This window comes from Cydia fagiglandana, chromosome 7 (genome assembly GCF_963556715.1).
Source record: "Cydia fagiglandana chromosome 7, ilCydFagi1.1, whole genome shotgun sequence".
NCBI lineage: Eukaryota > Metazoa > Arthropoda > Insecta > Lepidoptera > Tortricidae > Cydia > Cydia fagiglandana.
In genome coordinates this window covers 13,682,508-13,970,865 of record NC_085938.1, presented here as the reverse complement: position 1 = coordinate 13,970,865, position 288,358 = coordinate 13,682,508, and the positions used below count along the sequence as shown (strand labels likewise).

Below are 288,358 nucleotides of genomic sequence, written 5' to 3'. Positions count from 1 at the left end.
TTCAAGCATTGATTTTTTTATAGGGCTTAACGCACAATTTTTTTCAAGTTATCGATACGTTAAATAAACTATTCGATAGAGAAAAAAATACCGAGTATAACAGCATTTTCGCAATTTTGTCCCTTACGCTCTTTGAGCCTACGGTAGTCGTTATATACAGTTATGTTCAGAATTCCAAGCGCTTTCGTTCTGTATAGTGAAAATTTTGATATCTCTTAAAAAGTTGCCTTAACAACCCAATTTTTGCACTATGAGCTTGCAAAAACAGCTTATGTCAAGGGGCGTAAATGACCAGTTATAAATTAGAAATTCATAGACATTATCGTAAAGGTTACCGGTAAATATAAATATGGTTGTAAATGACTCACATGTTTTTTGTCGTCCTTTAAGCCCTTCATTTGTCTTGATGATTTTTCATATCGTATCTCGTATGGTCAATATGGTCGTAAAGGACATATTTTACTATTGATAATTATTATTTTACTTGCCCTTTATGACCCGCCCTAAAATGATTTTACCATAAGTATATGAGGCGAACAAGGTTGTAAAGGACTTTTCTAATATTTGTATCGTTTACTACCACGAATTAGTTTCTAAACTCTAAATTTAAAACAAATAACATGGACTTAGCGGTAATAACAAATAAATAGTTTTCTGGGACCTATATTACTACATTGTAATGTTTGCCCTTAAATTTGAAAGCATTTACGCTAAGAGTTTTTTCGGCAGTTATCTTTGTTCATGGGCGTAAAGGTCTATAATGCCTAATAATTAAATAGTTTTCTGGGTCCTTTATTACTAAAATGGCAAACATTACATTTCTCTTCAAATTAAAAACCCCAGCTCGGTGTTTTTCAGCAACTATCATCGTTTTACTCGCAGTGGAATTTCTTATAGTATATTATACATATAATTTCTTATATTCTATAATATCGTTGTTTATCGACTAAGCCAATCTGTGTAAGAATGTCCTATAAAATCATTCATTCATTTAATTGTTTCATAATCGTTCTAACAGAAAATATTCTGCTCCTCAAAGGAACATATTTTTTTTCAATAACTTTTAAAATTTATGAAGTCTTGTATTCAATGTACACCATCATCATTGTAATTGGCGTTGCTTGCCACGCTTTATAAATCACAAAATTAGCAATACATTGCGTCTCAAAATAATCTTAAAAAGTATACTAAATATCGAATAAAAGTTATTTTTAAAAGTCGCTGATGTGACATTCTCATTCAAAAGGTAGGGACCACTTTGTCCTTTACCATAAAGACGAAATTTTATTGTATCTTTATACAAATAACCTGTCAGAGAGTCCTTATGTCAAGGATAAAGTGGTACCTTTTGATTGCGAACGTCACGAATGTTGGTCAGTATGAGGAGCCTACATTTTATGTTTAAATATACTTACAACATACCTACTCCCACACTATGAAAAGACTTAATATAATTATGCCTCCGAATGAAATAAATACACTGTAATGGCTCCTCTACACGATGGGCCAACGCCGGCCACTCCAAGGGACGCATTTATGCGTTAGAGGGAGCAATGGCCGGCGTTGGCCCATCGTGTAGAGGAGCCATAATGTTCATCTAACAAGCACCCTACCCGCGTAGGTAGCCTTCCCCGCGTACGCCGTTCATGCAAAGTTTTATTTTGCCAAATAGTAAAAAACCGTTGTTGAAAATGACCCAAATTATGAATGTTGTCTCGATGTGGCATTATAATAATGTAGACGTAAACTTAATAACATGATTTTTTTTTGTGGCAGATACATGATGTTTATAAGAAAAAAAAAGATTAAAAATAAAAGCGGTGGATGAATTTGACACACATTTGTTTGAATAACATATTATAATATCCTGTGAAGTACAACACTTCACTTACCGACTATAATTTTATTTTAGGCATTTTAGGTTCACTATTAGGTATTTATTAAATGTCATTATACCCGTGGATGAAAATGACACAAAATGCGTGTGTACGTCGGAAGCCACTTTGCTTTTACAGGAAAACAAAGAATTTCATCTCGAATATTCTTTTTACCGAATGCTGTTTAAAATAATTTGGCCAAGTCCGAGATAGCTCGAGGCATTTAGTGTTCCGTACGGCTACCATCAGTTAGGCATTGACATAAACGATATCGTGAACGTAATTTACTTCCTATAGGTATATATATCTCTTTCGCACTAATATGTCAGTACGAGCGAGATGCATAGAAAGTAAATTACGTTCACGCCCACGGTAGCGTTTATGTCAATGCCAAACTGATGGTAGCCGTACCGCTCGCATCGTTACATTTTACAGAGGTTGTTTGCCTGTTTTTAGGATACCGTATTCAACTACACACACAGAACAATAGTACAAAGTGTCTAAGTGCGAAGGCCGAAGGCCGAGCTTTAGCAAAATGTCATCGCTTTAGCACAGAGCAATAGTACAAGTATCTAAATGTGAAGGCCAAAGGCCGACCTCCGTGTAGCCCGAAAGCCCGAAGCGTCCAGGATGTCAGTGCTTTAACACAGAACAATAGTACAAGTGTCTAAATGCGAAAGCCGAAGGCCGAGCTCCGCGTAGGGCCGAAGGCCCGAAGCGTCCAGGATGTTAGTACTTAAACACAGAACAATAGTATACACCTAATAGTATACATCTAAATGCGAAGGCCGAAGGCCGAGCTCCGCGTAGGGCCGAAGGCCCGAAGTGTCCAGGCCTCGGAGTAATTAACAATGGAGCCGCCATTAACAGGCGTTCCCCTCTGTCGAAAATAGGCGGCCAATGGTCAACCACATGTCAACCATTTGTATGGACTGACGTTTATCTGACATGACGTACCTATACATTTGATGTGCCCCTCCCCCGCAAAAAACGGCAGACTATTTTGTACCGAAAATTTTAGACATGGCGTCTCCATTGTTAATTACTCCGAGGTCCAGGCTGTCAGTTCTGTGTTTAACCACTGACATCTTGCAGGCTTCGGGCCTTCGGCCCTACGCGGATCTTGGCCTCCGGCCTTCGCATTTAGACACTTGTATTAATTACCTGTGTTTAGAACTGACCTCCTGGATGCTTCGGGCTTTCGGGCCAATGCGACTTCAGCCTTTGGATCTTGCGACTTAGACACTTGTACCACTGTACTTAAAAATACTTGGAAAAGTTACGGGAGGCGCGCGTCTGTCGGACGCTTCAGATCTTCGAATCGCTCCTTCGGCCTTTGCATTTAGTTAGATTCTTGTACTATTGCTTTGTGTTTGAATACCGAAGTCGAGCATCTCGCGAATGCTCGATGTATTATAATAATTTAGAGTAAGGCCAAGCGCGCACCACGATTTTTTGTCCTGCGATAATTTTGTCGCAGAAATGCAACGTATGTGTTTACTTATATGTTAGTGCGCGCATATGCGACAAAAAAATCGCAGCGATTTTAAAATTGTGATTTGTCACATTTTTCCGCGAGTGTTCGCGACGCGATTGTCACAAAGTGAAATGCAGCATGCGGAGTTGTGGGGCCATACAACTCCGCACGCACTATGATAATAAAATCGCACCCCGGCCGGATCTCAGTCGGCATTTCGCTCTCCAAACCCCAACATCTCGGCACCTGCATCTCCAATGGAGTCTCAAAATGAGACGCTAGATGTTGACCATTTAATTATGGAAATAGACGGGGATCACCTTTGTGTTATAAATGCTCAAAGTCATACAGCAATCGCATATTAAAGACACGTTTCATGACAAGCGACTGGTACGAAATCCATGTTGAGAATGAACAAATCGTCGACTTTTTCATCGCAGTGCGCGCAGTGAATTTTCTGCGATATATTACAGCGCGATTCTAAATTCGTGTCGCAAAAATTATATCGTGGTGCGCGCTTGGCCTATATAATACCTTAAATGTATACTCCTTCAATTTGAATTTAGAACTCATTATTATTTTTTATTTGATTTTGTTTCTAGTTCTATGCCATATATATAGACTTTAATATTATTTAGAACTGCTAAAAAACAAGATCGGCTTACTTTAAATATTTCGTCAATTTTACCTTTGTTTCTAAAAACTGTTTATGTGTATTTAACTGTCATATACTATTAATGTCTTCCAAAATTATTTTCTCGTAACAGGACTGAGGGGCTACCGCGAAAACCGAAATTCGCAATTTGCGGGGATCTTTCTCTTTTACTCCAATGAAGGCGTAATTAGAGTGACAGAGAAAAATGCTCGCAAATTGCGAACTTCTATTTTCGCGGTTATAGCCCTGAATCTTGTTGCTCACCGATCCGTTCAAAAATATACATAAGTACTGAATATAATTAATAGATATTATAATTATACAATTAACACAGAAATGTAATGGTAGGTACTTAATGAAAAGGAATATTGTGTATATTGTTTCGACGAATCAGATACTCTCAATAAAATCTATACATGAGGCCAAAGCTGTTCATAAATATTAAATGACTTTATTATCTCTATACGCCTTACTAACTCTATGTGTCCTATCGTGGAAAAAAAAACACAACGACAGTCAAGAACGGAATTCTTAATTTGAATTTTTTCGTTTTTTGAGATGCCTAGTCCATTGGTTGGAAAGCCCGTTCGAAATTGAAACTTATTTGCGATATAATAAGGTCGTATTTTGTAGATCTCTCTCATACTTATAGTAGGCTATTGAGATAAAATTAAATATCCCACAAAAATAAGCAAGCAGAATTAAACTTTGTGTCAAAGACATAAGTCATAAATTTCAATGCCAAAGTTTTAACTAAGGATGTTTCTCGCCTAATATGAATTGACCAGTGTAAGCATCAGTTAGCTAGCCCTAAGCAACCAAAGGTCAAGCTGCAGTTGAAAAACTAATAAAGATAAAGTTAAGCTGATAATTTTCCCGCCGTCTCCATGCTTCTTTAAGTTGGGTATTGACTGGTCAGCTGCCTGTTAGCTATAGTTTTCGCGAAAATCGCCAGGACAGAGGTGAAAATTTTTGTATGAAAACTTGCAACTTTCAATGCATTTTTTGACGAAACTATTGCAGTCTAAAATGAAGTCAAAATCAGTCCATCGACTCAATTTTTTGCAAGCTTTCTAATGGTACCCCACACTATTCTTACAAATGAAAAAAGTTTCAGCCTACCCCTCTCAACCCCCTAAATTTCCCCCTTTAATAAGAAATATGCAGTTTTGACTTATTTACAATATGAGTGGTGGTAATTGCTATAACTGTTCCAAATTTTAGGTATCTATGTCAAACAGTCTCTGAGAAAAACGTATTTAACTGATTTGCAAGACCGAAGTGATCCCATATAGTGTTCCGTAAACAAAGTTTTGTACGGAACACTAAAAAAGAAATACCTAAATTTCTACCTAAGCAAATACCTAGGATGACACAAATTATTATTATTAGGTTTAGTATGTGGTCTGGAAACTATATGTAAAAAATAGGCAACATTAATAATCTTATAACTTCAAAAGTTATTGCTAAGATACTTACTCGTAGCATTACTATTGTATTTTTTTTATCGCGAATCCATTTACATTGTTTGATAATAAATATTTATAATACATGTTAAATATAAAATAATACATACATGTCTAATATTTCTTGGTTCAATGTAGATAGGAAATAAGGACAAGCCGTTAGTAGCAGTATGTAGCTAATAGTGTGCGAATCACTAATGATATCAGAGGACCTAGCCAGGATGTCAATCGTTTGCGCCGTAACGAACGAAACGCTAATGTCTCTCTGTCGCACTTATATGGAAGAGGGAGTAGCGTACCATGTATTGTACCGTGAGAAATTGTGTATTGTACTGCGGAAACACCAAATCCCTACTACCTACCTAAGTCGTATACCAGTGATATACAAAGGTGATTATAATGACCACTTAAAAATAATGACGAGGCAGGAAAGTCGCAAGCAAAGAAGATGTAAATTTATACATGTATTTTTCAACCAAAAACGTCGCTTTTGACACTGACAAAACATTATCTAATCGCTGTGACATCTTAGCATTGTTCGAATTGGATCGTTATTTCCAAACAAAAAACACAAAAATAGATGACGAGTAGGCGTAGTTTTTTATTATAATAATATTTAGGTACCTACCTTTACTCTGTATCTTTAGGTATTTACATAAAAGTAAACAAATTCTACCTTCTAATGGCTCCTTAAGCCAGTTGAGGGTAAATAAAAACATGGTATCGTCTTGGGTCGTCCCATTCGTTTTTCGTCAAGTTCTTAAATTAGTACTATTCTGTTTTCGTCACTCATTCTACATTTAAAGCCACCGACGATTGTGACGAATGTAGAATGAGTGACGAAAGCAGAATAGGACTAATTTAAGAACTTGACGTAAAACGAATGGGACAACCTAAGACGATACCAAAAACATTACACGATCAAATAATGTAGTTTACAGTCAGGACATTCAGTGACTGATCCAAGCGGTTTTGTAATTTTCTCGGTTAACAAATAAATGTTGTAACTACCCGATAATTGTTTGTTTACTCTTATTTAAATATTTATCTAAAGATACAGACTATAATGTCACTAACTATAAGTACATGTCATAGAAGTCGTAAAAGTGGTGTTTTGAATTTAAAGTAACATCGGACAAGTACCGTTTTACTGCTGTCTCCTCACCTTAGCTGTAAAGCACTATGAAGTAATAACCATAAACAGCACTGGAATTGCCAGCCCTAAACCAAGATTGCACACAAGTACTAGATACCTACTCAACGGTTTAATTTAAGAATTCTGAATCAACCCATGAACTTAGTGTTTTAGTTACTGTCGCTTGCGGAGAGATAGTAGTTATTTTATACATTTTCAGGGTTCCGTACCCAAAGGGTAAAACGGGACCCTATTACTAAGACTTCGCTGTCCGTCCGTCCGTCCGTCTGTCACCAGGCTGTATCTCACTAACCGTGATAGCTAGACAGTTGAAATTTTCACAGATGATGTATTTCTGTTGCCGCTATAACAACAAATACTAAAAACAGAATAAAATAAAGATTTAAATGGGGCTCCCATACAACAAACGTGATTTTTGATCAAAGTTAAGCAACGTCGGGAGTGGTCAGTACTTGGATGGGTGACCGTTTTTTTTTTGCTTTTTTTTGTTTTTTTTTTGCATTATGGTACGGAACCCTTCGTGCGCGGGTCTTACTCGCACTTGTTTTTATATGAAATACGGGCGTAAATTGCGAAATTTCGAGATGGACGATGACAAGTCGAAATGATTAACCCAAAGGCCGCGGGTCGAACAAGAGCTTGCGACCCTCATTAAAAAGTTTTATGAGTTCCTTACGTCGCTACACTCATTCCAAATAGATTGACGTCGGAATTTTAATGACTTATTGTGGCAATTCGTCGATTGTTAAATTGAACGGCAAACCGCGAAAAAGTTAACGGGATTTTCCGGCTTTTCATTCAATCAGGCCGGTTCAGAAATACATCGCAACTATAGGTACCTAAGTAATACATTTCTATTAGGACGAAAGTAAGTAGTGGAAAAGAGGGTAAGATAGCCTATTCTAACGAACCAAAGCAAACGTATACAAAACACTGTCATTAAACGCCGATATTGCCATTTGGGACGGTAAACGGATTTAGCTAGCCACCGCAACAACTTAAAGAAGTAGGCAGAGCTTGTCTTGTATTTAAAAGAGCTGTTACGTACTGTCGACTTGTCACCGGCAATTCAGTCGATGGCGACTATAATTTTCTACATATTGTAGCATTTACCTTGGAATTACCTCCTTCCTTTTTCTGTTCCTTTATTCCAATTCCTGCATTTAGCTTTCCAAGTCCGATCATTCTAATTTGCTTATTATGGCTCTGATCAAAATACTCCTTGTACTATATCTGAAATTCACAGACGTGCTTACTTTGGGCTATTATTTTTATAACTTTCCATATGCCCTAAGCCACCTTTAGGTTTTTCCAATTATTTTATGTAATTTGAGGTGAATTTTATTAATATTTTCCGGGATTCTTTCATTGTTTACATTTTGTAAGATGATTGACGTAACCCGTCAATCGGCTTTCAACTGTTCGGACTTCACCACTAAAAAGACTAGTATGTATACTTTCGGCAAAGGTTATTCAAAATTTTGGTAAAATCATAACTGGTACTCGACTATTTTTAAATTTGAAATCTTGTAAATCTGATTCTTTAGATGTTCCAAAGAATCAGGTATAAAAGCGGTACAACCGTCATTCTGTTTCGAGTTTATCGCCAGCTCTCATCTGAGCATTTTCTAAATTAAGGGTCCGTGCGGGGCCAAGTGAGGCCCCGCACCTTCAAGAAACCCTCCTCTTCCTGGCGTAACTTACTATATAAATACTTTCACTATAAATTACAAACGCAAATCTACTACAAGCCTCTGATTTGGTGACCCTCGCTGAACGCCTGTGCGCACCCACCTTCACGTCGCGCGCCCGTTCGTGCCCTCCTCGTGGCTGCGCGCCTGTGCGCGCCCTTCTTGATTCCGCGCGCCTGTGCGCGCCCTCCTTCACGCCGCGCGCCTGTGCGCGCCCTCCTTGACGCCGCGCGCCCGTTCGCGCCCTCTTCGACGCCGCGCGCCTGTGCGTGCCTGTGCGCGCCCTCCTCGACACCGCGCGCCTGTGCGCGCCCTCCTCGACGCCGCGCGCCTGTGCGCGCCCTCCTTGACGCCGCGCGCCTGTTCGCGCCCTCCTCGACGCCGCGCGCCTGTGCGCGCCCTCCTCGACGCCGCGCGCCTGTGCGCGCCCTCCTTGACACCGCGCGCCTGTTCGCGCCCTCTTCGACGCCGCGCGCCTGTGCGCGCCCTCCTTGACGCCGCGCGCCTGATCGCGCCCTCCTTGACGCCGCGCGCCTGTGCGTGGGAACGCGTTTCCCAGGCGCCGCACCCCGGAGCACCGTGCTACCTACCACGCTACTACAACTTCCCGGTGTTGTTGGACAATTTAAGTTCCCAGCCGTGCCATATTGACCCACCATTTATACCTGGAAAATAAACGTTACCTACCCCTGAGTCTTTACTTTTCATTTCTTCACCCTTCATCCTTCCAGCTGCTCAGTTGCGTGCTCTACCAATTCATTGGCAGAGCACGTAACGCGACAGTTTTGGCGCCCAATAGATATTTTCCAGGCCTTAACTTTTTCAAAATTCCAAATTAAAAACAACATCCGTGTTTTAAAATTTTAAACCCTTTGGCCTTATTTTAGAACTCTAAATTATTATTTTTTAACTGTCTGTTAGTCAATATGGCACTAAGTAACTTAGGCGAGACTCTCTTTTTAACACTTTTATTTATTTATAACTTGTATTTTTTATAGTTCTTTACTTTGTTACTAATCATATTTTTTCTTTCTTCAGCCTTCTACTCGGCTCCTTCTTCTCCCCTCTCCCTTCTCCAAGCTCTTTTCATTCTCCATTAATCTTCATTTTCCATGTATTCCATTACGTGTGTGTGTGTTCATCCTGTAAACGGTGGCTTATCCGCCAGGTGCCCCTTTTTTTTCTTTCTTTTTATTTTCTTCATCCAGAGCGGTAGGCCAACTCTGACAAAAAAATAAGCCTTATGGTCAATTTTATACTTCACTAATTCTACTGTGGTAGGTCCACACCTACCACAAACTTAAGTAGGCTCTCTAAACCTACTCTCTAATCGGCTCTAAACCGACTAGGGTACTTGTACATATTAACAGAGCGGTTGGCCAACTCTCTAAACAAGCCTTAGGTCATTTCATCTCATCACCCCTTTTCCAGTGGAGCGGCTGACTACTCCCTTCTATAAAAAAGCCTAGGTCATAGCGAGGACTTCTTAGGAGTGTGCGTCATAGAATGTGAACCACATCCCCTTCCTTTGACAGAGATTTTTGAATGTGTGATTATGATAGGTGATGTATGAGTGCACAGAAGTTCCTCGGTCTTTTCATCTTCTTCTTCCATTCTATCACTCATTCTTTCACCTCACTTCTCATACTCACTACGAGCTTGCTTTTCCTTCCCTCTCGACACTTCTTCTGACTAACTGACTTACTTTACTTACATACTTTACCTACTTTCCCCCAACCTCTAATTTACTCTCTCTCTCTCTCTCTAAACAAAAAAAAAACTTTGCCTTATTAAGACTACGTCATAGTTTTTTTTTCCGAGGTTTTTGGGGTAATGTAGCATTTACCTTGGAATTACCTCCTTCCTTTTTCTGTTCCTTTATTCCAATTCCTGCATTTAGCTTTCCAAGTCCGATCATTCTGATTTGCTTATTATGGCTCTGATCAAAATACTCCTTGTACTATATCTGAAATTCACAGACGTGCTTACTTTGGGCTATTATTTTTATAACTTTCCATATGCCCTAAGCCACCTTTAGGTTTTTCCAATTATTTTATGTAATTTGAGGTGAATTTTATTAATATTTTCCGGGATTCTTTCATTGTTTACATTTTGTAAGATGATTGACGTAACCCGTCAATCGGCTTTCAACTGTTCGGACTTCACCACTAAAAAGACTAGTATGTATACTTTCGGCAAAGGTTATTCAAAATTTTGGTAAAATCATAACTGGTACTCGACTATTTTTAAATTTGAAATCTTGTAAATCTGATTCTTTAGATGTTCCAAAGAATCAGGTATAAAAGCGGTACAACCGTCATTCTGTTTCGAGTTTATCGCCAGCTCTCATCTGAGCATTTTCTAAATTAAGGGTCCGTGCGGGGCCAAGTGAGGCCCCGCACCTTCAAGAAACCCTCCTCTTCCTGGCGTAACTTACTATATAAATACTTTCACTATAAATTACAAACGCAAATCTACTACAAGCCTCTGATTTGGTGACCCTCGCTGAACGCCTGTGCGCACCCACCTTCACGTCGCGCGCCCGTTCGTGCCCTCCTCGTGGCTGCGCGCCTGTGCGCGCCCTTCTTGATTCCGCGCGCCTGTGCGCGCCCTCCTTCACGCCGCGCGCCTGTGCGCGCCCTCCTTGACGCCGCGCGCCCGTTCGCGCCCTCTTCGACGCCGCGCGCCTGTGCGTGCCTGTGCGCGCCCTCCTCGACACCGCGCGCCTGTGCGCGCCCTCCTCGACGCCGCGCGCCTGTGCGCGCCCTCCTTGACGCCGCGCGCCTGTTCGCGCCCTCCTCGACGCCGCGCGCCTGTGCGCGCCCTCCTCGACGCCGCGCGCCTGTGCGCGCCCTCCTCGACGCCGCGCGCCTGTGCGCGCCCTCCTTGACGCCGCGCGCCTGTTCGCGCCCTCTTCGACGCCGCGCGCCTGTGCGCGCCCTCCTTGACGCCGCGCGCCTGATCGCGCCCTCCTTGACGCCGCGCGCCTGTGCGTGGGAACGCGTTTCCCAGGCGCCGCACCCCGGAGCACCGTGCTACCTACCACGCTACTACAACTTCCCGGTGTTGTTGGACAATTTAAGTTCCCAGCCGTGCCATATTGACCCACCATTTATACCTGGAAAATAAACGTTACCTACCCCTGAGTCTTTACTTTTCATTTCTTCACCCTTCATCCTTCCAGCTGCTCAGTTGCGTGCTCTACCAATTCATTGGCAGAGCACGTAACGCGACAATATGTATATTTTAGTAAAGTAGGTATGGTTTCTAACATTGATGCACACGCCAATAGTTACCAATCACGTTTATTATCATAAATCTCATGCACTTTAATCTGACGTTTAATAGGTATTTTATTTATTATTCAAAGCTCGTTCCACGGCGGTTGAAGCAAAGCCTCGTATATTTTATTGGTAGCCTGGTACCGAATTAAGAGCAATTCACATCGGGCGATTTTCTGTCGCCGGCCCCGGGTACGTGGCACGACAATCCAATTAATAAGCAAACCTTTCGTATTCACTGGGAATATCAAATGTTTGTCCGGCAGCCAATCGACCGTTCAAATAAAATATTCATATTAAAATTGTCGCACGTAATTGCGACATGGCGCGCACCAATTTTAATATTTTGCACATGTTACGTCGTTTCAGGAAAACGTTCACTGGGTTCAATCTCGGCTTTTTAAACCAATCTCTCTCTAACTGAGCTATTTCCAAGTATCACAGAATTTCTAAGTATAACAAATAATTAGGTTTTTGCAGCATTCGTAGTCAAGAAAAACTTCATTGTGATATTAAAATTCAATCAATCACCCAAGTTAATAATAAATTGACAGAGTTATTATGCAAAATTTACTTAATTACTACTCTTTCTGAAAATATCAGTGGCATTAAATTAATTTCTATTGTACCCAATTTTACCGTCAAGTTATCCGAATAAAATACATAATCACGTTCACTGGAGGCTGCGTAAATTTTAATATCCAGTAACAATCCAATTAAATCATTCTTCACTTTTTAAATTCAAAGGCTCCGAAACATAAAGTATAATTGGATTCGTTTACAATGAAATATGTCTTAATTCATGTGTATTTATTGTATGGGCTGTCATTGTTCGCGTTGACAGGCGCTGAAGGGATCTCGTTCTGCTGGTTTATTCGCAATACGAGTATAACAGATTGTTCCGTCGCGGTTGTCTTGATTTCCCACAAGATTACCGCAATGAGGGCAAGAAGTCAAACGCGGCTCCATTCCTATCTCGACCGGTATTTTTAATTTTTATTTGCTATACAAATATTCCGATGTACGAGCTTTTTCCTTTTGTTTACCACAAGATATATTTAATCATATTGGATCATTTCAAAATGGTCGTATGAGACAGAAGGTTTAAGAGTTTATTTGTGGCGCTCCATGGCTAAAGTGTCCTTATGCTCCATATGCATAAGGATCCTTCTTTAATGGAAAGCCAGCTTTATTTTTTGTTTAAGGAATGCCTAATTGAATTTTCCCCTTTGTGTAACAAACAAAATGATATTGAATTATCTTGAATAGGTTGAGGTTGAGCAGTTCAAACCAGTTATAGGAACATTAGGAACCGTAAGCAAAGAATTCAACTGTTAAAACATATAACTTATGACGACAACCGTTATTACCACAGTTAAAAGGCCACTAATTTGATTTGGAGTTTCATGGCGTGAAAATTTCGGTGATAATAAAAACTACTGTCAGTCATTGGTTTCTAGAAAGTTAATAAATATTTGAGGTACAAGTTTGCGATGGAAATAGAAGAAAACCGAGGACGAAGATCAGCTAAAACAAGTAAATACCTATATATCTTCTCTTATATCTTTATACAATCAATACATCATCATTTAGAATATGAAAGAAGACAAAGTTATAAGTAAGTACATATATTTAAAGACAAAATAGCATATGACTACATGCAAATATTTTTAAAAAGAAGTTTTAATTAAGTACAGTACCTTACAACTAACAATCAAATCCGTAAAAATGTTTCCGCTCTTAGAATGCTCAACCTGTGTGCAAGTGTATGTATACTAATCAAGTATGTGTTAAAGCATTTTTAATAACAATTTGTGATACTGCTATATCTGGCTCACGGGACAGAAAATAGCAAAAAATGAGTTGACTGTCCCCAAAATAGAAAATGTATCTAAAAGAGTGGCCTGCCATACAACGGATATTATTTTACTTTTTTATATTTTCCACTGCCAATATATATCCGAGAGAACAAACAACCCTATTTACAATGAAGCCCGCAAACGGTGTGTGATAGAACTCGGAGCCGATAAAATATAAACTGCAACAACTACTCTGTGGAGTTCATGCCTTCACTTCGCTTATGCAACAAAGAGTAAACTTTAAAGATGTACCTACCATTCTTTTTATACGAGTATAATATAGTAGCAAATCGTCTGTCATATCTATTCATCACTTATTTTACAGTACCGCACTAATGCGTAAATAGCACTTTACGTTTCTATGTCGGAAATTTAAAGGGCCATATGCACTGTAAAACGTTGTACGATATACGTGCGAATAGGTAATTCGCAACTTGTGTCGATTTAAAACACTCCCTTCGGTCGTGTTTTAATTGTCGCCACTTGTATCGAATTTCTTATTGTTGCAGTTTTCGTTATTTTAATTAAAAATAAATACGCATCATTATTAGCTCTATTTGTGAACATCCATGTAAAGATTCTAAAGCGATACATATACATATTATACATATAGATTACGGTGCATTTTTTGGCCATCTAAGACTGAACTTTCAAAGAGGACACACTTGAGCTGAAAATAAGAATCCAATAAGATGCCAAACCATCCGACGGGTTCGAGATCAGTCGTTAACGCTTTACGATACGACATAAAACGACCATTGTATCGTAACAATAATTGTCTGCGTTAACATTATGAAATGAAATCATCCCGATAAGATGGCGCGTTATTTTGACGGCTACTTTTACGGCGACGATAGTGTTGAATGGTGGTTAATAGGCACTGTATGAGTGTAGCATATTGTTAATCCGTACCGAACACCACACCAGCGCATACAAGCTCTCTTTATCCTTCGAAAACTGTCGATCAAATTGTATTTTTACCCACAAGAGTGGTAAAGTATTTTAAATTTGACTTTTAAGTGACTGACTGAGTTTTGAATCATAAATATTAATAAAGAGAGTTCATTTGAATTTGATTTGAAATTTAGTGTTTCCTCTCCGTGGTGTGGTGATTTTTTTGTGTTTCACTCGGTAGCAATGTTTGTTTAACCTTCGTGCCTTAAAACCTTCACAACGCTCAAGATTTAACTTTTAGAATCACTCACTATGCTAGTGGTTAAATTTAGACTCTTTCGCTTCAACCTCACTTCTCCTTTTGGTCTTAATTTAGGCCATAAGATAATTTTGCAGAAATTCTACAGTTCTGTTTAAACTCATGCTCGAAGAACATGTGCCAATATGAGGACGAATGTGCCAATTTACCCAGAAAAATAGCATCGAAAACAACAACATCATTTACCGTAGGAATGTCTAGTGACAATTTTCAGTAATCAAGAAACGTCTGAGCAAATTGCTTTAACAATAATGGCCCCGGAGCATGCTAAGTGATAATTATATTATGTGCTCATGTGTTAATTCTGGGTGAAATGTTCGTGTAATAAAAATTCCCTGACGACGCGGGCCTCACTAAATTACTTTTATTTACGTCAAGACGCCTTAATTTTACTCTCTTGATGTCCTTTTACAGCCCGGAAAGCGTCTTGATGTGCTTTTGTGTGCAATCATTTAATAGTGCTTTGTGACTCTGACAAAGACTCATTTATACTTTCATTGAAGACCTTCTAAATACAGTAATATGTAAATGCATCGAAATAAAAGAACACAAAGAAAGTCGCCTCATAATTTCCATTAATTATTTATATTTCGATTGGCGTTAACGATGCTTACGGTAATGATAACGGTAATTGATATAACATCAATATAGGTGCGTATCATAATAATTATGAGGTATATTCTGATACCTTGTAATTTCTTGTTATCAAATAGGCCAATCAAATTTGATCCAAAGAAGCTTTTTGAGGAATTAAGCTAGAATGGAATGGAGCAAACTCTGATTACGCTACTTAATTTAGAACCAAATAAAGGTATTAATACGATTTCCAGCTTGGTGGGAATTAATTCCTGGAAAAATATATTTTGATTGACCTAAAACGGTTAGATGCGGATATAAAATCTGTAAGCCGTCAACAGTGACATTTCTTCAAAAAGAACTATCACTTTTGATCTGAATATACCAGAACTAGTGTTGTTCAATAAACTAAGTTGATTAGATACCTATCAGTGCTATTACGAACAATTTAAACTTAGTATAATAAAAAAATCCAATTAAGGCAAACCCAAAGCTATACTTAATTGTTATCATTAGGATCGTTCTACTGTCATACTTAATGGTACTTTAAAACGATCCTAATGCATTAAAAGCTAGTTCAATTGAGAATGTTTCCAAGACATTTAACGAACGAGATAACTAAGAACGGTACCTCCGAACGTTTTACTGCAGTTGAAATATTCAGAAGAAAGCTTTGAGCGGGTAACTACATAATCCTCTACAGTGAGATTTCCATTTGCTATTTCCTCGGATAAAATGTATGCTTTTACGGCTTCATTTTTTTACTAAATGTCCCATTGTTATTGAATGAGCGGCTAATAGTAGCCTACTTTTATTATTCAAGATACATTTATATAACCACTAAAGTGTATTATTCAATTTGTTTCTTAAAACTTGACACGGTCATTCAACCAATGAGATACAAAATTTAGTATCTATAGAATTATATATCACTAGTCCGAAGACGAATAATTTTACTTTCACAATTTACGTTATATAACCAAATTTTTGATTAATTGTTACGAATTACTCTTTTACAATAAGCAATGACCATAGATAGGTATGTATCGACAACGAGTATGTAGGTATATACCATGACTCTCTAGTGAATAGGACGAATGAAATATACGAGTACGCATTAACGAAGCATCTCGAGTGCCTAAGATGACAGCTGACTAACAAGCTCGAATATGTTCCCCTTCACATATGCAGTTTCAACGCAAGCTGCTTTTAAAACGTATGAATAAGGAATGAATGAATAAGGAATAATAAAAGAAGGAATGTTCAATTGTTCAATCGACGATTCATTCACTTTTTGGATATTAGTGCCATCTAGTTCTAGTGTTAGTTTTATTGAAAAGGCTCCTCTGAAAATCCGTGTCGCGTAGTGCGTCCTAGGACTCACTTCGGAACATCAAGCTGAGTGAGGACCTTATAGCGCAGTCCCTGTTCCTTGTATTAATTTGTGTACTTTTTTTTGTGCCAATAAATATTTCTTACAATTATTTTACAACTTTAACAGTGACATTACGTACGTAGCTATCAATATCTGGCGGCTCGATTCGGAAAATGAATTAGATTTCTACTAGACTTCAACAGGTTACGATATGGATAATTTTAAAATATTTTTAAGATAGATATGTCAAATTTGACGTTTCCGCAATTCTGGAGGTCCTCTTGAACGATTTCGACAAGTTATGACTTAGATATCCAAGTCACATCTAGTTGATATCTACTGTAGATCTAGTTGATCTCTAAATCATCTCTAGATCTTGCGATTATCTCGAAATCCGAATAGGCCTGTGGATTAGATTTTCAGTTCGTAAGCACAGGTCTCCCAGGGTGGTCCTCTTGTGTAGGTATTAATGAATATTATTATCATTCGCTTGCCCTTTTCACTTGAGGACAGTGCAGTGTTCTTCCATACTTCTCTGTCGTCTGGAGTCTCATCATTCACCTGCTTTCTTCTCATGTCATCACTCACACCATTCATCCACCTTTTCCTTTACTCTAACATCTCTCCTCCTTTATTCTTAATAACTTCTGTATTGTTAATCACTAACTCATGTACTAATACAGCATCAGATCATCACTACATCTTATAAAACAAAGTCCCCGGCCGCGTCTGTCTGTTTGTATGTTTGTTTTAATGGATTTTAAACCTGTCAATGGAGGGATTCTTGAGGAATGTTTAGGTGTATAATTTGTTAACCCATGCGAAGCCGGGCGGGTCGCTTGTTCATAATATATCTAAGGGTAATATTACACATGAGTGGCGCTAGAATATAAGCTAAATAAAAAATCACCAGTCTTTGGATAGCATCGTCAAAATACCGTCATATTGCGTGAAATCCTTTTTTCTTGGTTCCTGCGACTTAAAAGTATAAATGCGCAAAGTTTAACGTTATGTTGGCTGGGCTATATAGGATAGGGGTCCCATGTATTAAATAGGGTTTCTTTGTAACGACCAGAGTCGTTAGTGGGCGTTTGAGATTACGTGCGATTAGCGGACGTCTCCCGCTGCTAACGACTTTAGTTTTGTTTTTATTTACTGCCCTTTTGGCTCTTCCTGGAATGAGCTTTTGACGTATTGATGTTGGACCGAAAACGTAGGGATTTATTACATACGCCCGCTCACTCTAGCGAAAAGCTAAAAGCAAACGTACGACTTATAAAACTATCCGAATGCCGACCGAAATTAATCTCTTTTCCCTGAAAGCTTTAAAAATTGATTCTGGAACCTAAAACAAGAATACCATTCCGATTATTGTACGTTACGTAGCAGGTATTTATTCATTTTAACTTTATCGCACAATGAAAAAAATACAAATGGCGGACTTTAATTGGGTCAAAGAGAAACTTTTAGTTAGTGCAGGATTAGATTAGACCTAGACAACGAGAGGAAATATGAAACACGAATTAAGGTATTTACTATTTACGAGTATGCATTAAGAAAACACAATACATTTAATTTCAAGTTGTAAAACGTAACAGTAAATGTATCTCGTTAACAAAATGTAGAATCTTTGTTAGCATTAATTGCTGTTAAGAGTTTAAAAGGTACTTGATCCATACCACGATCCGCAGCACGACCGTCACAGTAATATAGGTACACGTTTTAGAATATAAAACACAAGCATCATATAGGTACCATCATCATAACTGGCCAAGTACACTCAAATAGTAGTAGTATATTGTTTAACAACTATTTTGTTCGTAACAGTTGGCCTATTATCCTATTAAATTTACCTTTTAGAATTACATCAAAACTAGTAGGTAAACGTTGCCAATGTAAGATACAAAATGGAATTAACAACCGATTTCAGGGATAGAAAACTATAAGGGCCACATAGCTGCACGACCGTCCATGCCCCTAACGACGCGCGGAACTTTTTCACGACTCTTCTAGTTTTTATATCGGTTCGAGAACGCCGTTCTTTCCAAGCAGGTGACACAGTGGAAAAAGTATGTGCAGTAATTTAACTAGTGGATAATTATATGTTTGCAAAATGGTTCGAAAAATAGTCTGTGTGACTGCGCTCCCCGGTCTGAGTCTTGGTTCGTTTGGTCGCCATAGCAGTTCAGTGAAGTAATGCTTCAGACATGGGGCCATTTGAATCGGGTATGATGCTGGGTGTTTATCCCGTTATTAGCGAACCCGCCCCGGCTTCGCACGAGTATTTCACCCAATTACCTACTGCGAATGCCGAATTTTTTTACGTGCGAGATGTCATTGGAAATTTTTAATTTAACATGATTTAGATTTTAGATGATGCACACGAGAAGGAGTAGGTTCTCTAATAAATAATAATAGGTGACCAATGATTTTATTAGGTACTCTGTAATATTATGCAAATTGTATTATATTATTTAGATTTTTTTAATTTAGGATTAATAAGTCTTGACTTAAAAAATATATATATTTTATATATTTTCTGTATCAGAAGGCAGTAGACTATGTCAGTACTCGTAAGTAGTTCTACTGTTGTACACCCATAAATTAGCGCTTCCTCGATTAAGCGTCTCAGACGGCGCAATGAAATAAATTCACCCTTCTGCCACCCGGCCGGAGGAAATATTGATTTCGGCCTCATTGCCCCTCGACCCGACAATTACCTTGAATTACTTAAATTATTACTTTATTGAATCAAGTTGATTCGGAAATTACAGTCGAATCAAATCGAGACTTTCTGTAATGTAAAATTAAGCACAGATTCGGATAAATTTAAAATGTTGCGACATTTGTATTGAGAATTGAATGATTTCGATGAAACGTATCTAAGATTTTCTTCAACGTATTTATGGGTGTATTGTATTAGACGTATACATTTACTTAAGAATATATCTAAACAAGCGTAAGCAACGCATTCTACATAAGTTTAAGAATAATGTCTAAATTATCTAAAAAAACTATTACACTATACATAAGTTCGAGCACATTTAATGACAAGCAATAAAGAGGTACATATTGGTTAGGTTAAACAGACAACGCATTTGATCTGACAAAGAGTCTGGTTCTAAAGCATAGTGTAGGGTCTATTAAGGCTTGGTATTTCTTAGGAAATCAAATAACACTGTTGTTTATATAACAATCAAATAAAACCGAACCCTAAAGAAGCTTAACTAGGAGAAGGCCTGTTTTGTTTTCTTAGCCAATCTAATATCACTAGACTTAGGCCTCTAGTCTAGTTGGGGCTTTACTTAGAGATAACACGAAGGGGTGGATTGCCAGCTTAGTTCAACGACTAAACATAGACGCCTGTCTTTAATAATTCAGCTTAACATTTACGTAACACTCAGTCTACCGTACCCTCAATGATCCTAGTAAGTTGCCCTATGAAAATACGAAGCCCACTTGAAGGGTGTATTTTACGTACAGTGAACGATCGCACTCACTAACGTGTGGGATGTGTTAAGGTTGCGCATACACATAGTTAAAACCAAATAAGAAATTAAACCTAACTTCCGCGAGATTCAGACGTATCAAAGATATTTAAATGGGTCACTTTTTTAAAGTGGCAAATTGAGCACGTGGCTCCAGTTGAAGCTCCTCGTTATGAAGCAAAACATTTACATTTTAACAGAACGTGGGTGACCCGATTTTGTATGTCACAGATTTAAATGTACCAGTAGCCATAGAGACCAGCAACCCTTGTTGCGCTGACGCATAAAAAAAAAAGAAAGTTAAGTCAATGCCTCCGAGAAAAAAGCGGAAACCCCAGGTCCGGCGCATATTTAGTCCAGCATATTTCGCTGGCTGTTCAAAGAGGCAACGCCAGCAGCGTGCTAGTCACATTTACCCAGATACCTAATATACCTATCGACCCTTAGTCTGTAAATTTCTATAATATTACCACCTTTTAATGGTAGATCCATCTAAGGTTCAAGCTAATTTGGTTGTATTTATTAACGGTATGAAATATCCAATATAAAGTAAACCCCAAATGGCTCAACAATTAAAGTCCGCGACTGTACAAAAAGACATACGCAACACGCTGCAAATAAATAATGCATCAAAGTTTAAGCCACTTTAAAGCGATGCTTATTTATGAAGACGCTGAACAATATTTATGTGTGCAACCGCAGTCGCACTTGCGGGTCCGGGATTTTTCCAGACTGAAGCTTAACGTTCGCGAGAACACTTCTATAAATATTTAAAAATCCTCTTCGCGGCATAAGACGATTTGCCGTCGCCATCGACGCTGTCCACTACAATTCTCCTATTATTACCGCTATTTCTACGAAATATTATATACACTCAATGGAAATGGGGTCACTTTGTATAAAGTTTCCATATATTTTAGCCCGCTTTTAATGCTCGTAAGTGTCGATTAAGCTTTGTGTGACTTGATTACAGTAGTCTCGTAGATAATCAATAATTGACGTAAAACACAAATAACTTCATACGTACAGTTTAGATAATATGTAACTGTAATTAACAGTGACTAACTAAGAGCGAGTTATGTTGACAAGTAATAAGTAAGTAGTTATGAATGACAAGTAATATTATCTAGTATGTAAACGCGTGTCACGTCCAAAAAGAAATTTACTGATACTATGACGGCCTAGTATAGAATTATCTATATTCTACTTACAAGTTATCTAACTCTACTGATAAGTTTGACTTCATAAATGGCCCGTTTACTTTCAAAGAAGCACCAAGGCTCATTTACAGTAGTGGATCTACTGCCGAAGGCGACATTCGACCTGAACACGAGAAAAAAGTACCTAACTTCGGTACCCACGAAGTCAGCTAGGTGTAACAACTGTCCCAACCTCTCGTTACTTTGTTCTGTTTCTTTGTTCGTATTGTAAAAGAGTTAGTTTTACTCTTAAAACAATAAATAACTTCAAACCCTGCAACTCCAAACGGACCGAGAGCAACTTCTTAAAAGTAGTGTCGTTAAACTTCAGTAAAACTGCAACTGTTTTACTGCTACTCACCGCAGAATTCCGTCACAGGTCTTCTAATTAACTAAATCATCTTTACTTCAGTGCTCTAAACTTTTCAAATTAACCTCTCACAGTGCCTTGACCTAACTGAACTATTTAACAAACATTATATAGGTACCCAGCTAGTTATTTTATATCATTTGCCGTAAAAACAAACTTTAATTAGGCACCCTCCTGGTAGTATTAAAACGCTACATAATAAAACTAGAGCGGTAATCAAATTTAAATATATTTATACTAGAATCTGCCCGCGACTTCGCTTGCGTGGGATGATAATAATGCTGACGATTGATAAAGCTATCCTATGTCCTTCCTTGGCTTTCTTCTCTCAAACTATTTTCATAGCAAATTTTATCTAAATTGGTTTAGTGGTTTAAGCGTGCAGAGATAACAGATAGAGTTACTTTCGCAATTATAATTAGTTACTAAATAGAGATTTATATGGATTTATATTTGATAATAATATCTTAATACGACTCGCAGTGTTATAGCAATAACACATTAAAGTAAGTATATTTAGTACCTACCTATTAGCGTCAGTTTAACATTTTTTACAAAGACATGTTTACTTCTTGTAACTTACTTAGACACAAAACTCACAAAAGTAGCACAGTTTCCAAATAAGACATGATTTATAAATCGATACTAAATCGAAGCAATCTTGAGAGGGAAACGTTTAGAATTTCCATTGTAGGTTAAGCGCTTCCTAACCTACTTACTTTAGTAACAAATTTAATAATATTTCACAAAAAGTGATAATAATTGGTACCTCTCTAAACTTAAAGATAAATCTACGATTCAAATAAGACTAAACATAATTAAAGCTCGGATAGCTTTTCAAACGAGATAAATTCACCCGCAAAATATACGGCGTCTGACAGCAAAGACCTTAAGTCACTGCATTAAGAACTATAGTCAGTCCGTCGGGAAATGAGCTACCTTTTTAAGATTATAGTCATTTAGTAGTAGTATCGTTACCAGAGGCAGCAACTTTAAAGCGCTCTCTGTCGGTTGTCCCTATCCGCTACAAGTCTGCGCAACTTTTTAATTGGCCAAGCCTGCAGATTGAAAAAAATCAAGAGCCTTTTCAACTTAATTAAAATTACCCTTCAGCTGACGGACCGACATGCCTCCGCTTTATCCATTGTTCCACTCAAACCTACCGTAATGCGGAAAATAAACAAAAATGTAATTAAAAACAGAAATGCTTAAAATCTTTTCAAGCGCTGATTTTAGAAAGAATTCGTTGTTGCTTAATTTCCTCTTTTGTGATTTCTATTTCACGCTATTCCGAGGAAATTTACCTAATTCGTATATTACAATACAAGTGCGAAAGTAGGAAATATTTTTGACATAGGCACGTATTGTCCTTAATGCCGCCCTAGGGCGGTAAAGTAGCACCAAAAGTACTGTAATAGATACGATACAGGTGCGAAAAGTATAAAATTCCCAACGAGTGGTGGTAAATTAAAACACGACCGAAGGGAGTGTTTTCGGTCGACACGAGTTGCGAATCACCTTTTCGCTCGTGTACCTTTTGTAAAACTTCTACAGTACCTGTCATATAGCCCTTTAAATTTTCTACATACTGTTAGTTATCGCACTATGGCGTAAAAAAGTTTAAATCATGTACTGTTAAAAGTTTAAATGACCTACAGGTTGGTTGTAATAATGAAATGGCTAATATTGCCGTTCTGTCATTGAATGGGAATTACATAAATACAACGGGATTTCGCACGATCACAAATAGTCGAGGGACATACATATAGGAACAAAAGGAAGCCTTAATCAACATTGTTATTGGTATTTTTATAATTGGAAATGTCGACGAAAACTAACACAAGTTCAACTAGGAATTTTAAATCGTATGACGAATGTGTAAATTGTCTCTATTATCTGTGTAATAAAAACGATAGGTATGCAATATTCTAAATTACCTACCTTTGAATCAAAATGAAAAAAAAAAGCTAATAGAAGAGGATAAGATTAAGTGGGGCAAAGCCCATGGCAACATCTGGCCCAATGGCAACAAGATATTATTTTTATCTGGTTCGCGTTTTTAATTGAAAATTAATTTAACTAGTACCTATGAAATAAAACTATTTTAACTAATTATATCGCGTAAAATTTTAAAATACTCACAAACTGACGTTTTTAACCTTTTAAAATGCTCGTGGTCAACGGGGGACTGAGGAAAAAACAATTACCTCCACCAAAATTTTATTACAATGTGCAAAACTCACGTACAAAATATTGTTTTTATTTTTTGGTTAGTACTGGAATATTTACGAACAGGATGTAATAAAAATGATGAGGATTCATTTAACGGCATATTCGGTATCGTGTACTAATTAGGAACAAGTGAACAATAAAACATTTTTGTCGCGATAAACATTTTTTTTTATAGGGCATGGTTTTAAATTCGGCCAACCCTCCATATAAAGGCAAAAAAATTTCGCCTCACAGGAATATTTCTTCTACGTGGGCCGTACTGCGAGTTTCTGGATTCTGATATATGAGACGACTTATTTTTTCTTAATAAGTGGCCAGTTCAGAAATTGGAATATGCCTGAAGTACTTTTTCCTAATCAGAAAAACGATACCGAATATGCCTTTGACGGGATCCCCGCAATTTTTTTACTCCCGTATATATGCATCTGTATGTTATAGAAAAAATCAATACCACATTACTAAATTTGAATCTTTGTTGCTGAGCATAACCTACAAACACATATTGCTTAATTACGGCTTCCCTTACATACAGCTCAGCTAATATTGAAGCTCATGAATACGTTATAATTAGTGATGTACCGACTATTGATTTGGCCGACTAGCCGACTAATCGGCGCTCGAATGGACGATTAGTCGGCCGACTAGTCGGTTAGTCGGCCAGATCATTAGTTTCGTATAAGTTCAGGTGAAAAACAATAGTTTTGCTCCATTTTTTGCGCTATTTATCATATTAGCTTGGCTAAAAGGTGTTCTACAGGTCCAAAGACCTATCACAAGAATTCTCTTTCAATTTATGTCTTTAATTCTTTTATTTTACGATCCTGAGCGGTCTGTCAGTACAGCTTGTAGGAGGTATCTCAAAGGCTCTATTTCCCGTATGAAGTCGCCAGTTAAGAACCTATCCCCTGTGGTCAGCGTCTTCACGATCAACGTCTAGCCCTCACGAGCCCTGTCTAAGTTTCTAAATTTTGCAATAACATTAATAGTTCCTCATGGCTCTACCGTTAAAAAAAAAATTAATAACAATAAAAATAATTAACTGTCGAACTTGCACATGAAATTACACGAGAATCAGTTGAGATCGACCTGTAGAGGATAACACCAGCCCACTAACATACGATAACGATCAAACGGTCAATTATTTATATGAACAAAAGTTTTCGTATGCATCCTGAATAGGTATTTTAGTAAAATAAACATAAAACATATGGTATTCTTTCACTAATAAAGTGCCGACTAATCGGCCATTTTTGCCGACTAGTCGCCGACTAATCGCCGACTACAAATGTGGCCGGATAGTCGGCTTTCCCGACTAGTCGGCGACTAGTCGGTACATCCCTAGTTATAATAGTTTTAAGTAGCTCGTGTTACTTAAAGACCTTTGTTCTTACTTGTTCGTTGTTCAGAACTTGCGGTAGTGAGCATTGCATTAGACTTAGAGTAACATTGCGAGTTTAATGCCTCGAGCGAGGACGAAACGTGCGAAACTAGTATCAGTATTTCGCAGCACGAGTTTCTTTCTAAACGTTCGTTGAAATACTTTGGTCCACGCTAGGCATCTGTACACTTTCACATCATTTACGATCTAATAACATAAAAATGATGTTACGGTTTAAGTAATTTCGCAATGACGACCGGTCTGGCCTATTGGGTAGTGACCCTGCCTGTGAAACCGATATGGTCCTTGGTTCGAATCCCGGTAATGGTATTCATTTGTGTGATGAGCACAACAAGTTCATGGGTGTTTTCTGTATATTGTAAGTATGTATTTATCTATATAAGTATCGTCGCCTAGAACCCATAGTACAAGCTTTGCTTAGTTTTGGGCTAGGTTGAACAAAAAAAGAAATTAGGTACACTCATAGCTGGAGCAATGTAATTTTGTATCAAAACAAGGAAAAAATATGCTATACCTATTTACGAGTAGTGTATATATGTATTATGTATTAAGGAAAGCTCTCAGAGCTGAGTACTGCGAGTCCCGGGAATTCTCGGTTTAAGTACTGATTTTGTATAGGATACCAGTATTCCGGGAACACACCTTATTATGTTTGTATCATGTAGATACACATCTGTACAAACCATCTGTATTATCCAAGTCGACGTCTATTTTTACCACCAAGGAAACTATGAACATGAAAAATATTTTACGAAACAAATAAAGTTCACTACTTTATAATACTGTGTTCAGAGAGCATGACCGTTGTCACCTTATTGGAACGTGTGCTGCGCTTGCGACATATTTTGTTACTATTATTGTTATGTTTATTTGCTAGTTATTAAATAAATAATAAGTAGGTAATATTTTTTTTTTATTATGAATGGGCTTACTCATGGCCACATACTAGCCGAGGCGAGACATACCGAGATATTTGAGTTGATTTTAGACCATACTTTAGAGCTTTTGGACTACATATATTTAGGTTTTGCGGTTGTGAAGTACTTGATTTATACAATCGGGTAAACTAATTTTAAAGACGCATTAATTAGTTACCTACCTACAGGTTACGTTCGGATTGCGACTGCAGTACTGTTGAAGTGGAAAGATAATCCACTTTTTTTTACATTTTGCTATCCTTTTAAAGCAAATGACACCGAACTAATAATTGTTAACCCAAAAATAGTAAATGATCACCAATATTAAAACTCAATTTTAATGTAAACTTTTAATCAGAATGTTTACATTGCTATCCTATTAATAATTATATTACAGGAATAGATATCTAACTAAGGACGCTAATGCTTCAAACTCTCAACCATAAGATACTTTTTGTATTCATGTTCTTACAATAATAGAGTGGTTTATACAAAAGGCTAATTTTTCCACTGTGTTAACTTTCCGCGCTTAGGGCCATTCGCGCAGCAAAACATTGTGATCGCTTCGCGGGCCATGTTTTGATAAGGCCATGACATTGTTATCTCGTTTGATGAATGGACTTTTTGTTACAAATGGACGTTGTTATTTTGCTACTGGACGCTTAGTCCGAGTGTTTTCAAAGGGCAGAAGCCAGCTTTAACCAATGTGTTTTTGTTGTACAAGATTTACGTACCTAAATGTAAGTGTTTGCAGTAAGTTATTACGAAAAAATATTGTATGAAACAGGTCCAGCTTCATAGGCAGGCTCAATTCCGACCAGACATTATTTGTTTGTAAAAATCCAATTCCATGTACCTAAATAATGCGTCAGAATAAGCTGATCATTTTAAATAAACTTTTTACTCAAAAGTGAAAATTGCAGAGTAATTTCAACATAACCATTTTAACCAACATTTCGCCACTTTCTTCCTATATTAGCTAGGTATATAGGTATCCCACGTAAAATTTCTGAATGTATAATCTAACTTATGACTGTATCGATCTGAATAAAATGATTGATGAAGGTAGAAAGAAAATCTCCAATTTCATAACCACAGCATTTTTTTTTTTGGTATGGATTAATCTTTTAATTTTTTCAGAATTGTGAAAATGAAACAATGATATTTATTTTGTTTGTTTTCCAATGAAAACATCATATTGCAAAGCCTGCTGATATGAATATTGTACTATACGTAGTACATAGTAGGTACAATATACATATCAGCATTTTGTATATTCGACAGCAGAGCAAACGCTTTTACTAAACTGGTTTTATTAATTCACAACGCATCCATGCCCGAAATAAATTATCTTATCAGAAAAAATGCCGAAATTCGTAAATCTGAAAATCGTAAAACATTTTCCATGGGATTAACTTATGAAAAATGAAATATTCGTGCTCGAGCGCGCCGGCCGCTGCCGGCCGGTGGATGAATTAGGTACCTATCCACACCTTTAGCATTCAATTCCGTGTGGCAGCTGACAAATCGCACGGTTTCGACCGCTCCAATTTCCGATGACAAGACCTACATTAACCTTAAGGGCCCTCCGTCACCAACTCCCAACACATGAGAAGAATAAATCGGGTTCAAGAATAAATTAAGGTTTTTGTGTCACTAAAACGGCCGGGCTTCTGAATAGGGCCTCGGCGGCGCGGTAAAAATACTCACATATACTCCGGATTGGAATACGCAATTTACGACAATTTTATTCCCAGTGACGAGGAGTAGGTACAGTATTATGTTTTGATTATAAATTAAACATTTTGAGAACTCAATTTACGAGTTTCATACTGTTTATTATCAGTTGTTTAATTTAATTCTATTGATCCAAGAAGGAAACTTATTTAAAAAAGTTGACGTAAGCTCGATGTTGTTCAACTGCTCAAATATAATTATTATGTTTTCAAAACAGTCAGGCAGGTCCAATTTTATATTTCAATGTGATAAACAGTCAAGTGGTAGTTTTCATACGCAAACCTTTGAAATAGGTAGTTTTACTTACAGCATCGGGTAACGGACGATGTCACTGTAAATTTCCTTAACAAATTGAATCCCTGTGGATGTCTCTGCCGTATAAGTGACGCGTTTGGAAAGATCAACTCAGTCACTCGTTTTATCAAGAAGACCGTGACGAATATTGGCTGTTAACCGCTGCACTGCTGTAATTCTGTGAAGTAATTTTTAAAGTTTTCCCCACCGGAATGTAACCGTAACGTTCGTAACATACTTTGAAAGTAACCGTAAATCAGTCTGCTACTGTATTGCAAAAAGCTAATTGCTGAAAAAGTGAGACGTACGTAGCGTTTAATTTTTACAGCTTTTAAATAGTACCTTGTCGTTGCAAAAAAAAAGATTTTCATCACAACTGTTCATTAAATTAAATGTTAATATTTACGGTCCTCATATTAAACGAAATGACTGTGTCTGTGAGAAAAAGTTCGTTTTAATAACCACCACAATATCTAGTTATAACTTCAAAGTAGCTCGCTGGAACTTAAATAACTTTGTTATTTGGTTAGTAGTTATTTTAAAACATTCTACTTAGTAGACAAAATCTTTTTAGCTCCTTCGTTAGAGGGCAATTTTTCTGCTCTAAGAGACTTTTAATAAAATACTTATTATTAAATCCTGATTGATCTTAGTAGGTTTCTGTAAACTAATCGGATTTTGTTTGTATCATCAACTCCTACTCATCAAGACGGCTTTTATAAATATAATTTATTTTTAAACTTCTTAAATCTCAAAGGTTAATTTGTCTTACATTCTCAATAATATACTTACCAGTTAAGCCAAGGGGGGTTTGGCTTTGGGCCTTGAGCCTTAATAGTAATAGTGTTAATCATCAATTAGCAGAAGCTTATTTTGCTATGTTTTTTTAGTTATAGTGAACTTTAATTTGTCCATGATTTTCCACGGGTTTCCCAAGCCGGGCGTGGAAAACTAGCAAAACAAGGCACGTGCGGTTTTTTTTTGCGAAGTTAAGAGAAGAAGAAATTTTTAAAATTAATAAAATGTTTGACGGCGTAACGCCAGCGTACCTTTGTAAACAGGTGCGCCAGGTCGAGCATCACGCCACCATCGCCTCATCCCCACCGCCCCTCCAGTGGACTTGTTTGTACGAGGTTATAAAATGCGGTACGCAGGTAAAAAAGGGGTCAGTAATGCTGTGGCTTCGGCCTGACGCACTTGCACTAAGCGAAGTTTGTTTTTGTGAAATGAAATTAAGTGTAAGTGAAAGTGATCAATAAAATCGATTAATTTGTCAAAGTAATTTCTGGTTTCCTTATCACAATGGCAACCCCTCCTACGACTCCCACTACATGTTCAATTCTGTTCAGTGTTTCTACATTTTTGAAACACCTGTTAAAATAGTTCGCTGTTGATAATATGAACATTTTTGTAAGGAAATTATTGTTTTTGACTAACATTGTTTAAGCATCAGACTTCTGAGGAAACAAATCAATAGAATAATAATTATAGGGGAGAAACATTTTATCCAATCATTTCTTTCCCCCGGCTTATGAAACTCATCGTATCTGGATATAAAATTTTCGGCGCCGAGATTTTATGCCAATTTTTATAGCATTGTCTTCGTAAATGTTGTCCGAGTTTTATTGGCCACTAAAAAACAAGCAAAGCCGTATTATGATTATGTAAAGCTGGCATCACGGGAAATATAGGGATTTGGGACAATAAAAAAAATCTTGCGTCATCGTTTAGAACAGGTAAATCGTAAAAAAATATATACAATAAAGGTGAAACGTTCGGACACCGACAGACCTAAACTTCATTAGATTGTCTTTATGCTCTGATTTTTAGGTTACAATAAGGTAACCTAATACTTACTATGGCGTACTTGATCTTAGATAAGCGGACAGTATCCCACACACTCTCTTTTCTGACATAAAGTGGGACAAACACGTTTTAGAAAAAAATGGTGGGAAAGGACGTCTGTGGACAATGGACAATAAAATGAAAGTTAACGACGGGTACACAGATATCCCGTTTTTGTTATTTGAGTTACTGGAGACACAAGTACTGAAAAAATGTCTCCCGTCTGTAAAGGTGCCGCGAAAAAATTTGCTCTAGATTCCCTTTTTCTACAGGAAACTCGCGAACGAATTTTGGCAAGCAACGAATAAAATCAAATTACAATAAACCATTACCGATCGATAAATACGCCCCAAAAATTAAATTCCGCAGGTACAGCGACAACAATGGCTTGATTAAATTATGCAAATGTATCCGTTTGATGTTTTAAGTTATTATAATAAAATAACATTGCGGCCGCACGCCTGTTTGCGACAAGCGAATTAATTAACGTAAAAAAGAAAACAAACCGGTAAGTTTGTTTTGTTCAGCTGTTCATTTGTAGGAAAAAGTAGTTTTAAATTGTACATGGCATTATAATTTATAACTAGTGGTTTTGATAAAGCTACAAATTTTCCTAGTGTTATGTTACATATAAATAAATAAATAACCAAGGAATGAGGATTTACGCTCCTCTTGTACCTGATTAAAATATTCTATAAGGGTCGATTGCACCAAACCGTATGTTACCGTTAAAGTGGTCGCTAAATTCATGTTGTATGGGAATTTTCATACTTCTCTGTTGAATGATGTTGTTCAATCTGTTCAGTGTGATTGGTGCAACTCGCTGCAATCTTAAAAATATTGAAAACTTTATCAAATTGTTAAAACAAAATTGGTTAGCCTATTATAGGCCTAAATATTATATCGGTGAAGTTACATTGCAATCATTGAACCTAAGTAACCAAGACTGCTAAGGGTGGGAAGAATTTTTACATTCCAGAAGAAACATATACATATATAATATGTTATATGTACACGGACTAAGTCGCGGGCAGAGGCTAGAAAGATTACTATTTAATAATTTACATAGATGTTTAAAAAAAATTACTGTCATTCCAAATCATGAGAAATTCACGGAAAGACTGAAATTAATCACTGTTATCTAGGCCCCGGGAGACTCTGAAGACTCCCACTTCCAGCATCAGTGCCGGAAGGTCCCCTTTAGAACCTGGTTCACAGGGCCCTAGGGCAAGAATGTTTTAAGTCCCCCTACTTCATGGGTGACAAGTGTCGGTACAGACTAATGATGATCCGACGGGCGCAGACCCGTAGCCATGCACCACGCATGGTGCTGCTTTACCTTTCATTTATTTATAATATGACAGCCTATACTTACTATAAGTTCTTTGGGTACAGTAAAACATTACAACAGCCTAACACCTATTAAAAACTAACATTAGTTCCTAAGTTATACTAACAAATATGGATGCTAATCTGAAATAAATATTTTCAATTTCAATTTCAAAAGTATTAATATTCTTTCCTCATTTACAATGAAACCTCAAATTCCATGTGGAATAATTACGCGATAAAGCTATATTTTCCTCCCAAATAGCCCGCTTGGGCTGCAATACACCCACTTCAATGATTTGAACACATTAGCAAATTTTATCCGACCATAAATGATTTTGTATCCAATTGGCTAATGATTGCTTTTATAGCAATTAACTAGCGGACGGTCAATTAGGACGTAATGGACCCACGAGACACGCTTTACTTGCTCCAATTTACGTATATTAAATTAAAGTCTACAGTAACAATTTCAGCATCCACCTTGACAAATGACTTCAAAATTAACAATAAAGTAAAACCACCACGACCTAATTTCTTCCCCGTAAAGCGCTTTCTTCTTTGGCACTACGGCGACCCTGGATCCATTTTTCCATAAACGCTCTTTGTTTAAATGAAATTGTGAACCTTACTTGTCGGCCACAAAATTTCCCAGGAGTCCAGTCAGGGTAAGCCTGCTCATTATATCTATCAAGTTGTTCAAAAACAACTTTAAATCATGACAAAACGTAAACATAAATTTTAAACTAACAAATATTTATAGCCGCTCTATTCCTGTGGGTTGACCATGCGGCTTTAGGATTTTGTTAAAGTTTCTATGTTCTTTCAGGTCAAATTTAGATTTTACAGAGAGGTTGTTACATACAGAACAACAGCAGCTAACCAACAATTAGTTAAGTTGCCAGGTCGGTGTACATTAGATGTGGCTTTGCGGGCGATCGTAGCTCAATAAATAAATGCTATAAGGATGCAAATAGGATACACAGTCTGCGTGCGAGGTGCGAGGCTGTTGGCAGCGCGCCACGTCCGGTGCGGCGCGACGCCGTGCGCGGCGACTACAACATACTTCTATCTCCATCCACTTCCATGATTTCACGCTTCCGTAACTACCAATAGGTACCCCTCATTGTGAATCCGAATTTCGTTGCCTGACAACAGTCGTATCTTTGTCAACGAACTCGACTTGGCTTAATCCCAAACGACTGAGGAAAGGTAATGTACTCATATATTTTCGTTATATTTACAGAGACAGTAACAAATGTCTTGAACAACTACGATGCCACATGAGTCGGAAACGATGAATGAATAACAAAAATATTGACAAGATAAATTTTCACATGAGTTGATGTCTACAAAAGGAAAGGTGGATTTAAGAAAATAATTTCGTGTTTTTCCACGTTCCAGCAGGGACGAAGGTACGCAAAAGAACTCCTTTTAAGATTTACTTGAGCGATTTTTTACAAGATAGATTGTAGCAACTCCTCACAGTGGCAGTTTCTCCCTTAATTGATGTCTAGATGACAGATTAAGCCCGGAAAAGTACTGACGTAATTGACAGGCCAATCTAAGCAGTGGTTTCGGTGATGGATTTACAGACGCTTCTTGTAGCCCACATCGTTTCTCTGCTTGAGATGTACGCAAGGGGAATTAGGCTCACTTTGAGAGTAGGTACAAAATTTAAAAAAAGCACAAGGGAAAAATAAATAACAAACAGTACCTACCTATTTCAAAAAAGTACTTAAGTAGATACTTATTTACAAGAAACATACCTATTACGCTCAAGTTTTTTTTCATGTCGCGCTGTTAGTAATTGGTAATAATTGCTTCAAGAAACAATAAATTGGAAATATCTCTCATAAGAGACGTCGTCACATGTCCTGCTCGTTAGGCCGACGTTTGTAACTTGAGCAAAGCGTCATAACTTTTTGTATCGTCCGCAACAGACCCCGATCCGGCCATTTACTTCTCGCGTGAAAACTACTCGGGAAGAGTTATTGCTTTAGGTATGGCGGAGTAAAGTGCGCAGTAAGTCTCTATTATCTACGCCGTTAGAGTCCCGTGAATGAAGGCGAACGAACGTGGTGAGAATCTACAAGCTAACTCAATTCACCGTTCTTCTAATATATGGTCCCGGTCTTTGTGGCCAACTTGTATTACTTTAATTAATTTTATTTTATGTTCTGTTGAGTAAAATTAAAGGATCCGCATTCAAAGTTTAGCGTAATCACAGGTTATTTATCTCAATTAATGTTACAACTTGCGGATGATAGGACACCGACAGAATCACAAGTTAGATGCCCTGGCGAGGTTAATGGCTAGCATCTGCCCTTTGTCTGTATAATCGCGTACGCATAATTAATTACGCAGCTTAATTTAATATGATTGATCTGGATCAGGTACCTTAATAACAGTTTGGGTCGGAAGCATAATACCTACATGTCAGTTACTTGTTTAAGTGTAGAAAACTATGTGCTTTACTGCATGAATAAATGTTATTGAGAACATCGGGATCCTTTTCTTATTTGTATACCATAATTCCCGATTTGTGAAACGTTTGGAAATTGATTAGTGCCAATTGTGAAGAAATCTTCTAAAATCAAAAAATATTTTGAAGAGTTGTTATTTTGGTAGGTACCGATAAATTAGCAAGAAAAATCATAATTTAAACAGAATGTTTTAAAAATAAATATTTTTAAGAAGACTAACACAAATACAGCGGAAATTATGATTAATGGGCCGTAAATATTACTATTACCTATTAATGACCTGAACGAATATGTAGTTGGAGATGTAGATCACGTTATAGTTTATGCTAACTTCACTGAAGTACCGTGGAACGAGTTAAAAAATGTAAAACTAGTTCTTAATTAACATTTCTCGGACTTTTTCTTGACCGGTGAAGTTCACTGTTCATAAAATTGAAACCGCCTTTGAAATAGTATTTAAAGAAGGAAAACTTGAGGCTGAGCCAGTCGAGGGTTTAATGGCAGCGGAAGATGCTCCGCGAGCAAATTAAACCCTATTCACGGGCACGTACTTTGCCGCATCCGAGAGAAGAAGGTCTTAACTAAGTATTAAGTCTATACAAAGTTAGAACGTTTTTGTTTGGAGTCGATGTACAAAGACGCGACTCGAGGCTGTCGGATTAAGACATGTGCCTTCTTTCTTCGTGCCCTAATATAACTGGTATTGCTTTAGGTGTTCGCTGATCCGCAATGATACTAGGGAACTAATGAATTTCGTTATTCAAATGGGCAAGCTAGGAGATTATGAAAGGGTAGGTTGCATTACAATAAACAGTCTGTTGAACAACGAACTAGAATAACACAGACGTCAACTAACGTTCAAAAATCATCCCATTTAAATTCCGTGCGATTCAAAAGTACCTACCTACTGCGCGCATGTTGACGACGTGAAATATTGTAATATCGCGCAAGAGATTTTTATTTTAAGAATTTTTAGTATCCAATGTTTTAGTGATCGGGCGGGGTATACTTATGTAGAAGAAAATAATCAACATCAACATTCTTGTAATCTCAGACGTTATCGCTACAGGTATATTACTAGGCTTGATTACTCGTACATAAATAAAACACGCACCAGATGTTCTTATGTATTTACCTACGAGTATCTCTATCCACTTAGCACGTAACCACAACATCGCGGCTTGTTTGTGCCGATTGTGTATTAAATTTCCGGGCATGAAGTGTAATGAATATTAATCTACCGCTCCCTATTAAGAACGCTTAATATGCTCGAACATCACTCGAGCATATTAAAGGCACTCCTTCAGCGCATCTATTTATAGACTAGGAAAAACTATTTACTTGGTCTTGGCAAGCTTATTAAGTAGGTACATTCACCTGCAAAAATAATAATATGCTACCTACACAACGAAGGCCGCAAAAATATCTGACACGATCTTATTCGTAGAGCCACAGCGTGTCACCATCGAATAGTAACATTATGGCAAGTGACTGTACATCAAATAAATACATAGGTACATGACTACATGAACATGAGTGGAATATTTAAGCTGCAATAACTACATCTCAGCGGTCATAAATGTATGTAATTATATGAGAAAGTAAATAAGTAGGTACTAAGTTTATCATACCTGAAAACATTATAATATGATAATATAAACCGATACTGAATATTTGACTTGTACAGTATGTACACAGTAGACACGGTGTATTCGGTGCTCCAGTCGAAAATCCTCAAAAACAGGTGGCCGATTTTTGAAATTCGACCACTCGATTTCGTGTATTTCGTGTAATGATATCTCCACTACTAGGCGTTTAAATTCTACTAATAGAATTGAAATCGAGTGGTCAATACCATTAGATTCCAAATTTCGATCGCTCGTATTTCGAAAATTAGCATTTCGCCGTTTTCCACCGATTTTCGAGTGACGAAATCGAGCGATCGAAATTCAAAAATCGGCTCCCAGATCGAAACACACATGTCGAGCGTTCACTCGTGAGAACCCCGTTTGAAATTATTTTTATAAATGTGCCATTTTCAACCAAAAGGTAGCTTATTTTCGGTTGTCATAATAAGGCGCTATTTTCACAACGACAATCAACCATGCGATACCTTTTAGTTGGAAACGTCACAAATGTTCGAGTCTTACGAGAATTGTATAGTAAAAAAAAACCGATAAGTACCTACTGTGTTAGAAACACGACTACCTACATATTAAAAGTAAAAAAGACACGACAGCGTTTTTCGCACATACGTCTAGAAGCAGTCCCACAAGTCAGTGTGATTCATAGGAATGTCGCATCGGAGATGCATTGCTCAATGCCACACCATAAATCTAGGTCCCGCCTATTAATGGAATCCCGACGAAAACACTGTCACCGGAGATTTAGCACTGATAAGTACTGATTAGATTGCAACCCCGGTTTTAACAGATTTAAAAAAGGAGGACGTTATCAATTCGATCGGTTTTTTTTTTGTATGTTTGTCTACCTCAGAACTCAGTCATGTGTCCGATTCGGAAAATACTTTTGTGTTCTAACTATATATTTTTGTCAAATCCCGTTCTGGTGATGAGATTCATGGGGAATTGAGAGAACTCCTAAAATCTTAAAGACTTACTTAAAGCGATATTTGTAATTTACGAGCACAAAACGTGCCATCTGCTGAAGTGGAACTATAATATTTTAAACTTTCGCGTTTTGAACACATATTAACTCACATTATCACATTGTCAAGGTAATTGAATATAATTCGCGTTATACCCGTCTATAATGTGAGTTAATATGTGAAGTGGAACTGCTGATGAAGACCAGAACGTAACTTTTCTATGCAGCGTATTTCAAGTTTATCTTCTTCGTTATGTATGTTAAGCAAGTAAGGTTCTAAGAATTGCTGCTCATAAGATAATGTCCAGTGACATCACACAAAAAGTTTGGCGAGTATGTATAATTTTTGGATATTTTTCAATGAAATAAATTTTGTATTATATTATATTATCTTATGTGAAATTAAGCGTAACTCATTGTGACATAAGATTAGTTAGAAGACCATTGTCAAAACCTCGTCGGTAGGCACCTGAAGTTAGTGAGGGTTTACTCCACATTCCACTCACCGTGGGTGATTTATTACCGGTACAACGGTCGTTACTTAGGCACTACTCTCCATTTGGAACATACCTATAAGCAGTGACTAGTTAACTTTATAGACTCCACGCCGCTTATCAAGATGTCAGGTTCATATTTGTTGGTTTAAATTTTACTAGTAGAGCACAATACGTAATACTGTGGAACCTTGATAACTCGAACCTCGTTAAGTCGTAATCTTCAGTAAATCGAAAACAAATGCCATTCGCTTCCGCTGAACCCCTAAATACACGGTATCTCGAATTGTAAACTCCGCGGCGAGTTATTGATAGTTAGCACTTATTTATAGTATATAAATAACTCCAATTTAAGAAAAGTCCGTAAGTCGTATTTCCTTGACATTCACCTTGAATCGCCTGCCGACTTACATACAAACCTGCCTACAATTATTAAGTATATATTCACCTGGAAAAATTCAGCTAAGGGTTGAAAAAAACAACCTGTGAAGCTACTGCCAGTCTTCATTACTCTCTTGTCTATGGTGTAAGTTACGTTTCTCGTAAGTGTTATAACGTTGGGGACTATTGGACGTAAATGGAGAATTCGGAGTTAAGACGAAGCAAGTTTTTGCCCACTGATTAACAGTCCGCCGGATTTGCCTGTCAGTTGTTCGGAGCTGTCAACTTTTTGTTCTAACTGACAGGCCGATATCGTCCGGCGGACTGTTAATCGGTGGGCCTTTTTATACAGTTTTGTATATTAGGTGCATACATGCTTAATGTTGCATTTTCTTGTGATTGCAAAAATCCTCGCTAGTAAAAATATAAGTCTTATTACTCGTACTTAGCCGATTCAGAAATATATCTTAGTATTCCCATGTTCATTTCATCATTTGATATATGATTATGTGGTTTGGTGAAATTAGTTTATTTGAAGAAAAAATAGGGAGCTAGAGGAGCTGGTTGCGATGCCTAATATAATTGGCGAGATCAAAGCAACACGACTCCGCTGGCTTGGTCACCTGGAGAGGATGGGGGAGGATCGTGCTGTGAGAAGAGCGTATGTGGGCACCCGGGCGGAAAACGTCCTTCTGGGCGTCCCAGATACCGCTGGAGTGACGAAGCCCAAAAAGACCTGTCCGCCCTCGGAATACCCAACTGGCGTGAAGTGGCGCAGAATAGGGCAGAATGGCGCTCTCTTGTGTCAGAGGCCAAGATCCTCTTTGGGTCACTGAGCCAGTGATGTATGTATGTATGTATGTAGTTTATTTGCTGTGAAATTGAAAGGTCAAATGTGATAACAAAAATTAAGAAACTAATGATCTAGCTTTAAAAAGTCTGCCGGAGCTAGTTTTGTCACATATACGTAACAACCGAAACTTGGATTCTGCTTTTTCCTTAAATTCCTTAATTTATAAAATGCCTCTTTTTTATAATTATATAAAAACACAATGGAATAAAACAATTATCTGTTTGGGAACTTGGCAATTCCAGCAATATTGCACGTAACATTTAGGTAGGTAAGTACCTACAAAAGTTTCAATTGATATTGATATTAGTGATATTACAGATATTGCTAAATGTTTTTAGTACCTATAGCGCAATATCCAATAACATACATTGGCCCATACTTTTTTATGCCGGTAGAATTTACAAACCCCGTTCTTTTACTTCCATCGTTGTGTTCCACAAACATGGTTTACATTGTCCCCTTTACGACATTACGACGCGCAGTTAAAAAAATGTTTTTATTTCACCTCTTTTTCTTCATGACAAGCCTTTTATGGTTTCCAGTTAAAGAAGTCCGCCGTAGCTTTTATTATTTAACTTGGACAAAAAGGGGAAACAAAGACAGTTTTGGAGAAATTCATCAAAAGTTTTGATTGTGCCACCGAACACTTCGCTTCGGGTCCCGGCAGAGTGTATTTCTTTTTTAAATCTCGTCACGAATAAAATATTTTTAACGTCAAATTTTCTTTGATAATTTACTTATTGCTATACAATATGACAATCTTTGACATATATTAGGTACCGAAACTTCTTTATTACTGGAAACTATATAAGAAAGACGTCGTGATACTCTTATCTCGTGAACAAAAAATAGTGACTAACAGTGCTAATCGAATTATTAAACAATAAATAACACTCTTAATCAATTCCAATACAACCAACCTTTTTAGCTGTAAGGCGAAAATAAACTCACTCTACAAAAAACCTACATGCACTTCAAAAACGTTGCTCGCCCTACATCGTAAGGGAGGTAGTAAATTAGCAAACAACCTCACGCGCTAATAAACTTCAATTCTAATTTACAGTTCCATTACCCATTACAAAAGCTCACTCATAAAGCGAAAGCAGACCGCGGGCGTGATGATACAAGCGTCACAGAGAAGTGGTGACACGGCTTGTTTAAACCCATTAAGCCATATAAATAATGGGAGGCTATACGTTTTACAGCCTTTTATTCATGAAGGCCACTTGAGCAGCTCTAAATCTGATATTAGTGCCGAACAGCTATTAAGCCGACCACTGACTAACAGATCGCCGGACGATATCGGCCTGTCAGTTAGAACAAAAATTTGACAGTTCCGAACAACTGACCGGCCGATATCGTCCGGCAGACTGTTAGTCAGTGGTCGGCTTTAAAGTAAAGAGACGCTTGGGGCTACTAATTATAACTGTTTGTAAGATAATCAAGTTAAATTAATATTTAATGTTTTTATTTGACCTAACCCAGACAATTTCGTAGTACCGTAAAACTTAAAACATTTACAACGTTGAAAAGTTCTTTTGTTTCCTAAAGAAATAAATGTGAGTTACTTAGTGTTCTTCAAAAAGAAATGAAATGGAATCTAAGAAAATGTAACCCCAAGGATTACAACGTGCTTTAATTGGTAAATATTGTCTGACATTATTAAACGGTTATAAGTAAATATTTATTAATGGGAATAGTGCAAACAGCTAATAAAATAATGTTTACAAAATTTATATAAACATATAAAATGAGATACTCACCTGAATACCCGTAGATTATTATTCCATCTACCGGATCTAAGATGCCACCCGCGGAATTGAGCAACCAATTTGGTTTCAAATCTCTTCATTAAGGATGACTCACATTAGACGGGGCCGTGTCCGGACCGGAGCTTCCGGCGCCTCGTTTTCTATGGAAAGCATCACGTGATCGGCTGTCATGTCGTAGAAAATTAGGCGTCGGAAGCTCCGGCCCGGCCTAACGCGAGTCATCCTTTACCGTCTTGACCTACGTAATTTCGGCATGTACAATCACGCACATATGCATGCATATAATATGCGCGGGCTTGGCTGCGATCATGGCTGGCTCTAGTTTAATTAATCTGGATTTGATGAGGGATTAAGTGTATGCCACGCGTGACGGATCGAGAGCTCTGCCTAGCGCCTGGGCGGCGTCTACTGCGGTTTTAAATGGATTTCGGGAGGTCGTTTCGCATGTTCATAGTATAACACGCTGAATTTGAATTTTAATCTTTGCCTCAACACAATAAGGTTGTATTCAAAACTGTTTTAGATTTGCGATATGAGGTTGTCGTAGCTAGTCGATTTGAGTCTCATTCCGCACCCGCACAATTTGTACACACGTTTAAGAAGCGTAATTTCAGTCCCTAGCCGCGGGGCGCGGAAGTTCTTCGCAAATTGATGTTGTTTTTAATGTGGGGCTGGCGAACAGACGTATTGTTGGTCGGACACTTTTGTTTTATCAACATGTTACAGTTTGTAACTTGTACCAATACCACATAAATGCAAGGGTAAACTTACAGGCGATTTATCGAAATAGAATAGATAACATTACCATAATATTAGCAAACGAAGGGCTAAGATAAAACCATTAAAATTAATAATAAGTATATTTTTGATGTCATTTTGTTACTTCCATAGATGATTACTAAACAATACTTTGCTTAAGCAATAATACGAGTATTTCGTGGAAAATAATTAATTAGTAATACTTATGTACGTACTTACTTTGCTTTGGATATATAGTAAAATCTTCTAAGTATTTTAATTTTAATGAACCAACTAACTGGCTACTTTAAAATGATAAAGAATGCATTACTAGGTTAAACGAGAAGGAGGTAAATACATAAACACGTTTAAAGGCAATTAAACCACCAACTCCACCAAAGAAGTGTGTAAACATTAAGGAGTTGAAATTGCAGTAGACTTGAGTTTACACAGAATGCTCCGACCGGCGTGAAACTTACTTTGATATAAAAGGAATTTTTAATGTTTTGGATGACCGACCGTGGAATACATGTGTCACTCACAAAACTCACATAAAGTCACGGGAAGACAAGATTTGATAAATGAATGCATTTAGGGTTCTTAATTTTACTTTAGTTTTACGAGTATTCATAGATATCTCTAGTTCATAAGTTATTTATTTGTCTTATTTGTATATAAATAAAATGGAATGTGATTCTGGTTGAATAAAATTGTTAAAGTGATTAAGAGTGAATTGATTTTTAGCTGATTTATGCAATCCTATCAAGCCGGCGTATTATGGATAGTTTTATCCGCGAGATAAAATAGCTGTCACTTTTTAACACCGCAAGGTAGAAAGTGACGAACACCGTTTTATCACGCTGTCACGCAGACAAGAACGACCATCATATCTGTACAGGAGACGTATTCTTTAGTGATACGACCTTTATTTACACGCTAATTTATATCATACTAAGTTGTATCATTAGGCATCTCGCTCGCGCTTATTGGTGTGAGTGTGAGTGTCAAGGTCGCATCATAACAAGATCAAAACCATAACAAATTTGGTTAGTCAGATTCGGCCAGAGGGAGATTGGCCATGCTGTGTACTTTTCTAGTCAATTTCATCGTAAAGAAAATTTGTACACGTTGTCAGTATTCTTACTGACAACGCTAACTAGCTAGTTCTTTTTATTGGTTTCTAGCTTCTGCTAGGAAACCAATAAAAAGAATAAGGAGTTATCTAATTTATTTGTCTTTTGAAATTGTAAAACTTTTTAGTAGGTAAGTAGGTAGAAACATTTATAAAGTACGCTTTATTTTCTTCACAGATTATCAAAGTGCGTGCCAATTTACTCGTACTACCAGCAAATAGTATTCAAGACTTGTTTGAGCAGCTGAAGAATAAAATATTTTTTGGTAAATACGTAAGCGCTCATCAAAATAACCATAACATACAGGATGGAAACCTTTTCTCGGCTGTCGGATGACAGACACGACCCGATATCATGTCGGATAATGTGGAACCGCACTTATTCAGACTTGCTACGCGACCGAGGAAGAAGAGACAATTATGTTTTAAAGTGCATGCTTTTCCTCTGGCACGCCCTAACAGCTTCAGGGTTTATAAAGAGATCGAGATGACGATCGATTCGATTCAATTGTAAAAGTAACATCAGAGGGACGATTTTTGACTTTCGATCGCTCGATTTCGTCACTCGAAAATCGGTGGAAAACGGAGAATTACAAATTTTTGAAATACGCGAACTACTAATTTTTGAATTAATAATTTTTGAAATACGAAATTTGGTTCTAGTGGTATTAACCACTCGATTTCAATTCTATTAGTAGAATTTAAACGCCTAGTAGTGGAGATATCATTTAACGAAATACACGAAATCGAGTGGTCGAATTTCAAAAATCGGCCCCCTGGCCTGTATAGAATCAGTCGCGTTGTCGATTGCAAACAAGCAATTCCGAGACCTACGGACACTTGCAACTACATTTACTTTGTAAAAAGTTTAAACTTTAATCTGTGTTTATTTAGGTTCCCTCACACGTTTTTCAATCACCTTTTTACATCTTTAAGAACGATTTTGTTGCTCTTTACGGAACGACTGAAGTTTGAACACTAGATTTTTAAATTTTTGTTGCCCTGCATTCGGTGTGTTTATTTTTTTACCCGGCCTAAAACCGCATCATTTTTACGGACTTAATTGCAACCCAATTGTGTTTGGGGTTTTTAGAATTGTCTCGATGAGTATTAGTTGTCTGTGGAAAAAAACCGGGCAAGTGCGAGTCGGACTCGCGCACGAAGGGTTCCGTACCATAATGCAAAAAAAAAAACAAAAAAAAGCAAAAAGAAAAAACGGTCACCCATCCAAGTACTGACCACTCCCGACGTTGCTTAACTTTGGTCAAACATCACGTTTGTTGTATGGGAGCCCCATTTAAATCTTTATTTTATTCTGTTTTTAGTATTTGTTGTTATAGCGGCAACAGAAATACATCATCTGTGAAAATTTCAACTGTCTACTATCACGGTTCGTGAGATACAGCCTGGTGACAGACGGACGGACGGACGGACGGACAGCGAAGTCTTAGTAATAGGGTCCCGTTTTACCCTTTGGGTACGGAACCCTAAAAAAGTACAGTAAGCGATAAAAGCTTGTACCAAAAATGATATTTTTGCCAAAAAAATGTGGTTGTCTGTAAAGTCGGTTTATAGACAATAATTTTGCGTGATAACATCATGTCAAAACTTACTTCAATTGTCTTAACTTCTTTAAAACACATTTTATTTTAATATACTAGCGCACTGGTATCCAGTACTCCCGTGTTTCAAGAAGCAAGGCTCCGTCACAAGCGCCGTAAGATTCCGGGTAGCGTTCCAAAGCGAATGTCCTGCCGCCCGGCGCTTAACGTGACACTGACGAGGATTAAACGTTGCATGCCGGTGGACAAAGACACGAAATAAGTGGTTTAACATTGTAATTTGCATATAGTAGCCGCTCACAAAGCAAAACCTACCAAGACAAATGTTATTTTAATTGGCATGATAAAGAACCTTATTTAAAGGGGAACACAGACCACCAGTTCGCCGGACGATATCAACCTGTCAGTTGTTCGGAGCTGTCAAATTTTGTATTTAACTGACAGGCTGATATCGTCCAGCAAACTGGTAATCAGTGGGCTTCTAAAAGTCTCAGTCAGTCTCTGAAAAATATCTTGAAATATATTTTAAATGAAATTAAGGAAAGACCCACGAGAAATGCCAAAAATTTGACGGCACAAAAAGAGCACAGACAAAGTATACAGCAGTTGTGTCTAAGATAGGTATGGTGCATAAATTATTGGTAAAAATGCATTCTTTATTTGCATTACCTAATTACATTACACTATCACCCTAATCGAGTTTTCACTTAGCAAACTTACGCTCTACGGCGTAGACCCTCTACGGAGCCACGACGGCGTAGCATCTACGGGAAGATAAACACGCAATCTGTCACGTAAACACGGGGGTCTTTGATGCGAGCGGCATGTTATTGAAGGTAAAGCATGATAAAGCTTCTAGTGGTAAACATTTACTTCAGGACTCAGTACTCGGAACCGGTATTGAAATACCTATTAATATCATTCTAAAACCGTTAAAGGTGTTGGTCATTTCAAAACCGGTTAAATTAACACACACCACACACACACACGAACACGAACACGAACTAAAAAATTCATTGTCTTTCCTAAGAAGAGGGAACGAAATTATGGTTCACGAGTAACGATATAATTAATAGCAGTTAAACTCGAACTATGGGTTTTGGACTAGTTTTCATAAGTGAAAGAAATAGCAATGCTTACTCGTTCTATCTTGCTTCAATATTTCCAAAATTAACCGGTTAATTTTGTTCCACAATAATGACAGACGCAGGATCAAAAACTCAACAGAGATGTTTTGTTTTACCCGTAACCGCGAACAGAAACGAAATCCTTTATGTTCCCGTGTGAATTAACGAAAACGGTTTCCGACTCCTGCGGACTAGTTATTAATAAGGTGCCTTGGGGTTAGTTCGGAAACGACATAATTCCGAACATTGCAAAAATCCAGCAAAATTGAGGCACTACGTACTCGCCAGTTCGCCACTCGGTTTTGCAACGCTTACTAAGAAATCTAAGAATCCTTGAGAAATATTTCAATCCTCCTCGAGAGTACCTAGTCGAACGCATATTTTGTTTTAAAAATGTTTAGTAACGTCAGTAATATACATATTAGCAGTTTAGTAGACGGTAATAATTTATTATTTATTTAAAACTATGTCGTTTCAGAAGTTATCCCAATTCACTTAACTTTCACTTTAATTTAATCCAATATTTAATGCACAATTCAGGGGAATTCGTGTGTAATTAATAATTGTTTTACGAATAAAACAACTGGTGTTTCAATGACAAAATAGTTTACACCTACGCTCGGCTTCGGAAACTGATAACAATATCAGAATGCGAAGCCGATTTTGTTATAACAATTTTATGTGTTTTTTATCTTATTATGATACGACCTTCAGTTAGGGTGAGTCGCTAAAACCGATTCATAATTCACTTAACTTTCACTTTAATTTAATCCAATATTGAATGTACAATTCAGGGGAATTCGTGTGTAATTAATAATTGTTTTTCGAATAAAACAACTGGTGTTTCAATGATAAAATAGTTTACACCTACGCTCGGCTTTGGAAACTGATAACAATATCAGAATGCGAAGCCGATTTTGTTATAACAATTTTATGTGTTTTTTATCTTATTATGATACGACCTTCAGTTAGGGTGAGTCGCTAAAACCGATTCATAATTCTAATGAATTGAACTTAACGTAATCGTTAATGTTATAAGAGCAATACGTCAAACAAAAACTTATTTGAGGCTGTTATAACGAGTCATTCACGTATTTTCGAAACATGTCGAACGAAATTTGACCTAAAATGAGGGACCCATTTGATTATCAATATAGGTACAGACAGAGTCATTTTTGGACCGTTAGCCATATTGTGCGAGGTGATTAGGTAGGTCATACTGAACAACTTTTTCTATGGGACCAACCCAGAAATCCCAAAAAAAATTTGGCCTTCCCATAGAAAACGTCGACATCCACTCGACCAAAATCTATAAAACTGCCAAAAAAAAATTTGTGATTTTGGAGTTGGTCCCATAAAAAAAGTTGTTCAATATGGCCTACCTAATTAATTCACCTCGCACAATATTGCTAACGGTCCAAAAATGACCCTGTATGTTAGAAAGTTTAGAGCTGCGTAAAGACAATGAAAATTATAATTCACGAATTACGCACACCATGAAAAATGGGACGAGTTCCGGAACATGAAACAATCCATTACATTAATGTTAAAGAAGAGCAACAATACGTCACTGTCAGTGGAGCGGCCGGGAAGTGATTTCAAAGGCGAAATGCCCGCGACGTGCGGCGACTACCGATTCCATTACGTGAACTACATTAATATTTCCATGAATTAACAACTGCCACGTCACGGGAACTATCGGTTTTGAGATCGCTGCCATGTTGGCGGGGCTTAAGAGAGTTTAGTTTGTGCATGTTAAATACCTAAAGGATTTGTGTGATGTGATGAAACATGGTTTGTAGCGGTGAAACCTTGATTATGCACAAAAGAACTTAACTCTTAAAAAATGCAAGTGCTTTTTGCTGCATAAAAATTACGCGCAATAAGGTATCGTCTTGGGTCGTCCCATTCGTTTTTCGTCAGGTTCTTAAATTAGTCCTATTCTGCTTTCGTCACCCATTCTACATTCGTCACAATTGTTAGTGGCTTTCAATGTAGAATGAGTGACGAAAGCAGAATAGGACTAATTTAAGAACTTGACGAATAACGAATGGGACGAGCCAAGACGAGACCCGCAATAATTGTAATAAATAAGTAAACTAACCCGACTTTCGTATACATAGAACCTTCTTTAAAAAAAATGACTATACATACTTAAGATTATAAAGTAGTTCACCCGGGGTACGGAAACAAATTAATGGACACCTAATGAAACGAAATTGGCTCAGTACTTTTAATGCTAGATGTACATTATGCAACAAATACTAATAGGCCGAAAAAGAAAGGCCAACAAACCTTCGTTCCTCTTTATAGTAATGTACTACTTATTAATGGAACTCAATACGTTCAGATTCAACTTTATAAGTTTTATAACAGAGACAGCAGATAGTAATTAGCGTTACACTTAGAATTGTACTGTATTGGATTTTCACATCAGTTATACTAATGTAGTTTTCCTGCACCCCGCCGTTGCCGCAACGTTCCGCCACAGCATAGTTGCCACTCTGTAATTGGAATAGTCTCGTCAAGTGACGATCAGTTGAGTGAGCAGACGTGTGCACAAGTTTATTAATTTACCCCGTACACTAACACGCAGCAGAACTACATTGAAACTCAACTCAACTACATATATATCTACACGGATGAGTTTACTAATGTTAGCGTTCCGGCCGCCGCGCAAGTACTAATTTAGCTCGGAGGCACTCGTCCCATTCAATAGACGAATGACGTAAGGCTATATGAAAGCGATACAGTAATACGACTTTGTCGCTTTGTAAGGCCTAGCTCATGCATACACTTGATGGTGGAACAGATCCATCAAGCAGCCGCTCGTGATTTTAAGACGAAACAGGAACTGAGTTTTCAAATTTTAGGTAAATATAGCCGTCTCGCTAACAGAAGTTGCTCCTAAAACTAGTGCGATAAGGACAAGGCGAAAAATCTCAAAAATCGAGGAAATGAAATTTCGAGGTTTCGTACTCGACTGTTTCCTCCTCCAAAACTTAACCAATCCTAACCAAACTTGAAAATCTAAATGATTATGAAATTATCTGTGTCAGACCGTTTTGCTTTTATGGCTACGTAATTGATATCAATTTTGAATACTACGCCTCTCATTACGGCATAGTTAATCAGGCCATTTTGGACATTTTTGTAGGGCTCTAGCGCCTTAAAAAACAAAAATATCAAAATAAGCAAAACGGTGCGACACAGATATTGACAATATTAATCTGTGTTGAAAAAATCATTGCTCTAGCATCAAAACCCACGGAGGAAACAGTCGAGTACGTTTGTATGGAGAAATGACCACTCCTGTTGGCTCTTAAGTGTGCAGTGGAATACGAAGGCAATTTAACGCTGCTTTACGTCGGGAAACATGTCAGAGAGCCACTCGACTTGCGCGGGATTATCGCGCGATGGGCGCGAACCGGCGGTCTGCTATCGGCAAATTTATGCATAATATTTCATAGAATGACCCAGTAGATGGTCAGATGTCGTCCAAAATATTACCCAGACTTCGCTCCAGGCAACGATGCAGATGGCCGAAGATCGAGAGGCCTGGAGAGCAGTGGTAGGAAGAATAACCCATAGGAGTCACGTCCCTCAGACATGAGGTCACGACCACGAAGAAGAGATTTCATAGAAAAATGTTCTGTATCAGTGCTATTAATTATTTTTCATATGACGTAGTTTTCATATGACGTAGTGTCCCACTGCTGGGCAAAGGCCTCCCCTCTTTGTTGACGTAGTGATTCAAAATATTTTTTTTTGTACATAGAAAAGTCTACTTCCGTTTCCTATACCTAACAACATGCATAATAAGATTGATAAGTCGTACCAACTTCATACTACTTACCTATGCAAAAGCAATCGAACTGATGCATTACAAAGACACACACAGACACGTACAAAATTAAAAGCATAAACATTTAATCGCCATCACCTCATAAAAGAAAGGCTCTATTTGGAAAAGATATACTATACTAATAGTCGGTCAGAAAGTGTGATAATTTACACACCCATTATTACAAGAAACATACAGTGTGGAAAGATAAGTCGGGCCCTGAAGGTAAACTACCTTAAATCCTTAAGCTGGCTCATTTAACTTAAAGGAGACATTCATTTATTTTTAAAAAGAAACAGCATTCCTTTTATTTCTGGCACTATGTTATTTAGAAAAAATAATCTTTATGATGAAGCCTTTCGATCGGTATGATAAAGCTACAGAGTAATTTTTTTCTCGTGTAGCGGGTTCGATTCCCGGTTCAACCATGTAATAATTTAAAAATCTTTGAATGCAGTTTTGTTTCTTTAAAAAAATAAAGGAATGTCTCCTTTAAGTAAAATGAGCCAGCTTAAGGATTTAAGGCAGTTTCCCTCCAGGGCCCGACTTATCTTTCCATACTGTATATTAACCTCAGTGGGCGAAGTAAACAGTAAGTCAAGAAAGAATAAGTACGTATAAAACTGAAATTTAAAGATACTGTGAATGTTGCGAACGCAACCTTTATTTGTATAATACAGTAACTAAACGCAGCCGTCGGGCTCGGCTAGTATTTGGAAGCTTTTTCTAAAGCACCAATAGGAGCGCTCCACATATTATGTATCGCGGCCAATTAGAGGCACCCAAATTTTAACCACTATTTTAGGACATTCAAATTATGCAAATCACTCTTGCATCAGCCTCCATACAATCACCACACCACTTTTACATTTAACCGTTTAGTCAAGGAACCCTTGTAAAACCAGTACCTATTGAAATTATAATAGTTTACTTCAAATCGAAGCTTTTTATTTGAGTCGTCGAGATCCTGACCTGCACGGCGGCTACAGTGAACCATATCGCGTAGGTGGCATGTATCGTACGGGGGCCGATCGCGATTACCATATTTCGAGCAGAGGTCACGGGTAATATCCATGGGATGTGTGTCGACAACAGCGTCGCGGACGGGGCAGCCACGCGTGCCCTAGGACAGGGAAAACGTTAACTATAAACATGCCAAACACAGACACCTAAATTTGGCACTAGACGGGAAATTGAGTTCTGGGAAACATCTAAGTAAAACATCTAACTACAGTTGTGTTATACATACGTAGCCAAAAACATCGGCTACAATTCGGTAATTTTTCTATACAGTGCCAGCCACTTGAATAGCCTCACTCACAAAAATTAATATTTCTCATAGTAATATAAAAAGGAGATATACTTTAAACATTAAATATGGAATAAAACAAGAAGCCTAGTAATAGTAAATCAAAAACTTATTGTTATCTAATCAAAGTTTTAAGAAATAATGTCAAACAAATAATTGGCCCTTCCACTTGAATAGCCTCACATGCTAAAAGATACTGTTTAGTTATTAAAACTCTTTCGTTTAATATTTTGTATACCTTCCATTAGACCTTATTAATTCGAAAATACGATTAAGTAATGATTCATATAAAGAATGTGTGTAATTAACGTCCAGAGAATCCCAAACAGTGTAAATAGCTTGAATCAGTTCTTCTTTATTACTAAACGGTCTTCCGTTGTAATAAACTTGCCGAGACAGCCAACCCCAGGCATTTTCCGTGATGTTCAGACCAGGGGACAAGGATGGCCAATCCAGCACTTCAATCTGGTTTTCTTCAAACCACTTTGTAACTATGGCTGACGTGTGTATGGGAGCATTATCATGCTGAAAAAACATTTTTTTCTACCCATTACTTTCCTGATCTTACTTTATGTTTCTTTTAATGAATTTAAATACTTTTCAGCATTTAGTCTTTCGTCTACCACAATTAAATCAACAGTACCATAGTAAGAAATTGCTCCCCAAACCATCACCGTTCCGAGAGTTGAGTGATGACGTGATAGTACTTTCGGTTCTTTCCTTAGGTCATGAAAATAATATTTAAATCCATCTGGACCATCTAGATTAAACTTTTTGCATCACTAAAAATCACATTTCGCCACTCGGTTTTCTAGGACATGTACTTTTTAGCAAAAGACAATCGACCCGCCACATGTTGTTCGCGCAAAGGAGGTTTACTCATGATTTTTTTCGTTTGAGGTGGGATGATGTTCTAATAATCCGTCGAACTGTAGAGAGAGATGCTCTAGTATTTATTCCACTAGCTATCTGCCTGGCGGTCTTGGTGGAATTTGAAGCAGAGCGTAAAATAAGTCCACGTTCTCGATCCGTAGTGGCAAATTTTGTGCGTCCTTTATACTGGTGGCCGTAATTTTCCTTATTTTTAACATAATTATTAATAACTTTAGGGCTGCGATCTATTTTTTTAGGTATCTCACGATGGGATATTTTTTGAGTTAAATAAAAATTCACCTTTTCAATTTCTAAACTTGTAAGTTTCTTACCACGTCCCATAGTCACAAAAACACTGTGTTCATCGCGTTACTGCATGTACTTAATAGAATGCCTTCTGTATTATCTAATCTTAATAAAATAAATTTGAAAGCGAAACTTAAATGCACGGTTTGGACGATTATGTTACACTGAGGCTATTCATGTGGACGACCCGTATTAGCTCTTGCGTCCACAACGTTTCGTGCGTAGACAAGTTCAGACTTGTTAATGTGTCGTTCGATAAACGTCAGGGCGTACAATTCAAATTTAAGATATATTGATAAAAATTATCACGTAATAATTATAATACTCACGATATATAGGTGAGGCTATTTAAGTGGTTGGCACTGTAAGTACCTAATTTGCGTTAGCTAAAAAAATACCTTACTCAATTTTATTTTAAGACTTCGTCTGCGTAGAATAAGGATATCCGCGATAAAAACTATCCTTTATTCTTCCCCGGAACCCAAATTTTCTCCATATCAATTTTCACCTCAATTGGTTCAGCAGTTTAAGTTTGAAGAGGTGATAGACAGATAGAGTTACTTTTGCATTTATAATATTATTGTTAGGGATGGGAAAAGCGTTTCTCTTTATTCTTTAGACGAATTTATATGTTTTTCACATCGTTATATAGGTATTATTATAGGGGTAACTTCGAAAGCAGGATAATTTTGAAAATAGCAAATTTCTATAAAACCAGATGCACTTCATACTTTTCCAACACTTACGCTACTGCAACGCTAACCAAGGCATCTTGCTTAATGCTGCTACACTAGACAGTACTACTAATTTAGTATATATTCGCCATTTTCAAAATGAATGAATTTATTTGGATTGTTTTGCTATTATTTAAATTTATTTCTGACGATCACAATATAGATTCTTATAAATTGACATTAATGTAATTTGTACTGTTATCATATGTTGTGAAATGAATAAATCTAATCTAATCATCCGTTAGCTGAAGGTAAATTATTTAGAAATGACCACTTACTTACCCCAAACATGGTGTTGACACTCATAAATGCGTGTACAGTCACCTGCTATAATATGTTACTCTTCGAAGGCCGCAAAAATGTGTGAGACTTATGGCTCTACAAATAAGATCGTGTCAGATATGTTTGCGGCCTTCGTGGTGTAACATATTAGTGCAGGTGACTGTACAACATTAGATATCGTTCGGAGTCTTTTTCGTGTATGGTAAATCCCTTTACTTGTCTACAAGCAAAATAAATGTGACAAATGCTTTACCTCTCTAACCATCCATTTTGTTTTCTTTGTGTATGCAGTGTCACATTCAGTATAGTTCACTTTTTTAGCATCAGAAATAAGGTAAACAATCTTGATGTGTCTTTTTATTGAAAAACACGTTTTAAAAATAAGTCACGGCAAATATGTAACAATTATGAATCTAATACGATCATTTATATTCTTCTGCTTTCATAAGTTAAAGGTACTGATTTTTAAAAAGCGTTTTTCAATTAAAAGACATGTCTAGATCGTTTAATTTCTCTCTAATGCTAAAAAAACGAACTATAGTGTGACATCACTAGTTTTGTATACCGTGTACGTGACGTTGAATAACTCAAAGACGTAATGCCGGCAACTTCGCTCGCTCACTGCTCTCGGCGGGGAATTTTATGTGCATTATTATATCTACCGCCGGCAACGGCGAACCACGGGAGAACTCAATCCTAATGTCTTTATAGCCGTGGCTAAAACGATGCCATTCCCGCCAAAATAAGTAATTTATTTCCCGGCTTTGGCGGCGACTGTTTCTTTTATAACAAAGAAATCGTAATAATATGACTCGTTTGTTAAAAACAAAAATAAAAGGGTTCAGCGAGCAGATGTTATTGGGAGCATACAATATATAGCCTTACTTTTTTTATTGTGACGATGTCGAGAGTTCAGGCCGCGTAGCCAACATGCCAATCGCTTACGCCTTACGCTCCGTAGCGATCGAACCGCAACTGTCACTGTCACATATGGAAGGGTGATAGACACAAAGCGTTTCGTTGTCGTAGCGATAGCGATTGTCTCCTTGGCTGGGCCGACTGGATAGAAAACCCATTAATCTTATGAAAAAGAAATAAAAAAGTTTCTCCAATTCATTACAGAAATCGTTTCATGATTATTTTGTGTTACTAAAAGGAGTACCAAAATATATATGAAATTCTCATTATCTCTTAATTATTCGCGAATATTTAGTACGAAAGTGATGCCTAGCTTGTATTTTATTATTTAAGTTAATTAAATCTCTTGTCATCAGCGCAGCTCCCGTGGCTTAAGCTCTTAAATCGCTAACTACATTTCACTATATTATCCTCTTAACAAGCTCTTTTAGGACTTACTTCAAAATTAATTAATGGCAATTAACTAGCCGGCTAAAGGACAACATTACAGGATAAGTTAACACTTATATTATATTCAGCAATTGCTAAATCTTTCATAACAAGTTGGGCTTACATGATTTAGGTCTGATTAATGTATGGATATGATTATTTAATAGATTTTTTAAATAGATTTAAAGATTTTTTACATTTTTGCGAATCAAACATGCAATAGGTAGGTTATTAATCGCTTTATTATTATTTAGGTACTTAATTTTACAGTGCATTGGTGTTAGCTGTAATGCTGTAAAATTTGATTTCAATAAATATCAATATCAAATATCAATTTAATTAATCACTAATTAAATTCTGACTTTTATTCTTATTCAGATCTTTCCGAAATATAAACGTGCCGCGTTATAATGCTGTTAAAGGACGGACGCCATTAGAGATTGATACGGGTAAGCATCGAGGCAAGCCGGCTCGAAGGGAGCCATCTCGTGGAGCAGCACTTAGATTCGTCTTAATCCGACACAACCCGCCGCCGCCGCATCCACTCGCATCCATCATCCTGCCTAGATCAATTAAACTCGAGCTTGCCACGCCACCTAATGATCCCATTCTACAGGCGGAATAAGATTTCTAATGCATTGCAACGCTGCCATAACTAACTCTCAAGATATAACCCGACTGACTTAATTAATGCCGCTATATTTGTATCTAGCACAGATGCTTAATAAGTATATTTGCATCTAGCACAGATGCTTAATAAGCTGAAATTAGTTTCTGTATAAAATATTACAAGCCATAGAAAGTTATTAGCATTAAAAGTACTGAAAAATGTTTTAATAAAAGCGGAGTCTGCATTCAAATTGTTTTAGTGGTCTTCAAGATAAGCACAGTCTGCGAGAGAATTATAGTGGGGCTAACTAATTCTAATGCGGCGATTTAGTTGGTGGAAACAAAAGTTCGTCCTATCAAATGGACAAAAAACAATTAATTCGCGTAAAATGCAAATGGAGTGCAGTAAACAACATCTTGGCGGTAAATATAAACGTGAGCCTGTTGGTGGCGTCACCCGACATAAATATTCCGCATGAAGTTATGCGCCCGTTCGCCGACACAAAAACACCTCTGAAACGGAGCTTTGATTTTAAATTCTAATTTTACGATTGTCTATTTTGCATATCATAACATACGAAACAGAAATCCGAGTGTTTCTTGCCACAGTACCTATTTAAAGTACAGTTTTATTTGTAACGAACGCCAGTGTAGGAGAAACATCGCTAAAGGCCAGTTAATATCGTAGGGGCGGGTAGGACGGTCGCTAACGACCCCCAATTTCTTGGCTAAGCAGAGTTAAACAAAAGAAGCACAGACGTCAGAATAATTTTGGCGATTCGTGTCTTACAAAACGTAATTCCCAAGGATTACTTTCAGCAAGTTGCGTAACTAATGAAGTAACTTGTGACACGGGTCGGGCTCGGGATCGACGTCATCAAATTAATGAGAAAACTTCACTTCAATTTAGGGTTTCCTGCTTCAATCTTTAGGATATTTGGCAGCGGTCAAGTGCTAGAATGGGTGCGATGATTGTACTTTAATTGTATTGGGGTCCGGCTCATACGCGAGACCCCGGATTTCCGAGAAATAAATGTTTTTCTACATATTGCTGGAGACGGACGGAAATACAATAAACGAGCTACATTCCACGAAACTACGTGAAACTAAACGTACCTAAGTAAATAGATGTTAGAATAAACGTCACGCGCGGTAGCTTTCACAAGCACAAACTAACCGTTATTGAAGTTATATAGTTAGCGAAACACATCGATTGTAATAAATGAGTTTTTGGATCCGTTATGGTGATCTTTAATAGGGAGTACTACCTACAGCAGTCCCAATGGACCCAGCGGTGGACGTAAGTTTAAAATATTGAAATGGCCCGATTTGTAACTCGAGTTTTGTAATAAAAGTAGGTATTAAAGTGAGTTAAATAATTAAATTTAATATTACGAAAGGAAAATCTAAATGCGCCTCTAATGCTATTACCCAAAATGTACACCGTTTCTCCGATGCAAATTTATTTTGACAAACGTGCGAATAGAGCGTTCACTAAAGAAACATGAATCAAGTGTTCCGCATACTAAGTAATTAAGTTAATGCACTTGTAAAACTGGGGGCTGTACAAAGCTAAAACTGTGCACAGGGTACTTAACATATATTCTTTATTTTTGAAAATGGCCTTTATATAACACGTGTCAAAGTTGATTATCCAACTGTAGTATTAAATAAGATAAGAGTTTTATAAAATAAGTGAACAATACACTACAAGCACAGCTAGTGGGAGTTTAATCTTCCTTTAATTCAATTATAGCGGAGTAAACAAATAAGAACTAATTTGTAAGTTTGAACTTATTTGCCCATTCGTTTATGGTACCGTGGAACGAAACTTCTAAAGTTATATTAAAGGCAACCACTCACGTAATTCAGTTTCTAATTAGATACTAGTTATTGTTGATAACTAAAGATTAAATTTATATAGTACTATTTCAGAAATTTGTTCCGTCCATGAAACATTATGAAAATGCATTGCAGCTTGCTAAGGTAAACGTACTATATAGTGCTCGACATGCTAATGCCTAATAGATGACACCTTGCTGTCACCTCTATTGACAATGACTGAAGTTTCAAGATGACATGTACTCGTGCTGGGACCGCGTCGAGCAACAGTACGTTTACCTTACTTGATCTCATTTAAATATCATTTTGACATCACTCACACTGCACCTGGATTGCAGTACCAGATGAGATCAATTATAGATCAAGATGTTATGCGAATGCAGCTTCACCGAAAACTAAATTATTCCAGTGTTTTGTATTCATTCCAAATGGAAAGTGAATGGCAGTGGAAATGGAACAGGTATACAGTATATTGATATAAGTAATATCTAACTGTTTAGGGGATGACACGTTTAACCAGGCCGACCGGGCCGTGTCCGGGCAGGAGCTTCCGACGCTTACTTTTCTATGACAGATGACATCACGGTGATCACGTGATACTTTCCATAGAAAATTAACCGCCGGAAACTCCGGCCCGGACACGGCCCGGTCTAACGTGAGTCATCCTTTAAAGGACGTTTCCTACTTAAAATTTAAACGACAATCTCATGACAGTAACGAGACACCTTACATCGTATCGCCTTTTGTTCCACTTCATCTACACAATATCGAGAAATGAGAATGTTGGCGCCTGCAATATCGACTATCTAGGCGATGGCTAATAGAGAAGCGTTACGTGTATACATCCAAGACTATTATTCTCAACACTAACCCCATCGCCTCAAGTTAACCAGTATAAGTGTAAACTCAGACTTCGTACAATTGATATGGATCTCAATATCAAGGTATATTTTGTACGATTATACAGTCGTGACAAAAAAGTTTTGTGAATGTAGGTAACTGCAGTTTCGCTCATTGTGTTTACCGTCTTCGTGCCATTTACGTCACTGTATTTTCTAAACTAAAACATTAAATACGAACACCTGCATTTACTTTATCTAAATAACTGGCTTTTACGCTTTAAATACATTTTAAGACTTTTATAAAATAAGGAGATTTTACCACTTCCTAACTTAAGCGAATTATTAAACTAAATGCGGTACTTAGCATTGAAAATAAAAAGCGTTATGTTAGGCAAGATTTACACAAACCATCCTGTCATCATTATGACCCAAACCATAATATTATATTTCAAAGTAACCGAATTTGATATTCCATAACATTGGAAGCATACGTAAAATTGATTTGAAACCCAATCGTATCAGTAAAGTGCGAAGAAATAGCTTGCATGATTTATTTCGTACACAGCCGTACAGGCGACGGCGGCGGCGCCGCGCCCCCACGTTAAGGCAGGCATTGATGTGTGAAATTTAAAAATCAACTAACATTTTCTAGCCCAGTGAATCACACGTCCCTTACCAGTCTTTTGCTCGAGACTTGTTTGCACTCCGCTAGAAGATTTCCCTGTAGATAAATTCATCGTGTTGATTCGACGATGTTTACACTGGAATCCTTTTATGTGCCTTCTAGAATTATAATAAACGAAGTTACTTAACTCTGTGTGCGCGTTCGCTTAGTTTTACGGGGAGAGAGAATAATGAAGTCCTCGGTATAGTATGTAAAAACCAGAACAACTGGCCACACTGGTAGTTTCATATTGCAAATTGTAAATATATGCTAAATAAGGATGCAGGAACATTGTGGATAGAGTAAGGCCACTAAGGAGCACAACTTATTTCAGTACCCAAGTGCTTACATTTCATTACAAATTATGCATAGCAACATTTTTGCGCATTCTCGCCCAGACTTCCATGAATGCCAATATCTTCACCTACCAAGGTTGTACCTAAGCTATTATGTGTATAACGAGTTTTGACATCTTAATGGAATTATACGAAGCATAACATTTAACCTTATCACTAACCGGTGAACTGTTTTAAGTGAGTTTCACACGATCGATCGTCCGTCGAGACTATGTTTGGTGACCGCTACGCCAGATGATAAACGGTTTAACAATATCGAAGGCGTCGAGACGATATAGGGTGGTACTGGTACAACATAAATAAACAAGCGTTCGAGATTAACTAATAAAATACATATTGACACGGAACGTGGCCTGTTTGAATTATAGAACGACAAGCGTTTTACAAACAACAGTTGATACACGGATCACCGAGTAAAACTACGCCCCAGATTTGGATAGCGAACGCGCAAAATTGTTTTGACGACCTGCGCATTTTGTAGTGATTAGAAATTTGAATAGTTACCTACTCATATAGACATCATCACTACAATCGGCGACATACCGTAACCCGTGAATGTTTTATTCAAACAAAATAGACGTAATAAAATGAAGATACCTAAAAGTAACTACACATATACACGGTGTCTAAAAACAACTGCATTCCCGTTGCCAGGGAGGTTTTGGGATTATACTGAGCAAGTTTTACTATGGGACTAACCCCGAAATCGCGTAATTTTATTTACCCACCCATAGAAAATTGACCAGCCAAAATGTATGAAACAGCCAATTTTTTTCGCGAGTATTCGGTATATATACCATAACGCGGTAAACTTATTTAAATATGGCCGTAAACTTCAAATTTCTCTTTCTAATTCAGAACAGCAGGAACAAAATACACAAAGGAAACTCGGTTACCATGAATACTTAAGGTCCGATACACATGGATTGCATTCCAACTGCATATTGTATGGAAACTGCACGCCAACAGCATAATTGCAACATCAACCATAATCGTCAGAAATTATTAAGCTTCGTAGTACAATTTTGTAAATTAACGGGTGAGATAATATTTAGAAGAATATGCCATGACTGTTCCACTAAATATACAGGCCCAATTTTACTGACAAATAGGACTTCGAGTGGGACGGGAAGTTATTTTAAATCCAGAGTATTTTTTAAGGAAAGTGCATGGATATGTAGTCCTTGTGGAATAAGTTCAAAAAATCGAATGAAATATGTTTAAAAACGGAACAACAATATCGATCGGTCAGAAGAGAGAATGACAACATGAAACAACTATACCTACTCAAAACCATCTACTCAATATTCTGGATATCTATGAACACTTTAAAACTGCGAGGCATAACGGAAAGATGCCAGCTACAATGTATGTGTAAGTTTAAACATGACTAAAGGGTAGGTATTCAATTTCTTTAACGACCATCATTTTTGCCGGGGCTTGCCATGAATCTTGAAGATAAGCGTTTTAATGGAAATAACAGCTCCACGGAGAACATTATGGTCATACACGAACTATCGCCAGGCCATAACCTCGTGAGCGAAACGCTCCTGCATAAACATAAACTTTTTGTTTCATAAAAGTTTCTTTACATCCGGGAAATATTTTCCTAAAATGGTAACTAAGGCTCGTGGGAGTAAACCATAAAGTTGAGTTAAATTGAGCAATTTTATTATGCAAATTGAATAACTGGGTGAGTAAAATACTTACTGATACGAGTAGTATAATACAAACAGTAGGTACATTTTGTTCGCTACAAGTGAGAGTCGAGCCTTCGTAGGTTTATTATTTTCAGTTAATTTGGGTTAAATGGAGCAGCGACAGCCAAAATTAATTATTTCAACAGTGTCAATAATATTTCATTTAGGCATTTATGTCGGCTGTAATTGGAAGTTATTGGAAGGTGACGTTACGCAGCCATTAATATGTAGTACGAATAAGTTAAGTACATGTTATTTTACGGGAAATACAAACGCTACTGTTTGTATTGTGAGCTGTTTGCATCGCATCCTCATCCCATCTCGGTTGCTAACCGAAACCTAACCTATTCTGATTTTAAAAATATGATACAAATCGTAGTAAATCCGTCTCGCACATGTTGCAAACCTATTAACGCATATTGATTTCGTGCGTTTTAAATCCAAATAAGCCCCCAGTACCAAACATTGTCCACGCCGTTATTTTTCCATTTTTGATTCTCTTACAGCTGAAGAACGATGTTCAATGTTCCAAGGAATGACAAATGATCTGGTGATCTACACTAGTTAATAGCGCAGTTGTAACACACAAGCTTATTTTCGCCATCACCGAAGATATTTTCAGATAATGCTCTTTAGAGGACCGCTATCTACATTAAAAGATTTATCTTCCCGAGGACGTGGGAATTTCGTGCGAGATACTTGGACTTTGAAATATCGCGACTTATGCTGATATAACACGAGCATTTTAAATTCTGTGCGCCTGAATTGCGGATTACCCCGCTGCAAATACAATTAAGCATTTACAGTCCTAGTTAAGTGCTCCTACTGGCACGCTTTTTTCTTGGAAAGTGCAATAATTTTATTACGTAGGTACTTAAAGAAATTGTGAATAAGTGAAACTCGGTTGCTTGAGCGCTAATAAGTACAATTGTTTTAATTGTGGTGCATTAATGAATAATTGTAAGTCATGAGTTTTATTTATTATTAGATTTATTAGGCATGCAATTTACTTTTGTATAAGTAGTTCGATAAATCGCTGGCCCTATATTACAGGGTTCTATCTTACATTTTCAAGATTCGACTTCGAGATTTTCAAGTTTCAGAATTCGACTTAATGTCACTGTCGGCGCAATTCGGGAAACGAATAAGAGATTAACTAGATACGATATAGTAAAGATATGTGACGTAGTCCCACTGGTAAAGGTACCTTATGGGGGTTGGCGCTTACGCTATTATTAAGCGCCGGTCGCCATTAGGTACCTTTTTCCGTGGAACGTCACATATCTTTACTATTTCATATCTAGTGAGTGTGTAATTTATTTCCCGAATCGAGCCGTGTGACAATGACAGTTCCATAAAAATAAAACATAGAACTATGTAATATTGGGCCAGCGAAATGTTAAATGGGATAGAAATATGTAGTAGGTAGGTATAAAAAAATAAGTACACCAAGAAACCGCCTCAAATCATTTAGTTTAGTAAATAAAACGTGTTAAATAAAAACCATAAGCACGGATGACAGAAGTACCTACCAAAATCAGATAACTGGCCGCCTAGCCAAGGTTACAATCGCTATCGCTTCGACAACGAAAAGCATTATGTATCTCTATCACTCTTCCCCATGAGGGTGACAGGGACAGTTGCGTTTCGATCGCTACGGAGCGTTAGCGATTGGCATCTTGGCTACGCGGCCTGAGCTGACATTATATCGGAATTAGATCTTACACAAATTAAAATGCATAGGTACAATTCTCTAAAACTGAAGAACGAACGAATAGTTCCCAAATCCCAAAGTTTCAAGTACAATTTGGCCACACTCGTTTCAATTTTATGAAGCTTTTCAGTTTTAAAGTCCGTGATTATTATTTCGAGCACGCGTTCGCTTCTATTGCGAATTTTTACGATTGCTATTGTTGCGCTTTTACTAGCGTCAAAGAAAGAAGAGCAGTAATTTGCTGAAATTTAATCCAAACTTTTCATGATATATAATTCTAAAGTGGATCGTAAAACTTGCGTTTTTTGATGTGGTACTAGCAGTACCCGATTCATTGGAATTTATAGCTCTTGCAAGTGTTTTTATTTTGAAATAAATTATAAAAGGCATTGCACTGTGGGCGTTCTTTCGTGATATGTTTCAATAAATAAAGAATGCTATTTATTTTTTATTTAATGCTCTCATATAACAATAAATTACACACTTAACCGTATTATTACTTTTTAAATCTGCTTATAGGTAGTTAAAACGTGTTTCGTTACCTACTCAGATTGCCTCATTGAAACAAAAATTTCTGTTCAGAAATATTTTTAGTAGTTAAATAGTTTTAAGTAGTTAAAACTAAAACTAACATGGTGAAACACGATTTAACCTTAAACAGTCTTTATTGTAGCTTTCGTTCGTTTCATATGCAGATGAGATGAGATTATTGTCAAATGATGAATGGGTAGCCATAACTCTCACTAAAACTTTTTTTTATTTCGTTCGCATAATAAAAATGCCGTCGAAATGGAATAAGATTATATAAGTAGGAAAACCAATAAAATATCGAATATGTCAGATCTCTGGATCTCTTTATTTAGGTACTTAATAATTTAAACGAGTAAGTTAAGTGACCTTATAGAATAGAAAATCATATATTTTATTGAACTAGGTTTAAACCTCTATACTTAAAATCATACTTTAAGTAGCAACCAAAGCTTTTATGATAAATACAGCGTTGAATAGACAGAGCTGATTTAACGTCAAGACTCGAGAATATTGAAAATACATGTACGAGCTGAATATCGTACCTATCGCATGAAATGTGACGATAAGCTGTAATAATGTAGAATGTTACCTACGTACAAAGCTACAAAGCCAGTGATTCAGTCAAGCTTCAATATTCTCTGCAACATCCCGTTGCATTTCTTACCCTCACTTAACCTCAGCCCCAACTTCAGCAAAGTCAACCCCCTAACGACAAAAGTCGCATTTTTGCATAAACTCCAGTAAGTTTCAAAACTCAGCGTTGAATCGCCGGAGATATGAAGTACCTAGAGGGTTTTAACGCGTCGCTAAGCACACCATAAGTCTGCACACGTGACCGTGCACATGTGAACGAATTTCGGTGGCGCTAAGTGCTCTGTGCATGGAAAACTGCAGCGATACATACGTCTAGACACAGCAATTTACGGTGTTTATAAGCCGCCTGTGCTAACATGGAGAAAAAGTGCACTATTATATATATATTGATACTTATACTTATTATTATATTGATACTTGCGATCACCTTTTGAGCTATCCAAGTGCTAATTGTAATAAAAAAATAGTGGGGGAAGTAAGTGCAGTGAGTATGCATGGCATACTACGTAAAAAAGCTTCAGAAAATACACATCACACTATAGGTAGGTAGAAGTATTTTACCCTGATTCAGTTCCATAAAGTAACATGAGCATAAAAAATGAGTAGATACCTATTCCAATTTAAAAAAAACCGTAATTCAAGCAACGCAAAACAAACTTATTTGGACGTAAACACAAAATTGCGACACAATTTTTCACAATAATGGACAAACAAAACCGAAACGAAATAAAGAATTTAGGTGTGAAATTTTCCAAATTGGAACAACAAATCATACCCTCAAAATTACGTATTGTCGCATTTTCATTAGGATCAGTAAACAGTAGCCTTAATTAAAATTGTGTGAAATTTACGGTACCGGCTCGTGTGCTGGGTCAGCCAATTATGTACTGCGTTCTTCACTCTTGAATTGTTTCACGTGATTCATATAATAAAGTAAGATTGGCAATATGTTTTCGTTTGAGTTTGTCAGGTGGTAGATACATTCAGCATCAAAAGTATTATAAAGTCTAAAAGTATGACTATATATCATAGCGTATAAGTATAGCGTATAGGTATAAGTAGAACAATTAAACTGTTACAGATACTTTTGAACGCGAACTGTCGAGATATATTTATCTCTGGAAAGGTAATCGAGGGTGACAGATACCTTTGGCGAGTAGCATACGCTACTTCAATAGTGCTGACTGTAGGAACCTACACCTTTGTTTTCGCATGCTTTGTTTTTTAATACCTACATAGATGATTTTGCTATCATTCGCCCGTGTGTATCGAGTCAATACATGTATGTATGAATGTGTACAAGCAAAATACTTGCGCCGAAAGTAAATACCTATACAGGGTGTTTGGTACATCGATTCGTTTGCCAAATTAAAACGGCAGATAGGTTGAGTCATTTGCTATCTACTCATGCCTAGAAAAACAAACTTGGCCATGTTTTTTTTAACTACTATGCAAGTAAAAATTTGAAATTTACGAAAAACCGGCATAGATATGAAAAAAAAAATTACGCCAAATTAAAAATTTCTAGGCCTGAGAAGATAGCAAATGACTCAACCTATTTGCCGTTTTAATTTGGCAAACGATGTACCTACCAAACACCCTGTATATATATATATATATATGTAGTTTGAAAAATTATTTACCGCTCCGAAAGTCTAAAATGTATATTAAATAATTAAAAACCCACCCTGTGTACTAAACGTACGTTATATTGAGATGCACAGGAAGGAAGTCCCAAACTTAGTGGCATAGCCTAATGAATAATGTATCATGTCGCCAGAGAATCTACTTAGCACACTACTGTAGAATATCAAAATTTTGTACCTACCTATAAAGATTTGTGAAACTTCATAACATGGTAGATATACAACCTATAACAAGTAAGAAAACTAACCTGACTTCCGATTTTGTGCATTATGTTCATTAGATATATTATTTGATTAGGTGGTATTGTTTGTTTTGTGCATTTATTTCTTAATGACATGTGTTTCTATATATTTTCTGGTTATTTGTTTATTATAGCTGGGGTTCTAAGGTCCACCACCTTGCATTTTGGAGACAAAGCAAACCGCTTGGAACAGGTGTTCCTGGGGATGATCTGAGCCGATTAAGCCCGGTTGCCAAGAGGTTCCACCCAGCAGGTGGGCAGGGGAGGGGGGGCAAAAGTGGCTCCGGCGCGCCTCACTCTAAGCTATATATCTGCATACATCTAGCAAGTATATCAAGTTTGGTGTCTTTTTCGTGTAATTCGAGGATGAAAAATTCATTTCTGTGACTAAATTTTCACTCTTCCATACAAAAAAATCGAGAAATTAAAAATTCCAAATAAATATTTACACTTTTTTTTTCGAAAATCCTCTACAAAATTAAAACTATGAGGATTTGCTCTAGAAAAAAAATACCTGTGAATAGCCCAGTTATCCTACTATATAGAATAGTAAACTTGTTAAACATTTTTTTTTCATAACTCTGATAAAAAAAATGTTTTGTGTCGCACGGCGTACCTGCATTGTAAGAGCGGTATGCAGCGTTTAGGATTTTTAAGTATGTTTCGATGGTTTCTGATAAGTTGTTATTCTTCTGGTTGTAGAAAATTACTTCTGGACGTGATATATATACAAATATAAATTAAATGTATAAATATAGATGTTGGGAAAACTTTCGCCAATAGAGTTATTATAAATGTGATAAAATTAACAAAGCAGATGTTTGATTAAAATGCGGGTTAAAATACGAGTAAGATATATATTGTTCGCAATTGCCACTATATGCCCATGGGTCCGTGCATTTTAGTTTTTTCTTAACGCAGTTGCACCTCCCTGCGCATTTTGTTTTGCAGCGGCAACGAATAAGCTCTAAACAAGCAGCAGCCGCCGCAGGTAGGCTTGTACATATGGGCTCCCAATAACCATTTTGTTTGGACCAGCTCCAGTCAGCAGGACATGGAAGCTGTTGCTGAGGGGCTATAATCTGTCCCCAAACATAGCCTCCTTGGTAAACTGCACGGAGAATATGTTTACGTAGGTAGCGCATCTTCCATTGGAGGCAGATTCTCTAACTTAAGATTATTTTTTGTAAAAAGTACTTTTCGGCACTCTTTTACACTTGTACTTGTACCTGATCCGAACACTGTAACACAATGCATAGTATCAAAATAATGTCTAAGGACCAATTCACATCTCGTAATTCAAATCTGTTCAGATTTAATATTGTAAGACTCTTACTTGTCATACAAGACAATAACATTTTTTTCCAAAATTGGCTGCTCAATGTTGTTTTGTTTACCGTATTTAAATCCCTCCGGAACATTACAAGGACCACTAAAACCAGGATTGTCAGATCCCTCATATTTCCCACTTTTCTGTATGCTGTATGTCTCACATGGACACTAAGGGCATCCGAAAAACAGAAAGTGAATGCACTAGAGATGTGGTGCTGGAGACGAATGCTGGGCATATCATGGACTGAGCATCAATTATTGAGGAGCTTGGCATTAAAGAGCGGTTGCTTTCTACGGGCAAAACTCGGTACTCAACTTCTTTCGACACGTGTCTCGTCGAGACGGAACCTCTACAGAACGTCTAGTTGTGCAAGAAAGAGTAGGAGGTGACAGGGCTAGGGGAAGATCTCTAATGAGATGTACTGACCAAACCAAATCAGTGTGTCGGTCACAGTAAGCGAATGCTTACGGAAAGCAGCTCTACGGGAGGAATGGCGACGTGTCGTTAAATGAGTCGCTCAAAAGTTTTCATAATGGCCACGACCACTCTATCAAGAGTGTAACGAAGAAGAAGGCCCTCCGTTACAGCAGGATATGCGCTTTAAGCTTGAAATACGCTTTTTTTCCCTTTCCACACACAAAAGAAACTGTGTTGTAACCTGAAAAGGCGTGGAAGAATGGCAAGACTACTATCCTTTCTGGTCCTGTAAAATAAATCATATATCTATGAGTTACAAATAAAATCATATATTTAAAGAAAGTTTGCAGCACGTGACCATTAGCCCAGTTGACCTGTCTCTTATTGCGGTGACATATTTATTTATTTTATTTACAATTAATGGAAGAACTACAAACGTTAGCTTAAGAAAATGCAATAGCATGGCACGAGAGGAACAGGTGATTCTTTCCTGTGCCAATCCTCCATTAATTGTAAATAAAATAAATATGTCACCGCAGTATACGAGACAGCTCACCAGGGCAATTGGTCAAGTGCTGCAAACTTTCTTTAAATATATGATTTTATTTGTAACGCATAGAAGTCTTGTCATTCTTCCACACCTTTTCAGGTTGCGACACTGTTTGTTTTTTGTATGGACAGGGAAAAAAGCGTATTTCAAGCTTGGAGCGCATATCCTGCCGTAACGGAGGGGTTTAAATACGGCAAACAAGGCAATATTGAGCAGGCATTGCCAATATTTATAAAAATTGTTATTGTCTTGTATGGCAAGTAAGAGTCTTACAATAGTAAGTATGGACAGATTTGAATTACGAGGTGTGAATTGGCCCCTAGACGTTATTTTAACAAAATGCATAGTATTTTGTTACTGATTTTACGAGTACATCAGGTACAAGTACGAGTGCAAAAGAGTGCCGAAAAGTACTTTTTACAAAAAAAAATCTTCAGTTAGAGAATCTGCATCCAATGGAAGATGCCCTACCCACGTAAACATATTTCTCCGTGCAGTTTACCAAGGAGGCTATGTTTGGGGACAGATTATAGCCCCTCAGCAACAGCTTCCATGTCCTGCTGACTGGAGCTGGTCCAAACAAAATGGTTATTGGGAGCCCATATGTACAAGCCAATTTCAGGGTTCAATTTTAGGTCCGTTTCTCTTTGGCTTAATGATAAATGACTTAGCTGCAGTCCCTAAGCATGCCAGATGTTTATTATATGCCGACGACCTAAAGCTCATTTATGGAGTGCAGCAGTTGTCCGACTGCGCGTCTTTGCAGGAAGATATTGATCGCCTTCATCAATGGAGCATTAACAATAAGCTCCTCTTCAACAAATCAAAGTGCTCCTTGATGACTTTTAGCCGTGCCAATAGTCCCATATTCGCTCAATACCTGCTAGGTCCTGATCCCATAACTCGTGTCGAGTCTATACGTGATTTGGGTGTTATCCTCGACATGCAACTCAACTTTCATGAGCATATGAAAGCGTTGGCTACAAATTGCTATCGGAGGTTAGGGTTTGTGGTTCGGAATGCGCGAGATTTCGATGACGTCAGGGCTATTAAGTTAGTGTACACTGCGTTAGTCCGGAGTAAACTTGAAGCCGCATCGGTCGTGTGGAATCCGCATGAGGACAAGTACGTCTTGCTTCTGGAAAAAATCCAGAAAGCCTTTCTGCGGTTCCTGTATAAAAAGATGCACGGTTATTACCCATACTTGTACCCTTCAAAGTTCCTGCTAGGCGTTTTAGGGTTTAATTCCTTAGAGGTAAGGCGTAACTACGGGCTCTTGACCACTGTATGTAATGTCTTACGGGGGAACTCGGACTGCCCTGAACTGGTTGCACAGCTCGTACGCCTGTTCGTTCCATCTATGGCTAAGAAGGCCCAATTCAATTTTCGACCACGAAGTCATCATCTATTAGATGTGCCTAAAACACGGACTGTGTTTCATAGCAAATCGCCACTTGTCCGCGCTCTACAATACATTAATGCGCTCCTCGCATCAGCACCGGAATGTGATGTATTTGCAAGTAGTTGGATGGATCTGTGTAAAGAATGTACGAAGTTCTGTGAGGCGTTGGATAAGCGTGAATCATCTGTCTTGTATTAGTTTTTCTTTCTGACATTTTGTTCTGTTTTTCCTTTGTAGACTGTATCATGTACCTTGTTTGTATAAATACTGTCTATTATAAATTTCACAGTGTATTAGTCCGCTGTAATGCTGTGTAAATTTTATGAATCAATAAAAAAAAAAAATAAAAAAAAAAAGCCTACCTGCGGCGGCTGCTGCTTGTTTAGAGCTTATTCGTTGCCGCTGCAAAACAAAATGGACAGGGAGGTGCAACTGCGTTAAGAAAAAACTAAAATGCACGGACCCATGGGCATGTAGTGGCAATTGCGAACAATATATATCTTACTCGTATTTTAACCCGCATTTTAATCAAACATCTGCTTTGTTAATTTTATCACATTTATAATAACTCTATTGGCGAAAGTTTTCCCAACATCTATATTTATACGTTTAATTTATATTTGTATATATATCACGTCCAGAAGTAATTTTCTACAACCAGAAGAATAACAACTTATCAGAAACCATCGAAACATACTTAAAAATCCTAAACGCTGCATACCGCTCTTACAATGCAGGTACGCCGCGCGACACAAAACATTTTTTTTTATCAGAGTTATGAAAAAAAAATGTTTAACAAGTTTACTATTCTATATAGTAGGATAACTGGGCTATTCACAGGTATTTTTTTTCTAGAGCAAATCCTCATAGTTTTAATTTTGTAGAAGATTTTCGAAAAAAGAAGTGAAAAGATTTTTTTGGAATTTTTAATTTCTCGATTTTTTTGTATGGAAGAGTGAAAATTTAGTCACAGAAATGAATTCTTCATCCTCGAATTACACGAAAAAGACACCAAACTTGATATAGTTGCTAGATGTATGCAGATATATAGCTTAGAGTGAGGCGCGCCGGAGCCACATTTGCCCCCCCTCCCCTGCCCACCTGCTGGGTGGAACCTCTTGGCAACCGGGCTTAATCGGCTCAGATCATCCCCAGAAACACCTGTTCCAAGCGGTTTGCTTTGTCTCCAAAATGCAAGGTCCCCTTAGAAAACAGGACCTTAGAACTTCTGCTATTACTAAGAATTCTAAGTGTATTCGTTTTTTAGATTTTAAATTAAATTTAGGACATTTTTCTTGAAAAATATGTTTTTGCCATGTTTATAAAATTACTTATAAGGTTTATAAGATGTTATTAATTAAGTGATTTTTAAAGAAGAAATCAATAAATATTTAGTACTTCTGAATTTAAATGCAATGTTAATAAGTTGTTCGCCAATATAAGCTATTTAGTATTAAGTAAAACATGTATTCTATTTTGTATAAACAAATGTAAATAGGCTAATGTACTACATAAAAATATATATTCAAAGCTTCGTCCGCGTCTGTAGTATACTTTTTCAACTTATTTGCATGCCTTAACGCGGACAACTTTATTATCTTAAGTAGGCACTTAGTCATGCAAATGATAAGATTTAACTAAACGCTGTGACACAATAAAAGAAAGGCGCTGAGGACAAAGAAAACGCTAAGGGGGCCCTGAAGTATCTACCTGCAAAGTCGGAACTGTATTTATTACATTCTGTATCCGTTTCGTACTAGACTTTCCATGTTATAAAGCCGTATTACACCTAGTCGTTAAACAAAGATCCTCCTTAAGTCATTCGTAATACAACTCTATTTTGTTTAACCGCGAACACAAATAATCTACTGTGAAATTAGGTAATCTCGCTTATCTCCGAAAAAACTGGTGACACCTTTAAAATAATGACGGTTTAATTTATCTAATATCTCCTATTAATAACTGTATTGCTACGCAGGAAATGGTACTTACATTCTACGGTGTAGAGTCGTAGCGTCGGTATCGTCTTGGGTCGTCCTATTCGTATTTCGTCAAGTTCTTACATTAGTCCTATTCTGCTTTCATCACGCATTCTACATTGAAAGCCACCGACGATTGTGACGAATGTAGAATGGGTGACGAAAGCAGAATAGGACTAAATTAAACTTGACGAAAAACGAATGGGACGACCCAAGACGAAACCGTAGGGTCGTAGCATCAAGACACAGTGGATTTCGAATAGAACAGAATAGTCAACAGAATGTATTCGAGACGAGACTGTACAACCTATATATTACTGACATCTGTTACCATCATTAATATCATTAATCATTATAGTTGTGTAAGACATTTGGTAAATATATTCTAGCCAAGTAGGTAAAACCTGTTTTATCTAATTTAAGGTTTATGTAGGTATAAGTTTGGTACAGTCGCCATCAGATATATCTCATCTAATGCCTTGACAATAGAGGCGTGTTCAGATATTTGTGAACACCTTGGCCGCTCCGATATATCTGATGGCGACTGTAGTTTTGCATTGTATAGGTACAAACTCTTACATATATAACCGCTTCAAATAGATAACTAACTAAACTACAACTATAGACATCAGTGTGAAAACAACGGCTGAAAACCAGATCTTAAGTACGGGCAAGTTTGTGAAGTGCCGCTTGTGAACATCGGGACCGATAGATTTAGGGTCACTAAACCCCGAGCTACTAGTTTAGCCGAACCGAAATCGTTTAATCGTGTAGCGTAATGTACTTACCTCCTAAGTTGGGACCACCATCACATAAACTGAACTGTCACTGTCCGTAAACAAGTCTCAACAAAGTTGTGCGGTTAAGTAGTACACCTAGACGGCGTCTTTGGAGTTTCGTGCTTCTATTGTTGAGCATGACTGGGTAAGGATACCTACTATGTAAATTTATTTGGTGTTAAGTATATAGAACAGACAAAATAGGGTTGGTTAGTACGAAGAATAGAAACTACTCTTTAAATTTATGTGCACTTATAATTAGGCACAAGTTAGCTAATGCCACCATAGACCGACCTAGGTAAGTACTATAGACTAATATTTTTGGTAGGCGGAAATGAAGTGTTATATTAAAATAATAAAATCAAATGTTATAATTATAACTTATAACGGGTAGTGAACCTGCCTTTGAAGCCGCGATATTTTCTACGTATGATGTTTTCTACGTATTTCATTTTTTATATATACCTATCGTTGTCTAAATATCCACAACACAAGCCTTCTTGAGCTTACTGTGGGGCTTAATCGATTTGTGTAATATTATAATGTCCTGTAATAAATATTGTTATATAGACGAGCAAACATAACTTGTCAGCCAATAAGAACCAAGAAAATTACCATCCCTTTCTTTTTGGTGCTAGTATTAGCGTAAGACAAATATAGGTATGATTCTCTCTTTGTTGGAAATGAGACAATCCTGGGCCAAACTTGGCCTAACTATAATAGAGTCTGTGCGGAAAGAGAAGACTCGTAGAATGTATTGGATCCCATACATTTCACGACTCTTCTCTACCGAAAAGAATGCTACCTAGGTACTTAAAAATTGTGTTAAATCAAGGCTAAGGTTCTAGGCTATCGATAGAGCTCAATAGACAGGCAAAAATAAAAAAGGGTGTTATACAGATACTTAAACCAATGTTCAAACATTTGCCGCTACAATTTTCATTCTATAAGAATTCACAACAAGAAAAAAATGATAACAAGCCGTTAAATATAAAAGAGCTAAAAGAAATATACACATTAATAACAAACCACCGGTTACAAAATCCCGCGATGTGAAACGTAGTACACCATAAACGAAAAATATCACCATAATGATTATGTGAATTATCATATGCCAAGCATAGGTGGCAAGCAGGCACCGCGAACGCAAATAGACCCCGACGAGCAGCATCACACTCATAATCAACATTACCAAGTAAATGAAGTACAGAATTCCGGCTTCGAACGATGAAAATGGTTTCTGGTCGTACTCAAATGTAAACACTAGGAAAGCCACAGTGATACTGATTAGGGGTATAATGACGATATAGGCGATGACTAGGGTCCCCGTACGCAGATTTACGACCCAACAGCAGGCTGGCGCCACGCATAGGCTGTCAAGAACTTTACATTTCATTTTAAATTAGGTACTCTTCTGATAGTAAAAATATATATTATAATGTAATCTTCATAATATTTATCTGAAAATTTATAGCTCTCACACAACATGTCATGTTTGACGTAGTACGTTAAAGCAAGTCCATAGATAACTGTTTCAATGTCTGGGAGCTTTCTAGGACGGTGCAATAAGTTTTTGTTGAAAGAGGACTAATGTGATAGTCTAAGGCAGCGGTCGGCAACCAGCGGCACACGGGCCGCGAACCTCTCACTTGCACTTAAAGTCATAAATACTAACAAAGTGCGGCTTCTTAACTGCTATGTGGCCCTTGGCTGCTAAAAGGTTGCCGACCGCTGGTCTAAAGCACCCGTAATCTCAGCCCGTAATGATTGTATATAAATTATAGTTGGTCAAACCAATTTGTCAGTCAGTAAGAACCAGGAAAACTATACTCATCGTTTTAGGTGCTAGTACTAGAGTGTAAGACAAAGATAGTATGATTCTCCGTCTATGATTGAAATGAGAGTCCTTTGATAAACTATGTCAACCGGCTTAAAAAAAAAGGAGGAGTCAGTTTGACCCGTATGTACGCATGTATTTGGTATGAATATTTATCCGCGACTATCTCGCGTTTGGCTGAACCGATTTTGTTGCGGTTTTCATTGTATACTGCTGACAAAGAGTTATTTAGTATAGAGCAGATTTAAAGCGTAAGAAAAAATTGTGCTCCCTAGTTGACAACTGAAGTAGATGGCATTGTACTGCACCTACGTATCTACCCTGGCAAACCAATTATATTGACTTTTATTTTAATCAGCCAATTTTTTCTACTTTTCTACTGACGGAATATTCCGAGTATACCAAGTTACATTCCGAGATTCAGCCGAAATTTTAGCAAAAAAAGGAAAAATATTTATACTTACATTTACACATTTATTGTAATAACAAGTAATCTTATGGTTTAGGTTTAACTTTCAATTGAATGCTGATAACAACAGGTTTCTTAAAAAGGTCTACTAAATCATTCCTAGTTTGTGATTTGATTTGTTGAAGCCTGCCCCCACCAGCTCCAGATATAAGTCTAGCTATTCTGTCGGAAGGGCATTCCACAGCGACTGAACAGATAATTTTTTCTTCAAGGTCTTCGTAATATTCTAGCTCAATTTTGAGGTTATAAGGCAGCTCCTGGGCCAGGAAATCTAGAAATTTGGCCCGCACTGCTTCCTGTATTAAAGATTCTGGTGTTTGGTCAGTCCATTCTTCTGGGGAGAAGTGCAGGGATGCAGGCTTGGCGTTGCTAATGAGATAATCCTGAAAAATTATGACAAGAGTTTCAACCCGTGGACTATGTAAAGACATAAAACTTGCATAAGAAATCTGGTAATTTAGAGCATTTAATACAAAAATAACAAGTGTCATTCTATGGAACTTGCTAACTATGTACCTATAACAAACCGCCATATTGAAACTGTCTCTGAATGATGAATTTACAAATGGCTTTTTTTTACATAGTTAGCAAGTTCCATAGAATGACACTTTAACTATGTAAACAAACCGCTATATTGAAATTGTCTCTGACTGATGAATTATTGACTTTTGTTTACATAGTTAGCAAGTTCTATAGAATGACACTTTAACTATGTAAACAAACCGCTATATTGAAATTGTCTCTGACTGATGAATTATTGACTTTTGTTTACATAGTTAGCAATTTCCATAGAATGATACTTTAGTGTTTTAATAGATGACCGTCTAATACCTGTGTTGTTTAGTGTGTTTTCATATATGACTGTTTATACCTGTGTTGTCTAAATTTTGTTATTAAACAGAGTATTACAAAGGAACCTACAATACAATACAACATTAAATGTGACGTTATCCATGAAAAGGGACCTTAATGTCGATGGCGCTTACGCCATTATTAACGATGCTCCAATATAAATACAATGCCGCGCGATGCTGTGCGGCGTAAGCGCCATCGACAATAAGGTCCCTTTTCATAGCTAATGCCCCAAATGACTACTAATTTTCTAGTATCAATATTACCTTTATGTCTTTCACTCCATCTCCGTTTAAAGCTGATACCAAGAAAATGTCAGAGAAGTGACTATAACCCCTCTCTCTTTTCTTTTTTCTGCTATCAGTGTCAGGGTCTTGGACAGGGTTCCCAGCAATCATTCCGTTGGTCAAATTCCTTATCACAGATAACAGTTGCCTTTTTGATTCCAATCTGTCTATCTGAGAATAAGAAAAATAAAACATATTTAATTTTATTTTCTACAATTTAGATGATTAGTAAATTAAACCCTAAAAATTCAGACAAATTTGCATGCATGTGATTTCAAATTGACTACATTATAAGATGTAACTTAAGAGCAGAAAAAATACTTATTGGAAACTTCTCCCAAATTATGTCCTTATGTACATACTTACTTTATTTATAATTAGAAAACTAGGTATGTTCTGAGTGCTATGCAGCATGTTAACGACATCAGAGTGCAGATTGTCTTTGGTAAACTTGTTGGAGATGTCATGGACCACACCTATCACATCTGCACATCTTAGGCTTTTGTGACAAGCATTTATCATGGACTCTGGCAGCTTATATCTGAAAAATAAAAAAGGTTTGGTTTGTTTTTTATTTTATTTGCATGAGTTTTAAATGGTTACAGATGGTATTTGATTTAAAATTAAAATAAAATAAACTATTTTTATTGACAAAAACCAGAACATATGTGTTTGAAGTCCGTCTTCTGAGCTAGGTAAATACCTGTGTTACAGAAGTCAGTGTCCTCTCCCAGACAATAAAAACTATGTATGTAGGAAACAGGAAATTATATAATATTATTTATTGTGTTCCATACAATACTTACTATACTCTTTGGTTCCATGTACATTTTCATCACATAATGCCATGCTTTATTGACACTTATAATTTAATACTATCCTAATTTTAGGTGGTTTGAGTTTAATAGGGTCAGTTTAAGTGGAATAGGCTTTAGTTAAATGTATAAGTCAGAAGAAAATAAATATCATCTTCAAATTATTAAGTTGAACAGAACTTTTTAGTTGACACAACTTGACGTCCCGTTGCGTGCACGACGAAATATTAAGGAAACTACACTTGAAAGTAGGAATAAATGTGTTTTAAATATTTACCTTTTCTGTTCCTTTTCAGTAGCAACACCTGGTGTGTCAAGAAAAATTATTTGAGTGTCATTTTGAAAACACATTGCCCTTACTAACTTTGTGGTAGTGTGGACTTTATTTGAAGCAGCGCATATCTACAAAATGACAAAAACTTATAAAATCAAATAAATGGTTTATCATTAAAAATATTTTTGAGGTTATGTTACAAATTACAAATGGGATATTCTAACCGACATACCTTCCTCTCGACAATGTTATTGATTAGAGTACTCTTCCCAGAATTAGGAGCACCAATTATAGCAACGTTTACAACTTTGTTAATAGTTTTACTCGCGTGTTCGGGCTGAGATGAATAATACACTGCGCGGAAGACAATTGCTTTACTGTAAGTCATACGAAGAGCACTCAACATGATTGTCGACATATTGATTATTAGATATTATGTTTACTTATTACATACCAAATAATACTTTAATGAAAATAACGAAATATGAACTTCATTCATCCAGTTCGGATTTATTATTTTGATGACAGTTGACTGAGTAGACATTGACAGTATGTTGACAGATTCCGTCTGGTCATAGATGTAGGATCCTATAGACGTGCTATACGCGTGCGTCCGTGAGAGACAAAACATACGCATTACGACACTATGATGGGTCTCAGTGTCAGTCTCACATTTTTTTTTCCCACCGTAAATTTGGTATGGATTATGGTGGGCAACAAACAAAGAGTAGTATAATATGTAGCCAACAAATAAACTTTACCAATCATAGTGTCGCATTGCGTAAGTTTTGTCCCTCGGACGCGCGCGTATAGCATATTCTATAAGATCCTACCATCTATGGTCTTATGGTACGGATAAAAAAAAATATTTTTTTGGCTTAAAAGTCTCGCATCCAGGCCATAATTGTAAAAAAAAGATATATATAACTTTTCGCAAGACCAAATTTTTCGTTTCAGTTTTGGACGCGGAGTGGTTTTAATTAATTAATTTTAATATTGATGTAGTTTAAAAACTGAGCTTATAAAGCCCTATTGGTTAACATTAGTCCTAAAGTGGCGTTATCATAAAGAAGCTGTGTGGTTTCAACTCACCGGCATGATTCTACTCAGGTAAATTACTCCAGCTGAAGTTACGTACTTAAATAAACTGATATATAATTTTACACCTCGTTCATATTCATGTTACTTATTCCAGAAATGTCAGAGATAAAGTATAAAAAAGAAATTTTGTCAGCGATAGACCATTTGCGTTCAAGAAAATCGAGACCAGACATCAACCGAATTTGCAAGTTTATGTTAAAGTGCTACAAAGTTGCCCCGAAATACACTAAAGCAGATCTTAAACGTTGCCTCAAGGAGAAGAGTATTTACAAAGTTGATTATAAAGATAATGAGAGCTACAGAAACGCTGCAAAGTGGCGAAGGAAATCAAGCCAAAATAACAGTAAGAACTTATATTGACTTATATTTTTTACTCATATTCACCATACATTGAAAACAATTTAAGATTTGACCATTGTACATGTAGTGTACACTGAAGTAATCATTTTGTATCCAACTTACTTAAATATATATATAATATCTGGGAGTCAAAGCTTTGAATAGAATAGAATAGAAAATATTTATTTGGCGTAAAATAACATACATTTGGTAGGTACAACATAAATATTAATAAAGAAACATACACCAAATAGGATGCCGCTCAGCATATGCAGTGGAAAACATAAAAAACCCGAAAAATGCGCGTTTTCCCAGAGATAAGACCTAGCTAGATCGATTTTTCGCCCTCGAAAACCCCCATATAGCAAATTTCATCAAAATTGTTAGATAAATATATATAGATATAAATAAATATACAAGAATTGCTCATTTAAAGGTATAAGCTTATCACACACTACAAGTTAATTGTCTTTACTTTTTTGTTATTATGCATTTGATTGATTCTAGAAATGTCATCAGCAATAGCAACAAGTGAACGACGAATAATTACCTCGGCAATAGCCACTCTAATCTATCAAGACCAGAGCTACCTCGAGAACGGGATTGCATTTGATGAACTTGTACGGGAGGCTGCTTCCCAAGAATCGAAATACTCCAAGAAACAATTGGAGACCATTGTAAATAAAGAGTTGTCTTCGGGTAGTCTTGTGAAGCTACCAAATGGAAACTTGGCATTGGGCCCTGCCGATCATGATGGTGACAGTTCAGACAGCTTTAAGTTTGACTACAATGTTGAGTCAAATACTAAGGTGTGTAGTGATTTGTTGTATTTTAATTAGGGTTGTCAACCGTACTATATTATATTGTATTGTACTATATTTTGGCTCTCTGTACTATATACTTTTGGAAGAATATATAGTATGCTAAAATACTATATTTCCGATTAAACGTATATACACAGTATTATATTCTTTGATGGCGCCGCTCTCACGATACGCGATGATAAGAAACTCTTTTGTCGCCCTTTTTTTTTTCATGACATTTTTTGGACGTATTTGTCGCTTTCTGTCAAATTTGATAACATAATCAGGAAATTATTCATTTTTCAGATGACTTCCTCGGCAAATTCTTCATGTCGATCATCACCCCAACGAATGCGGGGACGGCCAAAAAAACGTGGCGGCGGCTCCTCCAGCACTGGGCAAAGTAATAGCATGACAAGAAACGCCGGCGTCCGCGTAGGCGAAAGACGAAAAATGGCCAAAAAAGTCTTCGACCCATCAGACAACAATGTTCCCAGCAAACGCAAAAGAGGAAGACCTGTGGGGTCCCTTAACAAGAGTACCATTAAAAAACGCCTTCTAATTACGGGGCAGGGAAGCAAGGACAAGGAAGGCACACCCCTCTCCGAAAGCCAAATGTCTTTAGACGGTAGTGGCGATGAACTGGACCAAGATGAACCAACACCCCATGAGACTTCTGGTGGGGTTTGTTCTGTATGCCATATTCAAAAATCTCGCGGATCCAATGACAGGCTTATTGAGTGCCGAGACTGCAATAATAAGGCACACTTAAATTGCCTACATTCAGGATCAGGCATATTGAAACCTAGGCCAGATAATACATGGCAATGTCCACATTGCAAGACCTGTGTAGTTTGCTGTGAGACTAATGATGCTGTAAGTTGTGTAAATGTTATAATAATTGCAATTCTTTCAAGTAAAAGGCACCAGTTTTCATATTTCTGCAGGTTAAAGGGCCAACCATACTGAAAACGCAAGACGTTGCGTATACGCGATGGTGTGGTCGACCTTTTACACCAGCGGTCGGCAACAGGCGGCCCGCGGGCTGCGAACCTCTCACTTGCGGCCCGCGAGCCTTCCCGGCTATTTTGTATGCAATATTTATTTATTTATTTAAACTTTACTGCACAAAAGAAAACTTATCGTACAAAAGGCGGACTTAATGCCAAAAGCATTCTCTACCAAATAATATTGACAAACAACAATTTCTGATAGTCTTAAATATTAACAAAGTGCGGCCCGCGTCAACTTTGTTAACGACTATGTGGCCCTTCACTGCTTAAAGTTTGCCGACCGCTGCTTTACACCAATATGCCTTTAGAACATACTAAAAAGTTACGATTTATTCTTCGTTATTTAATTGATTACAAAAATTTCAGGGAATATTAACGGTATGCAGCATATGTTCAGATGCGTATCACGCGCTTTGCCACACGCCACGAATCCCAGAGCGTCAGAAAGCATGGGACCAATGGGAATGTAACAACTGCCTGGAATCTCGACCCACGGTTGTCGGCTCCCCGGCCATCATTCCCAGCAGCCTAGAGTTCAGTATTCAAGGATCGCCTCCCGTCGAACCGTTCCTGAAGCCCCATGAGTTGGACAGATCTGAATCTAAACTTGCAGAGGAGGTGCCTATTGATCCCAGGATACCTGATATAACTAATTGGACAACGGATGATGTTTATGACTATTTTATGGAGAATTTCGCAGAAGCTGCTCCGTTGCTAAAGGAACAGGTAAACAATAAATAAATAAATATTATAGGAACATTCATTTTCCTCAAAATACTATTTTTTATGACTAACTAACTTTTGTCCGCTTATTCGCGTGTGTGGAATGATGACATTGATGTTGATTGATAAAAAAATTATGTCCTTCCCTGAGTTCATACCAAAATTCATCCCTATTGGTTTAGTGATTTAAGTGTGATGAACTGATGACGTAACAGAGTTACATTCTCGTTTATATTATAACGTAATCAGAATCACAATACCTTAATAGGATAATTCGCCAGTAACTTGCCACCCCAAACCAAAAATAAATTCTATTAACCTATAAAACTAGGACGGCCAGTTACTAAAAGTGGCCAGTTATTGGCGAATTACCCTACTAATCTTTATGGCTATGCAGGTACAATTAAGACTCGACAAATGGCTTGTCCCTCCCTCCCTGCTTAGCATATTGTATTTCTTGGGATACCGTCGCCCACAATGTTAATTGTTCATCGGTGGACCTTATCCCTTTGGCCTTTTGTAATAAGGACCACCAATGTACAGTCTTATTAGAAAGGGGTAGGGGTATTAGGGGGCAGTTAGGAATGTTGCTGTTTTTACTAAGAATTCTGTAATAACTATGTTTGACATGTTTCAGGAATTCGATGGGCATGCATTGAGCATGGCACGGCGAGCCGACATCGTGAGAGGCCTGGGACTGCCTCTCGGTCCAGCACTCAACTTGTACCGCATTGTAGTCAAGCTGCAAACTAGGAAGGACGACTGGACAATGTGTTGGGGTTAAGTCACTTGATAATAATCGTTTGTCCCTTTCTGACGTATTGGTATGATGGAAAGGGACAAACGATTATTATCGGTTTGCTAACTGTAGTAAACGTTTTTTGAATAAGGGGGACATTTTGAACGCCAGATGGCGAAGGAATATGCTGTGCCCCGGACGCCAGGCGATCGCCATTATTTAAGCGATATTGAACTTTACGGAGTTCTGCATAAGTCCCAATTGCATTGGCGAAGCTGACGGCTGTAGCCGACGTTGGCGTTAGTGGCAAGACTTTCCGATGACGGTTACAGCCATCTGTGGCTGTCAAAAAGTTAAATCCCCTTACGATTGTCCTCACGTTAATTTCTATACCGTATTGCAAAGACTTAAGGGGCCATAAATTACTAAGCCGGACCTCTCGCTCATACTCGCTCGCGTTTAACCCCCTTTGGGCTGATTTAGACGGCGCGCGAACTCGCATGCGATTTTGTTACATTGCGGACTGTTGGTTACGTCCAATTTACCCGACCGATCAAAAACCGCAATGTAATGAAACTCGCATGCGAATAAAGTGTAATATATGCATACCTCGCAATCGAGTTAGCAAAACCGTAGCAGTTGCACATTAAGGTTGACGCATATATACGTATTTATTAAGTCAAATACAAAAACTATGTTTTAAATTAATTATTTAAGATCTGTTTGCGTGTGATTACGCTAAATAAGGTATTTACATCCTTGTGCTATACACACATCATTACGTTATAAGTAGGTAGAATTTATTTTGTATTTCAAATTAAGAGTAAACAAATTGAGATCTCACATAAACAAAAAATTTAAGAAGTAATTTAATAATTTATTTTCCTGTAACACAAATTTAACTTTAAAATTTAAAAAATAGTGACTATGTTATCATGAGTCATGATGATGATTCATGACATATGAACGCTAACCTTTACATTCAACTGTCATTTGCTACGGTTTTGCTAGCTCGATTGCGAGGTATGGTAATATGTAAACACGATTTTATTACCCTTAAAATCAAAGTAGTGTATACATATTTTTGACCGTGTCGATATTGAATACCTTGACTGTACCTCGAAGTTTGAAATTATTTTCATTTAAATTGGGTATCGTCTTGGGTCGTCTCAATCGTTTTTCGTCAAGTTCTTAAATTAGTCCTATTCTGCTTTCGTCACTCATTCTACATTGAAAGCCACCGACGATTGTAACGAATGTAGAACGGGTGACGAAAACAGAATAGGACTAATTTAAGAACTTGACGAAAAACGAATGGGACGACCCAAGATTATACCACATTATCAATGTAGAATACTTTTTTTTTTAATTAGCCTATTAGTGTGTCCCACTGCTGGGCAAAGGCCTCCCCTCTTTCCCGCCACTAGAATACTTACAAATTACAAAACAGAGACTGGATTATTTGCCATTAAGGTAATGGCAACTCAAAAATTACAGATAACCACTTTGACCAAATTAAGTAACCTGGCTATGGCTGTAAGAATGTAGTGTAGCGTTTTCGTAGGAAAGATAAGTTGTGTTGAGAGAAATATTGTCAGTAGTAAACTCCAACTGATGTGTGATATGTGTGCGAGCGCAGATCTGCGAAATTGACTCTAAACTCGCGTTCGCGGCTTCGCGCCGCGATTTACGCACGAATGTGAAGCGGGCTTAATGGCTCCTCTACACGATGGGCCAACGCCGGCCACTCCAAGGGACGCAGCCATGCGGTAGAATGAGATAGCAATATCACTTGCTCCCTCTAACGCATGTGTCCCTTGGAGTGGCCGGCGTTGGCCCATCGTGTAGAGGAGCCATAAGACGGATGTTCATTTTTTGCGGTTAGTCTGCAACCACTACCCTACATGAATGGCACAGTTATGCTGAAAGAACTTTCCTTAATTGTAGGTATTTGCAGTTGTAACACGAACTTCTATATTCTGGTCCTTCTGTACATAGTAATAAAGGCTAAGTTTTTTATAGGTATGGTCAAGGAATTTATGTTCAGTACAATTATTCATACCTTGTCGCTGTGACAAGGTACGAAATGGTACGGACAGTTAATTCTTTGACTGTAAAATTGTACATGGTAATTGATACCAGTCGAGTAATTTATTAATTAATATACTACCCATGAAGTAAATAATTAAATAGGTACATCTTGTATCGAACATTGTAAAGTGATTTTGTACTTTTATGTCAATATTGCAATAAAATGTTACAAATGATAATATTTTTAGAGGTTTTTTATTTCAAATATGATTACGATTAGCATTATCAACTCAATGGTAAGAAAAATATACCTATTGTACAGCTTAACATACTGATTAGTTTACAGTAGGCTCGACTTTTTTTTTATTTATCACTTATCAGTCATTGATAATTAGTATACTTACTCAAATATGGACTATGAAGTCGCCTTCACAGTTACATTCATTTCAGTTATAGTAGTTGTGAGTAATAGACGACGACCTCCCGTTTCATAAGCCGGATCACTATCGACTAGCCGGACTAGCTAGGCGTACAGCCTGGCAAAAAAAAAAGAGTAGAAATTAAAAAATGGCAACACTGTCGTCCCTTTCAAATCAATTCATATAAGAGAACGGGACGACACTACTAGTGTTGCCACTTTTTAATTTCTACTCTTTTTTTGCCAGGCTGTATGTATTGTCGATGAGGTGGGGGAAGGTTACACAAACTACCCAGGACTGGAGTCAGTTTAAGAATATCAAGCTCAAAAGTCAGCAAAAAAAGTATATTTCACAAGCTAACGAATTTTACTACTTTTTACATATTTTCTATCACTATGTACATATATTTACACTACATTTTATGGCTCCTCTACACGATGGGCCAACGCCAGCCACTCCAAGGGACGCATTTATGCGTTAGAGGGAGCAAGTGATATTGCTATCTCATTCTACCGCATGGCTGCGTCCCTTGGAGTGGCCGGCGCTGGCCCATCGTGTAGAGGAGCCATTATACTTCACAGAACTAGTTGTACCATCACACACACTGTTAATTGTTCATTGGTGGCCCTTATGCCTTTTGTAAGAAGGTCCACCAATGTACAGTTAGGGGTGTTGCTGTTTATACCGAAGTAATTGATTCATCAATGTTGATCAAAATGTTTTATATAAGATAAAAATACGTTAAATAACATTGTTGCGCCATTTATGTAAAATACCCTGTATTTTGTTGGTAAGAAATAAAAGTTGATGAACTGTACTGGTGGCCAAAATAAGCAGTCACCCTGAAACAAAATTGTTATGATAAATAATAACATTCATTCACTAGCCTCCAGACAACACACATCCTACTGTATTAACCATACGTGGATGTTTTGTGTGCAAGAATGTTTTATTTATTATTTAATCCTGTGTCATCAGGAGAATAGGTATAGATAGGTACTATTTGACTGACAAAACTTAACCCTTTGCCTGTCGAATTTAATGATTTTGCATACATTCTATGTTAACTTTTTTTATAACCAAGTTTCAATCATAAAATTTTAAAATGTAATTAATTGATTTTGGTAAGTGCAAATATAATCACTGGTACATGTCATAAGTACAAAGTATTAACACAAAATAAATAAAAATATTAAAAATAAACACTCACTATGTATGTGTACTTGAACTTGTATGCAATCTCGTCCTTTGTTTGTTCAGTGTTTTTTTTTTCTAGGAGGCCCATTCCGATAAAGAAAAATAAAATAGTTGCAGGTGAAGCAAACAGTTGATCACAAGCTATTTTTTTTAAAACTGTCTTAATGTCAGCTCTAGGTAGTACTTTGTCTAAATATACATAATAGTAGTGGTGGAATGGACCCATAAGCATTCCTACAGTTAACATTCTTGCTGAAACAAAAAATAATGTACTATTATCAAAAAAATCTAATGAAAATACATTTATTTCAGATAACCAGAGATCCATACATGTTAAGATAAAATACCACAATAATAATTCAAACAAAATAAAAATTTAAATGAATAAATTAAATTAAAACGGACACATTACAACTCGGAGTAATTAACAATGGAACCGCCATTAACAGGCGTTCCCCTCTGTCGAAAATAGGCGGCCAATGGTCAACCACATGTCAACCATATGTATGGACTGACGTTTATCTGACATGACGTACCTATACATTTGATGTGCCCCGCCCCCGCAAAAAACGGCAGACTATTTTGTACCGAAAATTTTAGACATGGCGTCTCCATTGTTAATTACTCCGAGCATTACAACAAAATAAAAATTATAATTTATCTCATATATCATATAGGCCTTATATAACTAGAAAATTTTGGTAAACTATGTGTTTAAATACCTGATCTTGCCCAATCATAGCGTTTTTTAAGTTGTTTAGACCGATATTCAAACTCTTGCTGTGCCAAGTCGCCCAAAAACATAAATAATCCTGACGTTAAGCTGTTGGTCACTAGCAAGTTCCTTGGATTGAAAAGGACTGCTATACCGCGATTGAATGCTGAATGAATGGACCTATGATGGCTCCTGATAGGGCTTGTGGCTTGTAGGAGCCTCATGCTATACGCAGCATGCATTATACTTATATTAAAAATCTTCACCAGCCACACATGTCTTCTAGCGGTCCATTACGCAAATTGCCATAAATCCCATAAGCTTCTGTAAACGTTGAGATATCCTTGAAATATGATGAAATCGAAATATACAAAGTTAAATTAAAGATACAATTAACTACTAACATACGATACTTAAAGCGACAATATGTAAATCTATGAGTTACCACATATTTTTACACATGATAATGAGTAAGAATATCCTCTCACTCTCCACAAAAATTAAATAATGGACCTAAATATACATTTTTTTGCTGAAAAGCAGACATTCTTAAGTTTGTCAAGGTTGACGTGAACTGTCAAATATGACAACTAATAGGCTTTACATTCGCGGCTCGTGTCTCGGCTCGCGGCTCGTCTGGTGCCTCGTCTCGTGTCTCGTAAGCTCGTTCAGCTAATCGATTTTGAACACTAACGGCACGGTATAAGGTTTATAACCGAGTAACAAGCCGAACGCGAGTGTAAACGCAAACGCGCACAATTATGTTCTGGGCTATAACCGCGAAAATCGAAGTTCGCAAATTGCGGGGATTTTTCTCTGTCACTCTAATTACGCCTTCATTGGAATAAAGAGAAAGAACCCCTCAATTTTCGAATTTCGGTTTTCGCGGTAACCGCTCTGTCCCTCGCGTATGTTCATCACCCGTTCATTCATGGTTTCATGTTTCATTCATTCGATTCATTCAATTTCATTCTTGTCAAAATTGTGTCAATATGAGGTCAATATAAATAAATATTATGGCCCAATTAAGTGAAAATTTAGATTTTTCTGGTTTATTTAAATTAGATGTCCTCGTCCATCTTGATATAGCTTCCTACAGTTTCTATGAACTTGGACTAAAAAAGTTCTTGGCAGTTTCCAGTAACAAGGAATTATTATTCTTTTATATTAATCGTGAATCAGAACGGGCAGAGAAGAATTTTGATTGGGATTTTCTGGATAACCCGATCTTCTGCATGTGTTTTGAACCTAGTGGTACTTGGGTTCTTGTAGTTAGTGAACAGAAGATCTTGCTCGTTCCGTTTCTTCCTCAATTTACGCCTCAAAATGCATTTGATTGTAAGTGGTCTCTTTCGAGTGTCACAGTTCTTCCACTCGCAAATATTCCTAAGCCTACTACCGTTGTATGGTGGCTTACTAAGGAATCTGAAAACATAATTATTATTGGAACTAAGGTAAGTTATTTCTGCCTAATATAATACATGTTTTTCCTGTTTATCTAATGAGTTTAAAACATAATTCATTACTGTATTTTTTTTATAACTTGTTACAGATTGGCACAGTGACATTTTATAGCTTGGAATCCCAATGTGTGGTTGGAGAATGTAAAGTCTCAAGTGAAATCAAAGACTTACAGATTTGCTTTGATGATTCTTTAGATCTACTTGCTCTTGTGGTAATTTTTTTCATTCATATAACTTCATTTATAGGTGCTATAATTTTTTAGTTACTTAAAACTTTAGCACACTCGGGCCCGGATTTAGAGGCCCCTAGGCACTTTGTATGGCACTTATAGTACAGTCATTATATCCAAAAAACCGACCCTACCCGTGAATAATTAGTTCTCGGATTTTTTTTTCGTAGGTCCCTCGGGGGGGTCACTGGGAGTGTAAATTCAAAAAGTAGGCTGAATCAGGCTCCTGCGTATATTCGAAAAATGGTTTTTTTCCAAAAAAACGGTTTTTCTTCAATAACTCGGCCATTTTTGATTTTACAGTAAAACCGTAAGGACAAAAATTGTAGGAAATTTGATTCTCTACAAGTTAGTCCAGTCATTATATCCAAAAAACCGTCCCTTCCCGTGAATAATCAGTTCTTGGATTTTTTTTCGTACGTCCCTTGGGGGAATCACTGGGAGTGTAAATTCAAAAAGTAAACTAAATCAGGATCCTGTGTATATTCGAAAAACGGTTTTTCTTGAATAACCCGGTCATTTTTGATTTTACAGTAAAAAAAATTACAAAATTTGTTTCTCTACAAGTTTGGTCCTCACAATTTTTCTTCTAGGATCGATAGTTTGGAAATAAAAATTTGAAAAAAGCGACAAATTTAAAATATTTTCAACATCTCGTTTATTTTAAACATAAATGAAGAGGACTAAACTTGTAGAGAATCAAATTCCGAACAATTTTGGTTCCCACCTTTTTTCCCCTAAAATCGATATTTTAGAAATTAAACCTGAAAAAGGCGACAAATTCAAAATATTATCATTATCTCCTATGTCCCACGCTTTACGGCATAAAATGAAGGGAAACAAACTTGTAGAGAATCAAATATTCTAATATTTTTGTCCTCACTGTTTTACTGTAAAATCAAAAATGACCGAGTTATTCAAGAAAAACCGTTTTTCGAATATACACAGGACCCTGATTCAGTCTACTTTTTGAATTTACACTCCCAGTGATTCCCCCGAGGGACGTACGAAAAAAAATCCAAGAACTGATTATTCACGGGAAGGGTCGGTTTTTTGGATATAATGACTGAACTAACTTGTAGAGAATCAAATTTCCAACAATTTTTGTCCTTACGGTTTTAGTGTAAAATAAAAAATGCCCGTGTTATTGAAGAAAAACCATTTTTTTGGAAAAAAACCATTTTTCGAATACACGCAGGAGCCTGATTCAGCCTACTTTTTGAATTTACACTCCCAGTGACCCCCCCGAGGGACCCACGATAAAAAAAACCAAGAACTAATTATTCACGGGTCAAAATCTATAATGACTGTACTATTAGAATTTAGGGGGGGGGGGCCTTACCATCTCAAAACCATTGCTAGGTTGCCTGGGCCCCTTATCTAGCATGAAAATGTATGTTTGGTAATTTTAAATACCTTTTATTAAGGTATTTAAACGCTGTGTAAGACTTTTGTTTTAAGACTTGCTCAGGGGAATTTAACTATGGTATCAAGTAACAAAGAAAACTTGTATACACCCTTAAAAACTTCTTAGCTTATTTTTTGACATTATAGTAACACCTTTTGAAGTAGATAATACATGGCACTAAAATAATAAGCAAATATAAATCCAGATATGATATATTTAAATATTTTCAGATATCTGGAGGAAAGTCACAGCAGTGGAAATTAGTTCTAGAGCACAGGTCATATGGCTACAACTGGCTGCAGCAATGTCGAGCGCAGGCTGACAAGCGCGATGGCTTACTGTCCTACATCAAACAGCTGTCCAAAGATAAGATCACACTCTTCAGTCAGGGTGGCAGCAAAGGTAATATGCCATCACAGAATATATAATAGTACTTGGTACAGAAGGTTCACTCAAACAAAACGCGTCTATTACGACGGATATGATATTTTAATTATGTTACCATACAGTACAGTACCAGCCATGGTGTTTCATTTAAATATTGAGCTATACCTTGCTAAATGACTATGTAGGTCATACTAAACGACACAGAAATTTTATTATTTAGATCATTTATGATTTTATGACATTAATTATTTGTATAAAACGCGAAAGTGTGGTCCATTTCACTTTTCCCTCTAACATATTTAACTTTATTATTTTCTTCCAGATGACAAATCTCAACCCATAGAGTACTGTTTGAAGCCCACTGAATACCTGCCATCTTTTCGCAAGGGATCCAACAACTGGGCACTGTCAGCCCAGTATGTCAATGGAAGACATTTTCTTACAGCTTTTGAACTTAATGAAGGCACATTGATTGTAAGTTTAAAACTATGTTACATATGTTATTACAGGGCTGGTTTAGACGGCGGGCGAACTCGCATGCGATTTTAATTACATTACTGACTGTGGGTTACGTCCAATTCAACCGACCAATCAAAACCCGCAATGTAATGAAACTAGTGAAACTCGCATGCGAGTTCTCACATCGTCTAAATAAGGCCTTATTATCATAACGTAAACAAAAGAAATCGAACAATTCTTCTGGCCACTATTTATTTACTTCAAATGGATTGTAACATACATAATTTTTAAGAAAAAAAAACCGACTTCTATGGGGCCCGGTGAAAGATTATGGTAGATGGTGCACTATGTAGAAAAGGAGGTAAAAACAGTACTTTCTAGTAGCATTTCGTGTCCGTAAGAGTCGTAGTTCTAGCCTAACCTAACCCACTTCTCTGATAGCAGTTCGGTTCTGTGAGGATCGCAGTTCGAGCCTAATCAAACCCATTTTTCTAGTAGCATTTCGTTTCTGTAAGGCTCGCAGTTCTAACCAAACCTAACCCACTTTTGTTCGGTTCTGTGAGGATCGCAGTTCAAACCTAACCTAACCCACTTAACGGCGCATGCGGTGCGGTGTACGGGGGTTTGAGCGGGAGGGGTTTGGCATCATCATACTTTATACCTACATTTTATGGTAGGTAATCATAGCGGTTTATTTAGTTTAGGTATCATAGGGGTTTTCCGGGTCAAGGTCCGGGTCTCTGAGTCAGAGTCCGGGTCCGAGTCCCGGTCCAAGTCCGGGTCCGGGTCCGAGTCCGGGTCCGAGTCCGGGTCCGAGTCCGGGTCCGAGTCCGGGTCCGAGTCCGAGTCCGAGTCCGGGTCCGAACCGGATCCGGGTATGAGTCCGGGTCCCAGTCCAAGTCAAAATCGAAATTCGAAATCACCAAACATGTACTATGCGTCGTTGAAGAGTTCTGTTCTGATCATCATCAGCAGTTCCACTTCATCAAATGCGACAGTTTTTAATGTAAATGCTTGATTTTATGATGAAAATACAAAAAATTCTATACGTATGCCTTTAAGATTTGAGGAGTTCCCTCGATTCCTTATGGATCCCATCATCAGAACTCGAGCTTGACAGAAATGTGGCATAAAAACTAAACTTGCTTAACAAACATAACAAAGAGGACAAATCGCCAAACGTGAACTATGCGTCGTTGAAGAGTTCCGTTCTGATCATCATCAGCAGTTCCACTTCATCAAATGCGACAGTTTTTAATGAAAATGCTTGATTTTCTGATGAAAACACAAAAATCTCTATACGCATGCCTTTAAAATTTGAGGAGTTCCCTCGATTTCTCATGGATCCCATCATCAGAACTCAAGCTTGATAAAATTGTGGCTGAAAAACTTAACTTGCTTAACAAACATAACGAAGAGGACAAATCGCCAAAGGTGAACTATGCGTCGTTGAAGAGTTCCGTTCTGATCATCATCAACAGTTCCACTTCATCAAATGTCACGTTTTTGAATGTATATGCTTGATTTGTTGATAAAAACACAAAAATCACCATATGTATGCCTTTAAGATTTGAGGAGTTCCGTCGATTCCTCATGGATCCCATCATCAGAACTGGATTTTGACAAAAACGGGACCAATCTGTATGCATATACATACAATCAAAAAAATAATTTTCAAAATCGGTCCAGTAATGACGGAGATATGGAGTAACAAACATAAAAAATAAAATAAAAATAAAAAACATACAAGCGAATTGATAACCTCCTCCTTTGGGATTTGGAAGTCGGTTAAAAAAGTTACAAAAGTTTGTCTTTAATTTGCTGTTCATTCGTTATACACAAGTAGTTGATGTAATGCATTTTTTTAAATATTGTATCGCATTTGCTGCAAAACATTACTGTGAGCAGTCACACAGCAGCACAGCACAATAAACAATATTAGCTTATTTACTAGTATAAGTCACTGAGCCATCTCAGCTCTTGAAACAAGAGATGATTATGATATGACATTAATTTCAGCTGGAAAGCCCAGAGGAAGAATCACCATCGAGAACACTCAGACCATGTATTAAGAAGGATGGCCAGTATATACTAGGACTTTGGTCGCAGAGACTCATATTCCTGTTGAGAAAGAATGAGTTGGAAGTGCACAGTGCAAATTTTTCCGTTGTTCAAGTAAGTTCTCTTTTTTTTTAGAGTATTGACTACTTGAATTGGTTCTATTGGCTGTTGGTGTAAGTTGCGGGTATAGCCAAAAAGAAAGGTCATTAGGTCAATAGAACTTCAAAAATGTTTTAAGTCTTTTCTAGGAGGAGTAAGAAGGAATCCAGTCTCTACAAATGAAAGAAATCTCTAACAACGTTAAAATAACTTTCAACTTTAGTAGAGTCCAAATAACTGAGTTACTTAAGTCGTAAAGGTGAGGACTCCAGAGACTAGTCACTTTCCAAGATTACTCGGAAACGGGCAAATAAATCCTGAAGTGGGCATTAGAGTTTCAAGATTTTACAGTTTTTCAGTCGTACAGTATGTCTATTTTATGCAGGAATATACATTTTTGTATAAAACTGAATTATCACCTATTAGCAAATAGCAAAGGAATATAACACTTTAAAAACTCTTGCGTCAAACAAAAGCAAAGGAATGTCCTAGTTTTTGTATAAAACTGAATTATCACTTATTAGCAAATAAGTATTGCAACTGAAGGATGCTTAATTAATTATTGTCTGCAGGGTGAAGCACTTCTAGGCACTAAAAGGGACTTCACAGAGCTATGGGCAGCGGAGCTCATAGGCGATGTCCGCGGCGCGCACATCATGTCAGCCAAGGAACCGTCTAATGCGACCGGCGGTTGGAAGGAACCAACTTTTATGTGCGACCTTCAACTGCCGCGGTTTGCGCTCGATGGCTGCCTCGTTGTCACTTCCTGCGGGGCCTACATACTGAACACTGTGTAAGTAGATCTGAAGGAGGCTTAGATATAGTGAGGTTATAAGGTGGTGAGTGCATCATGCTAAGGAGTCTTCTAATGCTACCGTCGGCTAGAAGGAACCGACCTTTATGTGCGACCTTCAACTGCCGCGGTTCGCACTCGATGGCTGCCTCGTTGTCACTTCCTGCGGGGCCTACATACTTAACACTGTGTAAGTAGATCTGAAGGAGGCTTAGATATAGTGAGGTTATAAGGTGGTGAGTGCATCATGCTAAGGAGTCTTCTAATGCTACCGTCGGCTGGAAGGAACCGACCTTTATGTGCGACTTTCAACTGCCGCGGTTCGCACTCGATGGCTGCCTCGTTGTCACTTCCTGCGGGGCCTACATACTGAACACTGTGTAAGTGGATCTGAAGGAGGCTTAGATATAGTGAGGTTATAAGGTGGTGAGTGCATCATGTCAAGGACTCTTCTAATACTACCGGTGGCTGGAAGAAACCGACTTGCGCGACCTTCAACTGTTGCGGTTCAGAACGCTCGATAACTGACTGCCTCGCTGCCACCTTCTGCGGGGCGTACATATTGAATACTATAAGTTTCTTCCCAATCCCCCATTTCCATGTTAATTTTAAATATAATTATGTTTTTCTTGCCCTTAAATCAGTCACATGATCAGTTTACTGATGATAAATATGAAATATTTTAAATTTAGATTCAATGTCAATAATGATTTTGTGCAGGTCGGAACCGTGCGAATGGCTAGTCGGCGTGATAATGCGCGGCGGCGGCGGCGCGGAGCAGCGCGCGGCCGCGCTCGGCGCGCCCGTGCCCACTCTGCTGCGCGCCTCGGCCGACATGCTGCTGTCGCGCGGCAAGATCGCGCCAGCCATGTATCTGTTCTCGCTGTCACAGGTTAGTTGTATAACTTCTACAGGTAGTTCGCAGTCGGCGTGTTACCTATGTGCAACCTGTAGGTATTACTTGTCTCTTCATGTCAGTTGTACAGACTTGCAAATGCGACTTATCTTAACAGTTATGGACCTTTCCTTTGCCCCTAAATGTCGGAAAAAGTAAGAAACACTGACATGTGATCAAGAGAACCAGCAGCAGCAGTATTTTTCATTATATTTATTTAATTCTAAATTGCCAGAGACAGAATCCTTTGTCTTAACAGCTAGTTTAAATCAATTAAATCATTGGTTATGACTGGAACCAATTCCAAGTTCATGCTAGGCTGCTCAATAGGAGCAGAATTATCTGCCAAATTCTTGGCAGAAATGTCAAGTAAATAGGATAGCGATAAAGCTATTTGTCTTTTGTAATAATTTGAAAGGCAACACTTGCCTTTACTCAAAAACACCATAGGCATATGGTATTTACTAACAAATTTGTTAATGTCAATTATGCTAAACTTACTACTATATGTACAAAGATTATATAGAGATATATTTAACTTATGTCTAGTGTTGTTTTCTGCCTCTGACATTTGCTCACAATAGGGGAACGTGAAAAAAATAATTTCATGCACTGCAAGTGAGTTTAACTGTTCAAAGTATTTAACTAAATTATTTTTGTTCACATTACCCCTATTCCCCATAAGAATAAGCAGTGTTGTCTTAGAATTAATATTACTGTCATTTAAAATTTGTTTTATGATATTTTCAAAGCTACTGTGAGGCAGGCAATTGCTGATTGTACTAAGTCCCTTTAGGTAAAAGTTTAAAAATGAGCTCATATTGCTTCCAATTTCATCAGAATACATAATAACATTAGGTTTAGGTGTGCTTTGTTGTGTAGTGTGGAAGGAGCTATTATCATTTACATGCTGTTGTGGTAAACCGTCACACAGGCTTAGGTCGAGTAAACTGGTCGACAAATGTTCAGTCACTTGCTTACAAGCACATGACTGGGCATTGGTCAGTGACTCAAACCGCTCTGAATTATGCTTAATCTGGGATATTAAATCATCCATGGCCAAAGAATATTCATTAATCACCTTTTTAGAACTCTCATTTATTGTTTCTAAGGATTGTATGGAGTCCTCCAAACTCTGAATTTTTAATTTCAAAGTCTGTGTGTCGGTTTCATATTGCAATTGACTATTTTCTAACTGGGCAGAATACAAATCTAACTTATCCACTAAATTAACATTAATTTTACAAAATCTCAATTTTTTAAAAAACAATTTATTTATTTTTGACAAGTTCTGGTTTTTTTTTATGAGTCTATTTAATTTAATATATTTCTTTAGTTTGTTTCCGCTGCAATTTACTAACCTTGGTGTGGTGGTATGATAGGCTAAATCTGTAGTGGCCAAAAGGTTTTCAATTGGTGCGGCAACCAACTGAGAGTCGGGCCGGACCAGTTCTTTGAACAAGCTCTGAGAGTGTGCCGCTGCTGCATTGTGTTGGGCCTCCTGTAGCTCATAGATTTGTTCGTGGGCGTCGTGCAGTGCTCTCTCCAATGAGTTGATGTCCTTCAGGGCCTGCTCATACGCAGCACTACACTCAGTGAACCTGTCAACCGTCTTCTGAAGCCGGGCCCGCTCTGAATTTACATTATTGTAGTCAGCTTCTAATGAGCACAGTTCCTTTTTAAGCTTATCATTGCTATTAAGTACTAATAATAGTTCCTTCTCACTGTCTTCCCTTTCACTGAGCAATTGAGCACAAGATTCCTTGGATATTTTCAACTCCAGCAAGGTAAGTTGGAGTTTATCAGTCTCCTGCTGGCGAGCCGCTGCGGCTGCTCTGCGGGTAAGCATTGTAGACAGTTTTGCAATTGAAATTATACCCAAAAATAAACAAGGAATCGCTCACTCAAGCTAAGTGATATTTAGATACGTACTTACGTGAAATAGTGACGATTGACTGTATCTACACTGTGTTCTAACCCTGTACAATGATTAACGCTTTATTATAAACACACTTAGTAAATATTAATGATAAAAAAAACCCAGAAAGGATTCAAAGGCGAACAACAGGTTTCAAATTCATAACCTGTAACGGCTACAAATCTGAAAACAAGACACTAGTAAACGCCACTAAAGCACTTCACTTATTATGTATACATAAAACTTAATGTTAAAACTATTTAATTCACACTTATAATGCCTAATATTACATGAAATATCATTAAAATTAAAATAATTACAAGGGACCTAGCAAAATCAGCTGCTTATCGTTTGACAGCCGGGGTTGCCATCATAGTCAAAGGGGGAGTCTAATTTTAACATGTTTACTATGAAGTCCTGTTCTTCTAAATAAAGATATTAAATTGAATATTCTACTGTTACTGCCAAAATTAGCCAGCCAGACTAGAGTAAAACTATACCATTCACAACCTGCTTCTTTATTAGCTTTTACATGACTGTAATTCAGTTGTCTATGGTCCATTATTTATTACTTCTTTTGTCCTACAGAGTCAGCCGGACGGATGGGTAGCGCGTCTAGGAGTGTTTGGGCGACTCCACGAGCTATCCATGTATAAACACACCGGACATGCGGCCCTCGGCGCGCCCGCCGTCGCCATCAAAATGTTGGCGCTGCTGCTCAAGATGGGGACCAACGAGGAGGAAACCTTTGACATGTAAGTAGAGTATATCCAACTCTTGGTTTTGTCCTTCAGAGCCAGCCAGATGGGTGGGTAGCGCGTCTAGGAGTGTTCGGACGACTCCACGAGTTATCCATGTATAAACATACCGGGCATGCGGCCCTCGGCGCACCCGCCGTCGCCATCAAAATGTTGGCGCTGCTGCTCAAGATGGGGACCAATGAGGAGGAAACCTTCGACATGTAAGTAGAGTAAATCCAACTCTTGGTTTTTAGGGTTCCGAACCGAAAGGGTAAAACGGGACCCTATTACTAAGACTTCGCTGTCCGTCCGTCTGTCCGTCTGTCTGTCACCAGGCTGTATCTCACGAACCGTGATAGCTAGACAGTTGAAATTTTCACAGATGATTTATTTCTGTTGCCGCTATAACAACAAATACTAAAAACAGAATAAAATAAAGATTTAAGTGGGGCTCCCATACAGCAAACGTGAATTTTGACCAAAGTTAAGCAACGTCGGGCGTGGTCAGTACTTGGGTTACCGTTTTCTTTTTGCATTTTTTTTCTTTTTTTTTTCTTTATGGTACGGAACCCTTCGTGCGCGAGTCCGACTCGCACTTGCCCGGTTTTTATTGTTCTTCAGAGCCAGCCAGACGGGTGGGTAGCTCGCCTTGGAGTGGTCGGACGATAACTCGAGATGTCGAAGTATAAACACACTGGTCATGTGGAGCATCTAAATATTGGCGCCGCTGCTTATGATGGGGACCAATGGGGAGAAAACGTTTGACATAAAAGGCGCATTCAAAATGTACTAAAGACATTTTTGATCCTTTACCAAAAGATCACTTCGCATTTTGTAATCGCGTTCAATAGCTGCGTTGCTTTCGTTTGCGATATGAAGTATAGTTATAGTATAATACTGTAATACACATAAAAACACGAAATTGTATGCTTAGCAATCCTTCTAACTAATATACCCTAAGGGGTTTAGCAACTTTACTTTCAGCAATACTTAAGTACTATGTCTAGCCTAATTTTTTGTCAGATCTGCGCACCTACGCCCTAAAGTGACCCGTTTTCATTACTCTTTAGTGTATCAAGAAGAATTCCACTTCCAAATGACATATGTTGAAATCTCAATATTAGATCATTTCTTTCCAGGGACGCAAAATTCACAACGCTCTCAACAGTCGAGCTAACCGAACTCACATCTATCGCCGCCGCCATCGGTCTCTGGGACCTAGTTCCAGTATTCAGCACACACTGCGGTCACCCCGCCCTTATACTGACCGCACTGAAATCTAGGAAACTCTGCCGCAGCGCGATCAACTTTTTACTGCAACAGTTGTATATTGTGCCGCTGCTTTTAGAAGAAAATGCTCAGTGGCTGTTTGATTTTATAGCAGAGAAATGTGACAGTTTTGACACGAAGATTCTCAAGGTAAGTTATCTATCGGTCTCTGTGTGGGACCTAGTTCCACTATTCAGTACTCACTGTGGTCACCCCGCCCTTATACTGACCGCACTGAAATCTAGGAAACTCTGCCGCAGCGCGATCAACTTTTTACTGCAACAGTTGTATATTGTGCCGCTGCTTTTAGAAGAAAATGCTCAGTGGCTGTTTGATTTTATAGCAGAGAAATGTGACAGTTTTGACACGAAGATTCTCAAGGTAAGTTATCTATCGGTCTCTGTGTGGGACCTAGTTCCACTATTCAGTACTCACTGTGGTCACCCCGCCCTTATACTGACCGCACTGAAATCTAGGAAACTCTGCCGCAGCGCGATCAACTTTTTACTGCAACAGTTGTATATTGTTCCGCTGCTTTTAGAAGAAAATGCTCAGTGGCTGTTTGATTTTATAGCAGAGAAATGTGACAGTTTTGACACGAAGATTCTCAAGGTAAGTTATCTATCGGCACAGGGCGGACACGCCATACATCAAAACTCGTTTGCGTGTATATGTGTGAACGGCACGTCTGTACACGCGTCATTGTGTGAGTAAGTCGCTTAGGGCTACTATTTACATGTTTTTGAGTTCACGGAGCGTTATCGTTGTACTTGTAACGTAAATATCAAACATTTTTATTCCTAAAATTAAAGAAACAAACATAATTTACAAGATGGTATTTTCTCCTAGATCCTTGCTATAATAAACTGTTCTATTCACAGGTCACAGCTAATATTATTTGAACATTATATGCGAACTCACCCGTAACCCGTAAAGGCCGTAAAATATTACGTAAAGTATGGTGCGGCAATAAATTACCAAAAATGTCATGTCGAATTGTCGATACACAATTAGCGTGGACTCAATATAAATAATTACAAAACGCTACTTTTTAATATATGTATAATAAAAATAAATGTTCTTTATTTCGTGAATTTGAAAAACAACCGACATCGCAAAATACATCGGCATTTTGAACGTTGCGTCATCGCGCCGCGGCGTTGCTAGCCGAACTGAGAGTATGTCAGGAGTCCGTCAGAACTCAGTCGCGGGGCGAGGTAATCCGAGTCGGGGCGGGGCGGTGCGTGTCCGTTCTGTATGATAATACTATTACTTATTCTGTGCTATCGGTCTCTGTGTGGGACCTAGTTCCACTATTCAGTACTCACTGTGGTCACCCCGCCCTTATACTGACCGCACTGAAATCGAGGAAACTCTGCTGCAGCGCGATCAACTTTTTACTGCAACAGTTGTATATTATACCGCTGCTTCTAGAAGAAATTGCTCAGTGGGTCTTTGATTTTATAGCAGAGAAATGCGATAGTTTTGACACGAAGATTCTAAAGGTAAATTATATCTTTTATTAGTTAAAATATGCTATGAAGAAGTCTGTTAGTAGTTTTGCTGAAACGCTATTTTTGGATGCTGTACGTATTTGTTTACAGTCAAATTTGATGGCAATAAAATTTCAAGTAGGTATACCTAGGAGTGTTTTTGGCGTAATTGTAAATGTATTGTTAAAATTGGAAGTCAATTTGTATTTTTTTTTCAGTGCTTCTGTCTTTGGCTGAATCCAATGCAAGAACAATTACGACCCGTTATGCGAGATTTGAATCAAGGAATATCTTCAATCTACGTAAGTACCTATACTTAAATTATTTTAATCTTTTCAGATTCTAGAACAGTACAGTCTAGGAACATCTTCTACACATCTTCATCTTCTTCGTTATTTTTATTCTTATTCTAGGATCTTCTTCTTGTATTGTAGTTTGTATAAATGTCGTTTGTTATTTGTATATTATGTCAGGTCTCTACACGGTCTCCACTAAAGCACCAAGGCTTGCCGTGACATTTTTCTGAGTGAGGCTGTTTCGTAACATCCGTTCGTTTTATTCTATTTATCCTTAATATTTTTACAAGTAGGTAATTTACGTACCTTATTATTCCAAGTCGTGTTAGAAGCTAACGATATTAAAATATTTAACATTATTGCTTACTTTACCGTTTTTTCCAGACAACAAGAATGCTCCAGCTAATATCAACATTTATGCGTGTAGCCTGCGCCCTCGAAGCCCGCAGCCCGTGCCCAGACATCCACCTCGAATTAACGCCAACCGCCGAAACGTGGAAGAATCAGTTTGTACCCCGAAGGTAGATTGCTTCGTATACTTAATTATCTTTGAGTCACTTAAAGTTACCTACTTAATTTGCACAGTCCTGAAAAGCGAATCACTGCACTCACGCACTCACCACTTCACTCACTCACTCACTTCACTTTTATGTATTTATTATTAATTAATTAATTCCAGCGAACTGATATACATGGAAGTATTCTGTCCGCTCAGTTATGACCCAACGTAAACTATTCGATTGTAGGCGGTGCTTACAAACTATTCGATTCGCAACTTCAGTTCGTCCGAGATGACAGTCAGTGACGGATAGCTAAATTGATTTATAAAAACAACGTTTTTTTGTAATTAAAAATGTCTTCATGTGTCGTGAAGTAGTGAAGAAGTTATTTTAGTTTATACCAAGGATAGTGGAATCACTTTTCACTTGTAGTAAACAGATAACTTCAGTAAAACTTGGATTTGTTTTCAATACTACCGTGCTAAGCTAAAACGTAACAACTGCATACGACTTTCATAACAACACACGACTTTTTAAATTGCGAGGATAATAGGGATGGTGTTATGCCAAATGAAGTAGACTATTTTATTAACTTGTGCTTCGTTTAGGTATTTTCTATATAATTATAAATGTAGTAATGAATTCTTTCTTACAGATTTGTATTTTCCTTTTTTATTTCATGAGATGGAGCTGTAAAAAAACTATCTAATTATTTCAAATTAATAATCAAATTTGATATTATCATTTTACATTACTTTCCATTCAGATTCCCACAAGATGCCATTCGCAGAGAACTATGGAAAAAAGCTGTCCAATTAGAGAGACATGAAATTAAGTGGAGGCCTGGAAAGATATCTAGAATATGTTCTATTCATGAGATATAACTCGTGAGATAATCATACCCGGTCTCCTATAATGTAGATACACTTCCACTGAATTAATTTAACAAATACACACATTATCTGAAAATGTTGATCATTCGAATCCACCCTCTACCGTCACATATATGTAGGTTCTCTCTCAAGCCATTTCCGTCAGTAGAAAAGAGCGGCAAATTTAGAAAATGTAAGCGCGCGAACGGGCGTGGTCCCATACAAAATTTTAATTTTGCACCTTTTTCTACTGATAAACTTGCTTGACCGGCTATATAAAATATTTCCATTGGAACTGAAAGTGGGGATTTATTGTGACTCCGTCTATTCAAATATTTTTGACCCGATTCGTGTACCCATGTAAATTTTGCAGGCTGTATAGCCAGTCCGAATTCTAAGATCAAGTTTACCATACATTTACAATGGCGTACTTGATCTTAGAAAAACGGACAGACTATACCTGAACGTGACTTCACACTGCCATACAAATTGATAATAAAATATACAAAATACTTATTATAGCTGAATACATTTATACAACAATGATATATTTACTTATGTTGAGTTAGTCTGTCATTTCATAACAACATTTTAACTAGTTATCTTTTAATCTGCATTAAATTATTATACGTGAATTATTTGACTGGTTCTTCAATGTATGGCATAAACCTATCCCTGTCCAAGTCATATTCTAATCAAATATGAACCGCAAACTCTCAGCGGCCAGTACGTACAGCAAGAAGGTTATTAGCGGATTAATGTCGCTTATTGGTAGTTATTGACATTATATGCATTTCATCTACACTTAGCTATGTACCATTAGTGTAATAAAGATGACTATTATTTTGTTTACCAGCTTTGATTACAGGCTCTGTAAACGCGTCGTCTTATTTAAATGTGGGCGTAATTTTCTATGTGTGCTAATTTGGCCCGAGAATTTGAACGGTAATGTTCCTAAAGGCGGTTTCCATACTAAATATATGCGTTCACTGATTAATTCATTCAATGATTCTCTATTCAAACAACTGGCTTTATCTAATTCCTAATAAAGGAAGAAAGGCAACCATTAATAAGATTCTAGATTCCCATAGACAGTGGTTTGATGGATATTCACCTTTTTTTCAAACCAGGCAATGATTCTCATGGTACGTAATTTTGAGAAAGCTGATTTACTGTAGTGCGGTAAGTGCGTGTAGTATATTTTTGAATGCTTTTCCATGCAAAATATTATTGTAAGTGACTGTACAGCTAATTTGTTTAACATTTATTTAGCCACTATACCAGCTAAAATATCTTAGCCTCTAGCCGCCCAGAGGCCTATAAAAAGGTCGCCTGTGCCATTCTAATTTGAATCTTTGTTTTGACAAATCAAAGTTAATTTTTTGCTTGGCAAGGTTCGACGTCTGGGCGGAGTCTGGGCGGCTAGAGGTTAGGTATAGTGGCTAAATAAATGTTTGATTTTGCCTTTAAAGGACACTCAGCTGCGGTTTAGGACACTGGGCGTTAACCGACGACGGGAACGCCAAAGTGATGATGACGGAGACGCCAGTCAATACAGAAGTGATCGGCAGAGTCGTAGACGTGGCTTGTGGAAGACATCACACATTGATTTTGACAGAGAATGGGGTGAGTCCGAGTTATTTTCACAAGGAAAATGTCGACACAACAGCATATTTTTTACTTTTGAAAATAATACATATAGGTACTATATTAATCATCACACTGAACGTACTGTCAGGCGTGGCTTACTCCGCGATTTCGTCGCGTTGCTACAAGTACATGCGGCCCACACCAATTTTGGTGTCTAGCAGTAGGTAGTAGTTGCCGCGCACCGCTAGGGAACGGACGTCTGCTCGCGCTTGCGCCACCGTTAGAGAGTGAATTCTGTATCTAGTACCATTATTTATTCTGCGGTACTGTTCCATGGCAGATATACGCAGCAGGAGACAACAGCTACGGGCAGTTAGGTGTCGGCGCGGCGTGGGCCGGCGCGGCGGGCGACGCGGCCGCGGCGCGCGGCGAGCTGCTGCGCGCGCGGCACGACAACGCCACGCCCGTCACCGCCGTGGCCGCTGGCCATTACCACTCGGCCGCGGTCGATCAGGGCGGCCGGCTCTACACGTGGGGGTGAGTACTGTAGCTATGCCTGACGGACATACGTAGTGAGCTAAGGGTGGCGTGGTCACGGCGCGCGGCTCTTTAATGCGGTCGCGACATGGCAACTGTATGTCGGTCACTCTGCGGCCGCTGTCAACCTGGAGGGCTGGCTCTACACCTGAGCGTGATTCTTTAAAGATATATCCCTAGTGTACTTACTGTCCAACCTACGTCTCAAATTGAAAAGTTTGTAGTTTTGATAAATGGATAAATGAACATTTTTCTTTTAAGGTGGGGCGTGCACGGTCAGCTCGGTCTCGGCACCATCGATGACAAATGGACTCCGCAGCTAGTTACCAAGTTCCAGGGCAGAAAAGTAAGGAGATTGTTCTTTATTTCAGACAGCGAATTTCTCAATAATAGGATAGAAGACCTTAGAAACAATACTTTTCATTACGATTTTGAAATTGTACTTTTTACATACATACATATAATCACGTCTATTTCCCGGAGGGGTAGGCAGAGACCACGGATTTTACGATCCTGACATACCTCTTTCGCTTCCTTCACGTTTTTATGGCCAAAATACTAATGATAGTTCAATTCACCAATTTATTCAACTGATTTTTTATTTTAGTATAAAATTGCTACAAAATATTGTGTAGTAAATTGTTATTTAAGTGTCTGGGACATAAAAATCAAGTTTAGTACCAACTTCACTTCAATTGAACAACAATTTACAACTAATATTAGATGCTGAAGGAGTCGAAACTAGAGTTCTGGTTAATCCAGTTATAATATTAGCTGATAATTGTGGAACATTAGACTTTTCGGTCGCCGCTACATCTATTGTCAAGTACTAGTACTTATAATTCCGCTACTCGATGCTAGATTTGACTACGAAAATAATAGTCGTTTCGGTACCAAAATTGATGTATGGAGTGAGCACTGTACTTTTTTCTTTATGCTTCAACGAAAATTTTACGTCATTAAATAAATCTCGTTTCTTTATCCGGCAGGTCCTGCGCGTGGGTTGCGGCGCGTGTCACACCGTGGCGCTGGCCCGCAACGGCGAGGTGTGGGCGATGGGCGCCGGCGTGTTCGGCCAGCTCGGCTCCGGCGCGCGCGACAAGACCTCGCTGCCCCTGCGGGTCGCGCTCGACCCCGTCGAGGACATTGCCGTCGGATACTTCCACAATGTATGTGTACCTATAGCTGCTGCGTTTGTTGTACTGTAGTGTGGTGATTTATAAATGTGAGCGGTTGGCGAAAGCTTGGTCAGCTTGGCTCTCGCGCGCGCTCGAAAATAATTTTTCTCAAAAATGGACGTCAAAGTCGACTTTGCCGTGTAAAAAATAGGTCGCGAAGCGCGGAGTTTATGGTCAGTCAAAAATTAAAAAGTTAAAAACATTGCAGTCTCGATTTTAGGACTGCAATGTTTCATACAAATTCCATTATTTGTCGAGTTCCAAACTTTTTAAAAGTTGAAATGGCCATATCAAATGAAGGCACAGGCCCATTAAACAGCCAAACAAATGATTAGTACCGCGACTATTTAGCTGTCTCAAATAGGTTGGCGTATTTTCGGCAGAAAAATACACTTCTAATTTTTATTAAAAAAAATAAAAAGGCGGCAAGGGCTTTGTTCTGTGAAAATATATACGTAAGAATGTTGCTTTTGTAAAATATTTCTATGATATTTATATTTCTTGCACCATTTTTGAGAAAAGCACTATATATGACTCGGCTGGAAGTCTACTTGCTGGCTTCGGATTCAATTAAACGGACTCCCAAGGTCGTCCGTTTAAAACGAATCCTCAGCCTGCAAGTAGCTACTTCCGAGCCTCGACAATAATGTACTATTTCTCAAAAATGGACGACAAGGTCGACTTTGCCGTCTAAAAAATAGGTCGCGAAGCGCGTAGTTTATGGTCACTCAAAAATTAAAAAGTTAAAAACATTGCAGTCTCGCTTTTGGGACTGCAATGTTGCCTACAAATTCCATTATTTGTCGAGTTCCAAACTTTTTAAAATTTGATATGGCCATATTAAATGAAGGCACAGGCCCATTAAACAGCCAAACAGATGATTAGTACCGCGACTATTTAGTTGTCTCAAATAGGTTGGCGTATTTTCGGCAGAAAAATACACTTCTATTTTTTTATTAAAAAAATAAAAAGGCGGCAAGGACTTTGTTCTGTGAAAATATATACGTAAGAACGTTGGTTTTGTAAAATATTTCTATGATATTTATATTTCTTGCACCATTTTTGAGAAAAGCACTATATATGACTCGGCTGGAAGGCTACTTGCTGGCTTCGGATTCAATTAAACGGACTCCCAAGGTCGTCCGTTTAAAACGAATCCTCAGCCTGCAAGTAGCTACTTCCGAGCCTCGACAATAATGTACTATTCTACCGCTGCGAGACTATGTTGAGAACATTGCTGTCGGATACTTCCACAGTTGGGTTAGTTTGACTACCTATAACGTTGTGAGACAGATGGTAAGAGATAAAATTGTAGAGGTTCGGTCATCTACTGCTCTGTCCTGCTAGCATAAGTTGCGTTCGCGCGCGCGACTCCATTAATCTAGCGCGACTTCAAGTATGGACTCGCGCGAGAGAACGCAACTCATGCTAGACCTTCTGATAGTTTATTCAAACAATGAATGAGGTTAACTTCAACGAAAAAACGGAAGGAAAAATCACAATTTCAGCCGTGGAGAATAATTATAGGCTAGCCTCGATTGATTATTCATGTTTTTGATTCGTGGATTGATTATTTATCTGTTTTTGTTTCAGTTGGCGCTAACTCAAAAGCGTGAGTTGTGGTGCTGGGGCGCAAGTCCGCAGCAGGTGCGCGCCGCCGCCGCGCGCCGCGACCCGCCCTCCCCCCTCCCCGGCCACGCCGACCCGCACCTCGCACCCGCCAGGGTCGACACCAGTAGAGTAGCCGCACCCGTCTTACAGGTACCGTGCATTCAATACATATACCCCCTTATGTTTTATCACTTTCTATCAAAGACAAACCGTTCATAGCGAATTCAGGCCATTAACGCGTTTATGAATAACGCCAATAGTCCCTACTACACTCGGCAGCACGATCTGTGGTGCTGAGGCGCGAAATCGCAACAAGTCCGCTCGACGAGACTCGCCTTCCACTGGGCTGCACGATTTTACCGCAACGCGCACTCGTATTATACCAGTAGAGTATTTGCACCCATCTTACAAGCCTCCGCGACGAACGCTCCAAATGTGCACGCTCGACGCGGACGCCAACCGCCATACAGTCCGCACAGTAAGATCGAGTACCTAGCCATAACATAGGACATTTGAACATGGACGTGGCGCTAAGTGGTGCTAAATTTAGCAAATCGATTTTCACCTTATCACTGAATTGAATGAAAATTAAATCGATTTTTATTTTACAGATGTCAGCCGGTTGGCATCATTCGTGCATCATCGACAGTGCGGGCACGCTGTACTCGTGGGGTTTGAATTTCGACGGACAGTTAGGTCAGTATCTTAATAATGATTTATTTATTTATTTTCATTTTAGAGTGCATCCAGATCTAAAGCTGCTGGCGCATCATTTGCAAAAGGAACAGTAACTGCGCGTATTTCATAATACAATGGGCAGAGATGTGTTGTTCTTAATTATACCTTCCGCCATACGTCTTCAGAACACATCAATTAATATTTCTCTTATTCCCGTAACTTGTCTAGTTTTTAAGGACGAATAAACGGGTTTCATATTCACTTAAAAAATGTTTATTTTTGGTGCTTATAGGAAGTGGTGACAGAAAACAAATACCAATACCAACCGAGGTAAGGATCCGGACGGATTCGCAGCCCGACAACGCGCAAGAGGCCAAGACCCCCACCACACCGCGCGACGACGGGCCTACCAAGGCTCTCGTGGCGTGTGGAGGCGACTTTACCGTGTATATTGACGACGATGGCAGGATTTATGCCACTGGAAATATGCATTTGCAAGTAAGTCAAATGATCACCGCACTAGATATTGTACACTACCTTGTAACATACAAAATATTCAATTAACCCTAAACCTCCAAAATGTGTATTGCGTCTCACATTTTGCTTTAATGAGAGAGTGAGACGCACTGACATTAGACAGGTGGAATACCACCCTTACCTACATTTTTTATTTACAGACTAACAACGAAAAGGAAAAGGGCACCAATCGCGTCATAATGATGAAAACGACTAAACGCGTCATCAAAATCCCCGCCAGCCGCTCCAACAACAAGTTCCTCTTCCAGCCAATCGACCGGATCGACATCATGTTTCCCTTTGACATCGACGGCTCGCAGAGGAAACCTCTAGAACCGAGACTCAACCCCCTCACGTCCTGCAAGGATTTCAAAAAGAAATCATGGGCCGACGACATCATTCTGCTTCTAAGGGAATATATAAATGAGGATATACTTGCCAATAACCTTAACATGGCTGCTAAACTGGCTTTCCATAATAAAAAATACTCAGATTGTTTAAAACTTCTGTTAGAGAATCTAAAATCCAGTCCGCAAGAAGACCGCCTCTACCTCACTCATACGGAATTTGAGGCCAATGAAAACAAAAGCGCCTCGCCCAAATATCTGCGCAAAGAAGACGAACTCAAAATTGTAATTACAAATATAATGTCTAAGAGAATCAAAGACATATCTCTGACTATACTCAACGAAGATCCCTATCCTGTAATAGATTCTTCTATATACCAGAGTTTGCCGTGTTGTTGCAATGAAATGAAATATATACCAAAGAAAACCATCGCTACATCCACTACAGTTATATCCGAAAGTGACTTATCAGTAAAAGCAGCAAATATAATAGACAGATGCATCAGTATATTCCCTGTCGATACTAAACTATGGGAGGTATGTTTCCGCCTCTCTAAGGACTTTTACTTAGAAAATAATTTGGCTGTTGCTGAATTAGAAAGAGTATTACGTAAATACATGGAGTCTAATGCTACGACGATGGCAGGTGCCATAATGTATTCAAATGATTGTGCTCAATACAGTAAAATTTTGTCGCCCAAATTCTACTTGAACATGTGTAGCGAAGTACTTGATACGTGGGGCTGAAGAGAGGTAAGGATTTATTTTGTGGATATTTCCTTGCGGTATCTATCAGAAATTTATTAATTACATGGCGCAATCAAGTCGGTCATGGCATATCGAAGCAATAACGAGGGATTGAACTTTGAATGGATTGAAAGCGTTAGAGATTTTTACATTTTGTGGTATTGAATTACCTACAATTTAAATTGAATGATTATAGTATAAATTGACTTAGTATACTTCAATAAACGTTTATAATAAATAAATATTTTGCTTATTAGCTTACTTAGAAGAGCTTATATTTTAGTAAATCAAATCTGTCCAACTAATGTGATATATCTTCGTTTCTTTTTTTTAGAGCTGATTGTTGTGAATGTGATTTATTCGACTTGACAACTTGTGTATATTGTTTGATTAGTTGTGTTAGAAGTGTTGATGTATGATTCGTGTTGGAGTGTTTATGTTAGATTGTTGTTAGGAAATAGACCTACATGTCATATAATTGTAATAATTGTCGTGCTATGAACTTCACCATATTAATTAACTGTTACCCACCTAAACCTATTTTCGTTGTATTTTCTTCTAGTCACTCTACTGTTTTACCTGTCAAAGATGCTTATAATGTTGTTTTATATTTGTTGTATTTAACGCTTAAGCAAGATTTTTATATAGTCATTTTCATTTCTGTGTTGCCATTGCTAAGATTATTAGTATAGACCAATTTTAGTAATTTTGAACAAACTAATTGTCTTGATTAACAATTGTGAAAAATTGTTACTAACTCTTTGTTTTTACATCTTTAAGTTTTAGCCTAATTATTCTTGTTGATATTATAGAAAATATTGTCAATCTAGTTCTACAATTTTATGTTTTTTTTATAATCAAAATTTCTTGTCTAATCTTTTCGACGCTAACGACGGATATATCCGAACCGCAGATTCAACGGATTAATCTGTCACAGACCACAGAGCAATATAGACGTACCTGCATATGCATAAAGTTCAATTTCAGTTTTGACACTTGGTTGACGTGGCGTGAAGTGGCCAGGCTCAAAGAATAAGAGCTTTATTATTCTGTAAGTGTAAACTGACTATCGCATCGCCCATTCTGGGGTTAAAGATTATTCTAACGTTCCATTGCGACTCTACCACAATGAACAAGATCATATGAAAAAATCGATGTAACACCTTGTTGGTATTTTGTATTGGCTTCACAAATAATACATAAATTAATGCAGAACTTTGCGACTTACATTATTTTATAATTTTGTTTCACTGACTTCTAATTAATGTTATTGTAATACAATAAAATATTGTAATCAAAAACATATACATAAATAAAATACCATATCAACCAATAGATTTTTTTTTATTATTAACACGTTTACCGTCCGTGCATTATATGACATGCACCGTCAAACTAGCTCTGTCACGTCAGAAATGGGAATGCTCTATACATTTGTGCATTACCTGTAATGCCCGGACGTATCGATCCATGTGAGTAGTGAAGGCGAGGGACAGTTAAAGTGTTTACTTTTTTATTTATGCCTTTGAGGCCAGTAAAAAGGCTTTACCTATAATACCAGTCAAGACAAAACCTTAGTGAGGTTTTTATTTTCGATGCAGTGTAGTTATATCAATATCTTTTAACCTTTTGAACGCCACAGACGGCAATAGACGTCAAATCGTGACAACGACGCCAAAATTTGAAGTCGATCGTTTTTTGATGAAAATCTACTGAAAAACACCCCACATTTAGGTTGGCATTATTTATTCACGAAACCAAATTTACCCCCGTGACGTCAGTGGCACGGCAAATGGACGCGCCGTTTGGCGTTCAAAAGGTAAATTTTAGCTTCTGGAAGGTATCAAAATTACTACAGTAAAATAAAGAAGATAAATACAGAAAAAAACTACATGTATAATATATGCGTTATTGCCTAAACTGTGTTCTCTGGTACTGGTCGTGATAAAATAATTGGAATTAAGAAATGATTACAAAATACAGTTTTTAACATTTTGTATTTCTGTAAACTATTTACAAAAGAAAATAAATACACCAATTGAACAAACATTTACTCGCAGTAAATGCATGGTTAACTGATCTTACGGAATGGACTCAAACGAAGTTTGTAAAATAAATAGGTTAAAAAAAATAACAAGATTTAAATTCACGTCAGCTTAGCAACAAAAATAAAATAATTATACGTTATACAAAACTCTTATGGAATTTTATAGTGACGTAGAGGATGAATAGTGGCAGCGTTTGAAAATTTTATATTTAATACCTCTCATATCAGATTCACACAAGATTCGTTACAGGGACGCGCATCATTTATATGACTAAACCCCAAGAAGCAAGTGTTTTTGAATGATAAAATCAACCACTTGCTTATTTCTAATATTTGGTGATCAGATTTTTTGTAGCGAAAACGCTATCTGCTTTAGTATTGAAACACTTGGTACAAAAAAAATTGCTTGTTGATTTAAACAATGTCGCCATCTAAAATGTACTAGAATAGAATGCTTAAAAATTTCAGAACATTAACGTCTTGACAATTGTGCACTGTTCTGATATTTGTAGGCATTGCTAGCTTTGGTATATCTGACGGCGTTGCAACGATTCCTCATTATTAGTTCAGAGTCAGACAAAATTAAACTATGTGTCAATGATATAATGATCACGTAGCTTCTCACTGTTAATGTATAGTCTTAGTTTTATTCATAGTACTGTCTTGTTTGTTTCACTATAAAAAATTTGATCACTGCAGAGTCGTCTGGTAGTTATCGCCGGGGTCAGTTTCTCCGATGACCCCACAGCCATTGATCTCCGAGTTTATTATACGATCTATATTTAGAAGTTGATGGGCTTGCCGCAGTACGCCGCAAGGTTCGCTTCACGCAGCGCCTCTGCGCAGGTCTGAAAATATAGGGTTTCGTTAGCAAAACGTTCCATGTTTTGAGTCTTACGTCTAAAGGGGCATCCACACAGGCAGTTCACTTTTGTGGAGCAACACTGTGTAATATAAGTAACTAGGTAAATTACCTAATGTTTCCGTGTTGCTCTTTTTAGTTAATTGCCGTGTATGTATCCACATCTTAATGACAAAGTAAGGCCACGTAAGCAATTCGACCGTTATTGAGTTACTTTGCTTTATCTCTTGTACGCAATAATCTCGTCAATTGGCGGACGAAGGCTCTCTGCATATAGAGGAAGGTATTTAGAAGAGGTAAGGGTACTTTTGACGCATAGTCTTTTTCAAGGAAACTGTCAGTACAGAGGAGATAAACATTTGGGCCACCATTTTGTAAACAAACTCATGTCTATTTCCTCGTTAGATCGGCTCTTCGTTAGAAAGCTGTATAATGATGTGGTAAAGTGCTTACAGGATGCGCGTGGCAGACGCGGGCGACGTCCTCGGCGGCGGCGCCGTACTCCTGCGCCAGCACGGCCTCGTTGATCAGCTCGCCGCCACCCTGGATATACAATTGTAATTACTCGTAGTGTTCACAACTTGACAAACAAACAAATAATTCCCATAGGTCATAGTTATAGTTCGTTTTTTTTAGCATTAGAAATAAGGTAAACAATCTTGATGTGAATTAAAAGATTTGCCAAGATCGCTTACCTTCTTTCTAATGCTAAAATAACGAACTATATTCAAGGTTGTATTTCGCGTTAGAATGGAAAGGCCAGGAAGAATCCAGTTTGAATAGAAGATTCAGCGACTAATACTCACGGGGCCGATGATGTGTGTGCCGAGGATGACGTCGGTGGCCTTGTCGGAGAGGACCTTGACGAAGCCGTCGGGCTCGCCGTTGGTCTTCGCTCGGGAGTTCGCCAGGAACGGGAATTTGCCTACTTTGTACGCCTTGCCCTGGAGAGATGTTAAAAGATCTATAAGTATAAGATAGATAGTAAGTAAGTAAGTAAATACTCTTTATTGCACCACAAAGAAAAATAAAATAACAGATTTAGTTAGATTTACGGTTAGATTTATAGTTTAATGCTAAACAACATAAAACTTTCCGGTCGGTGCTACATCTATTGTCACTTGACAGTACCACTACTGCTACTTAAAGTACTGATAATTTCGCTACTCGATGCTAGATGTCGACTATGAAAATAATAGTCTTTTTGGTACCAAAACTGAAGTATGGAGTGAGCACTCGTCTTAGTATATTTCTCTATGCTACAGTGTAAACTCGACGATTCCCTTTGTAATGCCCAACCGTTGAGAAGCTTTGAGGCGACAAAAAAGACATGTCTAATTATGTATATTCATATGTAGTGTATTCAGTCATGCACTCAAAATATTCCCAAAACGTAACTTTACATTTTCCGGACATTTTTATACATAGAAAACCACTAGTAAACTAACCTCTTTCTTAAGGTCCTCCTCAGACTTGCCGACCCAGCCGACCTCGGGCGTGGTGTAGATCACAGACGGGATCGCGTCGTAGTTAAAGTGTACCGGCATACCCTGAAATCAAACGAGATAGACGTATAAGGTTCCATCGAAATTTAAGAAGCAAAAGTAAAGTATCTTATACATTTGATGCTTTTGTGATATAAAGTTTATATTTAATGCACGTAATACTAATTTACTACCTACCTTAATGCCTTCCACGCAAACGATGCCTTCGTCTTCTGCCTTGTGCGCCAACATGGGACCGTGGATGCAGTCGCCAATCGCGTAGATTCTGTAATATTTAAACTGCGCTCTTGAATTTCATCAACCAGAAAGTAACAAAGGTTTTTCATTTTGTTATTTACGCGATTTAAATTATTATTAGGGTTGGCACCACTTGTCGTTATTTTGCGTGCACGACGACCACAGATAAGATAATGACTTGAATTTTGACAACCCTAAATAGCCGAAAGGGATAGTGCCAAACATTAGAAAGGGATGAATGATTCATCCGTGAATCGCTGTCAAACTTCGGTTTTGTAGGAAGTGTCCTTTCTGTACGGTAGTACTATTATTTATTTTGTGGTTTTACCGCGAGACGTGGGGCATCATCCCCACTTGGTTTCACTATGTAAGAGTCGAGCCCCTGGTCGCGGATGTATGAGTTCCAACCTTAAGTTCTACAACGTAAAGATGAAAGTGGCATACCCGGGCACTTTGGTCTGGAACTTCTCGTTGACGGGCACTCGGCCGCGGTCGTCGAGCGCGATGCCGTCGAGCCCCAGTTCGCGGGTGTATGAGTTCCAACCTTAAGTTCTATAACGTAGAGATGAAAGTGGCATACCCGGGCACTTTGGTCTGGAACTTCTCGTTGACGGGCACTCGGCCGCGGTCGTCGAGCGCGATGCCGTCAAGCCCCAGTTCGCGGGTGTATGAGTTCCAACCTTAAGTTCTATAACGTAGAGATGAAAGTGGCATACCCGGGCACTTTGGTCTGGAACTTCTCGTTGACGGGCACTCGGCCGCGGTCGTCGAGCGCGATGCCCACCTTGTCGAGCCCCAGGTCGCGGGTGTAGGGCCGGCGGCCGATCGAGATCAGCACAACGTCGCAATCCAACTGAAATCATATTCCGTTTTTTTTTATTAACTAAATAAATGAAATAAAACTATTGAAACGGATTATATCGCGTATGTTGAATACATACTACCCCGACGTTTTGAACTGTTTACAGCGTTCGTGGTCAACGGGTGACTGAGAAAAAATTGTACTGTGCAAAAAATACTAGTACTTACAAAATAATGAACCATCATAAACTATACATTTTAAGGTCTGAAATACGTGCAAAATTGGTTCAAAGGCTAGTTCTACATTACAACTATTTTCAAGTAAAGCTAAAAATACGCGATAAAACTATGGCGGCTCTAACCCTACACCTCTGCCCCGAGAAGATTTAATTCCCTCCTAAATTGTGTTTGTGCTTTGCCTAACTCATCCGTTAGACTAGAGGAAACTTTTCAGCCAATGCGATGGCGTTGGCGTCAGCCACATTCAATAAATGTGGTTCTAATCCAGCCTTGGGTACTTTCATGATATCTTTTTCAGTTTACAATTAGATACTACGATGATAAAAAAGCTTTTTTTCTTCAAAACATACCGACTCCTTGTTGCCGCCCTTTGCCGACTCTACGTCGACCTTGACAGTCCCACCGTCCTTCTTGATGCCCATGACCTTGGTGCTGAGCTTGAACTTCATGCCCTGCTTGGCCAGAATCTTTTGGAGCGTGTTCGCTACTTCCAGGTCGATACCGACACCTGGAAATTTGCAGGGAGACTAAGAAAACCACAGAGAATGGACAGCGGACAAAAATATCTGAAGGGATACTATACATATGGATATACTTAATCTCTTACTTACTTAATAAACTAAAAGAAACCTAAGAATACGTAAAACTAAATGACTACCAAACCAAAACCCTTTAATCTCTTTAAATCTGCAAACCCTTATTAACTTTTTTTTTATAAGGCGCCAATATTTTCATGAAATCATTTTAGGGTTGGATTAAGATTAAGTAGAATAATTCAATTTATCCTTCCATCGCAGAAGAGACATTTTGATGACTTTTATACGTTTCGGCATCAGAGTTGAGACCATACACACAAATGTCATGTAAAAACAATAAGATTTGAATTTTGGTAGTTTATCTTTTATTATTACCGATACGAGTAGTAAAGGTAGCAAGTTCAATAGCAGTGGACGTCTTTCGGCTGATATGAAAAAAAAAAAGAACTTACCACCAATAGTGCCAAGGAACTCAATAGCCGTGACCTCAGCGCCGAGCCTCTGGTAGACCGAGCCGAGCTCCAGACCAATGACGCCGGCGCCGATGACGAGCATCTTCTTAGGGATTTGAGGCAGGGATAAGGCGCCGGTTGAATCCACGATATTCGTCTGATCAACCTAGAGACAGAAATTTCCATTTCATTTATTTCATACAGTAACAGGTGTTACATAAGAATAAGATTGAGTGTATGTACATATTAATTACTGTGCAAAAGTATCGAGCATTCTTAAAATTAAGGCTAAAAAGTATATACACAAACAAAATAATCTAAACTAATAATTTACCAACGACCAGTCTGGACTAGTGGGTAGTGACCCTGACTGTGAAGCCGATGGTCCTGGGTTCGAATCCCAGTAAGGGCATTTATTTGTGTGATGACACAGATATTTGTTTCTGTGTCATGGTTGTTTTCTATGTATTTAAGTACCTACATATTTATAAATTATATATATCGCTGTCCGAGTACCCACAACACAAGCCTTCTTGAGCTTAATGTGGGACTTAGTCAACCTGTGTAAGAATGTCCTATAACATTTATGTGTTTATTTATTTAGATATAATTATCACAATGCATCAAATAACAGAACAAGTAAGATGATCGCAAGGCTGATGATGTAAACTTGTAAAGCATTTCATACAACTTTTTTATAGGTCTGCTATAAACTGAATCAAATTATAAACAATGCTGATCTCACTTTTGGCAGTTATGAAATAATTGTTTGTAGCGTAATATGCAGTGTAAGTGACGAGAACAAAGGGCTGTTAAACATAATAAAAATATATGATTAATGTAGGTATAACATACTTCAGTAACTAGTCTAACAAAATAGTATAGTTTATTAATACAATTGGGTAGGTAAAGTTTTTTGAAGATAGGCAAATTATATTTTTTCCCGATAGTATTCATTATAGCGATCACGGAAATGCAGCTCTTTTATTTTTATATCATTTTATTGATTAAATATAATTTTTTAAATGATCGATATGACGTTTGTGAGGTGAAATGGCAGATTCCAGTAATTAATTCCTTGGCGCGTAGTAAATGGGACGGGATAGAAAAAAAAACGATGTCAACTGTCAGTGTCACTTAGCTCTCATTCCCGAAAAATAACGGACAAGCCTCATGTTACCTTGCGAATTGCTATTAATGTTATCATTGAGATTTTCGGCGACCTCAGCACGACCCACGGACTTCTGATTCCCCACGACATCTGCGCGTATTTGGACAAAGATTGAATTTACTTTCGATAACTTGGCACTGCATAAATTATTGGACAACGTTTTCTTCCCCACCCCTACACGACGGCCCCTACGCTGACCCTTGGACAGAGTTTTGCAAGAAAAATAAGCGAGTTCATACGAGATTGCGAGCAGATTCTAACAAATTTGAAATTATTATCATAACAGTGATAGGCACAATGCCGTTGAATTAGAGGAGCAATGGCCGTACAGGAGTACGTATCCGTGAAATACATAGGTACATAAAACTTTCTTCACTTGTGTTTTGATTTTTATTATTAAATTGCCATGAGCTGTTAAGTTCGTAAACAAGAAATCGGTCTAATTTTTTCTAACAATTTCAACCATCTGTTAGTTTTGTGTGGTTATCCTCATTTTATGAATGTTGTTCTTATTTTCAGGTGGATGTAAACATTCATTGGCGGTATTATACTGATGGCTAATTAGAACCATTGAGCCATGACATACTTCCTTGCAGTGTTATTCGGCTAAGCCTCTCCGAGCATCCTGTGAATCTGAAGGATATAATTATTTCCATAAAAAAGAGCAATCGAATTAGGACCAAGATATCCCGAGAATCTAAAGACATTTTATAAAAAATGCAATAAAATGAAAATGGGAGACTCTCTTATTTTAACAATGTTAGAAGATCATGACAATGTTATGGTCTATACTTATTAAAATTTTAAAACCAACATGTCTTTATCTTTGACTTGAAAATGTACAAATGATTTGGGTTAAGTTTTATGAAATGCAACTTATGCTAAAAATCTATTATTATTATATGTCAAATTATCGTGAACTCGATGTTGCTTAAGGCGTATCCAGATTAGTCAATTTTTCGCCAATCTGATTAAATTGCCCGATCGAATCGGGACGTATGGACGCAAACGCCAATTTAGCTCGCCGAATTCAACCGCCGATAATGACCAATAAAATGAGGTGCGGACACAAGAACACCAATTTGTGAGGCTAGTATTTTCGTTATGGGGCATTTTTTCAACTTAAATGGGTCTAATATCACCATAAATCTAAAATTGGAGATTGACGCCAATTTCATTTCTGATCAGATCGACCGATTTGATCAGTCCCGTCTGGATACCGCTTTAGCACCGCGAAAGGGCGCTGCGCGGTGCGCGCGGATTGACGCATGCGCGTACCGTATGCTTTGTATCTATGGTAATATAATTTAAAAAAATATGCAAATAAAAGGCGGCAAAGTTTATTCGTTGTGCAATACTCAATAAGTTACCGCTTGTTATTTTAATACTCGTAATAAACAAAATGAGTTCAAGTGACGAAAACGACCTGGAATAGACGGCATGCACCGCCTCATTTGAAAGCAGAAGCAAACTTAATAATGAATAACTAGCTTCCTGCTAAGTCCTGGGACAAATACAACAGGACTTACGACATGCTCATGCTGTGGAAGGACACAAGAAGGACAGCCAAAACGCAAGAAACACCTACTCTGAATGTGGTTTTTAGCGTATTTCTGTGACCAAGTGAAAACTAAAAAGCCATCTACATTTAATATAAACTAAGAATATGCGTTGTTTTTTTAATTGTATTCGCGTCACTTTACCCCTATTAAATACGCTTTAATAAATTGAATTTGTTTTATTTCCTCACATAATTTGAGAATAGTGCTTACTATGTATACCTCAATGGAAGCAAAAATGTAGTATTTTTGCGAGTTGATACACTTGCTACTTGTGTATAGTGGCAAATGTATTAAACCCGCAATCAACACTAATCAATATGTAAACAGGCCCCAACGTGAAGCACATTTACCCTACAGACATACTTATCCATATTGACCATATTTGAACCGCTCAACTCTCTTCAAGGGCACGCCACACAGCGTGATTCTATATACTGTTGTAATGTTAATGCTTAAGGATAATAATTTGTGGATTTTAAAATAAAACGAAACGAAATTTACTGGATTTATATTATATTATTTTGGATTTATTTTATTTTATTTTGTAAGGAGTACCAACAGCTGCAAAAACATTATATAGATTTAGGTAACAATACAAAGCCAATTACAGGTACTCACAGATAGAAGAATTTATATTATAAGTTTTCTAAAGTACAGTCGCCATCAGATATATTGGTGCAGCTAGGGTGCTCATAAATATCTGAACACGCCTCTATTATCAGGGCGTGCGTGTTCAGATATTGTGAACACCTTGCCGAGCCCATATATAATAGCCAATAACGACCTAGTTATAAGACTATTACAATCTTAATCATTATGTATGTATAATACAACAATCACGTTTATATAGTCCTCACAAACGTATAAGTTACCATTTTGGCCAATATATCTTCAAAGCTTGGCACCGAATCGCTGTTAAAGACTTTGGTGTGCTCAAATACGCTGAATTTGGAAAGTAACGTATCTGTACTTCCTACAAGACGGTACGACGCACTTTGAGTTCATCTCTGTAATATTATATTTCCATTCGAACGTTTCCGGGATCGTCTCCATCTATTGTGTTGATACTGAGATCCAAAATGACTCGTGTAGCAGTCCAAGAGTCGTGGTGGAGGCGTTAATGAAAATGTTCTCCAAGAAGCAGTGCCAAGTAGTCGAAAGCAATCGTTATCATTATCAAAATATCCGTGTTGATCGTGCTAGGGACGTTAAAAATACTTATTCTAGAAATCACACCGACATCCAATTACAAGAAAACACAAATGTTTCGTCCGACCATTATTTTCCAATTATTTGCAAGTTATTTTCCAAGAATGACACTGACAGTTGACATCGATTTTTTTTCTATTTCATCCCATTTACTACGCGCCAAGGAATTAATTACTGGAATCTGCCATTTCACCTCACAAACGTCATATCGATCATTTAAAAAATTTTATTTAATCAATAAAATGATATAAAAATAAAAGAGCTGCATTTCCGTGATCGCTATAATGAATACTATCGGGAAAAAATATAATTTGCCTATCTTCAAAAAACTTTACCTACCCAATTGAAAGAAACGATTAAGTTATATTATTATTTTAAAGGCGATTTTTTTTTATGTCATGCACAAAGGTACACCCGATTCTATGGCTGTCTAACCTGATTTAAGTACCTACGGAAAGACGAAATGGATTACGCGACTATTCGGTAGGCGACTATTTGATCTCTTCTCAAGCATAGGCCAAAACGGTTTGATAAGATTTCTTGAGTAGTTGGGCTGGTTGGATAAGCTTATCACGCTTACCACAAAATAAGTAGCTATCAAGTTGCAGAAATCTGCCCATACAATACAAGCATAGCTAAATTTCAAATATTTAGATCATATTCAATGCTTAATATGATATGCTTTATATTTTTCTTTAGTAGTGCACAATAAAGAATTTTATTATTATTATTATTTGTCTGTCTTTCCATATCTCGGGACCATGGGGTCCCGGACCTTTGGGAGGCGTGCGTGGGGCCGAAGCCAACAGCGCAGAGGCCCTTTAAGACAAATTAATCTAAAGGCAAGGGATACACGTGGCGGATACCATCCCCGAACGCACAATGTGATACATCCGGAGATGGTCCCCGCCAGGTGCAAAGACTATTGCAGTGCAGCACTTTTGTGCTGCGATGGGAACTAAGGTCATTGGGCTATAGATTTGAAAGTTGGATGGACTGGAGATCGGGCTATGGGAGGAGACTAGCGGACACCTGCCGTGACAATCAGTCTCAAAATTGTTTATTATTATTATTATTTGTATCTCCTTCGATATCACGGGCCTATAATCCCGGTTTTTTGATAGGCTTGCGTGGGGACACAGATCCAACACGTAGAGGCCCCTTGGAGAGCTTTAATGTCATGTAGAACGCCTGCTCGAACCCGTTCACAGGTGCAACAATAGACACCCATGAACCGGTCTCAGCAGGCATTGGGACTATTGTAGCAAAAGTGAATAGTATACCGGTCTATGGATTGAAGTTTGGGTGGACTATGAGACTGGGCTATTGTAAAGAGTTCGGACACCTGCCATAACAATGCTAACACACGTTATCGAGGCAGGTGGTGACTTGCCGCTGACTAAATGGGCCCCTGAAACTGCCGTCGTGAAGACGACCAGGGGCAACATCGGTGTGAGCGGCTCAGGGGTGTCGAGAGGTGTGCGCCGCTTTCTACCCAGTGGCTGTTACCAGCCACTGTGCCAACTCGCGTCTTATGCATCTTTCACTTCCACCCCTGGAGCATATAGCTCTAGCGACTCCTCTCTGGACGGCCAATTAAGGCAAGCCAGAGCTGAGAGTCCTGCGGGTCCCCTTGGGGTCCACTCCGACCGACGAAGACACGCCGGAGGCGGAGACCCTGACCGACTCTCGGGAGCACTCGGGTCCGTGGGGTCGTTACTCCCCAACAGCTCGCCACAAGCTGCCCTGCGGGCTTATTATTATTATTATTAATAAGATAAGTAAGGAAAGGGGGATAAGTTCGCCTTTGTACTTTTTACTAATTGTATGTTATTTTTAATATATCTTATTGTACAATTTTGAATTTAATACTACTACTACTACTTACTGTAACTCCAGGGAAGGGTGTGACTTCAGAGCCAGTGGCAATCAGAATGTTCTTGGTATTGACTGTCTCTACTCCGCTGGCACCTTTCACTTCCACCTTGTTGGGTGCCACAATGGTGCCTACACCTTTTACCAGCTTGACCTGTTGCACAATAATACATTATGATTAATTTTCATGAATAAGTGTTAATAGAAAATATATGTTGAATGGTTTACAAGAACTGGGACATAAGTCACATGACACAGCAGCTCTTGTTTGTGTGGGTTGCAGTAATTTTGATCCCATCAAAAACATAAATGTAAAAAAGGAGAGCCAAGTTCAATACAAAAATTATGCTTGGCTGTGGGGTTCGCCGCAAAAAGAATGGAGATTTAAATGAGTGCCAAGTTCTATGCAAAATCCAAATATGTATTTATAGGAACAAAATAACATTATAAACAAGTATTAAACTCTATTTCTTTGCTTTATTGGATACCTATAACAATTGCTGTTATTTAAAAAAAATGCGAGATCTTAAAGCAGGTTAGATTTGACTTGGCCAGTTTTCATTACATCAATAATTTTATAAAGTTATTCAACATATATATTTTGTAATTCTGATAAAAACTGGCCAAGCCAAACCTAACCTACTTTAAGATCTCACATTTTTTTTAAATAACAGCAATTGTTATAGGTATCCAATAAAGCAAAGAAATAGAGTTTAATACTTGTTTATAATGTTATTTTGTTCCTATAAATACATATTTGGATTTTGCATAGAACTTGGCACTCATTTAAATCTCCATTCTTTTTGCCGCGAACCCCACAGCCAAGCATAATTTTTGTATTGAACTTGGCTCTCCTTTTTTACATTTATGTTTTTGATGGGATATCAATACTTTTTGTAAAGAAAACTAGGCAGGTATTGAGATTTAATGTTTTTTCTTGTGTTTCCGCTGCATGTTTTTTACTTCTGTTCTTTGTATTAATTATGTGGTGCCACGCGCCGCCAACGACACACCGTGGGCCGGTTGTTTAGCGCGTATTACAGGTTTTTTGTATGGGGACCCCCCCTATTTTTAACTTTTTTTATTTTTAGATTTTTTCCTACGCTTACACACAATTACCGAGCTGGATTCCAAATTTCATCCTTCTAGGTCATCTGGAAGTAGGTTAGGTTTAGGTACTATATGTCAGTCACAATAAAAAAGAAATTTGTATGGGAACCCCCCCTATTTATTAACTTTTTTTGTTTTTAGATTTTTTCCTACGCTTACACACAATAACCGAGCTGGATTCCAAATTTCATCCTTCTAGGTCATCTGGAAGTAGGTTAGGTTTAGGTACTTATATGTCAGTCACAATAAAAAATGGTTTTTTTGTATGGGGACCCCCCCTATTTTATAACTTTTTTTAATTTTTAGATTTTTTCCTACGCTTTCAAACAATAACTGAGCTGGATTCCAAATTTCATCCTTCTAGGTCATCTGGAAGTAGGTTAGGTTTAGGTACTTATATGTCAGTCACAATAAAAAATGGTTTTTTTGTATGGGGACCCCCCCTATTTTATAACTTTTTTTAATTTTTAGATTTTTTCCTACGCTTTCACACAATAACTGAGCTGGATTCCAAATTTCATCCTTCTAGGTCATCTGGAAGTAGGTTAGGTTTAGGTACTATAGGTATGTCAGTCAGTCTTAAAATTTACGACTTTTTGACCTTCATATCTTTATAACCGTTTGAGCTAGCTTCATGAAATTTGGGCTTCTAGATGTCCTTATGGATATAATTAAACACACGTAGTTTTATGTGTTTACGTTAAAGATGTTTTGAGTTATAGAAGGGTCAAAAGTGGCACCAAGTGGTTCGTGTAATATTACACTTGGCGCTGGCTAGCCAGTTCCTTTGCTTGAACTTGGCTTGACACGCTGCCGCGTGTCTAGATCTGTGAAACTTGTCTCACCACCAGATTGTGTCGGCTTGAACTTGTTAGTATATCATAAGGAACTCTTTCAATTTTCTTACTCATTTTCTCGCAGTATTTCTTTTTTACTAAACATTTAACATTGGCTGATGTGGGAATGTTATAAAGTTTAAGTGTTTTATTACATCATCAGCTTGCAGGTTGCTGTTATTCTGCTTCTGCTGCACATTCCCACCACTTACAGAATATTACAGTCATAAGATATCCACTTGATTTTGTATCTAAGCAATACAAAAACATTATAGCCATGAAATTTCCATGTTTTTTAGGGTTCCATACCCAAAGGGTAAAAATGGGCCCCTATTAGAGACTCCACTGTCAATTTGTCTGTCGCCAGGCAGTATCTTATAAACCATGGTAGCTAGACAGTTGAAATTTTCACAGATGATGTATTTCTGTTGCCACTATAACAACAAATGGGTCATTCTAAGTTAAGAGGTAATCGCTTGTATGAAAAAGTGGCACAACATAAATGTTAAAAATTTCATCTAATTATACAATATTTATATTGAAACAACTCTTTTATGTATATTTGTAAGCTAATCAGTCATTCCTTTAATTTTTTACCATTTTAGAAGACACCAGGGGAGAGACCGTACTTTTTCTATGTAATAAAGAGAGAAGGGTCTCTCCCCTGATCTCTTTAAAAACAAACAAAATCCAAATACTAAAAAATATGGAACCCTCAGTGGGCGAGTCCACCTCGCAGTTTTCCAGTTTTTTTTACTCACCTTATTCTTCTGGAAAAGCATAGCAATTCCTCCAGTAAGGGCTTTCACAGAAGCTTCTTTGTACTCCATCAGAGTTTTGAAGTTAATTTGTACTGATCCAACTTCAATGCCTCTGCGCTTGAAGTCATGTTGCGCTTGGTGGTACAAGTGTGTGTTGTGTAGCAGGGCCTTAGAGGGAATACATCCCACATTTAGGCAGGTACCACCGAGAGTAGGGTCTTTCTCCACAGACACTACCTGAAATAAATAAAACAAACTCACATCAATAATTGCACCATCAATATAAAAAACTTATACTTAAAAAAAAAAAAAACTTATCAATTTCACTTTCGTAGTAAAAACACATAAAAAAATTATATTAACTTATTTAATAAGAACCTAATCTAGAGGTTTTGGATACTAATCTTACACTAGTTAATTAGTAGATTTTTTAAAATGTGGTGTGAGATCTAATCTTGATTAAGGTGGGCAGGTCCTCCTGCGCTCCAATTAGAAATCTAGCATGCTTCCTCTTAATGCCCCTTGATGGTACCTGATGGCATTGCACTGTACACCCTAAGGCCACCCTTGACTTCAAAGATAATATTGCAATAGCATGTAAAATTAAAAAAAAAACAGGTAAAAGGTGTGACCAGCTAATGATAGCATGATGATAAGTAAACTATTGTGTGTTTCATGGTTGTCCTGTTAGTAACAGCATAGCATACAACTTTAGTTAGATGGTCAGTTCACAACAAGATCTAAGGATTTATTACCTTCATTCCAAGCTGAGCAGCCTTTATCGCCGCGACATAACCGCCAGGGCCGGCGCCGATAACCACGAGATCTGCATCATGGGTTGTTGCGTACGACCTCACTCCAATTCGGACACTCACTGGCTGCAATTGTTTTGTTATAATATTAAAATTATTAAAAAAAAATACAAATTATACGCGGAAGAGGTAAAGAGAATGTCCAATACGCTCCGTATTGCAGTGCACCGGTTTAGATTAATCGGTCATGTACTTGAAGGTCAATGTAAACAAATCTACGATATACCATACATTGTGTCACACTGCTGAATGTTTTATTTCACTTATTATATCAGAAAACATTATCCCAACTCAACTCTTGTTCCAGTAGTCTCATTCCAACCTCTACGTGATCATTGCATAACAAGTCACTTTCTGTCGTGTAAAGAATTGGACCTAAATAAGAATGCAGAGCTTACCCTTATGGAAGTGGAAGCTAGTTTAAGAAATTTGTAGCCCATTTTTTTTCTTTTTTAATGGAAAGATGTTGCAGAAGAGCTGAAAAATACACTCAGAGCCCTGGCCCTGGCCCTGACGATGGCGACGATCAAGCAAAAGTCATGTAAATGTCATGAAATGTCACCTGTGATGTGAAGATATGTGTGTTGCTATTGGAAATAATAACTAAATGCTGAAAAAAATGTTGTGTAAGTAATGGCAAGTAATGCAAAAGTAATGCTTACTTCATGCCAAAGAAATGTCTGCAATAATCAGAAATCGCTTATAAATTTATTATCATTAAAAAAGATATTTAATGATCTCAATAAATATTTCATTATTAGTATTACCATGAACACGTTGAAAGGTATTTATTTAATATGTGAAACGTGTTTATATAATATAAAAATATGAAAACTTGTTGGAGTCTTCGTGTTTTCATTACTTTTGTTTCCAAATCCAAGCTATAAATGTAGCCTTGAAAATATATTTTTTTTACTCTAGCAACATGAGATTGCGCGCGCTCCATGGGGGCGGAAGTTTTGTTTATCAATCAGACGCGGAATGGATTTGTAGGCGGGGAGTCGCTGATCTGTGTGCGCATCGCGTGATAAAAATCGCCGTGTTTTTATATAACACAAAATAGCCGGTCGCTCTCACGTGTTTATTTCCAAAATATTGTGGTAGATCGCGACTAATCAACTGACGTGAACGCCACTTTGATTATTCTGGTGAGTTACTGTTTATAATTATTTTACCTAGAGGTTTTAGTAATTGACAGATGTGTCTGTGAAAAAAAGGCATGTTTATGTATTTTTCGTGGTAAATGTTTTTACCTCGCATAGCAATAAGATCATCAATCCTTGAATTCATAATAATGCTTCTATATACTGACTATTAGTTTTGATTTTGCCTTCATTTGCAATTTATATTAATTTCCGTCGTTGAAAATAAATCACGCTTAAAAATTATAACAACAATAGGTATTTCAGTGCAGTCTTGTATTTAATTAATTATGCTTTGAATTAAAATAGAACAAAGGTTTTTGTAACAGTATATAAACAGATCAGCTGTTTTGGTAATTAACTTTAGTTAACAAGCAACATTACGATACCTATTATTATTATGTTTAGCAGGTGCCTATATCGTAAGAAAGATGTATTTATTTAATAGACAGGTACCTACGTACGTAGGTACACCTGTCTACGTAGGCCTCTAAAAACACATAATATTTATAGTCTTATTTTTATGGATTTTGAAAAATTGCGCAGAACTCCAAGAAACCCCTGAAAGCATTCCTGAAAGTCTAATTTAGTACAAATACGTATTATACAAGTACCTAGATATAAATCTAAAAATGACAAATTGGTCCATCAATAACAATGCTATAGTAGGACAAAATTAGACGAACAAAAAAAAAGTTTAATCACTGGATTACTCCACCTACAATAATTTCAAAATTAGTACTTAAGTAAACTTTTTTTTGTGTAAAATATATACTCAGTTATTGTCTTAGATGACTGCATTCGTAAACCCGAAGTGGTTGTGAGTGATCGATACCTACATATGAGAAGTTCTAACAGCTTGGCCTACACTTAACTTCTTAAATGCCTGTTCAGATATATTATCAGCCTGAGCACTCCACTCCAGGCGTCATATCTACCTATAAAACGCGACGCAATTTATACACTAACTAGAGGTAGCGCACCATACTATTGTTTCCCTACTGTAGGTCGTCATTGACGATGCAAAAAATATTATAATCTTGAAAAAAAATATTACTGATTATGTTTTGTTTTGAACGGTGCCCCGGGCAGATTTAGAAACAGCTCTAAATCTGCCGCCCAAACGCAAATGTACAAATATAAAAAAAAATCTGGGTGTGGATTTTCTTTGTCCAATCTCGCGCCTACTCTCATTAAAGCGAAATGGGAGACGCAATACACATTGGACAAAGAAAACCCTTAGCGTATAGGTAACCCTAGATCTCTAGACTAGATTGCATCCCCTGCTAATTCTTGGGAGCATAGGATCCGCGAAGGTAGCGTCGTTTTCCGACTTTTTGTCTTTCTCTCTTCACGGTCTTTGCCATTATCCCGAGTTTTGAGAATATAGTCATGTCATATAAAATACCTATGATAACAGTACGCTGGTACTTGTAAATATTTAATAAGTATTCTTGAGATCTTTTTGTACTTCGTACTCAATGGCGTGTTCGTACACAATTTTATTGCTCGCTGAATTATATTCGTTGCTAGATGGTATTTAATAACTTTGTCTGAACGGTTAAACCGCTTTGAAATTCATCTTACATAATATTACTTCAGTACCCAAGTCCATGTGGTTAAGGTAAGGCGATACTAAACTGATTTGGGAACCTTTTGCGGTTCTCGGACTTATAAGCTGGTTAATACACTTATGGCCTATATCATTCAGTTTGATGCGCAGTAGGGCAAGAGTGTTATTCCTATTGCGTACACGTGGCAGACGAGTCGAACGTTAAGGTGAACCGGAGGGCTATCGCGAACTTCGCTACTTGAAGCCCTCCATCTCATGATTCAATTTTGATGTCCGAGATAGCCCTTCTGTTTAAGAGGGTTCTCCGATTACTCCTCGTAGAAGATACCAGAGTCATGCAGATTATTGATACGAAAGAAGTCACTGTAGGATAATACTTATTGCCACAAAATATCTGTATGTCCGATCTTTCTTCTGCATTTCAGTCCTAGTTTTTTGGTAACTTTGACATTTGGATCTGAATGAACTGAAACTGAACCTATTGACCACTCATATTCGAAGATCGGCTTCATCCGTTAGCTTTTAGACGATCATTAAGGTGGTAGCTCCCCAACATTTTGCGACAGCTCTTTTATTCTTGAGCAAGCCGTTCTTAACGTTCGCCTCGCCTATTCTCCGCAACTGACACGAACACGTGCAGGTAATCCTGTTAGGTGACCGTGACACGTTGCCCGGCTTCTCTGGAGGCATTTAGTCGTCGCCTCGCATCCGCCCTCGCCATGCGCGACGAGCCCCGCAAAACATCGCCGTCGCCCTCCATCCAGGAGAAGCTCTCCATCTACGAAAACGGTATTCAAATCAGTGAGCATTGGCGTTTTCATTGCGTCACCTTTTTCTTGATTTACTTGAAAGGATTAGTTGCTTAGCCCTCAATTTATGCTCAAATAATTTACAACATTTTAAAACAACTTACAAACAGCACAACTGTAGCCTAGCTACAAAGCTTAGTAGTCGAGTTAGTTTGCCTTGCCATCAATAGATAGACCTATAAAGTCTATTACCTACCAAAAACCATTGCAAGCAGCCCAACATGTAGCTGTAGTACTTACATATTACCTAGCCGAAGCCAAGCAGTAGGTAAGCGGGTTCTAAACCTGCGAACTTCGGCTCTCGTTTCCCGATGAATACATCGCGAATTCGCGATAAAACCTTCATACATCTGCGATGAAATACATAACAGTACGAATATGTGAAACTTCACATACACACATATACACATTGGGAACTCCCAATCCATATTGAGCTAGCCGAAACGAAACACGACATTACTTTATACCTACAGCTCATTATCTAATTTATTGTTGTGGTCATTCCCATTCTCACTGAAACCGAACACAATCAAAATATGCACTGTATATCTTCAGCTATTTAACATAGTATCACCTTCGCACCTAATCAGGCTCTGTTTAACGACTGAAAGTCTGACACGACTTTTTAATTATGGCGATGCGTTGATTGGGCTGGACAAGTGGGCAGCCGTGTTTCGAAACGGCTGGTTGTCATTTGGCACACGTACTAACGCGAGGTTTAAACAAAAGCACTTGTCCAACGCTTTCACGGCCGTGATTACGATATCCGATCGCGGTGACATACTGCGAGAGCCGTTCAGGTCACCTGATATGCTTCGTTATGCCAATATTTGCCTACTCTTATTTCTTTTAATTGCGGAAAACGAGTAGGCATCATTTACTTATTTGTGGAAGTTTGAAAGGTATAATTACATCGCGCATGTGCCATGCCATATGTAAACAGATCATAGAACTTTAATTTCGAAAAGCAACCGAATCGAACACAACAACGGAGAGGTCAATATATACCAAAACCGAGTTATTTTTATATTTTCATTTATTTATTTAACATTTTAAATCACACAACAAGGCCGATAATCGATATTACAAATACCTTACAGACTGACCTAATATACCTATGCATTTTATAAACTTAAAAACTAAACACTATTTAGGCGACAAAACGGCATGGTTCCGTTGATTCGTCTGGTTGTATCGGATTCGGCAGGTTGCAGTCCCCTGCAGCGGTCATACGAACAATAAGTAATAAAATATAAAGTACAAGGTGATATGAATGACACCTATGTATATTACCGTCGAATTGCGGAAAATTACAACTCAAGTAAAGATTTTTTGCGGATATACCAAGTTACCAAGGATTTCGATTTTGTGATCTAATTCTCCTTCCCAATTTATTTGAACGTCCATAAGCAGCATCAATTTATATTACTTATAACATTTAAGTACCCATTACTCTTCTTAAAGTGGACGCGTTTATCATTAGTATACCTAATGAGTGACTAACTGTTTGTCGTAAATATTTTGTTGAATAGTTAACTGGCGATTTGTTCTGCCGGGTGTCCGAGCGGCGTATGGTAGTCCGGGGTCAAACAATTGTATACATTTTTACACTTTATTCCATTGAAATAAGACGAAAAATGTACACATATTTTGACGTTGACTGTGCTTTGTTGTCAGTACAATATAGTGTTGTTCTCACGTCCGTATGAATATGTAAGTGGCGGAATATGAGCGCCATTGTAAGAACAGTGACTTCTTGTGTCGTTATCTCGAAGTAACTAAGTACCTTGCGTTTATCTCAAGAACAAGTAGGTGACTTGCGCAATCTACGCACCTTCTGTCGCAGTTAGTATACAAGTGGTAGCTAACTGCATCAAACCTAGGTAGGTAAAAACACGTCACATCATAACTATCTATAGTTGACTGCTACTGTTGGGATGAAAATGGCTAAGGACTGCAGTAACAGCTATTTTTGACTTCAATTTATTGAATAATCTTTATTTGTTTACACAGGTATATTGCATTTGTAATAGAGGTACAATATTTTGGTTTCGCATAAGAGAATGTAGAGTAGGTAGGTACATTGGATAAGATTCCGATAGCAATCCATAAGGATACGAAAATTATCACCCAAGAACTGTTCGATTGCGATTTACTTCCTACTCGCCTTAAGCTTGAGAGACCAGAGAATATTGCAAATTGTGGTAACTAATTCATTAACGCCTTATGTGTTTAATGTAAATACATATTTGACACACTTTCGCAAGGCCGCTTTAAAACACCGCACCGAAAAGGAATAATGCAGTTAAAACGCTTGCTGATCAAGTTATTAACTTTTACGGTACTAGGTTAAACGATTGTAAACTCATTCAACTGTGTCAGACTCACACGCCTGGGGTTCTGACGGCTTCCGTTTTACGTTTACGTCACTGAGCCCTAATTGATAATTATTCTGGCCGTGTACTGTATTCCCAACGGTTACGCCGGCGCTGGCGCGTCGAGGTCTCTGGTAAACCAGTGACGTCGAGATCCATAACAACTATGGGTACTCGAAGAACGCACTTATACTGGTTCTTCTAAGACTTGACAGCCCGTGCTCGGTAAGAGATTGGAATGAAACTACAATGTTGCACGGATACGACGCAAATGTAGAGAACACTGCAGAAAAAATCGTTCAGCAAGCGACTGCATAATTTCAACATACATCTTGCAATGCGGTTGCGCGCATTTGCCGCTAATTTGTGTTGATACAAAAATATACGTCGCAAATGAAAGTGACGCAGAACAACTACGACTAACTGTAATGTGTGACGACAAGAAGAAAATCCAATTTCTTGTTAATTAATATGTATGTATTAATAAAAGACAAAGTGCACTTTTCCGTCCATCCCTATAATTAATTAATAAGTTTTATAACTTTATTAGAACTCGTAAAGAACGTTCGTGCAGCCGATACTGAAAGTCAATTATATTCGTAGGATGTGTGTTATGTAGGCTACGCTACCTATATATTATGTATGAAATTTTTGTAGCTGCATGCATACCACTTAAGTATAAAGATAATAAAAAAAATAAGAAAATAAGAAGAGTTTTCACTAACAATTAATGATTCTTTTAATGAATAAAGTTCGTGCAGTACACACCGAAAGTTACATAGATATACTTGTAAGAAGTAATGAATAACATACATAACATGAATTTAGGAAGCTCCAGCTAAAACGTCACGGAAGTGTCCTTTAATGTTTATTATTAAGAATAGAGTGTACATAGGTACTTTACTGTCCATTCTAACATTGTATTGGTAGCTCTATTACTGAAGAAAGTTCGGTGAGCCCATACCGTCATCGTCATATATAAGTATTCTTAGAGAGTCGCATAGGTATGAGTTGTATATGAATGTATGTTATCACAGCTACAAGCTACGAAAGCCTAATTTATTTTTACATTATAAAAGCTATTAAAAGCGATAAAGTGCTCTTTACTGCCCGTCTTAACAATAATAGGTCTATTACTGAAGAAAGTTTGCAGCCCATACTGTAATTCATATATTATTACATTTTTAGGGAGTATGTTATGTCTTGAGTTTTATATGAATTAAGGTAGTTACAGTTACACACAAACGAAGCATAATTAAAAGCTAAAAGAGCTATAAAATTAAATACTGCACTTAACCGTTCATCTATAGGTCTACCACTTATGTCAGGTTGGTAACTAATAAAGTTGCGCGGTGATTTTCTAGTAGAAGTTAGCTGAGTTTTACGACTAAAACTGTGTTTCATTTTTACTTCACATAATACATATCAACTTCACGCAACCAACCCTTCAACCAGTACAGTACGTAGCTGACGTTCCCCGGACGATATCAGCCTGTCAGTTAAACGCAACTAGTAATCAGTGGGCTCCTTTACCAACAGCCTCAGTTAAACTGTTGACCTACAACAATTTATTGATGGGTCTATTATTGGTAAAGAAAGTACTATTTCATGCTCGCCACACGAAAGTCCCATCCATGGAGCTGGCGTTTATCCTGCTCCCGGTCCCCTCTGTCCGCTCCCGTGCCAATAGTTCATAGAATTTCCTTTTTACTTCACATAATACAAACCAACTTCAGGCAACCAACCCTTCAACCAGTACGTAGCTGACCATTAGGGCTTGCAATATGGGACGGTGACCATATTAATTTCTTACCAACAGCCTCGGTTAAACGGTTGATCTTAAACAATTTATTGATGGCTCTATTAGTGAAGAAAGTACTATTTCACGCTCGCCGCACCAAAGTCATATATATTCGGATTAGGAAGTACGTCTATAGTATAGTATAGAGTCTATACATATGGGTAGTTGAGCCCGCCACCCATGGAGCTGGCGTTTATCCTGCTCCCGATCCCCTTTGTCCGCTCCCGTGCCAAATGCCGAGCTGCACGCTGCATACTTAATGCGCCGTTTTGTACACAATACGATGCACAAAAGATAACTGTGGAGTATCCGCGTGGCGACACGTGAACCTATAATTTTCATTTAAAACTACTCGAAAACAGTTGTTAACAAAATCTGTATACATTATGCCTGTGTATACAAAAATCGATTGAGTTGTATCTGAACGGGAGTCGGAAGTGAGCCTTTATGGAATTGGGGTTTCATTTATGTAGGTTTAGTAGCAAGTAGAAGATCTAAACCTGGTACCTATATTTAGAAAACGAGTGCGGTATGTAAGTTAAGGATTGTTTACGCAGGAGTGTCAAATCCTGCTGCAGTTGACTCCTGCACTAAGTATTTTGTATTGTCTTTGGTCTACTTCCTATTCAGCAGCAAATTTGATCTCAATATGCTTAAAAATTGTATTAAGCCGTTAAAAATATAAAAGCATGACTGTAGTATAGGCTTATAAGCAATATTTTTTCATAAATAGAGCCATGAACAAACGATTAGCAAAACCCTTGTAGATATAAAACTAAAGGCATTATCATTAAATTAGACGTTCTTGGCATTTAAGAAGCTTTTCAGTAATGTTGTAGTATAATTATGGCAAATTACATGACGGTCTACCTAAGTACTAATAAAATAATAATTGTAAGTTGTAACACTAATTTAATTTGCCTTTAAGCATGTGAAATCGCGAACTTTCTTCTTAGTGAATTACCGCTAATAAATTGTTAGAAGTTACTACGGTATAAGTGCGTTCTGGGGGCCGATTTTTGAAGTTTGACCACTCGATTTCGAGTATTTCCTTCATTAATATCTCCACTACTAGGCATTTAAATTCTACCAATAGACTTGAAATCGAGTGGTCCATACCACTAGATTCCAAATTTCGATCGCTCGTATTTCAAAAATTAGCATTTCGCTGTTTTCCACCGATTTTCGAGTGACGAAATCGAGCGATCGAAATTCAAAAATCGGCCCCCTGTCCTTTTATGGCTTTTAACAATAAATTAGACTTTCCTAGCATTCAATCTGCTTTTCACCTTGAACATTAAGGTTGCAGACGTAGAAGCCGATAGCCATCAAATGGAAACTACTAAGGCTAGCCTTTGCTCTACTATAGCGATGGCATACCAATTTGCTAATGGGCTGGGCAGCGATAAAAGTAGAACACTAAATTCCAAATATAATAGAATCGGCATACGAACACGTAATATTTATCACGTTTTTCCGCTCATTGCGCCTTTTCCGCCTTTTAACAGAATGCTGAGTGAGATTAATATCCACCGAGATTTAGATTAAAGTTTAAAGTATAAACGTACAAAATTCCAGTTAAAAGTAAAATGAATGAATTTTAAGTGGCTGTATCAAAATGTTTACAGATGTCATGTTGTAGACCTAAAAGGAAGTCTGTTACGGAAATATCCTGCAATACATATACGATTGTTCGATTTCTTGTGTTCTGCAGAGCGCGGTACAAACAATACATTCATGAATAAGTTATCATTAAGTATACCATAACCAGTAATATCGTATTGCTGATTGTGTAACTTATTATATTTATGAGCTAAATCTAGCAATCTAAGTAGGTATCCACATATTCTCTTTCGCAAAAAGACGTCCTTGCACTACATTTGTATAATATTACTTACCGTTCCTTTTCGCGAATCGTAATAAAATCAAACGTGATTACATCAAGTAATATTCATGAAGTATTTCATATTCATGTATGCATTGAAAGTGTCCCTGCTTATTCAAATGAGCGAACACACGTTAACGACTAGCTGCCATTAAAGGGTTAAAATATTGAGCGATTGTTACTTTCACGTGTCTTTTTTGGCAGGCCAATATTTAAACTTACATCTAATTAATTGTTCATCCATATATAAATTAGTTATGCTGACTAGTGTGTCCATATTTAAGATGTTAAAACATTAATGTAACATTATCCGTACCCAGGAATATTTTGCGAATTCATGCATTATTAGGCGTACAAATACGACTTATGTGTTCATACACATACTCGTGTTATCGAATTCATTTGTTTAATCTTCGTTGATTTTTCTGCTAATTACGAGATATGCGTTAACAGTAGTTTGTTACTATAGGTACTTAAACCACTTATGGTATTGCGCAGCGTAGATAAGACTTTGTTGTAGTTATATTTAACTTGCAAAATGAGACGGATATAAAATTAGCTACTTACTGCCAGCTGGCAATCAACATTTGTCAATACTAGTCCAGAAACTACTTACCTAAATTAGTGTAAGTATATAATACAATACAATAAAATACAAATACTCTTTTCACCACACCAGCTCGGAAAGGCTTACTTTGCACTTCAAAAACTGATAGCAAAGTTGCATTTTATTCACATGTAAGGCAAAGTAATCAAATGCTAATTTTGAGTTGTTTTCTTATGTTTGCTGTTAGAATTGACTTTTAAATGATTATTTTGGATGATAATAACATTCATTTGGATTTGTTTTGTTTTGATTTTGTTTGATATTTTACATTTAATATTTGCTTCGGGTTGGTGTGGTGAAAAATTTTGTGTTTTACTCGGGGGCAAATTTTGTTTAACCCTCGTGCTTTGAAACCCTCGCAACGCTCAAGATTCCATTATTAGAACCACTAGCTACGCTCGTGGTTCAATTTTGGAATATTTCGCTTGCTCGGGTATCAATATTAGTACGAGCGGTTAAACAACAACTTTGCCCCCTTGTAAAACAAATAACTATTATTGCACACCTCGTAGTATAGTGACTGTAATGAAATCAAATAGGTATTATTAATGTCATTCTCATTGATGACGATAATAGTGACTTCACGGCATTATTTATTGTCTCGGTGGTGTTATTGTTGTTAAAAAACCAATAAACTGCGTGACAACCCAAGTAGCATTGCAAGCTGTATATAAGCTGTATTGAAGTTTATTTGTATACTATAAGCTGTACAGTTAGGCTGTACAAAGGCTGTATAAGCGCTTATACAGCCCTTATAAGTTAAAAAAGGGCCCAAATTATACAGCCTTTCGCGTTATTAGAGCTGTAGAGTAGCTGTATAAGCAATACATAAGCTGCATAATAGCTGCATTACAGCTATATTTCGGTGTAACAGGAAACCTTAACACTACAGATAATCCTTATAAGTACGATATAAGAATATGAGTTTTAAATGAGTTTTTAAAAATGATTACAAGAGAATAATAATCATTTAGGAAACTAAAATGTCTTAATCTTGTTCATTCGTAATATAGTAATGGCGACAATAAAGTGTTATAGTGGATGGTAAAAGTAAAAGTAAATATTATAGAGGACTTAAGTGGAATATTATACTATTTGTAAGTGCCGATTATTATTTATTGTGAACCTATGTATCTTTTCTGGCAAAATATTCACGCGCCTGCAAAATAACAAAGAGAAACCATAAGGAAAATATCAAAAATCGGGAAAGTTAGTGTTTGTTTTTAAGGTTAGAATATCAAAAAGTTTTATAAATATTAATTCTAAGGCTAAAGTTAATTTATTTTAGCTGGTAATCGTAACACGATGTTAGTCTGCTTAATATTTGCAAGTATTTCCTTAATTATATTTACAAATACTTTTTGTTTCATTGTAAAATGGCGACAATTTTTAAACAGCTTACAGGATAGTTGGAGAGCATTATAATCTTAGTAGCTGTGCTGTGTAATAAATGGAGTGTCATTTACAGCTTTTGTAATTAAAACAGCTTTAGAATAGAAGATTTGTATTCATTTGGCTGTATTTCGGTTCTCCGTACATAAGTTATAAGTCTCTTTAGAGATCCGCATAACAAATAAAAAAACCCTTAGGTCCAAATGTATTTGGTCTATTCTTCGTTCCATTTCATAATTTTCTAAATTATTAATCTTGTTCATTACAATTTTTTATTTTCGTGGTCGAAATATATACTTATACGAGTGTAAAATTACGCCGAAATAAGCGACTCTGTCAGTAATACAGAAAAAAGCTGTACTATAGCTGCCATTTATTCGTTTAGTTTTATAATACCCTTACAGACAGAAGTTATACAACTACTATTCTTATAGGAGAGTAAAATTACGCCATAAGAAATAGCTTTAAAACGGGGTTGACAGATACATTTGTACAGCTACAAGTGCCAAGTGATACTACAATACAGCCTGTATACAGCTCTTACCATAAAATTAGCTTGTAGTGTTTCACAACACTTAAAGTTTTAAAACGGAGTTGACAGATACTTTTATACAGCTAAAAGTGCCAAGTGTTACTACAATACAGCCTGTATACAGCTTTTACGATAGAATTAGCTTGTAGTGTTTCACAACACTTTTAGTTTTATAGTAGATTTTCTATATTCTGATAAAGCACCCCATGATTCCGCAGAATCCTTTATAATGATTTTATACAGCTTGAACTGTATAATGTCGGTAAAATACCTTTTATACAGCTTAAATCTTTTCTGACACTCTTATACGTCTCTTAAATCACTCTAAGTTCTAAATTGGCTGGTATATTGATGTTGCCGACACTTCCATGCTACTTGGGTGTCGGCAACATCAATATACCAGCCAATTTAGAACTTAGAGTGATTTAAGAGACGTATAAGAGTGTCAGAAAAGATTTAAGCTGTATAAAAGGTATTTTACCGACATTATACAGCTAAAAGTGCCAAGTGTTACTACAATACAGCCTGTATACAGCTTTTACGATAGAATTAGCTTGTAGTGTTTCACAACACTTTTAGTTTTATAGTATATTTTCTATATTCTGATAAAGCACCCCATGATTCCGCAGAATCCTTTATTATGCTTTTATACAGCTTGAGCTGTATAATATCGGTAAAATACCTTTTATACAGCTTAAATCTTTTCTGACACTCTTATACGTCTCTTAAATCACTCTAAGTTCTAAATTGGCTGGTATATTGATGTTGCCGACACTTCCATGCTACTTGGGAAAAGCATATTAACTGGGAACAAAAATTTCTGCAAATCTATATAAACAAAGCGTTTATATATCGAGCTCGATGGAAAGTTAACTGCGTTAGGAGACAATATCTGCAGTAATCCGCGCATTACCAACGACATCTTCTTATGAAAGTACGGAATTGTCATGGCCATTACGAGTTTCTAACGAGAGCGAAGCAAACTAGTTAATCTAGAAAAAGGCAATTTCGTTACTCACTTTGAGCCTAATTTATTGTGAGTATAGCTTAGCCGACGTCAAAGATATTTACTCCTTTAGTCCAAAAATGTATGTATTAGAAGTCTTTGACGTCTCGAAAACGCATTTCAGCGTGTTTTGTTATTTTCCTTGCTACAAATGGATTTTCTTCTGAACGCTTGGTTCTTACAAGCCTCTATTCCTTATTTATGCCTGTAGTTTCCATAATAGAGCCCCGTCTTTGTGATATTGCGTAATATGCAATAGTCGCGCTACGCGTATTAAATAGGAACACGCTCTTATATAGTAGTTTCTACGCCTTGTAAGATCACAGGGCTTAGACTGGTACTGCAAACTTGTTAAAAAGTGCATTCGCTATTGGATGCGACGCGTCGATAGCGAAAGTGCAATCAAGTGCGGTGCGGAGCTTTGATCAGGCTGGACTAGAGAAAACTGGGAGCGTGGCGTGTCTGAGTCAAGGGCTGGTATTCCAATAGCTTACAAAGCGCATGTCATTGACCGTCTCAGTGTAACCAATATAACCAGCTCCGTAACAACTGTTCGTAATCAGAGATCATACTTAATACTGGTTTTCTTGAGACGCGTGCTCGTCGGCGCTTGAATAGCGAAATAGGAATACGGGGCAAGAGCCTGCATTGTCTAGGCGCCGCGGACAGTTAGTAGCCTATCAGCTAAAGTGTTTAAGGCTTTACGAGTATTTGAGCTTAAATACGTTTAGTTTATGCATCGCTTCGTGTTCAAAACTGCGATTCAAAGAACATTTAGATGTTCTAAAAGACCATTTTCATTTAAAGATAAGTAACTTTTTCCAATATCAAGCGAGGTTTTGATTTTTATTAGGATGCAGGCATATTTTTCACTTTGTTGCTATGTTTTGAATCTTAAATCCGGCAGCAACAGTATTAAATATAATGGTTGGTACTGCTGACGCGAGCGCTACTTGCCACGGGGGTACTTCACGAACACTTACATAATTTCAAGTGCGTTTTTCCGACACAAGACGGCCCTTGAGCACGATTTTCGGCCGAGTGTTACTCAGAACGTATTTTAGTCCATCCGGTGAAGGAAATCTGTCGACAGAAATGTTACGAGGTTCAGGAACCGTTAATAGCCTTATTTTCTGTGAAACAGTTTTTTGCCGACGACAAAGTAGCATGATCGTTCGTGGAACGCTGGTCGTGTTGTAGCCGCGAGAAATCTCATTGATCTGTCGTGTTCTTGCGAATTGACATGACTCGAGATGATGATCTTCCTTCTTTTTTATCTTGGTCTAGTTTAGTAAAAAGTATGTTGCATTTGATTCCTACTTTTACTTAGAATATTAACTATGATATAACGACGTAGAAGTAGCCATAATTAAAGATGTCCACGTAGAACTCGTTAATCATTCCCTTGCATAGGTACTTCATCCTTTTCACCCTCTTAGGTAGGTTAGGTACGTAATGATTTCCAATAAATCCAAGATAAAATGTATTATCATCAAGCTGGGACTCAAAACTATACATCCTTACAAACATATCAATTAATCGTCTTTGGTATGCGTTTTAAGCAAAACAAGGAAGGAAAGAAAGACAGGCAGAATCATGTGTTACAATGGATTAAAACACAATTGCTGACATTTAGTATTTTTACAATCGACTCTTCTCAAGTTCAGTTTTGTTTAAAACTATTAGTTTATTTGGTATGACGTTTGAAAATTACGTGTGTTTATTATGCGAGCTGGGCGGGCGGGCAAGTAGGGCGAGACGCGAAAAGCTCCGTCTGCGGGGTCAACGCCCTCGCCCTGCCCGTGAACCGCCGAAGGGATGGCCTGCACTATCGATGTTTATACAACTATTATCGATATTGTTTACACGCCGTCGATAATGAGATTGGAATGCGAGCGAGATCGGTTTTCATTTGTTTTGTTTGCATGCCCGGAGGCAAAGCATGTTTTATTGTTCGCGCTTTGTAAACAAAAACTATTGAGTATTGATTTTTTTTTATTAGTACTAACAATGTTGTATCAATCCAACAATTTGTATGTGATGGGTCAACTGTTTAGATATTACTTGCTAAAGAGCATGTGTGAAGAACGTCATGCATGGAAATTAAACGAAAGAGACTCAGCCCGATTCTGATTTTTATAAGAAATTAAAATAAGCAGAAGTACGATCTAGAATTTAGATTCGCCTTGGACAAACGGCCGTGTGAAGCCTCCTTATGATTCACCCGGGAAGTCTACTGACATATTTAACTGTTCCTCGTAATAACTGACAGTTATTTTTTAATCCGACAAGCCCCCGGCGTCACGCTATGGGAAAGCCACCCCGGAACAGCGGCGCCGGTACTGTACACTTGTACAGCCTATCTACTCACAAAACATGTCTCAAATGTCACTGGCGTAACTGGACCCTGAGATTCATAACAACTCTCCGTGACCGGACGTCAGACTTATACTGGTGACGTGGGTTTAAGCATTATAAACGGCAAGGTATCTGAATTACACCTGCCGTAACTACTCCACTACATGGTCACTGTTGCCTTGGGTTTCTGTAATTAAAAAGACAGGCTTTAAAATTGAAATAAGTATATATGTATGTAATTACATGTGGGAAGTTGTGGTTGGTAAAGGGTACACAGGTACACTTGAAAACTTTGAATCATGTTACACTTTTTAGACTTATTTATGAATATTGAAAATTGTTAATTAGGGGCGGGAAGCAAAGAAAAGCTTAAACGTATTTACATAAAAGATTAGCGTAGCGGATCAGCGTAGCCTTAAATAGCCTATTAGCGTAGCGATTTTAGATAAGATTTGAAATTTTAGAGTAGAATATGATTCAACTTATTGGCTTTTATCTTAAAATTTGATTTGGTTAACTAAAAATATCTTAATACCTGACCTAACTCTAAAAACAGAATACTCGATAAAAGCAGCACATTACTAATAAATTACATTAATCTGATAGCTCGCGAAATGCATCAACTCCATCAAATTAACGTAAACGTAATATTGCCGTGCCCCAGATGTTGCTCTTTCTTAATCTTTATCGTATTTAAGCGTTAGTCATATTGTAGGGAGTAAATGTTTCGTAAGGTTCGGTCATGAGGATTCATTTTGGTATCTTGAATGATAATACGAGAATAAATGTTTGTTTGATAAGATAACTGTGTTCTGTTTCTAGACATAATTCTTAAGAATGTTACTGTCCACGATATCTGGTTACTGTTAGATATCATACTTACAAAATTGAACAGTTGATGTAAGTTACTTATAGAGTTATTTGTATTGATGAGTCAGTTAATAGTTATAAGTATGTCCGTCTTCAAGCCGAGTCACTGATGATTAATGACGTGTTGACAAAACGCCTTTACGATATAGCGTGCACAATAAGGAAACTATATTCAGTACTTTATGACTTCTGAAATATGATTCTTATTATATTAATTTCAACTTACACGATTTTCACACTTAATATAAAAGAAATTAAATAAATAAAATAAATATTGAAGGGAGAAAATAAATACTAAGGTTCCCTTTTTTAGTCATTCGTAAATAACTCGTAAACGATGGCCAATAGCAAAAAAATGGACTTAATCGCGTGCTCTTAATACTTTTATTATTCTCTAGCGTAAAAGTGAATAGAGTTAGACCAAGTTAAGTTGGCAGCGATTTTGATAGGCCAGAGTGTGGTGCACGTTTTATTGTAAACGTCAAACGTTTATGAAATTATCAAAATCGCTGCCTACTTAGCTTGGTCTACCTAATCAAGAGTATGAAAACTAAGTGCGGTTAGTTCGCAAAACCCGCGCATCTAGAAGATGCCAGTCTGTCTGCGACCACGAACGTAATGTCGCGGTCGAAACGTCAGGACAAATAATAAAAGTATGTGACGTGATTAGGTGAATCTCGTTTCAATTAATGATTCATATTCGTAGACAAAACTACTCGTAATGAGTTAAACATATCGAGTTATTGACTTCGTTAAACTAAATTTACTTCTGAAATACGTATAAAATCTAATAAAGTGATGTGAAGTGTAGTCAGGGTGTAAGTCCACGTGGCGTTTAGCGGTCAGCTCCTATTTTAGGGTGCGGTTCATAAACACTGTTTATGCATTTAGGTGGCTACGTGCGTAAGTGCATACATATACATATACGTAGTTAGTAGGTACGTATCAGCAGGTACTTACCTACCGCAAACAAGGGGACATGTACGCAGTCACGGCCAAAAACATGTATGCACATTTTCACCTTATTCCCATGACACAAGGTGGAAAACTGTAATGTTGTCTATGACCATGTTTTGACCGACATGGACGACAGGCGCCGTTTTTGTCTAGGACGGCAGTGGGCATGTCGTGCCACCATATTTGAACATAATATTGGGGTCGAAGCCATTCGTCTGGTAGTCCTCGTCAATCCTTACTGATTGACAAGTAAACCTACCTACGTACTATTTAGTACATATAGTAAACGCTATTAGAATTCCTAATGTCTCTCCATATTTAGCATTAGTTTTAGAGATAGGTACCTAATTAACAATCGGAATAATATAATATCGGCAACATTAATCCATGCTTAGACAAGAATGTGGAATTAGATAAAATATTTTCTCGTCATTGTATAAAATTTTAGCCTTATCAATTCAATAAAGTGATAAAGATTGAATTATTACGATCGCGACTATCTGAGAGCGCCTGAATAGCGTGCGCGCCTAATAGTCTCCTATTTCAAATTAATCCTGACAGTGTTATGCAAATTACGTGTCCAGCGAGAGGGGTCATTATGTTTTTTAGGGGTCAATACTACTGTTAGAAAACGCATTTTATTTTAAGAATAAAACCGTACTCTGTAGATTATAATTTATAGAAAACATAGCTTATGAGGACTAAATTCTGTGTAAATAAATAAATAAATAAATATTAGGGGACATCTTACACAGATCCACTTAGCCCCAAACTAGGCAAAGCTTGTACCATGGGTGCTAGCCCTGCTAGGCGTCGATATACATATTTATATACATAGAAAACACCCATGACTCATCAGGAACAAATATTTGTGTACATCACACAAATAAATGTCCTTACCTGGATTCGGACCCAGGACCATCGGCTTCACATGCAGGGTAGGTTGTGGGTAGTGCCACAAGGCCAGACCGGTCGTCGGTAAATAACTAGGTAAATACAAACTAACTTGATTGTTTCCCCAGTTTTCCCCCAAATCGCTCCCTGCGGTTAGCTAAATTCCTTAGCTAACTAAATGAAATGACCTCGCCGGAATGTTTACGAACTACGGTCATCTGAGAATGACGTAAGGATTTATAAAATTGACGTGCATGCGAACTTCAATTTGTATATATTGGCTTAAAATAACACGATTTTCTGTCATATTTAAAACAAAAACAGAACAATCGCGTACTTTTATTATGTATTACAATTACACAATGGTGGTACAATTACACAATTACACAATAATGGTATAAAATACAACCACTCCAGAGTGATATTCGTTGTAGGTACTGATGGTACCTAATCTCATCCAAACCAAGCATATAATTATACGGAACCACAATACCGTAATCCGATCGCTCTGGAGCAAATTTTTTATTGTATATCGGCCAGCGCATGACAATCAGTACTTTAATCAAAATTTTAAAAAGTACAGTGGTCTGTCATGTTAAATCTCCATAAAAAAGTAACATGATGTATGCATTACTTTGGCTCTTTGTTGCCTTCTCAAGTTGCGTGGAAGGATAGTGCACGGAGCGATCAAATGGGGCCGTCCCCTTATCGCCCTCAACCCTTTACGGTCGCACCCCAGTTATTTTAAAACACTAGCGGCTAGTGATCTACATTTGCTAACTATAGGTATTGCGATAGTATGGATCTGTAGTATAAATCACGGAATACTGTAAAAAAACTCATCCAAAGTGTACTTTATCAAAGGTCTTAAGTACGTGGAGGTACTTAAAAAGCAGTATTGACTCTATACATGTATAATTAAAAGATAAAATTACAATATTTCATCATTTTAGAAGCAAATCCATATACCTTTTGGCCGACCGAGTGTTTAGACTAATTCGAATGTATCGTTGTATTTTGTAATTAGCCTATTTTCTTGTTTCGTCGCTATAATTGCTTAAGTGTGATTAGGAGTAATAAGTATAATTATATTATTTACCTGTAAATTTGATTGTGGAACCAGATTTTTGTAATTACGACAATGTGATACACAATTACACACAAATTAGATTGTTATTTTTTATCAACTATTTACTACTTATTCTATCTATACCTCTCGCGTCGAATGATGATCCCTATAAAAAGTCTTTCAAGTCTCTTTTGGATCGGTTTAATTTAAGAATAATAAGGAATATGTTTTTACCGTTGTCTTATTACTTAAATATTATTTTCTAAATAAATTTATGTGCTAACTTCCAAAAAATGCTACAAACATTTTACGTGACAGCTCCTCCATATATGTTCCCCAGCCATAATAATAAAAAGTCAAAGGGATCCAAATTCAATGTTTATGTTTTGTTTGAGAATCTGTCGGTTGTATGACAATTATGCGAAATACTTATTGTACGCCTGTATACATACTTGTACTCTACTCATATAATACCTAATGTAAAACCACCATGCACATGACATTGAGACACAATAATTACATGACTTACAATGTGATAATTGTTAGTAATCCACTTAAAAACCTATTACTATTACAACGCCACACCTAACCTCAAACCCGCATTCATGAACTTAATGTATTTTTAATTCTACAATTAAAACAAAGAAACATGACCTAAATAGTAAAAAGGCTGGTTCATTAATTTAAAACAATGATGTTCTATTAGTTCTATTGGTCCGATTAAGCTGTGCACGCTTTCTCAGTGCATCTTTGGTCGAATTATTTGACCCCTAGTAAAGAACCCACGGGAACGCATTTGAAATCATAACTGTCATCAGTGTCATCACGTTAACTGATCCGTACACCCGCATGAGGAAGTGGCTTATTGATTGAGCGAGAGCATCCACGGGGGATCGGCTTGACTCTAACGCTGATTGCGCACGTCATCACTATTGCCAAGCCGTTCTGCGCTGTTATTCTCTCTGCTTATTGGGCGCCAGCAACCGTTCGCTTCAGGCAGACCAGGGGATACACGTAACAGGAGAATAAATATGCTTATTTGGGTGGGCTGGTGGTAACATTCGCACATAATCATAATCACGCTATCCCAGGTGGCTTGTACGACTTTTTCTATTAGTTAGAATTGAAGACTTTTACTTCATAATTCACGTCGCTTTTCGCTTACTAGCAAAGAGAATTGATTGTAATAGAGAGGTAAAGTCTAAGAAAAATACGTTCCCCTTAGTTTGACATCCAAAATAGATGGCGCTGTCACTGAATTGTCAAACGAAAACTTTTGAGTCAGAATCAGAGTTGGGTACCGCAAAATGTATGGAGTTGTACAGCGCCATCTCGTTTACCTGTCAAATAAGAAGCACGAAATTGTCACAGATTTTACGCATGTTGAAGGCGTTGAATACTTGCCTAAGCTTATTAAGCGATGTGAATAATTTGCATGGATATATTAACTACCTACTCGTTATGCAGTAGCTCATATAGAGTATTTCAAAAGTGTTCCCCAGCCATAATAAGTTACGAGCAATAAACATCCGACCCCAGCACACACGTGCCTAGGGAATTATAAGCCGAGCAATAATTTGTCTCGTAACACTTTCTTCGTCTAGATATAAACTCATCGGTTTATTGTCTAATGGTCACGCCTGTTCAGAAATGTTTAAACCAAAACTCCGGATAGACAGCAGACTGTTAAATGATGCAACTATGGGTGCTTGTGCTATTTAGGTTATTCTTAGTAGTTATCACTGTGTGCTGTACTGAGAAAAACCATTAGAAGTCCAAGTAATAATTTGTCTCGTAACACTTTCTTCGTCTAGAATAAACTCGTCGCTTTATTGTCTTGTGGTCACTTCTGCTTCGAAGTGTTTAAAGTCAAGCTCTGGATAATTTACGGAGCTTTTCAAATGACACAACGTGCTTGCATGTGCTATTTGGGTTATTCCCATATAAGTTACCACCTACTATTGGGGAAAACCAAAGTCACCAAGTAATCGAGGGAACTAACCCTACTGTATACTATCCCACAACATTTAGATTTTGTGCTATTACGTGGTTATCGGGTATGTATCAGACGATGTCACTATTATGTTTAAATGCTAATTTCGATGAAGTGCTACATTAATTTTTATCTATTGTATAATTTTTTTTATAGTATTGATTCTAGATGATGCTGGTGTAGTTGTGGCAGAGGTTAGATACGGTCATTTCGTGTTATAAACACGTATCAATTAGGCGGGTAAGGCACATTGTGAAACCAAATAATGGTGGCTTGCGTAAATCCGAACATAAATCCCACTCGTTATTGTCGATTGCCGCAGACAGATAGAGCAATTCAATTAACACAGATTTCCTATTGTACCGCTTTTTAGTACAGTCGACTTTGGTCGCTGTGCTTTATAGTACTTTGTCGCAATAACGCGTAAAATGCCACGGCAGGTTAAGTACGCCAATTCACAAAACGACAAGGTGTTAAATGTGATCACCGACTTTGAGGCCTACAATCGTGCGTGCTATGTCGCTCAATTCCTTTTCACATAGTCACGAATGTCCTTTGGGAGCGTAATGCCCTACATTCAAAGGCATGTTTTTGAAACTAACAATAACATAAACAAAAAAACATTTTTATTGTGTGCTTCGCCACAATTGGCCTCCGGGGTCATATATTTTTTATAAAGGCGCGATCATAAAAGAAAGTAATGTAACAAACAAGCAAAACGTCGTCTAGTGACAATAATGTTCCTTTCCATGACGACTACGTTACTTTAACGATAAAAAACAAAAACTTCTAAAAAGCTTTCAAATGCTTTCACGTAAATGGTTTATTGAGTAGAATTGAGTAGATGATTAAAATTAAAGGGTGCCCAGCAATAAATCTGGTCGAGACAGGATAATGGACGTATAATCCCTCTTTTGTGTGTAGAGCTGGACATCGAGTGACGGCTTTTGTTATGAAATTTGGTGACTCTATGCTTTTAATCGCTTTGAATATGAATATTTAGTTTTGTTTGCAAATCAACTAGTTTTTTTTTTTTCAAATAAAAAGTATTGCATTGTAAGCATTTAATTTTATGTATTTTCTAAAACGGTCACTATAACATTTACTTATGTCTATCTTAAAATCGGGGCCTATGCGGTAACTGGTCCCTTGTTGAAAATACTTATGTCGATGGCCATACTGATAAAATCCATGTACTTAAGAACAACATGATCAATCTCCCCTTCGTTAACCACTTTATTTGCCTGTGCAGGAAAGATCATTAGTGATAAAACAATGGACTTTGCAAATGAATCCATTGTTTCATTTTTTGTTGTGCGATGCCATATTGTTCTCTGTTACTTTGAGTACACAGGCTTATTAGGTTGCTAAAGTAAACAAGCTAGCTTGTCACAATAGCATCGCAGTTTGTATTAGGCACGGCAATAAAAAGAGGAAATGTAGAGCTGGCGCGGAACCCCCAGCTCTCTGAATAGAGGGAATACGGCATAAGAGCCTCCATACAGAAAACTGCGAGGAAAACTTGTAGGCAAAGTATTCAAAGGCATCCCATCTCTTAAAGAGAGTCGAGTGCTCCACACTCCTGTTTCTACTTGAACATTTTCCCTTTGCCTCATACACACGGTGGAAACGTGGAAAATAAAACCTAATAATTAAGCAAATTGAAAAGCCCAAGGCTTGGACACTTGGAATACCTATTTCCGGCGTTTAGCGGATTAACTCGGTAGATTTAACATGGCAACCTTCTGGTATGACGTCAATTGTTTTAGCAAACGAGCCAAAGCGACCTTGCGCAGGTAATAGCTGGATGAGCTAAATATATCCGTAGGTCAGGGGTCAGGCGATTGGCATCGATTTTTTAAATGAGCTGCGTGCAGATTGTATGCGTGCTGGCATGGCAATAATGACGGAATGCTTTCCTACTAACGATATCGGAATGGTGATGAATGATTTCAATATCATAAATGGCCACTAGATTATTGCTTCAACTACATGTAAGACATTATGGGTATCATATATTGCTTCAGAAACTTTAGTGAAAAGGTTATTTATTACAAAGCTATTATGCCGTAATGTGTTGATGTTTGTTGAGAGGCGCCTCGCTTATCTATAATGATAATCCTATAATGATTTTACGAGCACGTAATCCTTAAATCAATTTCGATAAGAGCCATTTACGAAACCTCTCTTCTACTATACTATCATGGACACCTAAAGCAGCCTCGCTCCTGAAATATATTGCCCAATCGAAATTTCCCGCGCAATTCAGCCAAAGGGGCTACCGCGAAAACCGTAATTCGCAAATTGCGGGGATCTTTCTCTTTTACTCCAATGAAGGCGTAAAGGCGTAATAAGAGTGACAGAGAAAGATGCCCGCAATTTGCGAACTTCGATTTCCCGCGCAATTCAGCCAGGACCTTGAAAAGGACTTGCCCCTGTACGCAGGCGACGCGACCTTCACAGCCTGCTGGTTCAATAAACGGGCCCACTGCGTACCTTATCCTTTCAAGGGCGCTCCTTGAAACTGTAAACACGAAGGAGCATTATCGACCAGTCATATTAATACTCTATGGGCCCGATTCGGATTTTGAAATAGACATCCATTAGGTACACATCTTTTAGACATCACCAAGATACGATAACGATATGTTTAAGATATAACCTGTCAAATTTGACATTTCTGCGCGCGAGCGCGATTCTGGAGATACTCTTGAACGATTTCCACAGGATATGACTTAGAGATCCAATTCACATCTAATAGATATCTTACTCTATCTAACGTAAAAGTGACATTGGTTGCCCGAATTGCTCTGCAAAAGAGAACTAGTTGATATCTAAACTATAACGTATCTAGAATGGATCTAGTACGTGTCGTCTCTTGTGAATATCTTGAAGTTCGAATACGGCAGTATGATAGTGAAGTCTTTCCCATCACGGAACAATGGTGTTCCGGACCTTTGGGAGGCGTGCGCGGAGCCGAAGCCAACACGTAGAGGCCCTTTTGACACTTTAATGAAATGTAAGGGGTACACCGAGCGGAATAGTGAAGTTATTATTAATGGTGTTTCGATCTCCAATGATCGTCGATCTTATCTCTTATAGTTAGGTACCTAAAATCACCTTTTCATTCATCGCATATTACATTTCAACTTTTTTTACCTATTAGTTGAAAATATTATCGTAACCTGTAAGGTTCCTTAACATTAGATTGTACTTTAAATAAAGTTACATTAAATATAGGTAAGTTTTACATGTTTTTTACGAAACATTGTAATGCGTCTCAAGGGTCCCACTGATTAACAGTCCGCCGTACGGTATCGGCCTGTCAGTTACATTTCAACTTTTTTTACCTATTAGTTGAAAATATTATCGTAACCTGTAAGGTTCCTTAACATTAGATTGTACTTTAAATAAAGTTACATTAAATATAGGTAAGTTTTACATGTTTTTTACGAAACATTGTAATGCGTCTCAAGGGTCCCACTGATTAACAGTCCGCCGTACGGTATCGGCCTGTCAGTTGTTCGGAACTGTCAAAATTTTGTTCTAACTGACAGGCCGATACCGTGGGCCCCTTTAATGATAGTTTAAACCCGTAAATCGACATTTAGCTTAAACTATCCCATTATTAGCTGCGTCTAAAGGTGATTAAGTGAAAATACGTTTATAGCTCTAAATATTTAGTTTGCTCGCGGCATTAAAAAAGTACGTTTAGGGGTAATTTCACAAGTAAATACTGGCTACATCCGGTATGCGTAGTGTCCGTAATGTCCGTATTGTCCGTAAAGGTATAATATTTCCTGGATTATGGCCACATTAGTGGTTCGTGATAATGTCGCTACTCGCTACTAATCGTATCATGTAATAACCGCGCTAAATGAGTTGTTAAACACTTAAAGCTAATTTCATCAACTTTTAACTAACAGATTTTCTACGTTTACGTAATTCTAAAGGGAAAATTAACACTGTTTGAGGTAGGGTTGCCAGATCGGAAGGCGCTATTATCGGGAAACAATATAAATTTTTCGGGATTTTGGGTCTTAAGTCGGGAAAAAAAATTCATTCAAATTAAAGTAATTGTATTAAAAACAACGATATTTTACTTTATTGGCATTACGTCAGCTCGCTTGCTCGACGACAGTTCGGAACTTGAAATTATTGTTTTATAACGTGAAGCTGTTTTTCGGGACAGTTTACACTTTATCGGGAATCGGGAACACATGCTAAAAATCGGGAGAATCCCGCCAAATCCCGACCATCTGGCAACCCTAGTTTGAGGTCACAAATATTCTTATGGAAAGGTCATATATCAATATGGTCATTTGGAGCAAGTCGACCTGTCTGGAACAAAATCGTCGCAGTTGAACTGCGTGCCTCTAATTAATACTTAGTCTCCTTGTATTTCTAAAGTAGGTGCATAAGCCTTATAAATTACCTTCGGTACCTATAGTATATCTTTACGCTTATATCTACTTTTTACTGGTGACGGCTTGACGTCATCGAAATAATGTAAACGCAAGAATCCCTCCGTCTGTTTAAAAGAGCACCATAAAATTTAAGCTGAGTTCATCGTCGCCATTAGACTAGTTAAATCTCCAACTCATAAAATCCATGTTATTAGAGAAGCTACGCACGTATTCAAGTGTTCTGTAGGTACTTAGAATGACATAACGCACAGCATACTTTATGGGTCCAGAACGCTGGGTCATCGCGGCAAACTGTGACAAAAGAAACACATGCACGTAACGCCACGGTTCACTGTTTCGACGACTACCTCAGAATTAAGTAGGTCATGTCATGTACCTGATGTACCAAACACAGCTAAATGATTGAGAAACAAAGATACCTCTAGAGGTACGGTAGCTATGAAATATACCCCAAGTAACATTTTAGTCCTATAATTTTAGTTTTTATCGCTAAAAGCTTGTATAGACGTCGTATTAAGGTTTCAGAGGTGTCCACCTGTTGCATAAAAGCGTTTGGCAACACCTTTTTGCTCTATAGGCTTATACAGCTAATGTAATCTATAAGCAATTGATGTAAAGGTTTACTTCACCATTTTATAGAGCCGTTATAGGCGTGTACTATAATAGCGTCAAATATAACCACTATAGAGCAATATTACTGTATAATAGTATATGGAATCACTTTTATGCAACTAATTTGCGTTATTAAGGTTTTCTGCAAGCAACTATAGTTTTAGTGTTTTAACAGTGACAAAAACCCAACTATACAACGATTTTACGATATAGAGGCTTTAGAGATCACTGCTATAGTACATACTATTTTAGTAGTTTGCGCTATTAAGGTTCCCTGCAAGCCGCTATAGTTTTGTGTTTTAACAGTGACAAAAACCCAACTATACAACGATTTTACGATATAGTGGCTTTAGAGATCACTGCTATAGTACATAATACTTTAGTAGTTTGCGCTATTAAGGTTCCCTGCAAGCCGCTATAGTTTTGTGTTTTAACAGTGACAAAAACCCAACTATACAACGATTTTAGGATAAAGTGGCTTTAGAGATCACTGCTATAGTACATCATTCTTTAGTAGTTTGCGCTATTAAGGTTCCCTGGAAGCCACTATAGTTTTGTGTTTTAACAGTGACAAAAACCCAACTATACAACGATTTTAGGATAAAGTGGCTTTAGAGATCACTGCTATAGTACATCATTCTTTAGTAGTTTGCGCTATTAAGGTTCCCTGGAAGCCGCTATAGTTTTGTGTTTTAACAGTGACAAAAACCCAACTATACAACGATTTTAGGATATAGTGGCTTTAGAGATCACTGCTATAGTACACAATACTTTAGTAGTTTGTGCTATTAAGGTTCCCTGCTAGCCGCTATAGTTTTGTGTTTTTACAGTGACATAAACCCAACTATACAACGATTTTAGGATATAGTGGCTTTAGAGATCACTGCTATAGTACATAATAATTTAGTAGTTTGCGCTATTAAGGTTCCCTGCTAGCCGCTATAGTTTTGTCTTTTAACAGTGACAAAACCCCAAATATACAACGATTTCAGGATATAGTAGCTTTAGAGATCACTGCTATAATACATAATACTTTAGTAGTCATATGAACACTATTATAGAACTGTTTTGCTCTATAGTAGCGTTTTTGGGACATATTTATAGCGTTAAAAAGCGCTTTAGTAGTTTTCAAATCCCTATTATATATCATCGCTGTAAACGTCACAATGACTATTTTATATCACAAAACTGTTGTATAGTGGTTTTGTTTTTTTCTTTTAAAAGACAACAGCGTTATAGCTGAATTTTTATGTCTTTTGTAAACCGAGTTAGATACATAAAGGTAGAAAACGACTACTTGTAAATGATAAATTTGATCTGTAATGGCTACTTATATCTTGCTTATATAAGTTCAGGCCTAAGCCACATAATGTGGTTCCGTACAAAATGATATTAGTGATTGTAGTTCAGATTTATCATCAATGATTTAATACAAGCATAAAATCGTGGCGGTTTAGATATTTATCGACATCCATTATTAGCACATTTTTTTACCAATCACACTGAAAAAGAAAACAAAAGTAATTAACTACATCTAAATTTAAAACAAATCATAATGTCTTTCTAAAGAGTTTGTAAGTGTAACTGGGTCACAGCAAAATTCTTTTGGAACCCTAATTTTAATCATGATGGCGGTGAATATTTCGTCGTAAGTTCTATAGTTAGCCTATAAAAGCGTCGGATTTACTTCTTGGCTGCATAGTAGTAACTATGGTGAATATCATAATATTTTATTAAATTATTTTATTAAAAACATAAATAAATCGAGGGGGCATTTAAAATTCCTTATTAACCTTATACTATTCTAACGGTAAAACTTCCGTCCCATATACTTTTTGCACTAAGGACCGAATTATTCGACATCTAAATAACGCATATTAATATAAAGTCTTTACTTATCACCATTTTACTTAGTATCGTTTTTGTGAAGTAAACACACAACAAAACCACTCACAATAGTTGATGGAAAACTTGGTAGCAAATTGCGTTGTAAAGGAACTATGAATTCTGCAATAGTATAAAAAAAGCACTATAATAGAATTTCAAATACTACTATAGTATAAAACAAGCACTATAATGGAATCTCTAATGCTACTATAGTATAAATTAACACTATAATGGCGTTACTGACAACAAATTAGCACAAGAGTCATCATTATATCACTTTTATAGACCTAAAACGTCACGACTGACACTGCTACAGGTCTACTATATCACTGAATGGCACTAAAGATGCGCCATTTCGGCTTTATACAACCTTCTTAGGTCTTTTATAGGACCTTAGGTGGTATTTAGGAAACGTTCTATTGACCACTATAGTACCACAAATTGTTACTTGGGACCTATCTGTACATAAAGGGTGCCTAAAGTCGTCTTGAAATGTACTTACGTAACAAATGGCGTAAAAGATAACTGAAAAAGTTCTGAAATCAGGGTCACATCAGGTAGGTATCGTAAAAAAAAAACTATTTTTATTGCAATATTGTAAAGTATCTTAGAGATACTTACAGCCTTACAGAAACAAGTTATTAAATATTATATAGTTTCAGGCACCACTGGCATCAGTCTCATGAGTGTTAAGTCAGCTACAAGATGTTTGTCTGTTTGACCTCCCCTACATAGAAGTTTTTTTTGCAAGGGGGACAACTATCTCTGCAGTTGATTGTCACAGTAGTTACCTAAAATACCATTAGGTAGTGATTGGTACCTCTATAGCGGCGAATTAAACTAAAAAATGACCTATAGCTAAAATGCCATCTTAAACGGTTCACACGGCAGTAGTACCTCAGGTATGTTATTTGATAACAAAATGCGACACGGAGGCAGTTCGCGTCGGCACATTATGTAAATTTGTCTTATGTCACACATAGGTAAGATGTAAGCTTACAATTTGACCTGCTTTGCTAGATTAAGGCCATTGCTTCGCAGATTATTAATGGTACAAACATTCATACATCTAATTCGATATAGTCGTTATTGCCGAAGTTGCCGAATATCAGAAAAATCATAATAAACGAAGCGTAAATATTTCACAAAATCGTAAATATTTAATAAGTTGTAATTTATTACCCAATTGTTACATTTTTGTAATAAGCCAATAATTGTAATAGACTTTTATTAAGGTCTTCATAAGTTATAAATTATCGTCTCCTGTTAGAGTTCCGAGGCCACAACGAGCTTCAACTTTTTAAACTGGGTGCCCGCCCGGCACTAACCCGCCCGGCTCGTGAACAAAATGAATTTTAAAAGTTCATAACTCAGCCGTTTCCGTTTATCTAAAGTGCCAGAAATGAGGCCGTGGCTGCCCGCGATAACGAGCGGGAAAGAGTGGTGAAACACAATCATTGCACTGCAGGGGTTGCAATTGCAATTGTATACCCGTGACGACTCGCTGTGTAATAATGCTCAGATTTCGACGAGAAGTAGGGCCATGGCACGCTTATTAGCCCGAGTTCACAGGAACCGCAATCATAGTCGAAACAAACGAGGTCACAACCCCGAGCGAGGAACCTATTTTCTACCTGTCAATAACAGCTCAAAACGACTTCTGGTGTTACGCAAGGATGATGAACTATAGAAATGCTTGCCATGCATTTGCGTGAAGCAACCTAATGGATTTCTGCTTGTATTTTGGCCGAGCGCCAGGAGATATGTACGCTAAGATCCTTTTAGAGTGGGGCATATGCGCAAAATATGTAGGTAACATAAGATGATGTCATTCTGTTACTCACATTATTAGCAAACGTCTTTGTGAACCGGTCTTACCTTTAAAAGGATAATCTTATATATTTTTAATATACATATACTTGTATTGTGAGGTCGAAGACTTTATGCATTCTTTCTCTGATTTATGGCAGGCGAATACCTTTTTAAACCTACGCATGGGGTCGGGGCGCATACTTGGAAGTCATGCATGTATGTGCATTAAATCAATAAGGAGCCTCAGTCGTAACCTCATTCGAGTATCATAGATTAGTGAAAGAATAACCTTTTATTGATTGTCCCCTATCAGGTTATGCTTTGCTTTCTATATTGTTTTATTTATTGCTATATTGCTATAGTACACGCATAGTGAACTTGCTTCGGGTTATTTTTTTTTTTTTTTTTGTATAGCCTATATTGTGTCCCACTGCTGGGCAAAGGCCTCCCCTGTCTTTCGCCACTCGTCACGGCTTTGTGCATGCTCCCGCCAGTCGCCACAAAATGAGTCCAGGTCGTTTCGCCATCTCATTTTTGGTCTGCCTCTGCCTCGGGTGATCTGAGGTGCCCATTCGGTCGCTATTTTGGCCCATCTGTCCGGGTGCATCCGACAGATATGTCCCGCCCAATCCCACTTGAGCTTGGCGGCCTTCACACCCACATCTGCGATTCCAGTTTTGGAGCGCAGCTCTGTGTTCCTTATCCGATCGATTCTACGGACTCCGAGTATACTGCGCTCCATTGCTCGCTGGCAAATCTTGAGTCGGGACTTTTGGGCTTCTGTTAATGACCAAGTTTGGGCACCGTAGGTTAGGATAGGTAGAATACACATGTCGACGAGCTTCGGGTTTATACAACAAAATCACCCGCATTGTACCCTGATGGAGAGTTAATTAACAAAAAAGTAATAAAAGGAAATCTAAGAATACATAGTAAACTTCTCCAATTAAATATCAATATCTTTTTATGTAAAATCCAATGAAGTTATAAAAAAAACCCGTTGTTAGCCTTGAATGAAAGAGTTGATTATCCTATGATTATTATTAGCTTAACAAATCGTGTGTGATGTTAACCGATTTCAACAAGAACTACATAATATATGTATTTATACACCGTGAAATTTTAGTGGTTGTTTTCCCACAACGAAATGATTCTGCTATCGATATACAGTCGATGTGTAATCTTTTTTTTAAATAATGTTAAGAAATGCCAGATTTATAAATGTGTCGAACGAAACTCGAAAGTGACCTAACACCAATAGTAGCACTGCAGTAGTACCTACCTAATTCTTTTGAGTGAATGAAACAAAATAACCTAAAACGTAGTTCCATTTATTTTTCCTTCACACATTTTACGTGCAGTTAGTTTGCAGATCCTTAAAAGTAAACATAACAAGTTAAGATCAAGCTTTTAATGATCAAAAACTTAAACAAACCACTTAGGCCCACTTGCACCATTCCACTAACCCGGGGTTAAGCGGTTAAACCGGAAACCTAATGTCAAATTGTACTTATAACTATGGTAACTCCAGGTTTAATGAGTTAAACCCGGGTTAGTGGAATGGTGCAAGTGGGCCTTAGACACCAAAATGCCAAAATAAAACCGGACGTTAAAGGAGGACAATACAAAATTCCAACATATAAAATCTAATTTCAGAGCATTATCTAATCATCACATTGTACTTGTTGCAGTCGTATCTCGGAGCGCGTTGATCGCGTCCGGCAGCGTGGGGCTGGTCCCCGTTGGAGCCCTGGGAGCGGACGAGATGGTGCAGGAGGGGGAGGGGGCCGCGGGCGCGCTCATCGCCCCGCGCCGCCTGCCCAACCCCTGCCTCGACAGCCCGCAGAGGATGGACCTGCATCGGGAGCTGTTGTTCAACCAGAAGATGTGAGTACCTGATCTTCTTCTTTTCTTCTTCTTTAGGTGCCATATCCTCTACGGATGTCGGCTACCACAGTCCGGAACTCTTCTCTATTTGCAGTTTTTCTGCTTAGCGTAGTAGCGTCGATTCCCGTCCAACTCCTAAGGTTATCCATCCAAGTTGTTTTTCTTTTTCCTGAGTACCTGATGCTCCATCCCTAAAACGTATGCGTTGGCTTATCGTACCACAACTCCAGCGCAAACTCTGCCTGAACTGTTAGCCAGTCTGTCAGCGCCGCTTACAGTAAAGATGGATCTGCACAGAGAGCTACATTTCAACCAGAAGTACCTGCTGCATGAGTTCCAGAAATAGACGAGGACAGGGTGACGTAGGAGTCTCATCGCCTCGTGCCGCCTGCCCAACCCTTGCCTCGACAGTCCGAAAAGTATCCTTGCTTGTACCTGCATGAGTTGTTTCATACCAAACTTGGGTCACGGAACACTTTGTCATTCTGGAGAATAGTCCTCGCTCGGCATGGCCTTCCTGGAATTCTTGATGGCCAGAAATAACACCTTGACTACTTACATGACTCCATAAAGGGCTTTTGAAATAAAATACTTAGGTACTTGAAACTGATAAGAAACTGGTTAAAAGGTCAGGACAGGAGAAGTCTACAAAGTAACTACGAGAAGTAAAATAACAAATAATAAAACCATCGAAGTCGTTGTTTACCTAGATATATACGAGTAGGTACATTAATAAGTGCAGCGATAAATAAGTTACTTATATATCTATGAGTGAGGATTTTAATTATGTGCACGATCTTCATTGGATCAACAATCGTCAATAACTTAGTTTTCATTGTATCGTTAATATCGTTATGTGTATCAAATGATCATAATGTATGCATATAACTATGGATGGCTCGATAGTTCGCTATTTATGGAGCCGTTGACGCCTAGGCACGTCTTAATACATATCAATTCTATGAATCATTATAGTCAATTTTTACCCGTGACTTGTCTGCATGGAGTTTATAACAAATTCGGGCATATTACTTATAGAGTTATCTATTTCGTCCTTTCTACGGTTGTAATGACTTTGAACCCAGTCTCAAGAGCAATGGAACCGTATCCTACGTTATGTTAGAGGTCAAATACTTTTATCTCATTTTACTTGCGAACTGTGGATTATTCGACCCCTTTTAGATCTTATCTCTGGATTAATTTCATATTTGGGTGGTATATTTATGGTTTAGTCAGTGTGCTGAATAATTCCAATTATTTAGATATATATAGAACATACTCGTAAGTAATAATTAATAGCAATTGTAGAAAAAATACTTAGATATGACATTTGCAACTTCGATTTTTTTTTCAGTTACGCAGAGGTTATCGTAGTTACCTACTAAATTATATGAACAATGTGAATATAATATTTTCTTCTTATTTTCTCATTCGTTTTTATAATACTTTTATATAAGTACTTCTTAGATTATTTTTATTTATTTGTGTAAAATCTGTTCTATAATTAATATTTATTTATTTATACATATAGGTATAGTTGGATCCGGTTATAACGACGCCCAAGGGACCGCTGATATTACGTCGTACTAACCGGACGTCGTACTAAACGAACTGCCAATTTTAATATGTACCTACTTATTGATGTCTCAATTGCCCAGATAGGAATAACGAAGAGAGTTAACCCCAAATGAAATAGGAAAAGGCAAGGCAAGCAATATATTGTGTGTGTATTTATTTGTTGATTTTGTAAGAATTCTGAAACGCATGTCATAATCATATAAACATGTCACATGTGCTCCATTGATTCAGTAGTTTAGGTTTGTCACGAGTACGGATGTATACAGTCATAGTATCGTTAATCGGCGTAACCGATTACGTTCTTATTTTTTATCCTTTTCGTTTCTTAGAAAATGTATCACAATTACCAAACGCCGCTTTTAATTCAACGTCAGTCAAGAATTCACCTTTATTTTAAAAATCACTTTGACTCACGACAGTGCCACGTCTATTGGCTTCCTTTAAGAAATGAAGCACTTTCTATGATACCTTCCCTCATTGTTCCCGAGGGCCCTTCTGGGAAGCACTTCGCACCTTCCACTCAATACGCTTTGTGCAAAACTTGAATGTTCGCTCTCTAACAAGCTATCTCATACTTATGCCGGTGCAAAGATATATAGGTATTCTACGGTGTTCTAAGAGGACTCTTTTTTATTCGAAGATAATGCCTGCGTCAAAATAATCGGTATCTCAAAATGTCACGTGAATAAATGGGCCAAAAATAATGATCTATACTTTCTGGCGTAGTCCACCTCTGGAACTCTTTAGACAAAGAGGCGAGGAACTTGGAAGTGAAGAAAATCTATTATGCATAGAAAATAATACAATACAGACTTCTTGTCATTGTTAAATGCCGACAGTTGTTTACTACATAGAAGGTAATCGTTTTTAACTGTTTTTCTTACTTACCTACTTTCCGTGTGTTTGTGTTCCACGTGTCACAGTTGTATTGACATACAAAATTGACGTAGGTAGGTACTGTACTCACTCCTCATAGTTTCTAGAAAAAGTAACAAGCAGTAAGTTAAAATACATTCATAGATTTCATAGAATCATACGAGTAGAACGTATTTAGGTACATTACTTGCCGATTCAATTACGGTTCACTTATGGCTCTTCGTGGCAGTACATAATTATCTACCTAGTTTTTGTTTTCACCTGACGATATAATATTCTTTCGTACACGCCAAACATCTAAGTAAATATTATCAATATTATCTTGAAAAAAAAAAACAATTAACGTATGATTAAACAGCTGCCTCTATTCTAAATTCTGTCACTGATAAAATGTACGCGTGAACCTTATAGTTACAATCAGTATTCAAGTAAGTGTACGGCAGGTTATTTGAACAATAGATCGGTACCCAAATTCTTTACTCTGGGAACCGACGGGTGCACTTTTTGTGGGCATTCTTGGCTTGAACCAACGAGAACTTACTAATGAATGTCAGGGAAGAACGTATAGCGAAGTCAGCGTTGAAAATTATAATGAATGAGGTCTCAATATTCTTTAGTTATCCTCATCGTAAACTTAAACTACGAATCGGGCCGAATGACCTCTCACAAATTAATGTTTATTATGCTTGTGTAGGTATATTTCAATACCTATTATTTGTAGTATGGTATGGCGGGATGAAAATGATGAAATACCTACTGAAAGCATAGTTTTACTCGCACAGAACATGAAAACGTACATAAATGCGCATTGCAGCACACATGTTGGCTTTTTGCTATGTTGGGATTGTTAGAGCACAGGTGCACCACATCCTGCCTCGTCCTGCGAGCCCGGCGTAATTATCCAACATCTGTCTCCGAGCCGCAACTCATAAAATAAATTGCGTTTAATTTATATTTATACACTTTTATAAACCCGTTCACTGACGTTAAGCCAGAGTAGATTAGTTTTGAGTAGTACATCTTTTAAAGTTATAGCCGGGATCCCGCTATTTATCTCGATTAGAGCATTTCTAAAAAAAATTGCACATAACTGCATTATTTAGGTTCTTTGTATAATAATTTCTTATTTTGTGTTGTTGTGTCAGCATTTTCATTACTTTTAGAAATAATGAATTTATTACTATGTATGTATTTAAATTTATTATTATTTATAGCCATAACATAAAAATAAACGTTCACTTAATCTATTATTTTCACAAATGCAAAGAATACGAAAATTGTTAAAACGTATGACTATTTTTTTTACATATTTTTAAATGCCTTAATTTTGTAAAAGCTATTATTTTTTATAAATGTTGTACCTAATTAGCGACCAGCAGCCGTTGTGTTATCTGAGATATTAACGTCGAATATGCGAACAGCCGAAATTAGTTTACTGTCAATGTGCCTAATACACTGTTACATATCATTATCGTTTATCCATACAGCCACTGGCCCGGTTGTCGATTAGCGATTTCTGTTTTTATTCCATATACCACAATTGTTTAGCGAACGTTATGTCATAATTGTCATATTCTCACATTGCTAATATGTAGTTGCTACACGAGTTGCAAATTGCAATTGTAAAGAACGCGTTGCTCAATAAAAGTATCACACCGACATTCCTCGGGGTTTGAATTTAAAGTAAAAAAAGCTAGAAAAAACGTGGGAATATTCCCAGGTTTAAAATAACGAACACGAATCTATTGGATTTTGTAGTAAGTAAACTAATGCTTTATAATTGGGCCTCGATCCAATTGTTGTTATAGGTCGGGATTTGTTTACATCATCCATAAAACCGGATGCCGAAACTATTAAGTTTTATGAGTTTAATGTTAGGTTGAAAGTTATTTAATAATAATATTTTTTAAGAAAAAAAAACCGACTTCCATGGGGGCCGATGAAAGATTATTGTAGATGGTACACTATGTAGAAAAGGAGGTAAAACCACCCACTTTTCTACTAGCATTTCGCTTCTGTATAATGGCTCCTCTACATGATGGGCCAACGCCGGCCACTCCAAGGGACGCAGCCATGCGGTAGAATGAGATAGCAATATCACTTGCTCCCTCTAACGCATAAATGCGTCCCTTGGAGTGGCCGGCGTTGGCCCATCGTGAAGAGGAGCCATGAGGGTCGTAGTTCTAGCCTAACCTAACCCACTCCTCAGATAGCAGTTCGGTTCTGTGCGGATCGCAGTTCGAACCTAATCAAACCCACTTTTCAAGTAGCATTTCGTTTCTGTAAGGCTCGCAGTTCTAACCTAACCTAATCCTTGTTCGGTTCTGTGAGGATCGCAGTTCAAACCTAACCTAACCCATTTAATGGCGCATGCCGTGCGGTGTACGGGGGTTTAAGCGGGAGGGGCTAGTAAGATTGGCATCATCGTACTTTATACCTACATTAATTTTATGGTAGGTAATCATAGTTGTTTATTTAGTTAAGGTATCATAGTGGTTTTCTGGGTCAAGGTCCGGGTCCGAGTCCGGGTCCGAGTCCGGGTCCGAGTCCGGGTCCGAGACCGGGCCCGAGTCCGGATCCGAGTCCGGTTCCGAGTCCGGGTCCGAATCCGGATCCGAGTCCAGGTCCGGGCCCAAACCGGATCCGGGTCCGAACCGGATCCGGGTATGAGTCCGAGTCCGGGTCCCAGTCCAAGTCAAAATCGAAATTCGTAATCACCAAACGTGTACCATGCGTCATTGAAGAGTTCTGTTCTGGTCATCATCAGCAGTTCCACTTCATCAAATGCGACAGTTTTTAATGTAAATGCTTGATTTTATGATGAAAATACAAAAAATCTATACGTATGCCTTTAATATTTGAGGAGTTCCCTCGATTCCTTATGGATCCCATCATCAGAACTCGAGCTTGACAAAAAATGTGGCTTAAAAACTTAACTTGCTTAACGAACATAACGAAAAGGAAAAATCGCCAAACGTGAACTATGCGTCGCTTAAGAGTTCTGTTCTGATCATCATCAGCAGTTCCAATTCATCAAATGCAACAGTTTTTGATAAAAATGCTTGATTTTCTGATGTAAATACAAAAATCTCTATACGCATGCCTTTAAGATTTGAGGAGTTGCCTTGATTCCTCATGGATCCCATCATCAGAACTCGAGCTTGACAAAAATGTGGCTTAAAAACTTAACTTGCTTAACAAACATAACGAAGAGGACAAATCGCCAACCGTGAACTATGCGTCGTTAAGGAGTTCCGTTCTGATCATCATCAGCAGTTCCATTTCATCAAATGTCACTTTTTTGGGTGTATATGCTTGATTTGTTGATAAAAACCCAAAAATCACTATGTATATGCCTTTAAGATTTGAGGAGTTCCCTCGATTCCTCATGGATCCCATCATCAGAACTGGATTTTGACAAAAACGGGACCAATCTGTATGCATATACAGTCAATCAAAAAAAGAATTTTCAAAATCGATCTAGTAATGACGGAGATATGGAGTAACAAACATAAAAAAAAATAAAAATAAAAAAAATAAAAAAAAACATACAACCGAATTGATAACCTCCTTCTTTGAGATTTGGAAGTCGGTTAAAAAAGTAGCCGCCGCCGCCTGTGCCGGTAGCGCCGGTGCGGGTTCCGCAGCACGACAAAACCGGCTCATGTGAATGTATAAATTTAAACAAATAAATTGAATTGTTTAACTTTTTGGAACCCTAAAAACCGTTCACAATCAAACACATATTATTTTAGAAAAAGTCCCACATAAAAAAAATCATGTATTGCGAGCAAGAGCTGCAAAAGCGCATGAACAGTGTAAACTCCATATACTTATTAGGGAAAAAACGGAACCCTTATAGGATCACTCGTGCGTCTGTCTGTCCGTCTGTCACAGCCTATTTTATACTTAACATCACTCGATATAACGTTTCACTCCCTAACTATAACGTCAACAATTTTGGCTTTAGTTGGTTTACTTTAATATAAATTTCTCTCTATTTAACGAAAACTATAACGTCAAAAAGTGTCCGGTACCTTGAGTGTCGATAACTATATAGAGTTTTCGCTTATAAAAGAAATTCATAGTGTCCATGCACTTTTATAGCTGGATAGTACATTATAGTTTATGCGTATTTATACTATTTATTAATATGTACCTAGTACTGGTTTTTTTTTTTTCTTTTTCTTTAAGTACTTATTCGCTCTCGTCGTCCTTTATGTGTATCCAAAATTCTCATAGTGCTATTTGTCCATATTAAATTGTCTTTCACCTGTTAGTATCTGATCCTTTCGCATTTATTGTTCATAATATTTATTAATGATCTTCCAGAAAATATTTTACATGGAACTCCTTATTTGTATGCCGACGACACTAGTTTAATTCTGGGTGCAGAGACTCAAGAAGAATTGCAGAATATAACCACACGTGGCTGGGAAAATCTCTCAGAATGGTTTTCCGCAAATGGTCTGTCGCTCAATAATGACAAGTGCTATTACATGATTTTTAAACGTGCATTCAACTCAATGGACTGTTCTCTAAATCTCCCTTTTGCTAAATCAGATTCAATTCGCTTTCTTGGTATAGAACTAGATCCATACCTAAGGTGGCATGACCACATAAACTATATTGTGAAGCGCCTAGGAAGTGCATGTTATTCACTAAAATCGATGGCTAAACTTAGCGATAAGCAAACCCTGAGAACTATTTATTATTCATACGTAGAGAGTATAATCAGGTATGGCATTGAAGTATGGGGCAATAGTCCAAGTGTAAATAAAATTTTACTTATGCAAAAAAAATGCATACGCTTCATTGAAGGTTACTTCCCTGAAACGCATAGGCATCTTTTTATAAAGAACAACATACTTACAGTAACTGCATTATATATATACCAAATCTGTTTATTTGTTCATAAAAATTTAAGCTCATATGAATCCAAAAAAGAATGTGAGAGATACCCGCTTCGCCGCAATTTAGATCTTGTGCTACCTGAATCACACTTTGCATACTATAAGAAAAGCATCAACCACATCGCAATTAAAATATATAATAGTCTTGACATAAAAATTAAGGATTCCAATAATGTTAAAGAGTTTAGTACGAATCTTAAGACATATTTAATAAGTAGACCATTCTATAACCTGGACGAATACTTTGGTAAGATATTTGATTAACATAGACCTTGGAATTGCATTAATTTTATCTTGATTTTTATTGTTTTGGACTGTTATTATAATTGTTTGTTGAATCTTGTGATGTGTTGTATTAATCTGTATAATTATTCATTTTTATTCTAATGACATTATCAATTTTATTATGTGCTATCTATTTTCTGTATTTTTGACATGTTTTTAAATTACTTTATTTTTTTCCTGTTTTAACTTGTTTGATACTGTGTATCCACTACTGCATGGACTATTCCTTATTCGCAATAAAGATATTGAGTATTGAGTATTGAGTATTTTCTCAAAGGTTAGCTGGAAGAGATCCCTTTTAGGGATAAGTTCGCCTTTGTACATAACATTTTTATTTTTGTTTTGTTTTTGTCCATTTTATGTAAACCTGTTTATGTGCAATAAAGTGACATACATACATACATACATACATACATACATATAGTAAGTATGGCTTTAGCAAGACTTTTAAACTCAAATCATAATCTTGACGGTTTCTGTATTAAATGCTTATTCGATTATATTTATGTAGAGCTGGGTCAGTAACTCTACAACTTTACATCTTGATTAAAAACTACGTACCTATGTAATATTGCCTTAAAAAACTTAGACAATAATGCATTACGGCCTTAATGACATATTGAAAATAATAAAATAGCGACTCATTTTGAGTGTTAGGTACTTGTTGATTCAGCCAATTTCCCAATGAGCGTGCCGTCACCATCTCGGTCTGGTATGCTATTCCAATCGGTTCCCGGGGGTAGTCGAGGCGCACGCTACTGCCAACCAATATAAATGCATACCTAGTTGAAACTTTGAAACACAGGTCACAGTTACACTTGTTCGCTTTTGTGTTCAACTCTGTAAGCAATGGTAACACACGGTCTGTTATTTCCGCGCCGCCGGCAGCGCGCCCTGACGGAAGGAAGCAATTCCCAGTCGGCTAACGGGAGTGCAACGCTATACGCAAACCCTGCAGTTATAGGAATGTTCCCACCACACCACTGAGTCGTCTCGCCGCACTGCCTTCCCAGAGTTTCCATTACAACTGATGGCTAAGTCAGGAAATCCAACTTTTCTTAGTCAAACTTTAATCTTACATAACAAATGTATATGAACTTTCGATGCTTATCAAGTATGTTCATGCTAATTTCTTAGTTAATTGTCAGTATGCGGACATATTTTATTCGGACACTCACTGAAATTGAATGCGTGAGGTGCCCGAAAAGTGCAGGTAAACAAATGCAGTGGAAGTATAAGCAATTTCCGATTAGTCAGTTGTAAACACAGCACGCAAACATTAAACTTTGCTATCGATATCGCCGATCTGATCGCGGAAAATCAATCGCAAGACGTTTATATCTGATACGATAACTTCGTTACTTCGCAGTTGCCGACTTGCATTTACTCGCTCCGCGGCCTTTTCTGATTGCATTTCTGATACCTAATACAGTCGACACGTGCGAATTGAAGTCTGGAGGCCCAAAATATCCTCATCGCAGTTGCATATTGATTATTTCCTCTATATTCAATATTAAGCTTTTGGTATCCAAATTGTTACATAGATATGGACATGAAAAGTGTTTGAAAGTGTCCAGCAAGGCTTGTTTATCTAGTCCCAAGAATAGCCGTAGGAACTACATAGTTTGTGCATGCGAAAGCGACAATTATCTAAATCTAACCTTACAACCTTAAGGGAAAATTAGGTAAACCCTTGTTAGAATTTTTCAAGTCTTCTAAAAGTCAAGCTGGCCACTTACAGCTTGACTTTTAGAAGTTCTTAAGGGCGTGTTTGCGGCATTTATGTTGTGTCTTTTAAAGCGCACAGTTGCTGCACCTAAACTGAACCCTGTCCTTTAACCCCGGGCACCTATTACTCACTCTCCTGCCTGGTGGCCGGAATACGATATGTAAATAGCGTTACATTTCTCCAACGCCGCTCGCGCTGTAATTAGTCGGGATTAAACCGTTGGTAGGTATATACCCGTGGTAATGGGACGTCAACTCGATTCCAGTGCACTTCTCCCGCGCCGCTTGCAGGCCAATAGTAAATTTCTGCTCTGCTGAACTCGCTGATTGCAAACTTATTTTAGGCTTGTGTAATGGAAAATATCTACGTGTTTTTGTTTGATGTGTGTACACGCTGTCCGGCTTTAATTACTGACTGGTCGTTTTTGCTGAAACAGAGGTGTGAAATTCAATCTGTTTATAGAAACGTCGGATATTATCCGAGAAATAACATTGCTTATAGCAGTGTTACATTCCTATAAATGTACTCGTATCTCTGCTGTATCTTTAGTTATTGTATAAAAAATAGACGACATCTCTGACGTCATAAATGCTGTACACATGCAAGTTATTCCTTTGCGTGGGAAATACTTAAAGGAATTGTAGTCAACACATTTATCTATCTGATCTAATAAGTATAGAGTACTGCATTGAATTAACAACAATTGCGTAATTTTATTGTTTATCAGATGCATATTATCGGGTTGTTGGAATCACTACATATTTATCGCTTTGAGTAGATTATACAATAAGTGGGTTGTATAGTAAGTAGGAGTACCTACACTACCTACCTAACTACTGTAAATTATTATCCACATTAATATTTTAATAGGCTATCCTACGACTTCGTATTAGGTATGCTTTTAATAGCTTGTACTTACCAGAAATTTGTGATTACTTAATCTGAAAAATGCTAAAAATATTTAATTTTTATAATTAGTATGAACTTTTCCTAAATGATACAAGAAATATATCATCTGATTTTGAATATGCCAAACCTTATTAGATATATTTTATTGGCTAGTACAGTAACTGCCAGAAAAAAATAGCTATAATCAATGCCTACGGATTGAACCGACCTTGTACGTTACTATTATAAGAGTACGGCACACACTGCTATTTTAGTTGAACCGTTTTTGTGAGATTAGACGTGTGAGGTGCGAGTAAATGTTTCAAACAAATGACCTGTCTGGTCAGTGGTTACTATCAGCACTATATCTTAAACACGATCTTATCGCCTATCCTTCAGCAAACACTATAAACACTGACATTAGCATGCTTTATTCTCCTTGTTTTCAGCGTTTTAATGTGGAAAATGTTTATCAAACAATAGCAGTGTTATCGATATTGCTAATTAACACGTAATTACGGTTTGGTCGACCAAACATTACCTTATATGGTCATTAAAAACGAAGTGATAACATTCAAGTTTCCGATAAGCGGCTGGTTGATTATCACAAGTTCACGGTAATTCAGAGTGTGAGGTTCGGTTATACATACTAGAAAATCAAACAACGGGCCGCCGGATAATAAACGAGTGCCCTAGCTTAAGATCGTTTGCAAATTCAAAAGGCACTTGCGAGTTGCCGTCTTTTTAAGTATAAACACAAACAACAAAGTCTTGTCTACATCAGAGGTCGGCAAATCGAGGGTATAGGACAGACACCCAATAACTCAATAATAGTAACTTATAGTAGATTTACACCAGTCAATTCTAAATCAAAAGTTTGCCAATCCATGATCTACATCTATCGTGAGTCGCAACATACCTACAGTTGTTTAATTAATTGTATTAATCGAGGTAAAGTAGAAAAGGTACGCATTGCATTTTTAGATTCTCGTGTTAGAAAACACTTTATACTCGATAACTCTGAAGCTAATCGTTCAAAATTAAAAAGGCTAATCATTAATCTATTCTATTTGATAACATTTAAGAGAATACCTATTCTTTGTATTGGTTTATCCCTTTATTAAAGTTTTCTATGTTATCTATTTCAGAGGCAAGAACGTCTTGAACCAGAAGAGCGAGCTACAAAAGGCGCTTTCAAAACACAAAGAAAAGCAGATTTTAAACCAAGTTAAGGAACACAAGGAAACGCCAGGTAAAAATCTTTTCTATGGCACTTGTTCAGTTAAATGTCAAGGTTAAAAATTATCTTAGGCGTTATGACGTCATAATGCTTCTTAACAGATAAAACTGCTCGTTTTTATGCTGAGTAATAGCTTAATTGGAAACGTATCTTACTTGACGGTATGAACATGACATGATTTTAGTACCTACATTTTTGCGCCATAGGTAACTAATCTAAAAATGTTTTAACTGTCATTGGAGTGATTTATAAGTTAGATATGAGAAAATCTATATTATTTTCTAAATAAATTGTGTCAATTAGCTTACCTTGACCGAACGATTTCTAATAGGTAGGTATAATTAGATTCCGCTATATTCAACTCATAAATTTAATTAAATAAATAATTAAATTTCCTTAATTGATTGGTTGCATTGCTACGATTGATGCTCAAGCAATTATTTCCATTATGAAATCGCTGCTAAATGCGGGTGATTTAATACGGTACTTGGAGATTGAAGGAAATACTGTCAAATCTATAAATGGTATATCTTAATAGCTTAGGTAATGAAAACTAGTTAACAGTAAAATAAATCGTTGCTAATTTTTATCACACGCCTAACATGCTGTAATATGTAACACTACATTACTTGTGCTATTCAAATAAATAACGTTATCACCATCTTAAAATATACCTACACTATTTGACTACGTTGAAATAAGGAGAAAGTTATTTCATAAATATTTTTATAGACCCCCACTGCCCACTGCCGAAAATTTGCACGAGATTCGTGTTCAGTTATATTTGAGCATCTTATCCATGGCCGATATACCCGATGGTAACTGTATGAAAATCGCATAAAGCCATGAAACTTAAGGTAAATAAACAAACCTCGATAATCTCGATGTAACCTATCCTATAGGAAAGGAGAACAATCGTGCAGTATATCACCCGAACTCGAAAGCTCCCTGACCACTTGGACGTCGGTATTCGATACCAATCCATATCGGTATAAGGGCGGTGTTGCGTTCGATTGTTTAGTCGCACGTGCCGCATAATATTATGGGAGTATCCGTGTATGGCTACTGTTGGGTATTGGGTACAACATAATTCATAATAACAGCGACAGTAGATGACGCTAATAATCTTGGCGGAAGGAAATTGATGGCCCAGACGCCTTTTTTGAACGGTATTCGACTAATAAATAATTTTGGTGTCAAGTTAGGGCAATTCATACAAAATGTCAGGTCTGAACTAAATAACTAGTCTAATTACCTTAATTACGGTGAAGAAAAGGGTACGTTCGATTTTTTTTAGAGTTAGACGTAATTCAATTCTAATTTTATTTACATTCAATGCCCGAAAATAACCCGTTTCGCTGCATATTTAAACATAGGGACAAACTGAGCCCACATACCTATGCAACGTATGTTACGTATGCAATGCATTATGAAATCTGGACCCTGAAATTTGTAGGTATGCTTAGAAACATACTTGTCTTGTCATATGTTTACTATAAACGTACAAATTTCAGGGTGCAGATTTCATAACGCATTGCATACGTAAATTTAATATAATTTATATATTTTGAAAATTACTCTAGATTTGGTATTGCAGGGATAATTAATGCTCAATTAGAGCAGGTCAAACGAATCCTTTGCTTTCTGCTTAAAATATCTAAATACAAAAATACTTTTAACTTTTACATAATAACTTCATGTCATTAGTTCCAGCCGGCGCTGTTGCGTTTGACAGCAATGGAATTCTACACTTTCCCAAAGTTTAATAGCTAAATTGATAATAAATTGATATTGTTACTCAAACTTGGCAACAATGTTAACTTGAAAACTTGTAAACAATGTTACTAAAACAATTTAAAAGCAAAAATAAAATTGTTATAAACAGAATTCGTTACATAGCGATCATATAGTGAATTGTGATACTTGTAATGGGCGTAAATATGATAAATTTTACAATACGACAGAGTTCATGTCATGACACAAGCAGAGGCGTAGCTAGAGGATATGGCGCCCGGGGCAGGCACCAAATTTGCGCCCCCCCTCCCCCTCAAACGAAATGAACTAACGAAAGAGTTACTTTTTTACTTATTACTTACAGTTTACTTTTAATTGAGACAAAAAAGTGTTTTTAGTACATCGGTGGCTAACAAGCTTACGACCCACCTGATGGTCAGCGGTCACATGCGCGTTGCCGACCATTTTAAAACTTATACACTTATTTTTTGGAGATCTCCTTAGACTTAAAGGTTCAATATCGCTTGTGAGTTTGGGATCGTAGACTATTCACAGGTACAGCGCGCCTTTGGACTGATTTGAAGGGTCCAAGGTGGCATCCAGATGCTCCTGCCCAAAGGTGACAGCAGTACTCAATAAATGGGATCTGTCTACCCCAGAGTAAAGTATCGCCTCCCTTTATTGAGCACACCGAGTTTTTTTTTGATACGAGCGCAGCCTACCCAGCAAGGTGGCTACGAAATTATTGAACGTCACTGATGGAGATCTCAACACCGAGGCTCCCAATACTCCCTGAGATGGGAAGGCTTGTGCCTTGAAAAATGAGATTTTCTTAGCCCTAAACGCCCAAAATTGAGTCTTGGTGGGATTGAATTGGACTAGTTTGTCCCGATCCCACATCGAAACCTGACACAGGTTTTTCACGACATTCTAGTATCACAGAACGAGCGATGTTATCACGGCATGTCTTATACAGGGTGGTCCAAACCTTGACGTCCATAATTTTTTTAAATTTCTCACGCTGTGGGCTATCAGAATATGTACGTTAGCCGACGTTTCGTAGTTTTCGAATTATGATTTTTATTACTTTTAACGTTTGTTAAGAAATTCTGGGGTGATGATTTAATTTAAAAAAAAAACTATTGAACTTTATTGTTTCTTTTTGTAACATAATCCTTGACCAACGGCGCAGTTGCTAAAACAACAGCATCCTCACTTGGCTGAGTTGAGCTGAGTTCAAGCTTGTGTCACACAAGATTCTCAATATTATGAGATTTCAGAAAACAATATTAAATTGCCGCTAAACGTTAAAAATGTGTCAACAATGTCGTTCAAATACTCGTATTTCGAAAATGCAAGCTTTATTTTCGCACTTATTCCGGTATTATAAAAACAGGTTTGAGGCGAGTTATCGAAGTTGTTTTTGCGTGCATATTCGGCAGGGCTCCGGTCCGGCCCGGCCCATACGACACAGGTGCAACGGACGTTCACCTCGATCCTCACATGTCACTCAATCTCCTTAACCTACTACCTCGTTTTGATATGCGCTTCAGCAATCGTTCTCTATCGCGAATAAGTATTCATGGTGTCGTATTTTCTTTGACATGGAGATTGCCGTAGCTGGGTTATACAAAGATACAGCAAATTTGCTGAAAACCACTATCTATATTTTTACAAGCCTTTATTGCTTGGTTTAAAATTTGAATATGGTTGAAAAAAAATGTTAGTGATACTTTATTTTTATTTAGTCCCTCAATACTATTCCTCTTACAAGTATACATAAAATTCATTCAACAGGTAAGCGATTACTATCAAAACTGCATTACATGTTTTATCGAAATAGTGCATAACTTATGTTATGTGGAATACTTGCGGAAATGATCGATCAATACATTAACTTTAATAACCAATTTATGTCGGTTACTATTTATTTATAGCGCATTATGACTTGTAATATTTTTGCTATGTACCTACTTGCACGGGTGACTGCCTAAGAGAAATGACGAGATATAGTAATTCTTAGGTATCAAGTTTTCATAAATACTTCGGGTGATTAGCTGGTTCATTAGTATGTATCCATTTTGACTTGTACTTGATTGCCAGTTATTCGCGTATTTCCTGTACGGATGTCGATAGCCAAAGTTAAATGAAAGTGAAATTACATGCAGTGTCTAGTCTCTAAACCGAGCGGCGGCGCGATTCGGAAAATTAATTAGAGATTAACTAGATACGATGTAATAAAGATATGTGATGTCCCACGGGTAAAGGTACCTTTATGGCGGTTGGCGCTATGCCATGTAAGCGCCAGCCGCCATATGGTTGGTACCTTTTGCCGTGGAACGTCACATAACTTTACTATTTCATATCTAGTGAATCTCTAATTCATTTCCCGAATCGCGGCGCCAGCCGCCATAAGGTACCTTTTGCCGTAGAACGTCACATATCTTTACTATTTCATATCTAGTGAATTTCTCATTCATTTCCCGAATCGAGCCGCGAGTCTAGCGTGGGAGAAATTGCCGTATGCCGCCGACTGCATTACAAAATACATACATCAATTCACTTGATACTTCCCGATTGTTAGTGTTTACACTTGTGTGAACAATGTTCATTAGTGTTTAGTCTTGTAGGCTGCCCCACTACCTACTAATTAAAGAGGCAGTTGACGTCAAGAATATGTATTTAATGAAGTAAGGTCTATATATATAATAAGTATATGATCTTTTCATTTTTTACTTGACTGCGGGCAGCATAGATCCAAGGCCTTAGCCAGAGTTGAATTTAAGATAGGGCGCAATACCTATATTATCAATGTCGATGATATTTCTTAAGGTACCTAATGCCCAATGGGATTTTAAGGTAGGGCATTTGCTAACAAAGATTAGTGATATAATTTTTTTCAGTTTTCTTAATCCTATATATATATATATATATATAGGTATATTTTGTCTTACTCTCTTTTATGATTAATTACAAATATTTAACAGTACCGGCCTCCACATCACACTGTTTAAATAAAACGATAAATTGGACCAAGTAAATATTTACATTACAAAGTGACGTTATCTAAGGAAAAATAATACTACACTACTTGTAGTGTGGTGGTGTGGCTGTGTAAAGTCAAAGTCCAAATTATTCGTGAAAAATACTTATGTAAATAATTCGGTAATGAGGTAGTGTCACGGTCACGGTAGTGTATACATATTAATGTTAAATTGTTAACGTTGTTAAGATTTTGAAAATTATTCTAGAAGTAAATCAGAAGAACGAGTATCCAATAAGTAGACTAGGCTTGCATGCTATTTTGATCACTAAAGATCTAGAATAGAAACAGCAGTATGCGTGGAAAGGGGCAAAATATTTGTTTGAAAGTTAACCTAGGTGCCCCTCATTAATGTAATTATAATATATGAGGAAGAGTGGACATCTGAGAGATCTCATTAGCAGTCGTGTTAGGGGACCGAAGTCGAAAGGCCGATATTTTATTTATGCGCGATTTCGGAATCTTATATTGCCATCTTCTTCTTAATCGCTCCCCCATTGCTGAGGATCGTGACTCCACTTGCGATTTATAAATTGCCTCCAACTGTTGCGGTCTGATGCTTGATGGAAGGCGGTGGTAACAGGTAGCTCCAGCTGTTCGGAGATCTGGTCCGACCATCTCTTTGGACTTCGTCCTCTAGGTCTTTTACCCTCGACCTTTCCCGTCACCACTAGTTTTTCTAAATTGTTGGCCCCTCTTCGTGCGATATGGCCAAAGTAGGTAACAACACGGTGTAGACATATAGAGGACAGACGTTGTGTGTTCTCCATTCTGAGTTCTTTGAGGACCGAAGCGTTTGTGCGGTGGGCTGTCCAAGGAATCCTTAACATACGCCATTATTATATTGCCATAATACGGTGCGTTTCTCAACGCACCGCGCCATCTGTTGAATGTCTGCATTACTAACCAAACCGTTTCTCCTTTCAGAACTAGAGCGAGCTATAGCGGAGCGCGCGCGGCGGCTGGAGGCGGCGTCGCCGGCGCCGGAGCCGGACCCCGCCACCAACCCCACGCTGCAGGAGCTGCGCGCGCGCCTGCGCCACGCCGCCACCAACTCGCCCGCCGCGCACTCCACGTAGTTCGCCCGCACCCAGCTAGGTGCCGCTACTCACCACTAACAAATAATTCATTTCGTGACTGGAAATAATTTCACGAAAACAATTTAACCGATACGATATCGGGTCGGCTAAACAAAATTAACTTCTAAGTTGAATTTTTATTGACTGGTTAATACCGACACAATTTGAACTTTGAAATGAGGGTTAAATCGTGACCACAGTTCAAATGCCGCTCCTAAACTGCCAAATTCTCTTTATACTAAGCTTATGATATTTTGAATTTTTTTGACACCAGAGAGGAGGTTTCTTTCAAAGCGGTATAAAAAGGACTTAAAACAAAACAGATTTGTCAAAGATCCGACATTGAAAAAAAATTAAAAATATATGTAGGTATTTGGGAATGTGACCATTTGAGAACATGATAATTTAGCCGTCAATGCCTAATTGTAAATGTGGGACGTGCAATATTGCTACTAATTTTATGGAAATTGCTTGTGGCGTCTTGTGGATAGCAAAAAAAAATCAAGATAAGAATTTTATTATATCTACATACATATTTCTGCAGGCCTAACACAGGAGCGAGGCGGCAGTATCTTGCCCGCGAGATAGACTACCCGTCCTTCTCTAATTGATACATAACTGTATAATATGGGTAGTCTATCTCGCGCCACTCCTTTATAGACTATAGACCTACTGTACTGTAGCGGCATCTAGTATACTTTGTAGATCAACCCCTTATCTAACTAGCTAATTACATGATGTTAATATACAGTGTGGAAAGATAAGTCGAGCCCTGGTGGGAAACTACTTTAAATCCTTAAGCTAGCTCATTTTACGTAAAGGAGACATTCCAACTGCATTCAAAGGTTTTCTAAAACTCGCTTGCCTCGCCCGGGACTCGAACCGACTAAAAGTGCCAAAAAATGAACACTCGCTATTTTATTCTACTAGTGGATACAGTTAATGTTAATGATAACATTTCTTTAAGAAACATTAGGTCTTACACTCGTCTGTCGTACAAAATATCCATAAAATCTAATATTTAGTAGCTAGGTACTCAAGATTTTTTTAGACAAGCCAATTTGGAGAAAAAAAGAAAAATACTTTTAATGCAGTTTTGTTTCTTTAAAAAAATAAAGGAATGTCTCCTTTAAGTAAAATGAGACAGTTTAAGGATTTAAGGTAGTTTCTCTCCAGGGCTTAGCAGTCATCAGTATTCAATTGCCGTAATATTAATATTTAATATGGCTAATAAATCATTATATTTTTGGCTAAGCATGAATATTGACATATGTAATTAGTTTCCAATTTCACGTTGAGTATTACATAGAACTTCTCGTTACCTTCTTACTAAATTCTGTAATGAATAGACCTAAAAAAAGTATGTAGTATACAAAATTACCTGTTTATATCCTTTATTCAAATTCATAAAAAATATAATTGAGCATCACTTTATCTTGAAAGTAATTTAATATTATTAGTAACGAGTAGATATAAAATTATAGCCATGTTCTTTGTAGCCATAAATTAAGATTCTGTAGACTATAAAATACTTGACGAATAATGGAAATGAAAATAAGGTCTATATCAAGTGAGACTACTCGCGACATCTAGTAAGGGCTTTTGGTAACTCGAGCCCTCGTTCGAGTTGGGTGAAGGAAAAACTTCGGGTATAACTTTAATTTGAAGGATTATAATATTGTTGAATGAGTGATGCTATAGCGGGTGTTTTGATTATTATAAATAGCATGAGCAATTGTGGTATAGTCGTACGGTTTTAAAACGTCGGAATCCACTTGAGAGACTGCCTGACGATTTTAAAACCATCCGACTATAATACTGGTGATGTGTGCAGTGTGCTTTAAATGCGAGTCTTAATTTTACGGTTATTGGTTAACCTGTCGTACAGGTGTTTGAGATTCACTTTGAGTGTCACAAATGTAGCGTTGCGTTCATAGCATTTTTATTGCACTAACTATGTGCATCGGTAAAACTTGCTTTAATGGCTACTTAGGTGTGAATATAAGGCGCTTCAATCGTCGTTCATACTAAAGTCAGACCGAGAAAAGTCTGTAGCGATTTTGATAGCCCACGCCACGTAGTAAATGTCATTTCAAAATTTTCAAACGGCAAACTTCTATGAAATGATGACGTGTAAATAACACTTGCGTGGGCTATCCAAATCGCTGCAGACTTTTCTTGGTCTAATTCTACCTGTAGTTACACACTGTATCAACGACGGCGGAACTGTCGGAATAATAACCCCATAAATTATTTATCTTCAGGACAGGAAATATTATTTTGTTACCGTATATTAAGTGCACTATTATTTCGGTTCGATACTACGTATACTTATAATTATCGTCTCGAACAAACGACTGAGAAGGGACTGCATGAGGTATCTAATTATAATAAGGGTAACGTCGACTTGTAACCAAAAGAATGAAATATTTTTCTAAACTTTTTAATGTCACAAACTTAACATTTTGTCGTCTGTAGAGTTCATTTGTAAGCATTTACTGTTCTCGTTAACTCCTTACTTGTCTATCAAAGTAACCATGTTTAGGCATAGGTACATGTGTATCGAGGTAATTGTGTAATATTATGTATTAACTATTTTATTACATACTTATATAGAGAGTAGGTACTTACCTAAATGTTGAAAAATAATATAGAATGTATTATTAGTGAAAATAACTCGTAAGCGTGATTTAAATGTAATAAATTATTTTAATTACAAATTAGAATTCTTATGAATTGTAGAATCAACGATATTATATTCAGAAACAAACCCATAGAGACTTAGCGCTAGTTTATTTACTGAGAAATATAGCACAAGTATCCAACTTCTATGAACTTATCAAGTGCACCAATAACCTATAGATGACCAGTACGTTTAAAAGTGTTCATAAAAGTGATAGATGATAATATTTTTGTATACTTCATTATTCCGTAGGCTACATGTCTGCAGAATTAAATTTTTATAATGGTTGTTTTGTTTGGATACCCTAGTCCTACGCTTTTTAAGTGGTCTTTAAAAAGTTAACTAAATGTATCAAGTCAAATTGAAATCTAAAATTCCAGTTGCTCCGAAATCATGATACAAAATCTTTATGTAATGTCTATTCAAGTTGGTTTAGGACGTGTAACGAATCTCTGGATAATTAATATATTATTACATAACCACATTCTACCTTTTATATGCTATGCTGTGTCGTGAAAATATAAAATTTAACTTATTTTTTGTTGCTCTCCAAATAAATGTACACAAATGGTATGACAGTTCAAATTATGACCAATACCAATCCACTACAAGGTGTAATTTCAAAAATATTGGGTTCTCTCCATTGTGCCTATTATATATATACATATACGTAGTTGTTATTTACTTTCAGAGTATTAATTATTTATATCAGATTAAGGTAGGGATATTATGAAGGATGAGAATTCTCGAAATAAGTACTACGAAATTTGAATACCATTCCACTTGTTATTCTTTCACTACAATGTTTTTTTTCTTTTATTATTGGGAGCTGCTTTTTCTATGTTAAGTGTTAAGTTGTTTGTGTCCTAGTACAAAGTCTTCAGTGAAGGGCTCTATTGTTTACCTGAGCTTGTGTAAGCAACGTGGCCATTTTATTTGAATAATTTAATGTGAATTATAGTATTAAGTAAGTTACTCTTCGTAATGGCAGACAACGTTTTCACAATGAAAACTGTATTAAGAATTCAATAATTTCTATAGACAAATAAAAGTGTTTTAGCAAAATTTTGTTTTATTTCGTGTGCTATAATGACCTCTCTAAGAAGTCGTGACAAAGTTAGTTCAAAATGCAATAATAATACATACATAGTAGATAAATAAGTACCTAAGTAAAGGTAGATACAAATACACATTAGATAAATAATTAAACTTAAAAAGTACGTAAGTAACACATTAACAAAAATAAAAAAATGTAGGTAGGTATCGAAAAGATGTCGAGTTTTGACGGCAAATAGATGTCTGTGATTAAAATAAAATGTGCTCAAAATATTCCTTACCTACATACCTATATGCCAAATGTATAAAAAAATTAAGATATGGGTGCGCAGCCCACACAAATCGTCTTTAAACAAAAATATCAAAGAGTTATTTATTGTAATATTTATATTATAGGTAAAGTCAAATACAGAAACATGCCCCTTAGTTTGACAGTCGAAACAGATGGCGCTGTATTGTTTATTTAGTGGGCAGTGCTGGCCACTGAAATTTTAAATATCAGCTTTTGACAATCAGAGTAACCGTATGATGTACGGAGCTGCGCAGCGCCATCTCATTTAGCTGTCAAATTCGAAGTACGAAATTATCATAGACTTGACATATCTTTGCTAAAAGTAGGTAACAGTTTAATACCGATTTTTTATAAAAACTTATAAACTTAAGTAGATAAGCTGACATCAAAAACTTTATGTTGCTATAACTAGTTCGTTTTTTTTAGCATTAGAAAGAACTTGCAAGAAGGTAAGCGATCTTAACAAGTCTTTTAAATGAAAAACGCCTTTTATAAATCAAAAACTATTACTTATATTAAGCAGAATAATATAAATTATCGTATTAGATTCATAATTGTGACATATTTGCCGTAACTTATTTTTAAAATGTGTTTTTCAATTAAAAAACACATCAAGATTGTTTACCTTATTTCTAACTAGCTGTGCCCGCGGCTCCGCCCGCGTGGAATTCGGTTTGTCAGTAAGCTGCTAAATATATAAAAAATAGTAAATTATATTAAGCTGTATTTTTTAATTTAAAAAAATTATAACATTTATAATTTCCTGCATGATAATTTCTGATAAGGATTCTATCTTATTGTTTCATACTTTTTAGAGCGCGATTTGTAGTAGTCCGACTACGCCCGACTCTTTTAGTATGAGAAAGTCGAAGTCGCCTAGCTTTGGACCGCGTGCAGTGCGCCACATACGTCGGGCAACGCCCGACTCTTTTAGTATGAGGGCCCCGGTTTTGGAACGCGTTCAGCGCGCCACGTGCGTCGGGCTTAGCCCGACGTTTTGAGTATGAGAGTGCCTTCGGCGCCCAACTTTTAGTATGAGAAAGTCGAAGTCGCCTAGCTTTGGACCGCGTGCAGCGCGCCACATACATCGGACTTTGCCCGACTCCAGTGCGCCACGTACGTCGGGTTACGCCCGACGCTTTGAGTATGAGGGCGTCGAAGGCACCCGGCTTTGGAACGCGTACAGCGCACCACGTACATCGGGCTACGCCCGACACTTTAATATGAGAGAGTCGAAGGCACCTGGCTTTGAACCGCGTGCAGCGCGCCACGTAAGTACATCGGGCCTTCTTTGTATTTTAATAAGTATCCCATTCAATAATAATATTTGGTTTAATGAGATTAGCTTCTCTTAATATTTTTTGTCAATTCGTACTTTCTCAAACTCAAATTTTGTCACTCGTCACATTGCCTATCTTACCCGGTATGACGTAAGAGTTCTAATGATGTATCGTACGTCTAAATCGGTTAAGGCATTCAGAAGTTAAGGTGGAATAAAGAAACTCACATAAATAAATATATACCTACATACAAACACGAACGCTGAAAACACAATACACACACTCTCTCTTTTTTTTGGGCAGTCGTGAAAAAGATGGCACTGTGCAATCAACATAATTATTCAATTAAATTTGTTGATGTCCGTACCCGGCATCTATACTTAGAGTTAATTTGGCAAAATCCTTCCTCGGTGTCTATTCTTGTCACTACGTATTAAATTCAGCGCCATCTGTTAGTTTACCAGAGTACTCAATAGTGGTAACACATATTTGAAAAAAGTTTGCCCCTCCTTTCTAAGTAGCGCCATAAGATTCAGGGGCAAACTTAAATCAAGCTAGTGTTGTGGCTACCCCCCCTTTTAGGGGTTGAATTTTTATAGCCTATAACCTGGCCGGAGATTTTCTCGACAGATTAGTAAAGTTTGCATCAAAATCCGTTCAGCCGTTTTCACGTGATGCGCGTTCAAATAAACAGACAAACAGATAAACAGACAAACAGACAAAAATTCTAAAAACTGTTGGGACGTGTTCTGTTATCGATTCTAAGTATCCCCAGCCAACTTTTTTTCAAATATCTTCCATGTACAGACTTTCGACCCTCTACAGCTTTATTATATGTATAGAAGATAGATAGATAGATAGATAGATAGATAGATGCTAAAAAACGAACTATAGGCTAGGGTTGCTAGGACTGCTAGGTAATAACCATTAGAATAAAATATTAGTATTCTATTCCGGCGCATGTCTACTGGTGATTACGCTTCCTTAACTTGGAGTAGACGCTTCGTGCCAATAAACTAGGAGCTTCTGTGCTACCCTCTACGGCGCGCTTCCTTCACCTTCACGCGCGCTCCTTCTTCGAGTATTGCCCCAGAGGGCCTAGTAACGCAAAATACGCAAATCATAATGTCGTTATCTGCCTCTTTTTCACTCTATGCATATTGGAACGGTGGAGAGGCATATAATACTTACTATAGGTATCTACTCTTTGGGCGTATAAAGAAATTTTGATTTTCGTGTTTCCCAGTAGGCCCCTCAAGGAGTTGTAATAAAACGGCTAGTAAAACTTGTAAATGACACCACTGACCAGTGTTGTAGTTAGCTACTAAACACCTCCTACCCTTATATTTTTTATACAAATATAAATTGTTAAATACCTCGGTGCCAATGTATAGGTATGTTATCCAAATGAGGTCATTAACAAAGCTTATTAAAGCGGACCCCGGGACCATCAAACGCTAGGAGGATGATAATGATAAACGACATCCATCGTTTAGTGGTGTCGTTAACGATGAGCTGATCAATCACCACGAAGTTTCCTTAATTAAACTTGCTCGTGCTTGACACTTTTACAGAATAATAGAAAATAACACCCCAGTAAATGTCACAAAATAATGAAAAGGCGGAAGGTAGATTTCAAACGACACCTCGTTACTGCATATTACATGGTAACGAATTACAAGATTATCGAACTCGAAGAATAATTAGCGGGGAAAATTTGTCGCGGTTAGTAAGCGTGAACGCTTTCGTTTTCTCATGCTGGGGCGGCGCACGCGCCTGCGCCCGAGCGCCCTCAGTCGCTCCCGGCACTCCACCCGCTGACCACGCTCGGAAAATGTACACAGAACTAGACCATCATGTCTCGTAAAATATTCCGCGCCGCGCTCTTTTACCTCCTAGTCCTAAGCCTCGATGCGAAAAAATCCAGGAGAGTCAAAACTACTAAACCAGAAGACGACAGCAGCCCGCAACCAAGTGTAGTTTCATATTCCACGTTTGGCTTTAACGATGTTGGATCCTATGATGGCTTTGTGCCCAGCTCTCCGGACTTTGCTACGTATTTGAGCAGTAACGTTAACAACCAGGATTCTCCTCCCCCGAGATTGTACGGGCCGGCGTTTCCGTCGTCGTTAGAATCGTCTGGATTCGGTAATGTTGAATCACAGCCGCAAGATGGCACCTTCAGTTCTGGTGATGACAACAATGCGCAGCCGAGCATATTGCAATATAGTTCAGCATCCTATTTCAACGCTGATAGTAATAATGATCAGGGCCAAAATGGTTCGCCTGAGGAAAAGTACCGACGGATAGTTGACGAAGAGAGCAATTCGCCGGTGTATGGAACTAAGTTGGGTGGCAAAAATAAACATAGATTGTTTAACCAATTTAATGAAACTGCAGCATTTGATGTTTATAGTAACGGAAATTCTCATCCTAGTGAAACAAGATATACACATTTTAAGGTAACTGATGAAACCACTCACGACACAAAACCAGCATCATATGGTGAGTCGGCGAGCAGCCACCAAAACATTTACAACTACGCTCCAACGTATCCGCCGACCGAAGCAGATGAAATAAAGCCCTCATCTAATAACACATATTCCTTTAATTTTCCCAAAGTAATTGACTTTACCAAATATAAACAATATTATCCCACAGCAGTAGAAAACAAATTCCCTACTGCTACGTTTCAACCCGTAACAACTAAACAGAAAGACGTTAAACAAAACAATAACTACGACAGTCACAATACTAATAATTACGACAGTCATAGTAATAATAACTACGAAAGTCACGGAAATAATTATAATTACGGAAGTCACAATAATAACTTCGACGTGCACAGTAGTAATAAGAACTATGAAAGTCATAGTAGTATCAGCTATCCATCGCAACCATTCAAAAATACCTATGAAGTCAAAGAAGAAGATCAAGAAAATGATCTTCCAAAACCAACTTCTTACACAAATAATGCTTATTCAAACAATTTTGTAAGTTACACTAGTCCCAAATCCAGTTTAAAAGATACAAAACCAGATTATGATTACAAGGATAAAGTAAAACCCACTCCGCCATGGTCGTATAACAATACTATTAAAAATTGGAGAAACCCCGTAAAAGGCTACGAGTACTCCACTGATTATAGCAACATGAGTTTTAAATATGATACCAATGTACTAGAAAAAGAAAAACATACAAGAAAGAAACCATTTCATAGCTACACAGATGAGCTTACACCCGCAAGCAGCAATGTTGTAGATTTATCCGACTATAAGTTCCCTGAAAGTGAGTACTCAAACTTTAAGAAGATACCTGGTGTTAAAGCACATTACGAAGACGATGACTATTCCAGCTTACAAACAAAATACAAAGATTTGTTTAAATCTGATGACTACATTAATCAATTTAAAAACCTGTACAGTAACAATAATCCACCGTCAACAAGCTCTCTTTGGGGAAATGTTTACAAAGGCCCGGAATTCACATCTCTGAAATATCCTTCAACAAATTCTCACTTTAGTGATGAGATTACTAGCGATGTAGTTCATATAAAACCCGGTTTAAAGAATAAACAAAAGAATAGATACAGTCATAATAAATACAGTGATAGTAAACCAAGTGAATGGTCATTTCAAAATAAATACAGGCCTCATAAAGTCAATAAGCCTAACGATTGGACTAAAGATGTGTCTCTGACGAGATTCAAGTCAGAGGAAGACTTGTTAGGTCTCAGAACTCACGATACATCACACCCTTCATATATACCCTCGTATAAGCCGTTTAACGATGTATCAGACGAATTCGACTACAAGAAGCTCGTAGAAAAATGGCGGCAATCCTACCTTAAATCAAAATACAAGGATTCGTTCCGCGATTTCGAGACCTATGCGTCAGATGCGAAGCCCGTACATGTACCAATACCGAAGCCATACGCGGTAAGTCTTAGAAAATAATCAATGTCCATTTAATTAGTCTTGAAATTATTCGAATAGTTGTCTCAGTATAAGATTTAGTAAAAAATGAACAAAAACCATATAGAGGAATGCGGATCAGAAAAGCTGGCAGCACGCGTCTCGCACTGATTTCCTCCGCTCGGGTAAGGTGACGCGCGTGCGGCCCAGAGAAATCATGAAACAAAACACACGGCAATTTCATTCAGTCATGCGTTTGCTCGTGCTTCTGTCTTGGGTGTGGGCTATAAAATTATATATTTACGACCATTAGATACCTATCCTCGTAAGTATGAGTACAAATTAAATTCGAGCGCAAAAGTTGGCTTGGGTCTTACGAGGCTATACCTAAAGACAATAACCCAACCGATTCTTAAAAAGCTATAATTACGAACATTGGTTTTTGGTTGTGCTGTTTTGGGATTTAAATATTAGTTACTCTGCAAAACTTTCGTGTAACTACAAGTAAAAATACCTTTACCTTTGTAGTTTACTTCTTCCATTCCAAAAGTCCTGTCGAGATAAATTTGCCTATCTCAACCCAAACGTCACTGAAAGTGAAACGGAGGTTTGCAAATAATTGACCAGAAGTACAGGGATAATCAATGGTTTTGCATAATGGACGCCTAGGTACATCGTCCGGCGTTACGGACTATTGGCTCTTCTAAGTTATATGAGTAAGATTGCTTTCACTAGCGGTCAGATAATTAGAGTTTGCATAAAAGTTTATCGAATAAAATAATCGTGATTAAAAACCGGAACATGGTTTCCTTGAGTTGTAGTTGTGGTCTAATTTGTGGCAATAAACTCATTTCAATTTCGGATACAGTCGTTTATAAATTACGATAAGTTTATGATATTAGATAAGGTAGAAATGCTCGACGCTGCAATAGTATTCGAGATGGGTACTTTTGACATAAAGTGTAACCTTACAATCTTATGTTACATTGTCGATGACGTCCGTGCTTTACCTTGACGGTACACATTGCTGTTGATGTAGACGTCCACGGAAAAGTATAAAAGCCCCCGATGAAAGCAAGAATTGGGTCACAGCTCACAGCACATCTGCATCATGAGTTAAGCAAAGTTATTATCGAACACCAATGTTTTACTTATCATCATTCTATCAACAATAACATGATTGACGCAGCAGACATGTCATGAATAACTTTTTATGGTCATACTTGAACACAGTGCAATTTATTAGCAAACAATTATTGGTTCGCGTGCGACTGAAAATGTAGCGATTTACATATGCGCAGGAGTTTCCTCCATTCACGGGTAATCTGTGGACATTATAAATAGATGCGTGTGCGTGTATTGCTATGATACGATGCTATGTTTAAAATTTTCTAATACTTAATAGGTAAATACAGAATTGAATAGAAGCTTACATTATAAGTAACTGCTTTTACGTTTCACATTGGTCGTGGACTCCGTATGGTCCTTAATAAATATCTAATCTAGGTAATGTTGTTATCAGGGATCGTACATTTTTCAGCATTTTTGGTGCACGAAGTGTTGTTAACGGAATTGGTATAAATTAATTTCAACCCTAATGATTAATTAGCGTTAACGGAATTGGTATAAATTAATTTCAACCCTAATGATTAATTAGCGTTAATTACGTTAATATTAACCTTAATTTACCATTTCAGTTGAAATTATCTATACCAATTCCGTTAACATCACGCGAATCGATTAGGTGCAGCGGAGTGGTGTTAACGGAATTGGTATAAATAATTTCAACCCTAATGATTAATTAGCGTTAATTACGTTATTATTAACCTTATTTTACCATTTCAGTTGAAATTATCTCTACCAATTCCGTTAACACCACTCTGCTGCACCAAAAATGCTGGAAAATGTACTATCACTGGTTGTTATCTACCTGTCTATTAAGGTTACAAACATAAAATTTTAATCACGTATAGTATGTATGTATATGTTTGTATTCTAAGGTAGGCTTTCCTTTGTGTTTAATCACAACGTCAAAATTAGAGTGACATTCCATTTCCAACTGCAGCTGCAATACTGTTCATTTTACTATGGAAACGCGTCGCTGTCATTGTCAATTTCCATAGAAAATGAACAGTATTGCAGCTGCAGTTGGAAATGGAATGTCACTTTTACTCTACCTATTTCGTTGAAAGAGCAAATCCTTTTTTCCACTTAGTTATTAGTACCACAAATGACTAGTACGTTTGACTAAGTATTAAACGATATTTGCATGCCGTCCAAAATGCGTTCTCTGTTTTATGCACTTAAGCGAATGGTTGCTTTTTCAGGTAAGATTTACAATACGTACAAGGGTCAAACAGAAAACTGTGTTACGTCTTTCCTGTAGAGAAAAATGTACAGTTCCTGCGTACACACTAGTTTTCTCTCCTGTGGGCAGTAGTGGGCATCCAGCATTCTAGCTAAGCAATTGACCTCCCATCTCAAGTAGAGAGGAGGAGGGAGGCTCCAGTGATCATGTCTGTGCTCTACATCTATTTACCTGTTGTTATGACACCATACATGACCTGCTAACTACTCTACTCTATGTACTATGCAATGTTACGTACTTAACGTATAATAATGTAATTTACAAGTACATAATAGGTAGGTATATAGGACTACTTTTTAGTAGCATAGGTTATAAAGTGTCTAAAGGCCAAATTACTGCACAAAAGCACTTTGTACCTACTTAGTCCCATGCCGAAGGGACAAGTAACCTGCCGGCCTAGCCAAGGTTACAATCGCTATCGCTTCGACAGCGAAAAGCATTATGTCTCTCTATCACTCTTCCGGATTAGTGTGACAGTGACAGTTGCGTTTCGATCGCTACGGAGCGTAAGCGATTGGCGTCTTGGCTACGCGGCCTGCGTCGATACGGTCTGTTTTCACAACAAAAGCTTAATCTGGGTATCAAATCCTTTAAACAATACTTATAGACAGGTATACTATCTGTTTTCACAAACAGCTCACTCTGGGTATCATGTCATGTTGTAATATTTTTTACACTCGTGATATAATGGAGAGCTTTTCAGTCGAGTATTAGGTAACATTAAGAAACGAGATTTAATATAATTAACAAAATTAGGTAGTTCGCTACAAATGTCAGTAAATAAAATGATAATAGAACAAAAAACATCAACGAGCTTCTTTTTCAGTAGAATGGTCAAGCGTGAGCTGCATACCTACATATTTATATCTGTAACTTATTGTGTAGTTTAGGAACGACATCACACTATAAAATACTTTTTAAAAGATAAATCACGAGTTAGTTTAAAAATAGCCAAATCAAGATCGCATCGTCCGATCCTGACGTAAAAATTTAAAAATATACCTAAGTTTCCAAATTTACTATCTCCGAAGTTAGGCAAAACAATGAATACGCAAAATTTCACTCGCCCGTCCTCCGCAGATCGAAGTGCCACGGCCGGTGATCGTGCCGGTACCGGAGCCATACCCGGTCCGGGTGCCGATACCCAAGCCTGTAGCCGTGCCGGTAATCAAAGAGCTCAACGTGCGGATCGAGAAACCCGTACCCTACCCGGTCTATAAAAAGGTCCCATACCCGGTGGAAAAACCTGTACCCGTGCCTGTTGAAAAGCAGGTCAGTTTTTTATAATTAGGTTTTCATAAAAGTTTACCTTTAGCCCTTTTCAAAATTGGAATTATTTGTGTTATAAATTGTACCTTTCAAAATCGTTGTGATGAAAGAATTATTTTGTAATTTATTAATCTGTAAAATATTTATATGGATAATGTCTGGTCACAAAGCAAAGGCCTCGAAATAGAAAACGGTTTACTTTGCTTGAAAAAATGAAAATATCCAGACAATTTGAATGCTTTAGTTCATTAAGAGTTAATAATACTCCTAATATTTACTAAGAAGAATATAGATGTATAATAAGAATGGTCAAAAGGTAAACCTTATTGTGAAAATAACCAATCAGGGCTTGAAATAATTGGAAAGTATTAAATATGTTGTTTTTTGCTTACATATACACGCTTATTGGAGTAAGTAATTAAATAATATAATTTTATGTAGGTAGGTCAATGCGTAGCACTATAATAATATTAAAATGATATGAGTATTTATCATTATGCCAATAACATATGATTTATTATAATTATTATATTTATCTCAGTTGGACGTGGGTTTATATTCCGATGTATTGCGTTGCTGGCAGCTTTTTGTATCCGTACATTACCTATATATATTACTAACATTAATAATACATAATTGTGGTACACATATTTATTACACATATTGGTGGAATTTGTATATTTATATTTTTTTATGTATAAAGCGAATATACAGGTGCGAGGTGCGTATATGTGTTGGTGGTTTTGCTTTCGTTCTGGTATTAATTTACTGAATTAATAGGCACTGCTTAATTGACTCTAATGTTAACTTAACTTGCTGCGACTCTTTAATTAAGTACTTAATCAACAATGAACAATGACAGGCTTGTTATTCGCCGAGCTATACTTAAGGAGTGAACGTTTTTGCGTGCGTCTTATCGAGATACAGGCATAATGTCTTGTGTAAACTAGACAAGATTCTGAAATAGATAATTAATTAAAATATTTTTTACTAGAATTAATTTGAATAAATTATCTGATCGAAAAACGTCTGAGCTGGCTCACTTGCTGACATTAATAAAAAGTCTCGTAAGGATTTATCTACTGACGACTATTACGAGTAGTGTAGTGACACTGACAATCTTAATCATAAAGTTAAGTATACAGGATGGCGCCTATATTACATACTAGATTAATGGTTAAATTATTATTTAAAATATTTATTTTTGTTTAAGTCGCTTGAATAAAGGTATACCTAATCACCGAATAACTACTATAGGTACTTAATGACTAAACTACATAGTATTTATGTAGGTATATGTATAACACTGAATATTTCCCTTGATTTTTAAGTACTTACAGCCGGCCTACTTTTAAGTAGGTACCTGCTTACTTACATTATAAATATGTATTAATTTAGCTTAAGCTGAGAGAAACTCTATTTTGAGATTAATATAATCCATGCATAATATAATATGTCAAACATTAAGCTTTAATATGATTTCGTGATATCTTAAAATTAAGTCTATGAAGATTACAATGAATACCTAACTTTTATAATTTAGGTACACGTTCCAGTGGTGAAGCCATATCCAGTGCCCGTGCCGCACATAAGGCCGGTGTTCCACCACACGCGGCCTCATGACGAGCTGGACGAGGCCGGTACGGATGATGAGGAGGATTATCTACCGCGCCCCGATGGCTACAGGACGAGTAAGAAAGTGCCGTTTTCTAAGCGGCCCAACAGGTGAGACATGATTACATTCGTATCACTCAACTTTTGACCCTCTGCTGCATTTAGGGTAAGTGATCCATTACGACCTGCAATTAAGAGCCCATCAACGTGCACACTAGCACCACTGCTAAATAATCGTGATTATTTAAATTTAACGAAAGATATTTAGAACAGGCGGCCGCTACGTAATGTATTTTGTATTTAAGTACCTTTTGAATACATCAAACTAGTATTTATGTTGCTGATTTCGTCAATCTATGCGTCAAAAGTTAAAACGGCCGTTTTTGATTTGAATTCATTTTCTTTAGTTAAATTTAAATAATCATGATTATTTAGCAGTGTGCACGTGGATGGGCTGTTAAATAAAATAAAAAACATGAAAATAATTACTAAAAGGATGACTGGTATGATTTTATGTCATTGCTAAAATATTTTTTTGCGTTTTCGCTGTCACTATAAAACACTTTCATTTTACACAAATTAGTAAAATAGCATAAAACCATAATTAAATTTTCCTCCATGCATCTCGTTGAAAAAAAAAAAACTATTAGTCTTGATGTTGTCTAGTTCTACTCTTCTTCTTCGTCTTATTAGTTTAGTTATACCTGACTCGTATGCCACTGTATAAAGTATACTTGTGCACTAGACTTAGACTAACGAAAGAGTACACAAATCGAAAAAATTAAACACGTCGCATTGCAACACCGTTTATAAATAATGCGATATTTGTATTTTTTAAATAACTCTCAGTATCAGTTTTCATTAGCCAAAATCTATTATTTCATTAAATAAAATGGATTCGACGGATCACTGTCAAAAATGGAAAGTGAGTGCAGTCACTACTGCAAACTTTATCAATTAACATCAAAAAACGTAATAGCCCTCATTAACCGTTTTTCAGGAAATATTTACTAATGACGGCACTGTCATTGTATAATAATATCAATGCATAATTACAGCACTTTCAGCAGTCTAAAACATCGTGCGTGCATTTATTACATCATACCGTCTCTGTTGTAACTCATGAAACATGCGACTGAAGTTCAAAGACTTTTTTAGGTTGTATTTTAATATTACGATTGATATAGTTACAAATGGTACAATATATGTACACGTATTAAATTTTGATGATTTTTATGTATTTCTATATTAGATGTTTATACATTAGGTATATACAAGTGATTTCATTGGTGGTGCAATAAGATTAAAGAATGGAAGTCCACGTGCAAAAACCTCAATCTGCTACATACATAATACTTACCTACTTGTAGGAATAGAGACTATTCTTCGCGACGCGAAGGTTGATCTAAACATTTTACAAAGCCAAATTAAGCTTCCTAACATTGCAATAGTCAAAAGAATGTTGGACATACATAATAAAAAAAAAAAACTTTCTAATTTTTTTTTATTTCAGCCCGCGCTACCGCGACCGGCCACGTAGGCCCCAGCGAGCCCCGTACTACGACCGGAACAGAAGGCAGTGGCCTGACAGGAGGCCTACCAGGAGGCCCTCGGAGCTTCGTCCTTCGCCGTTTAGATCTCCCTTCGATGATGAGTTTGAACGCAGTGACTATTACCTGCACTGCCAGAGAACCAGACTCTGTTAGCGTTATTTGTTTACTTCCTTAGTGCCATTTGCACCATCCCACTAACCCGCGGGTTAACCGGTTAAACCCTTTACCCAGTGTCAAATTGTACTCGTAACCATGGGAACTCCAGGGGATCCTATCTCATCGCATAATAATTGATTGTCATAATGTAATGTTACGCATATTTTTTCTCCAGCTGAAACATAAAGTATTTTCAAAAATATTTTGCATAGTTTGTGTAGAATAGGGTAGGTTAGGTTAGGTTTGTGTTATAATTTTTCAGAAATGTTAATATTTCCAGCACAATTACAACTATGCGAAATGAGTTTTATGCGTAACATTACATTAGGACAATCAATTATTATGCGACCCAATATGGCCCCGATCTCCAGGTTTAACCGGTTAACCCTGGGTTATTGGTATGGTGTAAGTGGCCCTTAGTGAGACTGGTTTAAATTATGTGATGAAGCAAGCTTTGTAATGTACTTATCTAATTTATGTGACTGCTTCAAATCAAATTCTTATTTTCAGAGATATTCGAAATTGTAATGTCATTATTAAATCAATATTAACATGGAAATCCGTGGTCTCTGCCTACCCCTCCGGGAAATAGGCGTGATTGTATGTATGTATGTATGTATGTATATTAACATTATTATTACGCAGTAATAAGATTTTCACAGATAAGAAAGTTCTAATTTGCGATTGTTGAACGCAACATAGATAAAGTTTCTTGAAGAATAACCTTTTGAATAATAGCAGTTTTCAATCACTGGTAAAAGCAGAGTATGGGCTCATTAGAATGTGAGATTTGCGTGTCAATATCAAATATATTTTACCTTTTTCAGCGTATTATGATTACCGTACGTTCTAAAAAACAGTAAGTAGCTTATTTTTTTATATTTTGACTATGTGCCAATACGTATATCTTTTTCTGAAAATTCTGTTAATTAGTTGTTTAATTTGAACAAAGATTGAATAGCATTTTGTTATATTTGTATAGTAAATGTTAAGTGTTATAGGTTGAGTAAATATTTGTAATAAACAAGGTTGTTTTCTTTTCTTACGGAGACCACTCGTGTTTAGCACTCAATACTCATGAAAATTATGAAATATGTTAACAGAAAATTTTCAGATCATCATACGCCTGAATGTTTGAGCCTATAAGACGTATAATTAAAAAAAACCGCCAAGTGCAAGTCGCGTTCCAAGGGTTCCGTATATTACGAGTAAGTCCGACTCACGCGTGACTGCACATTTCTAATAGGTTTTCCCGTCATCTACAGGTAAAGAACTATTTATTTAGTGTATTTTTTTCAAAATTTTAGACCCAGTAGTTTCGAAGATAAAGGGAGGGAATGGTAATTTTTTGGCTATTTTCTTAAATAACTTCTAACTTTTTTACTTTTTCATTTACCCCCCGAAAGTGGCCCCATGTTTAAAATTCATTTGTTTACGTTAAATGTCCATCTTTGGGTCACTACCTCATTTACTTATGTGTACCTAATTTCAACTTAAGTAATTGGTCCAGTAGGTTCCTCGAAAATAGGCTGTGACAGACAGACAGACGCACGAGTGATCCTAATATAAGGGTTCCGTTTTTCCTTTTGAGGTACGGAACCCTAAAAACAAAAGACGATTCGTGAAAGCAAAACTTATAGAACCGTCTCACTTTGCCCTGGAGGATAAGATGCATATGGATGTTCACACTTTCTGAAAAGTAAGAACTCGGCAGGAAATCTCAGGTGGATCTGATAATTAAGTTGTCCGTACGAGATCAACGTACGGTCGCGCATGGCTGCGCGCTTTTCCCAACGCTCCAATAAGCAGGGTGCATCTTACGCATGCTCGTCACGATTAACCGTTTTCCTGCTAATAAATTATTAAAACTGCAGTAACCGTCCGAGAAGCTAGCTAGCTAAGCTAGAATTAAACAAAATGATCAAATCGGGCTTACCTCGAATAAATTTGCATTGATGTTTGGCACATGTCTCATGAGCAGAGTTCATGGTCTTGATGGTTATAAAGTTTAGTTAATAGTGGTTTAGTTTAGATATGTGAATGTTGGTGGTGAGGTGATGGAGTCCAGATACCTAACTACACTTCACATTCACACAGAGGTATATTGAGAGAGGTGTCTAAGTAAAACATCGAACATTTTTATCAACAAAAAAGATAATTGTTAGGGTTCCGTACAAACAACGGAAAAAACGAAAGTAACTTAAAGATTAAAACCATATTCCATGTTCCTTGCTTATATAACCCGGCAACCTTCAAATCAAGAGTGAACAGGCACCTTCTGGGCGAGCACGCTCCATCGTAGGCCACCTCTACGCCTCGGCTAGTTTGTGGCCATGTAGTAAGCCCATTCATAATAAAAAAAGCGGCCAAGTGCGAGTCGGACTCGCCCATGAAGGGTTCCGTAACAGCAAGTAACATAATAAAATTGCGGTTTACGGTTTATGACGTATTAAAAAAAACTACTTACCGAATCTTGTTCAAATCAATTTTCGGTGGAAGTTTGCATGGTAATGTACATCATATATTTTTTTTAGTTTTATCATTATCTTATTTTAGAAGTTACTGGTAGTTAGTGGTAGTTGGTAGTTAGTTTAGTGTAGTAGCCTATGGAAGAGACTGGTCAGCAACATTAGGACATGATGTCACGATCCTCAGCCTTGAGGGAACGACAGATGATGATGATTTTAGAAGTTACAGGGGGGGGGGACACACCATTTACCACTTTGGAAGTGTCTCTCGCGCAAACTATTCAGTTTAAAAGAAAATGATATTAGAAACCTCAATATCATTTTTGAAGACCTATCCATAGATACCCCACACGTATGGGTTTGATGAAAATTTTTTGAGTTTCAGTTCTATGTATGGGGAACCCTAAAAAAATATTGTTTTTTTTCTATTTTTGTATGAAAATCTTAATGCGGTTCACAGAATACATCTACTTACCAAGTTTCAACAGTATAGTGCTTATAGTTTCGGAAAAAAGTGGCTGTGACATACGGACGGACAGACAGACAGACATGACGAATCTATAAGGGTTCCGTTTTTTGCCATTTGGCGATGGAACCCTAAAAATGTACTCAGGTCTACAGTCCCTTGAAGCTATGAAAAAATCAAACTAAAGGCAATGAAATAAAAAATATAAAGCCACTTATGCCGGAAAAACGTGAATTTCGACACTCTCAAGGGAATAAAAATATAATAATATAAGGTACTTCCCGTTGACCTAGGCCTATGAAATTTTGCAAGTAATATCGTCTTGCGCTACAAATGCAGGAAAAAATCTGAAAACTAATATAAATTTGTAAAAAATAAAAAAATAATAGTTAAATATGTACGGAACTCTACTCGTAAGTACATACAGTACAGTATACATACATAGAGCAGAAACGCTGACAAAGCCAGTATCTACAGTCTATAGGTATACATAATTATATTTATACTAGACATGATCATTAATGCAAACAGTCTCTAAATAAGATGATTTTCGAAATGAAATGAGTAAAACCAGAAATCCTCTAAAATTCTCTGAGGTTTTCTTTTGATATATCTAGACATCTCAATTATCAAAGAATTACTTAGTTAAACCGTGAACCTATATATAAGTTTAATTATATAAATTGGCAGCCGGTTCACGGTCGCGGTTGCGGGTCACGAGTTATTTCGTCGTGGTGCTATGGGGTTATTTCAATCGTCTTGCGTGCACTAGTAAAACCAGTAAAACCAGTATACGTGTTATCTCTAACTGCGTCTGATTGTTAAGGTTGTAAAGGTCACACCTATACTGGGTAGTAGGGACAAGATTAGTAAGCTGTGGTAATGTCCTGGGCCGTTCTCTCGGGATGACACTTTTCTCACCATGCCCAAGGGCATTTTTATTTGGGCGTAATTATCAACACCTTTTGTTGATTACAACACTTTGTGACAATTCCGTAGTTGGAGTTGAAATGCTGGTCAGGCTACATCAGGTAAAACATTAACCGTTCTAAATAATACTCGTATACCTATACCGCACCCTACACGCCCTACCCTTTAGTACATAATTCTAGTGATAAATACAGAGATACATTCGAATTTTTACTAACTAAATTAACTAATGTGGCTCAGCGATCCAAAGAGGAGCTTGGCCTCCTAAACGAGAGCACACCACTTTTCCCGATCCTGCGCCGTTTCCTGCCAATTATCCGCTCATCTCATCAGATCCGCTTCCACACTGTCTCCCTAGCGGTACCTACCAGGCGGCCACCAGTCGGTCTTCCCAGGTCGCCCTCTTGGCAGCCCAATCCTCTCCCATTCTTAATAGGTGACCGTATTTCGCTTCGCCGATGATATTGGGTCCGGCCACCAACTCCTCAAATTCGGCGTTCTTCCGTATCCTCCACGTGCCGTTGTCTCTCTTGATAGGTCCCAGGATCTTACGAAAGATCTTTCTTTCCGCTACCAGGAGCTGACTTTCCTCTTTTTGTGTTAGCGTCCAGGCCTCACACCCATACATAAGCGTTGGCCTATATATTTTAATTTTTATTGTTATATTAATTTTCCTGCTCCATTTGTATGAATGTCATCGCATAGCGGAAGAACTTAGAGAAGGTGAAGGAGACGGGAAACACGCGAGCCTACTAATGTTGCGACGTAAGTACTGAACTATCTGTTACTTATACCTACAATAACTAGATGTGGTTTAATATTAAATAACACTACACCTTAGTCATTAAACGTGGTTTGCCCGTTTCGTTATTCTGGATGAGATTAGCTCAAGACCAGGACAAGTGGCGTACTAGAAGAGAGGCCTATGCTCAGCAGTGGGCGATAAAGGGCTGATATGATGATGATGATGATAAACTAAGTGAAATAAAAAACCTATTCACAATAATAATATGCGATCCGTTTCATTTTCCGCAGAACAATGGCGTGAAGATGGAACTTATGTAAATCATATTCAGATTGCAACGAGCTAGAGCACTTGTTAAGGATACCAGTCTAGATTCTTGTCTTTTCTAATTACTTACATACACTCGTAAGAAGTTTGTCGGAACATTGTTTTGATACGTAATATTTGTGAAATCAAAACTAAATAGTGTTAAGGTAGTTACAATTAGTCAGCAGGGAAAGAAACAGGAGGTGGTAAAGACATGACTATAGGTAGGTGTATATTTTTAATTCGACATAGATGCAATCAAGCATACAGTTAACCAAATGGTAAGCAGTCTCAATCCTTCACCTAAAGATGCCTGCAATTTCATATGTAAGTACCTAATTTATTTAAGGCTTTTCCGATCTATCGACTCACGACAAAGCTGACCGAAATGGAGATTATGGTGCCTTTGCAAGATAAATTTATCTTGACCAGGCTAAACCCCAGTAAGGGCCCCCCCACATCTAGCGTCTTTCGAGCGTCGGCGTCTGTCGGCGTCTGGTCAGCGCTATGGAAAATGACGTCGCTGCGCAGTTGCGTCGACGTTGCGTCGGCAGCGGCCATAGAGTTGTAGACGCCGACGCTCGAAAGACGCTGGATGTGGGGGGGGCCTAAGGTGTAGACAGTGTAAGTTGTGCTCCTTGATATCATTATATCATACACGACTTTATTTAGGTTCACGAACTGCGGCGTTATGCAAAGTAGGAAGATTTTGGAATTCAAAGATTAAGACTTTCCTTTTAAGACATAGTATATGTAACAATCGAAATAATGCCACAAAACATTGGTAAGATACCTAGACCTAGACCTTAATAAATAGCACATTTCCGTTCTTTTCGGTTCTCTAGGGTAGTCACGTTTGCGTGATTTTATGTAGTATACATCACTCGAAGTGCAATGATTATTACGTGCCTTGCTCGGCGCGATTAAATGCCCCGAACATTTCTTCCCCATAAAGTAAGCTATTTTTAAGGAGGTGGTACCTAGTCTACGCCGTATAAAATGGGGCTACTGGATAGTAGGGACTACACTAGATAATGTAATTATTCTATTTTGTCTTACGGCTGGATTCGGAAAATGAGTTAAATTTCTACTAGACTTCAAAAAGTTACGATATGGAAAATTTAAAGATATTTGTAAGATAGATATGTCCAATTTGACGTTTCCGCGATTCTGGAGGTTCTCTTGAACGATTTCGACAAGTTATGACTTAGATATCCAAGTCACATCTAGTCGATATCTAATGTAGATCTAGTTGATCTCTAAATCGTCTCTAGATCTTGTGATTATCTCGAAATCCTATTAGACCTGGTAGTTATCATTTGCTTTTTACTGAGTTTAAACAGTTATAGAAAGTTTTCGTGTGAAGACTTTTGTAAATATCAATATCGGTCATACATCATGAGAACATTAATTCAAACGGTATACTTATTTCGTTTTGTTTAAACTTCTAGAGGCTAAGTTGCCAGTATACAGTATGTCTTATTAATTAGCTACGTGTGAAAAGTCGGTTTTATTATGTCTTAAATTCTCAGTTGAATAATCTATGCAAAAATTCATAACCTAAATTTTTAAGACAAAGAGCGTGTACTCGTACTTTATTTCTTATTAAAAGTGATTAGTCTTACCATTACATTGTTATACAGGTTGTCCCAGAATTCGACGTCAAGGCGTAAACGGATGATAAACCAAGTCATAACAGTTATTATAAAAATACAAAAAAAAATCCAACTCATGTTCTTTAAAAATTATTGTCACTTTAAAAATTCACTAAAAAATCCACACAAGATTACACAATAATAAAAAAATTAGAATAAATTATGGAATTTGTACTAACAAGAGTTAAAGAACCATTACAGGATGTGGATTTTTTAGTGAATTTTTAAAGTGTCCATGTTTTTTAAAGAACATGAGTTGGATTTTTTTTTTGTATTTTTATGATAACTGTTATGACTTGGTCTATCATCCGTTTACGGCTTGACGTCGAATTCTGGGACACCCTGTATATCAAAAAAATGTGCCAAAATCGTAGAGTCATATTCTCGGAATTGTGTAAAATGTCTGAGAGCCTACCGCGAAAATGCTGCAAAGTAGTACAGTAGCTACAGAGGGAATAAAATTAATATTATATAAAATACTTTAAATGGAAGTAAAGTAAATAATTATTTAAGTTAGACTTCTCGATGCCACAGATCAAACAAACACCTATTGAACTGGCTATCATCTTGAAGTGTGGAATATTGTGGCCGTTTGACGAACGTTTCTATTGAAATCAAATCGACCATATCGCGGGGGTCCCAGCTGGTAGGTATGTATATACCTATCGCTAAGGGCCACCCCACACTAGCGTCTCCCGAGCGTCGGCGTCTAATCAACTCTATGGTTGCTGCTCGACGCAACGCTGGCCCAACCGCGCAGCGACGACGACGACCCTCAAAAAATGCTAGTGTGTGGTGACCCTAGCACATCGCAACTGAATTACTGCAAACAGTGCAAACTCGCTGTAAAAAGTAGCCGTGTGTAATCGGTCTAAGAGTTACTCAACCCCATACTTATTTAATGGAAAACTATTCGTCAGCTAGACTAATCGTATGAATGGGTGGCGGATATGTCCGTCACGGGGCTGGCCTTGAATTACCGCATCCAATTCATCGTGGGCAATAGCTACGTATAAATGTGACTGTAATCACATGGCAAATTATCTGATTTGTTATTACACCGTCGTGTACAGTCAAAAAATCAGGTTTTCCCAACGGCATTTACCTGCCTTAAAAGGTATGCAGATAGTAATGATATAATTTTGATGCTACTTACTTTTTAAGATAGGTTAAAAATGCAACGAATTTATTTATTTTTATATAAGACGTCGCACACAGGACCCTATCATCCGAGTGTTACGTTCCAAATACGATTACACATTACATTACTTTTAGTGAGGGAACTAGAAAATCGTTTGTGAATTTTGTGATAAATAGGTGGTTGGTAATAATTATTTACATCAATGGAATTAAATATCTACACCACACTTATCTACACCTATTAGACTAGACAAAAAAATTCAAAATCGCTCTCCTTCTTGATGCGACTGGCAAATCATATTACTTTTTGGCAACCGGGTTTTTTAACCTAATTAGACCCCGCTGAATCCGAATTTGCCAGTTGCTCGATCGAAATCTTGACCGGAAGTGAGATATTTGACATTAAAGGTCCCTTTTTTTCGTTTTTCGTAAATAACTCTTAAACGGTGGCGCATAGCAAAAAATGTTCTATTACATAAGTAATCTGCATAAAATTGCCTACAAGAAAGATTCAGTACAATTTTTCGCTAGGATCAATATTCAAAGTGATTTCAACGCGGGAAATTTAATTATAATCACTTCTTAGGTCCCGTTTTTTAGGTTTTCGTAAATAACTCATAAACGGTGGCCAATATCAAAAAATGTTGTTAGACATTAATAATCTACACAAAAGTTTGAACGAAAAAGAATCAGTACACTTTTCGCAGGGATCAATATTTAAAAAGATAATAAAGAGGGAAAGTTAATTATAATAAATTCTAAGGTTTCTTGTTTTTATTTTTTCGTTAACAATTTGAAAAGTATGACTCATAGCAAAAAAAATCTTATACATAAATAATAAACGTAAAATTTCCTACAAGAAACATTTAGAACACTTTTCGCTAGGATCAATATGTAAAAAGACAAAGCAGCGGGTAAGTTAATTATAATCAATTTTAAAGTCCCTTTTTAGTTTTTTGTAAATAACTCGTAAACGGTGTCCCATAGCAAAATAGGTTTTTAAGAACAAATTATCTACATACAATTTCCTCCAAAAAACATCCAGAACACTTTTCTCTAGGATCAATATTTCAAGCGATATTAAAGGAAGAAAGTTAATTACAATCAGTTCACAGGTCACTTTTTTTTAGGATTTCGTAAATAACTCGTAAACGGTGGCCCGTTGCAAAACAATATTCTACATAAATACTAAACATAAAATGGTCCACAAAAAAGGTTCTGTACACTTTTTCGCTACGATCAATATTTAAAGAGGTATTAAAGGGGGTAAGTTAATTTTATTCAATTTCCAGGTCCCTATTTTTAGGTTTTCGTCTATATAGGTAAAGAACTATTTTATTTTATTTTATTTTAAAAATGTAGACCCAGTAGTTTCGGAGATAAAGGGGGGGATGGTCATTTTTTGTATTTTAATGTTTTATTTTGGGGGGAGGGGCTTTATCTCCGAAACTATTGGGTCTAAAATTTTGAAAAAATATACAGAATAGAACCTCTATGGATGACAGGAAAACCTATTAGAATTATGCAGTCAAGCGCGAGTCGGGCATTACTTAGTTTTTGAACCGATCCCGACAGGTTTTTTAAAGGCAATCACTCGCGTTTTACATATACAAAATACATTGTTAAAAATTGGGTAATGTACGGAACCCTTGCAACGCGAGTCCGACTCGCGCTTGGCCGGTTTATTTTCATTTTGAGGTACGGAACCCTAAAAAGAGAAAAGTGTTCCATACGTTTTTCGTAGAAAATTTTACATCGATTATTTATTTACAAGAAAATTAAGAACTTATTTTGCTATGAGCCTTATTTTACGAGTCATTTACGAAAACCTAAAAATAGGGACCTGAAAATTGATTATAATTAACTTTCCCCCTTTAATACCTCTTTAAATATTGATCGTAGCGAAAAAGTGTACAGAACCTTTTTTGTGGACAATTTTATGTTTAGTATTTATGTAGAATATTGTTTTGCAACGAGCCACCGTTTACAAGTTATTTACGAAACTCTAAAAAAAGTGACCTGTGAACTGATTGTAATTAACTTTCTTCCTTTAATATCGCTTGAAATATTGATCCTAGAGAAAAGTGTTCTAGATGTTTTTTGGAGCAAATTGTATGTAGATAATTTTGTTCTTAATAACCTATTTTGCGATGGGACACCGTTTACGAGTTACTTACAAACAACTAAAAAGGGACCTTAAAATTGATTATAATTAACTTACCCGCTGCTTTGTCTTTTTAAATATTGATCTTAGCGAAAAGTGTTCTAGATGTTTCTTGTAGGAAATTTTACGTTTATTATTTATGTATAAGATTTTTTTTGCTATGAGTCATACTTTTCAAATAATTAACGAAAAAATAAAAACAAGGAACCTTAGAATTTATTATAATTAACTTTCCCTCTTTATTATCTTTTTAAATATTGATCCCTGCGAAAAGTGTACTAAATCTTTTTTATTCAAAATTTTGTGTAGATTATTAAAGTCTAACAACATTTTTTGATATTGGCCACCGTTTATGAGTTATTTACGAAAACCTAAAATACGGGACCTTAGAAGTGATTATAATTAAATTTCCCGCGTTGAAATCTCTTTGAATATTGATCCTAGCGAAAAATTGTACCGAATGTTTCTTGTAGGCAATTTTATGCAGATTACTTATGTAATAGAACATTTTTTGCTATGCGCCACCGTTTAAGAGTTATATACGAAAAACGAAAAAAAGGGACCTTTAATGTCAAATATCTCACTTCCGGTCAAGATTTCGATCAAGCAACCGGCAAATTCGGATTCAGCGGGGTCTAATTAGGTTAAAAAACCCGGTTGCCAAAAAGTAATATGCTTTGCCAGTCGAAATCGTTTTTATGAAAAATCTGACCAGTCTATATCACTTATTAATAAAACCGGGCAAACTATTGGTAATGACATCGGGCATATTTGTCAAATAGACGCGAGAATCTAACGGCTCACCGATTCCTCCTAATCAAGTTATTGCATATGTTTGCAGTCCAATTTAAACACCTTAAATGGAACCATACAAAGCGTATTGAATAGTGAAGTTGTAGCGAATATATAAAGGTTGGCGAGACCTCGAACTGTTTAGTCTGTCTTCGCGGCCCCGCTGAACCGGTCGGCCTGACGCCTGACCCCGCTCAAATCTTGATCAACCTACAATAACACGTAAGTTAAATGACAATAACATAAAAAACTATCCATCAATATATACATACGTCAAAATTAGGCTATCCTTTCGTTAAGATACAGAGGGCCTAGCTAGCTAAGATGACAATCTTATATCGCCAAACGAAAAGTGAAAAAAGTCCCATTTATCAAAATAACTATAAATAACTGTAGTAAAAATTTGAATCTAGATTAGGTACATCTTCGTAGATATATTTACCCTTTATTTTAACTCTTTTAACAGTTGTGTATGGTGCAGTATTTATGACCGGATCTAAATACGTTAAGAAAGCGTTTCAGCCGTTTGAGTAAAGGTATTTTGATTTTTTTCAAACCTTAGTGCGGTGGAATGGTTTTGTTTTTATAAGAAGCGTTTCGTCTTATATTATTTTAATATGAGTAAGAAATGGAATTTTCTCACTTTGAATGGGTTCGCACTTATCTTTATTATAAGACTTAATTGACAGTTACTGAACCAGTAAGCTTCAACTATAGGGGCCCACAGATTAACAGGTTCGCCGGACAATGTAGCATGTCGCCTGCCACTCCTTTTGAGATTGACTGACAGACTGATATCGTCCAGCGAACTGGTAATCTGTGGGCCCATTAAGGGTGTATTAACATCACTTTTAATCGAGTAAATAAGGTCACTAGTCAAATTATAATTAACTAATAAATTCTCTTCCACTTATTGATTGACACAAAGTAAAGGATATCCTTTAGGTGCTACAAACCAATCGTTTTAATCGACAATATTTAGGGCAAGATTTAATCACACAAATTTGACAGTGCCGGGAAATAGCCACCTCGCTTCTTCCGTGGAAGGTCAATTAATAAACATGCATTTTGCGTGTAGGAAACAACGCTTTGTCACAGTTTAATGGGAAAACACTACGTAAGTAAACGGTTTTGGAATTAAAGTGCGTAAATTCTATGAAAATACAGTCAGCTTGTAATTATGAAATGGGTTAGGTACTTACATACTTTTAATGTTTACAAAACAAATGAGTCATTTAAGAATGTATATTAAGTAACGAGTTTAATCTGCACATGCACAATTCCGCATAACACTATTTTAACTGATAAATGTAATTACTTTTTACAATGAATATAATTGTTTAAAAATTAATTTACGTCCGCATGATGAGGTAGTTATAGGTAGAGAAACTTATACTCCTTACATAGTATACATATAAAATAAAAGATCACTCGGTTGCAATGCAATGTTTAATATGAATAATAGGTGTATGCAAGTAAGTAAGTACATACCATGTAGAAGCAATATCTTAATAGGACTTATGTCTATTTATTTAGGTATGTAAAAATCTGCCTCAGATGCATTGATTATTTTTCTGTTAATAGATCAAGTTATTTGTATTAATAATTAAAGGTCGTTTAGTAATATAAAGTGAATAATGAGGTAGTATCGATCAATCACCATCATATCACGCGTGCCCCAGAAGTTCTCAGAAGGGTTGTGCAACGCGTCACAGTTCTCATGCTATCCGAATACATAACTAGACTGATCTGCGACGATATAGAAGACTGGCTGTTGTAAAACCACCCAACTTGTCGTTTCCCAATAATAAGATCACAAGCCATCCCGCAAAAACGTGAGCCAGCCATCTTTATTATGGAGTTGGCGTGGTGCTACACAATGCCGTCATTACCAAGTTACAACATCGCGATGTTGGATGACTATTGATGGATACTGCGCTATAAACAAAACACAAGGTTGTTGTTTGGCACCTCAGATAATAGTGGTTAGTTAACGTGGATAGCAATAAGCCATTGCTTTTGTAGCGAAACCGGTTGCGGTACCCACTCGTACGTAGGCTCGCTACTCTGCATATAAACCACAAGTATTATAATTGCGAGCACAATTTAACTCGATTGTTTCTGCTTTGTTACAGAGGAAATATGCGGGTAATTAGTTTTATAATAGCCGCTGCGGTGCTGGCTATATGTAAAGCAGCATCACCACAACTTCGATTCGCTTGGAAGCAAGTAGATTACGCCTGGGACACACCTGCTGACAGGGAAAATGCTATTAAGGCCGGCCAATTTGTACAAGAACATAACTTAATTCTTGGTTTGGCGAGATGGAAAAATAAGCTGTTCATCACCGTCCCAAGGTGGAAGAACGGCGTGGCTTCATCCCTAAACTATGTAGATATAGATGGGGCTCAAGATCAAATTTTGAAGCCGTATCCTTCAATGAAAGACAACTTGGTCCCAGATGACGCGAAGGAACTCCCTTCCAATAGTTCCATTATCTCCGTGTTCCGGGTGTATGTCGACCCCTGTGATAGACTATGGGTTATGGATTCAGGATTGGCTGACATTTTTGGTAAGCTACATTACTTCACAATAAATAAATAAATATATATTAGGGGACATCTTACACAGATCGACCTATCCCCAAACTAAGCAAGGTATTATAGGTGCTAGGCGACGATATTCTTATATAGATGACTCCATGACTCGGAACTAATATTTAAGTGTAGTATGGCCCATTATATATATAGGCCTTACAAAGAACATTTCCTTAAGTTTTGCCTATAAGATAGGACACGCACTGAGCAGAACGGCCGACACTAGTCGTTATCAAAATTGGAATGTAATGAAAGACTATTTGACAACGTTTACAATATTACTGAAAATCTTTGCAACTTGGATATGGATAGTGACTATGTTAAACCATTTCATAATTTGTAGGTGCTGGTAACCAAATTACGGGACCGTCTCTAGTGGTGTTCGATTTGAACACCGACCAGCTTCTTCATAGATATTTCTTCAAAGTCACCGATATGAAGGAGGATTCGTTCTTCGCCAACATCGTAAGTACTCATTCATCATTCAAAGTTCCTAAAATCGGCTGCATTAGAAAGACTGTAAAATTTATCAACTCTTCTAAATTACTTATCTCAAGTGAATTGAAACGGTTGTTAATTTTATACAGATAGTATTGTATATATACATACTACCTACAAAAGGTTTATTTGGCTGGTACAAATACAAAGGCTTACCTGAAGGAAAGTAAATAGCGTAGTCTAGGAACGCTAGTGATACAGGATTTCATGAGCATTCTCTTGCAATTCGACTGAAATTACGTCTACGTATGTTTTGTTCACCTTTTTTACCTGAGCTTTTCATTGTTTATCGGAAAATTACCGAAAATTCTGCATTATGCACTTAAACCTAAATGTACGACAACTACCTATGGCGTAGGTATGCCAAAATATAAGGTCAAAAAAACAGAATCTGAAAACTCGTGCTCTCTTTTTAATGATGTTAAATCTGTGGCATGCAATCGGAATCGGACCATCGTCGTGTAGCATGCCGGTTTTAATCTTATTTGTTCGCGAAAGCATTTCCATGTTTTAACGAGCGTATTTTAAAAATAGTCGACTGTACGGTACATGTGTGCAATGTTGTCAACAACCAACATGTTTGTTGCGATCTTGATTAATTTTGTCGGAGTCTGGAGTGCGTTTATATTTTTAACTATCAAATATAGGTACCTAGGCATGTAGAGTCTGTCTAAGCTAAATTTGCTCTTACTTGAATAGAACAAAAAAAGAGAGTGTCATTATAAACATCATATTTTCCTATAAATTTGACATTAATGATGATATTGAAACACTTTGTCATTGGAAATGCCGAGTAGAGTTAGCTTGGTCCGGCCCTATGTAAAAAGCGATTTTCTATTAACTAAATATTAACACAAACAAATTAAATTTCTCAAAACAGCTTCCTGGGAACGCTAGCTTTTACTGAATTAGGTACTTGACTCTCGGAGTAATTAACAATGGAGCCGCCATTAACAGGCATTCCCCTCTGTCGAAAATAGGCGGCCAATGGTCAACCATATGTATGGACTGACGTTTATCTGACATGACGTACCTATACATTTGAAGTGCCCCTCCCCCGCAAAAAACGGCAGACTATTTTGTACCGAAAATTTAAGACATGGCGTCTCCGTTGTTAATTACTCCGAGACTTGACTTGAAATCGTATCGTATACGTCACCAGCCAGTAACGTTCTAGAGGAGGTCGTATAGGTATTCTAGATTTGGATTTTATGACAAGCGCGAAATGCTTTGTGTTGATTTTGATGAATGGTGATCAACATTTACGAAAATGTTCAATTTCACCCTGTATGGTACATACAGTTACATATAAATACTTGAATAATGTCAAATGTGTTATATATAATATTTTTAGGTGGTGGACGTGGACAAGGACACATGCGACAACGCGTTCGCATACATCCCGGACCTGGGCGCGTACGGAGTGGTGGTCTACAGCCTGAAGCAGAACGACTCCTGGCGTATCTCGCACCACTACTTCCACTTCGAGCCCCTGGCTGGCCAGTACAAGGTTGGCGGCATCGAGTTCCAGTGGACTGATGGAGTTTTCGCGCTGGCTTTGTCTGAACCAAGGGAACACGGGTAAGTTGAATTTGACGGTTGAGTCTGAAGATACTTTTAAAATTTAAATACGCAAAAAACGGCAAAAAAATTACGTTTGTTGTATGGGAGGCCCTTTACCAGGCTGACATTTCAAAAATGACAATCGAATGTCTTACTCATCAAAAATAGAACACATGTTTGAAGTGCCGTATGTGGGAAATATATATCCCTTAGCCTGGTAAAGGGTTAAATATTTATTTTATTTTGCTTTTAGTATTTGTTGTTAGAGTGGCAATAGAAATACATTATCATCTGTGAAAATTTCGACTGTCTACCGTCTACCTATCACGGTTCGTGTGAGATACAGCCTGGTGACAGACTGACAGACGGACGGACAGACGGACAGTGGAGTCTTAGTAATAGGGTCCCATTTTTACCCTTTGGATACGGAACTCTAAAAACCATATCGATACCGTTGCCATTCTTGATAATTTAGAGCAAATTTTAAGGCCTGCGTTTTATTAATATTAGAATTACAGTAACATGCCCTGCATACTTCAACTTGATAGTACCTGAAATGTATATCACCTCGGTTTAGCTTTAGGTATGTACCGATTGCATTGTATCTCACACTCTCGATCCTTTATTGATTTGTGCCTGTAAGGAAAATTCTAAAAATCTTAAAGATTCGCGCAATAAACGTTACGCATTAATTTTAATTAGGACCGGTAGCTGTTTTATAGCATTCCGTCTAATCATAATCACCATTCTAACGGTCAAGCATATAATACTAATCGCAATTTCTATGCATATTAATATGACGTATTACGTAGTGCACCGGTGGACGGGCAGCAGCGTCCCTCAAATTCGGTGTACTCGACTGCGATCGCCAACCCGCCTGCCAAGCGTGGCTATTATGGCATTCTGTTCCCGGCGACTATACCATGCATGTCTGTTCCCTGCCTATGTTCAGCAGTGGACGTCTTTTGGCTGAGATGATGATGATGATGATGATTACGTAGTGAACGATAAAAAGGTTTTTTAAAATATCTTGCCCGATAATTTGCAACCACATTGAAAAATGTAAAATTTTCAATGTGGTTGCAAATTATCGGGCAATCAGAAAATCCGATCCTCTACGACGCAAATCCGATCATCCACAACACAATATAAAAGTAGTTTTACTTAAGGTTTTTTAGGTGTCCTTTATGCCTAACTAAACAGTAGAGCTGTCGAAAACCTCTGTCAAGTAGGGACCTTGCTTTTTGTTGCACATGTTTGCTCAGTTACGATTACATTCACTATTATTTATATTTAGTTATATTTATTTTCTAAGAAGCCATGAGTAGGTACATGGTCAATCAAATGACCACACAAGATGCATGTATTGCATATCTACAAGAAACCACCTATTGTTACGATTATGTACTTGTACTCGTACTAATAATTAAGGAAATGCGTAGGTATCGATTACTTAAATGACAACAGCAAGAATAGGTACCGGGTTAACATGGTGGTTTTCCTTAACACGCGTTCAACAAACACAAAACTAATTCAAGAGACATGTCGATTCTCCGGAAACACGTTTTACACTTAGCAGGAAAAAAGGACGATTTTATGCAGCGGAATATTTTTAGAAAAGGTTCCAGTCAAGCCGATGGAGTATTTTATAATATCGAGACGTCAAATTATTAGTCAAAATTATTATAATTTTGTAGATTTTTATATGGGGTTTTCAGGTAAGAGTACTTCTTGCATATTACATAAATGAGCCACAATAACACCTCTTTATAACAACGTGATAGGGCGTCATTGTTCTCCCGATCTTAGTAGCTTCAGCGGGTTTATGTAGGTACAGCGATATTTTTGGTAATTCGTCTTTTTTAGAAAAGTAGATTATTTATTCAAAACAGGTCTCAATGGCCGACATTGACCGCAAATTAAACCAACGGTGCATTCAAAGTTGGAGGTCAACGATTATTGCTCTTCTGATGCGATAAGATAGTAAGTTTTATATGGCTAATTTCGCAACGATGTAAAGATTAATTGTTAATTTATTCCAATTACATATGTGTTTTATAAAACCTCACCGTACTTTCAACGAGAGTTTATGTAGCGTAACACGAGCATTAAGTATTCTATCAGCTCATATGTATAAAAATAAAAGGTATCGTCTTGGGTCGTCCCATTCGTTTTTCGTCAAGTTCTACATTCGTCACAATCGTCGATGGCTTTCAATATAGAATCAGTGACGAAAGCAGAATAGGACTAATTTAAGAACTTGACGAAAAACGAATGGGACGACCCAAGACGATACCAAATAAAATTGATACTGCAACATTTTATCTAATGTTAAAGCGCCCGCCGATCTCGCCGATTTTTGACGATTGTGTATAATGACGTATCATTATTTATCCTACAGATATCGGACGATGTTTTTCCACGCATTCTCGAGCACGAAGGAGTTCTGCGTATCAACCGAGCTGCTCCGTAACTACACACACATCGATAAGCACGAGGCATTCCACGATTTCAAGGTTTGAATACTAAATGCTAATATAAGCTCACAGATTACAACACGTACTTTGCCTATTCAAGCCCCGTCGATCCTCGAACTAAAATATACTCAAAGCCATTCCGTTCTATTTTTCAATGCTAAAACATTTTTTGCTTTGTTATTTTTTATGTATTACTTACCTACTAGGTATAGTTGTAGGTAGATACAATAAAAGATTATTGTATTGTAGATCTACTTACACCTATTTCGTCATTAATCATTGAAAATACAAGATGTATGTAACCATTAGCCAAATTTTATGAGGTGCGTAATACTGACAACTTTTACTAAGTATCTATCCCCATATATCCCCACCAACTCCGAAAACGCGAAAAATTACAAACCAAAGAAGGGAATCTAAAGCAGAATTCTATCCTATGAAAGTGAAATCTGTTTTGCGATGACATTTTTGTAGGTTCATAATTATGGCTCCTGTTGTTACGCAAGATAATTCATTTGAAGAATGTTCTAACGATATCAGAAAAATACCACAACTAAGCTGATTGTGAGCTTAATATAAAATAGGAAAGATGTCACTTCCTTATGAATTTTATTGTACAAAACATAAAACGAAGGTTGCAAAAAAGAAACTCACATATAAACATGAACCCTGAAAACAATACACTCTTTTTGTTTGGGCAGTCGTTTAATAAGGTTATTTTTACTTTGGTTCATGAAAGGAACCTGCTTAATTATTTGAAAGGTGAATTTAAACTTCCGGTCTTGCTTCGCAAAAAACTTGTCTGCGCGGCCTTAACCATAATGGGCATAAATATAAGTAGTTTAGTTATAGGTAAACCGATATCATACTCAGCACTCTTTAGCTAATTATTTGGAGGCTTCTGGCTGCTTATTGCAGGCTAACTTACGAATGGTCAATTAACCGATTATGACATGACTAGCTACCTGGGACTTTGTCTGCATAGAATTAGTCATGTCTCGCTTCCATAGTAAATTACACCCACATTTTCAACCCCTTAACCTTTTCGACGCCGTGTCAATCACAAAAGCTGTCACTTGGACACCACGTCACCGAAGTGTAAAAACTGAAATTGAACTTAATGCAAATACACGTAAGTCTATGTTGCTCTGTGGTCTGTGACCGATTAATCCGTTGGCGTTGGACCTGCGGTGCGGATATATCGGTCCTAAGTTTTTTCTCGAGACTCAAACTATCTCTGTGCCAATTTTGCTTTATGTCACCTGCATATTCTTATACATTTGACTATTTGTTTCAGTTGCTTGGTGACCGCGGAGAACGCACTCAGTCCTCAGCCAGCTTCTACGACCCCAAGACAAGTGTTCTCTTCTACACACAGGTATGCAATTACCTACTATATAGTGGCTCTGCTATCACTATGCTCTGACCAAAAATTAAATAAGTGTAAAAAAAAGGTAACGGTAAGGGGTGTGTGTATAGATAATAAAATTATTCCACAATAGCGCAATCTAAAAAAAATGCATTCGAAACTTTATAAGTTATAACTTTGGTAGCAAAACTTTGTGCTTTGGCGCTATAGCTAATCTTTTTATTTAAGCGTAAAATAATTTTACACCATAGGTATACTTAAAAATTATTTATTAGTGTAAATGTTTACGAATGCAAATTTAGTTGAAGTCGTATCTTAACTGAAATGAGTCGTGTTTTAACGATAAATTCACTGTCGCATTTTTGCCCGCGATGCCATTGACATTGAGATTGTAAACGGTGCAGTTTTATGCAAATACAGGTTTTAGTTACGGTCATCGTCCAGGGTTTCATTTTATTACAGTAATCATTCGTGGTTACATCGCTGTTTCAAAACAATAGGTACTTTTAATTATGTAGTTAGCTGTTTTATTAATTTAGATAGCTGTTACAGAAAACATAAGAAAATAAAATCTGGACAAAAATGGGCCCGTATATGTATAATAATTGATATATAAATGAATAACAATGTTTTAATCGAGATAATGTGATTTTAGGTGAACAGAGACGGCGTGGGATGCTGGAACGTGAACAAGCCCTACACGCCGGAGACCAACCCTCTCATCTTCAGCGACCCTATCCTCTACGAGTTCCCCAACGACTTGAAGGTAAACAATCTTTGACAGGGAATCGTGAACAAGCCCCACATGTCAGAGACCAACGCTCTCCTCTTCAGCGACCCTATACTCTACGAGTTCCCCAACGACTTGAATGTAAACAATCTTAGACAGGGATAAAATGGAATGCTGGATCGTGAACAAGCCCTACACGCCAGAGACCAACCGTCTCCTTTCAGCGACTCTGTCCTCTACGAGTTCCCCAACGACTTGAATGTAAACAATCTTAGACAGGGATAAAATGGAATGCTGGATCGTGAACAAGCCCTACACGCCAGAGACCAACCGTCTCCTCTTCAGCGATTCTGTCCTCTACGAGTTCTCCAACAACTTGAAGGTAAACAATCTTTGACAGGGATAAAGTGGAATGCTGGATCGTGAACAAGCCCTACACGGCAGAGACCAACCGTCTCCTCTTCAGCGACTCTGTCCTCTACGAGTTCTCCAACAACTTGAAGGTGAACAATCTTTGACAGGGATAAAGTGGAATGCTGGATCGTGAACAAGCCCTACACGACAGAGACCAACCGTCTCCTCTTCAGCGACCCTATCCTCTACGAATTCCCCAACGAATTGAAGGTGTAACAATCTTTGACAGGGACAAAGTGGGATGCTAAATCGTGAACAAGCCCAACACCCCGGAAACATACCCTATCCTCTTATAACTGTACGCTGAACTTCTTACTACTATAGCTGGCATGTGCCTAATATTAATCTGATACCGGTACGCGTAGATACCTACCTGATATATTATCATGCCGCGATCAGAAAGGGATTAGAAATAACAGATTTCCATACACTTACGTCTAAATCAATATGGATTGACAGCTATCTCAATCCCTTTTTAATTGCGATTCAGTAATACCTACCTGTAAGAAATATTTTTCATATGTATTTGAATTGCAGGTGGACGATGAAGGCACCCTATGGCTGCTAACTGACAAGCTGCCGCGGTTCCTTTACAAGTCGCTGGACCCCAACGAAATCAACTTCAGGATATTCAGCATCAACACCACCGAAGCCATCGCTGGCACCGCCTGTCAATAAAACGTATTGTCAGTTGCACGAAGATACTGTAAACTGGAGAATGCCCAAAATAAATTGTTCTTTACTTTTATTCAGGCTGTTAGTTCAAGAATGACAATGTTCAAAAATGGCTCGTAAAGTGTTAACATACATAATAAATTATTATATGAACCATGCCTGAAAAACGGTTAGTTGCCATTACACTCTTCTCATTACGTCTACTTAAGAGAAAAGGGGACGGCCGTGTCTCAATACAAACGTAGTCTCCATTTTCCTTTCTGGATATTGATATTACAGAAAATATTTTTACATAATTTGATGTATGTGTATATACCATAGCTATGCGTATGAGTTTTTTTAGATTTTTTGATTATTTTAAAAATTAGGAGCGAAAAACAGATTTTATACAAAATTTTATATGTTGCTAACTCTTATAATAATTAAAAATTCGATAAAAATCAAACGTAGGGGCATAGCTGTCGTTCATATACATCAAATTGTGTCTAAATATTTTCAGAGAGGAAAATGAGAACTACGATTGTATGAAAAGGCGATTTCGCGCGGGTCTTGTAGGTTTCTGTCGAGTGATGTTTTACCAATATTTTGCCCTACAGTGAGGTGGGAAGTCCAATTAAATTAGACTCACATTTTGTAAAATATGTAATAGTATTTATTCCCTTAATTGGCTACCTACTTAATTTTTTTGTCTGCTTTAGTACAACGTATTTTACTTGTGCATATGTTATAAGCTGTAGTTTTGATCTCGATACCTATCATCTAAATTGAAATAAAAACAAATTAATGATACTGTCTTTTTGTCGAGGCTGATGAAAGTGATGAAGCCGAAAACTCGATCTACTAGATTTTATTTTGTAGAAAAGTTGGTGTCGTTCAAATATTTTCATTGTATAAGACAAAGTGGAAAAGTATAGCGACATAATCTTTACGTCTACTTTGAAACATATTCACTTAAATTTGTGAGTAGGTACTTAAATCGGTGTAAATTTTCACATTTTTATAATTTGTATCTTGACTATTATCAACTATTATGTAACCTATTTACTTGTTTAAAGCATACCGTTTTATTTGTTTATACTTAAATAGCCCGTGACGTTACACAAATAGGTAATTGTTATTATTTTGATTACAGTTGTTACAACACTCATAATTTACGTAGGTATAACATAATTAAAATTAAGTAGCATAGTACAAATAAATTCGTTATGATAAACGTTTGTTTAGTTTTATTACTTACCTATAGTCTGACCAAAGTTTCTTTGATGAAACCTAATGTTAATTTAATTACTTTACTTCAATTAATTATTGTTTAAAATTACGTACTACGCACATTCTACAAATATTTAAATAAAAGCTAAGGTAATCATTTTTTTTATTTAGTCTGTTATAATTTTAGACAAGGGACTTGCAAATAAACATCTTCAAGTAATATACAAATATTAAGCAATCTTTCTTATCTAAATTATCCTGAGGTGCTAAGTCAATATTGAGCATGTCTGGCAATCACATACCGGTATTACAAATTAATATTATACAAACAAATGTAATTGAGGAAAAAAAATCTTTTGCCTTCAGTCGTAGTTGTTAACACGGTACACTAGTGACAAAAGTAATTTACTATATAACATAACCTAAAATGAATAAAGCAATAAACGAAATAGAAGAACATAATAACGAAATAAGTAATAAAAATGAGGCTAATGAAACATTACCTCTAAAAAATTATTCGGAAGAAAATAATGAAATTGCGTCAACAGCAAAAGAAAAATTGACGTTTAAAGAAAGACTGAAATTGGTAAAAGACAACACAACAGTTGAACCAGTGATGGCGTGCTATGTAATGCCAAGTGTATTAGCTTCCTTAGCAATGCAAAATTTAAATTTAGAGAAAGCTTGTCGTGTCAATTTGAATTTCACAGATGAAATATGCGATGCCTTGCATTTACGGCAGACTGAAAACTACACTTTCTATGAAGATGAAGTCCAGAAGTTAACAGCAAGTCTGCAAGCTTGGAAGAATGTGATACAGACAGCTTTGCCTGTGCTATTGATCTTATTCATCGGTGCATGGAGCGACAAAACTGGTAAAAGGAAACCATGCATGCTTTTGCCTATAATAGGCGAGTTTTTATCTTGTTTAGGATTTATGGTCAACACTTACTACTTTTCTGAGTGGCCAGTGGAAGTGGGTGTGTTGACGGAGGCTATATTCCCTGCTATCACTGGCGGATGGTTTGCCAATATCATAGGTGTTTTCAGCTATATAGGTGACATAACAAAGGAAGAAAATAGAACATATAGAGTAGGGATTGCGAATCTTTGCATGTCGCTTGGTGTTCCTATTGCTAATGCGCTAAGTGGTATATTGTTAACTAGCGTAGGGTATTATGGAGTGTTCTCTATATCAGCATCACTTTATTTGTTTAGCCTCATTTACGGATACTACTATTTGGAAGAAGTGAAAAAGGATTTTAATCAGCAGAAAATGGTAATAATATTTTTTTTTTTAGTTAGCCTGCTGTGGTGTCCCACTGCTGGGCAAAGGCCTCTCCCCTTGATTTCCATAGAATATTAAATGTGAGATAACTTAGTCTATATAGGTACCTAAGAAGCGCATCTTAGAAGTAAAATGCCTCATTTAAATTTCAAATGAGACTGCATGCGACTTAATGCGACTCGGTAACTTAATCGGGTTACTAAAAGTGTGTAGCTGTGGAACACATGGCTTATTTTGTATTTTTAGGAACCAAAAGGATGTATGGGACATGTCACTGCATTTTTCGACGTGAGATCAGTCGCCGAAACATTAAGAGTGGTATCCAAGAGTGGACCTGGCAACAGACGGCTACGAGTCTGTTTTCTGCTTATTGTCTTCTGTGTCGTATGCGGTCCAATCACGGGTAAGTTGTTTCAAAGAGATGTACCTAAACTATTCAAGAGTGTGATCCTCTATACATATAACGCCGAAAAATAGAAACCTAAACAATTCAACAATGCGATACTTCCTGGGTCAAACAGATCACTGTGTTACGTTCTTTCCTGTGGACATACACAAAGTTAAGGGCTATAAAGATTAATTTTCTTATTTAACCCTTATCCACGTAAAAAGGTCCTCCTTTTATTTACAGAACTATGATAAAATCATTACTTACATGCCCACAAGCTGTTAACTATTGCCCACAGGAGAGAAAACTAGCGTGTTCGCGCGAACTGTACATTTTTCTCCCCTGTGGGCAATAGTTAACAGCTTGTGGGCATGTAAGTAATGATTTTATCATAGTTCTGTAAATAAAAGGAGGACCTTTTTACGTGGGTTAGGGTTAAATAAGAAAATTAACCTTTATAGCCCTTAACTTTGTGTATGTCCACAGGAAAGAACGTAACACAGTGATCTGTTTGACCCTCCTATAAAATGTTATATTTATGTTATTTATTAAACAAAACGTTAAAATGGTCTTTCAAAACCAAACTTATCATATATATCTACCACTCCTTCCCTCCACTCGTATTTATCCATGCTTGATTACAGTGTTGTCAAAAGGCAAGTAAATATAGAAGACAATAAATATTGCGTAGATAGGAAAACTGTCGACTTACTTTTGTTTTATGGGCGACCATTATATACAGTCAGACCGTGAAAAGTTCTATTGAAAAAAACTTCTATTGAATTATGACGTATAAATAACACTTACACTGTGTGGGCTATCAAATCCGCTGCAGACTTTTCCTGGTGCAACTATACCATATTTCTACTTGGTTTCAGGTGAATATACTGTAATGTACCTGTTTACGAGGTATAGATTCAAATGGGATGAAATGCAATTCAGTATTTGGTCGACATACCGTGTTGTGACTCATCTGCTAGGTCAATGTTTTATTTTTCCTCTCCCCGCAAAACAGCCGTAATATCCATTGGAAAAGTAGTTAGACTTTTAAGTTTGGTACCTATACTCTGTATCTTTAGGTATTTAAATACCTAAGAGTAAACAAATTCCACCCTCAAATGGCTCCTTGAGCCAGTTGAGGGTAGATGGACACATTGCATGATCAAATAATGTAGGTCGGTTAAATTCAGGTCGTTCAGTGACAGATGGCGGTTTTGTATTTGGTTGGTTAACCAATAAATGTTATAACTACCCGAAAATGTACAAATTGTTTGTTTATTTTTATTTAAATACCTACCTAAAGATTCAGATTATAGGTATGTACGTGAGAATATGGTAAACTGTAAAAATGAGTTTTCCGATGGCTGTTACAGCTGTTATAATGCGTGGCGAGTATTACCTTTACATCATATTCTAATTTCATGAAACAGGCATTTTAAACTCATGAAGTTGTTTATTTTTTTTAAAAACTCATGATTGCACAACGCACAATATACAAAGAACGCTTACGCTTGAATGGGAATGAGGAAAATTGTCGCGTTTTCAAATTCATGCCGTCATTTTCAGGTACAATATTTTCTATCAGCCTATTTAGCAAGTATATGAAATTGGATGATGCAATTCTGGGCATCATATCCAACGTGAGCTTTGTCGTGGCTGGATTTGCTTATGCGTTTGCTAGGAACGACTTGGAAATATATTTAGGTAAGATAATTTGGAATGATCTTGTAATTGACTAGAACGAATAGATGATGTATTTTTATCGTAATATTTCACGAACCCTTCCTGGTTACCTTCAATAATGGTAACTGGTTACCATTAGAAGGGTTGTATGCTTTTTGTAACCAATATGTTATAAACAATCATGTAACCAAGAGCTATTTAAATGCTAAAGCATAGCTTTGAAGCTAAAGCGAACCATTGGCTCACTATGTGCTAACATCCTTTTCGTGAAGAAGGCCTACTGGACGTCATGGCCCACGGGTCAAACATTTTACACAACCCAGATTTTAACAGAATTGGTTTCTGTTACAGCACCGCTTCTTGCGATCCTGGACGGAACCTCGTTTATTGCCATGCGCTCAATTGCTACAAAGCTCGTAAGTGGAGAAGAATTCGGTAAGTGCATCAAGGAGGGTGCATTGTCATTCTGAACCCCTAACAATGTTAAACTGATGGTTTGTCCTAATGGGGACATGACCTAACGATCAATTGTCATAACGATTATTTTCCATAAAGTAAGGATATGAAAAATGGTTAGGTTTTAGAAGTTGCTGCCACAAATGTGGGTTAGGTTAGGGTTAGACTGCGACCCTCGCTAGGGATTCAGATATAGATCCCACCAGGGAAATTTACTCAAACAAACTACAAATCCTTAAAGGCTTTTTTCAAGCTTTATCGTGCAGTCTCACCATACATTTAATTTCTCTCTAAGTCTCCCATGTTTCCTCGTGAATCTCGTGATAGTAAAACGTGCCGTTATCATGAACGTTCACGATAGAGTATAATAAGCACTCATTCAGTAATTCTGTAAATGTTACAATTAAATCTATGTTTTTATTTTAATATTAATACGTTTGCTGTGTTATTTGTTATAACGCGTTTGATAATGGTTTTGTAGGTAAAATGAACTCTCTCTTCGGGCTCGCAGAAGCCACAATGCCGCTGGTATACGGGCCCCTATATTCCCGCGTGTACGTGGCCACTCTGAACATTCTACCTGGCGCTGTATTTATACTGGGTGCTATTCTTACGCTCCCTTCCATCGCCATATTTGGGTAAGAAAGCAACCCTTAAGAGGAAAGGGGACGACCGTTTCTCTATACATACGTAGTGCCCATTTTCCTCTTCTTAGAAAATATCTTTATGCGATTGGGTGTATATTAACTTGATTTATTTATTTTTAGGGTTCCGTAACCAAAGGGTAAAAATGGGACCCTATTACTAAGACTCCACTGCCCGCTTTTTGCGAAAAACAAATCCCATACAAATATTCCTATCTCTTATAATAATTAAAATTTCAAAAAAAATCATACATAGGCATAGCTGTGATTGATATACCTACCTATATACATCAATTGTGTCAAAATATTTTAAATAATGTCAATAACCAGAGAGGGAAATGGAAAAAGATGGTTTCGGAGCGGTCGTCACTTTCACATTAATACGAACTCAATGCTTCTCTAGTAATCATTTTAAGAGACGCTTCTATGTAATAATATAAAGGAATCCTTTTTTTCAGATGGCTGTACTTTGAACACAAGAAAGACAAGCAAATGAAAAATACGACCGACTTAGAGAATATTGATTAACTTATTTTCTCGTAAAAGTTGAGTGTTTTTAAAATAAAAACAATTGCTCAAACTTTCACTTTTGGTTTCCTCTCTGTATTATAAGAACTCGTGCTACTGGCTGAATTTTCTGTCCTTTACTCGTATGGGCTAAGAATGCTAGCGATGTTTTACGGGTGACTTGACATTCCAAACATTGATGTACTTACCCAATAATTATAATTAAAACTAATTTCCGTCAGTAGGTAAATGAGCCACAAAAAAGTAAAAAATCGTCACTGGCTTAACGTCTAATGAATCCCGATCTTCGTCCACGGCACCGAACGATAAATACCGGTTACTGGTGCTTATAGTGTGTCCGAGGATGCGGGCGCACCTAGGCCCACTCAGTAAAATCTTCAGCAGCAAATGTCAGTAAAATAAACAGCGGCAGACATGCGTCTTGAGATCGAAAGAAGAAGAAATGGCTGGAACAAGCGATCCTAGTTTATAATGGTTCGTAACCTATTCCAAGCCTTATTTTTGACATGGACATACATATACCGGGTGTGGCCTGTAATATGAGCAAAAAATTAAACTCAGGAGCCTACTAACACTGACTGACACTAACTGATACAACACTAACTGTAACTGAGGGGTACAGCCTAGAGGCTGTACTCCTCATACTGACCAACATTTGGTCAGCGACTTTTAAAAATAACTTGTGGTTTGATTTTTAATACACTTTAAAGTTTATTCTTTATTTATTATATATATATACTTCTTTTGTTACTTATGCTTTTTTTTAACATTTAGATTTTATTCTAGAAATTCTAGACTAGTATTTTTTTATACAATTTATTTTATGTTTGACGATCCTTTTGTGAAATTCTTAGTGTTAAATTTGACATGTATAATAATTCTATTTTATTATGGAATAATATTAACATCAATAAATTGCTCTGATATTAGATTAGATTAAGATTAATTACGATTCATAAGAGCTTGTTGCTAGGCCTACATGAATACAGTATATTTTGAGTTTGAGTGTGAGTTTATTCTAAGACGCAATGTATTGCGAATTTTGTTATGTTTAAGACGTGACAAGCAACGTCAATCACAATGATATGGCGTGGCGATGGCGTCCATTGAAGATAATATTTGTATGAAAAATAGGGAGTCTAAATATTTCATAATTTTAAAAGTTGTCGAACCAAAGTGTCACCGTTTGAGGAGTACAATCAATGTTTTAATTATTTGCTTATGTTACAAGCCACACCCGGTATATAGGTATACAGAATACAGATTTACCTGCTGTCACATAGCGCCAGCTAGTGGTTTAGGTGGAACTTCGTTGGTTTTGATTATTTCTGTTAGTGTTAATTTCTTTTTAGAAATATTGAACAGGATTTAATTTAATTATAGTTTAGGTACAAATATAAATATTTGTATTTCACCTTTTTTTCTTGATATTGTGTCGTTAGTTAATTAAACCTACATGTTTAAAGGGTAGCACGATATAACTGGCAACGTGCTGTTCGTATTGTAAAGAGCACTAAATTTGAAATGGAAGGAAAATAGAATAAGAAGAAAAGACGGCATGGATTAGTGTCAGAACATAATATTGTTTGTTACAAAAATTAGAATATATTAATATAAAACTCAGCGTGGAAATCCATTGTCGCTGTACATAGTTCCAGAAATACATATTGATATATATTATTGGATACTGGGGTTTAATAGATCGAGGCAAATGTTGCTGAGGAGAGAGGTGTGTGCCCATGAGCGTGGCAAGCTGATGTAAGAGACGGGTCTTCTCAAGATCGGGACGCCTTTCATGGCCATTGTCACAAGTTCCGACCCAAATGCTATTCTTGACCGCTGCAGACTTTTCTGTAAGTGTTACGATTCGGTTCAGTGTTTAGGTGTCTGTCAGCAGTTGTGCACAAGCTAAATCTCATGATATTTATTATATTTTAGATCATCAGTCTCGTTCGTCTAGCGGAATGCAGAGGAGTTAACTTTGAGGAATTAACATCGTCTGTGGCCGCAGGTATGTGTTGGCCCTTAGGTAGCCCTTAGTACGCTCATAGTTTACTTGAAGTCCAATTTTATTATTGTCATAGATCGGTAACCTTTTGCTTTTGTCTCATTTATAATGAATAACTTTAATATCATAACTAAGGTTTACTGTGATCTAATGGACAGTGTTACTTGCCAAATTTAATGCTCAGGTGTAACTTTCGTATTATAATTATCTGAATAAAATTTAATTAAACAACTAGTTTGTTGGTGGTTTATCCTAAGTGTAAGAATACAGATATTATTGAACCAACAGCTCTACCGTTAGCAGTCTGAGCTAGAAGTTGTATTTTAGGGTATGTAGGAGAAGAAATAAATCGACTATCAAGTGGATTCTTGTGTTTTCTTTATTTTATACATCCCTAAGTATTATGTAACCAGCCGGGTACATTTACGTAGGTTTACAGGTTACACTGCATTAGAGGCAGCCCATATATGTTGTATTTAAAGCATAAGCACATTAAGTAAATGAAATTTACTATTGTACCTAGTCAAAGTTGTGCGATTCGCAGTGAAATTGGCGACAAAAATTGACCAGCAAAAACAAAAGACGAGTGACCAGGCAAGGTACTTTAAGCATACTTTTTTTATCACCGGCCAGTGCGCGCGGTCAGTGGCTGCACCGTTCCGGTTGCATACAGGGTGTAATCGTTAAGTGTGGCCAGGCCATAATTCCGTAAATATGACAGATCAGAAAACTTCCAACTGATATCGAAAGTGCGTTACCCAATGAGTAAAATTACATTAATGACTTTTTTTAAATAAAAGCAGAAATATAAATGTAATTTTACTCATTGGATAACGCACTTTCGATATCAATTTGAAGTTTTCTGATATCTGTTATATTTACGGAATTATGGCCTGGCCACACTTAACGATTACATCCTGTATATGTAGGAATACATAGTAAGGCGGCTCACACCAGAAATTAAGCACCAGAATCTCATGGTCACCTTTATTTGTATGGTGCTGCAGATAGTGTTCCGTAGCCATAGAGATTCCGTTGTTTATTTCTGATAATTTCAGCCCTTGTCGGGCGCGTCTAAGAGACCATCTTACCCCTGTCTATGTTTACTTATCATATCGCCTGGGATGTAGAAGAGCAATACTACAATACGAAGTAGGTAGTGTTGTTCTTCATCATCAACCTATCCCATTGTAGTACATTGACAAAGAGGCGTCTATGATTTTAGACAAGAAAGATGAACTCTGATGAAATGCATACAAACCACACCATAAAAACCGACAACACAAAATCAAAAATGTCTGACGCAGACGGGTTTCAGAGATTAGAGTATGGCAAACAAAAATAAGTAAATACATACGGTATAATTTTTAGTACCTACACATTCCTCCAGTAAAAAGAATAAGTGGTTGTTTTATACAAACATAATAAGGGGTCATCCATTAATTACATCACACGTTTAGGGGGAGGGGGGGCCAAGAAAATGCTACATATTGTGACATGGGGTAGGGGGGAGACACAAACTTTGTGACGTCACGTTAACTTCATCAGTAACCAAAAATTTATTTAAATTATTTTATTCGCTGTACATTTAAATAACAAGTTTTTAAAACGATAATCGGGGAGGGGTCAAAAAACCTAGAAATTCGTGTGACGTAATTAATGGATGACCCCTAAGGCCTGATACCAATTAACACTCGAGAGCTGATAAGCACATCATGATCAATGTTACATAACAACAATGGCTGTAGCATAGCGTAATCAAAGTCAAGTGAAGTTAAATCGATAAACAGTTTAGTAAAGTGTTATAATAGAACTGTAATAAGCAGCAATCTCATTTGGTATCATTCGCGGCATTGGAGTGGCACTGGACGGACGCAGACATGGCACCTAGGACAGAAAAAGTTGGCATTGTGGGCAGGTAAGGCTGTTATTTATTCATTAAGTTTCTTGTTTATTCGCAGATTTTATCCTTGAGTATTGTTGAAATGAGGTTAAGTTGATGTAAAATATTGGGTGTTCTGCCTTTTCGCAGAACTATTTTTGGCGGAATTTCATTTGCCAACCAACATTTCGCCGACGTTTCACTTTGACAACTAACGATTAGCAAATTTTTGTATGGCAACGTTTTAATTGGTAGAATTATTGTAAAGCAGATTATTATAACGCCTCTAAACTTTTGGGAGACTTATCATTTGTCAAATCTTTCACTTGGTCGAACAACTCTTGGACGAATAACGTTTCGTTGGAGCTACAGTTCGCTTTTCATACATTAGGCAAGTTACAAATAAGAAAAAGATACATACCAAACAATCAAAAATGGCCGAGTTGTTGTACTTTTTATAATGTATATTTTAATATTTGAAGCCAGTGGCAGCGAGCGAGCGAAGCGAGCGAGCAAGACCTTCCTGGGCAGAGCCGACTTGGATACGGTTAGGTTAGAAGACTAAGGCGGGAGCTTTGCTCCCGCCTTAGTCTTCGAGGTTATTTTTTTTTTCAACAACCCAAAAAACGTAATTACTTACACAGCAACTTTCGGGTCAAATATCTCGGCCATTTTTGATTTTAGAGGAAAGATTATTAAGAAAAAAGTGATTATTTCAACAAAATCTTGTAAATTATTCTAAGTGTTTTGAAACCCCCAATGTTTTTTTCATTTTCTCAAAAAAAAAAAAACTAAGTTCCAGAAACGGCCCCCCTTTGGTACAGTACAGTCTGACCAAATGAAACAATTGGTAAACAATAAACAACTAAGTGTATATTATGCCAACTAAAACATTCTACGACATGAAATTTAGCATTTTGAAAATTGGCATTATAAAACACAGACCAAACGTTTAGTTGGTAAGTGTGCGGTTGGGAAATGAAAAAAAAAGATTTGAAAAGTTGGGAAGTGAAAATTCGGCGAAATAAAAATCCGCCAAACGTGAGTTGGGAAGTGATATTCGGCCATACCATTTTCGGCAATAAATAAGAGAACCAAAATATTGCTAAACAGGAAAATACATATTAAAATTATCAGAAACTTACATACTTAAGACGAAAGTGGATAGTAAACGCGCGAAATCGTCTTGTCATACAAACATAGTCCTCTTTTTCCTCTCTGGATATCAACATTACTATTGAAAATATTTTGACACAATTTGTTGTATATCAACCACAGCTGCCCCTGCGTTTCATTTGTTACGAATTTTTAATTATAATGATCTGTTTATCGCTCCTAAGTAATTAATCAAAAATCTAAATTAACTCAAACTTAGGGGCTCAGCTATGGTTAATATAGGTACATTAAATTTTGTAAAAACATTTTCCATAATGACAATATCCAGAGAGGAAAATGGGGACTATGTTTGTATGGAGAAGAGACCGTCCTCTTTCCTCTTATTAAATATTATTAAATGTATAGTACTCGTAAGTATAATACTTTACAGTGTTTGTGTGAAGTACATTATTGCTGACATTACTACGAAGTTGTAAAATTTACGTGGCTAAAACACTTCGTTAAACAAAATCAAATTAACTTATTGTGCTTACAACAGGTAACCTACACCTAGACCTAAATACCTAATTATGTGTAGGTATGGTCAGGTATGATCTTACTCGTATGCCTGTGACCAAGTAAATAAGCACCTATTGTTCTTAAACTATACCCGCGTTTGTAACAATAAGATGTTAATGCCCTCATCCTAATTAGTTTAGCGCTTTCTAGGTTGCATCCTAAAGGGATCCCAATATGATTGGAAGCCTAAACCTATAAATTAGCGCAAGCACTAGTTTTTACAAAAGCGATTGCCATCTATCCTTCCAATCCAAATTTCTTGCCTCATGTTTTATTCGGTGTGTGATAAGCTTAGCCGCACGAGTTACTCAGTCGTACTTCATTCATTAGGTTCAAAGGATCTAGTACTTATTCACTAGTATACCTAAGAATGCTTACATTTGTTAGTTTTGTTTATCACGTTTCACTTAGAGATAGGCTTCTAGTAAATAATTAGGTATTTGGCTGGAATATTTTAGTTTATCAAAACAAAATACCTACTTAAAAACCGGCCAAGTGCGAGTCGGACTCGCGTTCCAAGGGTTCCGTACATTACCCAACTTTTAACAATGTTTTTTATTGAGGTCCAAAATTTTTTAGATTCCTCACGTCGTGGGCTATCAGAATATACCCCATGTACGTCAGCCGATTTTTCGTAGTTTTCGAGTTATGATTTTTTAAAGTTTTAACTTTTGTTAAGAAATTCCGGGATGAAGCAATTAATTTATTTAAAAAAAAAACTTGAAGTTTTTTGAATGTTTCTTTTTGTAACATAATCCTTGACAAACGGCGCAGTTGCTAAAAAAATCAGCAACTTCACTTGGCTGTGAGACTGTGAGTTGGAAAAAAAGGAAATGACAAAATTTTACGTTCAAGCATGTTAAGCTTAGACTTTGCGCTTACCTTAATAAATAAAAAATACAAGCAATTTCAAGGACTTATGGTTATTGTAGAAACTGCTAGACCCTAAGTTTTTTAAAAGGTAAAAAAGTGATACTTAATAGTCTAATTGGACAGAGTCGCCGGTCAAAGGAACTGAGGTGGAAAGTTTCCAAATTAGTAATTCATTAAATAAAATCCTCTTGTTATTCCTAACGTTAATCAAACAGAAATTACAACGAGAAATTAATATTGTGCCATGTGATTGACCAAGCATCATTTTGCTTAACTTATTAATTATCTTAACTGGACCCGCGTCGCGACGGTTTGTTATCTACAAAGGGTTAATTTTTACCTGCTCCAATACCTACTGTTATTTTATGGGGTCACTTCCCCATCGCTATTTCGTGTTATTAGTGCAAATACCACCAACAATAATTACCTAGTTGGCATAAAAGCAAAGCAAAGCCCCGGAATTTCTTAACAAAAGTTAGAAAAATCATTAACTCGAAAACTACTAAATATCAGCTAACATACATGGGGTATATTTTGATAGCCCACGATGTGACGAATCTAAAAAAAAATTTGGTACGTCAAGGTTTGGACCACCTTGTATGTGAAACGCGATTGAATTGCCTTTAATAAACCCGTAGGGGTCGGATCAAAAACTAAGTAATTAGTCCGACTCACGCTTGACTGCATATTTCTAATAGGTTTTCCTGTCATCTATAGGTAAAGAAGTATTTTGTATATTTTTTTCAAAATTTTAGACCCAGTAGATTCGGAGGTAAAGGGGGGGAATGGTCACTTTTTGGCTATTTTCTTAAATAATTTCTAAACTATTTATTTTAAAATTACAAAAAATATATATTTGAGTTTTTCAAAATGAGCTCTTTCATTTGATATGTAACACGATATAGTTTAAAAAACATTATTTTTTAATTTTCTCATTTACCCCCCAAAAGTGGCCTCCGTGCTTAAAATTCATTTGTTTACGGAAGATGTCCGTCTTTTGGGTCACAAATTTACATGTATGTACCAAATTTCAACATAATTGGTCCAGTACTTTTGGAGAAAATGGGCTGTGACAGACGGACAGACAGACAGACAGACAGACAGACGCACGAGTGATCCTATAAGGGTTCCGTTTTTTCCTTTTGAGGTACGGAACCCTAAAAATGTGAAGAAAAGTTTTCCTTATACAACATGAATGTTGTATCGGATCGGATCTTGTTTGGAATATTTTTCTGAAGCGAACACCATATCATATCTTAATGTCACAAGTCAATACTTACTTACGTAATTGCCATTGATAACGTATCATATTGATCTTGACCTTAGCGGACCATAATATTATGTGGAGGAGATATAGGTATACCCATGATGTCTTCTGTCTTTGAGAAAAGCGACTTTTTGCATAACGTAACGTCTAAATAAAGGTGGTTCGCTTTCCATACAAAAAACAATTGCGTCATATTAAGTAATTACACACTATTACTACATACATAAATATGTGCGCGTGCGCGTCTATCTACTTTCGAATGTTTATTTGCGCTAAATTGACAGTAAACTTTGTTTTACAGAATACACGAAAAAAAAAAGTATTAATTTTTTATCAATGCAATACCAGAATAAAGTGGTTTGCATGATTTCAGTATAAAATAGAGTTTTACTATCAATTTAGCGCAAATAAACATTCGAAAGTAGACAGACGCACACATATTCATGTAGTAATAGTGTGTAATTACTTAATATAAAACGCAATTGTTTTTTGTATGGAACGTGAACAACCAAGCGAACCATGTATCCATGCAATTTTGCAGCTGTACCTACATTACCAATAAGAACACATTGTCATCCAATAAATGACCTCTAATTGCATGTTATTAGAGGACAAGTAACTGTAACAAACAATTTCTTATGCATTACAGCGGCCTCATCGGAAGGTCATGGGCGATGCTGTTCGCGTCTGTCGGCTACCAGGTGACCGTGTTCGACATCATCCCGAAACAAGTGACGGATGCCCTTGCTGATATCAAGCAGCAACTGAACAACTTGGAGAAGGAAGGTCTGCTGCGGGGTGCACTTAGTGCTGAGCAACAGTATGCGTGCATTAAAGGTTAGTCACGTTTTTAGTTAGGTACCTATGAGATGGGTAACTAGACTATAATAGATACATACACACTTTGAAAGGTGTGATATTGATGCTATTTAGCCATTAAATTAAAATATGGTTGCCTGTAAAGTCGGTTTATGGACGATAATTTTGCGTGATACCGTCATACATAAGAAATCATCTTTATTTACCAATAACAAACAAAATGATAATAAAAGCAGCATTAAAATTAAAAGTAAAATTTAACAGATGGTAAACATTGATGTACTCGTAAAATTCCATAGGTACTTTGGCCGTAACGTTACAATGGAGATCTATCTGTCGGCGGCAGATCGTAAAATCCGGCATATCGGGATATTCCTAGGCATTTCATGAAACGCGAAAAATTTCATGATCTGACTAACGTCTACCAGCCATATCATTAAAACCTCAACGTTTGACGATTTGCCTGGCGACGTTTAGGCATATCAAATAAGTTAGGGTGTGATATTCCTAGGCAGATCTTGAAACGCCGGCATTTCATGATCTGCCTAGCGAACACCAGCCATATCGTGCAAACCTCACGGGGTGATATTCCTAGGCAGATCATGCAACGCCGGCATTTCATGATCTGCCTAGCGACCACCCGCCACATCGCGCAAACATCAACAATAAATTTAGGCATATCGAATAAGTAGGGTGTCCTAAATTTAAGAAAATGAAAACCATCGAAATGGCTTGACAGTTTTGCGCAGCGTACGATTTTTACTAAAATAAAAATATTTTAATAGCAGAGCGCCTACCGCGAACCATGTTCGACGTGTTGCCTCCCTGACACACTTACGTACGAATTTACAAGTGCGACAGAGAAGCAACACGTCGAACGTGGTTCGCGGTAGGCCCTCAGCATGCGTAGGTAATCCTACCTACGCATAGGTATCCACCTAGGCTACCTACGCATACTGCTCAAAACGCCACATAGAATGTAGCGCCACCAGTGGCAAAAAAAAGGAATTATTTTACAATGCGCCCGGTATGAAGTTAGGATATCAACGAATGCATTGCTTTGATCGATCTGCCGCCTCTTTTATAAGGCAGATCGTGATATGCCTAGGCAAATCTTAGTCAGATCATGAAATGGCGGCGTTTCATGATATGCCTAGGAATATCTCGATATGCCGGGTTTTACGATCTGCCGCCGACATATCCACAACGTGACACTTTATCGTGCATGCTACCCCGGTGTTTATCGATTTATAAGACGTTATCACGTCAAAATAATAGCAAGCAAATCGAAGGTAGCGTTACGTTACAACCCCGGGTCGTAATACCAATTCGTTTTATTATATTACCTATCTAAGTTCCCTATAACTTAAAAAAATATATTTAAGCTTGAAAATAAAAGTAGGTAACGAATAGTAACATATGGTAAGTAGTACGTACTAATTTTCTTTGCTAGAAATTTTATAGCGAATAGCAGTTGTACAAACAAAATTTTTACCTTCGCGCTCACATTTTTTTATAAAACGGCGGGTTTGTGTGACTATTAAAGTGAAAACTTGTCGTGTTCTACCTGTTCTAATCACACGACAAGGTTTCATCTCAAACCTTGAAAACTAACAAACGTGACTACTGAAAGTCATAACGCTTTTAGAGCGTTTTCAGATTGCCCGATCCGATATAGAATGAAAGTAAAATGTGAGACATATATACTTGGTCAAGCAGATCGTGTCAGTAGAAAAAGGCGGCAAATTTGAAAAATGTAGGCGCGAAGGGATAGCGTCTCATAGAAAATTTGAATTTCGCGCCTTTTTCTACTGACAAGATTTGCTTGACCATCTATATGTCTTCTGTATTTGTTTATTTATTTAATAAATACTATTTACTGATTACTTAAAAACGGGGGCGCCACAAGCCTTCAGTAAGAAGTGCATATACTTGGAAAATTTGACTAATGTCGCTGTGACCCGGTGGCCGAGTGGTTCAGGCACCTGCCGCGATAGCAGAGGACGCTGGTTCGATTCCAGCCTGGGGCACTGGAGGCCTTGGTCACTTTTTCTTAGTATATGACATTTATTTCAGTTTACTTAAAAACGATCAGATAACTCAAAAAAAATCGGACTTGATGCCATATAGCACTCTCCTGCAGCTGTTTTTCTCATAAGCGCCTTCCAACAACCGATATCGGAAAGGCGCTTCCGATAAATTCAGCCATATCGGAGCCCCCCGTCAGCTGTCGGATCGGACCGATAATATTTGTTAGTGTGCGTATGTGTAGGCATAATGTAGGTGTACGAGTATGCGTAGGTTTATATTGTAGTGTGCGTGACCGCTAAAGATGGCGCCCGGGCGCCCCCCCCGCGGCCTGTCTACGGGATGTAGGTCCTACACCCGATATCGGATCGGACAATGTGAAAAGGCACTTGAAATTTACTGATCTAACAATAACTAAGTAGATAATTACTACAAACAAAACACGGAGATAACATTTGAACAATGTGATAAGATACACATAACTGCTCTTACATAACTTGTATGTCGACTTGTCTACGAGTAGTCGACATATAAAATAGGTATGCCTACTAAAGATGTTTGTTTTACTTACCTCAGTTTATTTTCACGTCGTAGATTGGCAATGTTTAGGTACATAAAATACCACTCTAACATTATTCAAAGGTAGGTTGTAGCTACATAACATAATAGGAAATACAATATTTTTCAAATAGCTTGGGTACGGTGAGTGCTGTCATTTTTCATGCAATTTATAACTTATTCTTATTAAAAATCATTGCTCCGATTTTACCTGAAAACCACATTTTTTAGGTTACCCTACATGTAGAGTGGGGATGCATTTTTTTTCGCTTTAGCCCTATGGTGTGGGATGTCGTTGGATACCTATGTCACATATGTCGTTTAAAATGAATAGGGGTCTTAAACAACCAGTTTTTGATAAAGTTAATATTTTCGAAAATAATCGATTCGAAAGAAAAAATGTGTCCTTCCTTTTAAATTTTGAACCACGGGTCCAAAAATATGAAAAAGGGATAAAAATAGGGATTAAGTAATAAATAAACTAACTATGGAATAAAATGATTTGCGATTTGATTTTATAAATAACCTACCTAATAAATCGTAATAATATTGGAGCTCTTCGGTTAATAGACCTTAATACAAATAAATATAGGACTAAATGAATACAGGTAGGATCCTATGTTAACCGTATTATGACAAATAAAATATTGATTGATTGATACGATTTCAAATACAGTTTGTAATAAATGTTTTTTATTTTTGTAGAAATTAGCTTATTAAGGCACACAATGTTCATGGGGTTAAGATGGTCGGTTCTTTAACATCTGTCATCATGTCTATCAGGTTCGTAAGTGCGAAAGTGGCGCATGACATGATAAAAATAAAAAAAAAAATTAAAATACGTTTATTTCAAGCTCGTGGCTCATAAAATGTTAGTTATGTACAAAAAAAAATGCGACCATGATATTCGCAGCTGTTATTCGTCGAGGATGCAGGTGCGCAGGAGCGCGTTGATGACGGCGTAGGGGTCGCAGTTGGAGGCCGGCCGCCTGTCCTCTAAGTAGCCCTTCTTTGCCTCCGCGACCGCGCGCGGTATCCGGATGCTGCAGCTGCGGCTGGCCACGCCTGAGGACATAACACACGGACGTCACTGACTTATGACATATTCATATCACCTGGCCATGGCCATAGTTTAAGTAGGATGTCTATAAGATCTAAGAGAGAGAGAGAATCAGAGCGATCTAAAGAGAGACTTTCATACCAGAGATCGCGGGTTCTAGCCCCGGCTCGTATTAATGAGCTTTTAGAAACTTACGTACGAAACATCATTTCATGTTTACCAGTCGCTTTTCGGTGAAGGAAGACTTTGAGAGGAAACTGGATTAATTCCAATGAAGCCTCGTTTTCTCTCTGAGTTAGGTTTGAAGTAATGATGGCAACCGCTTTCTGAAAACTTAGTGTCTGTGCTAATTCTTGGGATTAAGTGTCTGAGAGGACCTCAGGTTGCCTATGAGGTGTAGAAGAATGTCGGGTCAACGCTAACAGAAAGATGTTAATGGCGAGAACACACATTGAATACACAAAATTATATAAATATTTAAATGCAATAATGCACCGACAATGTACCTGAGCTAAACTCGTTTATGCTGGCGGTTTCGTATTTGCCGGTCAACCTTCTCGCGTTGTCCTTTCCACCGCGTGGGTCGTACACCTTGATATGCTTCATGTGTGTTTTCGAAAGCTTTTCTATCGCCTTGTTGATTTCGCTGCAAGAATTATCACACGTTAAATTCCATCGGAATCGTTTTGGTGTTCATGGAACATACGGCGCGATTCCAGAAATGAATTAGAAATTCACTATAATTCGTTTTTTTAGCATTAGAAAGAACTCCACAGAAGCAAGCGTGCAGTTTTTATCAGGCTCGTTATTCGTTAATAATTATTGAATTATCTAATGTAGCATGGTCAATACATATAATTTACTTCAAATTAAGTGCCGGATTTGGAACCACAAGCTTACTTCTGCGAAGTTCTTTCTAATGCTAAAATAAACGGACTATAGATATGAAATAGTAAAGATATGTGGCGTTCCACGGCAAAAGGTACCATTGCCCCGGCTGAATATTGGAGCGGCATTAATAATAGCGTAAGCACCAGCCACCATAAGGTACCTTTTGCCGTGGAACGTCACATATCTTTACTATTACATATCTAGTGAATCTTTAATTCATTTCCCGAATCGCGCCGATAAGGTATATTTTAGTAAGTTTTACTTACACGAGTGGGGGGTTATTAGGCAATAACAAAAACTTACACAATGCCGTTCGCCTTTCTCGTCTTTTTAGTAGAGAAGTTGGTATGCGCTCCCGAGCCGTTCCAGTCCTGCACAGGCTTGGGGTCGAAGCTGACGATGACGCCGTGTTCCTCGGCCAGTCGGTGCAGGATGTAGCGCGCTACCCACATGTCGTCACCGGCGCTCACGCCCACAGACGGCCCCACTTGGAACTCCCACTGCGAGGGCATTGCCTCTGCGTTGGTGCCGGCAATTGGCACGCCAGCATAGAGGCAGCATCTATAAGAAAGAACGAGTTGGTTATAAAAAGTTCAGTTTCGTGGTTTATGATTTCAAATGAATTATTTTTTCTTGAGCGAATTGGGGCAGCGTTTGAGGGAGGGAGGTTATGACCCTCGTTCCGGGTCATTCCTGATGAATAGTGCAGCGTGGCAAGTCCAGCGTTGCAACGTGGCGAGCGTGATGGGCACCTTTGCGTTTGGAGGGGCGCGGGACGGGTTGTTTGACTAAGTTCTTAGTTGTGACGTTGTTAACTTAGTTTTAATTTAGTTTAGTTTCAAGTTAATTTTAATGTAATTTGTTGATTGAGTCGCTATGTTTAACTTCTATTTATAGGTATAACTGGTATAAGTTTTAATTTCTAATGCATTGAATTATCAGTACCGGTAATGTGAATCTACGAGATCTCTGGCGAAAACTTTGTTGGAGCCAACACCGCAGTAATAGGGGCCTTGTGGTGGGGGGAAGCCACCCGGGGGCCATCCGAAAGGCCTGAGATCCGCGTCCAGGAGGATGTATTCCTGCTCGATTCCGAACCACGGTTCCTCCTCTTCGCATTTGTCCGCGGCTTCCTGGCACTTAACGCGATGATTGGTTGCTGTGGGCTCCATGTTGTACTTGTAGGTGTCGCACATGACGAGTACGTGGTTGCCGCGACGGAACGGGTCCTTGTACAGGGCGCGCGGCACCAGGAATGTGTCCGAGTTGTCACAACTTTCTGACTGTCCGGTGGAGCTGCCATCGAAGTTCCAAACAGGCAAATCTGTAATAGTGACGTACAAGTTTAAATAGGTTTTATCGAACATCAAAGGACAACAACAGAAAAAAACAGGAAAAGAACATTTTGGCCGAAGGGTGTCAAGTTTCGGCGGTTCCGCGGCCGGCTCCCTGACACTGCGGGGTTGCGTAATGCATCGCAGCCATAATGTGTTTTGTAGTGTTTAGTTTTAAATATATTTTTATAATTGTATGCTAGTTTTAAGGTATTTATGTATGGGCCACTAGTTGCCTGAAATAAAGATTTTCATTTCATCAAGATCGAACAAGAGTTGCGTTCTCGTGCGCGACTCCATATGCATACCACAGCATAAATAATATTACTGCCGTACAGAAAGGAAACATCCTACAAAACCGAAATTTTACAGTGGTTCAGGGTCGAATCATGTTTTCCCTTTCTAATATATGGCTCTATCCCTATTTACTATTTACTTTAAAACATTCTTTAAAACGTTGTTTCTCATCCGATATTTCTAGTTAGGTAATTCGTTTTAGAATTTTATGCATAGGTTGTAGGTATAAATTATTTTATTCGACGTGACTGCTCTGACTGCCCATAGCCGACTGCCTGCGAGTGTGAACCACATCCAACGTCAAGTTAGGTACGTATAGTATAGGGTGATTTCTGGGTGGTTTCAATTAAACCTACGCTACTTGACGTCATCTTTATGTAATAGGCAAATAGTTAAGAATAGACGACTCAATAATAAATGAAGTACGTGAAACCTTTCAAGTTCTCATTAATGCTTCTATTTTGGCGTTCGTACAATTCCACGTCTTTTGGCGGGAGAACGACATATATTTTATTATGTTGAACTGTGGTAAATTAGTGTGACATGTGAAAATGTTTAAATAGGTAATAAGAACGGCCAGCTGTAGGTACCTATTAATAGCCTGTGATATTTAAACAAACACAAGAACGAGTTTGGTTACTAGGCACACAATACTTAAATTTTATTATGTATGCTTCAAACTTGTTGAAATGTCGTCAAACCTGTAGGTAGGTAGTTTACAAGTGGAAATCTAGACGCTCGTTGGATATCTACATAAAAATTAGTATTTTACACACTAAATAGTGCAAACAAAACTGCTGACTAGGTAGGTACTGAAAATTATTAGACTTAACGTCCTAGCAATAAAGTTTACGTATTTGCACATAACTGTGTATACCATTACCCACAATGTTATCTACTAATTCGTTGTTATGGACAATAGTACACACAGTTATCTGCTAATTCGTAAACATTGACATGGATAAGGTGGATAACTATATGGACGTTGGTAGCTAGCGATAAGAGCGTGCGACTTTCAATACGGAGGTCACGGGTTCAAATTGTGGCTCTTACCAGTCTTACCAATTACTTTCGGAACTTACGCACGATATAAATATAATTTGATACTTATTACCAGTCGTTTTTCCGTGAAGGAAAACTGGATTCATTCCAATACCTAAACCTAGTTTGATCTCTGAGTTAGAATTAAGGTTAGATGGCAGTCGCTTTCGCTACTAATGCTTATCTACCTAAGCCAATTCCTAAGATGTTGCCAAAGCGGACTTCAAGCTCCCGTGAGTGGCAAAAAGCCGAGATAACGCTAGGAAGACAGTGGTGGGTACGTGACGCTACTAACCTTTTAAAGCTCTCGGTATACAGTTGATAGTGCGGTCCTTACACCGCATGTGTTCGCCTGTGCCATCTATCCAGATGTAGGTAGCCAGAACCTTGTCGCCTGGCAGCGGGAGGTCCTTGTACCGGTTCAGCAGGGTTTTGGACAGCACCGCGTTAGGCGAATTTTTCAGTACGGGACCCGATAGTATCTTGGGGTTGTCTGAAATATTAAAAATATTAGTAAATATATAGGGACATCACAATTTGCGACATTCATTTAATTGTACATTCGCGAATTTCGCAATCGTTAACCAGAGTACACACAAAGGATACGCTTAGGCCTTTTGATGCGGTTTTTTTACGGGAAAGCGAGTTTTCTTCTAGTAGTTCTTAGCCATGTTTCACAGAAATCGATTTCAGCAATTATCAGCTCTTTTTCAAAATGATGCAAGGATTTTTTTCATAAAATAGATTTTGTTGGCATATAACGTAGGGTTTTTTATATTGGCCTTTCTTTGATGCACCTAAATAATTGGTGTACAGTACCTACTAGTGTCTATAATCGAAACAAAATTACCTTGCACTTTTCTATTTGTGTCACTCATTTTGTTGTTCTTCGACTGTTTTGATTACCAACGACCTGTAACGAAAATTAAAAATCTTATGAAATTTTGTAGCCCAAAATAAGTCGCGAAATATTTTTCAAACAGCTGTAATTTTACTTTTTCGTGTTTTGAATTATCACTTGTAGACCAACAATAATAATAATATTATTAAATGACTAACGATGTACAGGTACAGTCGACGTCAAACATATGTTTACACTTTTGCACCTTAATTCCTTTGTTCGAAAAATGTAAACATATCTTTGACGTCGACTGTACACACCCTACAACTATTAACCCTTGACATTTGGAAAATATTAGTTGGTGTAGGTAGGTATTTTTGCAATAAAAGTCACCAAACAAGTGAACAGCTGTTTAGGCTCGTTGTGAAAAACATCGTAATACATATATTCACACTAATTTATTCATAACATGATTATGACACCCTAAGATTTAAAATATTAGGTGTTGCATACTAAATAAATGTTACAAATAAAAATGTATGTGACAAATTAAAATTAGTGGATTAATGAGATTATATTAATACGGTAAATACGGTTGTTCAACTGTTGGAAATAATTCTGAATAAGTACCTACGAAACGACCCGTGAACACCTCAACCAACATTTTCATCGAATAATTGTAACGTTATAAACGGGTGTGTTTTTTATGAGTTCCCGATAACCTTTATTCGGTTAACACGAATCTGCCATAAAACGAATCTGCCATAACCAGAATCTACCGTAACCAGAATCTGTCCTTAACCGAATAAAGGCCCGATAAAGTCCACCTTCACTGAGTGTCTGACGTTTTGACAGTTTTATATGGGGTCTACCCACAGCTACACATCACATTGAGCAGCGACCTACCCTCTTTCTGGTTCACTTTTTAGTTTTACGCATATGTCACCGACTACTGTACCCAATTTCACTTATGTTAGAACTTGTTCACTTTATTCGCGGTTCACTGCAGTTATTCCACTTTACATAGGTAATCTTGCTGTCACAGGCACAGGGATTTGTCCCTGACTACAATGAAAATGTAACTAATAAAGACGTTTTCAGAGTGGAAGTTAAAGCGAAGCGCCGTACATAGTAATTTTAACCCCAAGTCATGACTGAAAAATATTTGTTTACAAAAACCAATACCTTAAAGCTAGTCAGTTCTTCGTAGATGTTGAAGCGATCGGAAAGTGTTTCACTATGAGCGTGCGTCGCGCGTTATGTTCGATCGCTGAGCACTTACGAATTGACTGGTCGTCGTGCGATCGCTGGGGAATATATGCGCGCGCAAAGTTAGGCGGTCGTCACATTGCAGCTTCAGTTCAGTATCAGGTATGATAACCATACCCCCCTGAAAGTTTAGTGCCCTTTCACACTGGCGATATGCATGCGAGTTGAAAGCGAGGCGAGCGCGCAGCGAGCACGTCACGCGTGGGCAACGAGTTCGCCGCGGCACGCAACGAACTCGTTGCGTACGCGTGACGTACTCGCTGCGTGCACGCACGAGCACGTAACGATTTCGCCAGTGCAGTGTGATAGGGCCCTAACTCAAAGAGTTACTGTAGAGAGGAAAAGAGTTTAGGCCGAATAAACTGTCAATTAAATTCTCCTTTATTTAACTTTGCGGTAACAGAATCCTACAACAATAAGTTAATACTAGAGTTTGGGAAATACGTTTTACGAGTAGGTAACTAAGTAGTTACCTACAATTTTGAAAAGTGTGTAAAATTTCGGAAATCAAGGATTTAAGTTACGAAGTTTGGCGGCATTATTTGGGTGGAATTGGGCAATGGGTGCAGAGGGCAAAGTTAGGGCACCTTGCGGTAAATGTTTTTGCCAAATCTTGTTTTTAAATGCTACCCTGATAGCGGGGTCATGGTGATAACCGCGTATTACTTGTTGGGGGTATACTCTTGCGTAATTTACCTACCGCTGATGAGATAATTACTTATCACAAAATGGTGCCGTGTAGACCCATAGGGTACATCTGTGAAAATAAAGGGCCTTGCGTGTTGGAGGGTCTGCCTTGTGACCTAAATCATAACTTCACGGTCTTCCTTAGCGGCAATAAACAAGGGATTTCTATGCTGTCATCAGCTCACGCCCGCTCCCTACCTATTGTTGAGTCTTCCCGTAAAAGTACGATAAGCGATTGGCGTTAGATGCTAAAGAAATAAATAGACTTACCTAACCTACAAACATAAATCTGCCGGCGTATTATGGATGGCTGAATCCATCTTTATCCACGTGATAAAATAACTGTCACTTTTTAACACCGTGGGATTGAAAGTGACCGACACCGTTTTATCACGCTGTCACGTAGACAAAAACGACCATCATATACGTAATGAAAAACACTTCCTAAACTTCTTTTACCCAATTTTAATTTGCATTAATAATATAGGTATGAATAAAATGTAAATTGTTTCATCATAATAGGTATATTTTGTGTTGTCGCGTTTTGTTATTGTTATGATAGCGAATTATGTAACAGAGATTGTGTTCACTATATCATTCGATGGAAAAATACTTATACAGGTCGGTCCAAACCTTGACATCCAAATGATTTCTTTTTTAGATTCCTCACGTCGCGTCGTGTCGTGGGCAAAACAGTTTACCCTTAGAAAATGGACCAGCCAAAATGTATGAAACAGCCATATTTTTTTTCGCGATTTCGGGGTTGGTCCTATACTAAAAGTTGCTAAGTATAATCCCAAAACCTCCCTGGCAACGGGAATGCAGTTATTTTTTATCCATCCTGTATGGGACCCCCGGAATTTCATAACAAAAGTTAAAAGTTAAAATCATAATTCGAAAACTACGAAAAATCTGCTAACATACATGGGATATATTCTGATAGCCCACGATGTGAGAAATCTAATAAAAATTTTTGGACGTCAAGGTTTGGACCACCCTGTATACACCTTCTAATAAAAATAAATTTTGTATTCATTATCTTCGGCGTTATCTGTTTATTGTTTGTTACCATGACCACTAAGTAGGTATCTAAAGTAATTACTTGCAAAAGAAACATCATACATTAGGTACCTATTGTAGATAAGTGTAATGTATGTATGTATATGTATGTATGTCAAAGTTCAGATGATGATTTCATTGATATACTAAAACAAAATTTATGAGACCCCGATTAACTTATAAGGTAAAACGCATAATTAACGTTTTTAATGAAGTCGAAATCTGAAGTTTGAGATTGCGTTCGTCAAGCTTATACGCGCGCTTCAGTAGAAGCACCTTGTCAGTTGTTACACACCGAAGGGCGAAATATATATTTTTTTAATTTTCCCCAAAATGTTTTCACCTGTTTACAGGGTCATCGGAGCTCAGCGCGACCGTAAAGAACGCCGTGTTCGTCCAAGAGTGCGTGCCCGAAATCCTGGACCTCAAGAAGAAGCTGTACGCAGACCTGGACAAGCTGGTGGACGACAACACCGTGCTGTCCAGCTCTACTAGCTGCATCATGCCTTCCAAGTTCTCGGAGGGCTTGAAACACAAGGCTCAGGTGTGTAGTAAACCCTCGTTCTCCAAGATCTCTATGGGTCGAAGTATTTCGCTCTGGCGGATCGATGCTGCCATTATCAGGCTTATTTGAGATTTTGCGCGGAAAAAGCCTATGTTAGATCCGCCCCTAAAACTTAATTTACGAAGACTGTTTTTGATATGACTTTACGCGAGGAACATAAAAATTAGCCTAGTCGAATTAACAGAGAGATAACGACTTAGATAAGTAATAAAGGTGCAGGTATGCTAATTTCTCTTTTAATTTTTCATTGTGAGCCGTAATACGCATGAAAGGTAGTGGCCCGGATTTCGCATACTCAATTTAATTTAACTATTCTTATAATTCTTATAAAATATGCTTACAGGTGATCGTGTCACACCCCGTCAACCCGCCCTACTACGTGCCGCTGGTGGAAGTGGTCCCAGCACCGTGGACGCGGCCCGACGTCGTGGCCCGCACGAAGGCCATAATGCTCGAGATAGGCCAGGAGCCCGTGGTGCTGAGCAGAGAGATTGAAGGCTTCGTGCTTAACCGCATCCAGTTAGTACCTACAACCGATTGTATTTAAAAATAATGCGCTTTTCCATTTACCTACTTATACAAATACATATACACCTAGGTACTAATACTTATTATGCGTGATGATTAAGGGCCTGCGGGAACCGACATAATCAAAATTTCTATCTTTCGCTTGAATAAGCAAAAGCGATATAAAGGCCCCAGTATACTTAACTTTCACTAGAGGAACCGCTCCATATTTGTTTTTCTTTTTGTGTAGGTGTAGCCTATATATGTAGTAAACAATATCTGCGAAATGATCTTTAGCTTCTAGCGTCGTTCTTGCATTCCATCAAGGTTAAGCTTTAATGGGTACCGATAAATAATTTTCAGATACGCGATTCTCAACGAGGTGTGGCGTCTGGTGAAAGACAAAGTGGTGAACGTGGAAGATGTGGATAAGGTCATCTCAGAGGGTCTGGGCATGCGCTATGCCTTCCTCGGCGCGCTGGAAACAGCGCACTTGAACGCTGAGGGCATGGAAAACTACATCGAAAGGTAATTATTGTAATTAATTAATAAAGGGTAGCTGATGGTAAAAAACGTGGTGAACATGGAAGACGGCGATAAGGCGATATCGGAGGGCCTCGGTATGCGCTGTGGCACGCTCAAAGAAATAAAAGAAAATCTATCTGTAACTACCTATAGTACATATGTACTACAAAAAAAACAACAAACGCCTGTTAACATTATATGAGCAAATATTGTAAAATTGGTTCCGTTTTATAGGAAACATTTAAATAGACATTTCCATGTTTATGTGTGGACAGTGGCGTTCCGTTCAAGTGCATGGTTAGATGTCGACCGTAATGCCTTAATTTTACGGTTGAAACATGTTCATGTACTTTTGAACGCCAGTGTACATTCACTCGTTTAAATTATGATTATATTTCTCAGATACGGCGAAACCATCTTCAACGTAAGCAACACCATGGGCCCGACTCCCCGCATGACACAATGCCCAGGCGCCGCCTCTATCTGCGAGCAACTCAACCAGCTAGTGCCTTTGGACCAGCTGGAGGAGCGGCGCGCGTACCGTTATGCTGCCCTCACCCGTCTCTCATTATTGAAGAAAGAATTGAAGAAGACTTACAAACGCTAAATACCTAAAGAATTTTAGCCTGTTCAGATTATCTCCTTGATATTTTGAATAGGTATACAAACGTGTACAAATACTGTCTGAACAAATGATACTGTGTAATAAATAAGTATACCTCACAAAATATTCTGCGTAAATTTATTTATAACAAACATACCTACTTAGCTTTTATTATTAAACTGGTAGTCTTTTAAAAAAATAAAATTTCATCATGACATGAAGTTATTTTATTTTATTAGGCGCGAATTGCAAAATCACTTAAGCAATAGTAATTTTCTGAATGAAGATTTAAAAATAGATAAAAAACATTTCAAACTTTACCGCCTGACCTCATCCTACTATCCCAGTGATCCTAGTCCATACGTTAGCGTCTCATGAGCTCAGCGTCCCAGTAGTCCCCAACATGAAACAAGTTCTGTAAAAAAAGGCAATAAAATAAGTAAAAAAGGAAGGTTGAGAAGATTCCCGCCAAAGCCAATCTCCCGCCCAAAACGGTCAAGGTCCCTTTCAGAAAAAGTTAAGAAGTTACAACATGCACACGTAATACATGAATACATATACATGAAAACAAATTCAACTATATAAAGGATTTTTTCAAAATATTGATCGAAATTTAAACAAAATAAATAACATAATGGTATCAATCGTTACAAAACTGACTATAAAATTTATTTTCAGGCAATAATAACTGTTTGTTTTATGAAACGACCTATTTATATGAAAATATAAGTCATTTGCAGCAAAAGAAATGCAAAATATTGCTAATTACTTTTATAGTTAAAGCGTGTCAACAAAAATTAGATTGTTACAAAACTGACCAGTCTGGACTACACTGTCAGGTTCATTTATCAATAATTAAAAAACTAAGCGTATTTATGTGGGACTCATCACAGTTTTAGTAACTTTAGTAAATAAACTTCATTATAGATTCGAACATTCAGCATAAAAACATGTTTTTTTTTAAGTCGTAATTTTCATTCTGGTGCACGATTTAAGCCAAGCGCGCACCACGATTTTTTGTCGCGCGATAATTTAGTCACAGAAATGTAATGTATGGGTTTATATGGCGGTGCGCGCATATGCGACAAAAAAATCGCAGCGATTTTAAAATTGTGATTTGTTACATTTTTCCGCGACAGCGCGCGACGCGATTGTCGCAAAGTGAATTGCAGCATACGAAGCTGTATGGCCCCGCGCGCACTGCGATAATAAAATCGCAGCCGGGACCTCAGTCGGCATTTCGCTCTCCAAGCGTCAACATATCGGAACCTGCTTCTCCAATGGAGTTACAAGATGAGACGCTAGATGTTGACCGTTTAATTATAGAAATAGAAGGAGATCACCTTTGTGGTATAAATACTCAGTCATACAGCGATTGCATATTGTTTCACGACAAGCGACTGGTACGACATCCATGTCGAGAATGAACAAATCGTCGACTTTTTCATCGCAGTGCGCGCACTGAATTTTCTGCGATAAATTACAGCGCGATTCTAAAATCGTGTCGCAAAAATTAAAATCGTGGTGCGCGCTTGGCGTTAGTTAGTGAAAACGCCCGTAATCGAACGATACTTCCTATTTAAAATTTACACACAAAGTTCGCAAGGACGGTGAAATGTGTGGCTCAAACAGTCCGATACGAATGTTACTAGTCCGTAGACTATAGAGTAATGCGTAAATAGTTGAGAATAAAAATGCCTTAATTACTTATTAAGATCACACTATACTCGACCTTGCTACATTTTATTACAGTACTTTTTTGTAAAACAGAATAGTGTTAGTTACGTTCTTGACAGCCATATTAGATTGAACTCCGTAAGAACTGTCATATTTCATTCATTCATCCTTGTGGTTTCGTTGAATTTCTCGGGTTTACTTACAGCTTTATTTACATTTATCGAAATTAGAAAACGAAATAGTTTTATACCTAGCCATTTCCAATACGTTTCGATTGAGAAATAGTGCTCAATGTGACTAGAAATACAGCTTAAATTTGTGGCAAAGCGGCCTTCAATACGCATAGATTCACAGACATTATTCCAAATGTATTGTTTTGATAGATAATGGATCCGAGAATGTGCAGAAAAATCAGTAGTAGTGAAAGTCTTCCAGATGCTGAAAATGTGGAATACGAAGTTGCGAGCATCATCGCGCCGCAAGAGAGCGAGGAGAACCTGCTGGAGGGCAGCCCCGAGCTGCGCTCAGTCACCTGGCTGGACGACGACCAGATCGAGGACCTAGATCTTAATTTAGACCAAACTAACCTATTTTTCCATAGAGTCGATAGTGCAGATATAATTTATAGAAGTAAGAAGAAAAGATGCAAAATGGTCGGGAAATACGTTATGGGGGATATATTAGGGGAGGGTTCGTACGGGAAAGTGAAGGAGATGTTGGACTCGGAGTCGCTGTGCCGGCGCGCGGTGAAGATCCTCAAGAAGCGCAAGCTCCGAAGGATACCCAATGGAGAGCAGAACGTGCAGCGAGAGATACAGCTGCTCCGGATACTTAGACATAAGAATGTGATAGAACTAGTCGATGTTTTATTTAACGATGAAAAACAGAAGATGTACCTTGTCATGGAGTTCTGTGTGGGCGTGCTGCAGGTGAGTTAGCTTACCCTTTTATAAATATGTTATAGTTTCTAAGGTAATGTATCTATGGGCCTTATTGTTAGTAGCCTGAAAATAAATGCTTTGATTGATTGATAAAAAAATTGCATATTTGCCTAAAATTATAATGGAACCTAGTAAAAAATACATTTATTATTTAAATTAATCAATCATTCATTCACATTATTGTTAATTCTCTAATTTATATGGAATAGATAATATCCTCCAATATATATCCAATATAAATAATTTATACATTTATTAGTAAACAATTTCATCATAACAAGGAAGTAGTTAAGCAACACTGTCTAATATTGATATATGTCCAGCAAGTTGAGTGTTCGCTTGACCTTCCTCTGTTTACTGGATCAATATTTCCTACTGTCCAGCTAGCACTATACATACATACATTTTATACATCGTTGAGTGTACACACTGTTGTTTACATTTACTTCGCCATTTCAAATAAGTCTGACATTTATATTACAAAGTTGTTTTTGAGCTGACTTAATGGAATACTATTTCTTATTGGATTTTGTTGTAAACAACTCTCATGTTATCAGTAATTGTAGAGGTACACCTGCAAAATGTTTTCTTGTATTATTATTGTATTTTGTTGTAAATAGATATTGAACAATGTATGTTTGTAATACAATATTTAGTCAGTTGCATTGCCATGTTGGGATTACAATACGGTCAGAAACATATTTATTATATGTTTTTGACTAGCCATAGCATCAAAATAGATGGAGACAGGTTGAAGTATAGTTACTGTTTATCACACATTAACATTTTAGAAACTTTAACATGGTAACTGTTTTTTAGGGTTCTATACCCAAAGAGTAAATACGCGACCCTATTGCTAAGACTCTGCTGTCTGTCTGTCTGTCACCATATCTCATGAACCATAGCTAGACAGATGGAATTATCATATATGATGTATTTCTGTTGCTGCTATAACAACAAATACTAAAAACAGAATATAATAAATATTTAAGTGGGGCTCCCATACAACAAACGTGATTATTATTGCCGTTTTTTGTGTAATGGTACGGTACCACTTGGCCGGTTTTTAATATTATTCTCTCAATGCTAGTGGTCATGGGAACTGAAGCCTGCAGTATGTCCAGACCGATACACGACCTTCAAGAAAAGTGAGCGTATCTTAAAGACTGTCATTAAATTAATTAATCAAATAAGTTTTTAAATTTTCTATTTGTAGATTTAATTTGTCTTACCCTTGACAATTATCAAGTTTTATGTATAAATCTATCTTTTTAAGTATGACTTCATCAAACCCTCTTTTTGCATGTTTTCCTAAGAAAAATCATTAGGATAATTGAGCGCCAAGGAGACTATTAGTGTGCTTTAAAGGTTTAAACAAGTGACATATTGAAAAAAAAATGAAAAATATTTATTAAATTAATAAATGTTACATAACAAGGTAACAGGTTGGGACTGGGACTGGGACGACTATTAAGTATATTATACTTGTATCAGGAAGCCCCGCTACTCCGTAGCAACAAGTTGTATTGAGCCTTTCTTTATTACCAGGACATGTTAGAGTCAAGCCCCGGCAAGAAGTTTCCGCAGCAGCAAGCCCACGACTACTTCACACAGCTACTAGACGGGCTGGAGTACTTGCACGGGCAGGGAGTTGTGCACAAGGACATCAAGCCGGGAAACCTGCTGCTGACTCTTGACTCCACGCTGAAGATTACTGATTTTGGTGTTGCTGAGGTAATTCTGAAAATTATTATTGACTGTTCTGTTTCATTATTTTAGATTAATCTTACACAAATCGACTTAGTCCTAATCTCATAGTGATTATCTCAATATATTAGACAACGATATATTATGAATATAATAGATAAAAATACATGGAAAACATATAACTGAGGAAAAAATATTAACCTAGTTTTTTAGCATTAGAGAAAGGCTTAACAATATTTTTATCGAAATTTTTGATTACAAGGATTGCATAATTTTTACACTTTTTATAATTTTTCATATTATAAAAAATATAAAAATTATGAAACCCTTGTACATAATCAAAGAGCCGCCCGCTACAGATATTTTGAAATTGCCGCGTTTTTGCCGGTTCATCTTTCATTAGCCAGATTCTAAACTAAAATAAATAATTGCCTTTAACGAATAACGAATAAGAATATGATATTTTGCGGAGATTGGAATATCGATGTTTTAAAAAATAGTAACCAAACAAAAGAGCTACTATCTCTCTTAACCAAATTTGGATTGAACATCCATGTAAAATCACCAACCCGAAAAAAGTCTTGTATTGATTTAATAGCCTCTAACTTGAATATGTTGAATGTATCATGTAACATACATAATTTAGGCCTGTCTGACCACGATACTGGACAATCTATATCCTTTCAGATATCTGAACACTCGAAACCCAGACAGTCTGTAGAATATACTGAACAAAGGAGAGACTATAGTCAAGAAAATGTAGACAAATTTTACAAGTACATTTCATGCCTTTCTTTCAACCAAGTTTTTGAGGCATTGGATCTCAATATTGCATTTGAAGAGTTTCATGACTTAATCATCTTGTTTTTCAACTTATGCTTTCCAATTATAAATAAAGTAGTAAAAAATAAACCTATAAAAAATAAATGGATTACGAAAGGGCTAAAGCAATCATGTGTTAAAAAAAGAAATCTATACTTTAAATACCATAAAGAGCACACAAACAAAAAGTATAACAAACACAAATATTTAGCATATTCGAAGTTACTAAAAAAGTGCTTTCACAAGGCCCAGCAACTTAATAATATTTCTTATATAAATAACTCCAAAAATAAGGGTAAAGCAGCATGGAATGTAATAAAAGATAATCTTAACTTAAATATTAACAAATCTGACATTATAAACATTAAAATTGATGACAAAGTATTAGATGACCCTTTGGAAATGTGTGAGATATTTAACGACTTTTACATCAATAATTCCTATGTAAATGCAAATACTTATAACGAAATTCTAGACATAAAAACTGTTAATAATAGCATTTTTCTTTCTCCCTTAGATCAGTATGACGTAATAAAAATTATTAAATCTTTAAATGACACTAACTCAACCGGTTATGATGAAATTCCAACTAAGTTATTAAAACAATGTGCAGTCCAAATAGCATCACCTCTCAGCTACTTGATTAACTTATCTTTTGAGCAAGGCTGCTTTCCTGATCGCTTAAAATTAACCATTATAAAACCCCTTTTCAAAAAGGGTGACCCGAGTCTGATAAATAACTATCGCCCAATCGCACTAATACCGGTACTATCTAAGGTCTTCGAAAAAGCTTTGTACAATAAAATTAATAATTTCTTCGACAGGGCTAATGTTATCCATCCAAATCAGTTTGGCTTTAGAAGGGGTACTTCTACATCTCATACTTGCTTTGCTTTAGTTAGACATATTACCCAATCGCTTAATGACAACCAACCTATCTTAGCAGTTTTCCTAGATATGAGCAAAGCCTTCGATAGCGTCTGCCACAAAATTCTATTAACAAAACTAGAAAAATATGGCATTAGGGGAAAGGCTAATGACTGGCTCAAAAGCTATCTGTCTGAGCGAAAACAATACACAGAAATTACTAAAATAGTCCAGAAAAAGAAAATTACCTACAAGTCTTTATCAAAAACAAGTAATTGTGGCGTCCCACAGGGAAGCATACTCGGTCCTCTGTTATTTTTAACATATATTAATGACCTGCCAAATATACTAAAACATACATGCATTTTGTTTGCTGATGATGCTACCCTAATCATAAAGTCTAGCAATAATAGTGACCTAGAAAACGAAGCAATTAATGAACTGCATAATACGACTAGATGGTTGGAAAATAATTGTCTTAAATTAAATTTGGCTAAGACTAAAATTATTAAGTTTAAAACTCGTAACTCTACTAATACTAACCTAAATGTTAACTGTAACAATTCTAATGTAGAACTTGTTGATTCAACCACGTTTCTTGGTATTACTCTAGATGAAAATTTAAATTGGAAAGCACACGTTGAAAATGTGTGTTCCAGATTGGATAGATTTGTTTTTGCATTGCGGCGGCTTAGATCTATAGCATCAAGAGAAGCTGCAATGTCGGCCTATCATGGTTATGTCGCCTCAATCTTGCGTTACGGGCTTATCATTTGGGGTAATAGTACGGATATCCAAAGAGCATTTGTGACCCAAAAAGCTTGCATCAGAGCTGTAAGCGGAAGTGAATATCTCGCCCACTGTAAACCAATATTTCAAGAACTTAAAATTCTACCATTGCCTTGTCAGTACATTTTAGAAATTACTAAATTTGTCAAAAAACAGCCTCAGCTTTTTCCACTTCACGATGAAGTGGTCAATAAGCAAAGGCCTAGCAGGAAGCCACTGCAGCTACATCAACCTGCGCAGAAGCTGAAAGTGTCCCAATCAAATGTGTGTAATATGGCTGTAAAAATATTTAATAGAGTGCCAGATGACCTCAAAACTCTACCGATATGTAAATTTGAAAAAAAAATGTTTCAGTGGTTACTTGGGAAATGTTTTTACTCTGTAGATGAATTTTTTAAATGACATTTATTATAATTTGTTAATTAATTTTGCTTATCTTATACCTACTGACTGAATTTTAATTTTAATATTTAATTTTACTCCCCATGTACATAGCTATGTAAATATTTCTACGCCGATGCATGCCGGCAGAATATGCTGACCTAACACCTTTTACTAACCAACATTGTATGTACCATATTCTTGGAAATAAAGTATTGAATTGAATTGAATTGAATTGAATTGAATTGAATTGAATTGAATTGAATTGAATTGAATTGAAATTCAAACCCAGGGCAGCCAGCTTTGTAGATATGCCCATTTTCCAACCATTCGTCAAAAGTATCTAAATTACAGTTACTTATATCAAATTCAACATTTCACTATGATAGATACTTAAGTAAATATTTGTGCCCGTTTTCGTTACCACAATCAATTAAAACAGAACGTAAATAAAAGTTATCCAATGCCAGGTAAATATCGCAACACATAGATAAGATGATAATAGATAGCGTGAGTAGATCTGGAGGATTGCCAGTTCGTGTAATGATTTGTTGATGCAATCCTCTTTGGACATAGCTATTGGGCAATACTATTGAACTAGATAGAAGCCTCTTTGATTTTAGGTCGAAATGTTTCTTACATCTCAAATATATGACTTTTAAAATTGAACCTTTGGTCCTATATATTGCGTACAACCCGCTTTCTGAATAATAGCGTTAGGAGCGTATTTTTTGGGGTATGCAATCCTGTTGCTAGTCCTTATGTATGTAATTTTTGAATCTCATTAGATATCTAATTCGTATACATATATAGACGTGAGGGGTGAAATATCCCTGATTATATAATTTAAACACCGCTATTCGCTCACGAAATTATTTTGCGTACCAAACGAATTGCGATTTTAGAGAAAATATTTTGGTTTTTTGTTTTATTAGGTTTCACCTAAAGAGGGAATTCCGACTTCTTAGTTGTTACCGATAGTCTTAGGTATAACATATCAGGTTTCCAGCCAGACTACATGATGGATTCTGGTTGCAGGCACTAGACATGTTCTCGCCAGAGGACACGTGCTACACGGGTCAGGGCTCGCCCGCCTTCCAGCCGCCGGAGATCGCCAACGGCGCCGAGCAGTTCTCGGGCTTCAAAGTCGACATTTGGAGCAGCGGCGTCACACTGTAAGTTCTCAACTATTCATCTCTCAACCAATCCACTACACGACTCTTTCTATTTAATACTGTGCAAAAGAGACAACATGTCTCGTGATCATTGCGACTTCACAACTAGGTACACTTCGGGAGGATGTGAGTTGTGAATGTGGGTATTAGGCGCGGGGGCAAGTGAGATTTATTTGGCATCTTCAGCCTCTCAAGAGAGAAGAGTGGAGGTAACTCTTTAGGGATTGGGGCTGAATATGAAGTTTTAGGTGTATTAAAAAAATCGTGCTAAATATTAAGAGCCCAGCAGATTTCTTGTCTCAAGGTCGGCATTTAAAGCAGTAGTGTTACATTCTAAGTTCACCATGACTGTAAAAGTAAAGTTACCTTAAAACCAAGAGGGGAACAAACCTTGTAGGGATTAAGGGTCTTGAAAAACGAGTACGCATTTTTAGGACTGCTAGAATGCTTCATGGACATCATGGTATTCATGCCGCTTACGGCGCCAAGCAGATCATCATCATCATCATCATCTCAGCCATAAGACGTCCACTGCTGAACATAGGCCTCCCCCTTAAACCAAGCAGATGCGAGCTGCAAAATAGACATTTGGAGCAATGGCGGTACATTGCAGTGGCGTATAGGCATAGGCGAAGTGGCCCCTCGGTCGCGGCCTTGCACTTAGCGGGGCCCCGCGAGAGGCACCATATTACCTTGGAAATACATATTGAAAGAAAAGGACCTCGCTTATGCAATTTCTTCTACGGCTAGATTAGTTAATTCAGCAATTCGTGATTACTATTACCTATTAGCCTCTGACCCAGAGCGGACATTAAACCTTCAATGGGGACAATATTTTTTTTTTTGTGTAGTGCTTACATTGTAAGTTCAGCAATGTGACGGTAATGTCACCTGACCGTGCATGCCGTGTTGTTTACGTCTAAAGAATCCACTCGCCGATAAATCTATTAAAAGTATTAAGTATAGACTTTCATGAGTATGTATGTTGAAAGTATGTATTTTGATTGGGCTAACTGTGTAAATATATGACTTAAATCGTTTATGTCCTTTTTATACCAGACCCGTGGCAAACAAGCGTAAGGCCGACCTAAGGCAAGCTATGCTTCTTTTTGAAAAACCCTATATTTGAAGTTCTTCGATAAAGCCTCTTTAATCTCCTTGGATAGTTTTTACAAGTGTAGTATACTAGTTTTTTTTTCTAAAGCAGCAGTTGCTATTAATATCCACACAAATATTTATCGTTCGATATTGGTAGCCTTTTGTATGAATTTGCGCATGAACATATATGAGGTGACTCACATACCAAACGTGTTTCTGGTTTCAATACAAGTGTTAGGCAACAAAAGCTATTTTCGGACAATGATCCGTCGAACGCCCTGGATCCATTTCGTTTTGGATTTGCATATATATTTATGTGTATTGTATCGCAAGAACGTTATATACTTATTTCGTGCGAAATTCAATAGGATGCAGGCACGTGAAATCGTTTCACATAACTTTGTGTCCCGTTTATTTTGTTATTCCATTTAAAGTAACGCTTTTTGAATACGGCATGCATTATTTATTGTTTACAAGGAAACTCTGCTTAAGAATTAGGTGTTATGTATGACAGTAAGTTTTTTTCCGTTTTATAATCGCATGTTCTACGCGTTTGTGTTGCATATTATTGATAAGAGAGTCTTAATAATAATAGGTAGGTTTGTTTACCTTCTTATTAATTGTTTTGTCATGTGTAGGTATACCTACTTACCTAATTGTCGGTAGTAGGTATAGGTACCTCCTAATTACTTCATTGTTGGTCGGACGTATACCTATACCTTTAGAAAACGTTTTTCTGTTCAACTTATTTAATTTATATAAAAAAACTCGTAACTATTTATATATGAATTGCTGATTACCATTTGTTTTTATAACATTTACGTAAGTTTAGGTAAATCTATTTTAATTCCCATTCAGGGTTACAAACGAATTAGTTATAAAAAGATTAATGTTGCAGTTATAAATATTTAGAAAGCAGAATTAATATTCCGTGCTAACAGATGGCTATGTTGTCCTTTTTTTTAACTTCAAGGAGGTTCTCAATTGGTTAGTCTATTTTTTATACATGTTCCCAATTTGTAGTAGAAAACTCGATTAATAAATAAAACTATGAGTGAACTTATAGCATAAGCACAAGTGTTTTGAGAATTTGTTTTCGCAAAGCACCATTCTACAAGACGATTCTATTCTACAAGCACTTTGTCCCCAGATACAACATGACGACGGGCCGCTACCCGTTCGAGGGTGACAACGTTTACCGGCTCCTGGAGGCGATCGGTCGCGGCGAGCCGGCGCCGCCGCCTGCGAACCTAGGCTCTACACTGCGGTCCCTGCTTATAGCCATGCTTCAGCGCGAGCCGCAGCGGAGGCCCAGCGTTTATGACATCAGGAGACACGCGTAAGTAGTTTAGCTAATCGCTCACTGTCTTTCCAAACGGGAGTGACAGAGAAGCACTACATGACGTCGGGCTACACGTTCGAGGCTAATTACGTATTTCATTTTCCTACAACGTTTTTATCTTGTTTGAAAATTCCAATAATACAGAGCTCATTATTTATGTATCAAAAGTAGGTACAAACTAAGCAAACAGCTGAACAAATAACTCGCTAGCATTCCACCTAAGAAAATAATCGTCCATTGTTTCACAGAACGCACTCTCATTACCTTAAATGTATTCTTTGCCATCTATCAGGTTTACGTCTTTTTAATTAGCGTAGAATCCATCTGTCCGCAAGGCTAAAATAATAGACTAGATAAACTACACCGGCTTGCATATTGCTTACGTCAATATATGCATTATCTTCGTTTTATTTATATTAAGAGAGCTAGTAAACAAAGCTACCGCAAACAGGCTTACTGCGAAATAAATTAACTTTGTTTACAACAGATTTATTATACCTTGTTATGTTTATTGAAGAGATTAATTTAATAACACAACCTAATTATGTCGGTCGACATACCACATTAAATATATCAATTATTAATTCGCATTTCTCTCGTAGACATGTTAACCTACACGACTAGCTCAAATGCCTTTACAAAACTTGTACACGTTTATGGACTTTATTTTATTTCTATGCATTCTGAATATAAATTGCATTTAATAAGTTGTTGTTCGATATAGTGCCCAAAATAGACTTGATGCTAGTCTGACTTGATATTGTCTTTAGTTTTCAAGCTTTGAAGCTAGTCGGAGAGTCTATTGTATTAGAAAATAGAAACCAGAGGTGGCATAAAAAATGCATGGTTTATAAATCTATTTAATGTATATCTATTTTAATCTCTTTGGCAGTAGATACAATAGAATCTCCAACTAGCTTAGCTTGAAAACGAAATACTAAGATACTATACCAGTATACGTAGGTATTAAGTTATTAAGGAATGTTTTGTCCGACCTTCACATTGGACTGAAGTGACATTATAATACCTCAATGAATTATGCAATAAACTATATTCTAAATTCTATTCATATGCACGCGGAGACAGCGAAATATGAGACAATTAATACCGATATACGAAGTATGCAGAAAGCAAATAATTGCGTTTCGTGTACTACAATTTTATTGGGAACCAGAAGAAGTTGATAGTTTTACTAGTGAGGGTACTGCTAATAACTCGAAAAATTTTAGATAAATCTCTGCCAGTTAGTGGCGAGAGCAGTGCTACCAACTAAAGATTATAGTGTCTTACATATCTTCTAAAACATACTTACCTAATATGATTTGATTGTAAATCTTCTTATTGTAAATTATATTGTATTAGTAGTAAAATGTATCGCCCTATCCGGGTTCACGTATACCATAGTAATAAATCCTTGACATAATGCATTGGACATGACTACAAATATGAGCGACTACGAATATGAGCGATTATGAAACAAGTGATTGTTTGTTTTCAGATGGGTGCAAGCGACACCGCCGCTGGAGGCCGGCGAGCGAGCAGTGAGCCCGCGATCACGGCGCTCCGACGACCTGCACTCCTCCACCGTGCTGCCCTACCTCGTGGAGCGACACTACGGCTCGCAGGACTACTTCACCGCCGACCTGCACCACGGTCAGTGCCACATCACCTCAGGCGAGCGACCCTCCACGACCTGCACTCCTCCACCGTGCTCCCCTACCTCGTGGAGCGACACTACGGCCCGCAGGACTACTTCACCGCCGACCTGCACCACGGTCAGTGCCACGTCACCTCAGGCGAGCGACCCTCCACGACCTGCACTCCTCCACCGTGCTGCCCTACCTCGTGGAGCGGCACTACGGCTCGCAGGACTACTTCACCGCCGACCTGCACCACGGTCAGTGCCACATCACCTCAGGCGAGCGACCCTCCACGACCTGCACTCCTCCACCGTGCTGCCCTACCTCGTGGAGCGGCACTACGGCTCGCAGGACTACTTCACCGCCGACCTGCACCACGGTCAGTGCCACATCACCTCAGGCGAGCGACCCTCCACGACCTGCACTCCTCCACCGTGCTCCCCTACCTCGTGGAGCGGCACTACGGCTCGCAGGACTACTTCACCGCCGACCTGCACCACGGTCAGTGCCACATCACCTCAGGCGAGCGACCCTCCACGACCTGCACTCCTCCACCGTGCTGCCCTACCTCGTGGAGCGGCACTACGGCTCGCAGGACTACTTCACCGCCGACCTGCACCACGGTCAGTGCCACATCACCTCAGGCGAGCGACCCTCCACGACCTGCACTCCTCCACCGTGCTGCCCTACCTCGTGGAGCGACACTACGGCTCGCAGGACTACTTCACCGCCGACCTGCACCACGGTCAGTGCCACATCACCTCAGGCGAGCGACCCTCCACGACCTGCACTCCTCCACCGTGCTGCCCTACCTCGTGGAGCGACACTACGGCTCGCAGGACTACTTCACCGCCGACCTGCACCACGGTCAGTGCCACATCACCTCAGGCGAGCGACCCTCCACGACCTGCACTCCTCCACCGTGCTGCCCTACCTCGTGGAGCGGCACTACGGCTCGCAGGACTACTTCACCGCCGACCTGCACCACGGTCAGTGCCACATCACCTCAGGCGAGCGACCCTCCACGACCTGCACTCCTCCACCGTGCTGCCCTACCTCGTGGAGCGACACTACGGCTCGCAGGACTACTTCACCGCCGACCTGCACCACGGTCAGTGCCACATCACCTCAGGCGAGCGACCCTCCACGACCTGCACTCCTCTACCGTGCTGCCCTACCTCGTGGAGCGGCACTACGGCTCGCAGGACTACTTCACCGCCGACCTGCACCACGGTCAGTGCCACATCACCTCAGGCGAGCGACCCTCCACGACCTGCACTCCTCCACCGTGCTGCCCTACCTCGTGGAGCGACACTACGGCTCGCAGGACTACTTCACCGCCGACCTGCACCACGGTCAGTGCCACATCACCTCAGGCGAGCGACCCTCCACGACCTGCACTCCTCCACCGTGCTCCCCTACCTCGTGGAGCGGCACTACGGCCCGCAGGACTACTTCACCGCCGACCTGCACCACGGTCAGTGCCACATCACCTCAGGCGAGCGACCCTCCACGACCTGCACTCCTCCACCGTGCTGCCCTACCTCGTGGAGCGGCACTACGGCTCGCAGGACTACTTCACCGCCGACCTGCACCACGGTCAGTGCCACATCACCTCAGGCGAGCGACCCTCCACGACCTGCACTCCTCTACCGTGCTGCCCTACCTCGTGGAGCGGCACTACGGCTCGCAGGACTACTTCACCGCCGACCTGCACCACGGTCAGTGCCACATCACCTCAGGCGAGCGACCCTCCACGACCTGCACTCCTCCACCGTGCTCCCCTACTTCGTGGAGCGGCACTACGGCTTGCAAGTCTGCTGCGCACAATACACGTCTTGAGTCTTTTAAATTTGAGCCATTGCACGTTTGAGCCGCATTCCATTCCGCTGCGGTGACATCTGCCTCCTACATATAAGTTTGCAGGGGGACAGTTATCTCTATTACTAACTGTCCAAGTTATGTAAGCGTAAAAGCGAATCATTTGTAATAAATATTTTCGTCACTGTGAACCTTAACTTTGCAGAGGCGGGCGCGGCCGACGGCTGCGGTAGGGTGCGCGCTAGAATTTGCTCGTTGAGTTAGGTTCGTCGCATGCGTGTGAGGGTGACTCCCCCTTACTCCCTTAACAGGGATTATGACCTTTATTTCCATTAGTGTTTTATGTGTATATGCCTTAAAGACTAGATAAAAATATAACATATCACATAAATATGTCAAATCTAGTCTTACGCTCGAGATTTCAATTGGTCTTTTCTGTTCCTGAAAGTAACAACAGCACAAAAAAAATACGTCCACTCCGATTTGGTCGATATAAATTCGTGACTAAAAACTAGGCGCCACCAACATTTTTGGGAACAAGAGAGACATGATACAAACTGAGATAACTTTATAACAACTTGAGTTTTATGTGTGTTTATGACGCAACCCTTTTTCGAGAAATTTACTAATCAATCGAAGAGGTAAACCTATAGTCAAACCGTATTTGTTTTTGATTACATGCATTTGCGGTAAAGCACTCTTTGTACTGGTGCCTTAGTAATCCACTAATAATAGACTTGAAAACACACCTTGGTCATCAATGTTACCTGAGTAATCCGGCCTACTTTACTCAATGACTCACTGACTTTAGTAATCGGGGTTTGATTAACATTTCCAGCATAATTAATTCCTTATTATAACTTTCAAGTGCAAACTGAAACCACTGGTTATTGAAACACAGTATCATTTTATTGTGATTTCTTTATTTATTTCTTTCTTTATTTCTTTACTCAATATTTCGTAACGTTGTTCGATATTTTGATTTATTGCGATTAGTTTTGCATGTTTTTTTTTAACTATCAGCATGGTGATTTAGACTTTTTTATTTTTACTTGTGCAATTTGGTTGTTTTATTAACATAGTTTAATGTACTTTATTTAAATCCTGGTTCACTAAAGGTACACTTTCTTATTCGTTCAAACTTGTCTGACGTGAAGAACGAACGAATTAATTAAATACGATGATTAATATAGCTTGTTTAGTGTAGGAAATTTCCTGACGTAATTTTTAATAGCTTTAAAAAAAATGACAGGTATTTTCCTAATACTAAAAAGGAAGAAAGATACTTCAACACTATTATGTAGCTATTTCATTGTATTCTATGCCAGGTTGAAGATATTATTAAGATTAGTGCCAATTTCTATTGTGAAAGCAATCCACGTGCCTTCAAATACGTATTATCTATGCCCTCTTAGATTAAAGATAGATGGGCCGTTGAGATATATTACTGTTTATTGTTCTAACAGTATGTTAATACATTATGTATTATAAATCGTTATAATAACTGACTGAAAGGGGTAAGGTACTTCAATTTCTAGTGAGGGTTCTAGATTGAAATCATAAATCTAATCTAATTTATTTTAATAGAATTTAAACTGCGGCAACTCATACTAACATAAAATCAATTTTATGGTTTAAAAATCACCCACAGCACTTTCAGTGTTTGATAATGGACCCCTATACATATACAGATGTAGTGCATATTTGCATAATCCTTTCCTTTACCGTTCAATGTTCGTATTTGTCATGCTACTCAGTTAACCTCTAAACTTTTTGTACAGAGACGGACTGAATAGCATGACACGTTCGTACGTTTCTGTGAAAAACGATGGTAAAGGATTATGCACAACATCTGTATTTTATTTGAATGCCAAAATACAACAATATTCTACAACTTTTTTTATACTCCAAGACCACCGGTGGACGGGCAGCAGCGTCCCTCAAATTCGGTATACTCGACTGCGATCGCCAACCCGCCTGCCAAGCGTGGCGATTATGGCATTCACCCCCCATAAGGGGGAGGCCTATGTTCAGCAGTGGACGTCTTATGGCTGAGATGATGATGATGATGATTTTTATACTTTAGACTGGGGTGCGATAGGTGCTATAATGCAGTTTCGCGCCGTAGATGTCGCTGTTGGCCCACACTGACCGGGTTGAAAATATTTGAGTAAGCAGTTCCATTTAAAAAGTAACGTTACGCTTCAATTTTTTGCTAGTGTGCATACTCTAACTTTTTAATGTAAATATCGAAGTAACTTTAAGTGCGTTTGGTCCCGAATCCATGAGATGTGTAAGATATGTAAAGTAAAATTTACAAATTCGTGTCTCGAATTTGACAGGTGAGGTGATACAGATGGCGTAATGTACGTTTCCGTACATTATGCGGTAACTCTGGTGATCAAATTTTATGTTAACGTTTGACAGTTCAGATACCCCAAGAGGCGCAATAGGAATCTGGTTCGGATGTCAAACTTAAAGTCTACCGTTTAACACTTTCACTGCCAGTGCAAGCTACGCGGTACAAGCGTAGCCGACAACATGGGAAAAACCGTATGAAACGAAAAGCAACTACCCGCTTAACGGATCGCTGGCAGTGAATGTGGTAACTGAGGCAGTTGGCAAGAACTTACTATAGTCATCTACGGATTGGTTTAAAGATTGACTACATGAAGATGATTTGAATTTTAAATCACTAAGAAACTTTTTTTCCGACCACAAGATAAGTGATATAATAGGGGGCACATTTTCGAAATACTTACAAATTAGAATAAAAAAGAACAATCTGTAACTCTTTGGTTTTGTGTTTCAGAGCTGGGCGACGGTGGCTCCCGCACTCTGTCTACAGCTGAATTATCGGAGCAGTCGTCACGCAAGCACCGCTGGCACTCCGCCTGCGGCCGCCTCCCCTCCTGCCGCCTCACGTGATCCACCTGTCCCCGACCCACTATCTAGGACCATTGAGGTTTAGTCGCCATACAATACCTACAGAACTCCACGGTGGCTCCCGCACACTATTTATGTACATCTGGATTGTCTGAGCAGTCGTCACGCAAGCACCGCTGGCACTCCGCCTGCGGCCGCCTCCCCTCCTGCCGCCTCACGTGATCCAACTGTCCCCGACCCACTATCTAGGACCATTAAGGTTTAGTCGCCATACAATACCTACAGAACTCCACGGTGGCTCCCGCACACTATTTATCTACATCTGGATTGTCTGAGCAGTCGTCACGCAAGCACCGCTGGCACTCCGCCTGCGGCCGCCTCCCCTCCTGCCGCCTCACGTGATCCAACTGTCTCCGACCCACTATCTAGGACCATTGAGGTTTAGTCGCCATACAATACCTACAGAACTCCACGGTGGCTCCCGCACACTATTTATGTACATCTGGATTGTCTGAGCAGTCGTCACACAATCATAGCTGGCACTCCACTGGCGGCCGTCTCCCTTCATGCCGCCTAACGTGATCCATGCCCCTAAACCAACTAGGACCAGACATTCTACACTCACCAAACAAAGAACATTATTTTGGGTGGATCAACTTTTTCTTGACATTTACCATGGTTACGTCTCCTGCCATCTTACGTACCTAAATAATCGAAGCGTCTCCGACCCACTATCTAGGACCATTGCTATTCGGGTGCCATACGATACCTACAGAAGTCCATTACTCCCGCACTCTATCTGCAGCTGAATTGTCTGAGCAGTTGTTACGCAAACACCGCTGGCATTGCTGCTTACGTGATCCAACCGTCTCCGACCCACCATCAATAGTCTGTATCTTTAGGTATTTAAATAAAAGTAAAAAAAATCTACCCTCAAATGGCTCCTTGAGCTAGTTGAGGGTAGATGAAAACATTACACGATCAAATAATGTAGGGCGTTCACTTACAGATCCAGGCGGTTTTGTGATTGGTCGGTTAACCAATAAATGTTATAACTACCCGAAAATGTACCAATTGTTTGTTTACTTGTATTTAAATACCTAAAGATGGAGACTATAGGACCAGTCATTCTTCAGTCGCTAAACCAGGAACATTACTTGGGTGAATCCACTTTTTCTTGACACTTGTTGCCCCAATTTATTTCTACTTTAAGGTTTGATGTAATTATTGTAATTATTTTACCTGTACTAACGCATTTTGATTCGTTCATGTGCTTATGCTTTATATTACTGCTCGGATTCGCTATTTGTATGTAGGTATATGGTGTCAGTGTAAGCTATAATTTAGTTTACAATTAATAATTACCAAAATACCTAATATTTTTGTTAAAAAACATATGTATGGGCTTTAAGTGTTTTCGGCAAAGAATAAGAATTTGGATTGTAACAGATACTGAAAGGGTTAATAATATTAAACATTGAATACACAATTTTGTAATTGCTATCAGATACCTTAAAGTAAACAAGCGTTTAGAATCATCTGCGCACGAACTTATTCAGGGCATTAAAATTTGATCGGATACTTTTGATTGCGAGTTTGGTGGCGACTCCACAGGCTTAGAAACTTTGTCTTGTCCATTCTTCATGACAATAAATACGAAATTATATTGATAATGTACGAAATATATAAGCAATAATACATATAAAAGAGGTAATATCCGGATATAAAAACAACTTATAAAATATCTAATAAAAACCTGTGTAACCCTTAAAACCTACGTAATACATTTATTAATAATAGGTACATTTACATATGTAGTTTACTTACCATTGGCAAAGAGAATAGAGTGTATAGAGGCGGATTGTCTATTATGTAGCCACTGTAAATTTACTGCCATCTTTCGACAGAAGATTAACCCTTTGACCGCCGTTGTCCGGTATACAAGACAACGATAGAACGATACGCTGGCGCCGTCGTCTTGTATACAAGACACAAATTCAACCACCGAGTTAATGTGAAAATAATAACATTTGCAATTTCATTTACACTCTTGTTCATATTTTAGGTCTTTGTTTTTTCATTTATTTGCTTTTTAAGCAGCTATATAAATCCATTCTTTTATAATAAGGCTTTTAAAAAAATTGCTCCAATTTTCAATGTTTTACATGTTCCTCGTCGCCGTTGTCTTGTATAAAAGACAGCTAGGGATGGGAATGTTAACTCGATATGGGAATTTTTAAATTAAATATAAAGTCAGAAATATGTTTTTATTTAAGTATTTTAACACTTGTTAATCGCCAATTTTTTTTTAACGAATAGTAGGTAACTACTTACTAGAATACGTAGAACGAGAGTCAGATAGGCATAACTATATGTAAAGTTCAGGCAGCTTCTTTAGCTGTATAAAGTAGAGTCAGACAAGTAAATTTGCCCTTGTAGATTGTGGACTATTTAATTGCAGAAGGATAAATAAAAAAATAATTGATGTTATTTTATAGCTTATTGGGAAGGGATACACCGCAGCGACCGCTTCGCACAAGAGTGGTACAGATGGACATACCTGTTTATCAGACTTAAGTTTTTTATTATAACATTGAAATTAATGTGTATTTTTATAACAAGTCGTTGAAGGTTTTTTTGGTTAGAGTTTATAGATTAATGTAAACCAAACTGATATTATAATGATAGATTCTAATTCCGGAATAATATCTACACTCATAAAAAATTCAACCCACGTGTAATTTTTACTAAAACAGTTCCGATATATTGACTTTATCGATACATGATGCGCAGCTTTAACGTTACGCCAATAAAGTTTACGTACCGACAAGCGCTTACGCCGTTGACCTAGAGACTATTATTACTTAATCCGCGCGAAAACTGTCCTTGTCGGTCTGCACTGCGGGCAGTCCATGCGCGCCGTTGTCTTGTATAAAAGACTTCTCGTACAGCCTAGTGCGGCGATATCACGTCTTGAATCGACATTGTTTAGTGGTTGTTTTTTATGTTAAATCCCTATATTTTAAACATTTTCGAGTGTAAAACATATGTTTAATTTTGGCAATTTGGAATGAAATTAAAACAGGATAAGAACAAAGCTAAATTAAATAGTACATTGTGTATTAAGGGCGGGAAATAAGAAATTACGAACGAGTGTCAATTTTAAGCCCGACGCGAAGCGAGGGCTTAAAATGTTCACGAGTTCGGAATTTCTTTACCGCCCGTGGCACACACAATGTTTTTCATCACACTTGTAAGGAAAAAAAGGAGAATTAATAAAAACAAACTTCTGTATAAAACACTTTTCCGCCCTAGGGCGAAAATTTCAATTTCCCGCCCGCAAGCCCTACGTGTAAATAAGTGTTTTTCATCACACTTGCTCGGAAAAGATTTTTTCCGCCCTAGGGCGAAAATTTCAATTTCCCGCCCGCAAGCCCTACGTGTAAATACATCTTTTCCGAGCAAGTGTGATGAAAAAGATTTTTACCATAAATTGTAAATATCGATATCACTATTTGCAATCCCTAAACTTTTTATTAGTTGTTTACTTAAAATTTGCTCTGGCGTGTGAGTGAGCGTCTTTGCGGACTAGGTCCGGCGGCCAAAAGGTTAAAACTGTTAGAACGCTATTTGACTTTGATCTTTATTATTTCACTGATACGTGTGTTAACTTGTTAAATATTAATAATATTAACGCCATCTACTCGACTGTAGGCCAAAGGTATGGTGCAATCTTTTCGAGCGATGGCGCCGTAACCTTCAGCCTACTCTCGAGTAGATGGCGTTAATATTAATGTTGAACATCCTATGTGTTAGGTATCAGTGAAAAAATAATGATCGAAGTCAAATGGCGTTCTAACAGTTTTAATCTTCTGTCGAAAGATGGCAGTAAATGTACTGTAGCTACATAGGTAATTTACCATAACTCTCTATTTCAAATTCTCTTTGCTATTGGGAACCCTTGTTGCAACGAGATAAGGACCATTTATTGTGAGATTTGTGTTTTGTTTGTGCGTACCTATAAACCAAAGGAATTATAAGCGGATCCGCACACCGCGCTCCGGTGTTTGAGCAAGACAGTGCTATGTGGTCAGTGACGGATTAATTGGTGTCTAAAAGGTTAAGGCCGACATTTCGCGCCTCTATAGTCCGTATCTTTAGGTATTTAAATAAAAGTAAACACACAATTTGTACATTTTCGGGTAGTTATAACAATAATTGGTTAACTCAACGGTCACTGAACGATCTGACTTTAACATACATTATTTGATCGTGTAACGTTTTCATCTGCTCTCAACTGGCTTAAGGAGACATTTGATGGTAGATTTTTTAACTTTTATATAAATACCTAAAGATACAGACTATAAATATGACGAGAAGTGAGTACATTCAGTTTAATATTCTTACACTATAGAATTAAACAAAAAAAAAAGTGTTAAATTTCGTGTATTCTAAATTATAATATAAAATAGGGTTTGTTAACTAATGGAATTTCACAGAATCCTATTAATATTGGGGATGTTGAAATACAAACATACATTGCAACTGCTCGATGTGATTTTGTTTTGGATGTTGCAATTAAATAATGTATTATATGACATAATAAATGGTATTGTGTTTATGTGATAGCACTAAAAGCAAAGAGTTATTGATTGATTGAGAAGTAAAATGTAATAAAAAATCGTGGCCCCGAGTTCGACAGCCGAAGATAAGCAATCATTTTGATAGCATACGCAGTGCAAGTGTTATTTATACGTCATAATTTAGAAGTTTGACTCTAGCGCTATACGGCCCCATGACTTACGTATTATGATAACTCAATATTGTTGAAACTCGATTTTTGCCACGATTTTTTCTTACATAATACATAATTTATTATCCCCCTTGTGTGGCTTATAAGTTTAACGGCAATCGATCTTATCAGCTTAAGTTCTCTTGATTTAAATTAGCATTCATATTCCTTTGAGCATCTCTGTATTTATATTAAATTCACATAAAACTTAACTATGTATATCCGGAATTAGATAGGTATGTACATTGCTTTATATTGGGCATCTATGATTCGCTTAAGGTCATTACGGATCTCGTTTTGTATAAAAGTTTCCCATTTCTTTTGACCACCTCTCTCCCTTAGCATCCAAAAAATCTACATTTTCAACATAAAGAAACGATAAAATATATAATCTTCAGCCGATCATTAATATTTTCTGTGGCGTATTGGCTAAGTGTACGACTGTGGCGCCGCCTGGCGGCTATGGGTCACTTTGGTTATTTGTTTTTGACGAAAGTTTACATTTTTGTGACGAAGTTTGTTGCTTTAAGTTGCCCTACTGCGCACTTAGCTTATAGTCACCACACTTCTCTAATGGAGGCCAATTCTGGTGTAACAATTTGTGAAAATACGACCTTGACGATCGTTTGATCGCTTCGCTTCGAACGGGGCTCGCTTGGTGCGCGCCAAATGCATTCTGGAATCGTGCCATTAGGCATCTCGCTCGCACTTATTAATTTGCGTCTGAGTCGCGTCAAGATAGTATCATAACAATATCAAAAGTTTAACAAATTGTATACTCAGAATGGGCCTTCAGATTTATTCTTGCGGGAGGTTTGTATAGCTGGTTACGTGGATCTCAAATTGAGGAATGGTGTATAATTATTGTTATTTTCTACAGAGTGTGCGTAGTTGATATCTCTATAGTTCTTGCCATATTGCTACTCACTTCATTACATCTGTTCATCGGTATAATACATTGGCCGTTTTTTTTATTGTCAAACCTCGGGGTTCCTATCATTATCGCTTAAACACATGACATGAACGCTTAACATTACATTCAGCAGTTAAAAATGGTTTTAACCTTTTGATCGCCACAGACGGCAAATGACGTCAACGCAAAACCGTGACAACGACGCCAAAGACGGCATTTGGCGTCGATCGGTTTTTGATGAAAATCTACTGAAAAACACCCCACTTTTACGTTGGCATTATTTATTCACAAAACTAAATTTTATGCAAATGGATGCGCCGTTTGGCGTTCAAAAGCTTAAATATTTGATTTTCTCCTTTGGTTACCTATTGTTTTGGTATTTCCAAGAGTATTGATTCTTGCTCATGTTAATCTCTTGTCTAAATTGTCTTTAGGCGATAAGGTCAATAATTCTGATAGGACCCAAATCTCGCTCGCTTAACCATAGTAGATACATAATTATGGTTGTTTTGATTGTTAGCTTTAAAGCAAAGAGTTCTTTATTGTAGATTAAGAGAAAAGTCTAATAAAACATCGTGCTCCCGAGTTTTACAGCTTATACGTAATTATATGGCACTATACGGCGCCATAATGTTTTATTACCATAAACCTTACTGAAACGTCGACATCTGACAACTGCATAATTACGGGGCGAACGTGTCTTGCTATTTCAGTCTGTCGCGGTACAAAAGTACTGAGGTTGACTGAAGTAGCATGACAGATACGAACTTTCCGAGAAATTACGGTGGAAAATAATTACGAGTATACACTACATTTGTACGGCATAAATAGCAGCATCATTCACTTTAGCTGTCAAAGTCGAGACACGAATTTTTCGTAGACTTTATAAGGTAGAAGTACTAGTGTTCGACGCTGCACTAGTATTCGACATGGGCACTTTATGTCAAAGTAATATAGGTTAAATTTGAACGTCGAAGATTTTTCTGTATTCAAATTTAATCCTTGTCACTTTGACATAAAGTGTCCATGTCGAATACTAGTGCAGCGTCGAGCACTAGTACTTCTACCTTACGTCTTCTACGATTAATAACTCTTTGCTTTTTAGTAAAGTACAAGTTTTAGTTCTGTGTGATCGCCGCAAACTTAATTAGTTGCTAACTGTCCAAATAATTTTATTTTAGCGTACAAAGCAGCCGTTTGTCGAAGTGTCGATTTTGGTTTCATTAACTTTATCAGAAGCAATTATAGATAATATTTTTTATATAGTGTTTTTAGTTTTCTAATATCAGGTTTTCAGTTTTTCTTCTTAAATATAGGCAGACCTCACTTTACCTAGTGCGATGTGTTTTATAAAATTATTTTAGTGGGTAGGTGTAGATATTAATATAGAGTAAAATTTCATACTTATAGATAATTTTGATGTTAAACGTGTCTAAATAGTCATATTTAGAATTGGTTCACACTAGACAACCTACTTAAAACATTTGACACAATTCTAGGGATTGATAGGGCAAGGTATGATGGCGCCATCTGCAAAAAACTTCCACCGGCCAACCCCATTCAAATGCTAAATCAGGGCCTGACAAAATGATAAAAAAGCTTCAGTATTTACCACTGATTGTGGGTCCTACATTTGGTGGGTGGGTACATTTGATGATAATTTGATAAAAAAAAAGAAAATCAACGTTTGACCATCAGAAGTACAAAGATATGTAAGTCCACAATTTCAGCTACATCTAGTGTAGTTTTGTAAGTTACGGCTCGATTTTTCTTTGACTTTGCAAGTTTGTTGATTCTGTTATCTGTATTTATATCTAGTTGATTTGTTGTTTACTAATTATAACAATCGAGCATTACTAAACCTTACTTTGTGTGAACCAATTCTAGCCGTGACATATTTTTATTCGATCTAACTCAGTGTTTCCCAACCATTTTCCATCGAGCATCCTTAAATGAAATGTCATATTCCCAATTCAACACTTACAATATATTCGACGCCTCTTATAACCTTGCCACGTACCCTAATGGGGTGCCCAATTGGTTGGGGACACCTGATCTAAGGCCTTGGTCTCCCGCTGTACTGGAAATTATAATTTCCAAAGTGAATTTGTACGCAGCGTACACACAGCAACACTCCTAATTCTACCTTATTACAAAGGCATAAGGTCCACCGATGTACAGTTAACAGTGTGGAGACCAAGACCTTAACGCGGTTATTACACTGATGCGCATCCGCAATTCGCTCCGGTGTGAGCGAGACAGCGCTGTGCACGTGTATATGTATAGCGATGTCCTGCTCGCACACCCTAGCGGTATGCGGATCCACATCCCATGTGAAGGCCGCCTAATACATATTTTAATAATTAATAAATTGTATTTCTAGTTTTGTACTTAGCTCTTACCTCCGTTAGTATTCGGTGTGCGCGCAGTTGTTACGTTGTTCTAGGTGTTAGGATACTAATTCAGCCATATTGTATTCGAGATTATAGCGCGGATGATCTCACATCGCCAAAGGCGCTTTCTTTGAAGAACTCAAATAGTCTTATTAGATATATGTATACCTGTTAGGTTATCGTGAGGTAAAAGTGAGGTCTGATTTATATGAAGTTAGAGGTACCTATGTATTATGTCTACGCTTTAGAACTATAAACAGATAATGTACAGTGCCTGACTGAACTGATAATGTGAAACAAAACAAAGAGAATATTAATATATTGTAAATAAAAAGTGAAAAGTAATGTAATCTGAGTTTCTATACTATCCCTGCATGCACGATTGGAAATAATGAGTACCTGCCTAAAATAAAAACCACCTAAAATGGCAGTGTTATTCAAGGCACCAAGCAAAAATATTGCCCGGTAAGGTACCTACTTTGAAAGTCAAGAGCTGTATTGGCAAAGAGTCTGACTGACCAAACTCACTCGTCTAGACAAACTTTACTATGGCAAAGTGAAAATGTCACCATTAACGTCAAATGTCTATGAAAATATGTCATTTATAGAGCTCTCAGACTTTGTAACGTTAATGTAGGTGCCTTACCTTAGACGGACTTCACTTTCAAGACTATTAGATTAGAGCAGCGGTCGGCAACCTTTTAGCAGCCAAGGGCCACATAGTAGTTAACGAAGTTGACACGGGCCGCACTTTGGCAAAATTTGTGACTTTAGCAGACATTGTCGTTTGTCAATATTACATACAAAATAGCCAGGGAGGCTCGCGGGCCGCATGCGGCCCGCGGACCGCTTGTTGCCGACCGCTGGATTAGAGAATCACTCTGCACACATATGCAATGTGATTTGGAGAAGGTATTGTTAGACTAGCGATTGTGTGCCCTATTTAGATCACGCTACCAGTCACTATTTGAGACATTAATGACATGGGTTCACACGTTAGCTACGACTGATGTATGATTAAAGTCATAGTTAAAGATTACGCGGAAAACGATTACTTGAAATCGCCCTGGGGTTAAAAATAATGATAGGCTTCTGACTGGATTCTTAAATATGTTCTTAAATGTGTTTTTTTTTCGTATAATAAAGGGAAAGAAGTACACCTATACAATAGAACGAATTTAGCACGTCTAACCATATCTTGTCAAAAATCAGGCAACATAATACGTAACATAAATCGATTTTACTTAGAAAAATATTGAATACAAGATTATACAGAATTGGCCGACTGTGCGCACCATGGCGATGGAAAACCGAGCGATGACCTCCACAGTCATATAGGGACAAATACAGACTATAGGAGATAGAGCTACGTAGAGCTACTACAGGCATTCCGGTACTTCCCCTTAAAGATTAGGTACGTCAAGCGCCATTGCGTTCCATTTTACGTCACTTGTTATTAAAGTGATAAAAATGCCATTTAAGTGATTCTGCTGAAAAATTTGTTTTATAAATTTTACAACGTGGTTTTTATTATTAGTAATACCCACAGGTAATACCTATCAATATTTTTTTATAATCTATGTTTTTGTTTGATCAACTACAAAATGGAACGTAACATCGAGCACAAAGTGACATTTTCGATGATAAATATAGAGCTTATCTTTTGCTTTACTCATTGTGTATCTTCTTGTGAAAAGTGTTTAATTTAATTCTCAAAGAAGGCTAAATTCGACGGCTAATTATTGATTGTCGGGGTGTTACCTATTAAGTACGTGGGTGCATATATAAAATCGTCATAAGAAAATAATATTTGAAGCAGATAAAGTGTAAGTAGCTATGACATTTTTCATATACATATCAGATATAATTATCGTTTTTAACCACTCTTCATCAAGTTCATTTATTATTATAAACTCATTTTAAACATTACACCAAATTAAGTACATAAACTGGATACTGATAACCAAAGTAGGTATCGATATATGTTTTTTATACGAGTAATGAGAAATAATTTACCCTTTAGAACTTGCTTAATTATTCCTGATTTATTTATTTTAAACACGAAAGAAAAAAAACATTTGACAATGTATCTTAGAGTTCGGGGCCATCCTGTTACCAATTGCTTGTTGGCGTAATGTAAGGATGTGTGATCGTGTCCCCGTTGTGACTCAATTATCAGTTTTATAAATAGACCGTTGAGCCGTACAAGTAAATGCATTCATCATTATTAGGTATAAGTATTCATTCTCTATTTTTCGTCCTCACTTATGTGTAGGTATCTTGAGCTCGATATCATAAACTTTTGCTGTACGTAGGTACATATATATTTAATACTATTTTATACCGAACAATACGTTTCAAAACTCATTTAATTAATTTTTAATTCGAGCGCAATACGGCTAGGTAGGTAACCTACTTAATTAGCGCTATTAGGTATATAATAGGTCCCTATATGCCTAACTAACTTAATTATTAATTATGTCACATACTTCTATTGTTTCTCCAATGAAGAAAATAAATATAAATCATTACATCTCATTAAAGTGTCAAAAGGGCCTCTGCGTGTTGGCTTCGGCTCCGCGCACGGCTCCCAAATGTTAAACACCATTGTTACGTGATGGATAAAGACATACAAGGGTCAAACAGATCACTGTGTTACGTTCTTTCCTGTGGACATACACAAAGTTAAGGGCTATAAAGGTTAATTTTCTTATTTAACCCTAACCCACGTAAAAAGGTCCTCCTTTTATTTACAGAACTATGATAAAATCATTACTTACATGCCCACAAGCTGTTAACTATTGCCCACAGGGGAGAAAAATGTACAGTTCGCGCGAACACGCTAGTTTTCTCTCCTGTGGGCAATAGTTAACAGCTTGTGGGCATGTAAGTAATGATTTTATCATAGTTCTGTAAATAAAAGGAGGACCTTTTTACGTGGATAAGGGTTAAATAAGAAAATTAATCTTTATAGCCCTTAACTTTGTGTATGTCCACAGGAAAGAACGTAACACAGTGATCTGTTTGACCCACAAATAATAATGATACTGGGCACGGGCAGCATCCGGTCGGTGTACCCCTTACAATTCATTAAAGTGTCAAAAGGGCCTCTAGGTGTTGGCTTCGGCTCCGCGCACGCCTCCCAAAGGTCCGGAACACAATTATTCTGTGATAAGAATGACACTGATATCCTAAAGGATTTGCAATCGTGTTTCAGATATCATCATGAGAATACGGACGTTCTGCAAGTTGGTGGAGGTGAGCGAGCTGACGCCGCGCGAACTGCGAGATGAACCCGTCGTGTTGGACGGTCAGAACCTGTTTTACAACTCCTACCAGCGGGCAGGCTTCTCCGGCGCCTTCGGGATCGAAGCCGACCGCTACGCCCGCCACCTCAGGCAATACCTCCAAATGTTCAAGAAGGCTAACGTCAAATGCTACTTCTTATTCAAAGGAGGACACGAGAACATAGAGAAGAGGCTGAAGAAAGAAAAAAACAGCAAAATCGTCCCTGTTCTCATGAAAGAAACTTACAAACAGGTCTTGAAGGAAATGGATTTCGAATACCTGGTTTGTGAGTATGAAAGCAAGAAAGATATCGTTGAACTGGCTCACAAACTCAACTGTCCCATTATAAGTTATGACATCGAGAATTGTTTCACCGGACTTCAGTACATACCTTCCACTACACTTGAACTTCAAAATGATACCATTCATTGTGGTTACTTCCTATTAAAAACCTTTTTACGAAAATATAAATTGACCGTAGATAAACTCGCCGTATTTATAGTATTGACAGATGAGAATATTTTTCCGGAAGGATTTTTCTCAGAGTTCTTTAAAAGCATTAAAGCTCCTCTTGGGCCATTCAAACGTAATTTGCATTTGATGAGATGGCTTTCTAAGAGCAGCAAGCAACAGATCTCGGCAACTATCTTCAGGTTTATATCAGCTGAAGATAAAAAGACGTTCATTGAAGAGGAAGTCAAAGCTGGGGCGCAAATAGAACGGCGTGAGTGCGGCGGGCTCGGCGCGGCGTGCGTGTTAGACCGCGACGCCGCTTGCGTGGCGCGCGCCGACCCGCGCTGGTTCCCCAAGGGTGTCGCCGCCGGACATGTCGCTATTGACTACGTCAACCTTTATCGGTCCAAGATATTTCTTGGAGCTCCTCCCATTAGAGGATTTGAACAAGACAACCCCACGCTTCTGGCTTTGGATATAATAAAGTACGCATATGATTTATTGACAAATTTCGAAAATGATGGTTTTAATTTTGTTTATGACGCTGGCCTGGAAAAAGAAACGATTCTCGTCGGAGACACGCATTCCATCCGAAAACCGGTTTACGAAGCGGATGTGTGTGTATTCGAGAACGGCTGGGAGTCAGTGCGTTCTTTTGGGCTGCTTGAGCACTTCGCGCACGAGACGCTGCAGCTGGAGAGCCTGAAACGCCTCGAGAGTGCGCCAGAGGAAACGCGACTGCTGTTGCTAGCGCTGGCTTACTTCTCGCGACGCAGGCCTTCGTCACCCGCTGCACTCTCCTCAGCCGTGCTGCTCGCCTACGTAATGCTCGACGTGGTGGCTGACAAGGTCGACAAGAAAAATCTTCCGAAGTTCCCCTTCGACAAGAAGCCGATCCTGGACTCGACTACAGACAGGAGCGTCGTCACTGAAGCCGACTGCGGGATCGCGGCCGCTATAATGGAAGAGTACTCCACCACATCCGAGGGTGACGCTGAGCTGATTTTGGATGGAAAACTGCTCCATGCGTTGGCGGAATTCCAGCAATGCCTGCTGCAGTTGTCGGCACTGAGCGTGCTGTGCGGCGCGGAGGTACCGGCGCCGGTTTTCGCGCGCACGTACAACGGCACTCTGGCCTACAAGGTGCTGCGCGCCGCGCACTGCGCCACGGACCGCCTGCTCTTCCTAGACGAGTTGCTGAGCCCTGCCCCCACCGTCTATGCTTTTTTTAATGGCCTCTTAGAGGCTTATGACGAAATTTTTTAAATTATACTTAAATCAGTTTAAATAATTGTATTTATGTAGTTATCATTATGTTACTACAAAAAAGCTAAAATTAAGGAATGTATAATCCTATATTACTTACATCACAAAAAAAGTACAATTAATAATTAATAAATCATTATAAGTACCAGACTATTTCTGGATAATTCATTTCAGTTGTTATGATTTCATTTAATATTACATATTAAATTTAGTCTGCACTAATAACTAGGATATTGATATGATTTACTTAAAAAGAGATACCATCACTTTATGTACAATGTACTGTTGATTGAATAAATATTTCTTTTTATTTATATTTTTTAAATAATACCTACTTTGAATGTAAAATAAGCAACTTATTTGAAAGCTAATTTAGCTTATCGGAACTCAAATTCTTACTTGGTACATGTCGACCTAATTTATCACTAACCCTTTCTAACCTTATCTAATGCATCATTTAACCAATGCTATTTAATCTTGATTTTTCTGAGAATGGAAAGGGGCTACGTTATATTTATCATTTTACCAGCCGCTTAAAAAATGGTACCTACCATTCGATTCCTTACATTTTATTAAAAAAATATTGTATAGCAACTAAGAGCTATATACATAAACGCAACATTTCACGTACAAAAGCACAATTTCCTTGTTTTCCATACTTACATCGAAAGGGCTTCGAAGCAATTAGTGACGTCACAATGTAATACCATTTTGTTAGGAGCATTTCGTCAATAAAGTGCGATTATCAACTTTGACAATCATTTGTGACTGTATTGCTTTAAGACATTTGATTTTCAAAACAAACCTAATCGATTGATACGACCCTTAAAAAAATTTGTTAATCAGAGTCGGACCAAGAAAAGTCTGCAGATGATTTAATAGGCCACGCAGTGCAAGTGTCATTTATACATCATAATGTCATAGAAGTTTGACGTTTAAAATAACACGTGCACTGCGAGGGCTATTAAACCCGCTGCAGACTTTTCTTGGACTGACATGTCAGCGTATGGTGCACTGTGACGCAAGTGTCGCGCGGCGGTCGCAGGCCACAATGCGCGGAAGCCGGGCTCCGCATCCAGCCGCAAGTGGACCACTGTGCCGCCACGCCTCCGCAACCGCATGGGACGCCTATTTATAGAGCCACGTGCATTGTGATCTGATGACTGACTTTTCCAGATTATATCGGATGTATAGTTGTGCCGTTCTCGAGTTTACTAGGGGGGGGGGGGGGGGTCACGCACGAGAACATTCACTCTCGCACAAAACAAAAACAACAAACGAATTTTAGAGAAATTATTTTTAGAGCATTTTAGATATTCCGGTAGAAAACATATAAAATAGGTACATACTCGTATAATGCCATGTGAGCCTATGATCAATTCATTAGTTAGGTAGGAATTTAAGTACCTACTTGGCTGCAGCAGGTGTCTATGCAAAATAACTATAATCGAGAGATTGTGTTTAGTTCATCCAAGGTTGTCGTAATATTTTGAAGTCAATTACTTCGGTACTCGATAATTGAATACTCACAGATATGTACTTACTTATCTCATTATAATGACTTTTCATAAATGCCTACATAGCACATGTACAATTATGAGATCTTAGACTTCTTAGTTTAGAATTACTGACCTCACATCGAGAAGCTTGCAAAGATAAAGTACCTACACAATATTTTATATCCTATCAGACCATTTGTCATGACTACAAGAATTAAGGTACAGTTTTATTAAGTAAGGTATAGAGAATTATCTACTTATATCATTCAATAATTTTGTTAAATATAAATTCCTATTCTTATTACATCCGTAACTCTCTAAAACCACTATGTGCACATGTACCTACTTAATACAAGTACGTTGTATTATTGTATTACGTATGTACCTACAAATAGTTTTGTTTACAGCGTATGAAGTGGTTACTCGAACGAACGTAGGTCGTGAAAGGATGTGCCGAGGATAACAGCTTGTCGCTAAAGTCCTTGACGAAGCCTCTAAGTAGGCAGACAGACCCATCGGACCTATCAGACCTGTTTGTATACACTTAGCTAATGTTTGCGTCTAGCTACAATGTTTCATCTCAAATATTTTCGGATCTAAGATGCAACAGATACGAGTTGCTGAGTAATCCTCGTAAGTCCCCGTGTACTTTTACAAGGAAAAATTAAATTCGAGTTTTGAACTCACGTAGAAATAAAAGAAAGTTTCAAATTCAAAAACGCCAAAATTGTTCTGGGTTTTACGAGGATACTCAAAACAATGTAATTAATGTTACCGAGGTTATTTAACTTTCAAGTAACTGGTTAGTCATTAAATTTCGAGACAAATTGAGAAGGTGACCGTCCTTCCTCAACTTTGTTGGTTTTGTTATAGTCTAGGGTTCTAGAGGTCAGAACAATCTTTACATCGTCGCACGAAGCTTGTCCGGCGACCTTCTCCAATTAAAAACGGGACAAATGCGTGAACATTTTAAATGCATAATGTGAAACAATATAAACTGCAGAGTCATTTAGCACAAAATGACCTTGTCCCTAATGCGACGTAATTGTTTTCATTTATCCGCCTTTATGAGGAAAATTGTACGTATTATACCTGAAGAATTTTTTTTATCTCGGTTTCTAGTCTCATCAAACTTGCATATTTACTTTCTATAAAGAGCACTCGCAGAAGAGAGGTTTAGATGTGTTTGGGTTCGCATCCCAGTTCGTAACAATGAGTTACCAGCATTTTATTAGTCGATATTTAGGTAGCTTGTTGGTGAGGGAAAATTGAGAGAGATCAAGCTATCAGGGTTTAAACTATCAAATTGGCCGACTGACCGTCGCTTCCATACAACAAATCTTGATTGAAACAATACACTCTTTTTTTTGGGCAGTCGTGTAATAAGGTACCATCAAGCTGATTCTGTTTTATAATATGATTAAAACAGGAAAGTGCTAAGAGATAAGACAATCTTATTTGGCGAATACTTTTATATTTTAAATGAAGGTAAAAGTACGCGTCTTGTACGAATGGGAGACATGTCAGATACGAGCATGTAGAAGAATGACTGAGCGAGCACACGGCATCGGTACATGCGCTAAAACTAAACATTGCATTAGAAACGGATTGCATGAACATGAACTAATCGAACTACGAACAGGCGTACACCACCTATGGCGTTGTGTCATCTTCCAAATGGTATTCATTTCCCATAAACGCAAGTACCCCGCGGAGGTCAACTAAATGCCAATAGTTGTTGGTATGCGGAACTACCGTCGATGTGAGAAAATTCATGAAGATAATTGTATATTTTATGGGCTATTAAATCGATAACGTTCACCCATTGTTATTTTAAGATTATAGATATAAAGTGTTCAATCTATCAATGCCTTTTTTTATAATCTTTGGATTTTACCGAATCGTCGTTATAGGTACCTATATGTACCTATTGTTCTAAGAGTTGAGTTGTAGAGTTGTTGTTGAGGTGTTGTTGTAGTGTTCTATTCATGATATCGAAAAACTTGACGGGATAAAACTTGTAACTAATTTTATCAGCTTTCGGTTTGTCTTAGTAGTCATGTCGCTAAGACGCAAAGTTTCCAAGATATCACTGAAGAACCGAAAAATTCGACCTTCTTACCCCCCTCTACCCCCCAGCAGCGGGGCTACAGCCGGGGACTTTTGATATGTTCACCTCCTAACTAGTCCAAACAAAGTTACGGAGTCAAAAATTGTGTTCCTAGTACATAGGTACATATACCTACCTATTGTACCGATTGTTCTAAGAGTTGTCCATATTTTAAAATATGAAAGAGAAACTGTGTCGGCGCGGCGGCTCCAGCGTATGAACAGAGTATAAATCGATCTGAGTCAGTCCTCTTGAAGAGATCCATGAGGCGGATATCAAAAAATAACCCAGTATCTTAATCCAGAGCTGAAGCTTTCTACACATATATACCATCAAGTCACAGTTTCTCTTTCATACCTATTTTAAAATATGGACAACTCTTAGAACAATCGGTACAATAGGTAGGTATATGTACCTATGTACTAGGAACACAATTTTTGACTCCGTAACTTTGTTTGGACTAGTTAGGAGGTGAACATATCAAAAGTCCCCGGCTGTAGCCCCGCTGCTGGGGGGTAGAGGGGGGTAAGAAGGTCGAATTTTTCGGTTTTTCAGTGATATCTTGGAAACTTTGCGTCTTAGCGACATGACTACTAAGACAAACCGAAAGCTGATAAAATTAGTTACAAGTTTTATCCCGTCAAGTTTTTCGATATCATGAATAGTTTTTGAGATACCCGCTCTTGAAAGTTTATTTAGGGATTTTAATTTTATCTTGATATCTACGTCAGTGAAGCTGTTAGGCCATGTTTGGTATCATTTTCGTATAAATCGGGGGTGCTGAATTCATTTATGGTATCATATTGACACCATTCCGAAGTAAAACCAAAATTTAAAAATAAATATTTTTTTAAATCCCTCTTCGCGCTTAATAGGCCGGTCATATCGAACATTAAATTCGCAAGCTAACGGCTAGTTCTGATTTTTTAATATGTTGTTAGGATCACTACCAGCATTGTAAATCCAAGTTTGCAGCTTCGAAAGACCTGTGCTAATTTTGCACCACTCAAAAAACCGCGAAATTTTCGTACTTTTTTTGGTATTCTCTATATAAATCCTAAACTATGCATTTTTTATCAAAAAGGTCTATGAACTAACTAAAGTTAACTAAAATTGCTACAATTTGAAACTAAAATCAACTTTGTAAGTTCAATACTTACCGAGATACCGCTCTGCAAAAATGGGCAATTTTATCCAGTATAGTGAAATTTTAACATTCGGGCAATTTTCGACCCCGAAATCAGAAAAAAATACTTATTTTACGGGTGATTTAATAAAACGATGTTGTAGCAAATGTAATTACCTTTAATATTCAGCAAACAATGATATCGCTTGACTGTAGGTACCGTTTACTCACTAAGCTTAAAAATCCAAAAAGTGGGAAAACTGCATTTTTCGCAAATTTGCTCTGTTTACCTAATAGTTCTCACAATGGTTTGAGGGTAGTATGAATTATAAATATTTATTAAACATTTTTAAAAGGTATCAAAAATAACATTTAGTTAGAGCTGTTCATTTTGAGATAATTCAGTCTAAAAAATAGGCATATCGACGTCGTCTTCAATTTCTTCTGCGATCTGAAGCTTGGCGACGTTGTGACAAGAGACACCGGAGCAAAATTTGCATAACTCTGAGCATTTAAGGCCTGCTGCTTTTATGCAGGTACAGCCGCCTCCGCTACAGCCTGTTTTGTACCCGCAAAATTTGAAAAGGAAGGGAGGTGCCACTACTTCACTCGTAATTTTTATTGGAATGAGAATGATGATGTTTGGTCTTTTCCCATCCCCATTGAGTTGCATCGTTTTCCACCCCCAACCACTTCTGAATTTAGTGGTAAGTTCGGTAAACATGGAATGTTGCACCATCTTCCGTTGGAGGTAAACGGGCCAAGTCAACCTTAGCGAAGGCGGCTGTTTTTATATTTTTTTTGTAGCGTATTCTATGGAGCATGGAGTGTAGTTTTTGTGTAGTCCCCTCCATATAAAGCTACTAGGCATTTTGCTCCGGCATCTGCGATGGCTGGGTAGGCTGCATTAGGTTGCAGGAATACTTCAGCTATGGTGATAAGCTCAACGTTCCTCTTAACGGCGCTCCACAGTTTGTTCCTCGCATGCCAGAAAAGGGCAGAGGTAGTGTCACACCCAGTGAAGGCGGGGAGAAACAACTCGAATCCTGGAGGAACTTCCAAATCTCCGCGATTAAATGAAGTTGAAGAATATTGTATGGGGCCAGAGTCACGACTGCCACTTTTGACGTACCCTGCAACGATATTCCTCACGGAGTTGTTACGATGCCACAACAATCATGTCGGCTCCTACTGAGATGCTTTGAGGTAGCGAAGTGAAAGCTGAGTCGAACAATGAACCCTCTTCTGTGAACAATGCCGTGGGGGGTGGAGCTAACTAAGCAGAGCAAATATGTAAAAAAAGCAGTTTTCCCATTTTTTGGACTTTTAAGATTTGTGTGTAAACGGTATCTGGAACCAAAGGACTTCAAAACGCTACCCATGAGCTCCATCATCGGACACATGGATATGGTGGGAAAAGCTCTTGAGTAGTTCACGGAGTTTCTCTAGGGGGTAATTGCAAAAAAAATCCCTATGGGTCGAAGTGTATCCGCAAGGGCCCCCGAATACAATAAGATAAGATAAACGGTATGATCTAGAGACGTCGTTCTTTGCTTAAATTAAAGGTAGGGGAGACCGAGGGAGTTGTGACAGAGGAGAGTTTTCATCGTCAATTTTTTGGAATCTATTAACTAGAAACTAGGTCGCAATAGCGAGCGCTTGTTAGTTCAAGTTACGAGCTAACAAACGCACACTGTTGCGACCTAGTTTCTAGTTAATAGATTCCAAAAAATCGACAATGTCACAACTCTCCTCTGTCACAACTGACCTCGGTCTCCCCTAATTACATTTTCTAGAACATCGTTTTATTATTTTAGCCGTAAAATGAGTATTTTCCCTGATTTCGGGGTCGAAAATAGAACAAATCTTAAAATTTCGCTATACTGGATAAAATTGGCCATTTTTGCAGAACAGTATCTCGGTAAGTATTGAACTCACAGAATTGATTCTAGTCTTAAATTGTAGCAATTTTAGTTAACTTTAGTTTGTTCATAGACGTTTTTGGTAAAAAAATGAATAGTTTAGGAGCTATAATGAGAATACCAAAAAAAGTATGAAAATTTCGCGGTTTTTCGAATGGTGCAAAGTTAGCACAGGTCTTTCGAAGCTGCAAACTTGGATTAACAATGCTGGTAGTGATCCTAACAACATATTAAAAAATCAGAACTAGCCGTTAGCTTGCTTGCTTGCTTGCTAAATTCAGCAATTTTTTGTGTTAAATATGACCGGCCTATAAACCGCTGAACCAATTTCGTTGAAATTTGGTATAGAAATAGTTTAAATCTCGACACACGACATAGGATAGTTTTTTATAGCCAAAAGCATCTTTTGAGGGTGTGAAAAGTGGGGTGGAAGTTTGTATGGGGAGTCAATAACCGCTGAACCGGTTTAGATGAAATTTAAGACGGACTACATCTGTGATTTAGATGAAAGTGATACCAAACATGACTTCAAACCTTACCTTGAGCAGTATTAACCTCAGGAATTCAGTTTCGTCGACGAAGTTGAATTCCCCCCATACTCCATTTCACAACTTTAAAGGATGATTATTGAGATAAAAAGTATCTTATGTCCTGTCTTGGGACTCGAAATATCTGTATACCAAATTTCAATTAAATCGGTTGAGCGGTTTAAGCGTAAAGAGGAATTAAAAAAAAAAGGTATTTGTTTAAAATTTATATGTTTTTTCTTAGGAATGGTGTCAATGTGATACCAAAACTGAATTCAGCACCCCCGATTTATACGAAAATGATACCAAACACGGTCTAGCAGCGTCACTAATGTAGATATCAAGATAAAATTGCAAGGCCCTAAATAAACTTTCAAGAGCGGATATCTCAAAAACTGTTCAAGATATCGAAAAACTTGACTGAATAAAACTTGTAACAAATTTTATCAGCTTTTGGTTTGTCTTAGTAGTCATGTCGCTAAGACGCAAAATTTCCAAGATATAAGTGAAAAACCGAAAAATTAGACCTTCTTTCCCCCCTCTACCCCCCAGCACCGGGGCTACGGCCGGGGACTTTTGATATGTTCACCTCCTAACTAGTCTAAACAAAGTTACGTAGTCAAAAATTGTGTTCCTAGCATTTCCCTCTATAACTTCTTATTGCTTGGCCTATTTAGATACTTCGATCTATGTTAAAACATTACGTAAAAAATATTTAGAAAACACTACCTGCGGGCGCAGCACGGTTCCATTTTTATCTACTATCACTATGCGCGTCCCTTTCGCACTCACTTACTTGTTAGAACGTGACAGGCATGGTGACAAGGGATAAAAACGCGACCGTGCTACGCCGCCTGCATACAGATGCGTGCATAATTATTTTCCATCGTATTTTCTCCGAAACGTTCGTATTTGTCATGCTACTTCAGTCAACTACTTACTTTTTGTACCGAGACTGACTGAAATAACAAAGACACGTTCGTACGATTCCGTGAAAAATCGATGGAAAATAGTTATGCACTACATCTGTACGGTATATATTAATCAAGGCATGCGTCTCACTTAACAAGCGCAATGACATTCATTCTCAATTCTTCATTAGGTACTTATATACTTTGTATTTAACCTTAATTATCATATTCATCATCAAACACGCAAGAGACTTCCATTACCGATCAGTTCAAAGAAGGTACCTACTCGTAGTTCGATAGGTCATGTCATGTTGCGCCGTTCCGTGTTTCATAAAAGGTCGCATTGATTGCTCATCTTTTATAGATATTTTTAGGAGACAATATTTCAATGTTTCATTAAATCTATAGATTGAAAATAGGATTTTAGATTATGTAACCTTTAGGTATGACAAAATTGAAACGTAACTCCACTAACCAATTATTTATGAATGGAATTTGGTTATAGTGGATATCCATAAAGAGATATCCATAATATGATAACTTTACTTACCTTATTTAAATCGGATAAATTGCATTTAACGTAGGTACATTAATTTACTCAATTACACATAGAAAATGGATTTGCCTCTGTAGTACTTATGCCTCATTTATACACGTTAACATACTCACCATTACTGGAAGTACCAACGTATATAATTATTTATTGATTAGTCGAAATTCGTCGAAAGAAACACAGACAGAGTTCGACGTGTCATCATTTAAATTGAGCTTACTTTACGAGTAACGTTTTGACAATGTGTAACATGCAGAAGGCAGGCAACATAATATCAACAGATATATGCCAAACCACGCCCCAGTTGTCGCCAGTCCCGGTCGATCACAATGCAATGTCTCGAGCCATCAATAATTGATGGGATAAAATCTTAGACAAATGGTTCATAGGTGACGAAGGCAGTGAAAGCGAACGCAATTCTATTGTGACTTGATTGATTTGATAGATAGACGTGAATCATTCGGATCCATTGTTTCGTTTCCGGCGGTATTTAAATTTGAGAAAACGTTAAATTCATAATTGAAACCTTTGCTGTGAGAGTACGCTGTTATCAATTAGTTGTGGACGTTGTTATTTAGTAATTGATTTTATGTAATAAATAAAAATTGAAGAAGTTCCACCGGCAGTAGCAAGGTACTGTTAACAACATGTAAAACTAAACGCCGCCGGTAACGTGCCTTCTTTCCTAATAACGGATGAGCTCTATTTATTAGGTAAGTAGTAACCGCTGAAACTGGTCACCCATCTCGAAACTATTTAAGTAAATAAATAATCACTAACGTGAGGTGAGGTGATCGACGCAAGATGAGCGTTTTTCGGCTCGATTCTGAAAATGTATTAGATCTCTACTAGACCTCAACAAGTTACGATATGGATAATTTAAAGATATTTGTAAGATAGATATGTCAAATTTGACGTTTCCGCGATTCTGGAGGCCCTCTTGAGCGATTTCGACAAGTTATGACTAGATATCCAAGTCACATCTAGTCGATATCTAATGTAAATCTAGTTGATCTCTATATCGTTTCTAGATCTTGTGATTATCTCGTTTCCCGAATACGCGTGTTTAACTTCTTTTGCAGAAACTTTAGGTACACTTACTAGGGGTTGTATACAAATGAACGTTTGTGGGGAAGAACGGACTTTAGCACAATCGAGTAGGATACCTATAAACTGGCACACTACTGGAACCTAGATTGACACATAGGATATGTTTAAGGTTCAATCGAGGGGTTCGAACAGGGTTGGAACTGTTGGAAGTGGTTGGGAAAGTACAAAATCGTGGGCGTAAACCAATTAGTACCTACTTCACTTCTAATTACCTACTTATGTATTCTGTAGTATAGCGCAGTCACCTATATGTACTCGTAAGAGACCAAAACGTGTGCATCTCAGCAAGTATGCTGTTTAAATTAAGTAAGCGGGAGCCACGCTTGACACGCGCGCACGAAGGGACCGTCGTCGTCGCGTGCCCGAGTCAACATCTGCGGAATCTTACAACAGTTAATTAAGACATGGTACCTAGTTATAATACTCTTTAGCATTTCATAGATACAAAAATATGTCCGAACCTCATTGGCCGAATTTTACACTTCATGATCGATATGGAATACTAGATAGAGTAGATAGTAAATGAACGGCGCTGTTAACTTGTAAGACGAATACAGGACGATATTAGTTTACAATTTCAAATCTCACATAAGACAGACATATAATAATATAAGATAATATATTATTATATGTCTGTCTTATGTGAGACAATAATAATAATAAGATAACAGGGCAGCTTGTGGCGAGCTGTTGGGGAGTAACGACCCCACGGACCCGAGTGCTCCCGAGAGTCGGTCAGGGTCTCCGTCTCCGGCGTGTCTTCGTCGGTCGGAGTGGACCCCAAGGGGACCCGCAGGACTCTCAGCTCTGGCTTGCCTTCATTGGCCGTCCAGAGAAGGAGTCGCTAGAGCTATATGCTCCAGGGGTGGAAGTGAAAGATGCATAAGACGCGAGTTGGCACAGTCGGAATCTACACTAAATGCAAATCAGAAAGTAAAGTCGCATTCCTATTGCATAACATGCAATATACTTACTGCTTAGTATGTCATCAGTTCGGCTAAATCAATTTAAATCGTAAATCGGGTACACGTTCATAAATATCGATCAATAATTCACACCGGCGAATCAATCGGACAATCGTTGCGAAAGAAGTAAGAACGTGCGAGACGAGCGGTAAGTGTGGGAAACACCGCTTCGTGTCGGGTTTAGCCTACTCTAGCTAACTGGAGACTATTCAATTATAGAGAATGTACAACGGGACTTAATCGCGTATTTAAGTTTTAAATATACCTCCAACAACAACAACAACACCATCCAACAACAACGCCGACAACGCTGACCTCGAAACGTCGGAGGTAAATCTTAAAACTTATGTACGCGATTAAGTCCCGTGGTACAATTTAATAATGTGTAAAACTCGTGAAAGTTTAAATCAGTGTATATAATGGCAATCTCCTACTCGCGCGAATGAATAAATGTTTAAAAAATATAATAAATGTTTTTTTAATACAGTTGCTCAAAAAGTGCTACTTTACGTAGCTGTTTAGCGTGCGGAAAGTTGGTTATCTCGAACTAGTGCTTTTTACTTTTCCAATTTTTTTAAATTTATACTTGTTCCAATTCACGACTACTTATTGATGAGTGTTAATATTAGTTTCCTTTAAACGTCGTAATCAGCATAAAAACCTACCGTTAATGTAAGAATACGAAAATATTACATATTTCATATTTAATTACTTACCTCTTCATTATTATAACACGTTTATTTTTTAATATTCAATATTGAAAATTCCGTTCTTAATAAGTTGACTGAATGGAACGGAATAGCTGTCAAACGCCCATAGATATAATATACTTAAAGACGACGTCTAACCGAGCTGTCACTGTTACCACTTTTGTTGAGTGTACGATTAACAATGTTTTTCTTATTTTTTCGCAACTGTATTAAAAAACGTCGTTCGATACACGTGCGGAAATGTCATTACTTCACGAGTACCGAGATATCTTGCCACGAGCCGCAGGCGAGTGGCAAGATATCTCGGTACTCGTGAAGTAATGACATACCTTCCGCACTAGCATCGAAATGTACTATTTCACTACACCAGCTCGGAAAGGCTTACTTTGCACGTCAAAAACGGATAGCAAAGTTGCATTTTATTCACATGTGAGGCAAAGTAATCAAATGCAAATTTTGAGTTGTTTTATTAAGTATGTTTTCTGGTAGAATTGACTTTTAAATGATGATTTTGGATGACAAATATTTAATAACATTCATTTGGATTTGATTTGGTTTGATTTTACATTTAATATTTGCTTCGGGTTGGTGTGGTGAAAAATTTTGTGTTTCACTCGGGGGCAAATTTTGTTTAACCCTCGTGCTTTGAAACCCTCGCAACGTTCAAGATTCGCTTGCAAGAATCTTTCGCTTGCTCGGGTATCAATATTAGCCCGAGCGGTTAAACAACAACTTTGCCCCCTTGTAAAACAAATAACTATTCTATTTGTGTAGGAATAGGTATGACTCAAATCAATGAGGCGGGATACAGGGGCCAAATTCGACACGTACAACTGTCAGATTTCGCATCCACGTCAAATCAACAGTTGATTTTATCGCATACTGAGTTATGATTCCATAACAAGCGTCACCTAATAACTTGCGGTATACCGAGTGATTCCTGGGAGGAGATTGCGTTGCAGAGAACGGAATGGCGCGCAACTGTTCATAAAACAGTAGACCGATACGAGCAGCGGCGTTTAGAAGACCTAGATGCTAAGCGCCATCTCCGTAAGACGCGACCGAAGCCCTCGTATACCTTTACCTACACCTACAACTCAGCCGGCCAGCTCCACTGCGGACCTTGCGATCGCATCTTCAAAACCAAGTTTGGCTTCGCAAGTCACATAAGAGCGTTCCATCGTCCTAATTAAAACATTTGGAGGAGTCGCCATCGTCGGACACGGCGAGGAGGACTATATATATATATATATATATATATATATATATATATATATATATATATGATTCCATCAACGGTGGATGATATCATTTGGTACAACCAAAACTCCACTCTAAACTAAGGGTGGTTCGGTTTGGTTTGCTTGTCACCCTAACTGTGGATCGTTAATGTCAAATTTTGACATTGTACGTATTCGAGAACTTATGATTTTTCCCACTGCATCAACGGAAGATCAACACGATACGTCAAACGTCGCTTGTCGAATAGGGGTCCATACTTATATGAATTTTCCGGTCATTATTTTTAACTTGTCTTTGCCCTAACTAGGTACTTTAAAAGGTCTTTTGGTTCATGAATGTTTTACTACGCATAAACCCTTTTAAATGAGCACGAAAACACTCTAACGTGTTATTAGATACTCGTACACTTAAAGTTGTTGCTAACATATGGGTTTACTCAAGCGGTTATTGGCTTTAGGAGTAATTATTGTATTAATTCTCAATCTTTTCTCCCGTGGGCCGCGGTGGCTCGTATTACCGTTATAGTTTTATTGTTAATATTAATTACCTATTCTCTCGATTTTTTTTATACGTGTAGTAGGTATACGAAAAGTGGAAATCAAACACCTACTTGTACTTACAAAAATATTTGTTACATAGGTGTAGTTGTTTATTGGTCGTTGTATGTCAATTGCTTGTCGATTTCGATTTATCGTCTTTATAAAGATTTCCATTTTTAGGGTTCCGTACCCAAAAGGTAAAACGGGACCCTATTACTTACGCAGCGTCTTACGTAGGCGACGAACGCGCGGCGGCGGCGCGGCGCGGCGGCGGCGCGACGCGGCGCGGCGAGGAAGAAACAAAACGTTGATACGTATAGGTGTGTCCTACTCACACTTCGCGAAGCGGCGCGGCGCGGCGCGGTGCGGCGAACGCGCGGCGAACACGCGGCGAGGCGCGGCGCGGTGAGGAAGAAACAAAACGTTGATACGTATAGGTTTGTCCTACTCCCACAGCGAAGCGGCGCGGCGCGGCGGCCTTGTCCGACTAGGGAGACACTCCCGAGTCCGACCGCCTTGGCCGCACGCAGACACGGTGTATTAGAAAATTCGTATTTAAATTATGAGTAAACTATGTCTTTTTATGCAAGTACGTGCAGCGTTCTTCGTTGTCTGAAATTTTGGTTTACTGGCATTTTGATTTGGCACCGCCTTCAAAAACTAAGTACACAATTACCCGGGTGGTTATTTAATTAATTTGCTTATTATTAGGTATTAATTCCGTTTTGGCAAAAATTGGCTTTACGACGGGATAGGATCGTAAGTGCCATAGACGCTACTGGAGTTACGTCTTTTATACCAATTTCCGCGAATTTGAATATTTTTTAGTTTTGTGCCTATTGATTACAGGAAAACCTATAAAGAAATCAAACGGGAGTCGACTAATCAAATCAAAGCCGGTAATTCTATATTCTATATACGCCACGCCTCTAGCCGCGTCATATTCGCGTCTAAAAATCAAATAGATTGATCGCGCCAGATCCGCGCCGCGCCGCGCCGCCGCCGCGCCGCGCCGCCATCGCGTCAAAATCGCTCACCTAGGACACTTCCATATGCAACAACGGTTTGTTTTTTTCGTGCCGCCTCTCGCCGCGCCGCCGCCGCGCCGCGCCGCGCCGCGTTCGCAACGAGATCGCTTACGTAGGACACTTCTATGTGCATCAAAGGATTGATTTAGCCGCGCCGCGCCGCGCCGCGCCGCGCCGCGCCGCGTTCGCGCGTTCGTCGCCTACGTAAGACGCTGCGTCAGACTTCGCTGTCCGTCCGTCCGTCTGTCTGTCACCAGGCTGTATCTCACGAACCGTGATAGCTAGACAGTTGAAATTTTCACAGATGATGTATTTCTGTTGCCGCTATAACAACAAATACTAAAAACAGAATAAAATAAAGATTTAAATGGGGCTCCCATACAACAAACGTAATTTTTGACCAAAGTTAAGCAACGTCGGGAGTGGTCAGTTCAGTACTTGGATGGGTGACCGTTTTTTTTTTGCTTTTTTTTTGTTTTTTTTTTTGCATTATGGTACGGAACCCTTCGTGCGCGAGTCCGACTCGCACTTGCCCGGTTTTTATTATTTCATCAAATTTATGACCCATTATGTACAGGTTTACATGTTATTCAACGTTTAGATTAGTAAAAAAGTAAACTATGCTGCGTGATTCCCAAGCCGAACCATACCAACAACGTTAATAAGTCTAATTAAACGTACACACATAACAATTAATTGTTTGAACATGATAAGTTATCTGCTTTCCTCAGGCTTACACTAACATTATATAAAATTAGAATTACGCAGACGGCAACGGAAAAGGAAACGAGGCGCACGCAGGCTATGTTCGTGTCACTGGAACACAACCCAGAAGAAAAACACACATTGTATCAACGACACTTTACACTTATCACGTTTCGGAACTAAGCAGCTGAACAATCAAACAAAAACTCATCAAAAACAATCGTTCTCTATTATCTTTTTATTACAGGATTTGACAATTGTTTTCTATAGGTATATTCGCTTTCTTCAGTGAAAAGAGCGATGTTTTACCACATTTGGCGTGAAAGTAATATGAAGAAACTAATTTGATGCGTGCAACCGTAGGTACAACAGCTTAATTAGAACTGTACATTGTTAAGGCGGATATATGGTTATCTGACTGAGTTGCAAATATATGTAAGTACGCAGTTGAAGAAATGCATTGTTATTTAAGTTACATGCTCGCGTTAACAAAACAGAACACTATGGTATCAAATTAATTGAATAGGTACCTACTGAGTGGGTAACGGCGTATAATTATAACTGCTTTTACTAACAAAAGAAAAATAAATAAATAGGTACGTTAGCGTCAATAAACAGACTAGAATGTAAGTAGCTATAAGTAATAGAATATTAGCCGCTACGATAGCGGCATAGTTTCAGCATAGTTTACTTTAATTCACCACATCGAAGTGTTTTGTTTTGTTTGCTAAAGACACTTCACACGCCTTGCCATTTTGTTTGAACTTTCATAATGCCTAATAATACCTGCGTATCAATGCGACGCAATACCTAATAAAAATGTCGACCTCAATTGAAGGTACGAACACAAACGAGCTATGACGATTTCGCCATTGCCTAAATTGAACGCATTACCTACATTAATTTCGCATCGTACTTATTTGACATTTGAATGAAGATACCCATCTTTATCTTCCACCTATTGACCTCAAATGGCAAGTTAGATTGTTTGAATTAAGTTTTCTCGTGATTTGCAAATTGTTTGCTTCAGTCAATAATAACGATCTCTTCTCAAACTATATATCTACTCAAGCTAGCGCTCAATCAGAATGAAATTGAATAGAGATATCCATAATGGATTCCATTTCAAGATGACGACGCAAACGCATTGAAATGAAATGTGGTGTGGTGAAAACGTTAGGTCATGTTAAACTGCAAAGATCTACCTAGACATTACACAACCATACATTTGATTGTTTCCATGATTTAAAATTACCCAGTTAAATACATTTTTGGCAATAGGTATTCTGCAGTAGTACTAATAAATATCATTATAACGGAAATAAATACGGAAATAATTTATTAGCTTGTAAGATTTTACTATTGTATCTATGTTAGTTTGTAAGGTATGTATCTATAATAAATGATATTTGATTTTGATTTGATTTTTGATTACCTTCCGTTTTTGTTTTACAAATAAAATTATTAACATTAGAATTGTGGGGCTAAGACGATTTGTGTAAGATTATCCTATATAAATATTAATTTATAATAGTATTTAATTAGGTATGAGTATGGAATGTACTTATACACCTAAAAAGGAAATATTAATTCACAATTATTTCTAAGTTCATTGCGCATGCAAGATGCAACTGCAGTCTGCAGTGAGAGTGACCTCGCGGTGGGTCGTCAGGGAGGTCGGCCCGGCTGCCCCCGACCAAATCAACGTAATAGCACCGTTCACCTTAAAACAAACAAATGCTTTCCCTAGTATAGTAGGTAGGTATTATATGGTAGCCCGTAATTGAGAGAATAGAACTGCAAATTATGCTTTATTTACCGTAAAAGAAGATACATATATACAAAAAAAAGTATTCGCAAAACAAATCGAAATGGTACTTAAGGCCAGGCCGCGTAGCCAACATGCCAATAGCTTACGCTCCGTAGCGATCGAAACGCATCTGTCATTGTCCCATATGGAAGAGTGATAGAGAGACACAAAGCGTTTCGTTGTCATAGCGATAGCGATTGTCACCTTGGCTAGGCCGGCTGGCCGGAGACAGCGACCTCAACCATAAAAGCCAGGTTTTGTCTTACTCGAATTTATCTAAGGTGCACTTGGGGTCAAAAAAATTACACAAACAAACGGGTTTATTATGTACCGAACCGGAATTATGTATAAAAATATTTGAAAAGGTTTCACAAATTATTTCGCACTGTACTAAGATGACATCGAGTACCTAAGTAGGTACTAGGTACTTACTTCCGTAAAATGGCGCATTGACGCAAGCGGCGACATTCCCGTAGAAAGTTCAGCGAGTAGTGCCTTTTAGCGCATCAGCATGCCTCGTGTCGTTGTGAAATTACCATTCAAATACCAGCCGAAGGGTCATAGGGTATGCCAAAAACATTGCCTGATGTGAGAGCAAGCCCGTTGACATCTCTTTTTTGAGAACGTAGATTTCATTTAGGCGTTCCAAAGTCTGAGGAGTTCTAAAATGCAATATTAGAAATGAATCACCTAGCTAATTCATTCATTCCAACACCAGAAACCGTAGCTATTCTATACCACGGTAAACGGCCTTGACTGGCATTCAATTCAAGTTCAAAAATCTGTTATTGATATGATATTATTGCTTACATAACTTGCATTGAGCAGCGCTTAGGGCTGCTTATGACAGCGCGCGAACTCGCATGAGGTTTTAGATATAGTTACATTGCGGACTGTTTGGTTACGTCCAATTCAACCAACCGGTCAAAACCCGCAATGTAATGAAACTCGCATGCGAATTGCGAGTTCTCGCATCATCTTAATGAGCCCTTACCAATAAGTACCCGGGAGCAACATGAATTTAAAATAGTATAAATTTAAATTAGTAATACTATTAGGTATTAAAATTAGAGAACCTTTCTTCCTATAAATTGAAGAAATTGTAAGGCTACTTATATAGGTATGTAAAAAAATATTTTGGCATTTTATAATCCTACTTAAATCTTACTATTATCAAGTTACCTTATTCAAAAGTTTGCATATGCCTAATGGCTCCTCTACACGATGGGCCAGCGCCGGCCCAGGGACGCATTTATGCGTTAGAGGGAGCAAGTGATATTGCTATCTCATTCTACCGCATGGCGGCGTGCCTTGGAGTGGCCGGCGCCGCGCTGGCCCATCGTGTAGAGGAGCCATTACCTAGGTTAGGTTAGTGCTTTGTCCAAGCGAGATGCTCCGGTGCACGCGGAAGTATAGGGGTCGTGATATACCGCGGGTGAAAGCGCGCCCGCGGCCCGTGGGTCAGACGAGCAATACGGATATTGATATCAGCGCTCATTGCCCGACTGTTCCCGACCTCCAAGTAGTTTATGACACATACTCTAAAAATAAAATTAAGAGCGTTTTTTACCCATATAAGATAACAACAATAACAACAGTTTTTATATACCAATTATTTTTATTATATTTTCAATATCTACGTATGTTTAACGAAAATACATGGAAAACTTATTAGGTAGATCAGCGTACCAATTGACAATCGTTTAACGATTATTAGGTATACGCATTGTATAGGTATATTTGTAGTTGTAGATCAGTAGGAAAAGGGTAGACAGGACACAACTGACGTCTTAAGGTTAGGTAACTTGATGGGTTCATATGTAACAATACCATAAAGGAAATTAAGAAAGGAAGGAAATAATTACAACTCAAGGTGCATAATCTTGGTAGAGATTAAATTGCATACGTTATTATTTGGTTTATTTTATGATATCCAACATAAAGTGCTGGGTTAAGATGGTTGAGATCAGTAGCAAATTACTTATAACATTTACATATTCTTTTTACTCTGGTTAACTTTTAAAATTAAAATAGGGTTGTGTTATTTTAAATATTTTACTGATACTGATGAAAATAACGGTCAATTATAATTACTTATACCTATTATTCGTCGACGTCTACTTGTGTTAACTTCAATGTAATTAATTATCTATTTATAATACCAGAATCTTTTCATCGGTCAATTTCAATAGTGCTCACCGGCATTGTGGTTGTATCAATACATCTTAGTAGAAGGTATTATAGCGGCGTCTAAAATATATTGTAATTTAATTAAAGCCTATTGAATGCATTTCTCAAGATGCAAGCAGCTAACATATTTTGCTGCTAGTGTCAGCACTCGGTATCATATACTCATTACTGATGTTGAGCAATCGAGAATCTCACTGCTTAATATATTACGCGGGCATAACTTATACTGACATGCCTGTTTGTGCAAGAGATGCTTATCGCAGACAACTCTAATGAATGTGATAATAAGCGTGATGTGAGGTATGGCTAATAAATATAAACATTTAGAAATAATTTTATATTACGTCAAAGTTCACGTTTGAATCCAGAGGTCATGGGGTCGAACCCCGGGGCGTACCTATTCAATGAGTTTCACGTTTAAAATATCATTCGATATTTACCCTAGTTGGAATGGAAGAAATCAGGGAAAACTAGACTAATCTCAATAGAGTCAGGTTCGAATAACCTAGTGCCTGCGCCAATTATTTGGGTTAGGCTGTCATTGACCCTAGTGTCATTTAAGAACTTTAAAGAAAGTGTTAAGATAAAGTAACACCTACAGTAACATCTGCGGGTAGATAGCCTCATCGTTATAAAATAACAGAGCAGTTAACAGCTCTTATTAAGTCTTAACTTGGTGCTTTAGATTGATGGTTAGATGGAAGTCGCGTTCGTGAGAACTAAATGAACTGAGGCAGTAACTGCGCAGTCCTCCGCATTACATTTCACTTTGACGGCTTTCATCACGAAAGTCATCAATTGTATATTTTATGAACACAATGTCTAAAATGTTACCTGTAACATTATCATGGTAATAAAAATAAGCTGTATCTTATTAGATACTGCGCAAATACAATCGTGCGTGCTCGACCTCCGTGGCAATGGTTAAATATTAAGTTAATGTGGGATTGTTAGAGGCAGATGATGAGAACATTTAGTGAGGCGGCGCTCGCGGGGCGTCGAGGCTAATGATGGAATCGCCTCGAGCCTTAGTGACTAAGATAGTATAGTAGGCACCTACTCAAATATAGACCCTATTTAATAATTTAAAGCAGCCTAATATGTGGTGACAGCGGCCTTCCGGTTTGACAGCTGACAGGGAAAGATCGTTGTTGTTTGCTCTCGAAATATTTCGCTAATCTTTCCGGAAAAAACAAGTGTTCCACCACAAAACTTTCTTACAAGTGTGAAATAAGTGTCCCGAGACCTAATTCGCGGAAAATCCAAGTGAACAAGTGTTGATTTCAAGTGAAAAGTGTCGAAATACGGGCTCGATATAACATACATATCCATAACTACAGATAGTCAACAGGAAACAGTGACATTTTTAAAAAACGATACGTTTGACGTCTGTCAAATAGAGCGACTAGTGTTGCCAGGCTATTAATAAATTTCCTACCATTAACCGAAGCGTTCCGTTTCACGGAAAGATGGATTCCCAGACGGAAATGTTTTTGCAGATCGTGAGACAAGAACTTAAAGCACAAACCACCATCTTAACCGCAACAATGGATAAAAAGCTAAAACCTCTTGCTGAAGAGAACAAAATACTTACAGATGAAGTTACAAAGCTTAAAACGAAAGTTCATAACCTAGAACGAGATATAAGGAAAAACAATATAATATTACATGGATTAGAGGAAACAGAGGAAAACAGCTCAGAATTAATGGAATTAGTCATAGAAACCCTGAACAGCGTAGGAAAAGGAACCAAAATCCACGAGTTTGACAAATGGGAAATAAGCGACGTCCGAAGACTTGGTAAAAAACAAGAACAGAAACGAAGACCTGTGCTAATGAAGCTTACCCTTGCCTGGAGAAAAATAGAGATCCTAAAAAATAATAAATATCTCCCTGAGAATATATATGCTACCGAAGACTTCCCTAAGGATATACTGCAGATTAGGAAGGAGCTGAAACAAAAACAAAAGGAGGAAATAGAAAAAGGAAATGTGGCCCTGCTAAAATACGATAGAATCATAATCAAAGGGAAAGAAAACCCAGACAAAAGCAAAGAAAAGAGGAAACGGTCACCATCAAAAACACCAAGCAAACAAGCCCAGGAAGAGGAGATTATACAAAAGGCGCCCAATAAAATAAATAAAATAAATGCATTCGATAACATGCACCGCTCCCGTACAAACTCACAAAACGAAACAAGTAAACAATAGCAACGAACAAGCAGCAACCGCCGGAAGAAAACAAACCTAGACAAAACAAATATATTAAATAACAATCTAACAAAAAAACAAATAAATGAACAAGAAAATCATAACAACAACAAAAAGCCATTACAGTCCACAACCCGGCCGGTCACCGTGGGGGCTTATGACCAACACCCTCCAATTGCAAAATTATCATCATCATCATCACCAACATCACCAATATATATAGCTACATTAAATGTGCTAACATTAAAAACCTGTGAAAGAGTTACGGAGCTCAGAAATGCCCTAAAAGAAATCAAATGGGATATTCTAGGCCTGTGTGAAACAAGGAGATTAGGTAC

At 37.6% G+C, this 288,358-nt stretch overlaps 13 protein-coding genes across 13 annotated transcripts; 9 read left to right on the top strand and 4 right to left on the bottom strand.

Annotated features, from left to right (window-relative positions):
• Window positions 1-72,784: 72,784 nt before the first annotated feature.
• On the bottom strand, window positions 72,785-75,521 carry LOC134666329 (GTPase Era, mitochondrial). The gene is made up of 5 exons (XM_063523475.1): window positions 75,250-75,521; window positions 75,021-75,145; window positions 74,295-74,469; window positions 73,908-74,099; window positions 72,785-73,172 (listed from the first exon to the last, which is right to left on the bottom strand). Exons 1-5 carry the CDS (start codon window positions 75,433-75,435, stop codon window positions 72,816-72,818), a joined length of 1,035 nt encoding a protein of 344 aa, XP_063379545.1. The 5' UTR covers window positions 75,436-75,521; the 3' UTR covers window positions 72,785-72,815.
• Window positions 75,522-75,957: 436 nt separating this feature from the next.
• On the top strand, window positions 75,958-79,804 carry LOC134665969 (histone-lysine N-methyltransferase 2D-like). Its single transcript, XM_063523027.1, has 6 exons — window positions 75,958-76,127; window positions 76,213-76,461; window positions 76,965-77,266; window positions 77,567-78,136; window positions 78,640-78,999; window positions 79,634-79,804. The coding sequence occupies exons 2-6, from the start codon at window positions 76,215-76,217 to the stop codon at window positions 79,778-79,780; spliced, it is 1,626 nt and encodes a 541-aa protein (XP_063379097.1). The 5' UTR covers window positions 75,958-76,127; window positions 76,213-76,214; the 3' UTR covers window positions 79,781-79,804.
• Window positions 79,805-82,759: 2,955 nt separating this feature from the next.
• LOC134666328 (mpv17-like protein 2) lies at window positions 82,760-84,663 on the bottom strand. The gene is made up of 4 exons (XM_063523474.1): window positions 84,502-84,663; window positions 84,105-84,421; window positions 83,396-83,634; window positions 82,760-83,027 (listed from the first exon to the last, which is right to left on the bottom strand). Exons 2-4 carry the CDS (start codon window positions 84,337-84,339, stop codon window positions 82,887-82,889), a joined length of 615 nt encoding a protein of 204 aa, XP_063379544.1. The 5' UTR covers window positions 84,340-84,421; window positions 84,502-84,663; the 3' UTR covers window positions 82,760-82,886.
• A 425-nt stretch (window positions 84,664-85,088) lies between these two features.
• On the top strand, window positions 85,089-107,500 carry LOC134666011 (uncharacterized). Its single transcript, XM_063523092.1, has 19 exons — window positions 85,089-85,551; window positions 85,650-85,772; window positions 87,429-87,600; window positions 87,908-88,059; window positions 90,064-90,219; window positions 90,777-90,997; window positions 91,718-91,889; window positions 94,399-94,565; window positions 95,690-95,969; window positions 97,531-97,614; window positions 97,993-98,129; window positions 100,453-100,606; window positions 100,911-101,107; window positions 101,369-101,453; window positions 102,097-102,276; window positions 103,879-104,046; window positions 104,508-104,592; window positions 104,867-105,072; window positions 105,252-107,500. The coding sequence occupies exons 1-19, from the start codon at window positions 85,114-85,116 to the stop codon at window positions 106,182-106,184; spliced, it is 4,110 nt and encodes a 1,369-aa protein (XP_063379162.1). The 5' UTR covers window positions 85,089-85,113; the 3' UTR covers window positions 106,185-107,500.
• A 662-nt stretch (window positions 107,501-108,162) lies between these two features.
• LOC134665994 (dihydrolipoyl dehydrogenase) lies at window positions 108,163-122,760 on the bottom strand. The gene is made up of 12 exons (XM_063523061.1): window positions 122,599-122,760; window positions 122,144-122,266; window positions 121,389-121,625; window positions 118,695-118,835; window positions 112,865-113,030; window positions 112,227-112,384; window positions 111,552-111,688; window positions 110,776-110,863; window positions 110,542-110,643; window positions 109,900-110,037; window positions 109,547-109,636; window positions 108,163-109,079 (listed from the first exon to the last, which is right to left on the bottom strand). Exons 1-12 carry the CDS (start codon window positions 122,638-122,640, stop codon window positions 109,014-109,016), a joined length of 1,488 nt encoding a protein of 495 aa, XP_063379131.1. The 5' UTR covers window positions 122,641-122,760; the 3' UTR covers window positions 108,163-109,013.
• Window positions 122,761-123,159: 399 nt separating this feature from the next.
• Window positions 123,160-175,201, top strand: LOC134666010 (actin-associated protein FAM107A). The gene is made up of 4 exons (XM_063523090.1): window positions 123,160-123,348; window positions 153,893-154,088; window positions 165,506-165,609; window positions 171,302-175,201. Exons 2-4 carry the CDS (start codon window positions 153,967-153,969, stop codon window positions 171,451-171,453), a joined length of 378 nt encoding a protein of 125 aa, XP_063379160.1. The 5' UTR covers window positions 123,160-123,348; window positions 153,893-153,966; the 3' UTR covers window positions 171,454-175,201.
• Window positions 175,202-178,404: 3,203 nt separating this feature from the next.
• LOC134666327 (probable serine/threonine-protein kinase clkA) lies at window positions 178,405-188,659 on the top strand. The gene is made up of 4 exons (XM_063523473.1): window positions 178,405-180,702; window positions 184,127-184,318; window positions 185,859-186,040; window positions 187,443-188,659. The coding sequence occupies exons 1-4, from the start codon at window positions 178,621-178,623 to the stop codon at window positions 187,633-187,635; spliced, it is 2,649 nt and encodes an 882-aa protein (XP_063379543.1). The 5' UTR covers window positions 178,405-178,620; the 3' UTR covers window positions 187,636-188,659.
• A 9,807-nt stretch (window positions 188,660-198,466) lies between these two features.
• On the top strand, window positions 198,467-209,840 carry LOC134665998 (protein yellow-like). The gene is made up of 8 exons (XM_063523067.1): window positions 198,467-198,526; window positions 200,440-200,876; window positions 201,245-201,366; window positions 202,754-202,980; window positions 205,364-205,478; window positions 206,737-206,817; window positions 207,464-207,574; window positions 208,490-209,840. The coding sequence occupies exons 2-8, from the start codon at window positions 200,447-200,449 to the stop codon at window positions 208,628-208,630; spliced, it is 1,227 nt and encodes a 408-aa protein (XP_063379137.1). The 5' UTR covers window positions 198,467-198,526; window positions 200,440-200,446; the 3' UTR covers window positions 208,631-209,840.
• A 423-nt stretch (window positions 209,841-210,263) lies between these two features.
• On the top strand, window positions 210,264-214,872 carry LOC134666227 (proton-coupled folate transporter-like). The gene is made up of 7 exons (XM_063523377.1): window positions 210,264-211,115; window positions 211,371-211,527; window positions 212,391-212,492; window positions 213,079-213,216; window positions 213,547-213,630; window positions 214,133-214,289; window positions 214,754-214,872. Exons 1-7 carry the CDS (start codon window positions 210,264-210,266, stop codon window positions 214,821-214,823), a joined length of 1,560 nt encoding a protein of 519 aa, XP_063379447.1. The 3' UTR covers window positions 214,824-214,872.
• A 3,717-nt stretch (window positions 214,873-218,589) lies between these two features.
• Window positions 218,590-236,738, top strand: LOC134666002 (lambda-crystallin homolog). Its single transcript, XM_063523074.1, has 6 exons — window positions 218,590-218,749; window positions 223,177-223,364; window positions 234,765-234,955; window positions 235,320-235,495; window positions 235,847-236,011; window positions 236,411-236,738. Exons 1-6 carry the CDS (start codon window positions 218,712-218,714, stop codon window positions 236,613-236,615), a joined length of 963 nt encoding a protein of 320 aa, XP_063379144.1. The 5' UTR covers window positions 218,590-218,711; the 3' UTR covers window positions 236,616-236,738.
• LOC134665968 (glutamine synthetase 2 cytoplasmic-like) lies at window positions 226,847-231,470 on the bottom strand. Its single transcript, XM_063523026.1, has 6 exons — window positions 231,406-231,470; window positions 230,851-231,048; window positions 228,829-229,207; window positions 228,187-228,444; window positions 227,499-227,638; window positions 226,847-226,997 (listed from the first exon to the last, which is right to left on the bottom strand). Exons 1-6 carry the CDS (start codon window positions 231,431-231,433, stop codon window positions 226,849-226,851), a joined length of 1,152 nt encoding a protein of 383 aa, XP_063379096.1. The 5' UTR covers window positions 231,434-231,470; the 3' UTR covers window positions 226,847-226,848.
• A 1,622-nt stretch (window positions 236,739-238,360) lies between the features above and the next one.
• Window positions 238,361-257,215, top strand: LOC134665967 (serine/threonine-protein kinase STK11). Its single transcript, XM_063523025.1, has 6 exons — window positions 238,361-239,218; window positions 240,779-240,964; window positions 244,835-244,971; window positions 247,220-247,408; window positions 248,910-249,064; window positions 253,685-257,215. The coding sequence occupies exons 1-6, from the start codon at window positions 238,676-238,678 to the stop codon at window positions 253,798-253,800; spliced, it is 1,326 nt and encodes a 441-aa protein (XP_063379095.1). The 5' UTR covers window positions 238,361-238,675; the 3' UTR covers window positions 253,801-257,215.
• A 7,862-nt stretch (window positions 257,216-265,077) lies between these two features.
• Window positions 265,078-266,875, top strand: LOC134665966 (protein asteroid homolog 1-like). The gene has a single exon (XM_063523024.1). It carries the CDS (start codon window positions 265,082-265,084, stop codon window positions 266,861-266,863), a length of 1,782 nt encoding a protein of 593 aa, XP_063379094.1. The 5' UTR covers window positions 265,078-265,081; the 3' UTR covers window positions 266,864-266,875.
• Window positions 266,876-288,358: the final 21,483 nt, after the last annotated feature.

Excerpts from the sequence above, each read along its gene's own strand:
- LOC134666329 (XM_063523475.1), bottom strand. The coding sequence starts at position 75,435 with ATGTCGACAATCATGTTGAGTGCTCTTCGTATGACTTACAGTAAAGCA. Across the intron at positions 74,470-75,020 it reads ACTGAAAAGGAACAGAAAAG|ATATAAGCTGCCAGAGTCCA; the intron begins GTAAATATTTAA and ends TTTATTTTTCAG. Across the intron at positions 74,100-74,294 it reads GTTTTCTAATTATAAATAAA|ATAGACAGATTGGAATCAAA; the intron begins GTAAGTATGTAC and ends TCTTATTCTCAG.
- LOC134665969 (XM_063523027.1), top strand. The coding sequence starts at position 76,215 with ATGTCAGAGATAAAGTATAAAAAAGAAATTTTGTCAGCGATAGACCAT. Across the intron at positions 76,462-76,964 it reads GAAATCAAGCCAAAATAACA|AAATGTCATCAGCAATAGCA; the intron begins GTAAGAACTTAT and ends GATTGATTCTAG. Across the intron at positions 79,000-79,633 it reads CTCCGTTGCTAAAGGAACAG|GAATTCGATGGGCATGCATT; the intron begins GTAAACAATAAA and ends GACATGTTTCAG.
- LOC134666328 (XM_063523474.1), bottom strand. The coding sequence starts at position 84,339 with ATGCATGCTGCGTATAGCATGAGGCTCCTACAAGCCACAAGCCCTATC. Across the intron at positions 83,635-84,104 it reads CTATGATTGGGCAAGATCAG|CAAGAATGTTAACTGTAGGA; the intron begins GTATTTAAACAC and ends TTTTTGTTTCAG. Across the intron at positions 83,028-83,395 it reads AGTTCAAGTACACATACATA|GGTGACTGCTTATTTTGGCC; the intron begins GTGAGTGTTTAT and ends ATTTTGTTTCAG.
- LOC134666011 (XM_063523092.1), top strand. The coding sequence starts at position 85,114 with ATGGCCCAATTAAGTGAAAATTTAGATTTTTCTGGTTTATTTAAATTA. Across the intron at positions 85,773-87,428 it reads TAGATCTACTTGCTCTTGTG|ATATCTGGAGGAAAGTCACA; the intron begins GTAATTTTTTTC and ends AAATATTTTCAG. Across the intron at positions 90,220-90,776 it reads CAAATTTTTCCGTTGTTCAA|GGTGAAGCACTTCTAGGCAC; the intron begins GTAAGTTCTCTT and ends TATTGTCTGCAG.
- LOC134665994 (XM_063523061.1), bottom strand. The coding sequence starts at position 122,640 with ATGGGCTACAAATTTCTTAAACTAGCTTCCACTTCCATAAGG. Across the intron at positions 121,626-122,143 it reads CTGCTCAGCTTGGAATGAAG|GTAGTGTCTGTGGAGAAAGA; the intron begins GTAATAAATCCT and ends TATTTATTTCAG. Across the intron at positions 110,644-110,775 it reads TTTGCGTGGAAGGCATTAAG|GGTATGCCGGTACACTTTAA; the intron begins GTAGGTAGTAAA and ends GTTTGATTTCAG.
- LOC134666010 (XM_063523090.1), top strand. The coding sequence starts at position 153,967 with ATGGTGCAGGAGGGGGAGGGGGCCGCGGGCGCGCTCATCGCCCCGCGC. Across the intron at positions 154,089-165,505 it reads CTGTTGTTCAACCAGAAGAT|AGGCAAGAACGTCTTGAACC; the intron begins GTGAGTACCTGA and ends TATCTATTTCAG. Across the intron at positions 165,610-171,301 it reads GGAACACAAGGAAACGCCAG|AACTAGAGCGAGCTATAGCG; the intron begins GTAAAAATCTTT and ends TTCTCCTTTCAG.
- LOC134666327 (XM_063523473.1), top strand. The coding sequence starts at position 178,621 with ATGTCTCGTAAAATATTCCGCGCCGCGCTCTTTTACCTCCTAGTCCTA. Across the intron at positions 184,319-185,858 it reads CCGTGCCTGTTGAAAAGCAG|GTACACGTTCCAGTGGTGAA; the intron begins GTCAGTTTTTTA and ends TTTATAATTTAG. Across the intron at positions 186,041-187,442 it reads TTTTCTAAGCGGCCCAACAG|CCCGCGCTACCGCGACCGGC; the intron begins GTGAGACATGAT and ends TTTTTATTTCAG.
- LOC134665998 (XM_063523067.1), top strand. The coding sequence starts at position 200,447 with ATGCGGGTAATTAGTTTTATAATAGCCGCTGCGGTGCTGGCTATATGT. Across the intron at positions 200,877-201,244 it reads AGGATTGGCTGACATTTTTG|GTGCTGGTAACCAAATTACG; the intron begins GTAAGCTACATT and ends CATAATTTGTAG. Across the intron at positions 201,367-202,753 it reads ATTCGTTCTTCGCCAACATC|GTGGTGGACGTGGACAAGGA; the intron begins GTAAGTACTCAT and ends TAATATTTTTAG.
- LOC134666227 (XM_063523377.1), top strand. The coding sequence starts at position 210,264 with ATGAATAAAGCAATAAACGAAATAGAAGAACATAATAACGAAATAAGT. Across the intron at positions 211,528-212,390 it reads CGTATGCGGTCCAATCACGG|GTGAATATACTGTAATGTAC; the intron begins GTAAGTTGTTTC and ends ACTTGGTTTCAG. Across the intron at positions 213,631-214,132 it reads CGTAAGTGGAGAAGAATTCG|GTAAAATGAACTCTCTCTTC; the intron begins GTAAGTGCATCA and ends ATGGTTTTGTAG.
- LOC134666002 (XM_063523074.1), top strand. The coding sequence starts at position 218,712 with ATGGCACCTAGGACAGAAAAAGTTGGCATTGTGGGCAG. Across the intron at positions 234,956-235,319 it reads GCTTGAAACACAAGGCTCAG|GTGATCGTGTCACACCCCGT; the intron begins GTGTGTAGTAAA and ends ATATGCTTACAG. Across the intron at positions 236,012-236,410 it reads ATGGAAAACTACATCGAAAG|ATACGGCGAAACCATCTTCA; the intron begins GTAATTATTGTA and ends TATATTTCTCAG.
- LOC134665968 (XM_063523026.1), bottom strand. The coding sequence starts at position 231,433 with ATGAGTGACACAAATAGAAAAGTGCAAG. Across the intron at positions 229,208-230,850 it reads TATACCGAGAGCTTTAAAAG|ATTTGCCTGTTTGGAACTTC; the intron begins GTTAGTAGCGTC and ends TCACTATTACAG. Across the intron at positions 226,998-227,498 it reads CATAAACGAGTTTAGCTCAG|GCGTGGCCAGCCGCAGCTGC; the intron begins GTACATTGTCGG and ends TTATGTCCTCAG.
- LOC134665967 (XM_063523025.1), top strand. The coding sequence starts at position 238,676 with ATGGATCCGAGAATGTGCAGAAAAATCAGTAGTAGTGAAAGTCTTCCA. Across the intron at positions 239,219-240,778 it reads TCTGTGTGGGCGTGCTGCAG|GACATGTTAGAGTCAAGCCC; the intron begins GTGAGTTAGCTT and ends CTTTATTACCAG. Across the intron at positions 244,972-247,219 it reads TGGAGCAGCGGCGTCACACT|ATACAACATGACGACGGGCC; the intron begins GTAAGTTCTCAA and ends CTTTGTCCCCAG.
- LOC134665966 (XM_063523024.1), top strand. The coding sequence starts at position 265,082 with ATGAGAATACGGACGTTCTGCAAGTTGGTGGAGGTGAGCGAGCTGACG.